General features: G+C 37.2%; 3 protein-coding genes and 2 pseudogenes across 8 annotated transcripts; 2 read left to right on the forward strand and 3 right to left on the reverse strand.

Moving 5' to 3' along the window:
* The first annotated feature begins 4,461 nt into the window (after positions 1-4,461).
* Positions 4,462-159,456, forward strand: PIK3CB (phosphatidylinositol-4,5-bisphosphate 3-kinase catalytic subunit beta). Its single transcript, XM_090284267.1, has 25 exons — positions 4,462-4,514; positions 10,585-10,684; positions 47,000-47,083; positions 60,853-61,039; positions 64,302-64,527; positions 73,322-73,545; positions 80,299-80,478; positions 83,246-83,416; positions 84,202-84,279; positions 97,153-97,404; positions 99,182-99,278; positions 102,364-102,494; positions 104,062-104,112; positions 113,142-113,330; positions 126,528-126,649; positions 128,659-128,802; positions 130,008-130,107; positions 139,579-139,757; positions 140,770-140,879; positions 142,033-142,111; positions 152,413-152,580; positions 153,435-153,558; positions 157,234-157,379; positions 158,513-158,645; positions 159,018-159,456. Exons 4-25 carry the CDS (start codon positions 60,869-60,871, stop codon positions 159,153-159,155), a joined length of 3,213 nt encoding a protein of 1,070 aa, XP_090140393.1. The 5' UTR covers positions 4,462-4,514; positions 10,585-10,684; positions 47,000-47,083; positions 60,853-60,868; the 3' UTR covers positions 159,156-159,456.
* LOC150005046 (bifunctional phosphoribosylaminoimidazole carboxylase/phosphoribosylaminoimidazole succinocarboxamide synthetase pseudogene) lies at positions 11,422-12,676 on the reverse strand (annotated as a pseudogene).
* On the reverse strand, positions 16,984-17,450 carry LOC150005047 (small ribosomal subunit protein uS8 pseudogene; annotated as a pseudogene).
* Positions 159,457-161,889: 2,433 nt separating the features above from the next.
* On the reverse strand, positions 161,890-176,417 carry FAIM (Fas apoptotic inhibitory molecule). 4 transcript variants are annotated; one of them, XM_090284271.1, is made up of 6 exons: positions 175,050-175,400; positions 172,008-172,066; positions 170,516-170,648; positions 169,941-170,169; positions 165,126-165,175; positions 161,890-162,128 (listed from the first exon to the last, which is right to left on the reverse strand). In XM_090284271.1, exons 2-6 carry the CDS (start codon positions 172,049-172,051, stop codon positions 161,982-161,984), a joined length of 603 nt encoding a protein of 200 aa, XP_090140397.1. In that variant the 5' UTR covers positions 172,052-172,066; positions 175,050-175,400; the 3' UTR covers positions 161,890-161,981. The 4 variants fall into 4 exon arrangements, with proteins under 4 accessions (XP_090140397.1, XP_090140399.1, XP_090140398.1 ...); XM_090284273.1 differs by lacking the exons at positions 172,008-172,066; positions 175,050-175,400 and adding an exon at positions 176,331-176,417; XM_090284272.1 differs by lacking the exons at positions 172,008-172,066; positions 175,050-175,400 and adding an exon at positions 175,785-176,085.
* On the forward strand, positions 175,757-239,630 carry CEP70 (centrosomal protein 70). 3 transcript variants are annotated; one of them, XM_090284268.1, is made up of 17 exons: positions 175,757-176,119; positions 205,123-205,244; positions 207,308-207,398; positions 207,532-207,655; positions 207,959-208,139; positions 208,897-209,066; positions 213,425-213,481; positions 219,634-219,718; positions 219,810-219,898; positions 221,004-221,078; positions 228,345-228,450; positions 231,255-231,425; positions 233,915-234,061; positions 234,448-234,616; positions 234,794-234,908; positions 235,855-235,934; positions 238,914-239,630. In XM_090284268.1, exons 1-17 carry the CDS (start codon positions 175,849-175,851, stop codon positions 238,973-238,975), a joined length of 2,115 nt encoding a protein of 704 aa, XP_090140394.1. In that variant the 5' UTR covers positions 175,757-175,848; the 3' UTR covers positions 238,976-239,630. The 3 variants fall into 3 exon arrangements, with proteins under 3 accessions (XP_090140394.1, XP_090140395.1, XP_090140396.1); XM_090284270.1 differs by lacking the exon at positions 175,757-176,119 and adding an exon at positions 187,056-187,128; XM_090284269.1 differs by lacking the exon at positions 213,425-213,481.
* The last annotated feature ends 4,163 nt before the right edge of the window (positions 239,631-243,793 follow it).

Here is a 243,793-nt window from a genome sequence, read left to right on the forward strand (position 1 = left end):
GCAAGGAAGATGTGTAGAGAGAATCTAGACAGAGCTAGAAGGAGGATGAAGGGACAGAAAAAGTTAAGGAGATAAGAATAAAGGATAGGTGTGAAATATCCCACATCTTCCCAAGGCAGATACTGAAACCCAAGACTCAACCTTTCTATTATTGTCTTGAAACCAGATTGAGTTCATGGTGATTAGCCATGTGATCTTGGGCAGGTTATCTATTCTTCCTGTGCCTCTATTTCCTCATGCAAACTGGGATAAATGGGATAATGACACCCCACCATGTGATAATTCATATAAAGCCGTTATATAGCATCCATCCACATCCACCCACATTGAGATAGCTTTCTGGTACCCCACCCACCAACTTTGCCCTTATTCAGCTTTTTTCAGCTCAGGTGTACTCCTCTCAGAACCCATCCAGGTTATGCTAAGAGCCTCACTTTTGTATCCTATACCTTTGTCTTACCTTTCACCCCATTCCTTTGAAATTTCTATATCTAATTATTTACTCCTATCTGAGGGTGGGGAACCATCTCTCATAATATCTTGTGTAATTTAGTTTCATACTGCAGCACCACTAAAATACTTGGCATAGTGCCTGGCATCTGGTAGGCACCTGATAATGTTTGAATTCAACTGGGGAAAGCCTTGGGCCTTAGAAACATTGAACCTAGAGAAACGGTCATCTTTCCACCCTTTCTCCAGCCATACAGTTTTCATTCTCAGAGGAATACAGTGGTTAAAAATCCATTTTCCTGAGTGTTTATATAAATAAATACATATATAACTATGTATATGTATTTATCTATACCCTCTTTCTCCCTTAAAAATAAAACAGTAGCATACTCTATTGTTTTGCATATTGTAGCCACCCCAACAAAGGAATGATGTTCAGTTCTAGGCATCATTAAATTCTTTTTCTTATTTTGAGATAATTATAGATTTATGTGTGCTTGTAAGATAATGCAGAAGAATTTTGGTTACTCTTTACTAATTTTTCCCCAGTGATGACATCTTGCATAACTATAGAACAATATCACAACCAGGAAATTGACTTTGATATAGTCCATCCACCTTATTTAGATTTCACCAGTTTTACATGCACTTATTTTTCATGTATTTAGTTCTACGCAATTTTACCATGTTTAGATTTGTGTGATCACCACCACAATGAAAATACAACTTACATCACAAGAATTGCGCGTGTTACATTTTTATAGCCCCAGCCACCTTCCTCCCTCCTACCCTTTGTAACCCTCTGGGTGGAACAGCAAATGAGTGTTTCTCTTTCTCTCTCTTAAATCAATAAATGAAAAACGTTTAAAAAGAATACTATGTGAATGGAACCATCTAGTATGTAACCTTTGAGGTTTTTTTGTTTTCTTTGCTACTTTACTTTAATCTGAAACAATTCCTTTGCCTTGTTTTGATCTTTAGTAACTGATATAATTGGAAAGTACAGTTTATTTTGTGGAATGTTCCTCAATTTGGGATTGTCTATTCTTCATGATTAGACACAGGTTATGCATTTTTGGCAGGAGCACTACAGAAGTGATGTGTGTTCTTCAGCATACACAAGATGGCAACTCATGCCATTATTGGTCATTTTAACTTTGCCCACTTGGTTAAAGTGATGTCAGTTTGATTTCTCCATTTAAAATTATTAATTTTTGCTTTTGTCATTGAAAAGTGCTTTTTTAAGAAGATATTTTGAGTAAGTAAAGAGCCCATTCCTTATCAAACTGTTATCAATTTTAGAATAGTTTTAGATTTACAGATGAATTACCAAGATAGTCTAGAGTTCCCATATACTCTGCATGTAGTTTCTCCTATTATTAACATTGATATGATATGTTTGTTACATTTAGTGAACCAATGTTGATGAATTATTTTTAAGTAAAGCTCACACTTCATTCAAATTTCTTTAGTTTTTACTGAATGTGTTTTTTTCTTGTCTAGGATCCCATCCAGGATACTACATTGCAGTTAATTGTCATATTTCTTTAGAATTCCTCTTAGTTTTTTCTTAAAGTTCCTCTTAGCCTCTTAGTTTCTCAGTTAGTCTTTGTTTTGAAGATCTTGACAGCCCTGAGGATCACTGACCAGGTACTTTGCCCAATATCTTTCAATTGGATTTTTCTGATGATTTAAAAAAATGATTAGACTGGAGTTATGGATTTTTGGGAGGAAGACCACACAGTAAAAGCACTATTTCATCACATCATATCAAGGTACTTATTATTAATATGACTGGTCACTGTTGATGCTGCCTCTGATCACCTGGCTGACGTAGTGTTTGCCAGATTTCTCCATTATAAAGTTACTACCTCTCTCACCCCCCTTTTCATGTTATACTCTGAAAGGAAGGCACTATGTGTACTCCATACTTAAAGAGTGGGAAGTTATACTCCACCTCCTTGAGGGAGAGTATTTACATAAATTGCTTGTAATTCTTCTGAATGGTGGATTCATCTTCTCTATAGTCTGCCAGTTTGTCTGTCTGTCTCTTTGTTTATATTAGTATAGATTCATGAATATTTATTTTATTTAGATTATAATCCAATACTACTTTTTTCATTTGGCTCCTGTGTCTTTGACATACCCCATCATTGTGGGTTCTTTCTTTCTCTTTTTCTTTCTCTCTTTTCTTTCTTTCTCTCCTTCATCCTTCCTTCCTTCATTTCTTCTTTCCTTCCTTAATATTTTCTTACTTCTTGTTATGAAAAAATATTCAGGATTTACCTTGTTTCCTGCCTCAGTCCTAGGATCAGTCATTTCTCCAAGGAGCCCTGGTTCTTTTTATTGGAGGATGGGAACTAAGATGTGGGCATTAGGTATGCTTATTACTACTGGAATATCTTTGCTTCTAGGCCTTTGTGGCTGACAGAACAAGGAAATAGGGGAATATGTTCAACTGTGAATATACATATGCGTATAAATATTTCTGTATTTAAGCATTTCTATTCATGAGTTTTTACAGATATTTTCAACTCTAATCCATTCTAGCCTCCTTTTGTTGCTTAACTGTCCTGCTTCAACAGTGAGAAAACTGGCTTTTGATTTTCTTAACACTGGCTTTCACAGAACAGAAGTTTTGAAAATAAAATCCGACTTACCCTTGTCTCCCTGTGGATTTCGCTTTTGGTGTTGTCTATAAACCTCATAGCCAAGCCAAGGTCACCTAGATTTTCTCAGAGGAGTTCTACAGTTTTGCATTTTACATCAGGGATAGTTTTTTGAGCTTTTAACTGAGAGAATTTTGATTGTTTCAATAAGTAATATGTTTTGACTATTTTCCCCCCTTTAATTTCTTATATATGACATAGATACCAATCATAAGTTTCATACTTAGAAAAAGAAATGATGAAGTGAAATTTTAGAACTTCCTGAGGGGTAAATAAAAAGTTCTAATACTGTCAGAATTGAAATACCATGTCATAGAGAAAATAAATTCATCTTTTTCCAGCCCTTAATCTGATTGAGGGTACAAGACATATACAATAAAATAATTAGCAGTATAAAACAACATATAATGTAATGCTTAATTATGTTTTAAAAACTTTAAAATTGTGAGGAGACCAAGATTAGTGTCAGCTGGACTAGTAATACACACTTGAATTAGGCTTTGAAGGACTTGGTGATAAAACTTTCTCATTTGAGAGACAAAATCTAGAGGTAGGCAGTAAGGGAGCTACTGGGGAGAGATGAATGGAGATAGTCTTGGCTGAGGGAAGAAGAAAAGAATAAGAAGAAAGGGAGAAGGAACAAGTGAGGTGTGTGTTTTTGGAGCCAGAGGTAAAAGATTCAGTTAGTAGGAAGGGATTGAGAATGCTAGCAGGTGAGGTAAGTAGAGGAATTAGATGCTTCAAGATGCATCTAATTGTTGTTTTTTTTTTATCAGGTAAAAGGTAATACATTCCCATGATTCAAAATTCAAAAGTAGCTGCAGAACATTACATTATGTGGATGTACCATATGTACCTAACCAGTCCCCTGTTGATGGACTTTGAGTTTACAGTCTTTTGCCATTACAAGTACTGAAAAAAAAAAATTTAGATTTTACTTTGAAACATTTGATTCAGATTCTGTATCATCCAAAATATGGATTATGACCAGTGAAATAAACAATGAAGGTAAATTGACATACTGCAATAAATGACTCACATTCATAATAAGTAGTTAACACATCTATATGTATGCATATAATTTATGTATTAGAGGACACTTCCACAAAGCTGTAGGAGCTGTGGAATGCTTGTGCATACTATAAAGCTTAAAAATACAGAAGTTTATTGTAAAGCGTAAGCATTTAGTTATCTTTCTACAGATGCCTGTGATGTCCCAGTTTCTTGTGTTTTGACGATGGTGTTCAACATAAACCATGTGCAGTTGTCACCTCTGGCCAGTCAGCTTGTTTTCCTGGTTTACTGGTTCCCTGAAATTCAGGGCCTCCCTTTTTTTTCAGACCCAGCCTTGACCAGATGGGGTGTCAACTCAGTCATTCCTGGGACTCCTTTCTGGTGAGCATGTTTAGTTATTATGTGGCTGAGTAACTAACAGTGATAGTTCTCTGTAATGTTTCAAGTCTGAAAAAAAAAATCACTGAAGATTTTATAGAAAAACCACTGACGTGTTTATAATTGTGTGTTAACATAACATTCTCTTAATCTGTACAGAAACTGTTGCTCTGCTGATCTAATTAAGGAAATCCTAATTTGTGTGTGTGTATGGAAGAATCCTTTTAAAATGGGAAGTGGACTTTCTTTTTCTTTTTTCTTCTTTGTTAAAGATTCTATTCATTTACTTTTAGAGAGGGAAAGACAGGGAGAAAGAGAAGGAGAGAAACATCAATGTGCGAGAGGAACATTGATTGATTATCAGTTCGCACGCTGCCAACTGGGAACCAAGCCCACAACCCAGGCATGCACCCCAACTGGGAACGGAACCAGCAACTCTTCTGTTTGCAGGCTGGTGCTCAGTCCACTGAGCCACACCAGCCAGGGCAGAAGTGGACTTTCTAATGCTAATTTTTACACTTGAGTTTTAAAGGCTGCTATCACTGTGCCTAAGAAAAAGATTACAGAAATTAAGAATTCTTAAGGAGTTGTGTGTTTTGCATTTATTGACCAGATTTTAGCTTATTTTGTAGGGATGTTCTTAACAGATAGTGAGAATATCAAATGAGAATAATAAACATAATCTAAAGGTCACAGAAGGCTTTTTGAATAGGTAGCATGAGAAATGAACAAAATTGAGAATATAGTGAAATTTTATTTTATTTTAAGATTTTATTTGTTTACTTTTAGAGAGAGGGTAAGGGAGGGAGAAAGAGAGGGAGAGAAACATTGATGTGTGAGAGATAAATTGATTGGTTGCCTCTTGACACCCCCAACTGGGAGACCTGGCCCACAACTCAGGCATGTTCCCTGATTGGGAATTGAATTGGCAACTGTTTGATTTGCAGACCAGCACTCAATCCACTGAGGTACATCAGCCAGGGTGAAAATATAGTGAACTTTTAGTGAACATAATGGATAATAGTTTCTCTCCCTTTCACAAGAAAATCCCGTTTTCTTTTTTCAAGAGATTTTATTAATTTATTTTTAGAGAGAGGGGAAGGGAGGGAGAAAGAGGAAGAGAAACATCAATGTGTGGTTGTCTCTCGTACGTCCCCAACCTGGGACCTGACCTGCAACCCAGGCTTGTGCCCTGACTGGAAATCGAACCAGAGAGCCTTTCTTTCGCAGGTCAGCATCCAATCCACTGAGCCATGCCAGCCAGTGTGAAAATCCTCTTTTCTAAACCATGACATGATTATGGTTCTGTGAACCTTGTTCTAAGGATATGCCAAAGTGAATGTCTTTCTATGGTGCTGTATTTACAAGTTGTGCTGTCAGTGAAAAATATGTTGTGATTTTAACCACTAAAAGTTTAAGTGATCCTTTATAAAACATAATAGGAGCTAGGAAATTATTTTAATGGCTATCATTCCCAAAAATATTCACACGGCTTTTTTCTTTAAGAGGTCAGGTTATTTCTGTTCCTATTTCCCTATCTAGAAAATCTGTCAACAGTATTAACCTGTATGTTGTAGTTATTTAATAGTAATTAAATGTTCTGCCAATACAATGTGGAATTTTAGTGCACTGGCTTTGGTCAAAATTCAGACCTTTGGAATGTCAGATTTGTTCTGCCATGGGGTTGGGACTATCCCGGGCAACATAGATGTCCTGAAAATTGTATCAGAGAGCCTCTGCATTTTAGAACTTCACTTTACAACTGAGAGTGGAGACCTAGAGAAGGCAGCCATCTGGGGTGTGCAGGCTGTAGTGGCTCCCTTTGAATCCCAGGCAACTTTAGCTCTGTATTCAGTTATGCCTTCACTTCTAAGAATTGTTCCAAGAGCTTTTCTTACCTACTCTTGGTGAGTGTGCCATTCTACCCCAACCTATCCCAGGCCTTACTGCAAAAGTATATATTTCTTTTCCCGTGGCACACATACCTCTTCAGATATCCAGTTAACCAGCAAACCTAGACATATTGCTTGAACGTCAAGACACTGGACTAGGTGTAAGAGACAAATATGTGTCCTATCTTCAATAATGTTATGATGTTGGTGTTTAATTGGATTGGGAGGGTAATGTTCATTCATAGAAATAAAAGGCATTGTTTGAAAAACAAGGCAAATAAAGGCAGGAAAATATTTTTAATATTCTAGTACAATTCACAAAATTTCAAGAAATTCATAAGCTGAGAATACCTGTTTGATTCTAGTTATTAGTCACTGGCACTCTCCCTACCTTGATACCAACTCTCCCTCTCCCCACCCAGCCATTTTTTTTTCCAAACACTGGTGTAATTGTCTTGTTGCAGAGGTGGATACTTTTATTTAGTCAGAAGACTGGAGCTGTGGGTGTTTGTTTACAGTCTAAGATTTTTTAAGGATCTGCTTTCCGTGTTCCCTCAGGGCTGAACTTTGAAAAGGTCTAATCTAGTGTGGTTAAGCCAGGTCTGAATGTATTCTTTATTCTACTTTTGGCATTACTACCAATTTATCATAAGATTTTCTTTTATACATTTCTATTAGCTAAAGAATTGACTGTGGGTTAATTGATTCATTTACATATACCTTTCTATATTAGGGTGTGTGAACATTTCCCAATACTTACTATTTTATCCATGGAACATTTATTGAGAGGATATATGCTGTATGCTTTGTGAGGTACAGGGATGCAAAGTTGAAGAAAGCTTATGGCTCATCGCTTTCAGAAACTTTAAGAGAGACTAACAGGTAGCTCACATACTGTGTGAAGGTAAATCCAAATGATAGAGCATATCCAGAGCATTGTGGGAGCAAAGAATGAAGCATTGGTTCTCACAGTATGTTCTGGAGATTCCTGGAGGTCCTTGAGCTCTTTGTCAGACATCTGCAAGGTCAAAACTATTTTCATAACATCACACATTATTTGCCCTTTTTTGCTTATAAATATATGATGGAGTTGTTCAGAGGCAGTATATAACTTGTGATCATCACAATAGATTGAATATAGAAACAGATGAGGATTTGTTGTCTTCTGTTAAGCTTGACATTAAGGAGATTTGCAGAAATGTAAAATAGTATCACTTTTGTCACCGAAGGTTTTGTTTTGAAAAATATAGTTTTGAAAACTAAAAGTATGCTTAAAAATAAAATGAGTTAAATACTTAGTAGGCTTGTTTTCTACATGAATGAATGAATGAATGAACGGATGAATAAATAAATAAATAAATTCAATTGAGAGGGGAAGGGAGGGAGAAAGAGAGGGCGACAAACATTGATTGGTTGCCTCTCACATGCACCCCAACTGAGGACCACCCATAAACCAGAGATGGGCCCTGACTGGGAATTGAATCTCTGACTTTTTGTTTTTCAGGACAATGTTCAACCATCTGAGCCATGCTGGTCAGGCACATAAATAAATATTTTTAAATATATAGTTTTAATTGCAAATTTAGTAGATATTAATAGATATAACCTACATAGATAAGAGCTTTTGAGTCTTCAATAATTTTTAAGAGTGTGGAGGGGTCCTGAAACCAGAAAGGTTGAGAACCACTGGAATAGAAATTCCAAACTGTATCTTGGGAGAGAGGTGGTCTAGGAAGTATTCTTGTATGAGATGATACCAGGGCTTAATCACAGGTGTTTAAATAACTGTCAGCTGGAATGTAAAGTGGAAGGTAATTACAGAAGATAATAAGTAGGAAGAAGTAGATCACAGGAGGCCTTGTATGCCTGACTGGGAAGTTTGGTCCAGCTCTTATAGTTAGAATCAACAAGGTTCTAAAATGGGTAATTTCTACCCTTATGAAGTACTGTTGGAAGCTATTTTACTATATAAGTACGTATTTTTAAATATAAAGAGGTTAGAAGATTGTGTTTCTGATTTTGTGTGATTTGTTAAATTGGCAGTCAGCCTTTTGTATATTAAAGGGCATTCTGTACAGTACTGTTTTAGCATTGACAACATGAGTGATCTGTGACTTCAAGTCCTCATACTACCTAAATGAAGTTATTGTATTTCCTGTAAAATGTAGATTTCAAGTAACCACTTGTCATTGATATCAAATTATTGTAAATTGTTCTTAATGTGCTGGTGATGGTTATAAGCTGATACTAACAGAGACTTTCTTCTGAACGTGGAAGTTAGGTTGATAGTTAAATGCAGACCCTAATATTCAAATAGAGGGCCAGTGAGAAAATGTTAGTAATGCATATATCAAATAAGGCATATATATAAATATAAAGAACATTTACAAGTTAATAATAAAGATTTCAATAATCCAGTTTAAAAATTGGCAGTGTATTTAAATAAACATTCTCCAAGGAAGATATACAAATAAATAATCATATGATCAATTGCTCAACATCATTAATCATTAGGGAAATGCATATCAAAACCATAATGAGATACCACTTCATATCACTAGGATGGCTATAACCAAAAGATGGACAATAAGAAGTTTTGCATGTTGGGTTGGAAGCCTCATATATTGCTAGTTGTATTGTAAAATAGCATAGCTTACTTTGGAAAAGCAGTCTGTCAAGTCCTCAAAAAGTTAAACATAGAGTTACCATATGACCTAGCAATTCCACTCCTGGGTATATATACCCAAGAGAATTGAAACACATGTCCATACAAGAAAATGATACATGAATGTTCAAAGCAGCATTTACTTATAATAGTCCAAAAGTGTAAACATCACAAATGTCCATCAACTGGTAAATGGATAAAAAAATTCAGTTCATTCATACAATGGAATAATTTTAAGCCTTAAAAATGAATGCAGTTCTTGTACATGCTACAACATGAAAGGATGAGCTTGAAAATATTATGCTAAATGAAATAGGCTAGTCACAGAAGATGATGTATTATGATTCCATTTATAAAAATGTCCAGAATAGACAATTCCATGGAAAATTATTTGAAGTAATTTTAGACTTACAGAAAAGTTTAAAAAATAATACTTAAAGTTGTATGGATTAAAAACTGTTCTCAAGACTTTCCTTATTTCCCAGCGGAAGACAAACATGTAAATAATAAACCAGAATTGTAATTACTAATACTTATTATGAAGATGATAAAGTGATAGAGAATGTCAATGTATAAACTTCCAAGCCTGTAGAGAATTTTTATAAAACTTTATTTGAGCACTGACTGGTGTGGCTCAGTGGGTTGGGCATCATCCTGCAAAACAGAAAGTCGAGGGTTTGATTCTCAGTCAGGGCACACCCCTGGGTTGCTGGCTGGTCCTGGTTAGGAGGATGTGCAGCTAATCAATGTATCTCGCCCTCTGTTTCTTCCTCCCTTCCCCCTTCTCTAAAAATAAATAAATAAAAATAAATAAAAAACTTATTTGAGCCAGACAGAGGATCCTCCTGGAAGCAAGATCTCAATAGACTGAGAAAACTGCTTTTAGAATGAGTTTGCAGCTTCTCTTATGCATTTGGAATTAAAGAGGGAAGGAAGGAAGATTACTGGAAGGTGGGAGAAAGCAAGGTAGAAGTTGAATTACGGGATAGTTAACAGGATTATAAGATTATATACTCTCAAGAGTGATTTTTTTTGCTTCTAAGGGGTCTGGAAAGAGGCATTTCGGAGGTATGTTAATCTAGATATACAGAAGAAATGGACAGGACTTGCTTAAAGCAAAGATAAACTGTTTACTAACGAAGTTATATGCCTTCAGCATGACTACACATGTTAGGAATTTATGATTAGATCAGTCTGTGTTACTTTCTGTAGAACACCCCCCCCCCCTTTTTTTTTGTCCTCAAGAATGATCCAAGTTACTATCTCATCTGTAGTGATACACAGCAACCCTTTTAAAAGAAGTTACTTTTGAGTTGAGACTTGAATGTTAGAAGGTGGCTGATGAGCCCTGGCCAGTATGGCCAAAAGGTTTTGGGTTCGATACTGGGTCAGGGCACATGCCTAGGTTGCAGGTTTGGTCCTTAGTCTGGGTGCGTATTACAGGCAACCCAATTGATGTTTCTCTCTCATGTTGATGTTTATCTTCTCTTTCTCCCTCCCTTTCCCTCTCTCTAAGTAAATAAATATATATTTAAAAAAAAAGAAAAAAGAAGGTGGCTGATGACCTGGAGCAGAACATTCCAAGCTCAAAGAACAGCAAGTACAGAAGCCTTAAGGTAGGAACAAAGTGTGTGATGAATGGATAGCAAAACTAGTATGGCTAGAGAGTAGTGAATGAGGAAGAGAGTGGAAAGTAGGTCAGAGTTAGACAGATTCCAGATCACATAGGGTCTTCATAGGTCATAGTTGAAACTCAGAGTGGAAAGCTTTCCAAAGGTCTTAAGCAAGGAATTGGAGTGATCTGATTTTTGCTGTACAGGGTACATTCTGGTCCCTCTGGCACAGAAGAATTGTAGAGATGCTAGACTGGAGGCAGTAAAGCTGATTAGGATGGCGTTGGAGCGAAGCAGTCAAGAAATGCTGGTAATGGCTTAGACTGAGGTTGGCAGGGACAGTGGGAGTGTTGGGTGAGTTTGGTATGTTTTGGACGTAGAGCCAGTTTTTTGTTTGTTTTTGGCTGAGATGGTGTTTGAGAGGGAACAGGACAGGAGGATATCAATAGCTTACATTGTAGCATTGTAAAAATATTGGAAACAGTCTTAAGTACCCATAAGCTATGGTACATCTACCAATGAAGTACAGTGCAGAGATAAAATAATAATGAAAATCTCTATGAACTGATATACAGTGTAATTTCCAGAACATAGTGTTAATGAGACATCGTTTTTTCATTCAGTAATAAATTTTGTTTTCTCTGATTGATTTAAAATCTTTTCATCTTGCTTGATTTTTTGCCCTGCAGATACAAGAAATTTATAGTTTTTCTCCTAAAAAAAATGCAATGATGTTCTTTCTATAAATTTCCCTCTCGGATTTTCTTGTTAGCCTGCTTTAAGGAAATCCACATATTCAATGTAGTTGCTCACAGTTTGACCCATACCAAATGGTTGTTTAACAAAATATCTGAGCAACAAATTGAGCTAATCCTTCTGGAGAAAGGATGATTGAAGTAGTTGAAGAGAAGACCACACAGGCTGAATTCCCCAGTCCGGACTGAGGGGAGAACAACTGATAAGTGGACAACACTGGTCCTAAACCATTGCTTCTGCCTGCCACTGCCACAAATACGATAGGATTGCCATCCCCTTTATACTTAGCTTTAATCCTCAGAATTTCATATGGTCCTTTATGGGCAGATGTTACCTGAAGTTCACATGGATGCCAGAATTTCTACAAGCTTGATTTTTTTCACAGTGACAAAGATCAGAAGTTGATCCCTTCAAATACTATAGCCCTGCACTGACTTCCTGGTTTCAGAAGCAACCCTACTTTTTCAACAACCCACTCAAAATTTTGCTTTACTGTCTAGAGCCCTTTAGGAGTTACTTCCTTAAGGTCACAATATGACTGATTATCTTTCTGTCTGCTTTGATCTCTTGATACCCAGAATCTCCAGGAATCATCAATAACATAAGCAAGAATAATGTATTTGGTGGTGACATCAACACCGAATTCAGTCTCCATATCAACCAGGGTACAGTCCCGAGGCAACCAGGATTTCTCCAATATCTCAAAAATAGCCTGTGTTGCATGACTCATGATATCCACAAGCCCAGCAAAGCAAAATTTTGTAGCAATGAGCTGTTCCTCAGACCACTGTGGATCATTATTGACATAATCTTTAAAAAACATCACTTTAGGAGGGTAAAATTTATACCCTTCCTTGACAACAGTATTCTTTTGAGGAAAGAAACAGTTGCTGCTTTTCCACAAACCCATTCATTTGGAATCATTTTACACTTAGGTGCAATAAAAGCTGTCACCCCACATTTTTTGGTGAAACATTTGTGATACCTGCCTCCTATAACAACTGAAAAATACAACTAGTAATTTTATTTGAGGTTGTAGCTTTTCCTTCCAGGAGATTCTTTCTGGCTGCATTTGCTGTTATAATCTGGCCTTGTACTGCAGGAGAACTTTTCCTGGACTATCTAACAATTCATAGACTTCATTTGTTTTACACTCATAGACTTTTTTTTTTTTTAACCAGTGTTCAGTACCTCAGCTGTTGCCATTATCCTGGGTGGGCTAGGGGCAGTGACTGAACTTGGAAGACATAGGACTTTGGAAGAGACATAGGACTTTGGAAAAGAGGAGTCGAGAAATATATTATTGAGTACAAAAGAGTAACTACAGTGTACTGCTTTCTAGGTAAGAAAAGAAGAAAACCAAGAATATAGATCTGTATTTGCACATTTGTGCAAAAACATACACAGGAAGGATAACCAGAAATCAATGATACTGGTTTCCCTACAGGATTTGGACGGCAGCAATGCATAAATTCAGAGGATAGAAATGAAATAGTACGGATGGAGAGAGGGATGCTTTTCTGAGCATATCTTTATGTATAGGTCTACTTTCAGAACCATATTAATATTTCACATAATCATAAACAAATATATAAAATTTATCAAGATAGGGAGAAAAAACCTCAAGTGAAATATAGGCAAAAATGGATCTAGGCAACTTGAACCTGAGTCTTGGATTTTCACATTTCTCCCGAACAGCACAGCTTGTGCCCTAGCTTCTTCACAAACTACTGGACCCAGGGCTCCATGCAATCGTCCTGTACCGGGTCCAGCTGGTCAGCATTGTGACCAGTGTCTATGCAGGTGCAGGGGACTTAGCTCTTCAATCCTGGTGTCCCACTCCACCAGCATGAGGGGCAGTTGGGCATCTATTGGGGATCTGGGGGCCTGGCTGCAGGGATGGTCAGTGGTCTGGCAGGCATAAGTGACATCCAAAACAAGAAGACTCTGCAATGCCTGAATGAATGACTGGCCTCCTACCTGTTGTGGGTGAGAAGCCTGTGGAGGCTGATAATCAGAGACTGGAGAGCAAAATCTGGGAATACCTGTAGAAGAACAGACCCCAGGTCTGAGACTGGGGGCATTATTTCAAGATCACTGAGGACCTGAGGGCTCAGATCGTTGCCAAGTTTGTGGACAATACCTGCATCGTTCTGCAGATTGACAATGCCCATCTTGCTGCTGATTACTTCAGAGTCAAGTATGAGATGGAGATGGCTCTAAAAGGTCATTGATGACACCAATATCACTTGGCCGCAGCTGGAGACAGACTGATGCTCTCAAGGAGGAGCTGCTCTTCGTGAAGAAGAAACACGAAGAGGAAGTAAATGGTCTACAAAACCAGATTGTCAACTCTGGGTTGACTGTGGAGTTGGATGCCCCCAAATCTCAGGACCTCAGCAAGATCATGGCAGAAATCTGAGCCCATTGTGACGAGCTGGCTTGGAAGAGGAGCTAGACAAGTACTGGTCCCAGCAGATTGAGGAGAGCACCACAGTGGTCACCTCGCAGACCGCTGAGATAGGAGCTGCTGAGATGACACTCACAGAGCTGAGAAGTATGGTCCAGCCCTTGGAGATCAACCTGGGCTCTATGCTATGCTGTGCAGATGGAGCAGCTCAGTGGGATCCTGCTGCACCTGGAGTCAGAGCTGGCCCAGACCCAGCAGAGGGGCAGCACCAGGCCCAGGAGTAAGAGGCCCTGCTGAATCAAGGCCAAGCTGGAGGCTGAGATTGCCACCTTCCACCACCTACTGGAAGAAAGAGAGAACTTTGATCTTGTTGGTGCCCTGGACTGTGGACACTCCATACAAACCATCCAAAAGACCACCACCTGTAGGATTGTGGGTGACAGAGTTGTGTCTGAGGTCAACAACACCAAAGTTTTGAGGTGGTAAAGGCAGCAGAAGTGGGGCACCCCTTGGCAGGGCAGAAGGCCAATAAAAAGTTCAGAGATTAAAAAAAAGGGGGGGGGGCCTAATTCGATTTCCTAAGAATAACAATGAAGTTGAAAGGGGGAATTTAAAAATCTAAACCGATTACACAGAGTTTTGACTATAAACCTAGGCTGAAACAAAAACTTTATGAACTGTCAACTGATGGTCATTGGTATAGATTCAGCACCAACAACAATAACGAATTTGGGGTGTGGTGAAGAAGGAAACTTTACTCAGCTCAACTGTGATACAGCATGACTGCGAGGCAACCCTGGGGCCAGTCCCTTCTCTGGCTAGACAGCTCTGTTCTTGAGAAATGTTCTGTGTTACAGCTTGGATGTTGGGGAAACTCAGTCTTCAGTCTTTGGTGGAAAAAGAACAGTACATTTTCTGAACCAGAGAGGAACTGCCTTTATAGACAGAAGTCTCCACCCCTGGTTCCTGATTTGTCTGCCCTCTTAAAAATGAGGACTCCAAATCCTCACACTTTGATCAGTCCAAAAAGTACTGCCCTGATTGGCCAGAATGGAGCCCATATATAAGTATATAATTATGGAATAAATCCAGATATGATAGTGCTATTCAAAGGCTATATATCTTTGTCATTTTGAGATGTTGCCAAATTGCTCTTAAGTTTGGACCTATGCTCCCCTACTAATAATAAGGGATAATGTATATTTCTCTCCCAACCCCAGCTTTGAGATTTAGTTGACATATATAACATTATATAAGTTTAAAGTGTCCAATGTGATGATTTGATACATGTATATATTGCAAAATATTTACCACAAGAAGGTTAATATGTCCTTCGTGTAGTTCACATAATTACCATCGTGGTAGTGTTATGGTCGATAGGTATGTATATTTCTTCACAGCCTGGCCTATGAAGTATCATGGCTTATAGAGATTTTTTGCCAAGTGGACATGTTGAAATGGTGACTCATTGTAGGTTTTTATTTTAATTTTTTATTAAAAAAAAAAGATTTTTATTTATGAAGGGAAGGGAGGGAGAAAGAGCGAGAGAAAAATCAATCTGAGATGAGAGAGAAACATTTACTTGTTGCCTCCCGCACATGCCCAGACCAGGGACCGAACCTGCAACCCAGGCATGTCCTGACTGGGAATCAAACTAGCAATCCTTTGTGGGATGTTGTCCAGCCAACTGAACCACACCAATCAGGGCTCATAGTTTTCTTTTTTAAAGATTTTAGAGAGAGGGGAAGGGAGGGAGAAAGGGAGAGAAACATCAATGCGTGGTTGCCTCTCACGCATCCCCAGCTGGGGACCTGGCCTGCAACCGGGTATGTGCCCTGACTGGGAATAGAACCGGTGACCCTTTGGTTTGCAGGCCTGTGCTCAGTCCACTGAGTCACACCACTCAGGGCTCACTGTAGTTTTAATTAGCATTTTTCTGATTAGTGAGGTTAAGAGTCTATTCATATTTTAAAGACTTTCTTCTCTTTGACTGTTCATGAAGTTTTCAAGCAGAAATGAAGTTATCTTTATATTTTATTTTTTTCTAATTCAAGTATAACATGAACAGAAGACTGCGTAAGTCTTGATGTAATGAGATGGATTTTTGTTAAGCCTCAACACTCATTCTGGGTGCTTTGGTAATTTTTACCAGAAGGTGTCAACAAAAATTTATTCTTACCTCAAATGGTCCTTTCAAGGTTTGAACTGAACTACTACTGAGTTGTAGTTGTCTTATTAGGCCATCAAGAAAAAGAATTAAGTTCACATGTGTAGGCAGTGACCTTGTAGATTATACCTGTTGTCTGATAGCGACTCTAAGATGCATTTCTATATCAGATGTTAAAATGTGGAAAAAAACTCCATCTTAAAATTGATGTAATATAAACTACATGATTGAGGCATAGTGTTTTTTTTATTTTGTTTTTGTAGAAAAGTACTTTTACTTGAACAGGGACCAGAGATAGAACTTATGTAAGCGTTTGGTTTGGTCTTGGGCAATTCTCAGTTTGAGCTTTTGAAATTCTTCCCCTGCCTCCATTCCTTTAAAGTTTAGTGGCTATTTATTGTTTGTCTAGAACTTTTTTCTTCTAGTAAATTGTTCCCCTCCACCCACAATGAAGTGTGAGAGTGGATCTTCATATATTAGGTCATTAATAACATTGTTTATACCTAAAGCATTATTAGGAACTTCAGGAATGATTTTTTTAAAAAATCTGGTGAAATCAGAGCAATTTTGTTGACTGTTCAAGAACAGTAAACAATATATAATAAATGCAATATTCATTGTTAGCTGATACTGTGTCAAATCTTTTTTCCCCCTGCAATTAAAATATTGCCTTTTCTTTTTCTCTTTTTAAATAGACTATTTTTTAGAGCAGTTTTAGGTTAACAGCAAAATTGAGCAGGAAGTACCGAGTTCCCATATATCTCTGCCCCCACAAACATAGCCTCCTCCACTGTCAACATCCTGTACCAGCAAATTGGTTAATTTTGTGACTGACTCCCTTACTTTTGGGAAAGGAAGCAGTTTGATATGGTTTGACAGCCAGGGCTGTCTCTTCTTTTACATGTAAACTGTTCTAACTAGATACTTGAGCTTTTTTTTTTTTTTTTTTTTTTTTTGTCCATTGGGGTGTTTTATTTGCACATATGTATTACATCCCTAGAAAAAGAATCCCAGGATTTTCCCTCCTGTGTGTTTTCGTCTTGCTTCTTCATGGTCCATGATGCCCGCTGAGGTTGTCAGTACAATGAAACCAAACTGACGGGATGGAAGCAGGTTGTTTTGCCATTTTTCCAGATCTTTGAGTTGCACATCAAATCTGGGGCTGATTACTCCACACTTGTTCAACCTGCCTGTGAGGTTCACAACAATTTTCCCAGCTCTGTGGTCATCAATCATTTCAAATTCGCCAATGTAGCCATGCTTCATCATCACAGTTAGAAACCTGACAATGACTTTGGAGCACGGCCTGATAAGAACCTGGCGCTTGCCTCTCTTTTCAGCATTGTTGATACTCTTGAGAGCATCGGCCAGGACATTCATGCGCACCATTATGGCGGCACAGAAAGATGGCGGAAAGAGGACGGAAGGGGCGAGCCCACGGAGTTATGGGGACACTTGAACTTTTTAATTAAAATTTTTGACTTGGGCTTTGGCTGGTGTGACTCAATGGATTGAGGACCGGCCTGCGAACCACAACATTGCGGGTTTTATTCCCAGTCAGGGCACATACCTGGGTTGTGGACCAGGTCCATGGCTGGGGGCATTCCAGGGGCAATCAATGCATCTCTCACACATTGTTGTTTCTCTTCTTCTCTTTCTTCCTCTCTTTCCCTCTCTCTAAAAGTAAATAAGTAAAATTCTAAAAAAAATAAAAATTTCTGACTTGGAGTACTACTGATAAATGTAAATAATTCCAAACTTGGTATGTAGTACAGACTCCAGTCCAATTTGAGTGAGCTTGACCAGAAATGAATCAAATGATATTGATTAGGATGCAGCTATCATAAAGGTTATAAAATCCTATAAAATGTTATGAGTGGAGAATGGGACATAACAACTGAGAGGAGGGGGCTGTGAGCTAGCTCACTGATCCTTGGAAACCACCCATGATTTAGAACTCAAATGGAAAGGCAAAGCCATAAAACTTTATGAAGACTATAGGATTTTCTCAAGAAGACAGAACTGTCAACTAAAAAAATGATAGTTTTGATTACATTAAAATTAATGTTCATCTACAGATACCATACATTCAGTGAAAAGACAAATCACAAACTTGGAAAAACAGTAAATACTAAATATAATAAAGAATTATACCCTGAACAGCGCTGCTTTATAGATATACAATCTGTGCACTCACAGGACCTCATGCTTATTTTAAGGCTAAGCTGTCACTCTTGAAATTCAAAATTTTTGAATAAGCAGCCCTGCATTTTATTTATTTATTTATTTATCACAATCTTAACCCTTTTTAGATTTTTATTTTTACTTTTTAAGTATATTTTATTGATTATGCTATTACATTTGTCCCATTTTTTTTCTCCTTTACCCCCCTCTGCCCAGTACCTCCCTTCCCTCTAGCAGTGCTCACCTTCCTTAGTTCATGTCCATGAGTCATGCATATTAATTCTTTGGCTTCTCCGTTTACTTTACTGTTCTTAACACATTGCATGCTGGGGTATTTAAATGCCTTTTAATCCTCTGTTCCAGCAGGCTTTTAAGATTTAAATATGGTTATATGGCTAATATTAATGAAATGACTTCACAAAATTAACAATTAAGCTACTACTATCCTTAATTAATAAAAAAAAAGCAAATGCAAAATTACTACTGAATGTTTAAATAACCTTATTTAATTTAAAATTATGCGATCAAATGACGAGAATTCTTGCCATCTGAACGCAACGTGTTAACATCTCTCTATTTTGTACCTACCAGTTATGCTTCTTGATCCCTGCACCTTTTCCCCATTCTCTCCCTTTCCTCTCCTCACTGATAACCCTCCATATGATCTTTATATCTATGCTTCTGTTCCTGTTCTAGTTGTTTGTTAGTTTTTTTTGTTGTTGTTGCTTTTTAGTATATTTTATTATGTTGTTACAGTAGTTCCAGTTTTTTCCCCTTTGCCCAGTACCCCCCTTCCCTCCAGTAATCCCACCCCCCTTAGTTCATGTCCATGGGTTATGCATATAAGTTCTTTGGCTTCACCCTTTCCTATATTATTCTTAGCTTCCTCCTGTCTATTTTGTACCAGCTGATTATGCTTCTTAATCCCTGCACCATTTCCCCATTTCTCCCCCTCCCGCCTCCCAGCTGATAACCCTCCAAATGATCCCCATACCTATGATTCTGTTCCTATTCTGGTTTGCTTAGTTGGGTTTTGTTTTTATTTTTTAGATTCACTTGTTGATACTTGTGAGTTTGTTGTCATTTTAATGTTCATAGTTTTGATCTTTTTCTTAAGTAAGTCCATTTGACATTTCATATAATAATGACTTGGTGATGATGAACTCCTTTAGCTTTACCTTGTCTGGGAAGCACTTCATCTGCCCTTCCATTCCGAATGATAGCTTTGCTGGATAGAATAATCGTGGTTGTAGGTCCTTGCTTTTCATCACTTTGAATACTTCTTGCCAGCCCCTTCTGGCCTGCAAAGTTTCTTTTGAGAAATCAGCTGACAGTCTTGTGGGAACTCCTTTATAGGTAACTCTCTGCTTTTTTCTTTCTTCTTTTAAGATTCTCTCTTTATGTTTAACCTTTGGCATTTTAATTATAATGTGTCTTAGTGTGGTCTTCTTTGGGTCCAACTTGTTTGGGACTCTCTGTGTTTCCTGGACTTGTATGTCTACATCCAAATTAGGGAAGTTTTCTTTCATTATTTTTTCAAATAAGTTTTATTTCACATTGGGCCTGCAAGTTATATCATCAGTCCTGGTCCTGAATATGTAAAGTCTACTTATTAATTAATAAGAAAAGATAACGCAATAATAATGGCCAAAATCTATGAAGAAAGGAACATAGATAATTAATAAATATGTGAAAAGTTCTTCAACTTAATCAAGCAAATATGAGACCATTTTACATTCTATAATGCTACCAATTAAGAAATCTAACTTTACTGAGTTTGGGGAGGATATGTTATTAATTTATATACTGCTGGTGCATTAGAAAGTGATACAATTAGAAGACAATTTGGCATTTTTGGTAAAGTTGGGAATTTGCACATCCTATAACCCACCAATTTCACTTCTAGGTTTAAAGCATGCCTTAAAGAAATTCTTGTTCACATGTACCTAGAGAGTTGTATTGATATAATAATGTTGATAAAAGCAAAAAGTCTAAACCATTCAAATGTCTGTCAACAGAACGGTTAATTACATTGTGGCATATATATACAATGAAATATTTCTAAATATTTTTTTGCTTGTGTTCCCTGCTCCCTTTTTCAGCTTAATAAATTGTTATGGTGTTTGAAGTTTTCAAGGATTTAAATGTTTTCACTCAATATTTTTCTAAGCTTTATCCATATTACATTTCCATTCATCTCTAGTCTGATCAATTCCAACAGCCTGTTCCTGCTTACCCTCTTTTTTTATATCCATCTTCAATAAAGCAGGCCATGTTGGTCTCCATGGTCATGGTTTGGAGTTTAGATTCAAGAAAGTCTTTTAAGGAGGGTTTTAAGTAGAAAAGTGTCATGATATAACACATGGATTAAAAATTCCCCTGGTTTTATTCAAGATGGATATAGGAGTAGAGGGGAAGCAGGAAGGTCAGTTAAGAGGCTGTTGGAATTGATCAGGCTGGAGAATGATGGTGGAGAAACAACATGATCACAGGAATAGAATAGAAAGGATTGCTGAGCAACAGCCAAGGCTCAGTTTAAGGTAAACTAGCATGATGTGGCAGGCAGTATGAATTTAGCTAGCATAACCTTTTAGATGGAAATAAGAAATTTGACATTATTAGTTGAAATAACTTTATGTAATGCAGGGTTGGTAAAAGGGAATATTGGAGGCCATGAATGATTCAGTATGTATTTATTGAGCCTGTAGTAATATACCAAGAACTGTACTAGTTGTTAGGGTTACAACAATAAACAAAAACAGAGGTCTCATGGAATTGATATTCTAATGAGGTGTAGAAGATAAACAAGTAAAATTATACTGTTGAGTAGTGATGAGTACTATTAAGAAAAATATATTAGGAAAAGGTAGACATTGATGGGGGTGGGGTATACTTACTAATTTATAAGGTATGGTTAGGAAACATCCTAGTGATCACTTAGCAGTGTCCCTGCATATTGCCAACCTCTTCTCTGATTAGGTGACTTTTGAGCTGACAGCTCTAAATGAAGCAAGGGACCAGGCCAGGTAGATATTTGGGTTAGGGGAAGTGGGGTAGCATTCCAGGCTGAAGGAGCTTGAATACAAAGGCTTTGAGGCTGGACTGTGACATGTTCTAGGAGCATTAAGAGGGGGCCAGTGTGTCTGGAATGGAATTAGTGAAGGAGGAGGTAGTAGAAGCCGACATTGTGAAGGTAAAGGAGGCTCAAGTCAAGCTGTAGACTAAGCCTTTGGGTATTTTTCTGTGTGATTTGGGAGGAGAAAAAGGTAAGGCTATACCTGAGAAATTTAACTTGTGGCTAATGAATTGTGAGGCCAGGTGTTTGAGGTATCTGAAGATGATGGTAAGAGAAGGAGATGCACAATAAAACCAATTTTTATGTACCACAGGGAGATAGGAAGAGTAGAAAAAGGTGAGTTGGAGTCATGGAGGGCTTATAGTTCCTGATGAGTAAATTTATTTATTTATTTTTTTAATTGTAAAATAAGCACAACAAAATTGACCAATTTAATAATTTTTAAGAGTATAATGCACTGGCATTAAATACATTCAGTGTTGTGCAACCGTTACCACTCTTCATCTCCAAAATTTTTTCATCATCCCAAACTGAAACTCTGTACCCATTAAACAGTAACTCCCCATTGCCCTCTCTCTCACCTCCAATTCCAGATATCCACTATTCTATTTTCTGTCTCTGAAATTGCCTGTACTAGATAGCTCATGTAAGTAGAATCATACAATATTTTTCCTTTTGTGGGTGGTTTATTTCACTTAGCATAATATCTTCAAGGTTCATCCATGTTGTAGCATGTATCACAATGTTCTTTTGAAGGTGGATAATATTCCATTTTATGTCTATATCACATTTTGTTTATCCATCCATCCATCAGTGGACATAAGGTTTATTTCCACCTTTTGGCTATTATAAATAATACTGCCATGAACATGGATGTACAAGTATCTGTTTGAGGTTCCTACTTTTAACTTTTTTTGGTGTATACCCAGAATTGGAATTACTGGATCATATGGTAATTCCATATGATGGTAGTTCTACGTTTAATTTTTGAGAAACTGCTGTACTCTTTTTCTACAGCAGTTATGCTATTTTACATTCCCATCAGTAATACACAAGGGTTACAATTTCTCCATATCTTTGCCTCGATTTGGTTTACAGTGTACCTTTGCTTTTGGGTGGTAGAATGTTTTAAGTTATTTTCTTAAAAGAATGATTATCATAGCTTGTTTCCTAGTAGTTTTGGAAGCAACACAAATCCTCATGCTCTACTGTGAGGTCAGAACTGGTAAAGGAAGTTGTCTTCTATTTAAATTTCTGAGAAATCCTCATAGGAATTGAAATTCTAGAGCCTTAAAAAGAATGCATTGCCAGGAACTTGTGGTTACTGTGTCAGTGTAACTTGGCTGTGAAGTCTAATATCCTAAATGTCTTCAATTTGTTTTAATTTTTAGTCAGGAATAACTGTGATCTTTCAGGGTTGGACACGATAATTAAGTGAGCTATAATGATTTTTTTATTCCCTTGAAAGAGTTTACTTGTTAACCTCTGAGATTGGAAATTTTATAAGTAGCTAGGGGAATTTTCATCTTCCTGTTGACTGACACATTATCGGTGTAACAGGTGGGAAAAGACATTCCTTGTTCAAATGGATAACAGACCAATAGAAGTTATTAAAGGATAAAATATTCGTGGGATTACAGCCACTGCAGAGAGGTTTTTGAAACTTTGTACCTTGTTTGCAGTTGTCACTCAGATTTTGATATTTTGAAGTAGATCATATTCATTGTCCTCAATATTGTTATAATTATGATTTTCCTTGGTAAATTAGGTTTTAATTTTTAAAAATTTACTTTAGAAGCCTCTTATCATGTTATATGAGCACTGTTACCAGTTCTTCTCCCTCCAGTTCTTTTCTTTGCCCCAGGGTTCTTTTTCTTTAATTGCATTGGATGTTTATGCAGTTAGAAAAAATGTTCATAAAGATTATATTGTTGAGTGCCTACTGTTTCTGGTCCTTTGATAACATGTTTTTACTCAGAAAATAACTGTGGTCAGATTGTCATATAGCCTGTTATACACAGTAAGGATATTGTGAAAGAAATTCTGGCTATCTGTGTAGCATGACCTTTCAGAATTGTTTTTTTTGCTGCAAGCATCTCATTTAGCCTTTTGACTGCCACATGACAGAGGAAGTAGTATATAAAGGGCAACATAAATGACTGCCTTGTTGATTTCAATACAGTTTTCTTACATAAGAGCATGCAAAACAGTCACGTTATTAAGTGTAATTGTTTAGTTTATGTGGAGGATTGACTAGTTTTATGCATAATACAGAGTATATTTTAAGTAATTTTATAAATTTTATGTTTAAAATTTAAATAGAAAAGCATTTATGGCACTTTGAAAAGGGATCTAGATTTTTATTCAAAGTATTAAGAATTATTAGTGAATGGAGATTATTATGTTTAGTCATGAATACAAATCCATCATTTTTGTGGACAAAGATTTTAAAGCAACTTTGAGGGTATCTTTTTGCTGTTCCAGAGCAGTCAAGAGAGATTTCTTTAAAATTGTGAAGTGACCTGGGGAACATGAGTAAGCACCGGCCTGATTTGATTTAAAATTTTTAAAGGTTTAAAAAAAATCCTAACCTGAGGATATGTTTATTGATGGGATGGGTAGGGGATTGGGAGGTGGGGAGGGTCAGAGAGAGAGGAGGGAGGGGGGAGAGAGAGAGAGAGAAAATGAATCATTTCTTCATGTACGTACCCTTACTGAGGATTGAACCCACAACCCAGGTATATGCCCTGACCAGGGATAGAACATACAGACTTTTGGTGCATGGGATAAAGCTCCAACCAACTGAACCACCCAGCCAGGGTAGCACCAACCAGATTTTAAACTTTAATCTCATTTTCACTAGTAATATAGCTGTATAATGCATGTATTTATTTATTTATTCTTTGTTCAGCAAAGAGGACCTGTATCAGGCATTGTGCGGGACCCTGAAGATGAAAGAGCCTGTTTCTGTCATTCATGATACCAGTAAAGGTGGCAGAAATAGAGTGTTGTAGGATCACAGCTCTTTGCGCTAGGTGCTAATGCCACTTTTCTTCTAGAATCTAGAAGTAAAGACAAAGGTTAAAAGGAGAAGCAGTAGGGGTGTGAAGATGGTCACGACTCTTAGGTGAGAATACTGCTGGTGGGTGACAGGAAAAAATCTGGAGTGTGGGTTTGATTTTTCACCAACACTGAGGTAATAGGCAGAGCAAAATGGGAATGTATTCCCATCAAATTCATTTTCCATGCCAGGTGCTGCCCAGGGCCTTTACCTTGTGTTATTGCTATTCATCCATTGTAAAAACTTATGAAATTTAGTATATATACAGAAGAGCACATGAAAACTTAAGTTTATAATTTGAATAACATTAAAAAATAAAACCTTTGGCCATAATAGGCAAGCCAATCATATGTGCCTTCCTCTGTGCATATTTCCCTCCTTCTCCCGAAGATACTTTGCTGAAATTTTTAAAAAAAATATGCTTTATTGTTTATGCTATTACAGTTGTTCCAATTTCTTTTCCCTTTGTTCCCCTCCACCCAGTGACCCCCCTCCCTCCAGTTGTCCCCTCCCTAGTCCATGCCTATTGGTTGTGCATATAGTTCTTCTCAACATCTTCCTGTGTACTTCAATCCTACTATGCCTCTAACTCCTGTACCATCTCACTCCCTTTCCCCCCTCCACCCTCCCCACTGACCTCCCCCTATAATATTCCCCATACCTATAATTCTTTTCCCACTCCCGTTGCCTACATAGTCTGCCTTTGTTTCAATTCCCTAGCTTCTGTTGTTGGTTGTTGTGATACAGTTTTCATTTTAATGTTCATAGTTTTCATCCTCCTTCTCCTAAACAAGTCCCTTTAACATTTCATATAACAGTGGTTTGGATCAGATGAACTCCTTCAGTTTTACTTTGTCCTGGAAGCACTTTCTCTGCGCTTCTATTCTGAATGACAGCTTCGCTGGATAGAGTAATCGTGGTTGCGGGTTTTTGCTTTTCATTACTTTGAATATTTCTTGCCAGTCCCTTCTTGCCTGCAGTTTCTTTTGAGAAATCAGCTGACAGTCTTATTGGGACCCATTTGTATGTAATTCTCTTCTTCTCTCTTGCTGCTTTTTAGATTCTCTCTTTATCCTTAATTTTTGACATTTTGATTCTAATGTGTCTTGGTGTGGTTCTCCCTAGGTCCAGTTTTTTTGGAACTCTCTGTGCTTCCTGGACCTGTAAGTCTATTTCCTTCCCCAAGTTACGGAAGTTCTGCTTCATTATCTTTTCACATAATTTTTCAATTTCTAGTTCTTCTTTTTCACCTTCTGGCAACTCTGTTATTCGGATGTTGTCTCACTTATAGCTGTCCAATAAGTTTCTGAGCCTCTCCTCATTTTCCTCACTTCTCGTTTGCTCTTTCTGCACTGGTTGACTGTTTGTTCCTTCCCTATTTTCTGATTTGTTGATTCGATCCCTGGTTTTCTTTCCCTCACCACTAGTTTTGTATGTGTTTTCATTCATTTCAGCAGGGCTAGCCTTCATTTCTTCCCGATCTTGTTTAAGATCTGCTGTTAGGTCTGTAAGCATTCGTATAACCAAAGCTCTGAACTGTGCCTCAAAAGGATTTCCTATCTGCTGCTTCGTTAGATTAGATATTTGCTGTCTGGTCAGCTGTGTCACTGGGATCTCCATCATGATCTGTACCATCCTGAACGTTTTGTGTTTACCTTTGCTTCCTGTGTGGGGCTGTCACACCTCCTACGCTATAGGGGGTGGAGCCCCGTGCACTCGTCACAACCGGGCAACCCGTCTCACCACGCTGTGGCGTTTTCTGCCAGGGGGTGGGGTGCGGTGGGGTGGGGTGGGCCCAAGATGGATTCCTGCTGTTCACTCTCTGCTGAGAGACCAGGAGCCTCCTCCTCCGTCCCTACCTCCTCCAGGCCTCACAGTCCAAGGCAATAGAGGTCTGCCTTCCTCGGCTTTGCAATCGCAGGCTGATAGGTCTGGTCTGCAGCTGGGGGTGCTCCCCAGGTGCTTCTCGCCTCCCCTTAAATACAGGTGTCTGTTCTTACTGCTGTCCTGCCTCCGTCGCTGCTGCTGCCATGGACAGCACAGCTTGAACTCTCCTCCCTGGCTTCGCCCCTCCTACCCATCCAGACAAGCACCACTTCCTTATAACTTCATACGTTGGACTTCCATTTATTTTCTGGTACTTACGGTTATTGCTGGTTTTGCGGTAGTTGTATTCCTTCTTAGTTGTGGAGGGAGATGAAGCGTGTCAGTCTAGGCCTCCTTCTTGGCCGGAAATCTCCTGTGTTTGTTTGCTTCCATGTCCCAGGGAGAGCTGTTGCTCCTACTACGTTTAAGGGGCGGAGCCTTAGGTATTCATCAGTAACGGGCGACCTGTTTCACCACGCTGTGGCACTCTGTGCGGGGGACAGGTCCAAGAAGGAACAACTCTGTGCGGGGGACAGGTCCAAGAAGGAACAATGCTGCTTGCCCAGCACTCGCCCCTTTTCCAGGCACCTCTCCCACTTCCACACCGGACTGGCGCCCTGCTAGCTGCTGCCCTGGCCTTCGTTCCCAGAGTGGGTGGGTCTGGGCATGTTCTAGGTCTGTGGGGGCCCTTTAAACAAGCGGACTCGGCTGAGAGACCGGCAGTTTCTGCCTCTGTCCCAACCCCCACTGGTTTGCATAGTCAAAAGCAATGAGGCTTGATTTTCCCCGGAGCTGGGACAGTGAGCTGCTCTGGTGAGGAGCTGGAAACCTCCCCAGGTGTCCCTCCTGGCTTTTTAAAAAGTATAACTGCGCTTTCTGCCGACCTGCTGCTGTTGCCGCTGCTTCCACCACCACACAGTGTCCTCTCTGCCCTGGCTCCACCCCTCCTACCTGTCTAGATGAATTTTCTTTTTTTTTTAAAAATAATTTATTCATTTATTTGTTTCTTTCTTTATTTTGTTTTTTATTTTATTTTATTTTATTTTATTAGCGAGGAAAGGAGAAAGAGAGGAAGAGAAACATCAATGTGTGGTTGCCTTTCACTTGCGGCCCCAACTGGGGACCTGACATGCAACGTAGTAATGTGCCCTGACTGGGAAGCGAACCAGCGACACTTGGCTCACAGGCTGACGCTCAATCCACTGAGCCACAGCAGCCAGGGCCTGAATTTTCTTTTTTATATCTTTGTTTGCTGGATTTCCATGTCCTTTGATATTCTGGAACCTGTGGTTGTTTCTAGCTTTGAGGTAGTTGTATTCCTTCTTAGTTGTGGAGGGAGACACAGCCTGTCTGTCTACACCTCCATCTTGGCCGGAAGTCCTGAAATTTTTATTTTCTTGCTTTTCTTTATAATGTTATCACTTAGACTTATATCTCTGAACAATATTTTAACTTTTTATTCATACTTGAGTAAATTGAATCATATTGTATGTATTTTTTGTTTCTCTTAACATTGTAAGGTTCATTCATGGTGATGTGCGTAGCTGTATTTTATTAATTTTTCAGATTGTAAAATATTCAGTACAATTTGGGTCATCCTATTAATGTCCATTTAGTTTATGTCAAGTTTTTGTATATTATTAAAAATTCTACATTGAATATTTATGTGTATGTGATATCCTTGGATAAGAATTTTCCTGGTGTATAAACTTAGTAATGGAATTTTTGATGCCAAACTCTTTGGAAGAGGTTGAATTGATTTATTCTCCCACCAGCGGTGATCTGTGAAACATCATATAGCATTTTGTTTAATTTACATTTCTTTGGTGATTAATGAGGTTGAACATTTTTGTCCCCATATGATTATGGGTTTTTTTTCGTTTTTTGTTTTTGGCTTCTGTGAAATATCTGTTTAATTATTTTGACCATTTTTCTATTGAGTCTGTGTTCTTTACATACTCATTTTCTCACTGTAATTTGTAAGAATTATTTGTTCAATTTTAATTATCTGTTTAACATTCTTCATTGAGAGTTTCTTCTTGTTTTTCTGTATTAAGAGCAACACTTGATATCGCCTACCAGAAGCTGGATCTCACCAGCCTCTCCAGTACCATTCTGCCTCTGTTTTCTGCCTCTCTGTGTTCCTTATCTTTGAATTCCTCAAATTCTTACAGTTTCTTAGGTCTTGGCATGTGTTTTTTTCTTCCTTTGCCTAGCTAATTTCTTCTCTTCAAATTTGTGTTGAAATTCCCCTTTCCTAGGAAATTGCTCTCGGCTTTACCTCCATCAAATTCAGATACTTTGTACTTCTACATTTATTTTGAAAAATATAGTAATTCTAGTCAGATGACTAGACAGGAGCAGAAAGAGAGCAATCGATAGATTCATTTCTATGAGGGGATTAAAATAATTAATTGTGCAGCCCTGACTGCTGTGGCTCTGTTGGTTGAGCATCCTCCCACAAAGTGGAGGGTCACTGGTTCGATTCCCAGTTGGTGCACCTGCCTGGGTTGCGGGTTCAGTCCCTGGTTAGGGTGTGTGTGAGAGTCAGCCGATTAACATTTCTCTCTCACATTGATGTTTCTGTTCCCCTTTCTGCCTCCCTTCCCCTCTCCAAAAATAAATAAAATCTTAAAATATTGCATTGTGCAATGTAATAAACAAGGATGAAAGCTGTTGAGTTTAAATAGGAGAGAAAGATCTACTGGTGTCATAATGGTACTCTTATTAATGTTGTCTCCCAACTCTTTTTTACCATTCTGTTTTCTGTTTGGATGGAGAAGGGTGATAAGGAAAACACAGTGGTAGAGTTGACCAAGCAGTGGACTCGAAGTGACTGAGCAGGATATGTGGATTTTAATCATGGCCTTGCAGCTACTTAAACCAGCGATTTTCAACCTCTTTTATCTCATGGGACACATAAACTAATTAGTAAAATTCTGCAGCACACCAAAAAATATCTTTTGCTTATATAAAAAAACAATTTCAATTGATTTATAAAAAAAGGGTGTCATAATTACTGGTACATACCTTTTTTGCTCCAAAGTGACTAAAAAACAGGCACTTTTATGTGTATATAAGGATTTCTGGTATTAAGAAGTAACAAATCAGATGCAACCTTATTATGTGATGTGACCAATAAGATGCAACTCTATTATATGAACTGTATATTTATGATTCAAGACAGGGAATTCACACTGGATGGCTATTTTTTTGTTGGCTGTTGTCAATTTTTAATTTGACAGTCTAAGGGAAGAGAGGTCAGTGACCCTGACTAAGTAGTTGGGTTTTACATGTTTTAAAAATTCTTACAGCCTACCCATTGAAAATTGCTGACCTAAACTACTATGTATTTGACTAAATTAGTGAAGCCCAAATTGCTGTAGCAAACTGGAAATGAATAATGGCTCAAACAAAATAGATATTTATTTCTTACTCATGGAACAGTCTAAAGTGGATTGTTCCTCTTTGATGGGTGGCTTCTCTTCCAGGTGGTTTCTTCTGTCTTATCTCTCTTTCATTCTTTATGACCAGTGGAAGAGAAAAGAGAAGGTATAGGCAACACACTAACTTTCTTAAAAGACCTCACCTGAAATCACACTGGAGTGAACTTAACACATGACTATTTCTTCTGCTCAGGAGGTTAGAGTTATAGTCTGCTAAGTGCCCAGCCATAATCCCCTAACTGTGGAAGGAGAAAAGCAGTCTCTGTCACAGTGGCCCTGGTAATCTTATTTCTGTATATCTCAGGTCTTAAGGTATAAAATAAGGATTCTATACTCAGAAGATTTATAATATACACACCCTTCTTCCTTAGAGATTAAATTTAAAATACACAAGAAAAGTGTTTCCGTTGTGTGTCCATTCACCTTGTTTAATGCAATTTTGAAGGAATCTGAGATGTTAAAGATGTTTTTCATCACTGTTGCCTCCTTGTTATTACAACCAGACTACTCATAGCTCCAGCTTTATCTAGGCCCTGGGTACAAACTGTACCATGAATGGAAGCTTATTATATGAGCTGAAATAATTCTGATGTTACGTGTTTGTGCAAAATTATAGGCAAATATTATTAGTTTTTAAATACTAAACTAAGAACCTGTTCAATATTCTATATTTTCTTTGGAAAATACATGAACATTAAATACATTTATAAACAATTAAGGAAGCTGACTAGAGCTTATATCAGTTTATTTATAGATTTGAACTTTTAAGTTCCAGCAGTTATGATAGTTGTTTTTGTAACTGAAGTTTGATAGATCAAAGTTGGGTAATGGAAATTTCATTTTTACATAAAGTGATTTTTTTTAAAATTTTATTTTTAGAGGGGAAAGGAGAAAGAGAGGGAGAGAAACATCACTGTGTGGTTGCTTCTCACTTGCACCCCCAACTGGGGACCTGATGTGGAACCTAGTCATGTGCCCTGACCGGGAATCGAACCAGCGACACTTCGCTCGCAGGCCGATGCTCAATCCACTGAGCCACAGCAGCCAGGGCCTTACATAAAGTCATTTTTAAAGTCATTTACTGTATACCTCCTTTTTAAAGGGAAATGATAGCATTAAGATTATCAAAGGTAATTTAATTTTAGCTTTTAGTTCTGAGTTCCATTTTTGTATTTTTTTCCATTACCATTTATACCCCTTCTACTCTCTTCTACCCCCCCCAATCACCACACTGTTGTCTAGTCCATGAGTCCTTTTTCTTTTTGCTCGATTCCTTCACCCTCTAACTCCTACCCCCAGAGCCCTGTTTTGTGTGTTAGTTAAGTTTGTTCATTAGATTCCACATATGAGTGAAATATATAGTATTTGTCTTTCTCTGACTGGGTTATTATTTGATTTCAATAGATTTTTAGTCTGAGTGATTCTGATTTCAGAGATTAACTGGTTTGCTAAATACAGAATCTGTAAGAAGAAAATATTTCTTAAGAGAAATATTTTTGAGAAAAAAATTTAAGTGAATGCACATGTTTTTTTTTTTTTTTTTTTTTTTTAAAGAAACAAGTGAATTAACTCTTGGCTGTAGTAGTTGCATAATGTAGTAGTAGATCTCTTAATCTAATCATGTTTCAATTACTGATTGCTTCAACAAACCACCCCAAAACTTACTGGTGTGAAACATGCAATTTCTTATTCCCTTGTTCTGTGGCCAGGAATTTAGTCAAGGCACAGCTTGTCTCTGGTCTGTGATATTTGGGTTTCAGGTGGAAAAGCTCAAAGTCTGAGGGCTTGAGTCATGAAGGCCTTTTCACTCAAGTCTGGCTATTGGTGCTGGCAGTCAGTTGGGATTGGTCAGGATACTCACACATAACTCTTAAAATGAGCATCTCATAAGCTGGTATCTTAAGAGATAGCATATGGAAGCCGCTAGTTTCTAAAATGTGGGTCCAGAAACTCAAAGAGCATTATCTCTGCTTTATATATTTGGTCAGACTTTCACAGAGCTCAGATACAAGGGCCTTACTTCCCAATAGGAGGAATATAAAAGAATTCAGGACCTGTTTTAAAAATCATTCCAGGTCATTCAGCAGAACTTTTTTCTTTTTCTTCTTTTTTAAAACAAATCCTTACCTCAGGACATTTTGTTTCATTGCTTTTAGAGGGAGAGGAAGGGAGAGAGAAGGAGAGAGAGAGAAACATTGATTGATGAACTCCTGTACACGCTCTGACTGGGGATTGAACCTGCTACCTTTTGGTTATGGGATGACACTTCAACCAACTGAGCCATACCAGCTAGGGGAACGTGATTTACTATATAGAAAACCTTAAAGACTTTACCACAAAACTATTAGAATAAATTAATTCAGTAAAGTTGGAGGATACAAAAATTAGCATGCAAAAACATTGTGCTACTAATGAACTGTCAGAAAAAGAAATTAAGAAAACACTTTCATTTATAATTGCATCAAAAAGAATAAAATACCTGGTAATAAATTTAGTCAAAGATGTGAAAGACCTGCACATTGAAAACTGTAAGGCATTGAAGAAAAATAACTGAAGACACAAGTAAATGGAAAGATATTTCATGTACACTGATTGGAAGAATTAACATTATTAGACTGTCCATACTTCCCAACGTAGTTTATTGGTTCAGTGCAATCTGTAGGTTTGATTGATTTGATATCAAAATCCCAATGGCATTTTTCACAGAAATAGAACAAACCATTTTTGTATGGAAACACAAAAGACGTCAAATAGCCAACAGAATCTTGAGAAAGGACAAAGCTGGTGGCACCATATTTCCTGGTTTCAAACTATATTATGCTATAAAGCTATAGTAATTAAAACATTATGGTACTGGTATAAATACCAACACATGGATCAGTGGAACAGAATAGAGAGCCCAGAAGTAAATTCATGCATATATGTTCAATTAATTTATGACAGAGGAACCACAAATATACAATGGAGAAAGGACAGTCTCTTTAATAAATGGTATTGGGGAAACTGGACTACTGTCTTACATCTCATAGAAAAATTTATTCAAAGTGGATTAAAGACTTGAATGAAAGACTTGAAACTATAAAACCCCTAGAAGAAAACATAGCTAGTAAGCTCCTTGTCATCAGTTTTGGCAATGATTTTTTGGATCTAACTCCAAAAGCGAAGGTGACAAAAAACAAAAACGTGGGGCTACATTGAACTATATAATGTTTTTGGACAGTGAGTGAACCATCAAGAAAATGAAAAGGCAAGATGAAAAGGAAACCAACCATATGGGAAAAGATATTTGCCAATGACATCACAGACAGGGGACTGATTTCCAAAATATATAAAGAGCTGATATGACTCAACATCAAGAAAACAAACAACCCAATTAAAAAATGGGCAAAGGACCTGAACAAACACTTCTCCGAAGAGGACATACAGAAGGTCCATAGACACATGAAAAAATGCTCAACATCATTAGCCATCAGGGAGATGCAAATAAAAACCACAATGAGATACCATTTTATACCAGTCAGAATGGCCATCATCAACAAATCAACAAACAACAAGTGCTGGCGAGGATGTGGAGAAAAAGGAACCCTACTGCACTGTTAGTGGGAATGCAGACTGGTGCAGCCACTATGGAGAACAGTATGGAATTACCTCAAAAGATTAAAAATGGAACTGCCTTTTGAACCAGCGACTCCACTACTAGGATTATATCCGAAGAATCTTGAAACACCAGTTCAAAAGAACTTATGCACCCCTATGTTCATTGCAGCACTGTTTACAATAGCTAAGTGCTGGAAACAACCTAAGCGCCCATCTGTAGATGAGTGGATCAAAAAACTGTGGTACATTTACACAATGAAATACTATGTAGCAGAAAGAAAGAAGGAACTCCTGCTATTTGCGACAACATGGATGGAACTAGAGAGAATTATGCTTAGTGAAATAAGCCAGGCAAAGAAAGCAAAATACCATATGGTATCACCTAATACAGGAAACTAAAGAACAACACAAACAAAGGAACTAAATAGAACAAAGAGCAGAATAGCAGTCAATAGGGGGGAGAGGGAGGGGGGAGGGAGAGAAGGGGGATAAGTAAGGGAAGGGTTTAGTCAAAGAACATGTATAAATGACTCATGGACGTGGACAATGGGGAGGGATATGATTGCGGGAGAGGGGGTAGGTTGGGTGGGGGAGAGAAATTGGTGGAAAAGGGGACAACTGTAATTGAAAAACCAAAAATAAAAAAATAAAAAAAGAAAAAAGAAAAGAAAATGAAAAGGCAACCTTTTGAATGGGAGAAAATATTTTCAAATTATATATTTGATGTGGGGTTAATATCCAAAATATATAAATTACAGCCCCAACTGGAATGACTCAGTGGGTTGGTGTCGTCTCATAAACCGAAAGGTGCCTGGTTGGATTCCCAGTCAGGGCACATGGTTGGGTTGCAGGACAGGTCCCCGGTTGGGGGTGTGTGAGAGGCACTGATAGATGTTTCTCTCCCACATTGGTGTTCCTCTCCCTCTCTTTCTCCCTTCCTTCCCCTCTCTCCAAAAATAAATCTTTAAAAAATCCAAAATATATAAAGAACACATGCAACTAAATATAAATAGCAAAAAAACAATTTAATTATAAAATGAGCAGAGGACCTGAATAGACATTTTTCCAAAGAAGACATACAGATGACCAACAGGGCCATGAGAGGATGCTTAACATCACTAATTACTAAGGAAATGTAAATTAAAACCACAGCGAGATTGTACCTCACCCCTTTAGAATGGGTGTTGTCAAAAGAGAAGAAATAACAAGTGTTGGTGTTGCTGTTGGAGGGAATGTAAATTGGTACAGCTACTACGGAATACAGTAAAAGAACTACCATATGATCCTGCAATGCTACTTCTGGGTATTTATTCAAAGAAATGAAAACACTAATTTGAAAAGGTATCTGCACACTCATGTTCATTGAAGCATTATTTACAACAACCAAGGCATTTTTACAACCTAAGTGGATAAAGATAATATATACAATGGGTGTTTTTCAGTCATAAAAGGGAGAATATTTTGCCATTTGTGACAACATGAATGGACCTTCAGGGCATTATGCTAAGTGAAGTAAGTCAGACAATGAAAGACAAATACTGTACATCTCACTTATTCAGGGGTGAGCAAAAGACAGTTTACAGTTGTAATACAAATAAATAATACAGTAACTAATAAATAATAGAAGAATAAATTGTTTCATGAACTTGAAATTGTAAACCTAGTTTTGCCAACCCCGTATATGGAACTTAAAAACAAAAACAAAAAACCAAATTGAACTCTTACATGTAACAATTGGTGGTTGCCAGAGGTAGGGGTTAGAGGTTGGCAAAATGAATGAAAGGGGTCAAAAGGTACAAACTTTCAGTTATAAAGAAGTCATAGGAATGTAATTTTCAGCATGGTGCCTGTAGTCAATAACACTATATTGTATATTTTGAAGTTGTCGAGAAAGTAGATTTAAAAGTTTTCAGCACAAGAAAAAAATGTGCTGATTTAAAAATATTGTATTTAAGGTTTTGAAAACAATGATATATTACATTAACTACAGGGTAATGTTATAAATTAAATATAGGACATTATCCAGAAGCTGAGTTTGAAACATAAATAAAGGTTTCAGGTCTTTTGGGAACCTAGCCCTATTGAACTGTGATGAATTATTAATACTCCAAACCAGCGGTTTTCAACTGATATGCCACAAGAAATTTTAAAACATTTTTTTTATCCTTACCTCTTTTCCCTTAGCTTATCAAATCAAAAAATGACAGCAGCCAACACAATAGCCATCCGTCCAGTGGGATCCCCATCTTGATCTGTAAATACAAGGAGGACCCCCAAAAGACCAAAAAGACCAAAATTATCTTCTGTAGGGCAGGCCTCTAATATAGTACAGGCTTCCCCCACTAGGTGAGTGTTCTAGGAACACATCTATATCAGTGTACCAGCTGGCATTGTTGTGAGAGGCTGCATTCAGCTTCAGTGAATTTTTTTTGAAGGCTCAACATATTCACCAGTTTCATGATGGGTGATTTATGAGCACATCTGCCCCCAACTGCACTGAGTGTTGAGCCACTTTGGACCAAAAACAGTATGACCCTTATGCCCCACCCTCCTTATTCACCTGATCTTGCCCCAAGTGACTTTTTTTTTTTGTTTCCCCAGACGAAAAAAGTTCTCAAAGGGAAACATTTTGCTGATGTGGAAGAGGTGAAACAAAAAACAGCAGAAACTCTAAAAGGCATCAAAATTGGCAAGTTCAAAAATTGTTTTGAGCAGTAGGAAAAAATCTCAATAGGTATATTGCATCAAATGGAGAGTACTTTGAAGGTGACTAAAGTTTAAATATGTAAGAATAAATACACGATTTTTAATAAATTCTGGGTTTTTTTAGGTCCCCCTTATAAGTCATATAATAGAATTGTATCTTATTGGTCATGTTGCATAAGGAGGTTGCATATGATTGGTTAGTTCTTGGTACCAGAAATCCTTTTTAAAAAAGTCACTTTGGCGCTGGCTGGTGTGGCTTAATGTGTTGAACACTGGCCTATAAACCAAAAGGTTGACAGTTTGATTCCCAGTCAGGGTACATGCATGTGTTGTGGACCAGTAGTTTGGGGGCATGCAAGAGGCAACCAATCTATGTTTCTCTCACACATTGATTGTTTCTCTCTCTCTTTTTCTCTCTCCCTTCCCTTCTCTCTAAAAAAATAAATAAAATCTTTTTTAAAAAGTCACTTTGGAGCAAAAAAGGTAGGTAATTACTATGTTTTTTCTTGTAAATTAGTTAAAATTTATTTTTTGTCAGATCAGCAAAAGATAAATTTTTTTAGTGTGTTGCAGTTTATCTGTAACATGAGATGAAAGAGGTTGTAAATCACCTTTCTAAACCAGTATATCCTCGTGCACTGGTTCGTGGTGGGCTGGGGCAGTTAGGCAGTGAGGGCAGTTTCATGGCTGCAATACTGTGGTGCTGCCTCAACTTTTCAGTTCAGTTCTCGAACCCTAGACACTACTTTCCAAATGTGTTCATGAAATTCAGTATTTCCTCCTCATCTTTTCCAGCATTTCATCCTCATCTCTTATGGTTGAGGTTCTGTGGGGGTGAGGTGGAAAACAGCACTGGTCATGTAATATTTCACTACATCTCTCTGGTTTATTTCCCCTGAAGCAGTCTTAAGAAGCATCATCTGAATAAGCAGAACAGTCGTACCTATCACTTGTCTTTCTCAGCTGACCTAAGTGCTCTGGTACAGAGTGGGTTGCAAACCTGCTCCATGTTTTATTTTCGCAATCCCATCTTTTCCCAACAAGTGTGTAATATGATATCTTAAACAGATGGAGTACTTAAGAAATATTTATTGACTTGAAGTTCAGCAAAATTTTTTTCTTCCTTTCTTCATCAAGGCCTAGCACTGAGATGACACTATCAGCCAACCTCTCACTGTGTTCTAGAGAATTGGCAGTGAAAGAAGAGCTGGCACCAAAGACAACTATCTCTTCAATTTTCTCTACTTTTTGTTGCTGCTGTTGTTGTTAAATTCTCAGTTTATGTCTGTAGCGAAGGGGGAATAAAAGCTACACACTGAAGCATTTATCATTCATGACTGGATAGCTTAAGAGGAAAATTGGTCTCCAATTAAAAGCTTTACAACAGACTAACAAATATTTGCGTAGACCAACTTAAAAAAGGGTGCAAAGGAGTAATCCTGAAATGGCTTGGGTGAAATACCAGTTAGTTTTTTAGAATGCCCTGTTAATTTTTATGTATTATAACTTATTTTTAAAATGACAGCAGACAGAAATAACTAAAAGGTTCAGAGTCTGGAATAGTTCTTTTTCTACAGCTGTAAGCTACTTAAAATTCTTCTTGTGTTACTGTTTGCCATCCAGATGGCTTCCTGGCACTGTTTCAGTTCCTAGATGTGAAGGCTGTTGGTTATTTAGTCACTAGCATCACCACACTCTTGTACAATTTGAGTTATGACTCACACTCACAGCACTTACATGTGGGTACCCTGTGCTATACAGTCATTCCTGATTGTCATGATGTCACTTATTATAAATAAGTACCAGAATTGATTGGACACCATTTCTGGGATGAAGATATGTTGACTTGCAAAAAACACCCTGGTTAGTCTGTTGGAGCCATTGCCACTGGAGTGAGAAACGGAAACAGAAACTAGAGTTATCGAGACAATGAAACTTCGTCTGAAATATGTATGTGCATGATAGGTGCAAAAGTGTATCCACTTTTTTACTATTAAAGAAAATGATTATAAAGCAAAAAGGGTTAGTGTTGTGGTGAGAGGTTAGAGAGGGGGAAAGGAGTGCTATCTGGAAGGAACACCCTGAAAGATGCTGGCAGTGTTTCTTCCTTTCTCTCTCTTTTTAAAAAGATTTTATTTATTTATTTTCAGGAGATGGGAAGGGAGGGAGAAATATGGAAACGTGCTTGCCTCTTACACTCCCCCAGTCTGGCCCACAACCCAGGCATGTGCCCCAACCAGAATCGAACCAGTGACCTTTTGGTTCGCAGGCTGGCCCTGAATCCTCTTAGCCACACCAACCAGGGCACAGTGTTTATTTCTCAACATGGATTGCCATTGCTTTTCAATAATTCATTGGTACTTTTTTTGTTTATGTGTTATTTTAAATTAAAAATGTTTAAAAATAGAAAATCTTTGTCTAGTACGTAGGTAAATTTTCTTCATTGTTTTGTACTAGAATTGTCCTTTTAATTTTATCTATTTAGGAAACTAAACACTTTTGCCCTAAAACATGGTCAACTAGTGGTCAAAATAGGCTTAACAATTAATTAGTTTTCTGTCCACAAAACTATTCATTTGGGCTTCAGGGAGAGGAGAGGCAGGGTGAGGAGAGAATGTAGTGGGGATGAAATATATCTACTTGGAAATATATATCCAATTAGAATAATTATCTTTGTTTGTTGTTGGTAAGCATGATCAAACATTTAGATTAGAGGAGGGCAGACTGAAAACTAGAACACTGGAAAAATTAATTAGCATTACTTAATAAAAATGAAATATTCTAATTCAAGTTAACTTAAATAATTTAAAGTGGAGTATTTTACAGAGGCTAGCTGTATAATTTGGAATAGTGGGGTGATACATGAACTTTTTGTTTTTTTTATAAACTTTGTAGGAAGATTATTAACCTTTTTCAGATCTGGAAATCTGCTGATTAAAAACATTCTTCAGCCCTGGCTTGTGTGACTCAATGGATTGAGTGCTGGCCTGCAGACCAAAAGTTCACCAGTTCAGTTCCTGGTCAGGGCACATGCCTGGGTTGTGGGCTGGGTCCCTGGATGGGGGTGTGTGAGAGGCGGCCAATCCATGTATCTCTTACACATTGCTGTTTCTCCCTGTCTCTTTCTCCCTCCCTTCCCCTCTCTAAAAGTAAATTAAAAAAAAACAAAACTTCATCAGCCCATTTTGTCTGAAGAAATAATACCAATAATTTCCCCCTTCCCCACTGAAGTACCTTTGTTATGGATTATACAGAGGTTGGCAAAGTGGGTTTACAGTTGTTCATATGGAATAAGGCATGCAGGTTATTATTACGTAGATTTATTAACTCCGTGTTTCACATACTGTACTCTTAACGGTAAACCTACTTTTGCTCAGCCCTGTATATCTAAATTTCTATTTATATTTTAAAAGTCATTATGTAAATAATAAATATTATTAAAAAGTTGAGAGTGTGGGAGTTATTTCAAATTCTCTATCTTTTAACTAGATGATGCTAATTTATATGGCTTGTTTGAAACATTATTTGTTCAGAGATTATCAGTGGAGCAAGAAGAAAGGTAGAGTAAAACGGTAGTAGTAAAAAACATAGAGCACCCCTATGGTTTGATGTTTCCAATGCACTTTGAGATTCATTGTGTTTCTAAATCCCCTAAAATATAGGCTACTGGTGAGATTTTGCAGCTATGGGTGATTTGGAAAGAGGACCATCTAGGAATCTCTGTGAAAAACTCAGCTGCAGTGCTCAGACCATGGAGAGACTCCAGGCCTCTGGAATTATCCTTGACTATTTTTCATTTTGGAGAGGCCTAAATACTTACCACATAAATACTTTCAATAGAAAAAGACACTTTACCTATCAGAAATGAAAACACACTCCAAAATGGGCAGTGTAAAACAAAAGTTAATTTTAAAAAGATGTCTTTTATTTGAATACTGAAAACTTTCTGTTTATTAGAGTGTTCTGAGAAATTTTTAAAGGAAATAGTAATGACAGCAATACAATTAAAATGAAAAATTATAATTTCTAATATAATGCAAATGACATAGCTATTTTAGCATTCTGCAAAGTCCACTTAGGGTATTCTATTATTTGCTAAGCTGTAGTTTATGTCATATGAATATTTAGAATTATGTATTTGGAATATTTTTTTAAGTATATTTTATTGATTATGTTGTTACAGTAGTTCCAATTTTTCCCCCCTTTGCTCCCCTCCACCCAGTACCCCCATTCCTTCCAGCAATCCCACCCCCTTAGTTCATGTCCATGGGTCATGCATATAAGTTCTTTGGCTTCACTCTTTCCTATATTATTCTTAACTTCCCCCTGTCTATTTTGTACCAACCAATTATGTATCTTAATCCCTGCACTATATCCCCATTTCTCCCCCTCCCTCCTCCCAGCTGATAACCCTCCAAATGATCCCCATACTTATGATTCTGTTCCTGTTCTGGTTTGCTTAGCTGGATTTTGTTTTTATATTTAGATTCAGTTGTTGATAGTTGTGTGTTTGTTGTCATTTTAGTGTTCATGGTTTTGATCTTCTTTTTCTTAAGTAAGTTCGTTTGACATTTCATATAATATGGCTTGGTGATGATGAACTCCTTTAGTTTCACCTTGTCTGTGAAGCACTTCATCTGCCCTTCCATTCCAAATGATAGCTTTGCTGGATAGAATAATCTAGGTTGTAGGTTGCTTTTCATCACATTGAATACTGCTTGCCAGTCCCTTCTTGCCTGCAAAATGTCCTCTGAGAAATCAGCTGGTAGTCCTATAGGCCCCCTCCCCTGTAGGCAACTCTCCCATCTCTCTCTTGCTGCCCCGCAGGAATCTGTCTTTATCTTTCACCTTTGGCATCTCAATCATAATGCGTCCTGGTGTGGTCCCCTCTGGGTCCAGCTCGCCCGGGACCCTTGGTGCTTCCCGGACCTGTATGTCCATCTCCTTTGCAAAATTTGGGAAGTTTCCCTCACTTTTTTCAATTCTTGCTTCCTCATTCTGCACTGGTTGATTTTTTTTCTTCCTTATGTTCCAAATCATTGATTTGAACCCCGGTTTTCTTCCCTTCACCATTGATTTTATGTGGATTTTCCTTCGTTTCACTTAGCATAGCCTTCACTTCTTCTCTTATGCGTTTGCCGTACTCAAGCATACCTGTCAAGCCTGTGAGCATCTTTATCACCAGTGTTTTGAATTCTGTGTCTGTTAGGTTGTCTGTCTCCTCATCTGTTAGGTTGGCTATCTCCTTGTCATTTAGTTCTCCCACTGGAACCTTAATCCGTTCCCCCTTTTGGGCCATACTTCTCTGTCTCCTCATTGTGACAGGCTTTTGTGTTTGCCTCTGAGTTCCAGGTAGGGCTTTTGCTCCTGTTACATTCAAGGGGTGGAGCCTTAGGGATTTGTCAGTACAAGGCAACCTGTTTCACCACATTGTGGTGCTGTATGTGGGAGAGGGAACAATGCCGCCTACCTAGCACTCGCCCCTTTTCCAGGCACTTCTCTCACTTCCATATGGGACTGGCACTCTTCTAGCTGTTACCCTGGGTGTTCCTAGAGTGGGTGGGTCTGCAAACGTTCTAGGACCATGGAGGCCCTTTAAATAAACAAACGGACTCTGCTGAGAGACTGGCAGTTTCTGCCTTCACCTCAACCCCCACTGGTCTGCACAGTCCGAAGCAGTGAGGCTTGATTTTCCCTGGTGCTGGAACTGTGAGCTTCGAGGTCCGGTGAAGAGTTGGGAATGCTCCCCAGGTGTCCCTCCTGACTTTTTAAAACATGTGACTGCTTTCTGCTGGCCTGCCGCTGCCACCGCTACCACACTGCGTCCTCTCTATCCGGGCTCCACCCCTCCTACCTGTCTGGATGAGTATTTCTTCTTAATATCTGTGTTTGCTGGACTTCCATGCAGTTTGATTTTCTGGAACTTGTGGTTGTTTCTAGCTTTGAGGTAGTTGTATTCCTTCTTAATTGTGGAGGGAGACACAGCATGTCTATCTACACCTCCATCTTGGCCCGAAGTCCTGGAATTTTTTTTTTCTTGGAAAATAGGATCTTGTTACTGATCTTGTTACTAAGTGTCCTTTAGACATTTATATGCTCTATTTTATCACAATGAGAATTTTCAAAGTGAATATCCTTTAAGATACCAAATTGCTCAGTTTATTTACATAGTATATTTTAACATATTGAAAATTACAAAGCCTCGGATAAGCAAGCAACAGGTAAATAACTCAGAATTCTAACATTTTCAAAAACCATTCATTATGATATGCAAAAAGACTATTGTTATTTAAGTAGAATGATCTCTAACCTATACATTACACTTGTGTGACCATTTATAGAAATACAGATTCCAGTAACTATTTTAAACGTTTGATTTTACAGGTAGAGAAACACAATTAACTCAACTCCTTTGCCTTTAGATGATTAAGATGAAAAAGCTCTATTACAATCCTGTTAATGGATACAATATAACCATTAACGTAGTGGGAATACAAATTGGTAAAACTTTTCAAGAAAGTTTGGTAATATGTATAAAGAACCTTAAAGAAGCTTATATTAGTGATTCTAAACCCTGTTAGATCAACCACCCCTTCAAAAAAAATAGTATGTCTTGTTATACTTGTTTTATATTGAAATGAAACTGGTAATAAGAATACAATGCTTTAAACTGTAATATAAAGGAAGGTAGTTTGTGATGAAATGTATACATTTCAGTATGTAAATACTCAGGCATGACTGTAGTAGACCATAGTTGCTTACACCAGTACATAGATCACTGAGCGGCCGTGGCTACAAGTAAAGATTGACTCACGGATGTTGTGTTGGCATCTTAAGTTCCATGAGTACTACATATAGCTTGCCACTTCTCATTCTGTATCAAGGCTCACAAAATAACAAACTAAATGAAAGTTTTTACCCTAGTTGCATGGCTTTTCATTCATAAACAGAAGTCATCGAGCACTTCTCCCTCAGGACCCCGTGATAAAAAGTCCAGGGGATTTGGCCTTCTTAAAACAGAATTTCTACTAATACACATGCATGGTTGGGAATTGCTCTGACGTACTGTAGGCCATTGATATTATGCAATACCCAGAGTTGTAATTTGTAAAGGAGTTTTGCAGTAGCTTGTTCTGCTGTCTCTCTGATCATTGTCATTAACGTTATCATAGCTTTGGAACCTTTTTAAGTAGTTGTGTAAATTGAATTTGTTTTGCCACAGGAATGTAACTTTGAATTTGGCCTCTCTAATTTTGGTTTCTTCTTTGAACTGTTTTGAGCCATTGATCCTGAAATGAATGATGCAATCACAATAGTAAGAAATATTTAACAAATGTGAACTTTATAGTAAACATGAAGTAAAAATAATATTTCCTGAGGCTGGAAGCATCACATTAACTGAGAAATTAAATAACATAGCTCTGCTAACACAACTGGTTTTGTGGGATTTCTATAGAAACTATAATTAATTTTGGGAAATTCATGTAAGCAAACCAACTGATAGTTTACTAGAGACCACCTTTTGAGAAACACTGCTCTAATTACTTCCACATCAGACTAGCAGGGCTGAATGTATGCTGTGAAGAGAAGGAATGGCTGTTCCTTTCATTGGAAAGAAATCGGTCTTATTGTACATTAATCTTAGTAATCATTTATATGTCAAGTGCTATGCAAGGTGTTTTTCTGTATTACTATTTTATTTAATCTTATATATACTAACCCTACAAGGTGGATATTATTACTCTCCTTGTTCATAAAGTAGGAAACTGGAAATCAGACAGGGTTTAAGTTACCCACGGTGTACAACAAAACATGTAGGTTAAACCATATTATGTAGAGAATCTTCTAGTGTTTGAATAATAAAATCTGTGTGTATCTGGTTCAATCAGTATTGAATGAGCCTTATACTAGGTTAAAGGGAATGACAGAAGGAGAAGTTAAATACTTCATGACTAATTTATAAAATTAGATCTTATTTTAACCATTTCAAGTTAGAAAAAGTAACATTTACATATTGGATAATTTATACTGGATAATTTTATCTGAGATAATTCCATTATTGAATTTGAAATTTATATTTTGGAGCTTGTCTTTTAAGACCCAAAGACAATTTATATATATACATATATATATGTATATATATATTTTGAGGGGAAACGTTAGTAACAATATATATTTTATTTAAATTTGTACTATAAATATTTGAGTTTTAGATATATGTTTTCCTCTTCAGGATATTTACTTTGCTGGGTACTAGCTGTTTGTGCATTATAGACTGAAAGTTTTAAAAAGGAATTTCTTAAGCAAGACAGGAGTTAGTCACAGAGGTCATTTTGATATATTAAGTATATGTGTGGTGGTTATAAAAAATTTCTCTACATTTATGGACTTTGAAATAAATCTGGCTTATAATAAATAGATTTGTTTTATAGAGATTTACTAAGTATTTATAAATGTAACTTATTTATAGTTACATTAAATACTAAGAATTTAAATCTGTAGTTTATAAGTACTAACGAACACAGACATATTAAGAATAGATTATCTAGCTGTAACCTGAGTCCTTCCTTTGGACTATTTAAAGTGTCCTGAAAATAGAACTTTTAAAAAAGTATATAAGCTGTATTCCTACATTAATGAAACATTGAAAAAAGAAAATACTTAACTTAGTTACTTTTGATCTCTTAATATATTTTCTTGCAGCCTTAATTTCTATGCAGTAGGTTGTACTCATTTTTTTTTTCCTTTTTACAGTCAGCAGAATTTTAATTACACATTTGTACTGTTTTATGTTTTCCTGTGTTAATATCACTTATAAACACTTTCATAGTATTGGACATACTTGACAAACTTCAGTTATATCATTGTTTATCTAAGTATTGCTTCATGTTTGGACAGTTTAATTGCAAGTTTGCCATATTTGCATATTTTGTTCAGTGCATGAAAAATTTTCTGTAATCAGATTCTTAAATATGTAAATTGTAGAATTGAAAATACCAAGTTAATAGGTATAAAATACTTTAAGGACCAGAGCATATTTGCAAATAGATCTTTCTTTTTAAAAAAAGATTTTATTTATTTATTTTAGAGACTCAAGAAGGGAGGGCGAGAGGGAGATAAACTTCTGTGTGTAAGAGAGACATCAATCTGTTGATTCTGGCACGCCCCCAACTGGGGACCTGGCCTACAAAACCCAGGCATGCACCCTGACCAGGAATCAAACCAGCGACCCTTCAGTTTGCAGGCTGATGCTCAGTCCACTGAGCCACACCAGCCAGGGCTAAGAATATTTTTTAAAAGAAACTTAAGCGTGCCACCTTCTATCTGAGAATATAACTTTATATGTTTTAGTAATTATTCTCTAATAGTTTGTAGAATCACTTCAGTGATATTTCTTACATAGAGTTACAATGATTGGACTCAAATAACTGTCGTATAAGATGAAGTTCAACACTGTTCAGTTTTTCATTGCTCAGTATAGTGCATACATCACTGTAAAGAAGTCAATGATTAAGGCGGATTTGTTGTCTTTGAACAATTGGGTCAGGGGGACTTGAGCCCAGATGAAATGAATCAAGATCCCATCACTTAAGCTGTCTCTTATTGAACCCTAAAGGTTAAAATAGTAAGTGTAGTGCAGTGCTCATCATCAGTGCACGGCCCCTTCCAGTACTAGTGTTCAATTCTTTTATGAACGTGCATTTTTCTTCTAGCTATAGCATATAACAGGAAAGAGAAATATGGTACTTGGTAAACACGATTGCATTTAATTTTATTAAAATTCCCTTTCAGTCTCTCTTAAGATTTCTTCCATGATTTTCCAAAGTAGTTTTTGATTAAAGTTATTAATCTATATAACTAGTTTATGTTGGTTTCTGCTTGTCATTTAAATTGAAGAAGTAAAATCCAGTGACTCTGCTGGCTCTTGCCAGGGAGGCTGAGTGCATTTAAATGCTTTCCTATCTTTCTGCCAGTAAACAATGGACAGGATATGGGTTTGTAATTACAGTCTAAGGGTTTAGTTGAGCTAATTGTCACTGCCCTCTTATAGCTTCCTTGAAAAGTTTTTATAGTTGTTTCATGATTGTCTTCAGCCTTTGATCATTTGTGTAGGTGCTCAAACAAGAGTGATATAAGACTGAGGATCTTGCTGTGCTAGGTAATCGTGTGAGGAACATTTCCTTTAAAGAAAAAGAAAAAATAGAAAAATAGGAAAAAATAAAGATTTTAAAAGTATGCTAATTGCTTGGGGAAAAAAGTCTTTCTTTTGGTCCTGACTCTGCCTCTCTGTCATCCTAGATAATTTACTTAGTCTTTCTGGCCCTTAGTTTTCTTTTTTTAAAATGAGAAGGGTCTAACTCCTAAGTCACCTACCTCCTAACCTGAAACTCTGTGTTATTTCATAGACTGGACTTTTGTGTGTGGTGTTCCTTTTAAAATAATGGTGACATAGGGAAAGAGGAACCAGAATATGTATATGTTTTTTAAAACAGATTTACTTCTTTTTTAAAAAAAAAAGTTTATTTATTTTTAGAGAGAAGGGAAGGAAGGAGAGGGAGAGAAACATCAATGTGTGAATAGATTGCCTCTCGTGCATCCCCAGCTGGGGACCCAGCCTACAACCCAGGCATGTGCCAGGACCAGGAATGAAACCAGGGACCCTTGGGTTCACAGGCCAACACTCAATCCACTGAGCTACTCCAGCCAGGGCAGAATATATATATTTTATTTTCAATTATAATAATTTTGCTTTCTTGAAAATATTTCTACAGAAAATGACCTATTAGCAGTTAGTTTGTTATCTCATTTGTTCAGCAGCTATGCCAGTTTTAGGTATGACAGAGGACATGCTATTTTAATTCAGCATAGCACATCATGTGGGTACCTCCCCTCCTTCAGCACTTAAAGTGTGGTGCATGAAGCTCTGAATAGCTACTAGTTATCCTGTGGTTTTAGTTATACCACCCTATCAGTAAGTTTGTTTACAACTGGCTTTCCATTCCTTTGATCAATTGAAGGGCTAATTTTTTTTTTTTTTTTTTGACCTAGAGCATCTTTTACCCTTCAAGAATTAGTCCAAGACAACATAGGTAAATACATGAAACACCATTGATTGACAAGTATAAATGTATGGTAAGTTATGTTCTTCATACTATTTTAAATTCAGATTATAAGTAGGTCCCGATAAAATTGTGCAAAGAACCCTTTACTACTTTGAGATACATGTAGTAGGAATTGTCCTAGAGCGGTGGTTCTGAAAATGGACAGGTGAAATCCCCCCGTAAGATGCTTTGGAAATTTATGGGGAGTGATTGAGGGAGGTTCTACTATTGTTAGGGATAATTGGACATCCTGCAATGCACAGGACAGTCCCCCTCCCCCCGCCGCCACCCACCCTCCTCTCGCTCCATTACCAGGGGAGTTTACCTCTAAGGGACAAGCTGGTAAATGGATAGAAGGGGACATATGGGGGATTCTTGGATATAGGGCAGTCTTGAACAAAAAAGTATCTCATGTATAACACGGTTTTTGAATTTTCTTTTAGATATTCGTGTAGGTGGAAAATCTATTGTGTTTGATCATAGATCTGAATTCTATATTACATAAAAATGTAATACCAAGTAATTTTATATGTGTTTTATACATGGATTTTGGAGGATACAGATTTGGAATATCTAGAGTTGTTAAACGTGGTACTAGTGGCATTTGTGGTACTTAATCATTACTGTAACACACTTGGGTCAGTCTGCATTTATGGTTGTCATCTCCATATATATAGATGTAAAACTCTTGACTACCCATTAAGCAGTGGTATGGTCATGTCCAAGTATCTACATACTCAGATATACATTATATTATTACATTACTTTCTTATTTCTCCTTTTTAGTACAATTATGACATTATGTAGGTTTATTTTCAAATTAAATAAATGTATGTAAGTTTTTAATAATTTCATTTCAGATTTTATAGTATTTGTAAAATATTTGTTTAAAAAGAATATTGAACATGAGGATTGAAAACCATTCTTTTATTGTGATGTATACCTGAAACTAATATTGAATGTAAAATTTAATTAGAAAAATGGAAAATGTAAAGAAAATAAATGGAAATAAAAAAACAAAACCATTCTTCTAGATAGTATTTAGCTTAACGTGCTTGAAAACCTTGAGAATTGGTCTAATAAAATCCCTTTTATTAAAGAAAGGGACACATTAAGTACAACCTATATGTTGGGTTGTAATTATATACTATATGTCTCCCTGGAGTGTTTACAAAGTTTGACAACCAGTCTAACAGAGTTATTCTAAGTTACTAATATGAATATATCAAGGTAGAACTTTATGTACCTGGGCATAACCTTGTAATATTCCCTTTGGTAATTTATTCCTGGTTGACATTTCTAGTTCTCTTATTTTAACAGTATTGCTTTATAAGTATCTTCAATATCTTGCTGAATCGTCACACTCTTCCTAACTCATTGATATTTTGAATGAGAGGATTTTGTCCTTGAAATTGAAGATAGGAGAATTGATTTTGGAGATTGGTGTGATGTTCTTTAGTAAGTAAAAATAGAAAGAATGGTTAGCTATAAAGCTAAAGGATTAAACTTTATGATACATTTTGAAATGGCAGGAGAAAAATGCTTGATTTTTGCAGCTCTTATTGCTAGTTATTAAGTGTTCAAGATCCTCCTGGCTGGTTTGGCTCAGTGGATTGAGCGTCGGCCTGCGAGCTAAGTGTCGCTGGTTCGATCTTCCAGTCAGGGCACACCAGAGAAGGAAAACTCTGACTCCAAAAAACCTCCGCTGCCTTGCGGCATACCTCTTCAGGGGAAAGGCTAAGGAGAAGGGAAACTCTGACTCCAAACCTCTGCTGCCTTGCGGCATACCTCCTCAGGGGAAAGGCTAGGGGAGTAAACCCCGACAGAAAATCCGGAGCCGGAGTCCCTAAGGCGGTTTGACGTTGTAGTCAACACCGGCAATTCCTGCGGCGCACCTGAAGCCAAGCTGTATTGACTCTGTCTTTCCTCTTGGATCCTTCAGCTGCGAAGAGGGGGGGGGTCTGCTGCATGGGCAACAGCTGGCCCTCCATATCACCCTGCCCAGGCTTTGTAGTTTCACTGGAGAGGACACTCCAGCGTCATCGCAAGATGTCGATTCAACACGGGAGGAGACAGATACCGGTTATAAGCTCATCCGATTGGCGAAGGAAACGCGCGCCAGGGGTCTCCTCTGACGGTGGGAGAGGTCATCGCACCTCACTGGACAGCTACCGCCCGCCTTAAGCTGGGCAGCCCCCAGCCAATTAGGTGCCGTCTCACCATGGCTCGCCTGCCCCACTGGGTGCGTGGGGATCAGAGAGGCATCTCTTGAAAAGTGGGCCACAAAACACTCGCACCAGGCAATTCCAAGCAAGCAACAAGAAAGAAGCCTCCAGCTCTTCGCCTCGCTAGCTGGAACATCAGGACCATGTGTCCCGGACTTACTGCAGACCTTCCGTGGATCAATGGTGCCAGGAAAACCGCCGTCATTGACAGGGAACTGGCACGACTAAACATCGACATTGCGGCTCTACAGGAGACCCGGTTGGCTGACAACGGAACTATCAGAGAAACCAACTACACCTTCTACTGGCAAGGGAAGTCTCCGGACCAACCAAGACAGCACGGTGTTGGGTTCGCTGTGAAGAACACGCTTGTTAACTCCATAGAGCCACCCACAGGAGGCACAGAGAGATTACTTACCCTCCGATTGTCAACAACTTTCGGCCCAGTCAGCATTCTTAGCGCGTACGCCCCAACCCTCTGCGCCACCACCGAAGAGAAAGAACAGTTCTACCATGCACTGGACGAAGCGTTATCCAAGATACCCAGAAGTAACGCTCTCTATCTCCTTGGAGACTTCAACGCAAGAGTAGGAGCCGACCACATGGCCTGGCCCACCTGCCTCGGAAACTTTGGGAGAGGAAAGATCAATGAGAATGGTCAGCGACTGCTTGAGCTTTCGTGTCACCACGGCCTGTGCGTGACAAACACATTCTTCAAGTGCAAAGAGATCCACCAGGTGTCATGGAGGCACCCCCGCTCCCGCCACTGGCACCAGCTTGACCTCGTCATCACCAGAAGAACGGATATTGGCAGCACCCTCCTCACCCGCAGCTACCACAGTGCAGACTGCGACACGGACCATGCCCTCGTGGTAAGCAAGGTGCGCATAATGCCGAAGAGGTTGCACCACTCCAAGATGAAGGGTCGCCCACGCATCAACACCAGTTGTGCCAGCAACCCAGTTAAGACCCAGCAATTCATCAACAGGATGGAAGGTGCACTCGGCGAGGGAACAGCGGCAGATGACATTATCGAATCCAATTGGCCACGTCTCCGCGACGCCATATACAATTCCGCCATTATTGCTTACGGGAAGAAAGAGCGGAAGAACGCTGACTGGTACGAGGCTCACTGGGAAGAAATGGAACCCGTGATCGAGGCTAAGAGGAAGGCCCTACTGGCTTACAAGGCCACGCCCACTCCCAGTACACTTCAAGCTCTACGGGCTGCCAGGAACAAAGTCCAGAAGACCGCCCGCCACTGTGCCAACACCTATTGGCTAAACCTGTGCAGAAGCATCCAGGAAGCCGCCGATATAGGCAATGCACGAGGAATGTATGAGGGTATCAAGAAGGCAACAGGCCCAATCCCCTCCAAGATCGCACCCCTTAAGTCCAAGACAGGTGAGGTCATCACTGACCAGGAACAGCAAATGCGGCGGTGGACCGAGCACTACCTTGAGCTGTACGCAACGAGGAACGCCGTAACAGACACTGCTCTTAACGCCATCCCAGACCTACCAGTCATGGAGGAGAGCTAGACACCCCTCCTACTGTGGCAGAGCTCGGCAAAGCCATCGACCGCCTCGCTTGCGGGAAAGCACCAGGAAGTGACGGAATCCCTCCAGAAATCCTAAAGAGCGGGAAACCAGTCCTGCTACAGCCGCTCCACCATCTACTCTGTCTCTGCTGGAAGGAGGGTTACATCCCCCAGGATATGAGAGATGCCAACATTATCACCATGTACAAGAACAAAGGAGACCGCAGCGACTGCAACAACTACCGGGGCATCTCTCTCCTCAGCGTCGTCGGCAAAGTATTCGCCCGGGTCGCTCTTGCCCGCCTGCAGACCCTTGCTTCCCGCGTCTACCCAGAGTCCCAGTGTGGCTTCAGAGCTGGCCGATCAACAGTGGACATGATCTTCTCCCTACGTCAGATGCAGGAGAAGTGTCACGAGCAGCATAAACCACTCTACCTCGCCTTTATCGACCTCACGAAGGCGTTTGATCTGGTCAGTCGAAGCGGACTCTTCAGCTTGCTATGGAAGATTGGCTGTCCACCACATCTGCTTGCTGTGGTCATGTCCTTTCATGACAACATGCACAGCACGGTGTCCTACAACGGCGCAACCTCTGAGGCCTTCCCAGTCAGCAGCGGAGTAAAGCAGGGCTGCGTCCTCGCGCCTACGCTGTTCGGAATCTTCTTCTCCATGCTCCTCCAATACGCCTTTAAGGACTGCAGCGAGGGTGTCTTCATTCACACCAGATCCGATGGCAAGCTCTACAACCTGGCCCGTCTACGAGCCAAGACCAAAGTCAAAGAGGTGCTCATCCGTGAGATGCTCTTCGCCGACGACGCAGCCTTGACATCACACTCCGAAGAGGGACTCCAGCAGCTAGTCACTTGCCTTTCCCACGCATGCAAGGAGTTCGGACTAGCCATCAGCCTGACGAAGACGAACGTTATGGCTCAAGGCACGGGGACTCCCCCATGCATCACCATCGACGGATACACCCTGGAGGTTGTCAACGATTTCACTTACCTCGGGTCCACCATCTCGAGCTCTCTGTCACTTGACTTGGAGGTCAACCGGAGAATCGCCAGGGCAGCCACAGTTATGGCCAAACTGAACCGGCGAGTGTGGAACAATTCCAGCCTCACTGAGAAAACCAGACTGCGCATCTACCAAGCCTGCGTACTCAGCACTCTCCTCTATGGCAGCGAGACGTGGACCACCTACGCAAGGCACGAAAGGAAACTCAACAGCTTCCACATGAGGTGCCTGCGACGCGTCCTGCACGTCGCCTGGCAGGATAAGGTTCCCAACACCGAGGTGCTGAAGCGAGCCAACATGAGCAGTTTGCATGCAGTTCTTAGTGAGAGACGCCTCAGGTGGCTCGGCCATGTCAAAAGAATGGATGCAGGCCGTATTCCCAAAGACCTCCTCTACGGCGAGCTAGCAGAAGGCCAGAGGATGACAGGGCGCCCAAAACTGCGGTTCAAAGACATCTGCAAAAAGGATATGACACAATGCTCCATCAATCTCAACACATGGGAAGTTCAAGCAGACGACCGCCTAGCCTGGAGGCTCGCGGTCAGGCAAGGTACGTCACGCGCAGAGGCTGTGCGCAACGAGGAGGCGGTCCAGAAAAGATCGAGGCGGAAGCAGCGTCAACAGCAGCAACAACAGCCATCTGCCTTCACCTGTAACAAGTGCGGCAGGGATTGTCACTCCCGAGTCGGACTGCACAGCCATTCTCGGCGGTGCAGATAGACTCTCAAGAAGCTACGCCATCGTCTCTCGAGACGGACGGCTGCCGATGATGATGAAGTGTTCAAGACATTTTAGTTGTGAAATATAGCATAGATACAGAAGATTACACAAAACAACAAAACAGAGCTTAGTGAATTTTTTGAAGTGAAATTCTATGTTCTTTTTCTCTGTATTAAAAGTGGTTTGGAGTGCCCCAGTCTTGTCTAAATTTAATAGAAGATACAATTTTATGGGAATAAGCAGTTCTATAGTCAGTTGGAAATACTTCATATTTGGAAATTCCTGTAATGCTACTGCAATTACAACATATTTGGGGTATAGTACTTCAGTTATAGGTGGGACCTATTTCATTTCTCTTAATGTGAGAGGAGTTTATGATTGGATATAAGGTGGTCTTAGGCAAAGCCTGATTCACTACAACTAATGATGAGATCAGAATTCTGTATGTGTGTTAATATTTTCTACTTTACTCTTCTATGGAAAGATGTATTTACTATAAAATATAGACTGAGGTTTTGTAAAGCCATATGCAAATAGACTTAAATGATATCTGACATTATTTCTATTTCTTAAATATAAAGAGTTCAAGGAAATCTAGATGCGTGTGATATTTTTATCTATGTATGGTAAACATTACCTTAGCTTCACATAAAGATGGCACCTTTGGAGGCTTTTTATGGTATTTCTTATACTAGCACTGAAAGACTGCATTGAAAGCTACATAATTTTTCCTGTCAAGCATGAATTACCCAGTACATTTCTTCTAGTGACCTCCACAGAATTTTTTTCATTAATTTGGCCATAAGTCAATATTTATTGAGAGCTTCATATGTGTTAGGAACTACAGATAAAGAGCTGGAAATAATAGAAGGTTGGGAGCTCTCTGTTAGCAATGAACTTCAATATAGTGTGCTCCTGCTCTGACACAAGTATGCCCTGGTGCTTGGGTGCACAGGAAGAGTGTTAGGGAATGATTCCAAGGGTCTGGAAGAGTAAGAGTTGGTCAGGAGATAGGTAAATGAGGATGTCCTAGGCAGTGGGAATGATATGTTTAAGGTAGGAGGCAAGAGAGACTATGGGATATGCTGACAAGTATCAGTGATTCAGTTTGGCTGGATGAAGGATAATTAGTATGTGTGAGAGTGTGAATGTCAAATCTCAAAAGGAAGGGAGGTAGGGACCTATGAATTCATTCTTGTAATTCATTTTAGGTATAACTTCGTGAAGAAATCCTTAAATTTACCATAGTGCTTTTCTCTAATACCCCAGAAGTTCAGAATTTTGTATCTGAGGAGTTGCTACTGTAGGGTGGTGAGGTGTAATCTGTCTCTTTGAAAAGATTACTACTCTGGGCTCAAGTTGTCTGGTAAGGATGAGATCTCAGAGGGGTTTTTTTGTTTGTTTGTTTTTTGTTTTTTGTTTCTATAGTTTCATGTATCTGTATTGCTACTGCTCTTCATTAGGTGACTTGGTTTTAGTTGTGAGACTCTTGCCAAAGATCTATGCCAAAGAATTCAGTAATGTGTTCAGATTTATCATGATCATAATTCTGTGACAGACTGTTGATGTTTTATAAACCATTCTCAATTTTAAATGCTTACTTCTGTTTTTTTTCCTTTCAGCTTTTGTTAACTCTTGATTCATTGGTTGTACTTGCTGTAACTTGATGTTCAGTAGCCGGCTTGGTATTTTAATGTAAGCCAAGCATGGTCTTTATAATTTGATGTAGCATGTTTTCATTCAGCAAGTACTTCTTGAACATCTAATACTTGCAAGGTTGAGAAGCCCTTCAATGAAGACAGTTTCCAAAGTCTGTTTTGAAGTAATTTGCTTAAAGCAATTGCAGGACTATTGACTGTTAATGGCATCTGTAATAATTTTCTGTAACTTTATTCTTTTGTATGAAAGTTTATCATTTTAGAGTTCCTAATCCTTTCAGAGTGACTTCTTTGTATGCCATGGTGAGAGATAGTACTTTAAAAAGCATGGTACAAGACCTCATGAAGCTTACAGTCAACATAATGTGATTTATTATGGTTAAATGTCTCAGATTTTTTTCGTGGTGCTTCAATAGATATTATATAGAATGTGGTGTAGGGCTCACTTTCTGTAGTTAGACTCAAGTTCAGATTCCAGGACTGCTGCCAGGACTGCTGCTTATTAGCCATAGATTTCAACCCGTCTAAGCCTCAGGTGCTACCTCAAGGAATAGTAATATTACTGAGGGTGGTAGTAAGGATAAAATGTAGAAATACATGTAAAGAACTTAGTAGAACCTTGAGACATAATGGTAAGTACTCATCTTTAGCTATTGGGTTGGCCAAAAAGTCTGTTTAGTTTTTTCCATAAAATAAAAGGCAGATTTTTATCATTTCCACCAATAACTTTATTGATTTGGATATTTGAGTATGTCGGCTATTTCCCATGTGGTATAACATTGATTGTTCTCAATTTATGTCTCAGTTCGATCACTATCAACTTTTAACTGGTCTACCTGACTGACTATGGAGCATCGTACAGCGAGAAAACTGCAGCACAAAACTTTATGAGCCACTTTTGACATATTCAATCAGTCACAGCACTTTCTCCATATACCGCACAAATCTTTTTTTGTGTTTCAGTTGCATTTTTAACTTTCTCAAAATAATAAAGTGTAATATGCCGAAAATACTGCATATTTTCTTCCATACTCAATACTAAAATGGCTACACAAAAATTCCCACATTTTGATGCTTTTTTAAAAAAAGTTCATGCTGATACGGCAGCTGTCACAATATACCCTAACAGAATTGTTTCGAATGAAGTTCAAGACGACTAAGTGCTATGAAAGACATCTTATGGAAAACACCAAACGAACTTTTTGGCCAACCCTATATTATTAATTCTGTTATCCTGCGAGATTTTTTGTTTTTAAGATTCTATTTATTTATTTACTTTTAGAGAGAGGAGAAATGAGGGAGAAAGAGAGGGAGAAAAATATCAATGTGTGGTTGCCTCTTATGCACTCACAACCCAGGCATGTGCCCTTCTGGGAATCGAACCGGCATCCCTTTGGTTCACAGGCTGGCACTCAATCCACTGAGTCACAGCAGCCAGGGCTATTTTTTTTTTTTTTTAGTCCTAATAAAATTTGTCTTAAATTCATTAAACAATTACCAAATAGCTACTATATGCTAATCACTTTTATGGAAAGAAAGCTGAAAAATAGCGGTTCAAAAGAACTTACAGCTTTTGAATAAAAATTTAAATTAAAATATAATAAGTAGCAGCAAACACTTACATTGGGCTTACTGTGTTCCAGGCATTCCTTACTCAAGTTTCATAACTGTGCTATGAGGTAATTACTGTTGCTTTCACCATTGCACAGATATGGAAACTTAAGTAGGAAGAAGATACACGATTTGCCCAAGATCTCTCAGATTGGAGGCAGGTTGTCTAACAATTAAGCTGTTAGACTCTGAGACCACAGTTATAAAAAAATATATTTTATTTATTCTTAGAGCAGAAGGGAGGGAGAAAGAGAGGCAGAGAAACACAGATGTGCAAGAGAAACATGGATCGGATACCTCTTGCACGCCCCCATTTGGTGACCTGGCCCACAACCCAGCATGTGTCTTGACTGGAATCAAACCTGTGACCTTTTGCTTTCTTTGTAGGATGATGCCCAACCAACTGAGCCACACCAGTCAGGGCTGAGACCACAATTTTTAATCACTGTGCTGTTCTGTGTACAGAAAAAAGACCGGCACTTGTGAAAGATTCAGGACCTGTGCATCAGTGTCAATGTGATGGGTCCAGACTATAAGAAATGTTGTTAAGAGTTAGGAGGAAGAGATCACTAGAGGCTGGGATGTTCAGGGGAGGAAGAGAGCTATAATTTACTATAGCCTACAGACTGTAATGCTTTCAAACATTAGCTACTTTATCTTCACAATGATCCCAGGGAAATATATTTTATTCACTTTTTATTTTTATTTATTTATTTTTCCCAACATTTTATTCTTCCAGACTCTTATTTTTGTATTCCCATCTCCATACCTCCCTCCTCTTCAGCAACCGTCAGCTTGTTCTTTGTATTTATGGGTCTGTTTATGTTTTGTTTTGTTTATCCATTTTTTAAAAAGATTTCACATGTAAGTGAAATCATATGGTATTTGCCTCTCTCTTACTTATTTCATTTAGCTTAATACCCTTCAGGTCCACTTAGGTTGTTACAAATGGCAAGATTTTATTCTTTTAAAAAAATTTCTGTATAGTATGCATTCTGTTCCATATGTATGTATGTTTCATAACTTCTCTATCCATTTGTCTATCAATGATCACTTAGATTGCTTCCATACCTTACCTATATGAACATAGGGGTCTATATATCTTTTCAATTTAGTGTTTTTTATTTTCTTCAGATAAATACCCAGAAGTGGAATTGCTGGATAATATGGCAGCTCTATTTTTAATTTTTGAGGACCCTTCATACTGTTTTCCGTAGTGGATGCATAATTTACAATCCCACCAATAATGTAAGAGGATTCCCTTTTCTCTATATCCTTCTCAGTACTTATTTGATTTATTGATGATAGCCATTCTGACAGGTGTGAGGTGTTAGCATATAATTGCTTATAGTATTTAATGATTGTATTTCTGTGGTGTTGGTTTTAACTTCTCTTTTCATTTATGATTTTATTTATTAGGGCTCTTTTTTTCTTGATGAGTTGGGCCAGAGTTTTGTCAGTTTTGTTTATCTTTTCAAAGAACAGGATCTTGGTTTTATTAATATTTTCTATTTAAAAATTTTTAATTTTGTTTACTTTTGCTCTGATCATAACTGTTTACCTCCTACTGTTTACTTTGGGTTTTTTCTTTTTCTAGTTCGTTTAGGTATAGATTTACTGTATTTTTCGCTCCATAAGACGCACTTTTTTACCCCCCTAAAGTAGGGGGAAAATGTCTGCGTCTTATGGGGCAAATATTGCGTCACAGACCGTTATGTGTATTACCTGATCTGTCAGCAGTGGCGACAGTTGTGAGAAGAGGTAGTGGTGGGCCCACACGAAACCCCTGGAGATGCTTAAATGTCCCACTTTACTGCTGAATCTCAGGGCATCTGGTCAGTATGAAGATAGTGAAGCAAGTGATATCAGTGTTTGTGAGCAACTGAGCTTCATAAATTCTGACACTAGCAATGATGAGTTGTTGGGGTTCCAACAAAACTAGAAGAGTATTTGAACTTAAAGTCTCTCCTGATTTGTTAATGACAGTGATAGTGGTTCTTAATACCGCTGTTGCTGCTGTTCATTTACATGGTTGAAATATTATTCTGTTATATTTCATTCAATATTTTAGTACACCATTTGGTTCAGAATATTTTTTTTCTTGTTTTCTTCTAAACCTAGGTGTGTCTTATGGTCAGGTGTGTCTTATAGTGTGAAAAATACGGTAGTTTGTTTATATTGGATATGTCCTGTTTCTTGAGGTAGACCTGTATAGCTGTGAACTTCCTTCTTAGAACTGCTTTTACTGCAGCCCATAAATTTTGAAATGTTGTGTTTTCATTTGTTTCAAGGTAGTTTTTAATTTTCTTTTTCATCCATTGCCTTTTTAGTAGCATGTTATTTAGTCTCCATGTATTTTTTCTCAGTTTTCTCTCTGTAGTTGACTTCTAGTTCATGCCATTGTGATTGGAACATGTGCTTGATATGATTTCAGTCTTCTTGAATTTCTTGAGGCTTGTTTTGTGGTATAATATGTAATCTATCCTGGATAATGTTACACGTGCACTTGAAAAAAATTGTGTTTTCTGCTGTATTTGGATGAAATGCTCTATCAATGTCTATTAAATTGATCTGGTCTGACATGACATTTAAGACCATTGTTTCCCTATTAATTTTATGTTTGGTTGATCTGACAATTGATATGAGCAGGGCATAAAAATTCCCTACTATTATTGTAGTTCTGTGAATTTTTCTCCTTTCATTAATAATTGCTTTATATATTTAGGTGCTCCTATGTTGGGTAGGTAGACAATTATGGTTGTTTATATCCTCTTCTTGGATTGATCCATTTGTGATTATTCAATGTCCCTCTTTTTCTTTTTAAAAAAGATTTTATTTATTTATTTTTAGAGAGAGGAGAAGGGTGGGAGAAAAAGGGAGAGAAACATCAATGTGTGAGAGAAACATTGATTGGTTGCCTCTCGCACACCTCCAGTTGGTGACCTGGTCCGTACCCAGGCATGTGCCCTCACTGGGAGTTGAACTGGCAACCTTTCTCTTAGAAGGCTGACACTCAGTCCACTGAGCCACACCAGCCAGGGCTCTCTTTGTATTCTTTAAAAAATTTTAATTCATTTTGAGAGAGAGAGAGAGAGAACATACTGATTTGTTCTACTTTGTTATGCATTTATTGGTTGATTCTTGTATGTTCTCTGACTGGGGATTGAACCCACAACCTTGGCATATGAGGAGTATGCTCTAACCAACTGAGCTACCTGGCCAGGGCCTTCTTTATCTTTTCCTACATTTTTTGTTTTAAAGTCTGTTTTTCAGATATGAGCATTGCTACTCCAGCTTTCTTTTTATTTTTAACAAGGTTACTTTATTTTATTTTTTATTTTTTATTTTATTTATCTGTTTTAGAGAGAGGGGAAAGGAGAAAGAGAGGGAGAGAAACATCAATGTGTGGTTGCCTCTCATGTGCCCCCAACTGGGGACCTGAGGTGCAACCTACTCACGTGCCCTGACTAGGAATCAAACCAGCGTCACTTGGTTCACAGGCCGACACTCAATCCACTGAGCCGCAGCAGCCAGGCGTCTTTTTATTTTTATTTGTATGGAATATCTTTGTCCATTCCTTCAAGTTCAGTCTATATCTTTCGATTTGAAGTAAATCTCTTGTAAGCAGCATATATATGGATTATGTTTTTAAATTCATCCAGCTAATCAGTGTATTTTTATTGGAGCATTTAATTCGTTTACACTTAGAGTAATTATTGATAAGTATGTACTCATTGTCATTTGAATAGATTTTTGGTTGTTTTTATAGCTCTTTTCTGTTCGTTCTTGATCTCTTCTCACATGGTTTTCTTTAGTGTTTTGTTGTATTTCTGTTTCTTTATTCTTTGTATATCTCATGTAGTTTTTTGGTTTGTGGTTACCATGAGGTTTATTTTTGTTATTCTATATCTGTAGCAGCCTATTTTAAGCTAATAGACTTTTTAAGTGTGAATGTATTCTGTAAGGAGTAAATTTTTACTCTTCCCTCCATCCTTTATGGTATCTATGTCATGTTTAAGATCTTTTTGTGTTGTGTATGTCCTATCTACTTAATTTAGTTTGAGTTGATTTTGACACTTTTTTCTTTTGACATTTATAAGAGGTTTATAAATATTTGATTCTTTGTATTTATTAAGTATTTGGCTTTACCTTTGAGATGGCACCCTTTCCTATATTTTCTTATTTCTGTGTATGGCTTTTCTTTTTCTGGTTAAAGAAGACTTCTTAACATTTCTTGTAAAAGTTAGTTTAATGGTCATGAACTTCTTTGGTTTTTACTTTTTCAGGAAACTCTGTTTCTTTCAATTCTGATTGAGAACCTTGCTTGGTAAATTATTCTAGGTTATAGGTTCCCTTCTCTTAGCACTTTAAAGTTGTCTCTGAACATCCGTCTAGCAGTGGGAAGGCAAAAGATACTTGTCCCACAAGGACCTGGGTTTTTGAGTGTTAGGAGAAGCAAAGGAAGATATGCCAGAAACATAGCACCAAAGGCTATGCTAGATGGCTTGAGGAACTTGGCCTTTTTAATACTTAGGTGGTGTGGGTCATGGGACTAAGTTCATGATACTTTGTTTCTCAGATGAGATTGATAGAAAATTATTTTTGAAAGAAGGCCTTCCTGATTTTTATTTTCATTGGAGTTTGTGAAAAAAAAAAAAGAAAAAAGAAAAACTCAGCCAAAGAAACCAATATCATCTAAGTAAAGTCTGAAGATAATCACTTGATTAGTGATTGTTAACTTTCTCAGGACCCTGTAATCCTTAACTGTTCATTTTTCTCATGTGATATACTTGCGTTGAATTTGAGTCAGTGGTGGCTGTGTAAATGTATAATATTTATGTATTGAAAACCAAAGTATATTTAAGTAATTTGTTTCTGTTGTCTTACTCTTGCTTGATTTAACTGGTCCCTATAACATTACTGGCTATATTCAAATACAAGGACTAATTATGTATTGGTGGGCTTTATCATATTTTACTGTAAAATCTGGCTAATTTATCTGTTTCCCTAAATTTTATTTTATGATTTCTAGGGCCCCATGGTTATGAATGTGCTTCAATTTCATAATGCCTCCTGCTATGGCAGACATCCTTGACATCTGGGCAGTGGACTCACAGATAGCATCTGATGGCCCCATACCTGTGGATTTTCTTTTGCCCACTGGGATTTATATCCAATTGGAGGTACCTCGGGAAGCTACCATTTCCTATATTAAACAGGTATGTCAGTGGGTAGAATTTCTGTAAAGTAGCTTATTGCTAGATCACTTAGGGGGGGAACATGTTCTTCTGTTGTAGAAATTGTTCATAATTAAATCATATGGCAAATTTGAGGGACATTGAACCTTTAGGTCATAACATTTTATAAAGATTTTGGTACATGCTTTTGTCTTTTGTGGGCATAAAACCATCCTCATTCTTACTCCCACTTTTAATTAAAAAAAAAAAAATCTGTATGTGATGCCTGAATTAAGAAAATAGCCTTATGTTACCTAGTTTGAAAGATTCGTTCAGGTTGTTAAAAGGGATTTGAAATTTTTAAAGAAAATTTTGTTAAAAATCTTTGTAATTATTATTTTTGAGCTTATTGTGCTTTTCTTAAAATGTGATTTTTGGTTGGTTGTCTCTTCTTTCCTTTTTCTTCCCCTCTCTTTCTCTTTTCCTTCCCTAAACCCACTACTTCTCATGAAGACTCTTGGGAAGAAAAAGTTTTCTGCTGTTCACTAGATTTCCCGCCCCCCCCCCCCCCCCAATGATGAATGGTGTGTCCTCCTTTAGAAGCAAATTCTTTTGCATAACAAGGTTTGCCTGTTTTGCTAGATTATTTTCTCAAAGGAATTGATGACTGCCATTGATTTGTGAAGAGTACAACAAATAAATAAAATTGTTTTTCTAAACTTTCTCTTTCGTGTTTTTCAAATAGCTGAACCCAATATGAAAATCAAGGGTTATGATACTTTTAAGAAAAAGTATTAATGACAACCTTTTTGAAGCTCATGACTTTGGACAGCCTTTATTTTTTTGTTTATTTGTTTATTTATTTGAGGGGGTGGGAGGAGGGGAAAAAGGGGGAGAGATACATCAATGTGAGAGAGAAACATTGATTTGATGGGACTAAACCCACAACCTAAGCATGTGCCCTGACTGAGAATTGAACCTCTGACTTCTCACTTTGGGGTTGATGCTGAACTGAGCCATGTGGGCCAGGGCAGGACAACCTTTTAACTCTTAACCCATGCTTCTTCATCAGAAAGACATAAGAATTATAAAACTGCATGATCCATGAAGTTTAAAGGGATTAAAAAAAAAAAAAAAAAAAAGACAAGTTTTTTTCAGGCACCCTATAGGTGCAGAGACTACTTATTTTTATAGTGACCAGGGATGGATGTGGATGCCTGTGGTTTTATCTGAAGGTGGATTAACCACTGATATTCATGCTCCCCTTTTTTTGTTTTAATTTGTTGTAAAATATGTATAACATCAAGTTGACCATTTGAGTCATTTTTTCATGCACAGTTCATGGCATTAAGTATATGCACAATGTTGTCCAATTATTACCAAATCCATATATAGCATTTTTTTTTATCATCACAAACACTAATTCTGTACTCATTACATAATAAATTTTCCCTTCTCCCAATCCTGGTAATCTCTTTTTAGTTTCTGTCGCTATGATTTTGTATATTCTTGCTATTTCATGTAAGTATAATCATATAATAGTTGTCTTTATGTTTTTGGTTTCTTTCACTTAGCATAGTATTTTAAGTTTTCATCCATGTTGCAACATGTATCCAAATTTTATTCTCTTTTAAGATTGAGTAATATTCTACTGTATGGATCTACCAAATTTTTGTTCGTTCATTCATCTTTTCATTTTGGTTGTCGGTGTCTTCTAGCTATTGTGATTAATGCTGCTATGAACATTGGTGTATAGATTCTGTTTGAATTCCTGTTTTTTGATTTTAAGTATATACCTAGAAGTGGAATTGTTAGATTATATGGTAATTCTTTTTTAACCTGCGAAGGAATTGCCAAATTATTTTCCACAGTGACTATACCATTTTATTCCCATCAGCAATGTACAAGGTTCTAGTTTCTTTATATCCTGCAAACATCTGTTACTTTCATTTTTTTTTTTTTAATAATAACTTCTGCATGGCTGTGAAAGTGATATATTAATGTAGTTTTTATTTATATTTCCTTAGTGACTAAGGATGTTGAGCATCTTTTAATATTCTTATTGACCATTCTTAGAATTTCCTATTCAAGACCATTGCCTATTTTAAAATTCAGTTGTTTTATTTTTATTGTTGTTGAATCATAGGAATGCATTATGTATTTTTTTATCAGTCTCTTAACCAAATAGGTAACTTGCAGATGTTTTCTTTTCTCGTCTGTGGGTTGCCTTTTCACTCTCTTTTTTTTCTTAAATTTATTTATTTATTTGTTTATTTATTTATTTTTAGAGAGAGGGGATAGGAGAAAGAGAGGGAGAGAAACATCTCTGTGTGGTTGCCTGTCACTCACGCCCTCAACTGGGGACCTGATGTGCAACCTAGTAATATGCCCTGACTGGGATTCAAACCAGTGACACTTGGCTCGCAGGCCGACGCTCAGTCCAGTGAGCCACAGCAGCCAGGGCTGCCTTTTCACTCTCCTGATAGGGTCCTTTGATGCACAAAAGATTTTAATTTCAACAAAGTCCACTTCACCTATTTTTTCTTTTGTTGCCTAACATTGCTTTCTCTTTTTTATATTACTGAATATGAGTCCTAGCCGTTTTTTACCTCAGGTCTCTTATCTTCAGCTCCTGGCTTTTCTGTTGACTTTTCTGTAGTTAAAATATGTAATCCCATCTTGCTTTTGTATGGAGATTATTTTATATGATCTCATGCAGGAGACCCGATGAGACATAAAGAGAGATTTACTGTGTTCATCCTGACAGGGCAAGGTTAATAAGGAGGGTCCCCTCGTGAATAGAAAGGAACACAGGACAAAAATAGTAACATTTTGTATAGAGGTGATGTATATACTTTAAAATTTCTACTTTTTTCAAATTAGAAGTTATTTTTGTTCATAGGAATGTTAAATGTGGAAGTCTTCAATGATTCTTACTCTTTGTAGATATTCACTTTTAATAATTTTGTTTATACGAGTGTATTTTTTGTGTATTATACCGTTATACTACTTTACAAAAATGGGTTAATACCACACATATACTCTTGCAATTTTCTATTATAAAAAGAAAACAACCTTAATATATCTTTGACAGCCTTCCATGGTATAGTGTATATCTATATTTTATATTCATAGTTCTTTAATGTTCTGTGCTTACATTTAATCAGTCTCTTATTGCTAAAATATTTGTGTTAACCTAATTTTTTGAATTTTACGTTCAGTGCTACAGTGAGCATCCTGTAGATATGTCCTTGTACATTTGAGCAACTGCCATTTCAGAAAATGTGTTATATTTTTCCTGCAGATGTTATGGAAGCAGATTCACAATTACCCTATGTTTAATCTCCTTATGGAAATTGACTCTTACATGTTTGCATGTGTGAATCAAACTGCTGTATATGAAGAGCTCGAAGATGAAACAAGAAGACTCTGTGATGTCAGACCTTTTCTTCCAGTTCTCAAGTTAGTGACAAGAAGTTGTGACCCAGGGGAAAAATTAGACTCAAAAATTGGAGTCCTTATAGGAAAAGGTAATTAAAAAATTTTTTTAGTATGAATTCTTAACATGTCTTTTAGTATGTGTACAAATATGTAATAAGTGTGATCAAGACATTGCTTTGCAAAGTGTGGTCCATGGACCAGTGCTGGTCTGTAAGTTGTTACCAGTTATTGAGGCAAGTACAGAAATGAGGAGTAAATATTTAGAAACTCCTCTAGCAATGTGATTGTGCCACAGTATCCAAGGATTCATGTTCTGTATATCTTTTTTTTCTAGTGACTTATTTTTATTTTAAAAAAATTACTGTTTTTTGACAGAGTGGAAAGAAAAATGTTATTTGCTTCAGATAGTTTGAGAAGCCCCTTTATAAGAGATATTAAACTGTCCCTATGTAATTTATATACAACTCTCTATGCCAACCAAGACTTTAAGTTTTCATAAGTAAACCATATTATTGACACATTTTACTCTATAACTAAATAAGTTAATTTTGTAGTGAGTCAAGATATAGCACATCTACTTTATTGTTTGCAAATTAATTTCAGGGAGAATTGTGAGTAGCAAAATAAAAAACATGCAGGAGTCACTCTTCTGTAGTAATCTTAGGTGTCTCAGAGGTCAATGGTATACTGTCAATAGCCTGCCTTAGAAAAGATACTAACATGAAGTAGGTATTTTTAGGGCTAGGGTTAGGTTTAGGGTTAGACTAGGAAAAGTTTAAATACAAAACCAAAAGTCCATTGGGGGGTTATTAGATCTGGACTGGTTACCTGTATTGATCAAATTTATTACACTAGAGGATGATATAATATCATCCCCTTTAAGATAGTATCTTTAAGATAATATAGTATCATTCCCTCTAAGAACCATCCCATTTAAGATAATATTCTTTGATCTTGACCTTAAGAGCCCTGTTGATTTATTAAATGACACCCTATTCTTTAAAAAGCTTTGATTACTTCAGAGGATAGCTAGTTTGCTTTTTGGCTATAATCTGTCCCCCACTAAATAGATGAATAATTACATACCATACAGATTTTTTTCTTACATATTAGTAGACTCACTTAAAAGCATTTGTTTCTATTTTCTAATGCTCCAAAGATTTTTATAGATTATTAATTTTTCTCCATTAGAAAAAGCTTTTCCTTCATTTGAATTGAAGATCATATGGAAAGTTAGGAAGAATAAAAAATTACTTGTAGTCTTTTATCATCTAGGATAAGAATATCTACTGATAATATATATATATATACACACACACACACTTAAATATTTTATTTATTTATTTTTAGAGAGAGGGAAATGGAGGGAGAAAGAGAGAGAGAAACATCAATGTGTGGCTGCCTCATGCACGCATGCAGCCCAGACATGTGCCCTGACTGGGAACTGAACCGGCGACACCCTAGTTCTCAGGCTGGCAATCAGTTCACTGAGCCACACCAGCCACAGCTATTGATAATATTTTGATGTAGCTAAAATATTTGATAATATAAAAAGTTCGTACCACAGAGGGAGCTTTCTTCAGAATACAGGTATCTTTGAAATTTATCATCTTTTCAAAAGTTAGGTCACTGTGCTCTTCTGGTCTTGATTTCCAAAATATATGAATTTTTTAGCTACCATTACCTCTACCCAGGCTTGCCAAATTTAGTAAATAAAATGTAGGCAATGAATATTACACAGAATATACTTATGCTAAAAAAGAAAAATTCACCATTTACCTAAAATTGAAATAGAACTGGGCATGCTGTTTTATTGTTTGTAAATTTGGCAAGCCTAAGTTTACCTTACCACAGCACAGTGATCTTCTATACATATTAGAGTTGAATTTTTCTTTGTATTCTATTTCACTCAGAATCATAAAGCTTACTGGTTTTTCTGCAGTATTCCTTGTAATTTGAATGATCAGGATGTAAGGAGTGTTTGTGTTAAATTAAGCAGTTTATAAACTCTTAACTATTTATAAATTGTACTTTAGATCTTCAGAATCTCTAGAAAAACTGGTGTTTTGATTGTATCCACAACTTTATTTTTAAAAATTTTTAATTTATTTTAATTTTTATTTATTGATTTTGGAGACAGAGAGGAAGGTAGGGGTAGGGAGAAAGAGATAAATGTTGATTTGTTATTTCACTTATTGATGCACTCATTGGTTACTTCTTATATGTGCCCTGACGGGGATCGAACCCACAACCTTGGTGTAGCGGGACGATGCTCTAACCAGCTGAGCTACCTGGACAGGGCCATATCCACAACTTTAAATGTTAACATTCATTTAGGAAGTTGAGTAAGTCTTTTAATATTTTAGAATGGATTTTTACTTTAAATACCTAACAAGTCAGTTTTTGCAGTTGTTGATTTGTATTTCATGACTACGACCAGGACTTGATGAGGTCATGCCTCCTGGGAAAACAATAAACAATTATTTCAATTTAACTTCAGGAACAAGTTTGCTGCCTTCTCCTCCCCAAAGAAAACAATAGAACCTTTGCAGACATAACTGCCTGATGGGTCTAAAAATACATTTTTTTAAATATGATATGCCTGATCATTTTATTTTCTATGTTTAATTCTAAATTATTATTTATAGAAGTAGCTATTTGGGTTCTGATTATTCTCTGTAGTGAAGGTATATGTCACCCTTGAATTAATTTCTCCAAATAGTAGTAAATTAAAAAAAAATCCTCACTGAAGGATATGTTTATTGGTTTTAGAGAGACAGAGGGAGGGAGGGAGAGGGGGAGAGAGAGAGAGAGGAGAGAGAAACATCTATCAGCTGCCTCCTATACGCATTCTGACCATGATCGACCCTACAACCAGGTATGTGCCCTGACCTGGAATCAAACCTGCAACCTTTTGGTGTATGAGATGATGCTCCAACCAACTGAGCCATCTGGCCAGGGCACCCAGTAGTAAATCTTGATCAAAGCGTTTTATCAGCACCCTGAGAAAAAATTTGAAAATTCCCTGTTCACTCTGACCTGTCATAGCATATCTTAAAAGTGAAGGAAACATAATATGCTGGATTTTAACATGTTTAGTATGAAGAAATTGTTTGCTTAATACATTTCTTAATATTAAATATTATATTTGACTGTAAGCTTTAAGTAGTCTTATGTTAAAATTTAACCTTGGTTATCACATTTCTTACTGCAAGACATGTAGGAAATTAACTTACTTAGGTTTAAAATTAAATTACTTAGCCTAACTTCTTATTTTGGGCAGTTTCTATTTTTAAGAGATCTTGGTAGTGGTTCCTAAATTTAAACTTCATCAATTTCTTTCTTTTTTAAAAAAAATTGTACTTGTTTATTTTTAGAGAAAGGGGAAGAGACCGAGAAAGGGAGAGAAACATCAATATTCGAGAGATACATCGATTGGTTGCCTCTTACATGCCCCCAACTGGGGGCCTGGCCTGCATCCCAGGCATGTGCCCTGATTGAGAATAGAACTGGCGACCTTTTGGTTCACAGGCTGGTGCTCAGTCCACTGAGCCACACGAGCCAGGGCAAGCTTCATCAATTTCTTAAAAAGCAGTTTCTCAGTGAGTGGGATTCAGTGAGTTTGGGATGAATTAAAGAAATCTGGCCCTGGCTGGTGTGGCTTAATAGATTGAGCTCTGGCCTATGGACGAAAAGGTCACCAGTTTGTTTCCTGGTCAGGGACTCCTTGCTCCTGAGATATCCCTCCCTATTGTTATCCACCACATGTGTTGTGGGACCAGCCTGTTCCATGTCTCCGAGTCTGTGCTCCTCCTACCAGTTTCGGCGGATATGGTTTCTTTAATTCTGTGTTTGCAGGACCTTCATTCAACTTGGTTTCTGCAGTTTCTGAGTTATGGTTTTTCTGTAGTTCAGTTGTAATTTTGATGTGATTGTGTGAGGATGTGAGCTGTGTTTACCTAGGCCTTGGAGATCTAGCTCTTATATCATTCTTTATTAATTTCAATTTGGAGAAATTTCATACTATCGCAGTAGCATCCAAGCTCCCATAGCTAGTAGATTGTGGCGTAAGATCCAAACCTTTGTCTACAGTCTTGCTGGAATCTTTAGGGGTTTCACCTGCAAATAATGACAGTTGTATTTTTTCCTTTCCATTTTGAATACCTTTTGTTTATTTTTCTTGTTTGATTGCTGTGGCTATGACTTCCAACTATGTTAAATAAAATTGGTGAAAGTGGACATTCTTGTCTAAAAGAGAAACCTTTCAGCTTTTCACCATTGAGTATGATGTTAGCTGTGGGTTTGTCATATATGGCCTGTATTATGTTTAGGTATGTCCCTGGTATCCTCACTTTGCTAAGAGTTATGTCATAAGTGGGTGATGGATTTTGTCCAGTGCTTTTTGTGCATTTATTGATATGATCATATGGTTTTTATCTTTCATTCTGTTTATGTGGTATATATATCATGTAAATTTCTGGATGGTGAACTAATCTTGCATTCCAGGATTAAATGTCACTTGGTCATGACGTATGATCTTTTTATCATATCATTGTATTGGGTTTCCTGATATTTTCTTGAGGATTTTTGCATCTGTGTTCATCAGGAAAGTTGGCCTGTAATTTCCTTTTTGTAATGCCTTTGTCCAGTTTTGGTATCAGAGTAATGCTGACCTAGTAAAATGTATCTGGGAGTGATCCATCCTTTTCAAATTTTTGGAATCGTTGAGAGGTATAGGTATTAATTCCTCTTTGAATGTTTGGTAAAATTTACCTGTGAAGCCATCTGGTCCAGGACTTTTGTTTGTTGGGAGTTTTTTGATTACTGATCAGATATTGTTAATAGTTATTGGTGCGCTCAGATTTTTGAATTTCTTTCTGATTTAGTGTTAGAAGATTGTATGTTTCTCAGAATTTATCCCTTTGTTCCAGGTTGTACAATTTGTTGACATATACTTTTTTGTAGTATATTGTTATAATATTTTTGTACTTCTGTAGTTTATTTGTATTTGTTACTTTTCTTTCATTTCTGATTTTATTTATTTGGGCCTTGTCTTTATTTTTCTTGATGAGTCTAGCTAAAGTTTTATTGATTTTTGTTTATCTTTTGAAAGAACTGGCTTTTTGTTTCATTGATGTTTTCTATTGCCTTTTATGCTCCAATTTATTTCTCTTTTTTGAAATATCTTCTTTTATTGTTCTAGTACAGCTGTCACATCTCTAATTTATTTCTGCTCTGATTTTTATTGTTTCTTTTCTTCTCACTTTAGACTTTATTCTTCTTTTTCTAGTTTCTTTTGTTGTAATGTTAGATTGTTTATTTGAGATTTTTCTTGTTTCTCAAGGTAGGCCTATATTGCCATTAGGGGCAGGAGGAGAGATAGAGAGAGAAATATTTATGTGAGAAAGAAACATGATCTGTTGCCTCCCATATGCACCCCAACCAGGGACCAAAGCTGTAATCCTGACCAGGAATTGAACCTGCAACCTTTTGGTGCACAGGACGATACTCCAACTAACTGAGCCATGCTGGCCGTTGATTTTGTATTTTTATATTTTCATTTTCATTTGTCTCAAGATGTATTTTGATGTTTCTTCTTTATCTCAATGGTAACCTAATTATTGTTAATTGTTTAGACGTTGCATTATTGTTTGTTTTTTAGTTTTTTAAGTCATTGATTTCTAGTGTCATATTGTTGTGATCAGAGAAGATGCTTGATATGAATCCATCTTCTTAAATTTACTGAGACTTCTTTTGTGGACTAATATGTCATCTATCATGGAAAATGTTTCATGTACACTTGAATGTATATTCTGGTGCTTTTGGGTAAAATATTGTAAAAATGTAAGATTTGCATTTTAGAAAGATTATTTAGGTTTGATAATGGGTAATGGATCAGATGGAGTAAGATGAGCAGTAGAGAAAATAGTGAAAAACTGCTGTGGTAATTCAAGGGAAGACATGATGATGGCCAAGATTAAATACATGGCTGCAGGAAATCGGAGAAATAGACGGAGTTGAGAAACATTTAGAAGATGGATTAGACATGAATTTTAGTAGATAAATGGTAGTAAAGAATTTGGTTTTGTTGGGTGTATGTATTATTAGGTACTCATTTCTCTTTCCTTATCTGTAATACCATTATCTATAAATAAGAAGTTTGAACAGTGCTGGGGAAGAAGCTCTATGATGCTCCAGATGATATTGCTGAATTAAAGTTCATTGATGCTGGTTTTGAATATTACATTGTTATTCTAGAACTAAATCTATCTGGGAAATCATATTGTACCCTCAAGATTTTACCTTTGCTATATTATGCAACTTAAGCATCTTTATTTTGTATATGAAGTACCACCAATTCTTTAAAAAAAAAATTATTTATTTTGTTTTGTTTATTTATTTATTTTTAGAGAGAGGGGAAAGGAGAAAGAGAGGGAGAGAAACATCACTGTGTGGTTGCCTCTTACTTGTGCCCCCAACTGGGTACCTAACATGCAACCTAGTCATGTGCCCTGACTGGGAATCGAACCAGTGACTCTTGGCTTGCAGGCCAACGCTCAATCCACTGAGCCACAACAGCCAGGCTTGCAATTAATTCTAATATCAGTGTTTGAAGTAGTTGTTTTAATACATAAAATGTAAATGTATTTTAACAATGTGGTTAAATCCACTGTCTAGATAACCTTTGTTGACATGTATATGAGGCCTGCTGAAAAAAGTCCAGCCATTGTTAATATGAGAACAGTTTGCGAGACGTTGATGTAGCCTGGCAGCCAAGGGGGGGTAGACTGGAATGGCCATGTGTGAACAATGATGACTTTACCGTACTAGTCAGTGGAGGTGGTAGATGCTGTTGAGTGAGTATGTGTACTGTGTGGCTGAGTGAGTAGGGCAACAAATTGCATCAGATTTTGCATTAAGCTTGAACATTCCCTGCAGAAACTGTTCGGATCCGCAACTATGGACAGCTGGTGATTGGCAGGTTCATCACAACAATGTGCCCACTCACTCATTACGTCTTATGCAGAGTTTTTCTGCAAAACATCAAATCACCCAGGTGATTCAGCAGCCCCTACAGCTTAGATTTGGCACCCTGCAACTTCTGACTTTTCCCAAAACTAAAATCACCTTTGAGGGAATAGATTTCAGACCATTGATGAGATTCAGGAAAATACAACTAGATAGCTGATGGTGATTGGAAGAACTATGTGAGGTCCCACGGTGCTTACTTTGAAGGGGACTGAGGTGTCATTGTTCTGTGTACACTGTTTCTTATATCTTCTTCAGTAAATGTCTGTATTTTCCATATTACATGGTCGGATACTTTCTGGACAGACCTCGTACATTCAAATTGTATAAATTCAAATGGTATAGTATTAATTGGATTTATTGAACAAAAACTGACAGCTTGCCTCACTCTGCTCCCCTCCCAATCATTATGAAATGCCATTAATGTTGTCATCTCAAGTATATTTTCAAAACAAAAATTTATATGTGTTCTAGTTTCTTGCTCTCAAATTTACATAAAAGGAATCTTGAGAGACTGATTCTTTTTCTGGTTTTAAAATTTACTATCTCTTTTAGCATAATGACAAATAGATTTGTTTTACTCATTTTATTACTTGCACCACTGTATATGTAATGGCATATGAATATATCTTATTTTTTAAAACCAGGTCTTAACGATTAACCTCAGCTTTTTCAGTTTTTGATTCAGTGACTGTTTCTGTACTGATATCATGTTACTTGTGTAATTGTTTACATAGATTTGTAGACATAAAGACTACCAAATGATAACAAACTATTTACTCAGAGCTTGCTACCTAGTAGAGTAACTGTGTGTGTGGCAGTGTCTCACTGGCAGGCAGTGTAGTGAATAAGTTTTATACTGGTAAAAGGGAAAGGCTTCAGGTATGCCTGAACGGAAGTTGTTAGCAGAGGTGAGCTTACTAGAAGCTGGGCTATGTGATCAGTTTGGGGAACATTTTCATCTCTCTGGTTTGTCCCGAGTCACTCAGGTTGAAATTCCTGTTGTTTCAATTTTGAGGTTAAATCGTGTATATGTATTTAATGTAGATGTATATTATAATTTTTAATAAATAGTAAATAAATTCTGATAATTTACTCATTTCTCTTTACACCTTCTAGCACAGGATATTGTCACACTGTAACCTGTTTGCCAAATCTGTTAGTTAAAAAATTAAGGCATGAATAAAAATTTATACATGTTTATTTTTGTTTCATATTTCTAGAATTAGTTATTAGAATAATGAGTTTATGAACAAATTATATATAGTTGTTTTCATGGCTCAAGTAGTTTATACTTATGTACCACAAAGAATAATTTTATGTGTATGAGATTTTGACTAATCGATGTACTGTATTCATTGGGGAAAAATACAGTGAACTGAAAGTTTAATATATAAGTAAGTAATAACTTGAGTTTTAGGCTCAGACTAATTTCAGTATATTCTCCTAATACAGTATTTGAAAAGTTTTCAGATTTGTACGTCTTCCTCAGATTTTATAAATGTAACTTAGTTTATAAAGATAAAGTGTGGATCTCTTATATATGGGTTTAAAATGTGTACTGTGAATTTGAGTAATTATCTTTATAAAACTGGTAATCATATCTTTTTAAAACTAGTAACCAACTACATTTCTTTACAAAGTTTTTTTAAAAATTTAATTTTGTAATTGTCTTCTGTACATTATTTTATTATTTTATCTGGCTATTTTTTGATTTTGTGTAATATTTTTCTGCCCAGCTTTGTTTGCTTGATAAAAACCAATTATCCAAATAAGCTTTTTATTGAATATATTTTGTATTTTATTTAATTATTATTAGCTACTCAGAATGACATCTTTAAAAAATGTGTTTAGGTCTGCATGAATTTGATGCATTGAAGGATCCTGAAGTGAATGAATTCCGAATAAAAATGCGCAAATTTAGTGAGGAAAAGATTCAATCGCTTGTGGGATTGTCTTGGATAGACTGGCTAAAGCAAACATATCCACCAGAGCATGAACCATCCAACCTTGAAAACTTAGAAGATAAACTTTATGGAGGAAAGCTCATTGTGGCTGTTCATTTTGAAAATTGCCAGGTAATGTAATATTACTTTAATAAATATTTTGTAACAGCCATGGCCACTGCGGCTTATTTGTTTGGAGGGTCATCTTATTGACCGACAGGTCATGGGTTTGATTCCCAATCAGGGCATATACCCTGGTTGCAGGTTCAATCCCTGGTCTGGGCTCATACATAAAGGCAAACAATGGCTGTTTCTCTCTCATATCAATATCTGTCTGTCTCTCTCTCTCTCCCCCACTCACTTTCTCCATTCCTCCCTCCTTCCCCTCTAAAGGCTCCTCCCTCCTTCCCCTCTAAAGGCAATGAAAAGCTATCCTTAGGTGAGGATAAAAAAATAAATATTTTAAAATAAATCTGTGACTTTTGCCTGAATGCAGGTCCAGTCTCAGAGGAGGCTCTTACTCATCTGGGAAATGCTGTTATAAATAACATTTTTAGATTTAAGATGGAAATATATTTAGGATCATTGTAATAATCTAAAGTGATATCCTTTGCTCATATATGATTCTTTGGATGCAGTGGTGTGTTAATCTAGTTTGGGTCAGCAAACTGTACTGTTTTTGAATGTTTTTAATATTTTTAATGGGCTGTGAAAAAGCAAATAATTTTAAAGGGATGTTGTAAAGAAAGAATGTGTGACAAAGATACATGTCATCAAAGCCTGATCCTTTACAGAAAATGTTTGCTAACTCCTGTCTAGATAATGTTCTTAGGCGTAAATATTTTATTTTCTCTTGAGAATTTTTCTTTTTTTTGTCTATAAAATGAAAGATTTGATCAAGTGATTTTTTCCCCCGTATTCTTTTATTTTAAAGATTTTATTCATTTATTTGTAGAAAGAAGAGAAGGGAGGGAGAGAAAGTTGAATGTGTGATTGCCTCTTGCATGCCTCCAACCAAGGACCTGGCCCACAACCCAGGCATGTGCCCTGACTGGGAACTGAACCAGAGACCCTCTGGTTCACAGGCTGGTACTCAATTCACTGAGCCACACCAGCCAGGGTTCCCCATATTCTTGTATTTGTGAATATGTGAATTGAGTACTGATATGGAATTGGGTATCGCAATTAGAATATATACAGTTAATCCATATCTGAATGTTCAGAGCAATTTTACAAACTGGATTATGCTACTGTTTTTGTATCAAGTACGGTCTTTTGTCATTTAGGGTCTGGCCTTAGAATTAGGATAGGAGTTTAAAGATAGTTTGTTTCATTCTTTGATTGCTATGATAACAACAATGACAAAAACCATTGTTTGTAGCCATTTTATATTAAGCAGTAATACTATGTCAGGAACTATCAAAGGAATTTATATATTTGTCACGTTGCACAACAACCCTATAAATTGTTGTTTTTCCTCCCCATTTTACAGTGAAGAAACTGAACGGAAAAGAAGTTTGGTTATTTATGCTGGCCTCATAACTGGTTATGTTAGAGCCAGGATTTTATCCTGGTGTTTCTGGTTTTATCCAGTGCTGCCTCCTTTCAAACAGCATGTTACTAAGTATTTATTGGGACAAACGTGAGAAAAGGATCCTGCCTTCTGGCATTTTACAAAGGAAGTTTGTCTAGGGAATAAAAGCCATCTATGACTTTATCCTGAGATATGTTGAGACTTAAGTTCAATTTGAGCCAAGATTTGGCTAATATGAAGTGTCAAGATCGAATTTAAAATACTGTTTAAGGAATTCTGCAGTGTTGGAAGGTCTAGGGACTTTTACTGTTAAAAAGATGATTAGAATTTAATTTGAAAACACTAGAATTTAACTTAAAAACAGTGAATTTCTAGATTGGTCTGAATATCATTACATATGGGTCAAATCTCTGCTGGACACAAATTTTAATGTAATCATCATTGTAACTCAGTATATGTAAAAAGAAGTGTTTTGAAGTTAGAACAGGAATGAAGATGCTGGGAAATCTTACTGGATTCCAAGCAGTCATAGAATTTAACTCTGAAAGGAGTTTGGAGCTCATGTAGTCAGACTCTTTATATAATATAATAATTATTTTCACTATCCCTTCTAATCTGTGTCTCTGACCAAATGCATCCAGTGGTGGGGGAGCACTCTGCCTCCTTGAAGTAGCACATTGTCACTGTGGGCAAGAATAAATTTAATTTTGAAATAAAAATCTTTAAAAAATTTAAACTAGCCTCTGTGGCTTCTGCCTATCTGGTTATACTTTTCTGTTTTGCCTAAGTATCCATTAAATCTTCCCTTCATTCTACATGCCAAATATTCAGATAATAGAAGTATAGCTCTCATATCTTTCCCTAGCTCCTTTTCTTCTATTTCCCCAGGGATTAAAACAAAAAGCTTTTGGGTTATATAGACCAGTAAAATTATTAAGTTATTAAAGAATTTTGGGAAGTCACATAGAGTTTAAAGCATTTTATTTAGTCAAGTAAGACCAGCCAAATTTGGATTAAAAAATCCAAAATCATAATTTATTACCAATATTACTTTATAAATGAATAAACATTTGCCATAAAACATATAGAAATGATAATCTCAGACTGAAAGATACTTGGCAACCATCATATATGCATTTTCCTTTGCACCTCCCATTTCTATAAAATTCTCATTTGACCATTTTACCATTATTGCTGATGACTAACTTTGGAAAGTAGCATGTGGAAACACTAAAAATGAGATAAAATGTAACAAGGTATTCATTAAGGTTAAAAGAATATTTTCCAGAATTGGTAGGGGGAAAGCTTGACAGCAAGTTCTGTGAAAAACATGCAGAGCTTTCAATGAACACATAGTTAGTATCAGCCAGCTGTAGAACGTGGCTCTTATGAAGCAAGATAAATAGAATCACGAAAGTATTATGCCTCATTTTTCAGAACAATAGTCCTAGCTGCCAGATCGCAGATGCATTGTTTTTAAGTTCAAGAATTGTAGTTTGTAAAGAATACTAATGAACTTGAGCAGTACTTTTAAAACTAGTTTTTTACCTCAGCTAACATGAGGTATATAAAATAATACTATCAATAAAGGGAGAGCACATGTAATTTGAAATAGTTCCTATGTGTTGGGGCATGGAGGAGGAAGGGTAAGTGTGGTAAAGGAAATGAAGACTATATTTTTTTGGAATTCCAGAGAATATATCAGAAGCATAGGCAGAAATGTGAGAAACAGTGAAGCATGTAAAGTAAAGCTATCAAGAATAAGTATTTTCCACCTCATTATCTGAATAACCACAATTGTCGTGATATAGACATAGTCCCTAATGAATTGCATTCCTCCCTGCTGAACAGAAATATGTGTTCCCAGTCATATGCACAGTGCCTTTGTTGGATAGTCTCTCATCTATAGATATTTGTAAGCATGGAACAATACATAGTACATGATTTTTAACTGGTGTGCCGCAATAATTTTTAAAGCATGCAAAACCTGACTGCTTATTTAGTCAAAGGCACTGACCTCTTTTCCCTCAGACTGTCAAATTAAAAAATGACAACAGTTAGCACAACATTAGCCATCTGGTGTGAATGAATTAAAATTATACTTAATTTTTTGTCAGACTGGCAAAAAAATCTCTTTTTTTGTGTGCTGCAGAATTTTAGTAGTTTATGTGTACCATAAGGTGAAAAAGGTTGATAATTGCTGACATAGCAAATTGATTACTGAAGAACATCACAAGTCTTACAAAAGATATATTTTGTGAAGTATATGAAAGTGATGTTGGAAAACTGCTTGAAATATAGGAAAAACCAGTCAAGTTGAGTTCTGACCAAGGCAGTTCAGTTAATAGTTTATGTGAAGAATATTAGAAAGGGTGATGATGACATATCACTGAATCTTTAGAAGACAATGATCTTAATCATCAAGGGATTAAGATAGGCCTTTTCAAGAAAGATTGGAGCCCTTGTATACTATATATAATTCCATCATATAAATTTCGTTGTTGTCTTGATTGCATTTTCCTCAATGCTGATGGAGATGTGTCTCCTTTCATATGTTTATGAAACATTTGTATTTCTGTTGGGTTTGTTTTGCCTATTTTTTACTTGGGTTTTTAAAATTGATTTGTATATACAGTACACACAGAGCATATCAAGTTCAGCATTAGTGTTGCATAGAATAATGCTGCTTTATGTGCAGTATTTCCTCACTTATCACAGGTATTATGTTCTAGACCCCCCTCCCCCCACGAAGTAGGAAACTTAACATTTATTCTACACTCTTAAACCTACATAACTTTAACAACGTATGTATACAGTACCGCAAAATCCCATGATATAGTGAAAAATCCACGATAAATAATTAAATATAATATTTTTAAAACTCCTGGGATACAGTGAGGCTGCGATAAGTGAACGGCAGTATAGAGAGGGACTACTGTGATTCTATTGCTTATATGTATACCTAGGAACAAAACCGCTGAGTCAGGTGTATGTTCTTAATAAGTACTCCCAAATAGTTTTTCAAATTTACATTCCTACCAGTAGTATTTTAGAGTTTGGTTTTCCCACATCTTTGCTAATACTTGGTATTATCAGTCTTTAAATCGTCTTAAATTTGCCATTTTCCTTTTTATTGAATATTAAATCTTTATTCTACTTAACATGCTTTATTCCTTGGAGTTCTCTTTGATTCTACTTCATATATACTTCATCTTGATTCATTTTCAAAGTGCTTTTAATTCTTGAAACACATTAACCATACTTGCCTTATTTTCTTTTAATTTTAGTACCTAAAGTTTTTCAAGCCCAGTTCTGTTTTCTGTGCTTTCTGCAGATTCTTGCTATCTGATAATGAGATTGTCCTTTAGTTTTTTATTTCTAAAGAGTTTACGTATGAAATAGAGTAGGTAGGGATCATAGAATAATTATATTAAGGGGCCTGGGCTTAATCATTCAGACCTGTGCTATGATTACAGTAGCCAATAGCTATACGTGTAATTTAGTAGCCACATATTGAGCCAGTTGTGTCCAGTGGTTAGTGTATTAGATAGTATCGTCGTCGGCAGCCGTCCGTCTCGAGAGACGATGGTGTAGCTTCTTAAGAGTCTATCTGCACCGCCGAGAATGGCTGTGCAGTCCAACTCGGGAGTGACACGGTATCTGTCTCCTCCCGTGTTGAATCGACATCTTGTGATGACGCTGGAGTGTCCTCTCCAGTGAAGCTGAAGCTACAGAGCCTGGGCAGGGTGATATGGAGGGTCTGCTGTTGCCCATGCAGCAGACACCCCCTCTCTTCGCAGCTGAAGGGTCCAAGGGAAAGACGAAGTCAATACAGCTTGGCTTCAGGTGCGCCGCAGGAGTTGCCGGTGTTGACTACAACGTCGAACCGCCTTAGGGACTCCGGCTCCGGATTTTCTGTCGGGGTTTACTCCCTTAGCCTTTCCCCTGAAGAGGTATGCCGCAAGGCAGCGGAGGTTTTTTGGAGTCAGAGTTTTCCTTCTCTGATGTGCCCTGACTGGAAGATCGAACCAGCGACACTTAGCTCGCAGGCCGACGCTCAATCCACTGAGCCAAACCAGCCAGGGGTATTAGATAGTACAGAATAGATTATTATTAAAGAAAGTTCTATTGTGTACCACTGCTTAAGACAGTTATGAGCATTTGTATCATGTTAAAAAAGACTACTGTATCTCCTTGTTGTTCTCTTTTTAAAGCAAGATTACTATCTAAGCTGGGTGAAGATTACTTTTGAGGTGGAAAGTGTAAGGGATAGAGAGATCAAATAAAAAGTTATATGGTCCTTTAGGAGATATGTAAAGAGTCACCTGAAGTAGAAGAGTGTTACTGAAGACGGAGAGAAGGTTATCATTGTATATTATGGGAAGTGAGGTGGGGGAAGAAAGAAGTGATATGACTTTTCAAGTGACTTAGTGCTTTGATGCATATGGTACCAACTCATATAGAAAACACAGAAGAAAAGGCAAAAAATACTGGAGAAAATAGATTGGAAGACCCAGTAGGTTTAGGTTTTAAATATTTTAATTTGAGATACTTTGTGAAAAAGGAAGGTGATGTAAATTAATTCGGTGGAAAATATTGCAAATTCAATTTCAGGTCAGTATAGAGAATTTTCTAATAGTAGTCCAGGGGAGCAGTTGGCTGCTTTTGGAGAAAGTAGTGAACTTTCTTATATCTGATAGATGATCATATGGAGGGGAACTATTGGGAACTATTTTGCTAGATTATGGGAGGATTCAGGTATTATTAAATAATCTTTAATATCTGTACTTGTGGGATTTATGCACATTTAATATTTCATCACAACTATATCTTCATTTTTCACCAATTAATACTTCTTTATTTCTTTCTACATGTTTATAAAATCAAACAGAATTGTTAATTTATAGCCCAGTTGATATAAAGATCTCTTCTTACTAGTGACAACATGTAATTCTTTTTTAATACATAATAAATTTGAACAACTATAGGTTTTTTGGTAACTTTTTAAAAGAAGTTTATTCACTAGAAATGCCTGTGATAAACTACCTGATGATGAATTTAGTTAAATATTAGTAAACTTTAGTTAAATATTTACCTTACCTGTGGAAACTGTGGCACTCTGTACAGCGTAAGATTAATTGCTTATTATCATCAGTCTTAACATATTTGACATGGAAACATTATATTTAGAAAATAGGAAAATATACTGATATATTAAGTGTAAAGTATGTACATATACATTAAATATTATGTGTGGCTGTTTATGATATAGAAATAAGTACAAATGTTAAAAGTGGTTTTTTTTTTAGTAAAAATGTAAAATTGTACCTTTTTTCCACCACCCTCTTTAGGATGTGTTTAGCTTTCAAGTTTCTCCTAATATGAATCCTATCAAAATAAATGAATTGGCAATCCAAAAACGTTTGACTATTCATGGGAGAGAAGATGAAGTTAGCCCCTTTGACTATGTATTGCAAATCAGTGGGAGAGTAGAATATGTGTTTGGTGATCACCCACTAATCCAGTTCCAGGTATGTGTTTTAACTCTGAATTTACCAGAGAAGTGTGTGCGTGTGTGTGTGTGTGTTTAACAACTTGACAATTTAAATTTCTGATTTAAAAAATGTGTTGCTATAATAGAACATTTTGAATTTACAGAAAATTATACATAATTAAATAATAGCCATAATCCTACCTACCTCTGAGATAACCATTGTTAAACATTTTGGCATTTTTTTTTTTTAATTTTACTTAAGTCGCATATATTTTTGCTATAATGATTATATATGTTTATGTGTGTATAATGTTTGCATTCCGCTTTTTTGATTGTTTCAGTGTCATAATGTTCTATAGCATTATGAATTCTTAATACAGTTTGTTATAGCTGCCTACTGTTTCATTATTTCATTATGTAAATAATGGTTTAGATATGAAATATTCTGGGGGAAGTAAAACATAAGATATTTTGATTAAATGGCCCCTAATTAAATTGTATCAAACTTATTTATGGTTATCAGTTAACTAAATAAAGTAATATTATAAATTTTTGTTGTATATTAGAAAACTTTACAACTTAAGTGTAATACTTATATATATAATGTACCCCCCTCCCCCTTTTTTTGTTACTTCCATATTTGGCTGGAATTTTGTAAGCATTAACTTTCACCATCCTCAAAAGTCTTCCCTTATCTTTGAGATATTAATTACCATTTAATAATGAATAATGCGATTATATGCATTTGGAAGTCACTGAAGTGCCTCAGATTGTTTGTAAAGTTTAAATGAGATAGGTGCGGATTTTCTCTCCTCTTTCTCCCTTCCTTCCTCTCTCTCTAAAAATAAATAAACAAACAAACAAACAAACAAACTAATAAATAAATAAATACAATCTTTAAATAAGATACGTGCCATGCAATACACCTTTCCCTGCCATAAGGTGTGCTATTTAAAGGATAGGATCCTGACTTTGCCTCAAGGAATTTGAAGATATTTTTGTTAAAATTACATTTGGATACTAAAAAATGGTTATTATATAAAGCATAATATAATAAGCTGAGTGCCAAGTTAGATAAATAGTAACAAGACTTTAGAATAATAGTGATTACTTTTATTTTTGTTTTGTTTTAAGAAAGAGGAATACAGGCATGCCAAATATTAAGTTTGAGAATAGGAGCTGTGATTTATTAGCAAGAATGGAATTTTATACCATTGTTTTTAGATTTTTGGTGTGGTCATCAATTCTTGAGCTTTAGTAGATAGAAAGTAACAGTAGTTGTAACCTCTGTGTACAGCTCTGGGAGCTGTGGCATTCTGATAGTAAGTTCTTGAACTCTAGCTCTTTAGAGGAAGAAGAAAGATGTAAAGTGCTTGGTGGGAGCATGGAAGTACTGACTTATTCCCTTCATGTTTTGCCATCTTTTAAGTAGCCACCTGCTTCTTTAACTACACTTTTTCTTAATAAAAGAAAATTATATTGTTTTGTCAACAAGAGTTTGTTATTATTAAAAAGGGTTATGCATATGTTTTTGTACAATGTCACGAGAGAAAATATATAATGTAGGCAAAGGAATATGAAGGAAATGTAATGATATCTCATAGTGCAGATTTTCAGTGAATACACTTATCATAATATGTAATTTTACTTATAGGCCATCCTGGAAGTTTTTTTAATTTCAAAAAATGTACTTTTTAGTACTTCTAAATTGAATATAATACATTGATTCTCACTTTATATCTGTATAGGATAGTTTTTCTTTTGAGTAATAACATTGGATTTTAATCAGTTTGTTAGGAAACTTTGGTAATGTGATCACCACCCCTTTTTCTGTATGCCTGTGGGGAGTCATCCTGGTTTCATGGAAATAAAACAGAGCATCAAGCTGGGATGGCCAATACGTTTTTTCTGGGGAAACAGTAATGGCTGCCTGTAGCCCTGTGCTGAAATTGTATCAGGTCTACTTCAGAGATCCATGAGAAAGTGTGAGTTGGTCACTTGATGATTTAAGAAATGTGCACATGTGTATAACTATGTTCACTTTTCCTGACTAAGTGAAAGCTTGCACTGTGACATCAGTCTACGAAGTTTTAAGTCCTGCCCCGAGAAATGTATGCCTATTGGTCAAACTGTCAGGTATTAAGTGCAGAAAAGAGAAGACAAAACATCTTGACTGAGCCATGAATTTCTTCAAAGTTTAACAAGTAAATGAAAAAACTCAGGCAGGTGGATTTAAATCCAGGTCTTAAATATACTAGATATATAACTTAACCCTTCTGATTTTTGTTTTTGAATCTATTAAATGAGGGATAATGACTCTTACAGAGTTTTTGTGAAGATTAGCTACAACATATAAGTGTCTAGCTCAATTCTTATGTACTTTGGTGTTCAGTTAATGGTAGCTTTCTTATGTTGAGATTTTAAATTCTCATATTCTTGAAATTGAATTGTTTAAGATATCCTTTCATAGGGCATTTTAATTTTTAAATATTTTATTTATCTGTTTTTAGAAGGAGGTGGAGGGATAGAAAAAGAAAGGGAGAGAAACATCATTGTGGGAGAGAAACAATGGGTTGCCTCTCTTCATGCTCCCACCTGGGGCCCTGGCTTGCAACCCAGGTATGTGCCCTGACTGGGAATTAACTAGAGACCTTTTGGTTTGCAGGCCAGCATTCAATCCACTGAGCCACACCAGCCAGGTTTCATAGGGTATTTTTATATAGTGTTGTTCAGCTTAATTTTATTATTCTATTGATTTAAGTATTTGCATGAATATCCTTACCTTACTGTCTTGCCACTGTTAGTATATCCGGAGCTGTGTAATGAACAGGACCTTGCCCCATTTTATGCTTGTGGAATGTTGCAAGATCAAAAAGATGTATGAACAGGAAATGATTGCCATAGAGGCGGCCATAAATCGAAATTCATCTAACCTTCCTCTTCCTTTACCACCAAAGAAAACACGAATTATTTCTGTAAGTTTTATGTGTTAACTTTTGGGAACCCCCAAAAGGCATGTGATTTTGTTAAGTAGTATGCTTAAATCTCACACATTTTTGTTGTTGTTGTTCACTTCTTCTGTGAAAACCAGTGCATATTTACCAAATATCCATCACCATTTATAATTATCTGTCTAGTTACTATTATTTTTCTTTACTCAAGCTATATATGTATAAATATGCCATTTATATTTCTGTTGTTCTTTTGGTGCCAAAGAAAAATGGCAATAAATTAGATTTTTTGAGATTAGAACTAAACATAAGTCTTCAGTGAGTAATTTGAGACATTGTGATCAGAAAATTAAATGTGCAGAAAGAGCTGATTTACTAGTATATTTCCTTTCTCCCAGCTTAGCCGTGGTAGAGTTGTGGTATTAATTGGCCTGTCTTATTGAATATGTTTAGACTTTAAAGGTATCAACGGCACAGTTTTTTTCAGAATGTAATATATTTGTAAAAGGCAAATTTAAAGTTTGTGTTCATGGGAACATTTAACATTTTAAATAGTTATTCAGTCTTAACAGATTGTATGTTTAACCACTCATTGATGATTAAGATATTACACATCTATACTGCTGCCTATGTTTCACCATGAGAACTAAATGCTAGTGGTTATGATAATTTAATATATGTGACTTTCAGTTGGTTATGTCTATTTTCATTTTTTTGCCAGTGGACATTAAGAACCGATGAGATGATTTGTTAGCATAGAATATTCATATCTTCCATTAAAATACTGTTTTTATTTCATTTTTTTACAGCATGTTTGGGAAAATAACAGCCCCTTCCAAATTGTCTTGGTAAAGGGAAATAAACTTAACACAGAAGAAACTGTAAAAGTGAGTACTTGCTAAGATATGAATTTATCATCTGCTCCATTATTTAAAATAACCACTGATATGCTCAATGAATGTCATTGGAAATTAATTTTTACTAATATTGGTCAATTATATGAGATAGACTGTGGCAATTGATTATAAGACAGTTACAGGTTTTTGTTTTAAAGTATTTTTAAATAGTTGGAGATGTAATGGATAGATTGACATTTTCCAGCTATATGAGGGAGACCCGGCCCAAAATGGAATTATCTTCTGGAGGGCAGGCCCCTTGTACAGGCTTCCCCTGCTAGGTGAGTGTTCTAGGAACCCGCCTGTATCAGTGTACCAGCTGGCGTTGTAAGAGGCTGCATTTGGCTTCAGTGAATTTTCTTTTCCTTTGAAGACTTTCAACACGTTGCCCGTTTATTTCATGATGGGTGATTTTTGAGCTCACCAGCCCACACTGTGCTGAGTGTTGAGCAGTTTTTGACCAAAAACAGTATGACCTATCTTGCTCAAGTGGCTTCATTTTGTTTCCCTGGTTGAAAAAAGTCCTCAGAGGGAAATGTTTTAGCAATGTGGAGGAGGTGAAACAAAAAACAGCAGAAGCACTAAAAGGCATCAAAATCAATGAGTTCAAAAACTGTTTTGAGCAGCAGAAAAATGTCTAGATAGGTATATTGCATCAAACAGGTAGTACTTTGAAGATGACTGAAGTTTAAACATGTAAGAACAACTGCACACATTTTTATAAATAAATTCTGGGTTTTTTTTGGGTCCCCTACTATATTATATAAAAGAAATTGCTTGAGATCAGGAATTTAGCAAATGAAATTTAAGTTGAAGATATAAGTCCCATGTTTGTATGCAAACTTACTTTTCTTTCTCAGCCCTGCTTAGAGTTGCACCCAGCCCCCCTTTTTTCCCTCTTTTAAACTTGCTGAACACAGAAAATGTAATACCATTTCCTGGAAGAAAATAGATGACTGCATTATAGACCACAAGTTGTTGACACGTGGGATTTATTGCACAATTCCATGTAATTAAGTGAAGACTTAATAAGACATTTTGTCTCAAAGTATAAAGCATGCATTTTCCCCTGTTTCGCTTGGCAGGAAATTAAGTAATAGTTTTGTGATCCAATAAAGAGATGCAGTTGGTTTGAGATGTTTGGTAGCATGACAATATGTTTAGAAGCATCTTGCTTAAAATTACCAATAGCTTGCTTTTGTAAATGGACATTAAAGATTCTTTGGGTAACTGTCATTAAAATAGGGGCTTTTTTTGTTCTTAGATTCTTATCTAGATTTGAACTTTTAATGAGTGTGCTTATGCCAGTTAGTCATTTTTTTCTATTTCAGTTGTAATTTATTTTTTTCTTTAGTTTAATTTTTTAAATTATTTTTTCCCAGTTGCCAAACTATACCATTGTTAAAAAAGGTAAAAAAACAATCCACACATGATTAAAGAAAAGGGTTATTGATCTCTTCTACCCATCTCTTTATCATCATATGGTATTTAAGGTTTACCAGTGTTGTGAGTGACCTCCATATCTATGTAAATATATTAACATATAGTTTGGGGATCAAATTGGTTTGGTTGTGTTTATTTTATTGTTTGGTTGTTTTGTTAAAAAGGGATGATATTATATTCATTATTCTACAACTTGATTTTTTTTTACTTTATAATATCTCTTGGATAGTCACACATAGTCACTAGAGTTCCTTTGGTATCCCTGAAGACAGAAATCACATAGAAGCATATCTATCCTAAAGTCATGTGGAGTGTTCTATGATTTGTATGTATAGATGTGTAATTTACATTGTAAAAATGGGATTTCCTGCTTGTTCTTCCCATTTGTATATTACTGTATTTGTCTTCTGTAGGTAATTCATATTATTTAATTCTTCTGTAGTTATTAAATTTTCTATAGTCTTTTATTATTTAATTTCTTCTTGAAGAAAACCAAAGAAGCCTTCACTACCTGCTTTATTTTTTTGAGTATTACATTTTATTTCTTTGTCAGAGACATTTTATTTCCACAGGTTTATCCAGGTTCCATCAGATACTTGAAGCTGGATTGGTTCTATTATTTGTGGTCATGTTTTTAGGAATAATGAATACTCTTTTTTTTTTTTTTTCCAATTTTTATTCATTTATTTTTAGAGAGAAAGGAAAGGGGGGAGAAAGAGAGGGAGAGATGTATTCTGTTCGTTGCCTCTTGTGCGCCCCAACTGGGGACTGGCCCTGACTGGGAACCAAATCATTGATCTTTTCGGCTGCCGGCTGTTGGTCAATCCATTGAGCCTCTCTTGCCTGAATGGTCTGAATGACATGTCCTGTTTAAAGTATCTCCCACTCCACTCCATCTAGTTCTCTAGTCTCCCCTTACTGATGCTTTTTCTTTTTTCAGTGGGGTTATATAGTTGAATTTAAGTAAGTTAATGCAATTATGACATGATTTCTTGTAGATGCACTCCATTATGTTTAACACGTGTTTGGATGGAGAGAATTCTTGTCATTTGATCGCGTAATTTTAAACAATTAAATAAAGTTATTTAGACATTCAATAGTAATTTTTCATTTGCTTTTTTTAATTAAGGATAACAGTAGCTTAATTGTTAATTTCGTGAAGTCATTTCATTAGCCATATAACCATATTTAAATCTTAAAAACCTGCCGGAATGGAGGATTAAAAGGCATTTAAATCCCCTGGTACTCAACGTGTTAATTGCTACACAGGTTAGGAGCTGCAATACAGTGTTGAAAAGAAATCTGAAGAAAAACAAAAAGAGGGGGTATGCAGCTTTACTTTTTTTCTTTTTGAACTTTTTTCCTCACTAAGACCTTCAATATGATGTTAAATGGAAGCAGTGAGAGTAGATATATCTATTAGAACAGATAGGTGTATGGGCCTGTGCGTGTGCATGCAGACATGCACATGCAGACATGGATTTCTTAGGGAATTGGCTCACAAGATTATGAAGTTGGTAAGTCTCATGAGCTGCGGGCTAGTTGGCAAACTGGAGACTCGGGAAAGCTGATAGTTTAGTTCTAGCCTGAGTCCAAAGGCTTGAGATTCAGAGTAGCCTTTTGTGTAATTCCTTTTGAAGGCTGTAGGCTCAAGACCCAGGAAGAGCTGTTGTTTCAAGAAAATCTCTTCTCTTCGTACATTGCTGGGAGTTTTTTTTTTTTATCCTGAAAGAGATGAGAAAATGTTGTACTTTGTCAAATGCTTTTTCTATATTTATTGAAGTGATCGTATGGCTTTTATATTTTAGTCTGTTAATTTGATTGATCTTCAAAATTTGAAACCAACCTTGCGTTTCTCAAATACTCTCCACTTGGTGAAGGTGTAGTAGCCTTTTATATATTGCTAGATTTGTCTTATTACTATTTTGTCATAGGTTTTTATGTCTATATTCATGGAGAATATTAGTCTGCACTTTTCTGTGTAATGTCTTTGTCTGATGTGGTATCACAATGATGTCACCCTGTTAGGGTGGCCAGTGACACAGGCTGTGAAAAAGTTCACAAAGAGAAGATAATGGAGAGAGCAAAGTTTAATTCACATTCCAAGGGGGGAAGGGGGCTTAAGTGTGGAGAGATAAACTAGCAGCGAAATGTAGGGGCTTTGAGTTTTTATTTAATTATAATTGGATTGTAAAAGGGTGAGGGGGTTGCTGTTCTGTGGCCCCTTGGCTGTAGGGGTGTTGTAAAGCAAGAGATTTCAGTTGATTTTGCATAAAATGCAGTTTGCCCCAATCTTATCTTTTGCCTGAGGGCTGTTGGTGGGGTGGGAGGGGTGGTCTGGCAGGTAGTCACATTCCATACTTGCTTTCCAGTAATTTCCAGTGCTGGGGACATAAACTCAGAAGAGTAAAATGGCAGTCATGCTTAATAGGGTCATAGGCCTGCTTGGCAAAGGGTGCCACAATAGCAAATGGCACTGGCTTTATCCTTGCATCCCTCTCCCTGATTTTCTGAACAAGTTTATGTAGGATGGGTATTATTTCTTCCTTAAGTATTTGGCAGTATTTACTCTAAGCCATCTGAACCTAGAGTTTTCTTTGTTGTGGGAAGGTTTTTTAAAAATTTAGTTCCTTTAATGGATATATAGATAAGCAGATTTTCTTTTTCTTATATGTCAACTTTGGTAATTTTTGTCTTTTGAAGAATGTGTTTTAAGTTGTTAAATTTATTAGCATTAAGTTTATAATAGCCCCTTAAATTGGTTTTCTTTCTTTTTAAGAAAGATTTTATTTATTTATTTTTAGAGAGAGGGCTGGGTAGGAAAAAGAGAGGGCGAGGAATATTAATGTGTGAGAGAAATGTTGACCAGCTGCCTCTCACACGTGACCCAACCAGAGACTGGGACTGCAACACAGGCATGTGTGTTGGCGGGGAATTGAGCTGGCAACCTTTTGCTTTGCAAGATGATATTCAACCAGTTGAGCCACACCAGTCAGGGCAGCTCACATTTTTCTACTGGCTGGTAGCCTAGGCATGGTTTAGCTGGTTTTTCTGCTTATCGTCTTTACAGGGTTGAAATCCAGGTGTTAGTTGGGGTATATTCCATCCTGAAGGCTCTAGAGAAGGATCTGCCTCAAAGACAGTTCAAGTTATTGGCCAAATTCAGTTCCTGGCAGTAGGATTGAGGGTCTAGTTTCCTTGCTGGCTGTTGGCTGGGGATTGCTCACACTTATTAGAGGCATCTTTAAGGTCCTGGCCATGTGGCTCTCTTCATTTTTTGATCTGGAAATGGAGAATTTCTCAAGCATTAGATCATTCTCACTCTTTGAATCTATTGCCAGGAAGACCCTGGTCTCTTTTAAGGGCTCATAGGTCAGGCCCTGAAAGTTAATCTCCCTTCCTTAAAGTAAGCTATGCCATATAGTATACAACCTAAACACGAGGGTCGGGTAGATCTATTATATTCACAGTTCCACAGATTTTACAGGGCATGTGATTCTCTGGAGTCTATAATGAAAATCCTAGGTGTTCAATGAAGATTCACTACTCTGCATGACTGGCACATGAATGTCAACCCTATGAGAGTGCTTAGAATTTTGTAGCATATAGCTTCTTTCCTGGTCAGTCTTTTTCCAGCCTTGTGACATTTCATTTTTCTGGTGTGCATCTTAATATTCAGCAGAAATCTGAACTCAATACTGCATGAATCTAGAAGATGGTGTTAGTGCAGTCAGAGAGCATTAAAGAAGTCCTCTGGTGATAGCTATTGTGGGAAAGGGGTCCTCAAGTCTCAGAGAAAGTTCTCTCCATTTTATCCCTCTCTTTTTTGTTTCCTGCCCATTTCTCTGCTCTCATTTCCCCCAATCTCTTAAGCAACAGCAGCGGGGAGAGGCTTAAAATGCGGAGTTGATCCTTCCTCTTAAGTAATCTGAAAGATGCAGTTTATCCTCATTGATTATCTTCCCCACCCTTCTGTCCTTCTGCTGTTCATTATTGGCATATAAAAATGCAACTGATTGTGGATATTAATTTTGTATCTTGCTACTTTACTGAATTCATTTCTCAGTTCTAGTAGTTTCGTGGTGGAATCTTTGGGATTCTCTATGTACACTATCATGTCATTTGCAGAGAAACACTGTAATGTCTTCCTTTCCAATTTGGATGCCTTTTATTTCTTCTTCTCGTCTGATTGCTATGGCTAGGACTTCAGTACTATGACAAATAAGAAGTGAAAGTGGACATCCCTATCTCATTCCTGATGTTAAGAGGGGGGACACTTGTAGTTTTTGCCTGTTGAGTGTGATGCTGGCAGTGGATTTGTCACATATAGCCTTTATTAAGTTTGTGTATGATCCCTCTATTCCCACTTTGCTGAGAGTTTTTATCATAAATGGAGCTGGATTTTCTCAAATGCTTTTTCTGCATCTATTGATATGATCATGTGGTTTTTATCCTTCATTTTATTTATGTAGTGTATCACATTTATTGATTCGTGAATGTTGTACCAATCTTGCAGTCCTGGAATAAATCCTGCTTGATCATGGTGTATAATCTTTTTGATGCATTGTTGTATTCAGTTTGCTAATATTTTGTTGAGGATTTTAGCCTGTATGTTCATCAGGGATATTGGCCTCTAATTTTCTTTCTTAGTAATATCTTTATCTGGTTTTGGAATTAGGATAACACTGGCTTCGTAAAAATAATTTGGAAGCCTTCCCTCCTCTTACATTTTATGAAATAGTTTGAGAAGCAGAGGTGTTAGTTCTTCTCATAATGTTTGGTAAAATTTCCCTGTGAAGCCATCCAGTCCAGGACTTTAATTTGTTGGGAATTTTTTGATTACTGCTTCAATTTCACTAGGTGTAATCTGACTATTTAGGTTCTCTGATTCTTCCTGATTTAGGTTTGGAAGATTGTATGTTTCTAGGAATTTATTCATTTCATCCAGGTTGTCCAGTTTGTTGGCCTGTAGCTGTTCACAATATTTTCTTATAATCTCCTGTATTTCTTTGGTGTCAGTTGTTATTTCTCCTCTTTCATCTCTGATTTTATTTATCTGGGTCTTCTTTTTTTTCTTGATGAGTCTGGTGAAAGATCTGTCATTCTTGTTTAACTTTCAAAGAACCAGCTCTTGGATTTATTGATCTTTTGTATCATTTTTTAAGACTCTTTCATTTATTTCTGCTCTGATATTTATTATTTCCTTCCTTCTGCTCACTTTGGGCTTTGTTTGTTGCTGTCTTTCAAGTTCTTTAAGTGTGAAGTTAGATTTTTTATTTGCACTTTTTCTTGCTTTTTGAGATAGGCCTGTAATGCTATGAATTTCCCTCTTAGGATTGCTTTCCCAGTGTCCCACAGATTTTGGATTGTTGTGTCCTCATTTTCATTTGTTTCAAGGTATCTTTTGATTTCTTCCTTGATCTTGTTGTTGACCCATTCATTGTTTAATAACATGTTATTTATCTTCCATGTCTTTGCATGTTTTTCAGTGTTCTTATTGTGATTGATTTCTAGTTTCATAGCATTGTGGTCAGAGAAGATGCTTTATATGACTTCAATCTTATTAATTTAATCTTTCAGTTGTTTTCACTTACAGAAAAATAGCTCTAAGTTAAAAATCTGATTACATTATGATTATTAGTACACATTTATGTAAATAGCTAACATGCATATGAAAATTATAATTTATATAATAAATTTCATCAAAGTTATTCAGCAAATACAGTAAAATCTCAGTTTTTTAATTTTAACTTTTACATTTGGGATTGTTAGTCCTGGTGCTGGTTTGTCCAAAAATATTTGGTGTAGAAGAGAGGCCGGCAATTAGGTTTTATGTTGGGCATGGCCTCAGATGGGTGTGATGGAGGAAAGATGGTACTTGAAGAGTTTTGGGGACGGCAAAGGCAGACAATGCTGATAGGCAGACAACACTGATAAAGAGGGGGTGATATTGGTAATTGCAGTGGAAGCTGTTATGAGGGCAAGGGAGTTTTCCTGTGTGATTGTGTAGCTGAAGGGAAGGAGAGGAAATACTGTGGAGCTTTTGATGTCAGGGAATTCAGAGATTAGATGGATTATTTGTTTTGGGCATGTGGACCCTGTCTCAACACCGCTTGGTATTTTCTTCTCATTGGGTATTCTTCAGTTCTTGGAAAAACAATTACTAATAATTCCTTTGCATGAAAAAAAAGTGTACCGCCTTTGCTTGTGATTCTCAAGTCTTTGCAGGTAGCCCAGATATCTCTTCAGTTCCAGACTTTGATTTTCACACTTATTTCTAAAGCCAACTTATATCTGACACTCCCAATTCATTTCCTTCCCTTGTTGACTGCCTTTCCTATTATGTTTGGTAAAGCAGCTAGAGTTGCCCCTCTCTTACCTATCATTTCTAATCAATTGATCACATACTGTTGATCATACCTTATTAATATCCCTTATCCTCCTCATTCCTTCCTTGTCTGACTCTCTCATAGTTCCAGCCTTTATTGTCTCCCCAAATTAAAGCAACAGCTTTCCTACTGCTTTTCTTGCCTCTGTTTTCACACCTTGCCTTATACCTAAGCATTTTTTCCCCTGAAAAAAAAGTGGTCTTTTTAACTGTTATATTCCTGCTTACTAATCTTAAATGGCACTGACTTTTCTGTTTGCCTTCCAACCCAAGCACCTTGTGACTCAAGCAATACTGGGTTGTTTTTGATTCTTAAGGCATGTTAGAGGACTCCTTTTAAGATAATGTTTTATGTAACAGTGGTGGTGGAACCTTTTCCTAACCTCCTGATGAATTAAAACTTCCATCCATTTTGTGTTCTTTTGCTGATGCTCAGTCTTCCCGAAGCATGTTAGGAAGGAAAAGAAAATTCAGAAATACGGGTTTTGTTCTCTTTCTATTTTTCATATAATTTTACTGACGCTAGGTGCCATTGTGCTTTTTATGGTAGGGCTATTTCTTAATTTCTTAGAAAATACTTGTTTTGTGGTTTTATAGGCAACTGAAATTTTCTTTAGAGAATAAAGTAATTATGAACATGAGGAATTGTGTGTAAGTATGCGTTTTCTTATTCCGTCTTGACTGTTAAAAATACTAATATTGTCAGTATCTCATAGTTTATGTATTTCAAGTATATCATAAAGGTAGATATAGAGATTTCATAAAAGTGCTGTTATATAAATCTTTCTTTTTAATTATTCTTACCATATATTTTACAAACTAAAACACGAAAGTCCCCAGATTTTAGTCTAATTTCAGGGAACACAAGGAAGTATAATGTAAAGCAGTTCAGAGGTATGGACTTAAATAAAGTTTGCTCAAGGCTGTGCCTACTCAATCTTGAAACTTTGTTTAAAAGCAGGTTGAATGGTTGTTTCTTAAAAGTGATATCAATAAATCAGCCTCTGGTGATGGAGCATCAGGCTCCTGGGAACATGCATGGCAAAAAAAAAAAAGTAATATCAAAAATATTTCCATTTTCATCCATACTTTTATTAAATTGAATCAATTTTGGATTGATTTTGGAATTTGGTGTTCTGTCTGTGAATAGTATCTTAAATTTAGATCAGTGAGCTATTTTATGTGGTACTCTGTAAAATATTAATTTTTAAATATTTAAAGATAACATTATAGCCCTGGCTGGTGTGTCTCAGTGGATTGCCAGCTTGTGAACCCAAAGGTTGCCAGTTCAATTCCTGGTCAGGGCACATGCCTGGGTTGCAGGCCAGGTCCCCAGTTGGGGGCATGTGAGAGGCAACTGATTTATGTTTCTCTCTCTCTCTCTTTCTCCTCTCTCTAAAAATAAATAAATAAAATCTTAAAAAAAAAACATTATAAAGTAAAATACAAGGTTACCAATATTCTTGCTACTCATTTTAAACTACTTTTATTTATATTCTTTCCTTCACATGGTGAAAATGTGAATGTTCTTTTAATGAGTATATATAGTATTTTCCTGTTTCATTTTTCTTTTTTTTTTTTTTAAGGCACAGGGACTTTTAATTAAATTAAATTTAATTATAGGTAAAGTACTTTTTTTTTTTTCAGATTTAATGTGTTTTATTGATTAAAATATTACATTTGTGCCAATTTCCCTTCCCTCTGCTCCCCTCCACCCGGTGGCCCCCCTCCCTCCAGTTGTCCCCCCCTTTTAGATTATGTCCATTAGTTGTGCATACAGTTCCTCCCAACCTCTCTCCGTCTATTCCATTCCCTCCTACCATGATCCCCAATTCCTATATCATCTCCCTCCCTCTCCCCACTCCCCCTCCCTGTTGACCTCCCCCCAATATGCTTCCCGTACCCACAGTTCCTTTTCCACTCTCGTTGCCTGTTTAGTTTGCCTTTGTTTCATCTCCCTAGCTTCTGTTTTTTAAACCAGTCCCTTTAACATCTCATATAACAGTGGTTTGGATCTAATGAACTCTTTCAGTTTTATTTTGTCCTGGAAACACTTTCTCTGTCCTTCTATTCTGAATGACAATTTCGCTGGATAGAGTATTCGTGGTTGTAGGTTTTGGATTTTCATTACTTTGAATATTTCTTGCCAGTCCCTTCTTGCCTGTAGGGTCTCCCTTGAGAAGTCAGCTGATAGTCTAATTGGGACCCCTTTGTACATAATTCTTTTCTTCTCTCTTGCTGCTTTTAAGATTCTCTCTTTATCTTTAATTTTTGACATTTTGATTATAATGTGTCTTGGAGTGGTTCTCCCTGGGTCCAGTCTCTTGGGAACTCTCCTTGCTTCCTGGACCTGCAAGTCTATTCCCTTCCCCAAGTCTGGGAAGTTCTCCTTTATTATATTTTCACTCAATTTTTCAAGTTCTAGTTCATCTTCCTCGCTCTCTGGCAAACCAATGATTCTTATGTTGGGCCTTTTATAGCTGTCCCAGAGGTTTCTGATCCTCTCATTGTTGCTTCCCATTTCCTCTCGCTGCATTGGTTGACTGCTTGTTCCTTCTCCATATTCCAGTTTGTTGAAATGAACTCTGGATTTTTTTTCCTCACCATCTGTCTCGTATGTGGTTTTGTTCCTTTCGTTATGAATGTTTTTCGCTTCTTTCTTATCTTTTTCCTGCTCTTTTGTGAATTCTGTAAGCCACCTGATAACAATGGCCCAGAACTGAGCCTCTGACAGGTTTCTTATCTGTTCATCTGTCAGGTTCTCTATCTGTTGCCTGGTGAGCTGTGCTACCGGGATTTCTGTAGTTGTCTGCCTCATTTTGACAGATGCGTTTTGTTTTCTTGGGCCGGCTGTAAGGGGCAGTGCCTGTGTACGCGTCACAATTCAGCGACTGGCGCCTGTCTGCGACCTATTTCGCAGCCCTGTGGTGCTTTCTTTGGGGGCGGGGGTCCAAGATGGATTCACACAGTTATTCAGCTAGGAGACCGGGATCCGTCCTCCCGCCCCCCCTGGGCCTCACTGTTCAAGGCGATGCGGCGGCCGCTCTCCCCAGCGCCGGGGTCGCGCACCGCCAGGGGCTTGACCGCAGCAGGGATTTTTCGCCGCCCCGCCGCTCCAGGTGCGACCGCAAACAGCACTGCCCTCTTTAACTCTTACGTGCCCAAATGGCACCGCTGCTTTATAACTTCATATGTTGGGCTTCCGTGTAGTTTTATTTTCTGGAATTTCTAGTTATCCTTTGTTTTGAAGTAGTTGTATTCCTCTCTAGTTGTAGAGGGAGACCTAGCGTGTCCGTCTAAGCCTCCATCTTGGCCGGAAGTCTCATTTTTCATTTAAGATTACACTGCATATCATTTTCCTCTTTTACGCAAGGTACGCAAGGCATCATGATGTATTGAAAGTAAGAGACATAGAGTGTCTAAGTAGATGCTGGTGCCATTCTCATTATGGCAGAGAAAATAGGTGGTTATGGTTAGTTAGATTCTAAGGAAGATTTTTGTTTGAGTTTGATATGGAAAAGACTTGCATAGGCTATAGCCTGCTGGGGGCTGGGCAAGTACATTTTTTTCTCAATGCAGAAGAGCAAAGGAACAAGGTCTAAGTACTTGGGAAGTTGAAATGAGGTGAAGTAGCCTCTTTCCTATGAAGTTGAAGGGAATCAGCTGTGTGTATAGGTAAAAATTCCTGTTAGCTTGAAAGTTTACTGCAAATGTTTTTAAAAAACCTTTGTAATCCCTATTACTTTAATCCTTACTGTGTTATATATAAGAATTTGTATTTGGAGTAAATAATTTTCATCTTTAAGTTTTAAAAAAATTTTAAGGAAAATTTTGAACATTCATAAAAATAGAGAAAATAGTATAATCAACTTCCATGAACCAGCTTCAGTAATTATTTTGATAGCTTTTTAACAATATTTCTTATATATTTTTTTAAAAATAATTGACCATTTAATCCATTTGTGTTTATTTTGCAGGGGTTAGATGAATGAATAATATTTATTAAAATAAGCCATTCTTTCCCTATTACATTATGAAGTGTGTAACCTACTAATCTGTAGTTTTATTTATGCTGACATAACATTGTTTTAATAGGTTTTAAATTCATAATTGTAATATATTATAAATATAATAAAAATTGATGCTATTATCAATATTCAAAAATAAATCATTATTTAAAATAATGGTTTAATATCTAAAGTAGGTATTAAGTATTTTCACAAAATTAGGATAGTAACTCATAACAAGTCAAAATTTTTATTGAAAAGGTTTTGTTTAAATTTAAGAAAGACAAACCTAAAGAATTCCACGTAGGTAATTGTTTATTCAGTAAATATTTGAGTATCACTATGTGCTAATGTCACATCTGAATAATTGATATAAAAACATTTGACTTTAATGTTTAATGCAGTTCATTGAGTCTGTTTTTAGTTCTACTTCTCATACACCTTTAAATTGGAGATAATTAGATTATATCTTTAAAAACCACTATATAAATGAATGAGTAAAATTTTCTGGGACGTTTTACGTATGTCTGACATCACTCTGGGAAAAACAAAAGATGATGTGTAGGATAATCATAAATATGGATAGAATATCTTTAGTTGGCTACTTATATTTACCAATTCATAAATTGTTTAGACGTAGAAAGAGACTTTGGAGACATTTTATTCACCCCTTCCTTCTCAACTATACAGAAGAGTCAGACAAGTCTCCAAGTAAATGAAGTCAGTGAAAGTATGCATATGACAGTAGTTTTTTATACCTTTATCTTGGCTTCTTCAGACCTGTTTGTACCATTGAGGACCCCGGCATTTTTTAGCTAGCCTACTTAGTAAGTGAAAAATAGGTTAAACAGTTTAGTTAATAAAATACTGATCAATTTCAGTCTCATGCTTCTGTGGGCAAATAGTCTTTTCTGGAGTTGAGGTGCTTCTTTTCCCAGTATATATTTCTTCATTCTCCAGATTTAGAGGTGTGTCAGTGGTGCAGTATTCATGATTCTGTATTTATTTTTGTCTCCCTTTTTACAGGTTCATGTCAGGGCTGGCCTTTTTCATGGTACGGAACTCCTGTGTAAAACCATTGTAAGCTCAGAGATATCAGGGAAAAATGATCATATTTGGAATGAACCACTGGAATTTGATATTAATACTTGTGACCTGCCACGAATGGCTAGATTATGTTTTGCTGTATATGCAGTTTTGGATAAAGTGAAAACGAAGAAATCAACTAAAACGATTAACGCCTCAAAATACCAGACCATCAGGAAATCTGGGAAAGTGGTAATTATATACTAACTTCTGAAACACTTTAAAAATGGAATAACTTGATGGAATAACATTATAATAGAATAATTTTGAAGACCTTTTGACATAATTGAGTAATATAAGTGAAATTATATAACTTTGGTCCCTCAGATCTTATTTTTATATTCTGGTCATTCATTTCTCTTTTGGCAAATATATTTTAGTAAATGTCATACTAGAAGTGCTTTATTATAAATGTTTACCTCTTAGGAGCTGTAGGTGAAAAAGAAGAAATTTTATTAAAAAAAATTTTTTTTAAATTTATTTCTAGAGAGGGGAAGGGAGGGGAAAAAGAGAGGGAGAGAAACATCAATGTGTGGTTGCCTCCTGCATGCACCTAGCTGAGGACCCAGCCAGCAACCCAGGCATGTGCCTTGACCGGGAACCGAACCAGTGACCCCTTGGTTCGCAGGCCAGCACTCTATCCTCTGAGCCACACCAGCCAGGGCAGAATGAGGAAAGTTTAAAAATCACTGGTCCACAGTCTCTTAACTGAAATTTCAGCTGCCACATATGTTGGAGGATTTGGAATTTTGTGCATTTTTAAAAGATCATAGATTGTACTTCACTTAGTATACCTTGAGGGATCTGGGACTCATCTGTAATCAAACATATCGGTATTTAGAAATATATTAATACTCACATTAAATGAGGCAAATGAAAACTATTAATTTCATGTTATTTCTGGCCACTTTTTAAAAGTATCAAAAATGAGTTATGAGTAAACCTTTACTTTTCATTTCTTTGATTTTGAAATTGTGGATAAAGGGTATTGGATTTTTTTCTTATGTTGTCTTTCATTTAATATTTTTAGTCAAGTCTTTATTTTTCTTCTTTATGAAAAACATTTTTTGAGAGATAGGGACATTAAGTTTTATACCTTAAAAAACTTGATTACTACATTTAGTTATGTAGATTTATATCCTTCTATTCTTAACATTAGAATATAATATTTTCTCTGGTTGCTATAATTTAAAATTTTTATTTTCATGAAAAAGTCACAGAAGAGTTACTTTCTTAGTGTTTTTCCCCCATTGATAATAGAATTTTACTCAAAGCATTTGAGTATTTATAAGAATTTTTGACACACTGACCTTGTTAATTAGCCAAAGTGTCTACATAAAAGTCCTTTCAGCTTGGTGCTTCCTTTGTAGAAATATAAATTCTGTGATACCTAGGTACATTGCCTTCTCCTAGTTATATATGATGAAAGCTCTTAAAACATACAACCTGACAACATATCATATATTTTCTTAAAATATTTTTAAAAATTTATTCATTGATTTTAGAGAGAGAAAAGGAGGGGAAGAGAGAGAAACATCAATTTGCTATTCCACTTATTTTTGCATTCATTGACTGAATCTTGTATGTGTCCTGACTGGGAATTGAACCCACCAACTTTGCATATTGGGTTGACGCTCTATAACCTACTGAGCTACCTGGCTGGGGCCAAAAAAATTTTCTTGAATCATTAAGAGTTCCTCATCATTTTCAGTGGTTGTACAACAAATATTCTCCTTTTTTTGGATGTACTGTTTTATTGTGAAATTTTAATTGGCTTTTAGAGTTTTCAACCATTTTAAAGGAATTGAACATTTTACCATGTACATCTTTGTTATTTTTGCGGGGATGGGGGATCGTCTAGAACTCTAGAAATTTTTAGAAATAAAAATATTTAAACAAAGGGCATGTACATGTTCACATCTTAAAATTCATTCTTAGCGTATTTATGCAGTGGTGTCTTTTTCAACAGCATTATCCTGTAGCATGGGTAAATACGATGGTTTTTGACTTTAAAGGACAGTTGAGATCTGGAGACATAATATTGCACAGCTGGTCTTCATTTCCTGGTAAGATTTACTTTCTAATTTTTAGTGTTAAAGAGTAACCTTTGGCACAGTGGCCTTGTTAATGTTTCCTTATGTTTCCTTTCAGTGTCCTTAAGAGACCATTTTGTATCTTTATTGTTTATTTTAAAACAAATTTCCATAGATTATTTTAATATATTCAAAAGTGATTTGTATCTGCATATATTGTTATTTTAATAAATGTGTTCTTGCTGTTAACATTTTATATTTATAGGTGATTGAGAATTTCTCTTAAGGAATAATGTCTTTTATAACACTGTCTTTTGTTATTGCTCCTAGATGTACTAAATTTCTGTACTAGTAGAAGGAACATTCACTAATTTGGGAAGACTAGTAAAATGCTTTAGCCTGAAATATGAGCTAAGAAGAGCACCTTTTACATGCTTATATTTTTCAAATACAACTTAAATTACCCCTATAAGATTGATGGTTTTATCTCCATTTTACAGATGAGGAATGTAAACATCTGTCTGTCTTACATAATTGGTTCAAATCTAGGATTTGTACAAAAGACTACTTGACTCTCCTACTCTATTCTCTTTCCCAAGTGTGGAATTTTTTAGTGTAGAACTTGTATTAATAATAGTGAGACTTTTTTCTGTCTTCATAGATATTTAGTAAAATCTTGAACTAGCATTTTAAAATTATTTTGTGGATCACAGACTTATGAAAATATTCATGTATTAATAGCTGCTACCTGAGAAATTGTTTTTGGACACATACATAATTGTTTTGGACATAAATTACAATTAGTTATTTTTGGACATGTTTATACATGTCTCACACTCTAATATTTTATGTGTGTGCATGTTTTGTTATTCCTATCCTTTCCTGCATATACCTCCAGTAATTTTCACTAATCACATTACTCTCAAAACATAGGAGAACAGTGCGCATGTACACATTTCTTAAGAGGGACTACAGTTTCACATTTAGAGTAAAATTATGCACTTCAGCATTATACTTTTTTGTAAATCTTAATTTAGGCTCACACATGTTCTCCAGAAGCATAAGCAACCTGTTAGTATTTTTAGAAATTTTTGGTGGTATTAACTTGGCATACCATGAATTTAGCTTTATCTCTAACAAAATGTAAGATGAAAAATAATAAATGAACACATTTGCACTATATGTATTAACTCTAGAAATGTCACGTTTATCCCTAGTAGGAGCAAGCTAGCAATGAATTACAAATAATCTATCATCTAGAGTTCCTAGGTAATCAGTAATCATATTTATTAGTTGCTTTTGTGTCTTTCCAGAGTTTTTCATGTATACACTAGGAAATATGAAAGTAAATTTCTGTTTTTCTCCCAATTCTTCCATAAAGCAGCATATTCTGTGCAGTGTTCTGCTTTTTGCCCTTTTAACCTTTTCTCTCTACATAGAGTGCTGCTGCTGCTTCTTAAAGCAGAGTTATCTTTTGATAGTTTTAATAGTCATAAGGAATAACCTTGCTTATATGTGGGTATATAGCTAAGATAAATTCCCAGAGGTGGCTTTATTGAGTCAAAGAATAAATCCATTTGTAATCTTGATAATCACATATTGCCGTCTTCGAGATTGTACCAATTTGTACTTTGCACTTGTGATATATTAGAGTGCCCTTTTTATGATCATTAAAAAAAAAAAAAAAAAAATTCTTCCCTGAGGACATGTCCTTTGATTTTAGAGCTAGGGGAAGGCAGGAGCAGGGCAGGGCAGGGGGAGAAAAGAAGAGGAGAAAAGAGGGAGGGAGAGAGAATCGTCAATGCCAGAGAAAAATTAGTTGCTGTCTTATGTATACGCCCCAACCAGGGATCAAACCGGCAACCTCTAGGCATGTGCCCTCACTGGGGATCAAACCTATAAATAACCCTTTGGTGCATGGGACAATGCTTCAACAAACCGAGCCACCCAGCCAGGGCTTTGTGATCACTTTTAAGCATGGTTACCTCCATAAGTTTGGGGCTGATAAGAATACTGTGCTACATTTGACTTTTAGATAGGTTGCATTTGCTAGGGCAAATAAATATAATGCTACTAGTTAGCAAATATAGGATCATAATTTGCTGAGAAGGCAGCTTTAGAGGTGTATAAATTATGAGAATTGCTTCAGTCCAGTGAAAATGGAATCTGTGAGACCGAGTATTTTTAAAAGATGGGCAAAGAATTATGGTAAGTAAGTGAAACTTGTAAATTTTTTAAACATTTTCTAGCTTTGAGAGATAATTCTGATTGTATGTACTATCTGGACACTGGGCCTAGACAGACTTTTTCAGGAAATAAACAGAAAGAATAACTTAAAAATCAATATAGGAAAAGAGGAATTTGTTTAGAGAGGGGAGGCTTCAGGTTGTGCTCTTTTCTCCCCCCTTGGGTTTCCTGTCTTTTCAACAGTTCACTTATCTATGAAATGAGAAAGTTATATGAACTCCAGGGTTTTATGACAACCCTGAAATTCTAAGATTCCCATGCGCAGTTTTGTGAATGGACTGTGTTTAGAGTGGTAGAGAAAAGGAAGGAATGCCTTGAAGAAAGAAGTAGGTGGTGAGGTTAAAGAATTACCACTTGAGTGGAGTGTTACAGAAACTACCAGAAGGTGTTTAACTGTATCAGCAGTTTGGGATAATCGAGGAAGATCAAGTTTGTCAAAGGAATGTCATTGATGACTTTGAAAAAAATCAGTTTGAGTACTGTGATGGCCATGGAAATCAGATTACATGTGATTAAGAAATCTGTGTACAGTGATGAAATAATGACTCCTATGGGCCACCTGATTTTGATGATGGGAGAGCAGTTTCAAGTAAGTTTTTTTTTTTTTTTTTTTTTTTAAGAAACCAAATTGAAGAAAGGAGTGAGGTAGCTACTAATTTTTGTTAATTTTCTCATTTAAAAATGTATAAACTCTGATTCAAATTTTGTGCTAAGCATTAACAGAAAATTAGAGGCTTATTGATAAAATTGCCAAATTTCCTTAGGGTGACATACTTTTAAAATAATCTTCAGGGTTGAAATCCATTAAAGTTTTATTTTATTTTAGTTTCAAAAATATTTTTGAAGAATCAAAATTGTTTGTATGTTTTAGATGAACTTGAAGAAATGTTGAATCCAATGGGAACTGTTCAAACAAATCCATATACTGAAAATGCAACAGCTTTACATATCAAATTCCCAGATAATAAAAAACAACCTTATTATTACCCTCCTTTTGATAAGGTAAGCTAATATTTTAAAGGATTATACTATACATGGAATAATTGAATTATTAGATTCTGGCTCTAGTTTAGTTTAAGTAATGTATGTCTATTTCTATTCCTATTTCAAAACATCACATAAATTGATATCTTGGTTCAGTGAAAAGACCACTGAGCAGGGAGCCGAAAGTCTGTTTAGTCCTGGCTTTGTCACTGATCACTTGAGATACGTTTTCTTTGGAGTTCAGATTCCTCATTTTTTAAATGAGGAAATCATTAATTGTTCTCAGAGGATTTTTTTCAGTTTAAAAGGGCATTTATATGTAATTCTGAATATGTGAAATGTACAATGAAACATGCCAGTATGTTGGTTCAGAGATTAAATTCATAATCACTGGTGCGTTAGAGTTGGTATTCAAAGAAAGGATGGTTTATGTTAAAGATTACTGTTAGTAGGACTTCCAAGGTACTATTATTTGGATCTATAGCAGCACTTCCATTTCTAAATGTACTTCCTTAGTATAAAGCTGCATACATAGGGGATAAGGAGAGTATATTTTGGGGGCTTAAAAGAGGGCTGCAATAAGTTATATGCTAACAGAGCTAAGCTGTCATGTTTTATCTTCAGGTTTGGTATCTTTGTTTTGGATATGATTGATGCTCATTTTTATGATAAAATCTTTGAGCAAATTCTCAAATAATAATATTTCTTCTATTTCCTTAATCCATTTGAGGACCAGTTACTTTTAAAAAATGATGTTATACTAAATATGTTTATACTTACTTGGTTTCCTATAATAGTACAGTTTTTATATGATTGTTGTAAACACCAAATCAGATAATACCAATATAAAACGAGAAAGTCGTCCACATTTTAAAAAATGTTTTCTTCCTGTAGTCACTCGCGTACATTTTGCTTTTCAAATCAATTTTATTTTTTTGCCTAATTTTAATAACCACAATATCATTTGGTCATTGTAACAACTTTATGAAATAGGGTAGGAATTATCATTACATATTATACATGAGGATGCAGACAAATTATTAGCTTAAGATTACGTAACTCAGATATGGATTTTCAGATTCTTTACTACTGATTTTCCTGGATGGTTGGGATCCCATCCCTTCAAGAATTAGAGCCCTTTGGAACTTAATGATTTGAAAAATATTTTTAGGCTTTCTTTTGACATTACTTTACACTTATGATATCTGTTAATTAAAAAAAAAACATGACAAATGACAAAACTTTCTCTTTAGTAACTTGTATACCTTTTTAGTTTCTTAATCAGAAGACATTTACCTATATTAATTTTTTCCACGTCCATATGCAAACCACTATGCATTTTATCTACAGATGATCCTAGTGCATCCTAGGAGTCAAAGTACCTTATAGTAATGCCATTGATTGATTCCTAGTTTGAAGATTCTGAATCACTGCATTATACCATTTTGCATTTAAAATTCATGTTTACATTATAAAGCATAGAAATGCCAGACTGTATTTAGCCTAAATACGTGTTGTCATTTATATTTAAAATTTTACAATCACAGGAGCCAAAATTGATTTTTTTAAAACTCTTTCTAAACAGATTATCGAAAAGGCAGCTGAGATCGCAAGCAGCGATAGTGCTAACGTATCAGTAAGTACCAAGGTTTTAAAATGGCCCTTTCTTATTATAAAGTTGTGCTTATTATTAGCTCCCTTCATCTCACGTATGGCAATGAACTTACAGAAGACCACACTCATATGCAAGAACAGTCTGTGAGTATGCGTGACTATGGACATACTAATGTTTTGTTAAATAGCAGATGTCTGTAATGGGTCTGTGCTCAGTGGTAAGCCCTTTTCTATTATAAACACAAGTTCAGCATCTAGTTTGTAAGGGATGTTATGACATCTTATAGATTAACAATGTGGTCTTTGTAAATATGATTCAGTTGAAGAATGAGGCTGTAATTTTTCTTTTTCTCTTCTCATGTAACAGAGCAGATATAATCATGCCAGACTTCACAGTGCAGGGAACCCGGGTTTCTTCCATCTTGGTGTGCTGCCATGTTTAACATGTAGTTTCTATCTCATGGTTTAATATTGGTGCTTGAGCTTTCTATAGCAAAAACAGGAAAAACAAGACTAGCGTCCACACTTTTTTTTTTTTTTTTTTTGGTTTTTTTTTTGGAGAATATCAGTGACATGCCTCATTTCTGCTTACATCTCATTAGCCATAACTTTGTGACATGGTCATCCGTAACTACAGGTGAGGCTTGGAAATGTAGTCTTTAAGTGGCCAGTCCTGTGCTTGGCTAAGAGTAAGAGGTTGTAGCTAATAAAGGAAGACGAGGAGAATGCATATTGAAGGAAAAACAGCAGTCTCTGCCCCACACACACACACACGTCTCATTTTTTCTGCCCAAACATTACAGATTACTTTTGTTTACTTAGCCCACAATATATGTATAGTATTTCTATCATCTGTCTTTTTTAGTTTAAAAAAAATTTTTAAGTTCAACACTGCTGAGTTCTAATTTGATATTCTCTTTTCATGTCATCAGTTTACAACTTTTAAGTGTAAAGCCATTTTTAGTAAAGTCATTCTGTATAGATCGGTAATTATATAGAGACTGACAGGCAAAATGGAGATAATGTGTATGTCTTTGTTGTTTGCAGTGAATCAAAGCAATATATAATGCTGGCTACTTGGAGAAATATCTGGCACAGGCTGTGTTCTGCTTTGCCATTAGAGTTCTCAAAAATTTCTATAGGTTGCCCTGACCGGTTTGGCTCAGTTGGTTGGGCGTTGTCACACAAAGCAAAAGGTCACTGTTTTGATTCTTGGTCATGGCACACGCCTGGGTTGTGGGTTTGGTCCCTGGGTGGGGCACATATAAGAGGCAATCAGTTGATGTTTCTCTCTCACATTGGTCTTTCTCTCTTTCTCTTTCTCTAAAAATAAATAAGTAAAATCTTTTAAAAAATTTTTGTAGCACTGTAGTGCAAGTTATCTGCTACTACAAATACTTTTAAGAGAAGTCCCCTGTAATGAAGCAAAAGAAGTTTATTACAACAATACACATCAGTCAGGCAGTTCCTGAAGCACATAATTGTAGTTTAAGTTTAAGAGATAATAGTTATATAGGGATATCTTCATTCTATTTTTAGTAACCCTTTATTAGTTTTAATATTGCTGTAATATTCTTGCTCAGGTTTGATGTACCCCCATTTAAAAAATTGGGTATATAATACAATTAATAAATTGTGAAACCAAAAATGAAAGCTTTTTCTGTAACTTCCGGAAACTTTCCTCCTCAGAGATAACTAAACAGTTTAGCTTGTAGCTACTAAACTTAGTGCTATGTATGCATTTAAATACCTTTATGTGTAAATGCCAGTACCTTTAAAAAAAAATCAATGAACTTTTCATTATATAATCTTTCCCCTTTTCATTTAATGTATTTTGTGATCTTGTCATGTCTGTATATTAAGCCTTTCTAACATTCCTTGGCATTAATTATTAGTATTCATTACATACCCCTATTGGTGGTGGTTATGCTTACTTCCAATTATTCCATACTAAAACAGTGCTGCAATTACTATTTTGTACATACTTCATTATACATATATGTATTTTATAGGATGAATTCCTAAAAATGAAATGATTAGATCAAAAGATATGTACTCTTTTTGTAAGAATTCTGCCAAATTGCATATCGTAAAAGATGGTAAATTTACAATCCTGCCTACACTGTGGAAGTTTTTACTTTTTGCATTTCTTTTTATTTTATTTTTTAGGATTTCATTTATTTTCTTTTTTTTATTTTTTAAAAATATATTTTATTGATTATGCTATTACAGTTTTCCCAGTTTTTCCCCCTTTCTCCCCTTTTGCCCAGTACTCCCATTCCCTCCAGCAGTCCCCTCCCTCTCTTAGTTCATGTCCATGGGTCATGCATGTAAGTTCTTTGGCTTCCCCATTTCCCATACTATTCTTAATGTCCCCCTGTCTGTTTTGTACCAACCAATTATGCTTCTTGATTCCTGCACCTTTCCCCCCATTCAGCCCTTTCCCCATCTCTGCTGATAACCCTCAATATGACCTCCATATCTGTGATTATGTTCCTGTTCTAGTTGTTTGCTTAGTTTGTGTTTTTTTCTTAGATTCATTTATTGAAAGTTGTGAGTTTGTTGTCATCTTACTGTTCATAGTTTTGATATTCTTCTTTTTCTTAAATATGTCCCTTTAACATTTCCTATAATAAGGGCTTGGTGATGATGAACTCCTTTAGCTTTACCTTGTCTGGGAAGCACTTTACCTGCCCTGCCATTCTAAATGATAGCTTTTCTGGATAGAGTTATCTACTTTGTAGGTCCTTGCTTTTCATCACTTTGAATACTTCTTGCCAGTCCCTTCTAGCCTGCAAAGTTTCTTTTGAGAAATCAGCTGATAGTCTTATGGGAACTCCTTTGTAGGTAACTCTGCTTTTCTCTTGCTGCTTTTAAGATTCTCTCTTTATTTTTAGCCTTTGGCATTTTAATTATGATGTATCTTGGTGTGGGCCTCTTTGGGTCCAACTTGTTTGGGACTCTTTGCTTCTTGGACTTGTATGTCTATTTCCTTTGCCAATTTAAGAAAGTTTTCTTTAATTATTTTTTCAAATAAATTTCCAATTTCTTGCTCTTCCTCTTCTTCTGGCACCCATGATTCGGTTGTTGGTATGTTTAAAGATATCCAAGAGGCTCCTTACCTATCCTTGTTTCTTTGAATTCTTGTTTCTTCATTCTGTTCTGGTTGAATTTTTATTTTTTCCTTATGTTCCAAATTGTTTATTTGACTCTTGGCTTCATGCCCTTTACTGTTGGTACCCTTTAGATTTTTCTTTACTTCACTTAATGTAACCTTTATTTCTGCTTGGGTCTTTTTTATGCTGTTGAAGTAACCAGTGAGATCCTTGAGCATCCTGATAACCAGTGATTTGAACTCTGCATCTGATAGGTTGATTATCTTCATTTTGTTTAGTTCTTTTTCTGGAATTTTGTTCTATTCTTTCATTTGGGCCATATTTTGTTGTTTCCTCATTTAGGCAGCCTCCCTATGTTGTTTCTGTGTATTAGGCAGATCTACTTTGACTCCCTGTCTTAGTAGCATGGTCTGTTGTAGAAAAGTGCACCTGTAAGATGTGTGGGGTGGAGCCTGAGGTAATCACCAGGGTGGGACAACATGTGTCACCTCTCTCTGGCTCTGTGTGTGGGAGGACTCAGGGCACATTGTTGCTGCCCAGCCTTTGGAGTTTTGCATGGGAGGAAGTTGTCTCCCAGTACTTACCATGATGCCAATCACATAAATTTCTCCACATATGCCACTGGTGCCCTTCCAGCTGTTGCCCTGATGCTGAATCCCAGAGGAAGTGAGTCTGTTTAAGTCCTCGGTCTGTTGCAGAGCCTTTAAGAGGAGACTCCTGAGAATTCTGCAGTTTCTTCCACTGCCCCAAAACCCACTGGTTTCTATAGCCAGAAGTATGGGGACTTACCTTGCTCGTGGTGGAACCCTAGACTGTATGGTCTGGTCTAGGGCTGGGATCTCTTGCTCCCAAGGTATCCCTTGAGATTGTTATCTACTGCATGTGGATGTGCGACCACCTCTTGCCTCTCCATGCCTGTCTGCGCCTCTCTGCGTGTCTCCCTGTCTCTGCCCCTTCCTACTCGTCTGGATAGTGGCTTCTTAAATTCCTTGGGTGTTGGACTTCCATACAGCTCGTATTTCTGATGATTCTGAGTGATACTTGTTTTGTAGTCTAGCTGTAATTTTTGTAGTTGTGTGAGGAGGTGAAGCGTGTTTACCTATGGTTACATCTTGATCAGAAGTTTGTTTGCTTTATGGTTTTCTGGCAGTCTTTTTAATATGTTAATCTAGTAGACAAAAAAGGGTGTCACATTATTTTAATTTTTATTCCGTTATTACTAGTCAGGTTTTTTTTCTTTTAACTTTTGAGAATTTCATTACTCTTTTAAAATTTTCTGATTGTTCTTTTCCCTGGCTATAATGTCACCTTAGTTCTCTCTGAGGAATTAAATAATCTTGTTTTAAAGTGTTTTTTTGCATCTTCTGGCATCTTTCTCTCTTCATATTACTTTTCTCAAATATTTGTTGATTCTTAGTTTAGCTATTTTTATACTGTGACTTCCTGGTTGTCTGCCTGTTCATTGTAACCAGCCTTCAGTAACTGCAGGAGTTAGGGTCAACTGTGCTAATACTTGGGGTCTTCTGAATGTGAAAATTTCCATCCCTTCCAGGTACAGGTGGCTCCCTAGGGCATTATACCCATTCTCTTCACCTCAGTCTGGGGCCCAAGACATTGCTGCTTCAGCTCAACTCAAAGGAAAGGGCATTCTTGTCCAAAGGAGCTGCTCCACCTGCAGATCCCTTGATAGCCCCTCTGATGATTCCCCAGCCTCCTCCCAGTCCGTGTGTCCTTGATTCTGAGCTGGAATTCCCCAGTACTTTGTTTCTTACTAGCTGCATGGCTCTAAGCAGATCTGTCCCTAGTTGTAATTGCTTTCTCTCCCTAAAGGATCCCTGTGTTAGGCGCTCTTTCTCCTTTCCCAGAGCTGTTATTGATGAGTACTTTTAAAAAGGTGTATCTTTTTTAACACTTCATTGTCTTTTGAATAACAAGAATGAATAGAACTGTTTTAGTTGAATATTCACTTATATGCCAAAGGCAGGTTGCCTTCCTTAATAAGGTCAACATAGGTTGACTTGTTAAATTGTGGGTGCATGTGCATTTACAGGTATATATAAAAAATAAGTATACATAGATATAATATGTATACACACACAGTTCGTCAGTTGAATTTACCATCACCTTACTAACAGACTTAAACCTACTCTTGGAATTAGAATTTTTAAAATATTTTATTTATTTATTTTTTAGAGAGAGGAAAGGGAGGGAGAAGGAGAGGGAGAGCAGCATTGATGTGCCAGAGAAACACCAGTCAGTCGTCTCTTGCATGCCCCCAACTGGGGAACTGGCCCACAACCCAGGCATCAGGCATGTTCTCTTGATGCGGAATAGAACCAGCGACCTTTTGGTTTGTGGGACAGTGCCCAATCCAGTGAACCATGCCAGTCAGGGCTAAAAATAAATTTTAAACTGTGGTAAAATAGATATAACATAAAATTTACATCTTAATCATTTTTAAGTATATAGTTTAGAAGTGTTATGTGTATATTCACAATATTCTTAACACATGAAGTGCAACTGATCTCTAGGACTTTTTTCATCTTGCCTAACCAAAACCCTGTATCCATTGAACAATTCCATATTTTCCTCCTCTCCCGTCAGCCTTTAACATCCTGTATTCTCCGTTCTGTCTGTATGAATTAGACCATCTAGATACCTCATGTAAATGGAATCATACTGTGTTTTATCTTTTTGTGACTGGCTTTTTTCACTTAGCATAATAGCTGGAGATTTTCCTATGACTCAGGGGAGGCTGCTTCTGGCACCTAGTAAATAGAGTTCAAGGGTGCTGCTAAATTTTCTACAATGCACACGACTTTTCCTACAACAAAAATATCAATACCAAGGTTGAGAAACCCTGCTCTAATCTAAAACATGTATATTATAAATAAAGTATGTCTCAGTTTCTTATGGCAGAGACTCAGGCACAAAACCTTAGTGACTGGCTTTGTAAAATGCATATGATGACTCAGCTTTTAGCTAAGAGGTTCTGGGGATCTATCTAGAATGTTTTCTTTATAAAATGATTAAGAGTCTTCACAACCTTCAATTTTAGGGAAAGGAAATACTGAGTATTAACAAAATATTTTCAAACTTACTGAAAACTTGCATAAGAGTGTAAAAATTCTCATATAGCCTTCATTCAGCTTCCCCAGCTGTTAACATTTTACCACATGCTTTACCAAATTGTGTGTGAATGAATTTTTCTGAATCATTTCAGATGGAGTAATATACATCATGTTCTTTTTTACCCTTTCCTTCTTCAGTGTGTATTTCCTAAAAACAAGGACATTCTCATACTTAACCAGAATCCATTTATAAAAATCAGGAAAATAATATTGATAAACTTCCATTGTCTAAACCACACATTACATTCACATTTAGCTAGTTGTCTCAGTAATGTCCTTTTCAGGTATAGATTCCAACTCAGGATCACTTGTTGCATTTTATTTTTGTGTCTTTAGTTTCCTTTATTCTAAGTTGCTCAGTCTTATTTTTAACGACTGACATTTAAAAAAAAAAATACAGGCCAGTTATTTTGTAGAATGTCACTCAATTTGGATTTGCCTAATATTTTATCATGATTCCAGCTATGCATTTTTAGTATGAATACTATAGAAGTGGCTCTTTTTACTGCATTTTATCAGGAAGCAGCAATGTCAATTTGTTTGATTACTATTGATGTTCATTGTTATCACTTGATCTCGGTTTTTCTCTATAAAGTTAGTTAAGTATTTTAAAAGGGGGGATATTTTGACTCTAAGTAGACATCCTGTTTTACATCAGTTTTTTATCCAGTTTTAATACTTATTAATGTAACTTGCTTAAATCAGTATTATTACAGTGGTTTGCCAAATGCTGATACTCAAATTTATTATTTCCTTTTGGACTTATTAGTTGGCTTATACCATAGAGGTTTTCTTCTCCACTTATTTATCTTTTTTTAACTTATAGTAATAATGATTTATGATTTCTATTTTATTTAATGACATAATTAGTTACTGTCATTTACTTTGATGTTCAGAGTGACCCAGATTTGGCCAATGGTAGCCCAGTCAAGCTCTTTCCTGTCTTTTTGACATGTTCCTATCATTCTTTGAGCATTTCCTTCTTTCTGAATCAACAGAGTACTTCAGGCTCATCTGGTATTTTCTCTACCCCAGTTTTGGACTCAGTCCTGATTCCTTTTATTTGTGAAAAGTATTTCGAATCCGAAATCTGGGGACTAGGTATGCTCATTGTTACTCGTGTGCAATTGCATTTAGGCCTTTTCACGAAGCAGTGAGATAATATATGTACAAAATCTGTCCTGGAAAAGTCCAACCATTGTTAATGTAATGAGGACAGTTTGCATGACATCGATATAGCCTGGGAGCCAAGGAGGGTGCACTGGAATACACTTGTGTGAACAATGACGACTTCACTGTACTAATCAGTGGGGGTGGTAGGTGCCATTGAGTGAGCATGTGTACTGTGTGGCCATCACATTCAAAATGACTGAGCAAGTAGAGCAACGGATCTGCATTACATTTTGCGTTAAGCTTAAACATTCCTCTGCAGAAACTATTTGGATGATTCAGAAGGCCACAGTTATGGGCACCTTGGAATATCTCACTATTTAGTTCTTATTTGATTTCATTCATCAGAGTTCTTTAGTTTTCCTCATATAGATCTTGTATATATTTTGTTTTATACCCATGTTTTCATATTTTGGGGTGCTAATGTATATGATATTGCGTTTTTAATTTCAAATTTCTCTTCTTTGTTTCTGATATATAGGAAAGCAGTTAGCTTTTGTATATTGACCTTTTATCCTCCAACATTTGCTTTAATTGCTGGTTAGTTCCAGTAGTGTTTTTGTTGAGTGTCTCAGATATTCTACATAGATAATCATTGTCCCTCCATTCTTTTTTACATATACATATGCTATTTTGAATCTGTTACTTTAGAAAATTAGTAATATGACTTTTTTATTTAATGTTTATATATCAAATCCCAGTTAAAATAATACCAAGTATAAAGTAATATAATAATAGAATATAGATCCCTACAGAATCTTGTCAGGTAATTATGCAGAAGTATTTTTGTTTGTTTATTTGTTTTCTAATGTATTTTTGCTAAACTGGTACAGTTTTTCTTTAGAAGAAGGAAGTGCACCTCTTTCTCTTAAAGCATTCAGAGTCTAGATTTAAAAAAATAGCATGGATCTTCATTTTTTAAGTACTTTTGTATAAGAATTGGGAAGAAAAATAGGCTAATTAAATTTGTGTGTGTGTGTTTAGCCAATATTTAATTCTAAATCCAAATGGTTTTACATGTGTCCTTGCCGGGTGGCTCAGTTGATTAGAGTGTCATCCCATATACCAAAAGATTGTGGGGTTTGTTCCCCATCAAGGCAACCAATGGATGTTTCTCTGTCACATCAATGCCTGTCTCTCTCTTCGTCTCTCTCTAAAATCAATAAATATATCCTTGCATGAGGATTTAAAATAAAAGGTTTTATGCCTCTGAGATAAGAAGTGTTCTATTACTTTTTTAAACTTCATGTTTCATTTATATATTTTTGTTTTGTTTGTTTTTTAAAATAGAAACTGAAAATTAAAGAAGAAATTCAGTTCAAATAATAAATGACTTCTTTTTCATTCAAATTGCAATTCTGCCCCCTAGTGTTTGCATGTAGATATTTAGGAAACTTCCCTTCAGAACTGAGAATAATTTTTTCCTTCATTCTTAGCTTACATTTATTATATTTGTCAATAAAAACTTTATAAAGGGAATCCATGTTTATTAATCTTATTGAGAAATTAGATTTTAAGTATCTCACATGTTAAAGCTCATAAATTATTTAAAACTTCATTGTATAAATTTGCTAAATTTTTGCCCAGGATGTTTGCATAATTCAATTCTATAATGAGTGATTTTACTTTTTTAGAGTCGGGGTGGAAAAAAGTTTCTTGCTGTACTGAAGGAAATCTTGGAAAGGGATCCCTTGTCTCAACTGTGTGAGAATGAAATGGATCTTATTTGGACTTTGCGGCAAGATTGCAGAGAGAACTTCCCACAGTCATTGCCCAAATTATTACTTTCAATCAAGTGGAATAAACTTGAGGATGTTGCTCAGGTAACAAAATATCATTTTGTAGTACTTTTTGGGAATATATATTACTTTGTTGATTTTGTGTAAATTTTTCTTTCCTGCACAGGCATATTGCTATAGGTTGGAAATTTTCTGCTGGAGAAATTCTGAAGTTTTAAACTGTTAATATATAGTCTAAATAGTAGTCCCGAAAATTTTAAGATTTTAAAATTCCAGATTCTGTGTAGATTTTCTGTATCTTTCACTAAACATAATAAAAACAATGGTCTTGGTGTAATTGTCTGTAATTACCAGCAGTAGTAGGTCTTTGGTTACTTAAAACAGTTCAGCGTACTCCAGAATTTCAATCTTAAGACCCTTTGCAGTGACTATTCTAAAATAAATATGTATTGTTTGAAAATTACTTCTCTTTTTGAAAGTTAATATTTTAGAGCATAAACTGTTCAGATCAATTTTAACATTTTTTAGTTTGGCAGAGTTAAATGTATGCCTTTAGGCAGAATAGAGAAGGGGAAAATTTTTTGTTCCAAAGGCCACTAAATTTTAGCTCCTTGATATAATTTTTCAAGACTATCAAAAAGCACTAGCATTTTAAAAAATTTAAAACATGATTCAGAAGATCATTAAAACATTAAGAAATAAACTCTATACTGCTCTATAGAAAGATCCTTGAAGTGGTTTTTAATCATAATGAATATATTTGGCATATTAAAATAACCAAATGTGTATACTTTACTCCTACTATTTGAATTCACCCAGTGTTTTAAAGAGCTTTCCGGTCTTAGTAAATCTGTAATGACTGTAAAATTTTATCTTAATCATATGTGTTTAAAAAATCTTTGTTGTTATAGTATTACTTCTCAAATAAAGTATAGATGGGGCTTCTTTTGAGTTTATTTCTTAATGTTTTAATGATCTTCTGAATCATGTTAAGTAATTATTATTATGGGTCTTGTTCAAACTGTTTTCATAGTTGAACCATATGCATATGATTTACTCTGAAAAGGAGCTATTGTTGTCATTTAGATGGGTTTCATTATTCTGACACAGTTATCCTCTGACTATTTATTCAAATTCAAGCTTAGTTTTCCATGAACCCCCATAATGGTGGAATATAAGATAGATTTATATTTCAGTTGGCACAATTTGCTTACTTCTTATGGACTGCGTTCAGTTTTTTTCTTTTTAATTTTTAATTTTAATTTTAATTGTATTTTTTTACATTATGTTTTAGTCGCCTTATACAGCCCTCCCCGCAGCAATCACCACAATTTTGTCCACGTCCATGAGTCATTTTTCCTTTTGCTCAATGCCTCCACCACCCAACCTCCCTCGCCGCCAACTAGCTGTCCTCCTGTTCTCCATCTATGAGTCTGTCCCCATTTTCCTTGTTAGTTCAGTCTGTTCATTAGATTCCACATATGAGTGAAATCGTATGGTATTTGTCTTTCTCTGACTGGCTTATTTCACTTAGCATAGTGTTCTCCAGGTCCAGCCATACTGTTGCAAGGAGTAAAATTTTCTTCTTTTTTTATGGCCAAGTAGCATCCCATTGTGTAAATATCCCATAGTTGTTATATCCACTGAGCTTTTGATGGACACTTGGGTTGCTTCCATGTCTTGGTGATTGTAAACAAAGCTGCAATGAACACAGGAGTGCTTATGTTCTTTCGAACTAGTGTTTTGGGTTCCTTCAGATATATTTCCAAAAGTGGGATTGCTGGGTCAAAAGGCAAATTTATTTTTGATTATTTTGGGTATCTCCAAACTGCTTTCCATAGGGGCTGCAACAGTCTGCATTCCCACCAACAGTGCAAGAGTTCCCCTTTCTCCACATCCTGCCAGCACTTCTTGTTTGTTGATTTATTGATGATAGCCATTCTGACAGATGTGAGATGGTATCTCATTGTGGTTTTAATTTGCATTTCTCTGATGATTAGTGACATTGAGCATCTTTTCATATGTCTGTCTATTGGCCATCTGTAATGTCCTCGGAGAAGTGTCTAAGTGTCTATTCAGGTGCTTTGCCCAGTTTTTAATTTAATTAATTAATTAATTTATTTTTTTTGGTGTCAAGTTTTGTAAGTATTTTGTAAATTTTGGATATTAACCCCTTATCAGATGTGTTGGCAAATAATGTTCTCCAATTATGTGGGTTGTCTTTTTCTTTTGTTGATGATTTCCTTTGCTGTTCAAAAGCTTTTTAGCTTGATGTAGTCCCTTTTGTTTATTGTTTCTTTTGTTTCTCTTGCATGGGGAAATATATCTGTTAAAATATTGCTACAAGCTATGTCCAAGATTTTGCTGCCTATGTTATTTTTACAATTATTATTTATTTATTTACTTATTTATTTATTTTTTATAGAGAGAGGGGAAAGGAAAAAGAGGGGGAGAGAAACTTTACTATGTGGTTGCCTCTCACACGCCCCCAACTGGGGACCTGACGTGCAACCTAGTTATGTGCCCTGACTGGAATCGAACCAGTGACACTTGGTTCGCAGGTCGACGCTCAATCCACTGAGCCACAGCAGCCAGGGCTGCCTATGTTTCCTTTTATGATTTTTATGGTTTCAGGTTTAACATTTAAGTCTTTGATCCATTTTGAATTTATTCTTGTGTGTGGTGTAATCAGGTAGTCTAGTTTCATTTTACTGCACATATCTGTCCAATTTCTCCAACTCCATTTCTCGAATAAACTATCTTTAGTCCATTGTATGTGTTTGCTGCCTCTGTCAAATATTAATTGACTATAAAGGTGTGGGTTTATTTCTAGGCTCTCTATTCTGGTCTATTGATCTATGTGTCTGTTTTTATGCCAGGGCCATGCTGTTTTGATTACTGTGGCCTTCTAGCACAGTTTGACATTAGGTAGTGTGATTCCTCCAACTTTGTTCTTCTTTCTCCTGATCACTGTTGCTGTGCGAGACCTTGGTAGTTCCATATGAATTTTTGAAATATTTTTTTCTAGTTCTGTGAAATTAGCTCATTGGAATCTTGATAGGAGCTACATTGACTCTATAGATTACTTTGGGTAGTATGGACATTTTAATGATGCTAATTCTTCCTATTCATGAACACAGTATGTGCTTCCGCTTATTTGTATCTTTAGTTTCTTTCTTCAGTGTCTTATAATTGGGTACAGGTCCTTTATATCCTTGGTTAGGTTTATTCTTAGGTATTTTATTCTTTTTGAAGCAATTGTATATGGGATTGTTTTCATGATTTCCCTTTCTCTTAGTTCGTTATTGGCATAAAAAAAAATGCAACTGATTCTGGATATTAATTTTGTATCCTGCTACTTTGCTGAATTTATTTTTCAGTTCTAGTAGTTTCTTGGAATCTTTGGGGTTCTCCATGTATGGAATCATGTCATCTACTAATAAAGAGTTTTACTAGTTCTCTTCTAATTTGGATGCCTTTTCTTTCTTCTTCTTGTCTGATTGCTGTGGCTAGGACTTCAGTACTATGATGAATAAGAAGTGAAAGTGAACATCCCTGTCTCATTCCTGATCTTAAGGGGGACACTTGTAGTTTTTGCCCATTGAGTATGATGCTGGCAGTGAATTTGTCATATATGGCTTTCATTATGTTTAGGTATGATCCCTCTATTCCCACTTTGCTGAAAGTTTTTATCATAAATGGAGTTGGATTTTCTCAAATGCTTTTTCTGCATCTTTTGATGCGATCATGTAGGTTGTGTGTGTGTGTGTGTGTTGCAATAGGAATACTTACCATAAGATCTACCCTCTTAGCAAATTTTTAAGAATATAACAGTGTTGTTAACTATAGGCTCTATGCACAAACAATGTATATTAGTTTCCTAATTTTACTGGTGAGAAAACTGTGGTTCAGAGAAGATAAGTGACTGGACAAAGAACAGACAATGTGTGGGTATGTGCCTGGGGGTTTCTGAGGAGGGGAACTGGGATTCAAATCCAAGTCTATCTGGATTAAAAGTTTGAACTCTTTACCTTGATTCTACAGATAATATTGTCAAATTGTGGTTTCTTTTAGCTCTGTCACTCTCTTGTGGACAGCTATTTCCAATCACAGAGGAGTCTAGTATAAGGAGGAGAATGCCTATATTTTTATTTTTTGAGTGTTTTTTAAAAAAATTTATTGATTTATTTGTTTTTTATTTTATTTATTAATATGCTTTATTGATTATTCCGTTACAGTTTTCCCAATTTCTTTTCCCTTTGTTCCCCTCCACCCAGTGGCCCCCTTCCCTCCTGTTGCCCCCCCCCTTAGTCCATGCCCATTGGTTGTGCATATAGTTCTTCTCAACATCTTCCTGTCTACTCCACTCCCTCCTACTATGCTTCTTAATTCCTGTACCATCTCCCTCCCTTTCTCCACCTCCCCCTTCCCTGCTGACCTCTCCCCATAATGTTCCCCATACCCATAGTTCTTTTCCCACTCTTATTGCCTATTTAGTTTGCCTTTGTTTTGGTTCCCTAGCTTCTGTTGGTGGTGGTTGTGATACAGTTTTCATTTTAACGTTCATAGTTTTGATCCTCTTTCTCCTAAACAAATCCCTTTAACATTTCATATAACAGTGGTTTGGATCTGATGAAATCCTTCAGTTTTACTTTGTTCTGGAAGCACTTTCTCTGCCCTTCTACTCTGAATGACAGCTTTGCTGAATAGAGTAATCGTGGTTGTAGGTTTTTGCTTTTCATTACTTTGAATATTTCTTGCCAGTCCCTTCTTGTGTGCAGAGTTTCTTTTGAGAAATCAGCTGACAGTCTTATTGGGACCCCTTTGTATGTAATCCTCTTCTTTTCTCTTGCTGCTTTTAAGATTCTCTCTTTATCCTTAATTTTTGACATTTTGATTCTAATGTGTCTTGGTGTGGTTCTTCTCCCTGAGTCCAGTTTTTTTGGAACTCTCTGTGCTTCCTCCACCTGTAAGTTATTTCCTTCCCCAAGTTAGGGAAGTTCTGCTTCATTATTTTTTCACATAATTTTTCAATTTCTAGTTCTTCTTCTTCACCATCTGTCAACCCTGTGATTTGGATGTTGGCCCACTTATAGCTGTCCCATAGGTTTCTGAGCTTCTCCTCGTTTTCCTCACTTTTCATTTCCTCTTTCTGCACTGGTTGCCTGTTTGTTCCTTCCCTATGTTCTGATTTGTTCATTTGATCCCTGGTTTTCTTTCTCTCACCAATAGTTTCATATGTGTTTTTGTTCATTTCAGCAGGACTAGCCTTCATTTCTTCCCCGTATTGTTTAAGATCTGCTGTTAGGTCTGTAAGCATTTTCATAACCAAAGCTCCGAACTGAGCCTGAGAAAGATTTCCTGTCTGCTGAGCTGTTAGATTAGATATTTGCTGTCTGGTCAGCTGCATCACAGGAATCTCTTGTCATGATCTGTGCCATCCTGACAGTTTTGTGTTTACCTTTGCTTCCTGGGCGGGGCTGTCACACCTCCTACGCTATAGGGAGTGGAGCCCCCTGCACTCGTCACAACCGGGCAACCCTTTCCACCATGTTGTGTCGTTTTCTGTGGGGGGTGGTCCAAGATGGATTCCTGCCATTCACTCTCCACTGAGAGACCGGAAGCCTCCTTCTCTATCCCCACCCCCTCTGGGCCTCACCGTCCAAGATAATGGGGGTCTGCCTTCCCCGGCGTTGGAATCACAAGCTAATGGATCTGTTCTCCAGCCAGGGGTGCTCCCCTTAAATACAGGTGTCTGTACTTACCGCCGTCCCACCGCCATCCCAGAGCCATTGTCGCTGTTGCTGCCTCCGCCAGCACAGCTTGACCTCTCCGCCCCGGCTTCGCCCCTCCTACCTGTCCGGACGAGTACCACTTCTTTATAACTTCATACATTGGACTTCATTTTATTTTCTGGAACTTCTGGTTATTTCTGGTTTTGTGGTAGTTGTATTCCTTCTTAGTTGTGGAGGGAGACAGAGTGTGTCAGTCTAGGCCTCCATCTTGGCCGGAAGTCTCCTGTGTGTGTCTCTTTGTCTTAGGTAGAGCTGTTGCTCCTGTCTGGATGAGTATTTCTTCTTTATATCTTTGTTGGATTTCCATGCAGTGTGATTTTCTGGAACTTCTTGTTGTTTATAGTTTTGAGGTAGTTGTATTCCATTTTAGTTGTGGAGGGAGATGCAGCATGTCTGTCTACACCTCCATCTTGGCCAGAAGTCCCAATCATGTAGTTTTTATCCTTCATTTTGTTTATGTGGTGAATCACATTTATTGATTAGCGAATGTTGTACCAATCTTGCAGTCCAGAATAATCCTGCTTGATCATGGTGTATAATGTTTTTGATGCATTGTTGTATTCAGTTTGCTAATATTTTGTTGAGGATTTTAGCCTGTACGGTCATCAGGGATATTGACCTCTAATTTTCTTTTTTTGTAGTGTCTTTATCTGGCTTTAGAATTAGGATAACACTGGCTTCATAAAAATAATTTGGAAGCCTTCCCTCCTCTTGCATTTTATGAAATAGTTTGAGAAGCAAGGGTGTTAGTTCTTCTCATAATGTTTGGTAAAATTTCCCTGTGAAGCCATCCAGTCCAGGACTTTAGTTTGTTGGGAATTTTTTGATTACTGCTTCAGTTTCACTAGGTGTAATCTGACTATTCAAGTTCTCTGATTCTTCCTGATTTAGGTTTGGAAGATTGTATGTTTCTAGACGTTTATCTATTTCATCCAGGTTTTCCAGTTTGTTGGCCTGTAGCTGTTCACAATATTTTCATCTCTGATTTTATTTATCTGGGTCCTCTTTTTTTTCTTGATGAGTCTGGTGAAAGATCTGTCATTCTTGTTTAACTTTCAAAGAACCAGCTCTTGGATTTATTGATCTTTTGTATCATTTTTTAAGACTCTTTCATTTATTTCTGCTCTGATATTTATTATTTCCTTCCTTCTGCTCACTTTGGGCTTTGTTTGTTGCTGTCTTTCAAGTTCTTTAAGTGTGAAGTTAGATTGTTTATTTGCACTTTTTCTTTTTGAGATAGGCCTGTAATGCTATGAATTTCCCTCTTAGGATTGCTTTCCCAGTGTCCCACAGATTTTGGATTGTTGTGTCCTCATTTTCATTTGTTTCAAGGTATCTTCTGATTTCTCACTTGATCTCGTTTTTGACCTATTCATTGTTTAATAACATGTTATTTAGCTTCCATGTCTTTGCATGTTTTTCAGTGTTCTTATTGTGATTGATTTCTAGTTTCATAGCATTGTGGTCAGAGAAGATGCTTTATATGATTTCAATTTTATTAATTTAATCTTTTAGTTTTACATTACAGAAAAGTAGCTCTGAATAAATTTTTAAATCTGATTACATTCCAATTATTAGTATATATTTATGTAAATTGCTAACATACATATGAAACTTATTAAAATTTACATAATAAATTTTATCAAAGTTATTATTCAACAGATACAGTAAAATTTTAGTTTTTAACTTTTACCTTAAAATTTTGTTTAATCTTAAATTTGCATTGAATAAAAACAATAGGCTTTATACTAGTCCTTTTATATATAAAGCAGATATATACATATAGTACATAACTGACATATGCTTGTCTCTGGTACCAAAATCTCATGGGAATGAGCTATTAGAGGAAAACAACTAAAAAGGCTCCTAAGGAGTATAATAATAAAAAAAAGTTAGAGATATACTGTTTTTAAAATATGAAACACCTAACTCCACTTTTTAATCACTGATGAAGGACCCCACTTTGCCCAATTCCCTAACCAGCCAGCAGTCTCATTATGGATAGGGGAATTAGAGGGACCATTTCTTGAGGGTCTAAAACAGTAGTAAAAAAAAGTCCTAGCATCTCCAGTTAACTCTTGGAAGATATTATTCCACAAAAAACAATACTGCAAAGGATAAATAACATTCTGTATTACTTTTGCTTCAAATATGTTATGGGTTAAAAACAACCATACTACTGAAAAGTAATTAATTTTGGTAATATTATTTGTCATTATTGAAAGATGAATCACAGACACATAAATTACCAAAACTATAAGAAGCCAGTAGGAAAGAGATATCTGATTCAGCCATATAAACAGTGAAAGCAATGCTGACTAATTAATTAACTGCCTGCTACAAAGACTGTTGAAACCTGTTCTGCATTATGCCAACAGTATATTTTCCTGTGGATTAATGGAAGGCTACTTGTCTATAGAATTTTCACCCATGGCTTATACTTGTAGAATAAGAGCACAAACATTGCATCAAGCTTCTGATTCTTTACTTTTCAAGGCATTGGTAGACTCGCTTCACCTTTTTGCACAACCATAAGAAGGATCACAACTAATCTCAATACAAAAAACACCCAGAACTGTTAGAAAATCAAACTCTATGGAAGTCCAACAACCAAAGAGTTAAGCCATATTCATCCAGACAGGTAGGAGCGGTGGAGACAGGGAGTTGGGGTGAGAGGATGCACTGTGGCAGCAGCAAGGCAGCAGTGATGGTCCGTGGAACAGGTGGTCACATATTCACACGTGGTGGATAAAATTGGGAGAGATACCTTGGGAGTAAGTGATCCCAGCCCCAGGCCAGACTGCACAGCCCAGGGTTCAAGCGCGGGGAAGATAAAGTCTCATAACTTCTTGTTGTAAAAAACAGCGGGGGTTGTTGCTGGTCTCTCAGGAGAGTCCATTTAAAGGGCCCACATGGTCCCAGAACATAAGTAAACTCACCCACTCTGTACTACCACCTGGGCAGCAGCTAGAACAGCATCAGTTGCATATGGGAAGTGGCTGAAGTGACTGCATATGGGGGAAGTGCCAAGCAAGCCTCCAGCAGCCAGGCAGTGACATTGTCCTCTCTCTGGCCACTCCCTTACGTATAGAGCCACAAAGCAGTGAAGCAGGTTGGTCTGCCCTGGTAAATACCTAAGGTTCTACCCCATACAACTTAACAGGTGTGCTAAGACAGGGAGTCAAAGCAGCTCTACCTAAGAAACAAAACACAGGGTGGCTTCCAAACTGAGGAGACAAAGAAATATGGACCAAATGAAAGAACAGAACAAAACCCCAGAAAAGTAACTAAATGAAATGTATCTAGCCAACCTATCAGATGCAGAGTTCAAAACACTGGTGTTACAGATACTCAGAGAACTCACTGAGTGTGGCAAAAGCATAAGGGAAAAAGTGAAGGCTACACTAAGTGAAATAAAAAAAAATTCACAGGAAACCAACAGTGAGGGGAAGGGAGCTGGGGTTCACATCAACAATTTGGAACATTAAAAAGAAATAAACATTTAACCAGAACAGAATGAAGAAACAAGAATTCAGAAAAGCAAAGAGAGTTTAAAAAGACTGGAACATCTCCAAACATGCCAACATCTTAATCATAGGGATGCCGGAAGGAAAAGAGCAAGAAATTGAAAACTTATGTGAAAAGATAATGAAAGAAAACTTCCCTAATTGGGTGAAGGAAATAGACAACTCCAGGAAGCACAGAGTCCCAAACAAGTTATACCCAAAGAGGACCATACGTAGACACATCATAAATGCCAAAGGTTACAGATAGAATCTTAAAAGCAGCAAGAGAAAAGCAGAGAGTTGCCTACAAAGACTGTCAGCTGATTTCTCAAAAGAAACTTTGCAGGCAAGAAGAGGCTGGCAAGAAGTATTCAAAGTGATGAAAAGCAAGGACCTAGAGCCAAGATTACTCTATCCAGTAAAGCTGTCATTTGGAATGGAAGGGCAGATAAAGTGCTTCCCAGACAAGGTAAAGCTAAAGGAGTTCATCATCACTAAGCTCTTAATATATGAAATCTTAAAGGAACTTACTGAAGAACAAGAAGAAATTAAAACTATGAACATTAAGATGACAACAAATTCACAGCTATCAACAACTGAATCTAAAAAACAAACTAAGCAAACAGCTATAACAGGAACAGATCATAGATATGGAGAACATTTGGAGGATTTTCAGTGGGGGTCGGGTAGGGGGATATGAGGGCAAAGGTACAAAGATTAAGAAGCATAATTGGTAGGTACAAAATACACAGGGATGTTAATAATAGTATAGGAAATGGAGAAGCCAAAGTACTTATATGCACAACCCATGGACATGAACTAAACGGGGTGGGGTTGCTGAAGGGAAGGGGATACTGGGTGGAAGGGGACAAAGGGGGAAAAGATTGTGACAACGGTAATAGCACAATCAATAAAATTCAGTTAACAAATTACTTAACAAAACTCTAAATGAAAAAATCAAACAACCCAATTAAAAAATGGGCAAAGGACGTGAATAGACAATTCTCTAAAGAGGACATACAGATGGCCAATAGGCATATGAAAAGATGTTCAGCCTCACTAATCGTCAGAGAAATGATTAAAACCACATGAGATATCATCTCATAACCTGTCAGAATGGTTATCATCAATAAATCAACAAATAACAAGTGTTAGTGAAGATGTGGAGAGAGTGGAACCCTTTTGCACTGTTGGTGGGTGTGCAGATTGGTGCAGCCACTGTGGAAAGCAGTATGGAGATACCCCCAAAATTTCTAAATGGACCTGCCTTTTGACCCAGCAATCCCACTTCTGGAAAGGTATCCACAGTAACCCAAAATACTAATTTGAAAGAACATAAGCACTCCTATGTTCATTGTAGCTTTATTTACAATCGCCAAGATATGGAAGCACCCCAAATGTCCATCCGTAGATGAGTGGATAAAACACTGGGACATTTATGCAATTAAATACTACTTGGCCATAAAAAAGAATAAAGTTTTACCCTTTGCACCAGTACGACTGGACCTAGAGGATATTATGCTAAGTGAAATAAGCCAGTGAGAGAAAGACAAATATCATATGAGTTCATTCATATGTGGAATCTAATGAACAAACAACTAACAAGTAAAATGGGGACACATTCATAGATAGAGAGCAGGATAACAGCTAGTTGGGGTGGGAAAGTAAGAGGATTGAGGGATTGAGCAAAAAGGCAGAAGGATTCATGGACATGGACAACAGTGGTGATTACTGGGGGAGGGGAGTTTAAGGGGAATCTATGGTAATAAAGAAAATACAACAAAGATTTAAAATTAAAATAGTTAAGTTAATTTCTTAAATATTTTCTGTGAACTTGTAAATTGTTGGATATGAGAAAATACCTTTTAATTTAGCTGCTAGACATTCATTCACATATTAATGACTTTTGGGGGAAACTGACATAGAAGGTCTGTTCAGAAAAAGTCCAGCCACTGTTAAAATACCTAGAATGGTTTGCGTGATATTGATGTAACTTGGCATCCAGGGAGAGTGGAATGGAAGTGCATGTGTGAACAATGACGACTTCACTGTACTAGTCAGTGGGGGCAGTAGACCCATAGAGTGCTTGAGTGAGCATGTGTGTTGTGTGGCTGTCGCATTCAAAATGACTGAGCAAGCAGAGCAACAAATCTGCATCAAATTTTGCGTTAAGCTTGAATATTCTTCTGAGGAAACTATTTGGATGATTCAGAAGGCTTTCAGGGATGATGCAATGAATGCAGCCCAAATAATAGTGTGGCACAAATGCTTCAAAGGTGGTCAAGAATTCTTGAAAGTGTCCACGTTCTAGAAAGCCAGCAACAAGCAGAACACCTGAGAATGTTGAATGTGTACAGATGGGCTGCAATCAAGAAAGACTTCTGGCTTTTCCCAAAACTAAAATCACACTTAAAGGGGAAGAGATTTCAGAGCATTAGTGAGATTCAGGAAAATACAACAGGGCAGCTGATGGTGATTCCAACAAAGGATTTTGCAGAGTGTTTTGAACAGAGGAAGAGATACTGGGAGAACTTTGTGAGGTCCCAAGGTGCCTACTTTGAAGAGGACTGAGCGTTATTGTCCTGTGTACAATGTTTCTTACATGTTTTTAAATAAATGTCTCTATTTTTCATAGGTCATGGCTGGATACTTCCTGGACAGACCTCATAATTAATGAGGGGTTGAATAATTTATAGAATTAAATAATAAAATATAAACTATTTTTATTTAGTTCTCAAAGCCCAAGTTGCACACAAAAGCTTAAATGACATATACAAGGCAGCCAGCAGGTAGTAACAGACCACCTCTCACAACATGACTTTGAGCTTGGGCTGTCAGTTGAGAAAAAATCTTACAATCATTGCCATCTATTTGCCATAGTTTTATAATTCTGATCTTATATACATTTTGTGTATCTTCTTTGGGCTTGATGTCAGTGATAACCAAGTAAACTCAATGAGATAAATCAAATATTAAAGAAAAATATTTTGTTAGATAGGGTTGAGCTGTAGGGGCCACATTTATAATCGTCAAAAATTTTTGTTTGCTCTCCATAACCAGTTTTCTTCCCAGTTACCATCCCTTATAAGAATGCATGCTATAAATCTATCAAAAACATGAGGAGGAAGAGACTCTTGCCAGGAGGAACCATGATGAGTGTCTCTGTGCTCTGATGGCATATAGATAAATGTAAACTTTCTATTTAATTCTCAAAGCCCAAGTCTCACACAAAAGCTCAAAAGCTCAAGAGGTTTGGGTTCTCTGGAACTTGGGTTTCCAAAGATGTGGCCATGTGTACCCAAACATACCCCCTCTACCTGCATGTTCAGCTCATCTCTCCAAGGCATTCTTTTTTTATTCTGCGTCTAGACCATATCTAAGCGGCATCTGTAAATAGGAGACTGTATTTACCTTGTTTTTAGAAAATAAACATCTAAGTGCTATTTATTTCTAGTGGGCTGCTTATTATGATTTAAAGGGTTTAAACATGTTGTGGTCAATGAAATGTTCCATTAAGTGATAATATTCTTTTAAAATATTAAGAGTTAAAAGTAGACTCCCTCAAAATAATTTTCTGTTGTTATTAATGAACTTTATATGTAAATTGCCCATCATTAACTTGAGCCTTGCAGCTTACATTTGTACTTTGAATTTTACCTTTAGCTATTTCTTGATCATTTTGTGCATGCATACCCTTCTTTCCTCCCTCTATCTCTCTCTCTCTTCCTTTTAAAAATTATTTAATGGCTATTGATTGTAGAATTCATATATTAAGTGTATCATCTATTTCCAGGTAAGTACTTAATAGTTTTTCTTACTTGCTTATCTATAGAATATCTCAACTGTGACAGTTTTTATTAATACCTATTAACAGGAATAGAGTTTTGAGGCCTCTGTAATTAAAAATGATTCTATTTTCCTTTGACCCATCTCTGCTCCTAACCCCTATAAATACTGAACCTGTTTCAATTTTTAAACAGCTTCAAGCACTACTTCAGATTTGGCCTAAACTGCCCCCTCGGGAGGCCCTGGAGCTTCTAGATTTCAACTATCCAGATCAATATGTTCGGGAATATGCTGTGGGCTGCCTGCAACAGATGAGGTATCTCCTGCAGTTGGCTTTTGGGGGACAAGGAATTACTTGATTTTGGATAGAGAAGGTTATGTCTACTTGAATGTCTCATAAGAAAGGAAGAGGCTAGGAATTGTTCAGTTTAAAGCATTTGTTTTTTTCCCTCCCTCTTCTCCATATCTCTCCCCCTCCCCATCTCTCTCTCTCTCTCTCTCTCTCTCTCTCTCTCTCTCTCTCTCTCTCTCTCTCTCGCTGTTGCTCTGCTGTGCATGTGTGCGTGCATTTACTCTATATTGTAAAACAAACAAAAACATACTGTAACAGAGGTCCCCAAGATCACCCTCAGGTTCCATAATTCACTAGGAGGAGTTATAGGTAGGACTCAGTATATAATCATACTCTTGGTTATGATTTATTACAGCAAAAGGATACAGAGCAGAATTGGCAAAGGAAAAAGATTCATGGGGCAAAGTCTGGAGGAAACCAGGCAAGTTTCTAAGGTTCCTTTCCCAGTGGAATTACACTAAATACACTTAATTCCCTCAGCAGTGAGTTGTAACAACATGTTTGAAATATTGTCTACTAGGGAAGCTCATTAGAGACTTAGTAGGTAGCATTTTTAATGGGGGCTAGTCTCATAAGCACCCTCTGCCTAGTACATACCAATATTCTTGAGTTCCAGGTGAAAAATGGAAATTCAGTGTAAACCATACTGTCTGTACAGTTGAGACATGTTGAGTCACTTATCTGTTATCGTGGCAGAAAGCCTTTTAAAATCTGTTTCCAGATGCCAACCAAGCACAAGCTTTTTCAGAGGATAGCAATCAGGCCCCTTTTCTATACCATTCAGAATTAATAAATGTTAATATTTTGTAATGATTATTTTTTAAAAACATTTAAGTTTTTAAGCAAATAACATTACAATTAAAGATGTAGTCATCATAGTTTCCTTATTGAGTCCTGATTACTTTCACTTTCTAAAGGCCGCTATAATCATGAATTTGGTGTATATTTTTCTATGCTATGTTTTTATGTTTTTATCACACTTCTATATCTATAAAATATAGATACAGAATGATATTATAATATTTTAAAATACACACAAAGATGTTTTACAATTGCATTTTTTTTACATTTTGCTTTTTAAAAACCTCAACATTAAGTTTTTGAAGTCAGTCTTTCCCATTACATATAAGTGTAGTTTATTCTGTCTTCTGTCATAGGGATATATCTTAATTTTTCCATTTCCCTGTTGAGGAACATTTTAAGTTTTCTCCCGATTTGTCTGTTATAAACAATGCTGCAGTGAATATACTTATAAAGTCCCCTTTGGTCAATACTGTGTAGAAATCCATGGGATTTATTTGAAAGTAGTGGGCTTGAGATTCGTATCTTACCCAACTACTGGAATTGCTTCTGATGGGAGTATGCTTACATGTGAATGTTTGGGGATGGGCATCCAATAGAGAGCCACTAACCTTAATTAATTCAACTTAGTTTAATTACAATATTATATCAATTCAGTGATTGAATTCCCGCTTACATATGCACTCATTTTCTTATCCTTTAAACTAAGTTAAGATTTTACTTGTTTATTGATTATCTGGGAGAAAGAATTGCTAACACTAATGATAGGAAAGGAAAATAAATTCTTAAAGGATTGATAACATTTTTATTAAAAAAAAAAGATTTGTTCACTGAGTACAGTTTTTCAGCATCTCCAGAAATTAGTACCTAATTTTATTCTAGCTCTGGGCTCATTGTAAATATAGTCATCAATTCTGTCAATCTGAATAATTTAATAAAAATACCCCATATATCTGTTCTTTGCTCCCTTCCAATCTCCCTCCTGCCCGTCTGAAACCCTCAGCTTTTCTTGTGTTATTGTAATAGTGGAACAGTGAATGTAAGCATGCAACAAGCCTGACCCAAAAGAAATGTCGTGTTTCAGTGAGTTAGTATTTGATAGCTTGATAAGAAGGGATCTTTTTCTGGCACAGGGTGTTGAGTGACTTACTATGTCTTGTGTTTTTTTTCAGTGATGAAGAACTCTCCCAATATCTTTTACAACTGGTGCAAGTTTTAAAATATGAGCCTTTTCTTGACTGTGCCCTCTCTAGATTCCTATTAGAAAGAGCACTTGCTAATCGGAGGATAGGGCAGTTTCTATTTTGGCATCTTAGGTAAGTGTTTTATATTTCAATTTGAGTCCACCTTGTGCTTTTATAAGTACAAATCAGCATAAGACAGGACATTTAACAGTAATAGCCAGCTGCTTTCCTTGTTTCTGAGCCATCTATAACATCAATTTTCTTCTTGGTGTCCTCTATTTCTTGATAATCCATAATTTTCATTATTTGGCAAAGTAATTCAGATGTTTCCCTCCGTGCCTCCTTGATTTTTAACTGAAACTAATCATAAATGTATCGCTATTTACCTATAAAGTGTACTTACTGTGGTAATATATTTGGACTGAAAAACAGATTACTAATTCCTTTCATAAGTTTGTGGGTAGTAATATTATATAATTGCTACTATTCAGTGAAGATTTTAAAGTTTTCCTATAACAACAGCAACTTTATCTTCAGCTTCTTTATTAACTAGGTAATTTTTAGAAATACATAAACCTTATTTCACCCAATTTATATATGAGTAAAATCAGGAAAGAGGACTAAAGTTATTTTGTTTCCTATGAAAATTGTCGATTCCTCATTTCTGACTCTACTGAGACATTTTTGTTGTTTTCATCTGGACTTTAGAGAATTGAAAGTGATGTTTATCAGAAAACAAAATAACTTTCTTTCCTTTAGGCTAAACTTCCTAAGGGAAGTAAGTTCTATATCTATAATATTTTTATGTTAATTTTTGGGATTATATTTTTAGACCTTGCTTTTCTTAAGAGAGTCTTTCTTATTTTTAATTTGTCTTTTTTCTTATACAGTTAAATTTTCTTATTTTAAATCTCTCAGGGAATCGGGTATTCCTTCCTGTTTCAGTTGTGCACACCATTCTTTAAGTGAGAAAAAATCAAATAGAAGCTAATTGAGAGATTAGTCAATTGTATGATATGGGTCAGATCTTTGTAGTTGTCTCTAAATTGGTAATATTACCTTTCACTCCAAAAAGCAAATAAGGTAAGATGTAAAAATGGGAGATTTTTTAGAATAAAGAATTAAATAATTATAAAATCTCATGTCCTTTTGAGCTATGATGTTTAAAGAATTGGAAAGTTGACTGTCCCACTAAAATTTTTTCACAAGAGGATGTGTTCTTCTTTTCTTTGGTTGACATCACAAGTTAATTTTATAATAGAATAAAGAAGTCAGTACTTTTATTTGGTGATCTGAAGTGTTTGATAAACCATCATAATATTATTAACTTTCTGCAGGTCAGAAGTGCACATTCCTGCTGTCTCCATACAATTTGGTGTCATCCTTGAAGCATACTGCCGGGGAAGCGTAGGGCACATGAAAGTGCTATCCAAACAGGTATCAGCTTGCTTTAATCTTCATGTTCAATTTGCCACATGGTATTTGATAAATTGTATCATATGCTATTTCTTTCATTTCATTTATAGAGGTTTCAGTAACTAAACTGGATTAATACTTTTTTTAAATCAAAAATTTAGTCAAGAAATGAAATTTCAACAAATTTAGCAGATCATTAATTGAATGCTACCTGAAAAATTAGTCAGGGTTCCTCATACTAGTAATAATACACCTTAGATTTTACTAGGAAATACCTAGTTATATATGCTTAACAGTGGGTTTGTTGTTGATGGTAACAATAGTCATGAAATCTTTAGACCGTTTTTTCATATCCCTGAGTTAACTCTTTCCAGTTAGTGTAGTATTTATGATTCATATGCTCTGCTATTTGTTTGACTGAGATATTTTGAAACCTAAATCTATAGGTGTTAAAAGAATTCATAATCCTCAAGTTGCTTTTAAAAAACCATATACATATATATGCCTGAAATTGTGATATTCTTCCATAGTGCCTCATCTTCTTCCCCAACCCTCATCTTCTAATCATTGCAGATGATGACATAAGAGTGATATTAATAGCTCAGATATTAATTGCTTACTTTAGACCAGGAACCATAGTAAGTGTTTTAAGTGTGATGTCTTAACTGTACTCTTAATAATATGCCATAGTACTTATTAGCACTGTCTAGATTTGACAAGGGGGAAAACTAAGGTTCCAAGAGTTTAATTAACTTACCTAAAAATTCACAACAATTTTTTTTTTTTTTTAAGATTCTATTTATTTATATTTGGGGGGGGGTAAGGAAGGAGAGAGAGAGAGAGGGAGAGAAACATTGATGTGTCAGAGAAACATCGATAGGTTGTCTCTCGCATGCTCCCAACCAGGGACCTGGCTTGCAACCCAGGCATATGCCCTGACTGGAAACCGAACTGGCAACCTTTTGGTTTGCGGTACAACACCCATCCCACTGAGCCACACCAGTCAAGGCAAAACTCACAGCTATTAAGTGACAGAAATAAAGTTCAAAGTTAGGTTTGTTGAGCAATAAAACTAAAGGGTTTTTTTAATTCTGGAAATTTTTATACCTTTTTAGCAGCACAACTCTTTAATTTTTAAGTCAAAACTTAAACACAGACCCAGTATGTATTATAAAATAGACAATAATGTCATTTTTATTAGTATAAATTATTTTTGAAGCTAAAATAAAATAGAAGCCATTTAACAGAACACAGAATTTCAAAATCGGGTACTATTGTTGGTCATGGTAGTCTCAGTATGCAGTTATTTCTGTATTTTGTTTTTGAGATAATCCTGATTTATACAGCTAAGTAATTGCAAATAGTAATGAGTCTTTGAATAACTTGCTTGCAAATGAGAAGCATAACTATGGCCCAGGCTTGATTTGCTGGTTGGGCCTTAGTTCCTTGAAAGATGAGATGAGAGCATTTCTGCCCTCAAAATAAAGCAGTCCTATATCTCAACTTCTTCTGCTGGAACCCTTCATCAACAGTTAACAACAATATGCTCTTGTCCGCTGGCAGTACTTCTTTTCTGAGTTGAGTATTATCTAACCTCACACAAGGTTTTCTTAATGGTTTAATATATACTTACACAGACTTTATTATATGCCAGGGTTCGTGTTAGGTATTGGTGATATGAAGTCAAATTAGCTGTACAGTAGTCCCTCTCTACAGAGAAGGAAAACTCTGACTCCAAAAAACCTCCGCTGCCTTGCGGCATACCTCTTCAGGGGAAAGGCTAAGGGAGTAAACCCCGACAGAAAATCCGGAGCCGGAGTCCCTAAGGCGGTTTGATGTTGTAGTCAACACCGGCAACTCCTGCGGCGCACCTGAAGCCAAGCTGTATTGACTCCGTCTTTCCCTTGGACCCTTCAGCTGCGAAGAGAGGGGGGGTCTGCTGCATGGGCAACAGCAGACCCTCCATATCACCCTGCCCAGGCTCTGTAGCTTCAGCTTCACTGGAGAGGACACTCCAGCGTCATTGCAAGATGTCGATTCAACACGGGAGGAGACAGATACCGTGTCACTCCCGAGTCCGACTGCACAGCCATTTTCGGCGGTGCAGATAGACTCTTAAGAAGCTACACCATCGTCTCTCGAGACGGACGGCTGCCGACGAGTCCCTCTCTATATATCGTGGTACACTTATCGTGGCCTCACTGTATCGCGGGATTTTAAAAAATATTCTGTTTAATTATCACAGATTTTTCACTGTATTGCGGGATTTTGCGGTACTGTGTACGTATGTTGTTAAAGTTATGTAGGTTTAAGAGTGTAAAATATGTTTAAGAACATAAGTAGTGTTTGTGAAAGTGTTAAAAAGGTTAATAAGAGGGTGGGAAAGGTTAGTAAGGGACTGGGAATGGTTTATAAGTGTGTGGGAAGGGTTTATAAGGCCTTAAAATATATAAATACTAAAATAAATGTAAGGTTCATACATCGTGGATTTTCACCTATTGCGGGGACATCTAGAACATAATACCCATGATAAGTGAGGGAATACTGTATTGCTCTTGTCAAGGAGTTTATATTTCATAGAGTACGTGTACAAATTAGAGATTAAGTATTATGATACAAATGTTAGAGGAGTATCACAGAAGCACAAGAGACACAAGTAACCTACCTTAGGGTATTAGGGAAAGGTTCACAGTAGAAAGGACAGTTGTGGGTTTTGATGGTCTAGTTGGTGTTAGCTAGATGAAAAGTGTTAGTGTTCTTCAGAGAAATAAAACCAGTGGGATATATATTTGTGTGTGTGTGTGTGTGTGTGTGTGTATTTGTTTTAAATATATTTTATTGATTATGTTGTTACAGTAGTTCCAATTTTTTCCCCCTTTGCTCCCTTCTGCCCAGTACCCCCCTTACCTCCAGCAATCCCACCCCCCTTAGTTCATGTCCATGGATCGTGCATATAAGTTCTTTGGCTTCACCCTTTCCTATATTATTCTTAACATCCCCTGTCTATTTTGTAGCAGCTGATTATGCTTCTTAGTCCCTGCACCATATCCCCATTTTTTCCCCTCCCCCGCTCCCAGCTGATAACCCTCAAAATGATCCCCATACCTATGATTCTGTTCCTTTTCTGGTTTGCTTAGTTGGATTTCATTTTATTTTTTAGATTCAGTTGTTGATAGTTGTGCATTTGTTGTAATTTTAGTGTTCATAGTTTTGATCTTTTTCTTAAGTAAGTCCCTTTGACATATCATATAATAATGGCTCAGTGATGATGAACTCCTTTAGCTTCATCTTGTCTGGGAAGCACTTTATCTGCCTTTCTATTCCAAATGATAGCTTTGCTGGATAGAGTGAGTAATTTTAGTTGTAGGTTGCTTTTCATCACATTGAATACTGCTTGCCAGTCCCTTCCTGGCTGCAAAGTGTCCTCTGAGAAACTCGCTGATAGTCCTATAGGCAACCCCTATAGGCAACTCTCTGCCTCTCTCTTTCTGCCCCCAGGAGTCTGTCTTTGTCTTTCACCTTTGGCATCTCAATCATGATGCATCCTGGTGTGGTCCCTTCTGGGTCCAGCTCACTTGGGACCCTCCGTGCTTCCTGGACCTGTATGTTTATCTCCTTTGCAAAATTTGGGAAGTTTTCCTCATTTTTTTCAATTCTTGCTTCTTCATTCTGCACTGGTTGACTGTTTTTTTTTCTTATGTTCCAAATCATTGATTTGAACCCCGGTTTCCTTCCCTTCACCATTGATTTTGTGTGGATTTTCCTTTGTTTCACTTAGCATAGCCTTCACTTCTTCTCTTATGCATTTGTCATACTCAAGCATATCTGTCAAACCTGTGAGCATCTTTATCACCAGTGTTTTCAATTCTGCATCTGTTAGGTTGTCTATGGCATCTGTGAGGTTGGCTCCCTCCTCGTTGCTTAGTTCTCCCACTGGAACCTTGATTCGTTTCCCCTTTTGGGCCATACTTCTGTCTCCTCATTCTGATAGGCTCCTGTGTTTGTTTGCCCCCGCGTCCCAGGTAGAGCTGTCACTCCTGTTATGTACGTTGTCAGGGGCAGAGCCTCAGGGATTTGTCAGTACAGGGTGACCTGTTTCACCACGTTGTGGCACTATATGTGGGTGACAGGTCTGAGAGGGAACAGTGCCGCCTGCCTAGCACTCTCCCCTTTTCCAGGCACCCCTCCCACTTCCGCACCGACTGGTGCCCCTCTAGCTGCTGCCCTGGCCATTGTTCCCAGAGTGGGTGGGTCTGCGGACGTTCTAGGACCGTTGGGGCCCTTTAAACAAGCAGACTCTGCTGAGACCTGCAGTTTCTGCCTCTCCCCAAATCCCCTCTTTTCTGCACAGTCAGAAGCAATGAGGCTTGATTTTCCATGGAGCTAGGACCATGGGCTGCTAGGTCTGGTGAGGAACTGGGAACACTTGCCACATGTCCTTCCTGAATTTTTAAAATGTGTGACTGCGCTTTCTGCCATTTGCCTCTGCCACCGCTGCTGCCCCCACCACACCACGTCCTCTCCGTCCCTCCTACCTGTCTGGATGAGCATTTCTTCTTTATATATTTGTTTGCTGGACTTCCATGCAGTTTGATTTTCTGGAACTTGTGGTTGTTTCTAGTTTTGAGGTAGTTGTATTCCTTCTTAGTTGTGGAGGGAGATGCAGAGTGTCTGTCTGTGCCTCCATCTTGGCCGGAAGTCTATTTGTGTATGTATTTAGAGAGAGTGAATGGGGGTAGAGACTGAGATTTATTATAAAGAATTGGGTCATATGATTATGGAGGCTGAGAAGTCCCAAGATCAGTAGTAAAGCAAGCAGGAAACCCAGGAGAGCTGATGGTGTAGTTCTGGTCTAAATCTGAAGTTTTCAGTCCTGAAACCAATAGTATATAGGTTCTGGTTAAAAGCAGATAAGCTGACACTAAGAAGGTTCATGTTTCAGTTCAAGTCTGAAAGGATGAAAAGACCTATGCCCAAGTTCCGGCAGTAAGGCAGGTAGAATTTCTTCTTCCTAGCAGAAGGTCTGCCTTTTTGATGTTTTCAGGACTTCAGATGTTTGGTTGAGGCCATTCACATTAGGGAGGGCAATTTACCTTCTCAGTCTACTGATTCATATGTTAATCTCGTCTAGAAACACCCTCACAGACATTTGTAGAATAATGTTGGACCAAATACATGGGCACTCCATCGTCCAGTCAAGTTAATGCATAAAATTAACCATGATAGATCAATTAAGCATCCATATACAAATTGTTAAACCATACTTAATCTTCAAATTAAGACAATAACAAGGTCAAACTTTCACCTAGCTTGACACAACTACCCTGAGTATATCTAAAAATGCACTAACCTCTTTTTTAGAAGTGGAGGTAATATCCTTGAGTGGTGTTTATTCTTCTTTTTGACATCCTATAGATTAAATACTGTGATGTAAAATTAACAACACAAATACTATGACGTAAGGTCAATTTATCTTATATTACCTGATAAGGGAATAAGAGCAGGAAGAAACAAAGACAAGTGCTATAAACACACAAAACAAACACATACAGCAAAATGAGGAGATATTCATAACAATTAGTCCTCATTTTTGTAAGTAGTTACATGGTCATAGCTGGTGTTTATCACTACTTTCTTCCAGCCTATTCTGTATTTCCTTTGCTTTAGCAAGCTCCTCAGTTGGTTGTGGTTGTTTACCTGCTGAAATGACCCAAACCTTCATTTTTGAAGGGTCTAGGCCATTAGTAGTCCTGCTTGGATTGGCTTTTAATTTTGACCTTAATCACAGAGCCTGGTAACACCAAGAGACTTCCTGTAGTCTAGACATACTCTTCCTTACTTCCATTGTGGAATAGTGGGCAATTTCCCCTTGGTGGTCAAGATCAGTCACTCTAGCCAGCAACGTGATGCCCTTCTTTGCATGTTGTTCCAGAGGGATGAGAAGTGCAAAATGGCTGAGAAGGATTCTTCACGTTCAATGGCATCATTGTTGTATCTCCCAGTGAAAGCATTCCTCCTTTTGTAACTAAGACTACTATGCTAGCAGAGCATGTGGTCACAGGAATAAGAAGCAAAAGTTTTGCTAGTGGGTCACCATGGTAGTAATAGTAGTATCACCTCTGTTTGCACACCTTGATTCCTGGACCCATAAATTCTGGCAATAGGAGAAACGGCATCATATATTGGCCACTGATTTAGTGCACATACAGCCTGCTGTGGAACCTTGCCCCAGCCCTGCAAGATATTGTCACCTAATTGGAGCTATGACTGACTCTTCAAAAGGCCATTTCACTTTTCTATCAAGCCAGCTACTTTAGGATGGTGGGGAATGTGGTAAGACCAGTGAATTCCATGAGCATTTCGGTTTCTGTGAAATGAGTTTCTTGATCAGAAGCAATGCTATGTGGAATACCATGATAAATGGATAAGGTGTTCTATAAGTCCACAGGTGGTAGTTTTGGCAGAAGCAGTGAGTGCAGGGAAGGCAAATTCGTATCTACTACACTTTTCTAACTCATTTGCATTGCCAGAGAAATTCGCATAGGTTTTCAGAGATAATTTTAATAGTGATGATTTTTCAGTCATGTTAAAACCAATTATATCTGAACTCTCCCTTTTGGAAAGCCCATTCATGATGGTAATAATAGCTAACCACTTATTATGGGCTATTTATTCTTCACAACAATATGAGATTGATATTATTAATCCCCTTAATTTGATAGTCCCCTTCAATTGGTCTCATACCTGTCAATGTCTCTTGTGTTCATGGCTACCACCTTAGTCCAATCCATTATCCTCTCACCTAGATGTCTTCAGATAAAGTTATCTTTTTAAAATTTACATGTAGGTTTCCCTCTTTTAAATCCCTGCAGTAGTTTTCATTGCATGGAGAATAAAAATCCAAATCCTTTGTCAGAGCCTTTAAGACCACACTTGATGAACTCCCTACTTCTTTGACCTCACTCATATACTTCAACCATACCGGACATTTTCTTGGTTCTTTGGGAACCTTAACTTGACTTTTATAACAGCAGTCATATGATATATGTATGATCACATTATTCTTACTTTTTTTTTTCTAGACTGCTGAATAACAAGGGGAAGACTACCTTTTACATGGCAGGTCTTGTTATCACTGTAAACCTATAAAAAGACAAGGTGTTAAAGCACTTGAAGTATTAGACTTATGGCCATATGGGTATTCAGGTCACTGTTCCAGGAAATGAGTATCAACACAATTAGTGATGGGGCATGAAAATTCCCAACCATATAAACATGGAAGAAATTCAAATTTCTAATACGTCAAAAAAGTTCCTGTTTGCATAGCCCATTTTTTAGCTGGTTCCCTTTTCACCACTGTTTGTACAGCTTCTGAAATAGTTGAGAAATGGAGTGTCTGTGGTTTTGACAGATGACTAATCTGGCAGGTTTTAGCCATCTTAATTTTTATCATCAAGCTACATAGAACTTTCCCAGTTTCCTGTGAGAATACCCTCAGTCTGTCTATAGAAACTGTATGCCTGAATTCACCTCCCTACAGACTCTTAGTGGTTTCCTTGCATAGAAGCAGAATTTGAAAATGAAAAGATGGTACAGAATAAATCTCCTGTACATGGAAATTCAAGCCATGGTGTTCATAATGTTTTTTAAAATTTTTAGAATTTATTGATAGAGACAGAGACAGACATTGTTTTGTTATTCCACTCATTTATGCATTCATTGGTTGACTCTGTTATGTGCCCTGACAGGTATCAATCAAACTCACAACCTTGGCATGTCAGGGTGATGCTTCAGCCAACTGAGTTACCTGGCCAGCCAGGGCCCATAATATTTTTTGTATACATATTCTATATGCTTGTTACATATGACTTACACATACTCTGTTTTTATCTTTAGTTTCCAGTTTTATAGCCATAATGATAAAATCTTATAATTTATGGTTAGCCAAGGCTCTCTTATGGAATATTACATAAGAGAGCATTGAAACATCCTCAGTTATTAATCAAATTTGACTTTTAAACACAGTGGATTTTTATTAAGTTGACCATTGTAGATTCATCTTGTACTATTTGCATAGCTTTTTAAAAATTTGCATACATTTTGATAGCTGGTTACCTCATAAAAACAAGTAATTAATTTAGACTTGGACAAAAAATACTGTATCTGTGAATATTCTTATTACACAAACAATCCATTTTAACTTACTATTAGTGGAAAGACATACTCTGGCTGGTTTGGCTCAGTGGATTGAGCGTCGGCCTGCGAGCTAAGTGTCGCTGGTTCGATCTTCCAGTCAGGGCACATCAGAGAAGGAAAACTCTGACTCCAAAAAACCTCCGCTGCCTTGCGGCATACCTCTTCAGGGGAAAGGCTAAGGGAGTAAACCCCGACAGAAAATCCGGAGCCGGAGTCCCTAAGGCAGTTTGACGTTGTAGTCAACACCGGCAACTCCTGCGGCGCACCTGAAGCCAAGCTGTATTGACTCCGTCTTTCCCTTGGATCCCTCAGCTGCGAAGAGAGGGGGTGTCTGCTGCATGGGCAACAGCAGACCCTCCATATCACCCTGCCCAGGCTCTGTAGCTTCAGCTTCACTGGAGAGGACACTCCAGCATCATCGTAAGATGTTGATTCAACACGGGAGGAGACAGATACCGTGTCACTCCCGAGTCGGACTGCACAGCCATTCTCGGCGGTGCAGATAGACTCTTAAGAAGCTACACCATTGTCTCTCGAGACGGACGGGCATGGGCAACAGCAGACCCTCCATATCACCCTGCCCAGGCTCTGTAGCTTCAGCTTCACTGGAGAGGACACTCCAGCGTCATCACAAGATGTCGATTCAACACGGGAGGAGACAGATACCGTGTCACTCCCGAGTTGGACTGCACAGCCATTCTCGGCGGTGCAGATAGACTCTTAAGAAGCTACACCATCGTCTCTCGAGACGGACGGCTGCCGACGAGTGGAAAGACAGAATATACTGAGAAGATGTCATATAAGAGTAATGACAAGAAGCAGGTAGTAAGGTTGAATATCAGGAACCCCAGGGTTAATAATTGTATATAAATTTTCTTCTTAGGCTACAGAGTTGGCCAAATGGAGTGGTTCAGATTAGCTGTGTTTCAAATTCTATTAGTGAGCTGCTGAGTTCTGAGTAGTTAAAGTTTCATACTTACCTTCTTATTCACAATCCATATCCATTTACTTCTTTCTGATTTATAAGATTCCATATAAGAAAAGGGGTAAAGAAATTTTGAAAAATAGAGCTTTAAGTAATGTGTCATAAAAGTTAAGTTTTTTTAATACTGTTGTATCTGTTGTAAGCCAAGCACTGTTTTAACTTTGGGGTGGTGGTGGTGGTGGTGGTGGTGGTGGTGGTGTGTGTGTGTGTGTTGGAGTGGTTACTGATTAATATAATCAAATTATATGGTAGTACTTTATATTATTTTTAACCATGAATGAATTTTGCTGGTGGGGAAATGTATTTTTCAGGTCGAAGCACTCAATAAGTTAAAAACTTTAAATAGTTTAATCAAACTGAATGCAGTGAAGCTAAACAGAGCCAAAGGGAAAGAAGCCATGCACACTTGTTTAAAACAGAATGCTTACCGGGAAGCCCTCTCTGACCTGCAGTCACCTCTGAACCCCTGTGTCATCCTCTCAGAACTTCAGTAAGTGACAATCTGTGATATGCTTAATGAATCTTACATGAAAATAGCAGTAAAGAAAGGATTTCTAAGTGACTGCCTTGTAAGAGGAATAGGGTCAGCTATTAGCCCCAATAAGTAAAATATAATTAAAGAAGCAAAATCTTAAAAGCCCTTGACGGTTATTCTTGTGTTCAGTAGGATGTATGTCTGCTAGGTTAGTGAAAGTTATTACAAGTTAATTTCCTTTCAATTGTATGTAATTAAATTTGTTTCCTATTACTGGTTTATAAGAGTTGGAAGTCCTATTAAGTAAAATGTTGGCGCCCATCATTTTAATAGTTAACATATTTTTAAAATTATGTACTAATAACTTCCCTATTTCAAAATGAGATCTTGAATAAATTTGGAAAACTTTCTCACTTTTTCATTTTCTACAGAGGTAATAATAGAAAATTAATAATGTGTATTAAGTATATCAGTATTCAAAGTTGATCCCTTTTAAGAAATTAAGAATGAACTCTTAATAACCCTAATTTAAATTCAATAATATGTTCTGTTTGTTAATGACTGTATATAAGAACATAAGCTTAAGAATAAAGAAAAAAGGAGGAATTCAAAAAATTATTGATTGATTTTTGAGAGAGAGAGATACATTGATTGGTTGTTCCACTTACTTTGTGCATTCATTGGTTGCTTCTTACATGAGCCCTGACCAGGGATAGAACCTGCACCTTGGCGTATCGGGACAATGCTCTAACCAACTGAGCTACCCAGCCTAGCCTGAAAAGGAATTTTAAATGTAGGTAGTGAAAAGTGCAAACCTGAGTTTTTAATTCAGCCCATCTGGCATCACTACATACCAACCAAGGCGTCATCCAGGTTGCTTTTCTACCAAGAGGAAATGTTCTAGTTCTGACTTCTGCAGACTGGGGCAGGTGAGGGGCTCTTCCAAGCCTAGGATATCATGGCAAAATTATAATCTTGCCATATCTTTAAATTGAAGTGGGCTGATTTTCCCCTTGTTTGATTTCAGTGTTGAAAAGTGTAAATACATGGATTCTAAAATGAAGCCTTTGTGGCTGGTGTACAACAACAAGGTGTTTGGTGAGGATTCAGTTGGAGTCATTTTTAAAAATGGTGATGGTATGTACTGAGGTTTTTACAGAACCAAATTCCTTAGTATTTCCTCATTTGTTGTTATTTTGCTCTGTCTGAAAGGTGATGTGTAACAAATGGCTGCCAAAAGAGTTAGCTATTAATGGTCGTAACATTGAATTCAGCATGTCCTAAATCTTTTTTTCCCCCTTTTGGAAATTGATTTCTGCAGCTTACTTACATTGTTCTAATAAACTTTCCCCCCTTTCCCCCTACAAAATACTAAGTCTGTCTGTTCCTGTGTAAAAAGCTTGTGAAATACAACAGAATATTTTCAATAATACATTTATATATCATACTTCAGTGATAGCAATTTTGATACACTGCCATAGTTTTGTATTTTAAAATATCTAACTGACCCATACTTTATAAAGGAAATGCCTCTGAAGTAATCACATCAACCAGAAGGCAGTCATGACTGTTACCACTTATTAGTTATGTGACTACAGGCAAGTCATACAAAATTCATTGAGCTTCAAATTCTTCATGTTTATGAGGATTATAACATTTATATGTTGGGGTTATTAAAATGAATTAAGTGAGATGAACAAGTAAGTATGCTTAACATACTAGGTGCTTACAACTATTTTTAAAAGAACTTGTAGTATTTTGCTGACATTTAACATCACTTGACCATATGGATGTCATTATGTAAAAGTCACTACTTTCACAGCCTCTGTTACTTGAAAATTACCCCTGGACATTATAAATAAAATCAACTATTACTGTTTTGTAAACCCATCATGCAATTATTACTTATGTAACTCTCAAAGACTCCCTGTACATCCCTAAAATTAAGAAGGAAAAATAATTAGTGTGAATTGTGTGAATGCTTTAATACAGCATTACTGTGTTATAAGTCTATTACAGCATCCATACAATTAATATAGTAACTTATACATGGTAAACATTAGGAAATATTTTAACACTTAATTTTTGAAATAGTGTATAGGGACATGCTAACCAGCAAACCTAATATTTAGCATAATGAATATGGTAAACATTAAAATTTTGGGAAAAAAATTAGCATAGCATTTGTCAATAGTTTTAGTTAATTCTGGCTGAATAGCTAATCTTGAACTAATGTTAGCAGTCATAAAATGGAAAGCATTTGTAATAATGCATGGTTTTTTTCTCTTAGATCTACGACAGGATATGTTGACACTCCAAATGCTGCGCTTGATGGATTTACTCTGGAAAGAAGCTGGTTTGGATCTTCGGTGAGGTTTCTAATGAATTTTTTTTGCCTCATATTCTATTCCTTCATAGCAAAATTTCAAAAACTTGTTGATTCCTTCCCTCGTGTTGTTATTATTAATTTTTTTATAATGTAATAAAATCTGGCATTTTACATTTTACAGTGTACTCTCAAATACATACCTTATTTAAACCTCATCAGGTGTAAAACTATCCATGTGATGGCAAATTCAGAAAAATGGAATAGTTTACTTCTAGTAAGGCCCGGACACACAACAAGAGTCATGGTCTAACCTTTATGGTTTTGAAGTTGCTTTCAGGGAGGATTTCACTAGTGGTTATGAGAGTGACAAGGCCAGAGAAAGGACTGCTCATATTCTTAGCCTAGGAACAGTGATTTCTCTGCCTTCCTGACCATGAAGAGTTTAGGTGGACTTCTAGGGTTTTTAGCTTGCCACTGTTATTAGGGGTAGACAGGGAGCAAGAAAGGTTTATGGCAACAGAAAAAAGGAAACATAATGGATTTTAAAATTGTAATTATCAGATATTCTAAGATAACAAACAGCTGAAGATAATTGCAAACAAAATGTTGTATATTTACCTAAAAATATAAGATTTGAATATCAGGCAAGAAAATTAAGTCAGCCCTCACACTGGGCATTATAGTCATAATGAACAAGATGGGAGATTGCAATCCTAAATATTTAAAGAGCTTATAAAAATATATGAGAAAAAGATGTGAAAAGGCTATTCATACAAGATAAAATAAGTAAACTAATAATTATGTGAACACTGTTAATTCTAGTATAAAAGTGTAAATTACAAGAACAATTGGATATCATTGATATGCTAATAAAGATTTTTGTCAAATGATACCCTGTATTCAGTATTTGTAGAATTTACTTTAAAATTAGAAATGTGGACAGAGATTTATGTACTAAGATATTTATTCTTGCTTTATTTAGAAATTTAAAAATTGGACCACCCTTTAAAAAATATTTTATTAATAATTAATTTTTATTGTATTTTTTCCATTACCATTTATCCCCTTTATACCCTCTTCCACCTCCACCCCCTCCCATCACAATCACCACATTGTTGTTCGTGTCCATGAGATCTTTTTCTTTTTTTGCTCAATCCTTTACCCCCTAACCACACCCCAAAGTTGTCAGCCTGCTCTCTATCTTATGAGTCTGTCTCTGTTTTGTTTGTTGATTTAGTTTGTTCATTAGATTCTACATTATGAGTGGAATCATGTATTTGTTTCTCTGACTGGCTTATTTCTCCAGGTCCATCCATGCTATTGAAAAAGATAAAATTTTCTTCTTTTTTACAGCTGAGTAGTATTCCATTGTGTAAATGTACTATAGCTATTTTATCCGCTCATCTACTGATGGACACTTAGGCTAAACATTTGCTCAATAGTAGAATAAGGGCTTTAAAAATTAAGAGCTTTTTCAGTATGACCAAATAGATATTTTTAAAATATTGTTTATAGAGAATTGCTAACAATTTGGCAAAAGTGCTTACCTTTAAATATCAAGTGAAATAAATATTATGCAAAAATACTGTTATAAAATTATTTCAACCATGTTAAAAAGTCAAATGGTTGACAGAACCTAAAATAGTAATGGTCATTTCTGGATGATGGGATTAAAGATTATTTCCTTTCCCCACTCCCCCTCAAATGGTTGTACCACTGTTATGTTTGCACCCAGAATTATCTCCTTGCACTTCTTAATTTTTCTTCTCTTTTCTTTTTCTTTTTTTGCAAATCTTATGACTATAACATGATATCTCATAGAAATTTAATTTTCATTTTTTGTATTAGTAGTTTGGGTTAATATGTTTCCAATATTTTATAAGTATTGTGGGTTGTTTTTCTTTTGTTTTTTGTTTTTTGGGTTTTTTTTTTTTTTTTTGCTATAAATATATGTTCATTTAAGGTCTGTGCTTTTTGTTATATTATTTTTTTAAAATTCTTCCCTGTACAATTATTTTTTTAATTGAGAGGGAGAGAGACACATTAATGTGAGAGAGGAATATTGATAAGTGGCCTTCTGTATACACCTTGACTGGAGGATCAAAGCTGCAACTTAGGTTTGTGCCCTGACCGGGAGTTGAACCTGCAGCCTTTTGGTGTACAGGATGATGCTCCAACCAACTGAGACACCTAGCCAGGGCTCACTTGTTGATTTTTGAGAATCCCTATCAGTGATAAGTCATACCTTAATTGCTGCTTTCAAGATTCTTTTTTGTTTTTTAATCTTGACAGTTTGATTATAGTATGTCTAATTCTACTTAGAGTTTATCTGACTTTGAATTCATTGAGCTTCTTGGATGTGTAGATTATTGTTTTACATCAAATTTCAGGTTTTCAGTTATACTTTTTTCGAATATTTTTTTTTCTGTCTCTTTTTTCCTCTTTTTATGAGATTGCCATTATGTACCTGTTGGTATACTAGATGGTATTCTTCAGTTCCCTGAGGCATTGTTCATTTTTCTTCATTCTTTTTCTTTTATTCCTTGGTTGGATATGTGACCTATCTCTTTCTTAGGGCTGTTCATATATCTGTAGTTGTGCCCCTCTAGTGAATTATATTCAGTTATTGTACTTTTCAACTCCAGAATTTCTGTTTGGTTCATTTTTAATAATTTCTACCTGTTGATAGTCTTTACTTGGGGATTCTTCATTCTCATACCTTTCATCAGAAATGGTTTCTTTTGGTTCTTTGGACATACTTAAAATAGGTGTTATAAAATTTTTGTCTAATATATTCATGTGGTTTTCCTCAGGCACACTTTTTATAGGGTGCTTTTTTATTGTGTATGGGCCATATTTTCTTGTTACCTTGTATGTCTCCATACTTTTTTTGTTGAAACTTAACACTTTAAATACAACATGGCAACTCTGAAAATCAGATTCTCATCTTTCATCAGTTTTATTGTTGCTGTTTGTTGTTTATTTAGTGACTTTTTGAGCTAATTTTGTGAAGTTTGTATTCTTTGTCACTGATTTCTCTACTTGGTTAGTTTATTATTCAGCTAATCATTTCCTTAAATGCCTGGACTTCAGGAACCCTGTGTGCATGTTGGGGCATGCCTTCAGCTGTTACCCAGATAGTTTTAAGAACTGTGCCATGGCTTTATCTTGTGTAAAGCCTCAAAGATAGCAAGAGGTGAAAGTTAGAGCCTTTTGGGTTCTTTCCAGTGCCTCTGCATGTTTTATGCACATGGCCCTCTGCATTCCAATGAATGTGTTGGAGTTTTTCTGCTGCTCCCTGAGGACATGTCACTCTCTGTTTTTTCCCTTTAAACTTTCTGGTTAATTAGCCTATTGTTTATACCAACTATTATTTATTCCATAGATAGCTGCAGAGTGAAACAATTAACTGATTCTGATTATTTTTTAGAAACACCCCCAGGCAAACGACATTTCACACTAGATGAGGTCTGAGGTCAAAGAAATAGTGGGGTCTCCCTGAGAAAAAGCTAGAGTTCAAAGAAGAGGACAGTTCTCCCAATTGCCATCAGCTGCCCCATCCTATTTTCCTGAATCTCATCAACAGTCTGAAATCTCTTCCCTTTTGAAGGTGATTTTAGTTTTGGGAAAAGCCAGAAGTCACAGGGCTGAGTCGCTTGGGTGATTTGATATTTTTGCCAAAAAACTGCACAACACATGATACACGAGCAAGCATGTTGTCATGATGAAGCTGCCAATCACCAGTTGCCCAAAGCTGCAGCCATCTGAATCATCAGAATAGTTTACAGGGAGGAGTGTTCAAGCTTAATGCAAAATTTGATGCAGATTCATTGCTCTACTTGCTCAGTCATTTTGAATGAGACAGACACACAGAACACATGCTCACTGAATGGCATCTGCCACCCCCGCTGACTAGTACAGTGAAGTTGTTGCTGTTCACGCATGCGCATTCCGGTCCACTCTCCTTGGCTGCCAGATTACATTGATGTCATGCAAACCATTCTAGTTATATTAACAATGGCTGGACTTTTTCCAGATAGACATATAATGCCATGTAATCTTTGCCACTCTGTGATGTTGTGTTATTCCTTTTCTCCCCCCACCTGAGGATACTTTTCCATTGCTTTTAGAGCAGAAGGGGGAGAGACAGACAGACACACATCAGTGTAATGGAGAAACATTGATTGGTTGCTTCTCCTGACTCCCCAACTGGGGATCAAACCCACAACCCAGGCGTGTGCCCTGACAGGTAATTGAACACACAACATTTTGGTGTACTGGACAATGCTCCAACCAGCTGAGCCATACTGCTGGCCAGGACTGTGTTATTCCTTTTTCACAGAAGAGAAAATTAAGGCTCAAAGGATTTTAAACAAATGTCAGAAGTAACAAAAATATTAAGTAGCAGAAACCAGATTCAAATCTAACTCTGTCAAATTCTGATCTTGATGTCGTTCTATTATTTTACCAGTCTTAAGTGGAAAACAATTATGGTAAGATATATGTTATAATCCTTTGTTTATCAGAGTGTTCTGGTGCCCTAAATATATGTTTTTTTCCTTTTTTTTTTTTTTTTAAAGTAAGTGTTTTCTAGTCTTAAGTCCTTCCAGGGTAAATATGTTGCAGTGCTGTTAAGGTAGAAAGAACAATTTGCTGTGGATGTTGTTCCTTTCATGAGATTAGTGGATAAGACTGGAATAAGGAAGAGGCAATATAGTTCATCTCTACAAAGGACTTTTTGAGCACCGTAAATGATATTGTTTTTCTTTTAAATTAGGAGGAATATCTAAAAATGGATAGTAGTTTTGACTAGGTAGCAAAGTTTTTGGTCAACTGCTGACCTATAAGAAATACAGCATAGATATGAGGAATGGGTGATTGTGAGAAATTCTGGGATCTGGGCTGGCTTTTTTTGTAAGTAAAGTTTTATTGATACACAGCCACAACCCATTTGTTTGCATGCAGTTTGTGGTGACCTTTATGCTGTTAACTGCAGAATTGAGTAGTGACCTAATAGTCTGAAGCACCTAAAATATTTACTATTTGGCTCATTCCAACAAAAGTTTACAGACCTTTCCCCTTCTGAAAAAAGTAAACCCTGATAAAAAATGTTTTTACTTGACTTATACTACAAAAATTCAAGGAAACTTTCCATGCTTAGGCTAATAACTCATTCACTCTTTTCAAGGTTAGCATGTAAACTACACAGTGGTGTGCTTTTGCTAAGAGCAGATTCAGGCCATATGATGAGTCTTATTTAGTTATGTATATAAATTGTTGAGTTAAAGACTTTGCCCTTAGTTCCATCAGCCTAATTGAAAACCGCAACCAAGTTCTTTTCTCTTAGCTTTGACTCTACATTCTATTCAAATATAAAGCACATTTATCATCATGAAGTTCATTGTGACCTCAGGCAAAGGGAGGCAGCCACATGTGGGAGTGCTAGAAATAAACCTGGTGTCTGTCTGCTGGGAAGCAATATGTGTGTAACAAGAAAAAGGAACTTGTCTGTCTAGTGAGATCTTTGCTGACTTTTTGTACTCTGACCCCATGTTTAAAAAAATATGCAGGATTTTAATTCTTTTGAGTTCATTTTTAAACTAGTACTTTTTCTCACTGAACACTTTTTATTGTTTCTATAAATATATGTGCTCCAGTGTTCCTATTGTGTTTGTTTTCTTTTGGCCAGCTGTTCAGGTTAAACTGGGTCACATAGCACACACTCTTTTTAAGTTCAATCTAAATCTAATGTACCTTCTATATACAGTACTATTTTGATCAGAATATTTTAGTACTTGTAACAATGTCATTTTAGCATGAATCGAAGCGCATATTTCTCGGTTTCATTTTCCCCTGATGTCTCAGAATACTCTGGGCATCTTTCATTTCTAATTAGAACATTTGTAATCCATCAATATGTTAGAACACCCTGACCTTCTTTGTTCAATAAATAATAGGCAGTTAGTCTTTTCTGCCAAGTCCAATAGGTTTTCTTCATTTAAATCTATCTGGCCTTTGTTAGGGTTGACAGTCATCTACACCGCCCCCAATTCCTACCCTCATCCCCACACATTAAATTTTGAACAGTTTTCATTGTGACTTAACATCTGAGTTGCTCTAATGGGGTTTACTTCGCTTTTAAGAGAGCAACACAGCAGTACTTGAATGGCACTGGTATCAGTAGTCTCAGAGGAATGAAGGAAGAAGATGGAATTAAAGCAGTCATTAGGAAAAGGTGTTATACTTTCCGTCTTTGGAGGCAATGGGCTAAGTACCATGCAGACTTGGGTCAATGTGTCAAAGTCAAGGCCAGAGAAAACTTTCTACATACCCATTCAGAATAGGGTTATGGAGCTGCCTCCCACTGTAGAATTTATTTCATTTTCAATTTTTGTTTTAGTGAAAAGGTAGCAAATTACTCCTTGGGTCAGAGAGTCTGAGAAAGGAAGGTAAACATTACTAATTGTTGTCATGCCTTTATAAGAAGTGTAGAAGTTCAGTGCAAAGGAGGCCCATGTCAGATGGTCAGGGTTTGTCCTCTGCTTGACTTCTGTCAAACTGTCTCTTAGACAAGAATGTTTTTTCCTTCCCATTGTGAGTGTTCCATCCTCAAGACGCTGAATGCTTTCATCGTTGCCTGCTTTTGAAGAGGAAGTTGTTGGACTTTTGCCCAGTTTGGCTGCAAGTGGGGTAGGAGGAGATGCAGGAAAGTGAGCCAAAGTGCACTTTAATCGGGCAGTGTGTACTTCACATGTGCTGTGTCATGATAAGAATAAGGGGTATTGGTAAAAACCTTTCATGTACTGTAACTACGTTGCTTATTGAGAGGTAAATTCATAAAAGGAGAAATAAATTAATAATGAGATATAAAGCAGTCTATTGGTATATCAGACTGCCAGCATGTACTTTGACAATTCTTCTCTTAACCTTATTTTGCTAGAACTAGAAAAATGCTTAAAGACACATAAAATAGTTGAATTGTTTGTTGGAAAGAAATTTTGGAACTACTGTACTTAATAAAGCTCTCTTATCTGATTGTTACATGCACTAACACTCACATGCTCGCTCGCTTGCTTTCTCTCTCTCTGCCATAAAGTCCTTCAAAAGCTTTCTCACTGTCTTTAGGGGAATGACAAAAGTCTTCACATGGCCTGTAGAACCCTGCATGGTCTTTCTGACACTGATTGTTTCTTATGCACACCTTGCTTTTGTGCTCCCCTTGAATTCTCCTCACAGAGACCTTACCTAACGCTTGGCATGTTCTTGTGGCCCTTGTCATTCATACAAAGATCACATGTAGTATATTGTGCATTTGTGTTTGTCTCGATGAGAGGCTGGTTATTTGTTCATTACTGTTTCACCAGCAGCTAACACAATGATTGGCATGTAGCTGCAGTCAAATACTTACAGAAATCATGAATTCCATCCATTGCATTTTCTATAGTTACCCAACTTTAATTAGAACTTTTCAAAGTATCTCATTCTATTTTGGAGTTATTCTGAGGACACAGTTTTTAGAAAATGGGAGAAAATTTTTACAGCCAGAATGAGAAAAGGACATTATTAATATACGGGAATGGGCAAAAGTAGGCTTACAGTTGTGAGTATGTGAAATAGAATTAATAAAGCTTTTGTAATAATCATAACCTGCATTTCTTTTCTCATAGGAACAACTGTGAACCTGATTCATAAAGGGAATTCTTAAAATAGCTAAAAGAGAGCTTAGAAATTTTTAATTTTTACTAGGGATAATAGAAATGCAAGTTAAAACAAAATGCTCCCTATCAATTTGGCAAAAAGTATTTTGCACAAAAAGTAGCCTTTGAGGCTACTTATATATTCAGTGACACTGGAGACTGTGTAAGGTTAAAAGTTAGTTTTAGAGCCACACAGGCATAGTTTTAAGCATTGGATCTTTTACTTAGTTAAATGTATGACTTTTTGCAAATTCTGTTATTTCTCATTTGTAAAATTGGCAACTTATAGGGATTTGTTATTAAATTTATTCATTCAAAATTTTTTATTGAACACTAGTCATCAGAGAGATGCAAATGAAAACCATAATGAGATATCACCTCATACCTGCCAGACTACCATCAATAAACCAACAAACATGTGCTGGCAAGGATGTGGAGAAAAGGGAACCCTTGTGCACTCTTCATGGGAATGCAGACTGGTGGAGCCACTATGGAAAGCAGTATGGAGTTTCATCAAAAATTTAAAATGGCACTTCCTTTTGACCAAGCAATCCCACTTCTGGAAATATATCCTAAGAATCCCGAAGCACCGATTCCAAAGAATATATGCACCCCTATGTTCATAGCACTGTTATTTACAATAGCCAAGCTCTGGAAACAGCCCAGGTGCCCATCAGTAGATGAATAGATAAAAAAACTGGTACATTTAAACAATGGAATACTGTGCAGCCATAAAAAAGGAATGAAATACAGTAGTCCCTCTCTATATCGTGGTTCACCTATTGCAGCCTCACTGTATCATGGGATTTTAAAAAATATTATATTTAATTATTTATTGCGGATTTTTTGCTATATCGCGGGATTTTGCAGTACTGTATACGTATGTTGTTAAAGTTACGTAGGTTTAAGAGTATAGAATATGTTTAAGAACATAAGTAGTGTTTATAAAAGTATGGAAAAGGTTAATAAGGGACTAGGAACAGTTTATAAGTGTGTGGGAAGGGTTTATAAAGGGGGTCTAGAACATAATACCTGCGATAAGTGAGGGAATACTGTATTACCTTTTGTGACAGCATGGATGGACCTGGAAATTATTATGCTAAATGAAAAAAGCCAGTCAGAGAAAGACAAATACCATACGATCTCACTTACACGTAGAATCTAATGAACAAAATAGAAACAGAAACATGGATATATGGAGCAGACTGACAGCTGTCAGAGAGGAAGGAGGAGGAGTGGACTGGATGAAAGAAGGTGAAGGGATTAGCCAAAGAACAAGCATAAGCCCATAGACACAGACAATATTGTGTTGATGGCCAGAGGAAACGGGGTGGGTGGGGGCCTGGTGGACGTGGCCAAATAGGGGGAAAATGGAGACATCTGTAATAGTGTCAACCATAAAAATAAAGTTAAAAAATATTTGAGTCCCTACTTTGTGTCAGGCACATTCTCAGGCACTGAAGATACAGCAGGGAACACAGCATCCCTGCCTGATGGAACTTACACCCTAATGGTGGAGACAGACAATAAACTAATATATAAAATTTATAGGATGTTGGATAGTGTTGAGGGCTATGGAGGAACATAAAGCAGGGAAGAGATAGCAAGTACTGTGTCAAAGATAGTGTTGCTACTTTAAATAGGATGATCCTGAAATTTCTCACTGAGATGGTAGCATATCAGCAAAGATTTCCAAAATACAAGGGAGTAAGCCATGTAAATGTCTTGGGGGAAGAATGGATCCAGGCAGAGACAATAACACTTAAAAAGAAATGAGGGAGTATTTTGCTTGATATGTTTGAGGAATAGCAGGGAAGGCAATGTTGTCTGAACAAAGTGAGCAAGGAGCAGATACTAGGAGAGGGGAAGGAGGAGTAGATTGAAGGCCTTGTGAGTTATGGCAAACATGTTGGCTTTCTCAGTAAGGTGGGAAGCCTTGCAGACATTTCAGTCAGAAGAGTGACATAATATGAGTATATGCTAAATGGATTATGTTGCCGTTGCATCTAAAACATACTATGATGTGGAAGCTGGGAGTAATTAGGAAACTGTTGAGTAATTAAGGGTTGATGGTTACTTGGACTAGGATGGTGGTATCAGAAGGAACGGTGGAGGCAGAGAAGAACTTGGACCCTGAATGCATATTTAAGATAGGTAAATGTTGGGCCTGAGAGAAAGAGTCAACAATGACCTTAAAAGGTTGTGGGCTTCAACACCTGGAAGGATGGAGTTGCCATTAACCAAGCTAATATGGAGTACTTACCCTGCTCCATTAAGGTGCTCCATTAAGGATGGTTCTCTTCCCCAAAATTTAGAGTTAAAAATGGAAGACTTTTCTTGTATCTAATGTGCTTCTGTCCACCTGTACAAACAAATAGAATATCTCACCAGAATAATTAGGCAATAGATTATACATTTAGCTGGCATATTGGAATTCTAGTAAATTACTCCATCTGTTGGCCACGAGATTACTTCCTAATAGAAGGTATAGCTCAGATTTTTCCACATGATAATAATACAGTAATGGCAAGGATATCAATAATAGTAAAACATTTTTAAAAATCAAAGAAAATACTCTGTTAATATTTAATTTAATAGATAATATACATATGTGACTCCTTATGCCCATTTCTTTTCCTTTCAGGATGTTGCCTTATGGCTGTTTAGCAACAGGAGATCGTTCTGGCCTCATTGAAGTTGTGAGCACCTCTGAAACAATTGCTGACATTCAGCTCAACAGTAGCAATGTGGCTGCTGCAGCAGCCTTCAATAAAGATGCCCTTCTGAACTGGCTTAAAGAGTACAATTCTGGGTTAGTTAATCTTGTTTGGTTATTATTTTTCTGAACAAACAGTCAAATAACTGTTCTCCCAGTTAGAGTCATTAGTGTCCTAGAGGAAATAGTACTGTTATTTGTTATTGCTTCATTTCAGGTTAGATCAAAATGACAAATAGGCCTTCCTAAAGTCTTACAGATGATTACCACTGAATTCCACTTTATCTAGATCTTAAATTCTAAAGTTTAAATACTTAAAAAATAACATAAAAGATTTTAAGTTCATCAACTTCTGTAATTATGTGAATGTGTGAGCTCAAGTGAGTTCTCAATAGATTTTTACAATAGAAGTAAATGACTTTGTTGGCAGTCATCTCTCTTAAGGACTATCACAGAGAAGGGAAAACATTCTGCAAATATTTTGGCTAAAGTCAGACTTAAATGTTTAGAAATTTTGATCTTGTCTCTATTGCTTGCTTCTAATTTAAGTCAGTGACATGAATGATTGGAACTGCAATACTTAACTCTTAAATATGGAATTCTTAGGTTGTAGGTCAAATCTGACCAAAATGTTCCAAAGCCCCAGGATTATCCAGCAAAGCTAATGGTCTCTCCTTTCTATGCACTGAAACATGACCCCAGGACACAGCAGTTTGAATGGTGGAGGTCCAGTTATCTTAGGGCTTTGAGTCAGCTTGCTCACTCCTCTCTGCTCTTGCTCCTGTGGTGATATCCTCCCTCTCTGGGCTGATCCTGCATGTTCTGCTCATATGTTTTTGGCAGCTCTGTGTTGCAGTTCTCACAATTAAAGGGGCAACAAGTGTGGATTGGGTCTTATCTCACACAGGAGGCTGAAAACCTTTGTTGCTTCTATTTTTTCTCTTGTTCAGGGATGACCTGGACCGAGCCATTGAGGAATTTACCCTGTCCTGTGCTGGCTACTGTGTAGCTTCCTATGTCCTTGGGATTGGTGACAGACATAGTGACAACATCATGGTAAAAAAAAATGGCCAGGTAAGCTGTTCCCCAGGTCCTCGGTGATGCTTACTTATGTACAGTACAATCTCTGTGAAACTTGGGCAGATTCTTTGTGATTCTTGGAGGAATGTGTTTGTGTTTGATTTCCCAGTCCTCATTTCACATACCATCTACTTCATGTATCCATTACTTGTTTGCTTAAAGTTGGGTGATGAAAATTTATTTAAATGTTTAAAAATTATCATGGTTATTTAAAAGTGACCTATTCTTTCAATATAAGAAATTGTATTTTGGACACATATGTACCTAAGAGTAGAAGGAACAGATGATGTGTGAATATATTAACTTAAGATAACCAGTGCTTAAAAAGAAGTTGGGATGAATCCTGCTTGTGCCATTTTCTCTTTTAGAATATCAAATATACATGAGAGTAGGAAGAAAGAAATGGGTTATGAGTAATAATGTGGGAGTAGAGAGAAATGGAGTATGAGTAATAACATTTTGGGGTAGCCAGGAAACTAGACCAGGTTATTTATGAAGAAGCTGATTTCAAATGAAGAATTCTTTATTTTTCAGAATGACATGTTTTCTTGTCAGTTGTTTTATAATAAGCAAAGACAAATGAGATACTTGGGATAATTTTTTCAGTTTAGCCACCCTTGGAATTTCCTGCCTTGAGAGGCACATTCTAGAATGAAAAAAGTCTTTTAGGTCCCTGTGTGAAATTTGGCTGTAGGTGGCAACCTGAGTTTATGCCTCTTGAGAGATTTAGGTAGTTCTGCCTTGGGCTTTGATAGTTCAACTTTGAGTTCACACTTAAAAGGATTCCCTTGGACTTCTGGTTAATCAAATTGAACATATAGGTTTTTCTTTATTCTTTCTAACACTCTTCTAATATGATCTTAAGGAATAAGAAATATGTAAATCCAAGAAGTCAAAAATAATAGGAAAAGAGGCCCCACTGGGTGAAAGACATCAGCAGATTTGGGGATGATAGAAAGCACAATGAAAAACTGGCAATGACTTAGCATAGCTGAGGAAAATTGAAACCTGCATACTTTTCGAGGGGTTTATCAGTCTGAGAAAAGCTTTGGAATCAGATGCACAAGATACTGCAGAAGGTATGGATGGAGGAGAGGATGAGAACAGGATTGATTGACAGTTTATATGTGGAGTGATTAGGTGCTCATGTCTCCTTCCCAACTCCAAGACGGAGATAGATTTATTCTCTGAAGAAGCTGATTCTTCTGACTCAAGGGTTCTACAGAAGCTGAGGGAAAGATGCCATATTGAAAATGGGGATTAAGTGAAAGTTAGTATACTAAATGGTACAATCCCAGCCACTTCAGCTTGCTCCAAGAACATTTAGCAGCCGTTGTGTATATCCCTACTCTCAACAAGAGTCTAGATGATTCTTCTTAAGAGAATATGATTGGTTCCAATGAAAAGACCAACAGATCCTGAATTTGAGATGCCCCTAGTAATTTTGCAAGTAAGCCCACCAATCAACAGTCCTATCATATATATAGTATTTTTATTCAGCTTTTTAGTGACTTGTTAAATATGAATGATTAGCCAAGCATTAGCAGAAATCTGAGGGAAACCTCTAACATGAAAGATAAAGACCAAAACAAGCAAACAGGGTGAAAAAAACCTCTGGGAAAACAATAACCACAGTAAAAGGATGATGATTTAAAAATCAAAACCAAAGAAACAGTTATAATAGGATTCTGTTTTTTTTAAAAAACAGAAAATATAATTCTTAGAAATTAAAAGGGACAAATAAAAAGTTAAAGTAGAATTAGTATAATCTAAAGATTAGCTAATATTTATTGAACTCTTGTGGAAAGCACAGTTCTGCGTTCTTTAGTTACCTTCTTCAGTCCTCAGGACAGCCTTACAGAATAAGCGATGGGACATTCACCATTCACCACTGAGAAAATTGAGGCAACAGACATACCAGGATTTAAATCCTGGTCATTTGGCTCAGATTCTGTTTTTTAACCTCCATGCTCTATATTGCCCCTTAATATCTCAAGAGAACCAAAACATCTGATAAATAACCAAAGAAGGAATATCCAGTAATGATAGTAAATCAATCCAGGGAGGTCCACCATCACCGTAATAGAAGTTCCAGAAAGAAGTAACAGGGAAGGAACTTACCAAGCAAATAATATTAAAAATTTCCTAAAGCTGATGTTCATGAATATCCAGTCAATAGAACACAAAAGTTCCCTTATAGTGGATGAAAAGACCCTCACTAAGGCCCTTCACCATGATATTTCACTGCACCAGGCAGAAAGAGACAGTGTTAAAACCTTCCAGAGATCCAGCAGGCCACATAACTTGGAGTCAGAAAGACTTAGCTTCTAAATAAGACAGTGGAAGTTAGCCTTCAACATTTTGAGAGAAAATGATCTCTAACATAGAATTCTAATCAAACTATGAATGAAGTATAAAGGTAGAATAAAGAGTTTCAAACATACAAGGTCTCAAAAGCTGTATCTCCTCTGCATCGTTTCTGAGGAGGCCACCAGAAAAAGGACATCCACCAAGCAAGGGTATAAACCAGTAGTTCTCAATTGGGGTGCTTTTGCCCTCAGGAGACATTGTCAGTATTTGAAGACATTTCTGGTTGTCATAACTGGGGAGGTGGTATTCTACTGGCATCTAGTGGGTAGAGACTAAGGATGCTTCTAAACATCTTAAGAGTGTACAGGGTAGAACTCCACAACATAGAATTATTAGGCCCAAAATGTTAGTAGTGCCAATATTGAAAAACCCTGGTCTAAACCAAAAGAGAATGTGCGGTGGGACTTGGAAAACAGAGACTTCATATAGGACAAGAGTTAAAGGGAGAGCCCAGGATGATGGTTGCACAATGAACAAGCAGCCCAGACAGGAACTAATAAGTTACCTGACCATGGGAAAATGTTTTGAAAATGATTTTTAGATTTTTAAGAAGATTTTGGGAAGAGTTAATGATAGAGTCATAGAACCTAAGTCCAATAAACAAACAAATAAGTAGTTTTTCAAGGAAAAAGGTGAACAAAAAAATAATGTAGTTGTAGTATACCACCACCACATGGCTTAGACTTGAAATGTATTTACTTAGTTTGAACAATATAAACACTGAATATTGATTTGATCAGAAATTAAGATATAATGTGCCATGTTGGGTAGCATTACATTAGCACAAGAGTACTAAGTCTTTATCTTTCATAATAAAAATATTAATCCAAAATTAGGAAGTGAAAAATAAGTATGAACATACTATTTAGAAAAATGGTGTCAGATAACAGGAAAAATACATAAAATAGTAGAGAGATGTTACTGCTCAAGGTAGTAGCGCTCAAGGTGGTGAAGGAGCTGGTGGGGTAAGAATCTACTCTTTTTGTTATGTTTCTATTTGTAGAACTACTGACACAAATAGTCTGTATGTGGAACTATTTGAGTTCTTAAAAAAATCAGACATGTTTATTATTTGGATGCATTTTTCTTTTTAAAGATTTGTCTTTTCCGCTGTACCAGGGTTATTATTGAATATAATAATATTCAATAATATTCGCAAGGTGCCCAGTAGGCTGTGGGAAGAGAGAGGGGCTCAATGAGCGGAGTGTGTACATGGGGATCTAGGACTGCGGAGGTCCTGCCTTTCTATTTAGAACCCATCAGAGAAACAAGGGAAATTAAATCCCATTTGTTTTCCAGCTCTTCCACATTGACTTTGGACATATTCTTGGAAATTTTAAGTCTAAATTTGGTATTAAAAGGGAGCGAGTGCCTTTTATTCTTACCTACGATTTCATTCATGTGATTCAACAAGGAAAAACAGGAAACACGGAAAAGTTTGGTCGGTGAGTATTGCCCTCATGTCAAGGGTAAACACACCTAATGTTTTCTTGTCTGACCAGCTGGACTTGCATATCTGTGCTGAGGCATATTTAGGTCTGGTGGCTATTCAATCTGCTAATGGGGTTTTGGTGGGAATTTACCTTTTAGATCCATGCTGTAATTCAGATATACTCAAGAGAAGTGAAACAATGCTAGAAATTTGAAATGTTAACTGTGTTTTATTCCAATAGTGTGCCACCTTTTACTGTCTTAGAAAATTCTCTGAAACTGTTAAAACATTTACTAGTGAGGTGCTGAGAACAAGAATTACGCTGTCATTCAGTGTAGAGTACAGTAAGGGAGCTAGGGTTCACAGATAGATTTTATAATCTCTGATCTATTCCTTGCTCTGTATATGTTTCCAAGCACATTACTTGTCTTCCTGTCTTTGTTTCTTCGTCTTTTATTTTTTAAGTGGATATAATTTAATATTTTTTGTTTCTTCATCTTAAAATGGGGGCAAAAAATTAAATTTCAGGGCTGTTATGATAGATGTATATAGTTATATGATGTAACCAACTCATAATAGCCTTACCAAATAATTGCCATTTGTAGTCTGCCTGGGTTTCTGCAGAAAATACCTCTGAGTTCATTTTTTTCTTTGGCAAAATAAGGTTTGGATGGTCCTCTTGAATGACCATCCTGAAGGGGAGAGAGAAGGATGATGACAGGGAGACGCTGTGTAAAAGCATTGACAGTGATTTAGGGGACATTAAGGAAGTTAGCCTGTGGAGTCAGACCACAAATCTAGAATCTAGAAATATGTTCAGAAATCCTCATGGATTATAATTACCGCTTGTTTTATAATCATTTATATTTGCCTCATAAAATTTAAAAGCCTAGATTGTTATATTACCTTTTATCATAGAATTTCTGTTTAATTTTGTTTTTGAAAAAGATATGTGTGATTTTAGAGAGCTTGATTTATTTTATGTAAATTTTAGTGCTGAAACAATTTTCAAAGAAGCGAACATTTAGTTCAGTAGAAAATGTTCAGGTCTTATGGGAAGTCAAGATATGTCTCTCATTTTCTTTTACGCAATTTGCTGTCTCCCCTCTAACATCATGCTCTTGTGATTTGTGGCATCAACTAAAGGTTCCGCCAGTGTTGTGAGGATGCGTATCTGATTTTACGACGGCATGGGAACCTCTTCATCACTCTCTTTGCCTTGATGTTGACTGCAGGGCTTCCTGAGCTCACATCAGTCAAGGATATACAATATCTTAAGGTACAAACAGCTTTCTCTGTATAGCAGAGCTCAGCTATACCTGCCTCTTTCATTCACATGTTCAAAAAAGGAATGGAACATTTTCTGTGGGATGATTCTTACCCAGGAATGGTAGTGGCAAACACGTGAGTAGCTGTCTTACAGTAATCATAAATTCATTTCATCTTCAAATACTCTTTGGCAGGGGTCATATTATCACCCTACCTTGGTGTTTATTTTCCCTCCTGCAAATGGCATTTAAATAAAAACAGGAGGCACACTTCTTCGAGTTGGTTGGGGCGGCATGACCAAGTAAGCTTCCTGTAACTTTGACATTTGCACGTCACTTTGGAAGAAGTATAAAATCAGATTTTTTTCCCCTTTCATTTTTAGGACTCTCTTGCCTTAGGGAAGAGTGAAGAAGAAGCACTCAAGCAATTTAAGCAAAAATTTGATGAGGCGCTCAGGGAAAGCTGGACTACTAAAGTGAACTGGATGGCTCACACAGTTCGGAAAGACTACAGATCTTAGCGATCAGCCTTTGCTCCTAATGTATTTGTTGGTTTCATTTCGTTTTCATTTTGCACTTGCACTAAATTGAACATGACCCTGCCAGAGATGTTATAAAGGGAATGAAATTCTGAATTTCAGTTAAATTAAGAACAAGGCATCTCAAAACCTAATCTGAACAATCCCTGAAGGACCCCCCTCTGCTTTTTGAATGCTTCTAAGATTCGTCATGAAAACTGTCAACATTATGGATAATCATTTCCCTGCTGACTTTGCACACCAAGGAATGCTACTGGAGATTGTTTTTTGTCTGACACCCCCCCCCCCAAATTATTTGGTACTTTTCCAGAAAGGTGTAAATACTTTATTTTTTTTCTGAATTGTGACCAAGTGTTATCACTCATCTTATTCACACCTGGGGACTGCTGGCTGTTCTTAATTTACAAGTAAGGCTTCTTCCTTTTTAAATTGTATAAACTATAAATTATAATATAATTTGAAATTGTGATTATTTTTCAAAGGAAATCTTTTAAACCCATTGAAACATTAATTCTTTTGTTGATATTTATCTACTATGATAGCATCATCCCAACCAGACTTGTTGAAAATCTACTGGTGAGGCAAATATAATATATTTGCTGCATATGTATTTATAAAATTACTAGTGAAAGTTCTGTATAAAAAGATGTGTCTTTGGTTTTCTTCAGCCTCTGTTTTACAAAAAGCAGAGTATTTTCCTAAGTTACTTTAGTTAATTATGTGATCCAGTTCTTCCAACTGCTTCTGTAATGAGGCACATATTAATACAGTTTTTACATTGTATCTATGAAAGAGTTCACTTCATAGAGCATAATACTTGAGCAGATGTACCCAAGACAGAAAGCAAGTGAAAAGGAAACTATTTATGGAATAAACTCCAGACCTAAAACTCAGTATTTTAGTAAAATGCCAGCTGTTCTTACTGTATTTATTAAAACTTATAATAATGTGATTTTTTTTTAAAGGATATTAGTTCAGATTGAAATGGTTTCATGCCACATGGAATTCTTTAATTTATTTGTTGAGGTACCATATATTTAGGGTGCTAGATGGCATATAATGTTAATATGTGCAATAGGAACTACTGGTTTGAATGTGTAAGCGGATGCTCTTTCTGAGTACTGGCAACATCCAGCAGAACTACTGCTTATTCTCCAAAGACTCTTGGGATCTCTCAATCCTTAATGATATGGGAAAGAGAACTGAGTATTTGCCCTGTGACTGAGTTTTCTATAGGAACTTCATTAAAGATTGTTTAATTTTGCTGTCTTCCTTCATGTTCTCAGTCAAATAAATGGGTGAGATGGTTTTGGCTGCTCTTGGGATGTGTGGGCCTCTTCTATATGGGCAGCACAGGCCTTTGGACTTTGGCGCTGGGACTCTTAAGAAATGGCCAAGACAAAACAGCCTACGAAATTGTGAGGCACGTGGTCTCTTCCCTGACTTCACTCCTTGCTTCCCAGTTCCACTAGGTAGTATGGGAGGCCTCTTGGACTTTGGTGGGAGCCTGAGGAAAGAGGGTACCCTCATCAGGTTTTCACATCTTTGGGAGTTACCCTTAGGTCTGGGAGAATGCCACTTCAGTTCCTTGGTCTCTCCAAGCCAAGGCCAGACTGGACCACGTAGGTGCTCCCTTCCATGGAGCAGAGGCTCAGGGCAGGTCACAGTTGCTTGGAAGTAACTGAGGATGCGGGTTGACCTCTCAACGTCACATTCCCAGGGCTGGTCTGGATACATTGAGAGTTCCTGGAATGGGACTGTAGAAGGACGGTTTGTTCAGGGAGTTTTGTCCGGTATCAGTCCATCATTACACACACCAGGTTGCAGGTCAGGGGTTTGGAGAGTGGTGAGCACTGCCAGGCACAAGTGGGCACCACTCTTTCCAAAGGCATCTCCTCAGCTTTTGGCTTTCTTGATCCTCTGTTGTATGTTTGTTTTTTACTCTCCTTTTATCCTTATTATTTCATTCCTTCTACTTTATTTTGCTGTTATTCCTCCCCTCAAACTGTGTAAGATGTTTGCTTAGCTGATCAATTTTAGCCTACAATAATAACAGTCTTTACCTGCATCCTGTTAGTTTTTATATGAGGTCTTCATTACCATTCAGCACAAAATATCAGCATTGTCCCGTAAACTGAAAGGTCTGGGTTTGATTCCTGGTCAGGGCACATGCCTAGGCTGCGGGTTTAATCCCAGGTTGTCGTGCATGTGGAAGGTAGCAGATTGATGTTTTTCTCACATGGATGTTTCTCTCCCCCCACTCCCTTCCCCTTTCTCTAAAAATAAATAAATAAGATCTTAAAAAATAACTCTGTGTATTCACAACTGTAAACCTACTTTTGCCAACCCCTGTACATGTGACACTATTTGACGTTTCCTTATTATTAATGTTTCCAGATAGAAAAGATTTCTCATTTTCTCCAGTTAAACTAATAATTATATCCTTGCGTACCAACTGCTTTAAATTAGAGAGACAACTTATAGAAGTACACATGAAGCAGCACCAATTTTATTTTATAGTGTTTATTATAGTAAAAGTTCTTGTAAAATATTAATGATTTTGGTCCATATCTTATTTTTCATTTGGCTTTGAAACTTTTTTACATTATTTACAAAATAAATTGCAGGGTTTTTAATTATACATAAATTTTCCCCCTGACCCTTGGAACATTAGTTTCAAGTAACTAAAAAAAATAAAAACATGGCAGACTAAATGTACTGAGAAGTACATATTGAACATATTTAATTACCACAGTATTTAAAAGTCCTGATCGTTACTTCTTAAGATTTCCATTAACATGAAGTCACTCAAGAAATCTCCGGGATTTCTCTATTATCCACAATGAGAGTATGAATAATCCCTTCTTTCCGCTTTCCACTACTGACAGCCTTTATGTAACAGTTGTGGGTCCCAATATTGAAGTGAGTTTCGGTTCCATCATCTACAAACTCACCCTAGGCCAACAAAACGAGGAATTAGTGTTCAGAAACATTAATCTTTGTCTAGCGCATTAACACCATCTACAAGGGTGGCCCAATGACGTATATATTAGTTAAATGTTAAGCTTCACAAAATTATATTTAGATGCTTTTATATTCTGCTATGAATTGAAAGTTTCATATTTCCATTCCCTACAATCTACAAATCTTGTTTCAGAGAGAAAAAGAAAACATGCATCTCATGGCTCTGTGTCTATACCACAGACAGAATATTTTCAAAAGTAAAAATGATAAAAATAGGAAGCATTTATTAGTTATTTTATATCAAGAACAGTTTACACGCATCATTTCATTGCATCTTCGCAATAACCTCAATAGAAATACTATTATCCTCATTTTATAGATGAGGAAACTGAGGCACGGAGTGGTTAAATAACTTGCTTAAGACCTTAGTAAAGGATGGAATATTTTAACCACTTTGCATCCTGTGGCTTTACAATAAAATACACAGATAATGGAAAATCAAACACTACTAAATCTAGACTAGCTCTGCCCTATACAGGAGTCACTAGGCATATGTAGCAAAATCAAGCACTTGGAATGTGGTGATTCTGACATGAGATATGCTGTTTAAGTGTAAAATCTACACTGGATTTGGAATTCTTAATATGAAAGAATGTAAAATAACTCACTAAAACCTTTTATGTTGATTACATATAAATAATACAGCTTTGATAGACTGATTTAAATATAAAATAAACCACCTTAAAACATGGCTACTAGAAAAGTCACACTTGAAGGCCACATCTGTGACTCATATTTCTGTTGAGTAGTACTACTGATCTGGAGTAAAAAGATATGGGCCAAGTAGTACAGAGAAGGAAGGAAGAAAAGGAGCATTAGAGGATAAAAGTGAGTTATGCCAGAAAGCAAAAAAACCCCAGTCAGACTCAGAACTTGGCCGTGAGCTTTCTGGCAGCCAAAGCAGAGCAAGGTTACATTAATTAACCAAAGAAAGCACAGGGTACATCTGGGAAGAGAAGCATCTTCCTAGCTCTGAGAAGAATTTGGCCAATAGCTCTTTATGGGATGTGCACTGAACACCTCCAAAAGGACCGGGTCTGGTCCTGGAGTGCAGTGTGTTCTTTTCACTCTTTTATATTGAGCCTTGAAAAGTGCCTTTATGTCATACTTCTGTAAAGATCAATTTAGAGGGCAGGGCAATGGCTGAGTAATACTATCCCTCTAAGTAGCTTCTTGGCAATTTGACAGATACATCATCTTGGTCATGATACTTGGGAGATAAAAAGGAAAAGGAGAAAATAAGCTATAACTCACAGGCAGCAAGAGCAGGTGTGCATAGTACTGGGGAGGCTGCCCGGATACAGAGCTGCCAAAATTGCCCTGCAAACTAGGTTGTAGTTACAGTGAGGAGGTAACTGGGTCATACGGGGCTTTTGTCCACACACTTGTGGTTTCTGGTCAATTATTGAGAAACAGACATCATGGATTAATATTATTTTCAATTTATTTACAACCACATTCTTAATATAAAACAATGTTCTTCTCGTCACATTTGCACTGGAAAATTACTTGAGGGCAGGAGGGAATGTGATTCAAAACTGCTTATTCTCCATCTAGAGAATTCTAGGGTATAAAAGTAAGAACGGGAGGGACCACGAGGTATGCTATTGGGCACACAGGAAGTACTCAATCCACGTTAATGGTAACCAAAGCTGTTCCAAAAGTGGACATAAAATACTGAAGAGCTCTCCAAGCCTCTGCATAAAGGAAGTCTTAATCAGTAGCTTGAACTTGGAAAGTGACTCAAGCTCTGAGGATCAGTTTTGAGTGAGTCCTGGTTAAATTTCCCTTCAAGTATTAATACCGGATTAAGAAAGAGGAAAGATTAAGAAAAAGGAAAGCATTCATCTTTGTAACTTGAATTCTGGCTTGGGCACTTCCTCAGAAGCAGACAGCTAGCTACAAGACCCGGCAGGTTCTAGGTAGTCTGAGTAAATTCCCCTTCTCACCTTCCTATACTAGTATTAGATACAATTGTGCAACTTGCTAAAAATGTGACTAGCGAAGAGGGCATCTCATTCTGTAACCCTGGTGCACCTGAAGCCAGCATGAAAGGCAGGTACTCCCTGCTTACCAGCTGACCCTGTAACACATGGGAATGTCCACCTAGTGATTTCAGCTCCTAGTGCCACACTCCTTGCTCCCCCAAACACTCCCCTCTGCTTCCAGTTCCCTCCTGTGTTGTGTATACTACACCACTATTACTTTATTCCAGCTTGAAATTCACTCCTACATTCATCCCACCCACAGCATTAATAGTGTGAGCAGCTGATCGCAAAAGCCAAACACGCTGGGATTTAAGTGGGGATTTCATCCTGCTTGGCCACAATGAGTGGGTAGCCTCTTGGCATTGCTCATCTATAAATTCCACTTGTCTTCCAGAGGTTGTGACAGTGCCCTTTCCTGTCTGATTTTGTGTTGTCACCAGACATTGTGTGCATCATTTCTTTTTCATAAACTTTGGTTTTAGAAAAAAGTACCATCTGCTTTGAGGGTATGGTGTAAAAGCCTTCATCACCTGAGGAATAGTAAAATTTGCATTTTAACAAGATCCTAAGTGATTCCTATGCATGCACGGTAGAGAAGCAGTGGTGCAAAGCAGCACTGCAGGAGAATGTAGTTTTGTAGGAGAAGAATTTTCTAATGTGGGAACTCTCAGGATAGAGCCTGGTCCAGGAAAAAAAAAAAAAGGCCGAGTGTGAGGTTGGTGCAAGTTTGCAACTTAAATTGCTTCCAAATACTTGCTGCCCCAGGCACTTTCTTGGAAAGGTTTTCAGATTTTGGAGTCTGGAGTAATTGATTCATCTCTTTTGTTTTCAACTAAGAGGACGGTGGTTAATTATAAAACCTTCATAATTAGAAAACGGAGCAGCATTTCAACAGTAACTTACACACATGGTGCGAAGTGTAATCAAAAGGTCAACTTACTGCTGTCTCCATTTTTTTACCATTGCACCAGACATCCATAGTGTCTTTTTCTGTAAAAGTAACAAATTAAAAAAAAAATTATAATCAGTGACTTAAAGGTAAAGTTAATTTATTATTTCTAGAAAGGTTTGATACACTGGATTCCTGAAAGTCCATTAACTTTTCACAGCTTTCAAATTCTTCTAAATTTGAAGAAACAGATTATTCTTTGTTCACAGACACAATCAAAATGAGACAAAACACACTTTTAAGAGAAAATCATGGTCCCGAAACAAATTGATGAAGACTTGTTACACAAAATAAATACTGCAGCACAATCTTTAAAGGAGGTTCACACAAATCAATGTGAGGAGGGACTTTTCTGCATATAATGTCCTTTAATATCAGTGACGAGATGATCACTCCTGCCTCCCCCACAGACCCAACTGGATGATGGCACAAAAAGACCACAAAAAAAAAAAGCATGTCAGGTTTAGAAATTTAGCCTTAAATTTCTTACTGGATAGCGCTGTATTCTCTCCATTTTTGTAATGGTTTCATTTTAGGGGAAAATTATTGGATCATAAGAAAAAATATAGGTATACCTGGTAGACTGTACTAAGTACAGTGCTAACACAATAGAGCCAAATGCTGCCGTGATTAACTTGGGCATTAGTTAAGCTGCCATAGCTCACTTCTAGGAGGTAGGTAGATGTGTGTGTGTGCGTGCATGCACACACGTGCACACATGCATAAATGTACATGCATTTGGGGGACAGGATTCCCCAGACCCACTTATTAATGTTAGTGTCCTGGCGAGTGCCAGGAGAGAAAACAGCACTCAACAATCAACCAGACAAGCTTTGGGAATAATGAAGACTAGAGACAAGCATGACCTGCGTGTGCACAAGGAGTCCAGGGGTCAAAAACTTGTCTGGGGTCAAGACTGAGGTACCAGTCTGGCTTGACATAGACAGGCCATCTACTCTGGAAAGGGCCTAAAGGGGATTCTTCTCTCCCCTTACTGGAGATGGGAGCCTCACTTAAGAAAGTAGAGAAAGGACTTTGAGCTGGGCCACAGGGAGAGAAAGGCAGAGGGGCCCAGGAGATACAGGCAGGGGTGCCCCTGTGGCAGCCTGAATAGGAAGCATCTACGGCCGCCACTGTTTCAGGAAAACCCAGCTTGTCCCAACACGTGATCATATCACACAGTGCTTAAAAAGTACAATGGTGGTGGAATTGGAATCTTCCTTAGCATGCCTACTGAACATGTGCATGTACTCAAATTTTCTATAACAGCTATTATTAGCATGCCTCTGAAGAACACCACTAATCCAGAAGCCATAAAAGAAACATGGAATAAATCTGACTACATAAAGTTTTCTGCATAAACAAAACCATACACATAAGTAAAGTCATACAAGAAATGACAAACTTGGAAAAATATTCAAAACTCACAACACAAACAGAGGGCAAAACTTGGAAATATAAGGACTCCTCTCTTGCAATCAAGGAGAAAGAGACCAACAGCCCCAAAGAAAATGGGTCAAGGAACATGAACAGGCATTATTAGAAAAGAAACTCAAAAGAGCCTTAAACACATGAAAAGATGATCAACTTCAATTTTCTTGATTTTGAGAAAGGCAAATAAAAATAACACAGAAATACTATTTTCACCTAGCATAATATCAAAAATCCAAAAATCCAACAACAGCTCCGTGTCTTGAGGACCTGTGGGGAACTAGGTAGTGGGAGTACAAAATGGTAAAAGCATCATAGAAGTCAACTGGGCAAAATCTAAGAAGACAAATGCAGTTAATCGTTGACCCTGCAATCCTACTTTCCCACTTCTGGGAATTGGTCCTAAAGAGTTATGTGCACTATATTCCAAGAGGCATGTGAATGATCAAAGTCATTCAATACTGCTTCTAACAGTAACAGTAGAAACAGCCCAAGTGCACATCAGTTTGGAATGAGTTAGATAAACCATTCTATTTACTATTTAAATTTGCAGCCATAAAAAAAAAAGTATTAGAATGTTCTTTATGTACTGATATAAAAGGATCTTTAGAATATACTAATAAATCAATAATAAAGATGATTTTCTGTAATGAGGAAGTAATAAAATATTTATATTTGCTTGAATCTGAATAAAGAAACACCAGAAGGACACTATTAAAAATGGCTATCTTATCTTGGACACCTCTTGTGGCAATATTTTTTCTGATATATTGCCTTGGGCAAGGGAAACAAAAGAATAAACAAATGGGACTACATCAAACTAAAAAGTTTTTATACAACCCTGGCTGTGTGGCTCAGTGGACTGAGTGCCAGCCTGCAAACTGAAAGGTTGCCAGTTGGATTCCTGGTCAGGGCACATGCCTGGGTTGCAGTCCAGGTCCCCAGCTGGGCGCATGCAAGAGGCAAAGGACCGAATTCATAACCTTGGTGTATGGGGATAATGTTCTAACCAACTGAGCTACATGGCAAGGGCTCTAAGACACTTAAGGAAAGAAAATGTGAGCCAAGAATATTTTATCTAACCAAATTAACCTCCAAGTATAAGTGATACAGACAAATGTGATCGACATGCCAGATCTCAGGCAATATTGTTAATATTCCCAAGGAATGTACTACAGAACAAGTTTCAGACAAGAGAAATGATCGTAAAGGAGTAATTTAATGACTTCAAAGAAATAAGTATTTACTTACAGAACTAAGTAAGGGTTGGAAGGAACAGAGTAGTAGTATATATAATGGCTATATGTTCAGAGATATAGTCCAATTGGAAAATGATATGCAAAAAATGTTTAAAATATTTTTGGTAGTCATATTAATGGTAGTAGTATTTGTGCTGTTAATGGAAACTATTATGTATGTTGTGTGGCACAAAGCAAATAAGTAATTATGTCATATTCTAATTGCATCCTCCTTTGTGTACTTGAGAAGAAGGATTCTCAGTGTGGAAGAAAGGACATACAGATGTTAGATGAAGTCCATCCATCCATCCATCTAGCTATCCATTTATCTATATAATTTCCTTGCTCCATACACTGAACACCTAAAAAGAGTGAATGTGCATCCTTATTATGCTCTTGAAATAGTACAGTTTTCCTCTAACAAAAATCAGGTCTTTCTGGAGAAATGGGTGATTCCAGGTCTGGGAAGAAAATGTTCAAAATGAGCCTAGCATATCTTGTCATACCAGATAGCAAGTAAGTTATCAAAAACTACCAATTTTGGGTCAAAAGGACTCGAGCCAATCTAAGGGGCATCCCACTGGCCAAAAAGGGGACAATCTGCACATCAGTAAGGATAACTGAAATGTACTGAAATAAATACAAAATGTTTAAACCCATGAGTTAATAATGATTTTTAAAAAAACTAAATGATCACCTTTTGGAGGAAAATAAGGAGCCAATTCAAAATATTGAATACTAATATATAAAGGGAAAACAAGCATTTTCTGCATTTCCTTCCTCCCTCCTTCCCTTCCTTTCTCCCAAGGACATGCTTATTGATTTTAGAGAGAGGGAAAGGGAGGGAGATAGAGAGAGAGAGAGACATCATTCTTATACACACCCCAAGTGGGGACAAACTTGCAAACTAGGCATGTGCCCTGACTGGGAATCAAACCCATGGCCTTTTGGTTTATAGGAAAATGGTCCAACCAACTAAGCCATACTGGCCAGGACATTCCTGAATTTCTTATACAAATTTTAACTCTGTGTAACTAAATAGTAGATAACAAAAAACTTATTATAGAAGTATTTTAGCTAATGAATAAATGGTAGAATCAGAATATCACATTTGGTAAGTGCTAATGAATTAATGGATATAGGCACTAGGTATTAATGGTTGCAAACATCATTAAAAATTGACAATAGTTGTGCCTCTTAACATAGCAAACTATAAAGCTGTCTTGCCAGGAGAAACAAACCAACCAACCTACATTTGACCAATTACTCAAAGTAAACCACCAATTTACAAGAAATACTAAAGACAAAGGAACATCATAGGAATGCAATCAACAAAATCCAGACCATAGGAAACCCTTCAAGACAGATTTACCCAGTTTCTTCAATACATAAACTGTATAGAAATTTGTTTTTTCCTGACTAAATGCATTTATTACTTGATAAACATTTTTCATTCTAAAAAAAGAATTTAGAGGCATTTGCCAGCATTTGATTAGACTATAGAACCTTGAAGACATGGACAAGGTCTCTGCATCTATATATCCTCAGTGCCTGATATGCTAACTGTCATTTAGTAGGTACTCAATATTATCTAAGTAAATTATCTAAACAGTCTTAAATTAAGTGATATGAGGAGGAAATACTAGGAGAAACCAGAATTTGTCCTATAAATTTCGAGGGCCAATAGAAACAACAGTACTTAGCTTAAAGCTCAACGGTTTATTCTTTTTATTTTTTAATTTAATTTATCTGGATTCTGACAATTTTGACCTGCTGCAGTCCTAACCCTATTGCCACCTAGAGAAAAATTCCCTTCTTACTGATGAATCTTAAATTTCCAACTGCTTTTAGACATGCTTTTAAAGTGAAATATCAAAGAACAAATGTCTATGCCAATATTTCTTTTTTTAAACCCAAGTTTATAATCTCAAATCCATCACTATAAAATCTGGCTCTTGTGTATTTTATATATAAATCAATTGATTAAATGAATACTTCATTAACACAGAACATATTAAAAATACACGAGCACTTACACTCTATTCAAAGCTTCCATAAAAGGTGTGGACAGTTAGAGAAACTAATTAAACAGCCATCATAAAAGCCAATAAATTCTGCATAAATAACAACCACTTACCCAACACAACTCTAAAGTCCTCACCATCCAAATGTAATACCCAAGTATTGGTGGTTTTTGATCTGTTCTCCATATACTTCTTGAGACTTTTCCCATTAATTTCCAGAGTATATTCATAAGCAAAACCACTCACAGCATCTATATTTATGGTTGCTTTTGTCTTTGCAGACCCAACACAGAAGGTTTCTTTGCCGACTAATTTGAACATCCATTCTTTTCTTATCTCTTCCTAATAAAATAGAAAAGTTGAAAACACAAATGGAAGAAAATTTAATATTCAATTTTAGAAATAATATGATTAAAGTGAGCAAATGACAATGCTAGTTAGAATTTTATTAATTTGTGATGCAAAGGTTTTAGAAAATAAAGGCATTTTAAGTTTAAATATTAGATGTTATAATCATAAATTCTATAACTATTACTAGATAGCTTTGTACAGCAGAATGATAGAGGCCAAAATATAAAGATAACCACTTTAGTAAGAAAAAAGCCTGCATTCACATATGGAGAATTGACATTAACAAAATCAACCTTCTCTATATACCATATTCACAAAGTAACATGTTTTTTCCTACCTTCCCGTCTACATATATCACTCGTTTGCCAGATGTGGTGCCATGTTCAAATTCAATCTTATGGACTCCATCACTTAAAGCAACATCCCAAACGGCTACAAGATCTGTCATTTTTTCCAGGCTATATGGAGGGCTAAGGGAATAAAATACAGCAATTACAATAGACCAAAGACAGTAATTGAATAGCCAATTAATCCCTCCAAGATGAAAACAGATTTTTAAAACCCCTAAAATTACAAAATACTAAAGTGATATTACCCAAGAAATCCTACTCACAGTACATGAACTACGTTCTCCCTCTTATATAGTCTTCCTTAAGATAAAACTACTCTATAATGGATACACGGTCAGATAATTCCAAACAAAGTCACCTTAATATTAATAGGATTAGGAATCTGTTTATCCATGATAGTATTCTAAACTTGGCTACAGAATAATGCTTGGACAGGTCAGTTAGAAGTCTCTATTTCTCCCTCCCCTCATTTAAAAAGCACCGAACTTAATTTTGGATTTTCTTTTTCAGATCTAATCATTCCAAGAATTCCACAAAACTTTCATGCTTAAACCAATGACTAGGAATTAATTTAACAACCAAAAAAAAAAAAAAAAAAAAGGTTCTAGTTCATTAAACTAAGACTGAGAAGTTATGGAAATGTCCTATAATAAAGATTAAAATGTTACGGGAAATAGTAACTTGCCATTACTATAGAAAATTTTATTAAAAAATAAAGGATTCTGTTTAGTCAGAAGTTTCTGGACCAATTTTAACACATATTTTACTATAAGACATATATTAAAACAAACATTTTAATATAAAACATTTGTGTCCTATGTAAATGCCATATATAATACAAATAGATTAATATTTGATATTGATACAGGTTTTTAGCTTTGGGAGCAGTAACATTACAGCATTAATGATCATCCTAACAGTTAAGTGCTTACTGTGTGCCAGTCACTGTTCTAAGAGCTTTACATATATTAACTGATGGAATCCTCACCATGAGACAGATACTATTATTATCATCCCTATTTTATAGATGAGGAAACTGGCGCTCAGAGAGGCTTAGGGCTTGTCTTAGGGCACAATGACAATAAGTGGCAGGTGGAATTTAAATTTAGGACTCTGTTTCCAGAGGCTGTTCTCTTAACTATATCCTACTCTTCATTCCCTTTAATCTGCTTTGTGTGTTCTACATAGGAGATACTCAATGGCTTTATATCATTTTGAAGTGATTTCCAAGAACTTTGGGCTGAGAGGGATTTGGAGATCTTACATCAGGTCCTATAAAAGATGCCACGTTAGTGATGGCCACCTTCATGTCAGCTGTTTACTGCCCTTGTTCTACATCATAGAAAAGTAAAACAATCCATTCTGCGATTTTACAAAATGTGCTCTGTAAAAAGTAGCCTGGATAAATAACTCTTCTGAATGATTAAAACAATCTTGAAAGTTTCAAAAGCTAGTTTTATTGCAATGCAAGACATTTACCTTTCATCATCTTCAAAGATAGGACTGTCATCTCCAGATGCCATGGTTGGCAAAACAGTCTTTAATCCAATTAGCAGCCAGGAAAGAAAAAAGCAGAATTGCAGGCAAGAAAGATTTGAGAGCAACAAAGATGACATCTGCAAAGGGTTTTCCTAACTTTACAATCCATTTCTTAAACTGCATGCAGTTTCTGATGAAACAGCTTTTATACAATAGAATTGCAATCGCTAATTTTCAGGAAAAGAAGTTAAGTCATACAAATTGGCTAATTGTATTTTTCTGTTATGGATTTATAATTTCCTAAAACTAGAGAATTAACTCTGTTGTGTTTTAAGGATTATACCACACCAGAGTTTGAAGAGACCTAGAGGCTCTGTGGGTCTCATGCTTCCCAAATTGAAGTGGAAGAAGCCCCAAGGGTATGAGGTAAGTAGGTCAGAGAAGAAATAAAACTCCAGGGTAGAGAGAATGCATCTTCTGGAAGTGTCAATGTTACCAGGTGGTAACAAATTTAAAATGCAATCTTTATATTAAATTTTAGAAGGCTACATTATGGAAGAATATACAATTTTTAAAATTTTTAGATAACTTCAAAGAAATAGTGAATTTGCGGGAAGCAGCCAAGAATATGCTAGTTCACTTTATAAGGGTGAACTTAATTATTCCATTTACTCAAGCCCGCTTAATTTACTAGTGCCAATAATGAATGAACCCACAGAAGTTCACTAGCAGGGCCCAAGCCAAAAGTAGAACCCAGTGCTCCTGTGCAATTAACTCCATGGTAACTGGGCTATAATGCTAATTAAGTTTTTATACTGAGATCAGAAACACAGATATACTCACATACATAGGAAACCCTCCACATTTGAAAATCTGGGATTAATGGTGGTACCCCTGCCAAATTTATTAAAAAATAGGCTCACTAAATAAGTTTTGCTCCTAAGATCTACCCTAGCCTAGCCCTCTCCCTATAGATGCCCAAGGGTGCTCGCTCCTTGTTAAAAATGGAAGATCATCAACCTTCTTTGGCTAAAAATAGCCAGAAGCCACAAATGTTTTTTTAAAAGATGTTAAGGAAGAGATCAGCATTCAAAAAAGCAATATAACAGGCAAAGAAAAGCTGAGTTTTAGAATGAAAACTAGGTAAATATTCAAAATACTTTGTACCTAACCCCCCCCCTTTTTTTTACTAATACCTTACAAATTTGTAGATTTTTCTTGCCTTAAGATGCCCTAGGGTATCTCCTATGAAAGTGGAGGGTATCCTACAACTATGAAAGCAAAGAGTATATATACAAAGCAACAGAGTAAGCCAAACAGCGTAATATCAACTTGGATAAGGCATCCTTTGCAGCAGAGTGGATTTAGGGATATTATTCAAATTTTGTTCTACAACTTTTAGAGACTCCAGAAAGTTCAGTGATTTCAGCGTTAAAACTTGAAAGAATTGCTCATTTAGAACTTCAAGTATTATCATACTAAGATAAGGCATGGTACCATCTTAATTATAATGACTTTTTATATAGGTATAAAACACAACACAAATTAAAAGGGAGGTTGAAATCAAGAAAACATTTTAAAACTTTCTCTTTAAAGTATCAAAATTCATTCATATAGTTAATATTTATGGTGTAAAAAATTTTTGGAAATAGTGATGATAGTTGAACAACATTCAAGTAATATTTAACATTACTGCATTGTTAACACTTAAAAATAGTTTTCAAGTGGTAAATTTTATGTCATATATATTTTACCACCACTTTAAAAAAGTAATACTGTAATATACCAAAAAATTGAATTGCATACTTTAAATGGGTGAATTATATGGTATATGAATTGTATATCAACAGTTATTTTAAAAAAAATACATAGGTGCCCTGCCAGTAGTGTTTCTTGGAACATGGTATCACTTAAAATCAAGGGGTGATCACAGCTGCCCTTGTCCCTGATTTCTACCTTACTCATCTGAATGAGAAATCACTGTCACACACAGATCTCTAACTTACAAATTGGACTTAATAAATACATGTCACATTCTGAATTCACCCACCATGAAAATAGTTGTCAGTAACTTATGTGCCAGGCACTGAGCTGGGCACTAAGCTCAGAGAGAGGGACTCTGAAGAGACCAAAAGATGATGGCAGTACAGCCATGAGAGTGTATTGTAAAGGGAAGTAGTAAAGAACAGGATGGGCCCACAGAGAAAGGATCCTGATCATGCCAGATGTGGGGAAGGCCAGGGAAGGCCTTGGTTTAAAATCTGGAAGAAAAGAATCAATGCACTGTAATTTTTAAACTGTAATACATATATGAATTTTCAGGATCATGTGACCAAAAAGGAAAATAATCATGACAAAGAAAAATTCCTTCTATTTTAGCACAGAACTTTTAAAATGTAAATGAAAAAGATAGAAAAACAAATCCCATGTATTTTCACTGATGAGCACAATGTCACTCACACTCCCTTCAAGTCTTTTACAAGTCTTTAAAGAAAGCATTTGCCTGTCTAATGACTACCCATCAGCATAATCTTTTAAAATCCCTTCCCTTGCAACCCAACTGCCATGTTTCAGAGTATAACTTAAACAGTAAAACATTTCCACAACTTATCTATCCCCAGCTTGAATTTTGCATTAACTTAGATTTAACTGTATTGGGGACTGCAGTGGTTTGTCCAAGCTAAACCTAAATCAGTTTTTAAAATTACTAAGATACTCATAGATCCCCTTTCAGTAAAAGCTCTGGGTAAGGCCAGCCACAAGGCAGGTCACTCTTTAACAAACAGGTGTTGACATTTTGCCCGCTGTCCCCTGTGACACACTGGAACCTACCAAGAAGTTGCTTAGAAAATTCCTTGAACCAGGTATTCCTAAATGCTAGTGGAGATATAAAAAATGAGAATAACTCTTCTAAAAAGCTATTTGCAATGTATATATACTACAAGCCTTATATAGGAGTTGCTGTAAACAATGATGTCCCCCAAACCAGATGGAATAGTTCTAACAATTTGCTTTTGTAACAGCTAAAAGCTGAAAAACCACCTGTATGTTCACCCTCAGGGAGGGAACCCATTAGGTAAATCACAGTCCTGTATCTCAACAAACTGAAGGTCAAGCCTGGGCCACACTCCGGGGAAGGATGCAGAGGTCAGCATGGCACATACAATCACTCTAGTGCGGTCAGTAAGAAGAAACGTAGAAAAACATCTAACGCCGAAGGTAGATGCCCATGATGTGTTAAGAGAAAGAAGCGAAGTTACAGTACTTTCTGAGCCAGTTCCTGCAAAAACGTAGTCTGATCATGCTTACAAGGGAAAGGAAGGAAATACACCTCAATGTTAACCCAGGTGGCCCCAAGGTGCAGGGGTTCAGGGGTGGTTCTTTCCTTGTGCTTTTCTGTTCCACTTTTTCGACAGCGACAAGTACAATACTAACTTTACAGTTGGGGACAAGGCCGGAGGCTGGATCGGCGGGTCGCAGGGCCTGGCCAGACAGGGGCGCGCCAGCCCCGGGTCCCCGCCAGGCAGGGGCGAGCCAGCCCCGGGTCCCCGCCTCTGACCGCGGCCCGGCTGCGAGGAGACAACTGGAGCACACTCCGGCAGGCACGGTTCCTCGCCGCGGGCTTGCACGGGCCGCGTAGACAGGATCGCACTACTCGCCGCTGCAGCCGCCTCCCGGAAATGGCGGCCGCCGGTGCTGCAGAGGGGGCGCCCGGGGCTGCGTGCAGGGGCATCCGGGGTCCGGGCTGCGGCGCCGCACCTGGGCCGCGGGGCTCACCTGTACGCAATGGACGGTGGGAGGCTGTGGGCCCCGCCACGGATCTGTGCGGCCTTGGGCGCTTATGCCGTGGGGCTTCTCCCTTCGCCGAGAACCGGACTCAGCTTCCGCGAAAGCTGAAGCTCGGCGAGCGCGAGTACCCAGAGCGCCGATTGTTTGTCGCGCTTCAGGTCCCCCGAGGTGCCGGGCTCAGGCCGCCGCCCGCCTCGCCGCGCGGCAGCCCAGCCCCACCCGCTGCTCCGCGGATAGCTTTGCGCTCTTGACAGAGGCGCTTCCTCAACCCCCACCCGAGAAACAGCCCCGAGCTGCAACCAGTCACCCTGCCAACAGTGCTGGTAAGAACCAGCGGATGGCGGGCGCTGGGCTGGCCCTGGGGATGATAACCTAGTGGGCAAAAACGGACCCTGTGCCTGCGCTGAAGACACCCAGCAGTTCAATCTGATTAGGGCATTGCCTCCTTGAAACTTATTTATAGGTTCTGATTACTTCTTTAGTGTAGAGATGCAAACTCCTTATGGGAGGCTTAAGGGTGTAGTTCTTGCCTACCTGGCTTCATTTAGAAACTCAAATGATGCAAGTTTTTTCTCCCCTTGGGGCCTCTACAGTGCTCCTGACATCTTCCCTTAGGTAACGTCCATTTTGTTGTTGAGATTGTTCCGCATAGATCTTTTCTTAAGGAAAACTGTTCTGGCCCTTAAGACTTGCAGTACCTGTAATTCTCCTTAGTCCCTTTCAATGTGCAATTTTTTGGTGTAATTTTTGCTGACTGTGTATCTTTTAAAAAAAGATCTTATTTGAGAGAGAGGAAGAAGGGGAGAAAGGGAGGGAAACATTGATGTGAGAGAAAAAAGAAAACATTGATCAGTTGCCTCTCAGGCTCCCCAACCCCGGATGAACCACAACCCCCAACCCAGGCACTTGTCCCCAGAAGCGGATATAACGAGAGGGCGCACAGGGTGCGCGCCCTGGGCCCTAACTTATGAAGGGCCCCGCAAAACCCCAAGTTTACACTTTTTTCTAATGACACCAAGTTTGGTTTCATATGTGCAATTTTTTTTTAATTTAAAAATATGGTTAACATGTACTTTTATTTTCCCTTTTTTTTAAAGGGGCCCAATATTTTCTTCTGCACCCGGGGTCTCAACCAACCTTAATCCACCTCTAATACTGGTGACTTTTTGCTTTGTGGGAGGACGCCCAACCAACTGAGCCACACAGGGTCTGGGCCTGAATGTGTCCTGAGATGCGTGAAGGCAGGGGCTATGGCTGCTTAGCTCTCCCTCTTTTGTCTCCCACATTTGCTTATTATAGGCTCATGTATAGTAGGCTCTGATAAATATTTGCTGAAGGAGTGAATGAAGATCAGGCCTGGATAATGGTTTAGGTCAGCGGTTCTCAACCTGTGGGTCCCGACCCCTTTGGTGGTTGAACGACACTTTCACAGGGGTTGCCTAAGACCATCAGAAAACACATATATAATTACATATTGTTTTTGTGATTAGTCACTATGCTTTAATTATGTTCAATTTGTAACAACAAAAATACATCCTGCATATCAGATATTTACATTACGATTCATAACAGTAGCAAAATTACAGTTATGAAGTAGCAACGAAAATAACTTTATGGTTGGGGGTCACCACAACATGAGGAACTCTATTAAAGGGTCGCAGCATTAGGAAGGTTGAGAACCACTGGTTTAGGTGGCCTTGGGTTTCACTTTAAGGAGGGGACAATGTCACCTGCAGAGAGGGAGGAAGGTTGTTGAGTGGGCTATCTGAGGACAGTAGTGAGTGGTCACTGTGGAAAGCGGGCCTAGCAACAAAGCAGAGGGCCCAGCAGATTTGGGGACAGAGAGGCAGCCATGCCTCTTATGTAATTTCTTCTTGCAGCTTGATATCAGTGTAAAGAATTGTCTCACTTTTGGGGTTGATAGGGTGGAATTGATTCGTTTCTACATTCTGGGCAAGCCCCGGGACCAGGATTTGAACCCACAACCTAGGTATGTGGCCTGACCAGGAATTGAATCGGCAGCCTTTCAGTTACAGGATGGCATTCCAACAAACTGAACCACACTGGCCAGGACAAAAACTGAATTCTTAAGCAAATTATGTTCTAGGAATTCTGCTTAGTGAGTGCTGATGTCTTGTTTGCTATCCTGTATTGAAAGTCCCCTGAAGGCAAAGACTTTTCATATTTGTATTTTCTTCTGCACCAGTGTCTTGAACAGAAAGTTTAAAATAAAAATTGTTGAAAGAATGAATTAAGGGGAAAAGGTAAAAGGCTTCAGAGTGACGAAATTTCCAGAGTTGGGACAAGGCTAGGTGAAGACATTGCCTTAATTCTTTTTTCCTAGTCCTTAGTTCTTCTTAGAAACAATCCTGAGTTGTTGGGGTAGGACCAGGAAATCCCGGTTGGGGAGTAACTCAAAGATGTGTTAATGAAGGATCCTATTTTCTTATAAAACTTTAGGAATTGGGCTATCTTTAACAAGAGCAATGGGGTAATTTATTGAATACTTGCTGTGTGTTTTTATATCATTGCCTACAGTTCTTATAATACCCCAGTGATTATATTTATACCAAATTACAGAGAGACTCAAAGCCCTTCAGGAGTTACAGGGCCAGTATGTGAGGCCGGGCCTGTGGAATTTGAAAAGTTCATGTTAATAGGGCCTTATTAGAAAAATGTTAATTATGATTGAAGAAAAATCTGAGCCCTGTCTTCAAGGCCTGGAAAGTTCCTCTGCCCAGGGATAACAGAGTGAGCTCATAAGGTACACCTAGGTCTGCATCCAGAATAAGCAAGGCAGTCTGTGATTTCACAGGTGATTTGTTCTGTGCCACTATTTTCTCTTTGGGTATAGTTTCTGGGATACCTGGAATTAAGGAACATACCAGTGTAGGCTGCATTTTCCATCTACTCATTCCCTGGGCCTAGGACACTGAAGACAGGGATAGTGAATTGTTACCAGACAGGATTGTTATGGAAAGAAAGAAAGCCTGAACAAAACATCGTGAAAGGTATTGAAACTGAATACAAAACATATTCATTCATACTGATCCTGCCTTTGACATTATTCTTACTCTCAGATTGTTGCCTTGTTTCCGAGGAAGTACCTAGAGGCTGCTCTTCTTAAATGGCCTCTCACCAATTTGCCCATAGATACCACTGATTTATTTTAAGAGAGAAGCTATAAGTGCTTTCATTCACAATAGCCTATGTTTTTATTGGGCCTCCTTTTGAAAAGGGAATTGCAAGTAGATTGACTGATTTTCTGAAATTACTTTTCAAACAGCATGAATAGAGATCAAAATAAAAGAAAGAAGTTACATAATGTGATACCTACAGATTTGAAATTTCCATGTGACCTTCCAGTGCTGTTCCAGTGTGACTACTGGCTGTGTGTTAAAGGAAGAGGCACCAGTGCTTTAGGCAAGAGCCCAGGGCCCAGGATTCTGGCCTGAGAGGATTGCACGTCAGAACCAGTGTCAGTAACTATAGTCTCATGCTGCTGGCCAGGCTCTCCCTCAGCTCAAGGAGGCTGTGGCACAAATATACAAAGTAGGGAAGCAGCAAACCAAGGGGATTTTGTAGAACTTTCCAGACAGACCTCCTATATATATGTCTGTCCTGAAAAAGTCCAGCCATTGTTAATATAATGAGAGAAGTTTGCATGACTTCACTGTACTAGTCAGTGGGGGTGGTAGACACCATTGAATGAGCATGTGTACTGTGGGACTGTCACATTCAAAATGACTGAGCAAATAGAGCAATGAATCTGCATCAAATTTTGCATTAAGCTTGAACACTCCTCCCTGTAAACTATTCTGATGATTCAGAAGGCTGCAGCTTTGAGCAACTGGTGATTTGCAGCTTCATCATGACAATATGCTTGCTCGTGCATCATGTGTTGTGCAGTTTTTTGGCAAAAATATCAAATCACCCAAGCGACTCAGCCCTGTGACTTATGGCTTTTCCCAAAACTAAAATCACCTTCGAAAGGGAAGAGATTTCAGACTGTTGATGAGATTCAGGAAAATAGGATGGGGCAGCTGATGGCGATTGGGAGAACTGTATGAGGTCCCAAGGTGCCTACTTTGAAGGGGACTGAGGCATCATTGTCCTATGTACAATGTTTCTTGCATCTTCTTCAATAAATGTCCTTTATTTGTCATTTTACATGGCTGGTTACTTTCTGGACAGACCTCGTATATGTAAATGTTCTTGGGCATGATATAGTCCTGCTTTAAAAAAATTATTTAAATGGTACAATGAATGGCAGCTGGGAACTTGTGTGGGAGTAAGGTTATAGAGAGCTCATCCTTTGGACTTCATTTCACCATCATCATTATATCTGTTCAGTATTTATTGACCATTATATGGCAGGCACTGTGACAGGGGATATAACAGTGAGCAGCACTGATGGTTTTTCCTCACTCATGAAATTTACATTCTAGTGGAAGAGACAGTCACAAAAAAAGAGCAAGCAGATTATGGTTAGTTGCCTCCAAGATGACTCCCAAGGATCCTTGCTTTCTGGTATTCACACCATGTGCAGTCCTCCCCCACATTTTACCAAGGTTGGTCTCTGTGATCTGTAGCAACAGGTTCTGAAAAAAGACTTCAGCTTTTGTAGGTGCTCACACATTCTCTTAGATCACTCCCTCTGTGGGAAGTTGCCATATTGTTGGGACACTGAGGCCCTCAGACTTGACAAGAAATGAACTGAGGCCTGCCAACAACCACATGTGTGAATTTGGAAGTGAATCCTTCAGCCCCTGTTGAACCTTGAGATGACTGTAGCTCTGGTCAGTAGGTTGGATGCAACCTCATGAAAGATTCTGTCCAGACCATCCAGCTAAGCCACTCCTGTATTTCTGACTCACAGAAACTTTGAGATTGTAAATATTGATTTTAAGCTGCTGTGATTAGGGACACTTTGTTGTTATACATCAATAGGTAGCGTAAGAAACTACAGGCCAATATCACTGATGAATATAGATGCTAAAATCCTCAATAAAATGTTGGCAAACAGGATCCAGCAATACATCAAAAAGACCATACATTATGACCAAGTGGGATTAATCCCAGGGATGCAAGGATGGTTTAATATTCGCAAATCAATAAATATAATACATCACCTAAACAAAATGAAAGACAAAAATCACATGATCATATCAATAGATGCAGAAAAAGCATTTGATAAAGTACAACACCCATTTATGATGAAAACACTCAGCAAAATGGGAATAGGGGGAGCATACCTTAACATAATCAAGGCTATATATGAGAAGCCTGAGGCCAACATCATACTCAATGGACAAAAACTAAAAGCATTCCCCCTGAATTCAGGAACTAGACAAGGTTGTCCACTCTCTCCACTCCTATTCAACATAGTGTTGGAAGTCCTAGCCACAGCAATTAGACAAGAAAAAGAAATAAAAGGCATCCAAATTGGGAAAGAAGAAGTAAAACTGTCATTATATGCAGATGACATGATAGTATACCTAGAAAATCCTATAAACTCCACTAAAAGACTACTCGATATAATAAGTGAATTTGGCAAAATAGCAGGGTATAAAATAAATATACAGAAATCTAAGGCATTTCTATACACCAACAATAAAATATCAGAGACAGAGACAAAAAAGAAAATACCATTTACTATAGCAACAAGAAAAATAAAGTACCTAGGAGTAAACTTAACCAAAGAGATAAAAGACCTGTACTCTGAAAATTACATAACATTGAAGAAAGAAATTAAGGAAGATACAAATAATTGGAAGCAAATAACATGTTCTTGGATGGGAAGAATCAACATGATCAAAATGGCCATACTACCCAAAGCAATTTACAGATTCAATGCAATCCCTATTAAAATACCAATGACATATTTCACAGACCTAGAACAAATACTCCATAAATTCATATGGAACCAAAAAAGACCCCGAATAGCAAAAGCAATCTTGAGACAGAAGAACACAGCAGGAGGAATCACAACACCAGATATCAAACAATACTACAAAGCCACTGTGATCAAAACAGTCTGGTACTGGCATAAGAACAGACATATAGATTAGTGGAACAGAATAGAGAGCCCAGAATAAACCCAGGCCTCTATGGTCAACTAATATTTGATAAAGGAGGAAGGAACATAAAATGGAGTGAGAAGAGCCTCTTTAACAAATGGTGCTGGGAGAACTGGATAGGGACTTGCAAAAAAATGAAACTAGACCACCAACTTACACCACACACGAGAATAAACTCAAGATGGAACAAAGACTTAAATGTAAGCCATGACACCATAGAAGTCCTAGAGGAAAACATAGGCAAGAAAATTTCAGATATTTCAGGTAACAATTTCTTCACGGATACATCTCCTAAAGCAAGAGAAATAAAGGTAAAAATAAACAAATGGGATTACATCAAACTAAAGAGTTTCTGTTCAGCAAAAGAAACATCAGCAAGATGAAAAGGAAACCAACCATATGGGAAAACATATTTGCCAATGACATCACAGACAGGAGACTGATTTCCAAAATATATAAAGAGCTTATACGACTCAACATCAAGAAAACAAACAACCCAATTAAAAAATGGGCAAAGGACCTGAACAAACACTTCTCCGAAGAGGACATACAGAAGGTCCATAAACACATGAAAAAATGCTCAACATCATTAGCCATCAGGGAGATGCAAATAAAAACCACAATGAGATACCATTTTACACCAGTCAGAATGGCCATCATCAACAAATCAACAAACAACAAGTGCTGGTGAGGATGTGGAGAAACGGGAACCCTACTGCACTGTTGGTGGGAATGCAGACTGGTAGACACTATGGAAAACAGTATGGAATTACCTCAAAAAATTAAAAATGGAACTGCCTTTTGAACCAGCGATTCCACTACTAGGATTATACCTGAAGAATCTTGAAACACTAATTCAAAAGAACTTATGCACCCCTATGTTCATTGCAGCACTGTTTACAATAGCTAAGTATTGGAAACAGCCTAAGTGCCCATCTGTAGATGAGTGGATCAAAAAACTGTGGTACATTTACACAATGGAATACTGTGTAGCAGAAAGAAAGAAGGAACTCCTGCCATTTGCAACAACATGGATGGAACTAGAGAGAATTATGCTTAGTGAAATAAGCCAGGCAAAGAAAGCAAAATACCATATGATATCACCTAATACAGGAAACTAAAGAACAACACAAACAAAAGAACTAAATAGAACAAAGAGCAGAATAGCAGTCAATAGGGGGGAGGGGGGAGGGAGAGAAGGGGGATAAGTAAGGGAAAGGTTTAGTCAAAGAACGTGTATAAATGACTCATGGATACGGACAACGGGGAGGGATATGATTGCGGGAGAGGGGGTGGGCTGGGTGGTGGAGAGAAATGGGGGAAAAATGGGACAACTGTAATTGAAAAGCCAAAAATTAAAAAAAAAAAAATAGGTAGTGTAAGAGACAGATGGAATAATTGCAAATGAAAATAAGTGCATACACCAATAGTAGAGCAGATACACATCATGAGAAGTGGCATGGTCAAGCAGTTAATCAAATAGGCTTTGGAGCCAGAACTTTAATTTCATATCCTGGCTCTGAAGTCTTTTTCCCCTTCTATTTCCTAATTTCATAATTTGTAACATAAAGATAAGGACAGTATTTACATTACAGTTGTTATGAAGAGTCAACAATTAGAAGATGAATGTGCTTAGCCCAGAGCCTGGCACAGTTTAAGGGCTCAATTTATATAACTATTGTTATCTGTATAGGTTTTTGAGTATCTGTTATTAATATATTTGCCTGAGCTTTTTGCTTATTGTCCTTTATATTAGAAAATGGCTATTGATGGTAAATGCCACTTATATAAATCTAACTCAAATCTAACAATGCACTGAGTACCTACTATGTGCCAGGGACTATTCTGGATGGTGGAAAAAGAGATATGATTCATTGCCCTAGGAGTTAAAATTCTCATGGAGAAAACAGTAACAAGTGTATTAATGTAGTAAAGCATTCTAAAAGACTTGTGAACTAAACAATATTCAAGAATTCATCTCAAATGCCATTCATATTTGGTATATTCCTAGCGGTGGGAAGAAACCTTGACATTCTATACCCAGGAGAAAAATTGAGAGCCAGTTTAGCACTTTAGAAATGAAAGGGTCTGTTTTAATTGCCAAGGAAGGCTATAATTTATACTAGGAAGTCAGAGCACAGAGGAAAGCAGTAAGCAGGAAAAAAGACAGGTTTTGGATCTCAGCTTAAATGTCACTTCTTCAGAGAGGCCTCCTCCATACACTCCCATTGTCTTCCTTCATAGCACTTATAACTACATACTTCTTTGTATTTGTTTCATATTCCTCTTCTCAGCTAGACTATAGGATCCACGAAGGCAGGAACCACATTTGGTTTACTCATAACCGTAAACTCAGCATCTAGTTCAATCTCTAGTACATAACCAGTGCTTAATAAAATCTTTGTAAACAAATGAATGATAAGTAAGTGTTTAGAACCATTAGAATCCTGGTGGGTGAATGAGGCTCATAGAAAACTTTTGAGACCAATGTAGCAGGATGCTGAGATGAAGACTGAACTTGCGTGTAGTCTTTTCCTTCCCTAGCAAAGTGAAGTACTGGACAGGCTATACCTTGGTGGTCCATAAGAATGGAGTTTCTTTGGAGGACAGTGCTATCGAGCTTCCTCCTCTCCACTTGCTACACACAAAATCCAGGAGTGATGAGAGGAAGAGAGGGAGGCTCTCTATTGTTAGGGAATAGAGAGCAATCAGGCTTCTTGTGCTTCGAAGACTGTGGACGCTGGTGATCTATTCATCTAACACCCATTGTCCTCTCACTGCTCTCAGGACTCCACTTTTACTTATAGTCGTCTCCACCTTCCAACCCACGTGATTCAAGGAACACCCAACCTACTGCCAATTTCAATTATGGTAACCTTTTTTCCCTCTGGAACCCAAGATATGTTTGCGTGGGGGCTAGACACAGCTGCCTGAAATAAGGCTGAGTATGAGTCTAAAAGTATTATACCCAAATTGCTGTGACCCTGAGACCTTCTTGTGAGAGACACCATGGCTGAAGTCATGCCCTTATGGGACCTGCACCGCTACAGACCTGTATCATTTAACCAGTTGGGAAATACAAGTTGTCAACAGCGACACTCTGTGGCTATAAGATGCAATGACAGCGGTGGGCCCGTGAGAGGCCTGACCTTTTTAGGTGTGTGGAAGTTGGCTTTTCCCTTAGGAATTTTTGTATCACTTAACCCCCTATGAGTTTATATGTATATCCTTAACTTATAAAACTTAGAAGTATAGAATTGAGCTGATTTCCTTTTATGGGAAAAATAAAACAACAATCATATTTGTACACTGTGGAGTTTTTTGTTTTTTTAATTTAGTTTTCACCTCTGTATCAGGATACAAGAAAGTTAGGCTTGCAGACTCCCAGATAAATACCTTTCCATTTAATACCCATTTTGAAAACTTGTCCATTGTTCCCTATCACCTGGATAAAGTCCCAGCTCCTTAGCATACCTCCTAAGGCTTCCTCCTCAGCCTATCCACTGATAAAACACATTCCTCAGTAAGTTCCATTGTATTTGTAAATACTGTGGGAGTTCAGTTTAGCGGGAGGGCAGATATGAGCTATCTGGAAGGGACCCAGGTTTAATTAGAAGAAAAAAACAATTAGGTTTGTTGAGCACTTGTGAACTCATCGTCGGCAGCCGTCCGTCTCGAGAGACGATGGTGTAGCTTCTTAAGAGTCTATCTGCACCGCCGAGAATGGCTGTGCAGTCCGACTCGGGAGTGACACGGTATCTGTCTCCTCCCGTGTTGAATCGACATCTTGCAATGACGCTGGAGTGTCCTCTCCAGTGAAGCTGAAGCTACAGAGCCTGGGCAGGGTGATATGGAGGGTCTGCTGTTGCCCATGCAGCAGACCCCCCCTCTCTTCGCAGCTGAAGGGTCCAAGGGAAAGACGGAGTCAATACAGCTTGGCTTCAGGTGCGCCGCAGGAGTTGCCGGTGTTGACTACAACGTCAAACCGCCTTAGGGACTCCGGCTCCGGATTTTCTGTTGGGGTTTACTCCCTTAGCCTTTCCCCTGAAGAGGTATGCCGCAAGGCAGCAGAGGTTTTTTGGAGTCAGAGTTTTCCTTCTCTGATGTGCCCTGACTGGAAGATCGAACCAGCGACACTTAGCTCGCAGGCCGACGCTCAATCCACTGAGCCAAACCAGCCAGGGACACTTGTGAACTAGGCATTATAATAATGTGTTTTTGAGTTATCATTTAACTTATACATGAAGTTTTATCCATCTTTCTTCCCTGTATTGCTGGGGAACTCTTTTCACCATTCAGAATCATTCTTCTTAAGTATTCCTCCAGGTTTACAGTTCTCAAGCATGGCTGCACATTAGAATTTCTGGGTCCCACCCTGGGGATTCTCATTTAATTGGTCTGAGGCCTGAGTAGCAAGGGTTTTCAAAGCTCCCTGGGTAATTCTAATGTGCAGCAAGGGCTGAGACCCACTGGTTTAGGAAGACTTCAGTGACTGACGTAGGTAAGCCTTCTTCTCTTTCGCTTCTGCTCCCCTCACATCCTTCTCTGATCATAACACATGATCTTTATTTCAGAGTGTATATACATACACCTGTTCTCCCTAACTAGACTTTGAGCATCTTCTGTGAGCCACCTCAGCATCTCTGGAGCCCGCTGTAGGAGCTGACACTTTGTGGAGATTTGGCAAATGCTGAATGAATGTCATAAACAAACACTTTTGGGGTCCTCCAAGTGCCAGGTGCTTCAGTGCTCAGTCAGGTCTGGAGTATAGAGAACAGCTAACGGGTCCTGCAGCAAGAGCTCGCAGTTAAGGAGAATGTATGTGTGTGGAGGGTAGTCTATGGTGTCTACACAGTCCGGGTCTCACTTTTACTGACGGACTTAAATGTGTATTTCTTAAGTCATTCCGGCACGTTGAGCTCCAGGTAGGTGGTAAAACACCTGCGAACCAAGAGTGCAAGTGCGATGGAAGTGCGCAGGCGCAGATGGCAACGCAAGCACAGCACAGTCGCAACTGCATTAACGTAAGCCCCGCCCCCAGCAGCCGAGACCGCAGGATGTCCTAGCCTCCCCACTTGGCCTGAGAAAATCGCTCCGGGCATTCGGAGGCGGAGCAGAGGGAGGCACCAAGACGTATTCGTGCTCGATTGGTCAGCCTCCTACGGCGTGGTAACGGCTGCAGAGGTGGGGTCCAAGGCGGCCTCGCCGGCCTCGCTGGGCGCGCTGCTGGTGGCAGACCGGGGCGGAGGAAGGTGAGTTCCCCGCTCGGGGTTTACAGAGGCCTTGGCTAGAGCTTCTCTCTGAAGCACCCCCAGAATTGGCTACAGCTGGGCCCTACGAGTGGTCAGACTGACCCTTGTCGTGGCCTCTAGATTGGAGCCACCTTGGACTGGTTCGCGCCAATTAAAAACGCCAATTTTAGCATTGGGTACCCGATAAACCTGGTTCGAGCCTTGGCTCCCTGACCTTTGTGATCTTTGGCTGCTCATGTAACGTCTCAGCCCCTCATTTTCTTCTTTTAGAGAACACAGCTGGTAATTCTTGCCTAGCATGGTGGTTGGGGAGGTTAAATGGGTCAGCGAGTGTAAATCTTAGAGAAGCGATTTTCAACCTTTTTCATCTCAAGTCACACATAAACTAGCAATTAAAATTCTGCGGTACACAAAAAAAGGTATAATTTTGATTCATTCACACTGATGGCTGTTGTGTTGGCTGATGTCATTTTTAAATTTGACAATCTAAGGGAAAAAGAGGTCAGTGCCCCTGACTAAATAGTCGGGTAGCGAATGTTTTAAAAACTCTTGTGGCACACCTGCTGAAAATTGCTCCTAATACCTGCACAGTTGGATTCTGCATAAATTGTAGGTAATTGAGAGTCTGAGAAGGTTGCTTGGCTAAGGTAGACTCGGAGCAAAAGGAGGGGGCTGTATATGCGAATGGGTGGGTGAGTAACCCTTTGGTTTATTCTCATTCCTGATTGGGGCGCTTCAGACTTTATGCGGGGTCTAATTTGATTGTTAAGAAAATCAATAAGATGGAAATGTCAGAGGCTCACAGACCTGTAACATAGAGACCAACCAGAAGGGTTTCTACCACCACTTTATTTTCTAACTATTACAATATTAAACACTGTGCACGTATTACCCATTTGTTGCTGTTGTTTTATTTTCAATTTGCCAAATAGACCTGGGTCTCCCCAGCCCCACCTTGGGGGAAGATGTGGCCAAACAGGGTTTTGCCTCAGCTTTTGCTTCGAAAGGGGAAAGGTATGTTCTAGCCCTTTATGTAACTTCTCCAGGAGCAGAATGATTTGGTTGAGATAATATCAAATCCTAACTCCATTTTCTTGTTTGGGATAGATTCAGTTCTTTTTAGGAACATTAAACAGCCATGTTAACATATTTTTGGAATAGAGCTTTTGCATTTAATAGACAGTAGAGACTTTGAAAACAATGCATATTCCACTTATTGCAGTAAAGTGAACTGTATGCTTTTGAGAAAGCTAATTATGGATTTTAATGTGACTCACTTGAGAAAGAACAGTTAACTCACTATGGCTTGTTAGATTTCCAGCCCCCCCACCCCATATGGTGAAAAAAAGATTACATTTCAATGTATGGTGCATGTTTACAGGGACTTTAGACCTGTAAAGGGCAAGTTACCAAAGGGTTCTTGGGAAACTTGGACAGTGCCAGAAAAAACTGGCTGTGTTTTGCTTTTTTTGCACTTGGCTTTCTATGCCATGTACAAACCAACTCCTACCCTGCAAGCCCTATTCCCAAAGTCTTATTTAAGGTGAGGTATCAAAAAAATAAACAGACTCATTAAAGCTGCAGCTTCTGCCTTGGCAAACCTTTGGTCTCTTTCTGTGATTTGAAGTTCCACCTGTGTCCTGTGATAGCCTGAGTGGGGAAGAGCTGCTGCAAACGACTGACACATTAATTTCAGAGTAGGGACCTCTAGGAAGGAGGGTTTGGTTACTGGTGGAATTGAGATAGTTTTTCTTCCTGCCTTTGCCTTTTGACCCCAAGTGGAATTGAGGTAGTTACAGTTTTTCTTCCTGCCATCGCCTTCTGCGTTATTTGTCTCTGAGGGTGCTTCTCTTTAGTGCCCTTGAAAATGAGAATATTCTACATGTGAAGCCAGAAGTCAGAATTGACGATAGGTAGATTTGGATACCCAGCAGGAAGAGGAAAGTTCAGGGCACAGAAGAGAAGGGAGAAGGCAAGTGGTGTTCAGAGTCGGAGTCCATTTGCAGTTACTTCAGTTGTTCATCTTCAGTTCCATGGTTACCAGTCCTGTGGATGCCTGCCCTGGGAAACACACGACCATTCTTACTAGGAGGTTGGACATTTTAAGGTTTTTGGCCCGCTTCTGTTTTTGAAACTTAGATGAAGATCCAGTTTCGGATGTGAGATTCACTGGGTGATCATTTCATTGAGATAAACTTGAATGACCTGGTTAAAAGTGGAGAAGGAATGTGCTGTGACTGAAGTATGCCTAATGTGACAGATTACTCTCTGGATGTTGGGAGACCATGGAAAGAATCTATTGTGTATTGATTACTATGCTGGCTATAATACATATATTTCCTTTTGACCTCCTGATAATCCTATCAGGAAGATATTTTAAATTCAGTTAAGAAAATTGAAGCCCAGAGAGTGTAAGTAACAAAGATAACAGCTGATTACTGACACTGATGGCCACCTCTGTCCTGCTGTGTGCTAGGCACTGGTTTATTTCCTTTCTGCAGGCATACCTTGTTTTATTGTGCTTAACTTTCCTGCACAACTCCCTGAAGACTCAGATGATGGTTAGTATTTTTAGCAATAAGGTATTCTTGAATTAAGGTGTGTACATTGTTTTTTTTAGACAATGCTATTGCACAGTTAATGGACTAGAGTATAGTGTAAACATAAGTTTTATGTATGCTTCATTGTGGTGGTCTGGAACCTAACCTGCAATATCTCTGAGGTATGCCTGTATATTAACTCCCCTAATCTTCACAACAACCTATGAGCTAAATACTTTTCTTATCCTTACTTCATGATAAAGAAAAGGATTGACAGAGAGATTAGTACTTTTCTGGCTGTGTGGAAGAATCCACAATTCAAACCCAGGCAGTCTGGCTAAAAATCATACTAACTTTCTTTTGGTTAGTATTCCCTTTACTTTTGCTTTTATTGTTATTTTACAAATATTTTTTAATAGTAAAATGAATTTTTATCATGAAATCAAACAGAACACACATACCAGATGTATAGCTTAATAAATTATTAAAAGACGGTATCACCGGGTCAGGGTGTGGAACTGTGCTAGCCAAGCCAGCGCTGCTCCATTGCCCACCCCAATCACAGCTACTTCTGTACTCCCACTAATAGCCATTCTTCTGACTTAAAAAAAAAAAGTTTGTTTGTTTATTTATTTTTAGAGAGAGGGGAAAGGAGAAAGAGAGGGAGAGAAACATCACTGTGTGTTTGCCTCTCGCTCGCGCCCCCAACTGGGGACCTGACGTGCAACCTAGTCATGTGCCCTGGCTGGGAATTCTTCTGACTTTTATAGTAATTGCTTCCTTGTGTTTTAAAAAAGTTTTTTTCAGGAATCCATATTCCTAGACATTATAATATAGTTTTGCCCATAAAACTTTTTTATTTTTCAATTAAACTTTTTATACCAATATTTCTATTTCATTTGACTTTAAATTTTTGATTTAATCATTATTGTATTTTTTCCATTACCATTTAGTCTCCTTACACCCCCCTTTCCCCTGCAATCACCACACTGTTGTCCATGTCCATGTGTCCTTTTTCCTTTTTGCTCAATTCCTCCACCCCGTAACTGCCCCTGCCTTACTGTCATCCTGCTCTCTATCTATGGGTCTGTTTCTATTAATCTCTTAGTATGCCTAATTTGTGAATTTAGCTTTTTCATAGGTATGTATTTATAGGAAAAAACAGTGGGTATAGGGTTCAGTAATATCCACAGTTTCAGGCATCCACAGGGGGTCTTGGAATGTATCTCCAGAAGATAAGGGGGGACTACCATAGTTTTCATTGTACAAGTTTTTCCACCTCTTTGGTTAAGTTTATTTCTATTTAATTATTTTCTGATGCTGTTATAAATGGAACTTTTCTTAATTTCCCTTTTAGATTGTTTATTGTTAGTGTATAGAAATGCAATTGATATTTGTGTATTGACTTTATCTTGCTACTTTGCTGAATTTATTGTTGCTAATAGTGTGTGTGTGCATATGTGTGTGTAATATTTAGGGTTTTCTGCATATAAGATTATATCTGCAAACAAATATAATTTTCATTCCTTCCAATTTGGATGCCTTTTATTTCTCTTCCTTAATTGCTCTGGCTAGAACTTTGGCTAGAGAAGAAATGGCAAACGTGGACATCCTTGCCTTGTTCTGATCTTAGAGGAAAAACTTTCAGTCTTTCACCATTAAGTATCATGTCCACTGCTTTTCATATATGACTTTTATTATGTTGAGGTAGTTTCCTTCTCTATTCCTAGTTTGTTGAGTGTTTTTATTATTAAAGGGTTTTGGATTTTGCCAACTGCTTTTTCTTCATCAATTGAAATAATCATGTGTTTTTTTCCCTTCATTCCATTAATTTAGTGTATTACACTGATCACTTTTCATATGTTGAACTATTCTTACATTCCAGGAGTAACTCCCACTAAGTCATGATCCTTTCAATATGCTACTGAATTTTGTTTTACTAGTATTTTGTTGGAGATTTTTGCATTACTGTTCATGAGGAATACTGAGCACTAATTTTCTTGCATTGTCTTTGTCTGACTTTCATATGACAAATGCTGGCACCCAAAAGTAAGTTAGGAGGTGTTTCCTTCTCTGTGGTTTTTTGGAAAACTTTGAGAAGGATTGGTGTTAGTTCTTCTTTAAATGTTTGGTAAAATTCCTCAGTGAAGCCACCAGATCCAAGGCTTTTCTTTGCGGGAGAGTTTTGATTACTAATTCAGTTTCTTTCCTAGTTATAGGTCTGTTCAGATTTTCTATTTCTTTGTGATTTATTCCTGGTAGGTCTGCGTTTCTAGGAATTTGTTCATTTCATCTTGGTTATCTAATTTGTTGGCATGCAGTTTGTTCATAGTACTGTCTGCCCTCCTTCCAGTCTTTATGTGGCTTCTTCTTTAATTCCCTAGTTGTAGGACTTCCATTCAGCTAGATTTCAGGCAGTTCTGAATGATGGTGGTTCTGTAGTTAGTTGTAATTTTTTTTTTTAAATAAATTACATATACTTGTCTTTTTTTGATTTTTATTTTATTTTATTTATCTGATTTTAGAGAGGGGATAGGAGAAAGAGAGGAAGAGAAACATCAATGTGAGGTTGCCTCTCACACGCCACCAACTGGGGATCTGGCGTGCAACCTAGTCATGTGCCCTGACTGGGAATCGAACCGGTGACACTTGGTTTGTAGGAGTTGTAATTTTGATGTGGGAGGAGGCAGGGACTGCATTTACCTGTGCCTGCTGTCTTGACCAGAAGTCCGTGACGTATTATTTTTCAAATATATTATTATATTTGACTTACAAGTACTTTAAGATTTTTGCATTGTATTCATCAGAGATATTGGTCTGTAGTTTTCTCTTTTTTGTGTTATCCTTGCCAGGTTTTGGTATCAGGGTTATGTTGGCCTCATAAAATATACTGGGAAGTATTGCCTCTTCTTCAGTTTTTTTAAAGGGTTTGAGAAGGATAGGTATCAAGTTTTCTTTGAATGTTTGGTAGAATTCACTAATGAAGCCATCTGGTCCTGGAGTTTTACTTTTTGGGTGATTTTTGATGGCTGTTTCAACTCACTGTATTTAGATTTTCCAGCTCTTCACAATCCAGTCTAGGAAGGGTATATATTTCTAGGAACTTACCCACTTCATCCAGGTAATTGAATTTGGTGGCATATAGTCTTTTATTCTTGTATAATCCTTTGTATTTCTGTGATGTCTGTGATAACTTCCCATCTTTCATGTCTAATTTTGTTTATTTGAGTCTTTTCTTTTTCCTCAGTGAGTCTAGCTGTAGATTTGTCGATTTTATCAATCTTTTCAGTTTCAGCTCCTTGTTGCATTGATTTTTTTGTAGTTTTTTTTTGTTGTTGTTCTCTATTTCATTTAATTCTGCTCTAGCTTTTATTATTTCCTTCCTTCCTTTAGACTTTGAGCTGGTTTTTTTTTTTCTTCTTCTTCTAGTCCTTTAAGATGTAATAATGTATTAGATTGTTTACTCGGGATTTTTGTTTCTTGAGATAGGCTTGTAATGATATAAATTCCCCTCTTATTACTGCTTTTCCTGCACCCCCAAAGTTTTGATATGTAGTATTTTCATTCTCATTTGTTTCTGTATATCTTTTGATCTCACCTTTTATTTCTTCTTTGACTCAGTCATTTTTTAGTAGCTTGTTATTTAATCTTCACATATTTGTGGTGTTTTTTGCTTCATTTTTGCAGTTGCTTTCTAATATCAAAACATTGTGGTCAGAGAATATTTGTGGTATGGTTTCAGTCTTCTTAAATTTGTTGAGGCTAATTGTGTGTCCTAACCTATGGTCTATCCTTGAGAATGTTCCATGTACACTAGAGAAGAATGTATAATCTGGTGTGCTGGATGAATGACTCTGTAAATGTCAATTATGTCCACTTGATCTGTGTTATTCTTTATTGATTTTCTGTTTGGATGCTCTATCTACAGTTATCAATGGGGTATTTAGGTCCTCTACTATGATTGTATTTTTGTTAGTTTCTCCCTTTAGTTCTGTTAGTAGTTGCTTTGTATATTTTGGTGCTCCCTGATTGGGTGCATATATATTGAAAATTGTTATGTCTTCTTTTTTTTTCCCCCCTGTAAACATTTTGCTTTGTTATGAAGAGAAGCTGACCAGGGCAAGAATTGTCCTCAAAGGGTCTTTGATCAGAATCCACCATGCTGTGACTGGGCTGCGTTCCCCCAACATGGCCCAGTATAGGCCCCCGAGAGCAGTGCTGTGTCTCTGGAAGGGAGAGTCTTGAGCCCCTGGCCACCCTGGAGGCTTTCCAAGAGAGGCTGGCACACATGGAGTGGGCACAGCACTTGCCACTCAAAGGAGGGCAGTAGCCTGAGTATGTCCTGCCCACCCTGAGCTCCAAAGGGCAGAGACCCTAGGAGACCCCAAAAGCCACTCCTTGGGTTGAAGTGTCAGAAGAAAGTGGCACTATTCAGTCCTAGAAATGGAGGGAGGATGGCAGGTAGAGTGACTGTTGCGAAGAGCTCTTGGGTGGGGGGCACTTTGGAGTGTGGCATGTGTGTGGGCTCCCAGCAGGTGATGGGCTGGCTCTCCAGGTGTGGCCAGAGCATCCACCATGGCTGGGGGGACCAGCAGGAGGGGCCTTTTCCCTGGGGACTGAGGTGGAAGGGGCAGACCCTGAGTCCTGTTTCAGAGGTCAGGTCAACCCTTCTTTCTTCCACACCATCATGGTTCCCATTCAGACTTCGGGGCTCCGGAAGTGGGGGTGCGGGGGGATGCAAACACACAGGCCTCTGCAGAAGGGACTGGCCACACAGGGTCTCAGGCAGGCATGAGGACAGAGTGCTCTGGCTATTGACCTCTGGCCTGTGGCCCTGAGCAGAGATGCTATGTTCCAATGCGGCAGCACTGTGGTAATGATGAGTGACCTACATGTCAGAGAGTGGGTGACCTTAGGGTCTCAGCCTTTGGTGACCTCTGTGATATTGAACCCCTCAACAGGACTCCACACGCCAACCTTCCCCAGGCTGTCTTCCTTCAGACTGACGATGTCCAGATTGAAATCTGTCTGTAAGCCACTGGTTTTGTTGAAAACAATCTGTCCAGTTAATCCTTCCCTTTGAGCCTCCTTGATGAAATTCATGAAGCGGCCATGAAAGTGCCAAGCCTTGTGCGGTGGCACTGCAGGGAATTCATGGTCATCTGGGCTGCCCTCTGGTAGCACACGGACATGATGTGGAAGGTATCATACAGCAAGGTGGTGTCAGTCATCATCACTTTGTCCAGCAGACCAGACTTGGCCCGGGGAGCCACCTGTAGCCACTCCATAGACCACTTCTTCATGATGACCAAGACTTGGGGGTTGTCCGCATTGAGGATCTGGAACCATGTCGTTATGTCTTCTGGATGCAGTATCTCCTTTATCATTATAAAATGTCCATCTTTGTTTCTTGTTACCTTTTTTCTTGAAATTTATTTTGTCAGATGTAAGTATGGCTACACCTGCTTTTCTGTGGGTGCCATTTGCTTGTAGAATCATTTTCCACCCTTTCACCTTGAGTCTGTATTTGTCTTTGCAATTTAGATGTGTCTCCTGAAGACAGCATATGGTTGGGTTTTGTTTTTCAATTACAGTTTATATTCAGTATAATTTTGTATTAGTTTCAGGTATACAGCATAGTGGTTATGTAATCATTTACTTTACAAAATGTTCCCTTGGTAGTTCCACTACCCAACTGGCACCATGCATAGTTATTGCAATATTATTAACTATATTCCCTATTCTGTACTATATATCCCGTGACTCTTTTGTAACTACCAATTTGTACTTCTTAATTCCTTCATCTTTCTCACACACACACACACACCCCCACCCCTGCCCCCGGCAACCATAAGATGGTTGTCTTAAAGTCTTTAATACGGGTCCTCCTCCCGGCCCAGGGACAGTTTTTGTTGATTCATTTCTTTTCCTTCAAATAAGCCATACTTTCCTAATTCTTTTTATGCTTTGTTATTTTTTGTTGAAAACTGGACATTTGAATCTAATAATGTGGTAACTGAAAATCAGATTCTTTTCCTTCACCAAGATTTGCTGGGTTTTGTTTTTGTTTATTTTCTTTTTTAATTGTTGCAGATTGTCTCTGTTCTGAGGATCAGCCTGAGATGTAAACTTAAGGTCTTCTCAGGTCTTTTTTAGCCTGAATGTTTTCTTGGGCATGTGCAATAACTTTTTATTCCTCATATATACATTTGCTTTTAAGATCCTAGTCTTGAATGTCTGGCTCCCAGAAGGGGAAAAGAAAGAATGATAGCCCTTTAAATTCCCTGGAAGTCACTTTAGCTGGAGTGGGAGGGACTTTTAGAATGGGGAGAGGTACAACCACCACCCCTACCTCTTTTCCTACTCCTCTAAGATCTGAAGCAGCAGTCAGTGATCAGATCACAGAATCTTGATATTTGGAGACATTCCTGGTGCTTCTTACTTTGCTGTCTTCCCTGAATCCTCACCTGAACTTTTACAGTGGGATAGAATTCAGGAAAGCATTTCTAACTTCTCAGATTTCCCTCTTCTGTTGCTTTTGCATAGTGTTTAAAAATATGGTAGTTTGTTTTCAAAGATTTCCTGGCCCTGTTCTCCATCCCACTTTGGTCTCAACTTTACCTTCCTCTCTCTTGTTTGTCTTGCTCAATTTTGGCTTCATTCATAGAAGTTTGTTCTTATTGTGGGTCTGGTGATGGAGCCCTAGCGTGTCAATTTTCAGAGTTATAGGGCTCCAACATTTTCAGTCCTTCTTATGGCAAAAGAGGCAAAACCCCTTTCAGTTCCACCTGCTGTTTTCATATTAGTGCAATAATGATTATTAGCAAACACCAATGATTTGGGAATCCTCCTGTCCTCGTAACTGTTACATATTGTGTGCTGCTTTTTTTGTCTTCCTGTAAAGATGCTGAAACGCTGCAGTTTTTCTAGCTGTTAGTGATTTGTCTCCACCCACTTCTATTTTGATGTTTGTGGTAATAACTTGTCACTAAGTTTTGATATAAATATTGTTCTTTTGTTTTTGTCTTGCTACCTAGTTGCTTCTGTTTTTATGTAGAGATTCAGAGATTAAACTATGCTACCACCATGCCATCAATACTTTATTGTTTTACCATTCTTCATATTTTATGGCTTTTTAATATTTTAGGTGTCTTTTTTTTCTCCAACAACATATAGTTTGATTTTTTAAAAAAAATCCAGCTTGATGATCTTTCTTTTTAAACTGGAGCATTTACTCCATTTACATTTTTTAAAAGTATATTTTATTGATTATATTGTTACAATAGTTCCAATTTTTTCCCCTTTGCTCCCCTCCGCCCAGCACCCCCCTTCCCCAACAATCCCCTCCACAAGTCCATGCCCATGGGTCGTACATACAAGCTCTCCTGCCTCACCCTTTCAAATATTCTTCTTTTTTTTTTAAAAATAATTAATTAATTAGTTAAATATTTTAACAATAAAAAATAACAATCCCTCCCTCTCAGACTTAAGACCATTTACAATCTTATAAAGGACAATGGACGAAGGTCTCAAGCTCCTCTAGCTGCTTCAAGCTGGACATGGTCATCGTCCTACCTACCCTTGGGTCAAGAAATCCCTAATAAGAGTGGGGGTGTGGAGGGGAGGGTGGCCTTCCCACAAGGGGAAGGATCGTGCAGACTCCAGGTCGGTTGGCTGTCTCTGGACAACGGCATGCTTGGTTTAACAGGCTGGCATCCTTGTTGTATTCTGGGAGCAACAGGGTTAAAGGACATCATTCAATCCGTAACCACTAGATGACAAAAGACAGGTATTAATTTTTCAATGTCCCACATTAGGGAAAAGAAGGGCTTCTTTGGAGGAAGGTATGCCAGGTACATCTCACCTGTCCAAAACCCTTTTGCCCATTATACTTAGTTTGGACTGAGGGAAATATTTTAGGTTTCCCCCCTCTCAGGCCTCTGGGCTCTTTCTGTCCAAGCCATTAGGATAGAAAAGAGAAACCAGTTTTAAAGTGAAGCCCACAGACCACCCCGTTCTTCACCAACCCAGCCACTTAGTTCAGCCAAACCATTGAGTCTCAGGAGGCAGCAATGCAGACAGGATTAAGTGAGGCCTATACGTACAATCACTCAGGTAATGAGATCGTAGGCTTATGCCCTTTGAAAACAGAAAACACATGTTAATTTATGTAACATAACCCACATACAAGTCTCTAAATCTGTAGGACTGTCTTATCGGAAAGACATCCAGTTGCAAGGCATTTGACATTCTTCTTGCCTGTAAATTAAACATCTTTGATAATGCCACAGACATAGTTTAACTTTCAAATGAAAACAAATTTTAAATGAAAAGAAACTTTAAAGACGGTTAGCTGCACTACTTTATAGTCTACCACTGGGCATTGTGATCTTCCTTGAATCTTGATTTTTCTCACTAAGATTACCTTCCTTGTCATTAACGGGACTGCATTAAGTTCATTTTTAATTTATCTTGTTCATTTGCATAAACACAACAAGAGCAGCAAATGATCACTTATGATCTTTAGTTCTGCTTTGCTGGAACTTACGCAAGGAACATTTAGGGTGACCTTCAGTCTGCCTTTCAGGGCACAGAAGCTGAGCCACATACCTGGCATTCAGCCTTGCCTGTAAACACCTGTCTTTTCCAGGTCCTCCTGGTTTTCCATTGTGCCTTAAGGTCCCTTCTAGCCATCTTTCAGGAAAACAACCTTCATTCCTTCCCTGGAAAATTGCTATGGACCGCTCATCCATCCAAGGTACCAGGCCTTTTATCTTGTGGACTTTTATTACCTTTGAAAATCAGTCCCAGTTGCTCAGGGCTTTTTGGTAACAACCAAAGCCCAAGCATGTCTCCTTTAGGCATGACATTCCAGTCAAAGTCTTAGTCAAAAAAAAATCATTTTTAACAACTGGTCTTATTAGTTTTATGCAAAGAAACTTAGGTCATTACTTACTTCTTTAGAATGCCAAATTCTGGAGGGATCAGATAGGGAGAAAATATATACAGTGTGAAGGAAAATCCTTGTCCTTCTAATATTCACTGAACTTGCATTTCTATTCTTTATATTTTTATTCCCCCCCCACTAAAAAATTTTCTGTTTGTTTGTTTTTCCATTACAGTTGTCTCACTTTTTTCCCCCTCTTGCTTCCCTGCACCCTGCCCCCCCTTCTTCCACATTCAGTCTCCACCCAGTTGTCCATGTCCATGGGTCATTTATACATGTTCTTTGACTAGACCCTTCCCCTTCTTACCACTTCTCTCCCTCCCATCTCCCCCTTTGTTACTGTTAGTTTATTCCTTGTTTACATACCTCTGGTTCAATTTTGCTCATTTGTTTGTGTTGTTCATTAGTTTCCTGTAACAGGTGATAGCATAAGGTAATTTTCTTTTGTTGCCTGGCTTATTTCGCTAAGCATAATTCTCTCTAGTTCCAATCATGTTGTTGCAAATGGTAGAAGTTCCTTCTTTCTTTCAGCACTTATTCATTGTCATTTTCCCCCTTTGTACTCGTGTTCCTCTCTGTCTCTCTTTGTTTCTTCATCTTCTTAAAGCAGACCCTTTAGCATCTCTTGCAATACTGGTTTGGTGGAGATGTATTCTTTTAGCCTTCTTTTGTCTTGGAAACTCCTTATTTCACCTTCCATTTTGAATGAGAGCCTTCCTGGGTAGAGTATTCTTGGTTGTAGGCCTTTGTTTTTCATTGCTTGGAATATATTTTGCCATTCGCTTCTGGCTTGTAGTGTTTCTGCTGAGAAATCTGATGATAGCCTTATTGGAGCTCCCTTGTATGTTATTAGTTGTTTCTCTCTTGCTGCTTTTAGGATTCTCTCTTTGTCTTTGAATGTTGGCATTTTAATTATGATGTGTCTTGAAGTGGGCCTGTTGGGGTTCATCTTCATTGGGACCCTCTGTGCTTCCTGGACTTGCATGATTCTTTCTCTCTTCATGTTAGGGAAGTTTTCTGTCATTAGTTTTTCAAAGACGTTTTCTATTTCTTGCTCTTCTTCTCCTTCTGGAATTCCTATGATACGGATATTATTACGTTTCATGTTGTCCTGCAGCTGTCTTAGAGCCTCTTCAGTCTTGTTCAGTCTTTTTTCGTTTTGTTGCACTGTCTGTGAGTTTTTGTCTACATTGTCCTCCAGCTCGCTGATCCAATCTTCTGCTTCCTCTAGCCTGTTTTTAATTCCTTCTACTGTGTTCTTCAATTCAGAGATCGTATTCTTCATTTCCTCCTGGCTCTTATTGATAGCTTCCATGTCCTTTTTGATGCTGGTATAATTCTCAGTAAGTTCCTTATAGTTCTTCTGGAGTTCACTGTAGTTTTTCTGGAGTTCTTTGTAGTTTCCTCTGAGCTCATTGAGCTTCTCCATAATACATGCTTTCAATTCCATATCTGGTAGTTGGCTCCCCTCTATTTCATTTAGCACTCTTTCTGGGGACTCTACCTTTCCTTTCGATGGGGTGTTGTTTCTCTGTCTCCCCATTTTTGTGACTCCTATTGTTTGTTGGTGCTTCTTAGAATGATCTGCACTTCCTGGATCTGCCCCTGGTGGCGTCAGATCCTGTACCAGTCTGGGCCTAGGCAGCCTGTTGGAGACTTCCAGGGATCTACTGCCTTTGTCTGACTTCTTTAGTTGTTAATCTATTCAATCTGTGATTAGCCATCAGGCTTGAGGACCGTGGGTGTGGCAGCTTAATTCCTGTAGGCAGGGCCTTTGCTTCCCCTCAGGCTGACGCCACTTGGCCGGGAATGGTCTGCCTGCAGTGTGGGGATGAGTCAGCACTGGGACCCTGCCGGCCGCTTCCCCAGCTCTCCCCTTAAAGCCACCACACCAAACTCTCCCCAAGCATTTCCAGTCCTCTCTGTCTTCCCTCTGCTTGTGCCCAGGGTAAGTGGGGGCAGAATATTTTCATATGTGATCCGCTTAAGAGCTATTTTTCTCCAGCTGTTTCTCTCTGGCTAGCAAGAAACCCTGTGGCTTTTCGCTTTTCTCAGCTGGATACTATTTTACTTTCCACTCTGTTGCTGTAGGCTGGGAAGCTCAGCTGGGGGTTTAGACCCTGCCCTTCTCAGGGGGAACCCCCGGCTGCTGAGCTGTTTCTCAGTCCCTTCAGTTGCCACCCGTGTGAGCCCAGCCAGCCCTTCCGCGTCTCCGCACTCCCTACTGGTCACGTTGTGATGTAGCGGCCTTTTCTGTCTCTCCGTGGTTATAAGACTTCTCTCCAGCTGGTGTTCGGTTGGTTATTCCAGATGATTTCTCCAAAATTACGTTGTAAATCCAGACTAGTTCTGGCAGGAAGTTAGTGTAGCTTCCACTTACTCCTCCGCCATCTTGTTTTTTCCCACTCCATTTACATTTAATATAATGACTGATGTGAGTTTAAGTCTGCTATCTGATCATGTACTTTCTCTTTGTTCTCTGTTTAGTCTCTCCTTTTGAAATTATTTTGACTTATCATCATAGTCCCTCTTTCCCCTTTATTAATTAGGAAATCACACATTTGTGTTCTTTAGTTGTTATTCTTTAGTTGTTATACTGGAAATTCTCAAGCATCCTTAACTTACAAAAGCCTGATGGTAGCACATACCTTTCCTCTCCTCTTGGATTATAAACAAAATTAGAACACTGTTACTCTATTTACCCTACTCCCAACTAATATATTTTTGTCATTGCGTATTTTAGTTATATTTTAAGATCTTATTATTTTATATAGTCAATGTGTGTTTATTCTCCCCCCATTTCTTATTTCTTTCTACAGCTCTTTCTATCAAGAAATCTTCTGCATGAAGCATCTTTAGAATTTTTTAAATAAAACACATCTGTCAGATTTTTTTGTTTGTTTGTTTGAAAATATCCTTTGCCTTTATTATTAATGGATATTCTCACTGGGTTTACAATTTTGTATTGGCAATTATATTTTTCCAGAACATTGAAGATATTAGTCTACTCTTAGTTTCCATTGTTACTGCTAAGAAGTTAGCTGACATTCCATCACTCCTTTGAAGATAATCTTTTTTCTGTAATTGCTTTTAAGACTTTGTTTTTTTAATACTTTAATATGATGTATCTAGGTGTGATTTTTTTTCCCTTTATCCTGATACATTATTATGTTGGGCTTCTAGAATCTGCGGATTTACGTATTTCATTGACTCTCAAAACTTCTTTGTCTTATCTTCAAATGCTCTTCAGTTCCTTTTTCCTCTATTCCTTGGACGTCACTATTCCCTCAATTTGAAGTCCAATCTCTTCTCTGTTTTCCTGAATGCAACATAGAGAACCAAAAAGGCAAGTAGTCTCTTCTGACTTCCCTTCTCGTTCATTTAATTTTCTCTTCTGCTCTTTTTAATTTACCGTTAAGCCTGTGATTTAAGATCTTACTTTCAATTAGTGTAATTTTTGTTCTAAATTTTTTATTCGTTTTCAAATCAGCTGTAGTTCCTTACCAGAAGTTTCAAGTTCTTATTTTTATTTCTTTGAACATTGTCAGCATAGTTTTTATGGTCTGTGCCTGATAATTACAATACTAGAAAGTCTTTCTTTGTTGGTCAGTTTTCTTCTGACTGTTGCTTCTGTTCTCCTTATGTCTTGTTCCCTGTATGCCTTGGTTATCTTTAGTTATTTCCTGGATGTCGTATTTGAAACATTTTTTTGTGGGGTTGATTTCAGGCCTTTTTGCAGACATTTCATTTGCTCTGCTGGGTGCTTGGAAGCACTGTTAATTTGGGACGGATACTGGAATGACATAGAGAAAGGGAAATCAGGTTTCAGTTCATGGGAGAGGTGGTTTACTTCTTGCTCACTCTTCTTCTGAGAGTTGTAGCCCTTCCAGGAAACAGTTTTAAATAGGGTGGTTTTTATCTTTGGCATTCATTCCTACTATTCTTTCTTTGGATTTGGCAAATGCCTTCAGGGAAAAAGTGGATTCTCATCTTCTTGATTTTTTTGCATGGTAATTCTTCATTATCTTGTTTGTTCTTCAATGCTTATGTGAAAAACAAAACAAAAAAACGTGCTTTGTTTGGCTTTCTTCATTGTCTTTAGAGGCAGAGTTGCCCACTTGACCATTGCCATAAAGTAGACTACTTATCTCATGGAATTTAATTTTACCTAGACATATTTATGTAAAATGACTTGTATCAGATAGCTGAGTAATTTGTAGAAAAAGTCCTAAGCTAATGTATGATGGTATGACTAGGTAAGATCCATTTTGTTCAGCATACTTACATAAAACAACTACCAATTTTCTATAAGTATCTATGTGTCATGCGTTTGTACTAAATACATTTTACATGTTGTCTGACTTAATTGAACCTGTGAGGTGTAGGTATTATTACTATGTTCTCTCTTTTACAAGTGAAGAAATCAAGTCTCAAAGATATTAATGAGTTTGTCCATATCACACAGGTTAATAAAGGGTTCAGCTGGTAGTCACTCAGCCATCTGATTCTGAACTTTAAACCTCTATGCTTTACTCTTTATAGTGCTACAAGAGCATATAACAAGAGGACCTGATCTGGTCATGGAATCAGGGGAGACTTCCCTGAAGAAGGAAATTTGAGCTGACATCTAAGGGTTGAGTATGAGTAGTTAATCAAGTGGAGAAAAGAATGAGTTCCCAGGCTTTCAACATGGAGGGAGATGACACTTCGAGGTTTTGAGAGAGGTCCGGGGTGGCTGTTAGGAAGATTGGCTGTTAGGATACGTGGCTCTTTGGGAGAGTCTCTTACACTGATGTGCACCACCCTTATGTCTGGTTTACATGGTGTATTCTTCCCACTTTAAAACTTTGGCTGATTTCTAATGGTGATGCAGTAGGAAGATCACAGCATCACCTCTGAATTATTCTTGCCAAAAAAATAGTGAACCTGAATTTCGTAGAGCCTCTAGGTGTACCAGTTTACAAGAAATATAGGAGATGGAGAAATATGTTAAATGATGAAAATACGATAAGCCAAATTTGAAATGAGGGTTACTCTGCAAGACAAATGGCCTATTTCTTCTTCAAATAAATGGCATGTTAAAAAGGGGACTAGGACTGTTAAAAATTAAAAGAAACTTAGGAATGCTATATATGGACCTTGTTTAAATAATTATAAGACATTTGGATGGGAATTAAACATAGACTAGATATTAAGTGATAGTAAGGAATTGTTATTTTTATTGGGTGTTATAATAAGTCTATTTTTAGAGGTATATACTGAAATATAAGTGGGTGAGGAAGAAATGTAGCAATGGAAGAATGTCGGTTATGACTGAAGCTACAATAGATTGATGAATACATGAGTTCATTATACTCTTTCTCTCCTGTTGTGTATTTTTGAAAATTTTCTCTAGTGAGAAGTAAAAAAAAAAAAAAAAAAAAAAAGATTGGCTGAAAGGTGATAGCAGCTGAAGTTGCCTGACATTTTGAAAAGGATCTTTATTTAAAATAAAGGCTGGAGGATTGAACTTAGTGGTTGACTGAGTTATTGAAAGAGACCAGAGTATAAAGGGAGAAAGGACTCTTATGTGAAACCGCAAAAATGGCAGAATTTGTGAATTTGTAATGTGCTACTAGGTTTAGTTAAAAATAAATTATTGGTGACCAGTGAATTGTTTAGTTGGATTTCACTATCTGAGGCAGATAGAGAAGGGCAGAAGGGTGCTTTGGAAGAAATACTGAACTGGCAGCAAGGAGGCCTTCTCTAATCAATCCTGGGGAGATGATTTCACTTCTCTGGGCCTCACATGACTCTAGTACCTGATATATTGGCACAACCCTCCCTACACTCTTTTCAGGCAGCTATGAACAGCTAAAGATTTGGGATTAAACAATTTCCAAGGTCCTTTCAATTCTAAAATTTCATGATGCTAATGAATATGTGGGATTGTGCCTCTGGAGAGGGGGAATTATACCTGTATATAAAATAACTCAGGGAAAATTTTTTCTGTAGAATGGTGGACTCTTAGATAACAAGAGCAAGTGATGGTAGTTTAGACTGAACAGAAACTTCTGTGTGTGTATGTCAAACAGAATCCTTTGTTGCTAACCTCTGATCTACTTAGAAACAAGGTCCACCTAAGAAAGTGCACTCTACTCACCCTTGGGGACAGTCCAGTGAATTGTTAGACTGGCCTATAACTTTTGGGTCAGGCACAATTCATTTAGTTTTTTGAGAAGCAGCTTCCCAAAGATAACAGTTTATTAGCATCACGTGCTTTTCCCATTATCTAGTTAAAACAAATATTTTTCTTTTATGTCACTATGTGTGGAAAACACACATATTGTTTTATATCCTGAGGAAAACATTATAAGATAGGGTTTGTTCTAATTATTCTTTAAATCAGCTTTCCAAGAAGTTACAAATGTTTTGACACAGGAATGGCTTAAATTATTGCTCGAGTAGTGGGTTCTTTTAAATATATTTCATTTAACACCTATTGCACTTTTTTCTCTCTTACTGTAGGCAACTCAACATTTTTCATTGCCAGTCTCTACTTTGGTTCTGCAAACGAAATTATATCTCCAGCCGGCCCTAAAGCCCAGGAGTCCAGTAAATCATCAATCGGACTCATGACTGAAAAACAGGTAAACTTGAAATATTTGAAACCAGTGTTTTTCGAAGTATGTGGCAAAAAATACTACATCTACAATGTGAAACATCTTACTTTAAACTGATTCTTTTGGGAGGATGTAAAAGACAGCACAGGGAATATAGTCAATAATATTATAATTATGTATGGTGCCAAGTGGGTACTGGAAATATTGGGGGGAACACTTTGTAAAGTTTATGATTATCTAACCACAATGCTGTACACCTGGAACTAATACAAAATAACATTGAATGTAAACTGTAATTGAAAAATAAAATGAACAGATTTGTTAGTAAAATAATTTTGGGTTAAAGACTATTAAATGACTTCATTATTCTAAGACTTCACAATACCGCCAGTCTCCAAAAGGAGGCTTTAGTATGCAGCATTTCTTGCTTACGATATTTCGTCAGACTAGTGGTCTGCAGCACATACTTTGGAAAATGCCATTCTCAGCTCTTTTCAGAATTTGCAAACAACTATGTTATTCTTTTTCTTACAAGAGGTATGAGGGAACAACATGTATAATTTGATCATTCAAAATTCGTGACATTATTATTTACAGAGCATTTTGTTCTATGAGTCATACTAAACCACTCAGATATCCACACACAGCATTTGGCTCCTGTCAGTAATAATTTTAGTTCTGTGTCATTAATCTTTGTCACCAGAGGACCTACAGCATAAATAAGAGGAAAGGTTTTGGGAAGGAGATGTGTAGAAAAGATAAAGAAGGGAAAGAAAGTCAGCAGTCAAAGGACAGATTTATTTGGCTCAGTGAGTCATAATGCTGTCAAAGAGTCATTGGGGTAATTTGTTCCTTTTTTGTCTTGATAGAAACTTTAATGTTAAAAAGGGGCATTGGGATGTGGGGAGTAATACTTTTATTTATGCTTCGTCTGTCTAAATATCTTTAAGCTATTTTAGTATTTACATACTATACCAGTATTAAAAATGTATTTATAGTATAAATTATATTTTCAAGCATTTAAACTTCTCTCAAATTGCCTTTTCATAAATATACTTTAATACCTTAAAAAGCAGGCAGATCACCTCACACAATTTCAAAATTAATCACTGTACTTAATAGTAAAAGCCCATTTTAAAACTACTGTGTCAGTAGCATGGATTTAAATGTATCATTAAAAAAAATCATTTCTATTTCTATTCCTATTTTATGTTATTACCCCCCCCCCCCATCGTTATGTTTTTTATTGACTTAATCTAGAGAGTTAGAATTCCCCTCTCAGCTTTATGGTGTAAATACATATTTAGAAGCAGGAATACAAGACTTGAGAGTATCTCACAGAGTCATTGTCCTAGAATCAGTTAGTTAGATGGATGGACAGACTCCTTTGTTCTTGTTGTTGGTTTTTAATCCTCACTGGAGGATATGTTCGTTGATTTTAAAGAGAGAGGGAGGGAGGGATATAGAGAGGGAAGGAGGAAGGGGTAGAGAGACAGAAACATCAATTGGGTGCCTCCCACATGTGCTCCCACAAGGGATCAAAACTGCAACCTAGGTATGTGCCCTGACCAGAGATCCAACTCACACCTCTTTGGTGTATGGGGCAACCGTCCCATCAACTGAGCCATCCAGCCAGGGCGAAAGACTTCTTTTTATAGTTACACCGTGTCCATTAGACAAGGAAATAGCTAAATTATTGGCTCCAAAGAATCAGATGTTTTTCTTTCTTTCTTTTTTGTTTTTGGTGATCTTAGTCATTGTTAAAATGGCACTTGTTTTCAAGTGACTCATCTTTTCTTTACGATACAATGAATATAACCTAGATTTTAGCTGTTTCTTTTGGTTGGGACCTGGTGTGATTCAGTTAAGTAAAAAATCTAAGGTCTGTTTGGTTCACTGCAATTACAAGGATTTTTTTGTTTTGTTTTGTTTTTAGTTATTTTGTTTTAATTTTAATCATTAAATGTGCATGAAAATTTATATTAAAAACTTTTGGATAAAAGTTCTGAAAAAGGAAATTGTATACAAGAGTGAATTTGTTCACTTTATATTCTAAAGTTGATTCTTTACTCTCTCCTTTGTAATTGTAGCGGGAAGAAGCAGAATGGGAGAGCATAAATGTGCTGTTGATGACACATGGCTTAAAACCTTTGTGTCTCATCAAAAGAACAGATCTTAAAGGTAATCAGATCCTAGTCTTGCTCCTTGTGATAAAAAGCGTTTTTTTTTTTTCCTTTTAAAATATTTTCCTATCTTAATTTTTTTTTGCCTTACCTTTATTTTTACTATTTGTATTACATTTTTTAAAATGTAGATCTCATCATTTTTGACAAACAGTCATCACAAGGGATGAGACAGAACTTGAAAACATTGGTGGAAGAAACAGCCCGTCAACAGAACATGATCCAGGAGCTCATAGAAACTAATCAGCAGCTTAAGTAAGAGAATGGAAAAAAAAAAAAATCTAATGAATTTTTTTGTATCCAAATGATATGCATTTTTGAAATAACTGCCTTGAAAATAATCTTGAAATTTAATTTTTCACTTTAAATGTTAAGTTTAAAACTATTTTTAATAGGTAATTTTTTTGGTAATAGCTTAGCTTAAATATGTAATGGTACCCTATATGTCTTCTCTTGGTTTGTGTTATAAGATAGAAATTTTAAGAATGCAAAGAAATTTTGGAAGTTCATTATGTTGTCAGACGTAGGTTTGTTGATGTAATTTGTGTTCATTACTAGAAAAGAACTTCAGCTAGAAAAATGCCGAGCAGTAGATCAGGAACAACGAGCTAATGATTTGGAACAAATTCTGGAGAGTGTGAAATCCAAAATTGGTGAACTGGAGGATGAATCCCTACATAGGGTTTGCCAGCAGCAGAACAAAATAAAAGATCTTCAAAAGGAGCATAAAGCTTTACAGGTACTGAGTTATATGTTTTAACACGATAGTACTAAAACAGCTCATCAAGGTCACAGGTGACTTCTATGTGCTTAATTCAGTGGTCTCTACCTTTCTTGACCTATTACTGTCCCTTCTTGAGATTCTTTCCTTGGTTTCTAGAGTATCTCCTCTTTTGGTTTTCTTCTAACGCCACTGCTGGTTCTTCTCACCTCCCTGACCTCTCAGTGTTGAGATTCCTTAGGCCTTTTCTTTTCCCTGTATACTCTTAACTCCCTTGGTGATGCTGAGTCTGATTCTTAGCACCTAATTTAAACCTATATCCCAGACCCCTTTCCTTAATTCTCAACTCATATCCCACTGCCTACTTGTAATTTCTACTGGATGTCTAATAGGCATCTAGAACTTATGTGTCTGTAACTGGGTTCCTGAATTTTCCTCTCCAGACTTTCTTCTTTTAGGCTCCACTCCGGTCCAAGTCACCTTCATTTCTCTCCTGTTTCTCTCTTGGTCTCGCTGCTTCTCCCCTTGCCTTTTCCATGTGCTTTCTCCAATGGTATTTCCCCCATTTTAAACCTATGTTACTTGTTAACATTTTTATATTTATGACATTAATGTTTCTGGAACTAGCACCCATTTAAAAATAGCCTCAATACTGAAGTTCTTGAATGAAGCAGCATGATAGAAGTTGTGAAGATGACTTTGTGTACAATATTGTTAGGACAGCATGTCCTAGATGTACGTATCATAATTATGTTGTTTGAAATTTTTCTTATAGGTTAAATGTCAACATTACAAGAAAAAACAATTGGAGCAACAGGAGACTATTGCTTCTTTGCAAAGGGATATTTATAGATTAACAAAGGAGGAGGAAGAGCGCATTGTCACTCAAAACAGAGTCTTTTCTTATCTCTGCAAAAGAGTTCCTCATACCATCTTGGATAGACAGTAAGGTTTGCTTCATAAATTGATATATAGATAGATTCATCATTTTTTTTTAAACTGATTTTATCTTGGGAGTGGTTATATCTCATAAACTGAGTTCTACTTTCTATGTAGCAGGATAAAAATCCCCAGGATTTCTAAGCAAAGAAATTAAGCCTAGAGGCAGAACGACAAGTTAGTAATGAGTTGTAATAGTCTAGGTGGGAGATAATGAAGGCTGTGTTAGGCTAAAAGTGAGTTATTGCAGAGATGGACAGAAATTGTCCAGACTGACCAGCTGTAGTTGTTGAAAGAAGGAAAGGAATTGAAGATTGTTAGATTGCATGCTAGGTTTGGGGAATGGGGAGGGAAGATGATGGATTTGTTTATGGACATGTGCTTAGACACCTTCTGTCAGCCATGTAGAAGTATCAGGCCTGCACTTAAGAGAACTTCCAAATTTCAGATAGACAAAGGAAAGGCAGAAGAGAAGTTACACATATTTGGGTGTCAGGATAACCGAGGCATAGGGTGCTTTAAGAAGGAGAGGATGGTAAGAAGTGTTATATGCTGCCTCATCAGTTTATGTGTTTGCCTTCTTCCTGTCTTATTTGCTCAGAATTCCCAATTTGACACACAACAGCTCCCCCCTAGAAGTTTATTGAAGGTAGCAGGTAACAGTCACCCAGAATAAATGAAGTTTGCTAGGAAGGGAAAGGTAGAAATCGAATAGTAGCATAAGGGGGAAGTGTAGGGGTGAGAGGGCTTGTGAAGGATGTAAAGGGAATTAAAACCTATTGTCAGGATAACATGAAAGCTGATATGTGTTGGAATGGGGAACAGTTGAAGAGAAAGAATAATCCAGAAAGTTATATTAGAAGTACAGTTGGTTGAATTAGTTTTGAAGGGAGGAGATGGGTAAGTTTCCCAAGATAGGAGGAAAATAGTATGAATTCTTACTATAATAAAAATAACATGTGAAAATATAGTGTTATTTTTCTTTGAGGATTTTTTTAAATTACAAAAGTAGTACATGCTTATAAAAATTAAAACAATATTAAAATGTTTAAAGTATAGTGGTAAAGATCTGCTTACCACTCTTAATTCCCACATCCTAGAGATAACCACTCTTAATCGTTTGGTTTGTGCCCTTCCTGGGGTGCTTCGCAGCAGGAGTGCTGCTGGTATTTGGGTGGGACACGTTTATTGTGTGGGGCTGTCATCTTCACTGATGAACTTTAAGCATCCTGCCTCCTCCCCATCTAGTCATTGTGACACACAGCTCTGTTCCCTAGATTATAGTGTTATCTGCCGGTTAACCTGTAGAGTTCTTTGTCAATACATATACAAAATCACAATTTTTCTTTTTTTTAATAGTAACATACATTTGACTATGCATCATTAATTTTTTTCCTTACTCCTTATTAGGACATACAGATTTACATTAGTTATTCTTTTCTTTAAATTATATTTTATTGATTATGCTATTATAGTTCATGTCCGTGGGTCATGAGTATAAGTTCTTTGGCTCCTCCAGTTCCTATACTGCACTTTACATCCCCATGGCTGTTCTGTACCTATTTGTACTTCTTAATCCCCTCATCTCTTTACTAATCCCCCCACACAGCCTCCTCCCATCTGGCAACCATCAAAATGCTCTCTACAGAACATGATTCTGTCTCTGTTCTTGTTTGCTTAGTTGTTTTAGATTCAATTGTCGACAGGTATGTATTTGTTGCCTTTTATTGTTCATAGTGTTAATCTTCTTAAATAAGTCCCTTTAACAATCATATAATAATGGTTTGGTGATGATGAATTCCTTTATTTTTTTCTTGTCTGGGAAACTCTTTATCTGCCCTTCAATTCTAAATGATAGCTTTGCTGGGTAGAGCAATCTAGGCTGTAGGTCCCTGCTTTTCATGACTTTGACTATTTCTAACCTGCAAAGCTCCTTTTGAGAAATCAGCTGACAGCCTTATGGGAATTCCCCTGTAGGTAACTAACTTCTTTTCTCTTGCTGCTTTTAAGATCCTCTCTTTATCTTTAACTTTTGCATTTTAATTATGATGTGTCTTAGAGTGGGCCTCCTTGCTTCCATCTTGTTTGGGACTCTCTGTGCTTCCAGGACTGGCATGTCTATTTCCTTCACCAAATTAGGGAAGTTTTCTCATTATTTTTTCAAATAGATTTCCAGTTTCTTGTTTTTTCTCTTCTCCTTCTGGCATCCATATGATGCCAATATTGGAATGCTTGAAGTTGTCCCAGAGGCTGCTTGCACTGTCCTTGGTTTTTTGGATTATTTTTTCTTCTTATTATTGTGATTGGTTGTTTTTTGCTTCCTTCTATTCCAAATTATTGATTTGAGTTTCATCTTCATCCATTCTACTGTTGTTTCCCTATAAATTTATTTCTTTATTTCAATTAGTGTATCCTTCATTTAGACTGGATCTTTCTAATGCTGTTGAGGTCCTCAGTAAGTTTCTTGAGCATCCTTATAACCAGTGTTTTGAACTCTGCATCTGATAGATTGCTTATCTCCATTTTGTTCTTTTTCAGGAATTTTGATCTCTTCTTTCATTTGGGCCATGTTTCTCTGTCTCCTCATTTTGGCAGCCTCCCTGTGTTTGTTTCTCTGTATTAGGTAGAGCTGCTGTGACTTCCTATCTTTATAGCGTGGCCTAATGTAGTAGGTGTCCTGTAAGGTCCAGTTGCACTGTCTCCCCTGTCACCCAAGCTGGGTACTTGAGGTGCGCCCTTCATGTGGACTGAGTACACCCACCTTGATTGCTGTTGGCAGATTAATGGGAAGGATTTACCCAGGCTGCAAGAATTGGCTGTGACTACTAAGTACCAACCTCTGCCATCCACGGAGGATCAGCTGTGCAGGGGCAGGGTGGTGGTGCTCCAATATGGTCTGTAGTTGTTGACTGGATGCACAAGCTCTGGGGTTTCCTAGGTGGTGCAGGCCAAGGCCAGCCCCTCCGCCCTTTGTTCCTCCTCGGACCTCCCTGCCTGAGCTGTAAAGCAATCTGAAATGGCTGCTACTTGTGCTTGGCTTGGAGACCCCCAGGTGAAGCCAAGCTGTGAATCTAGGCTGGCTGCTACTAGTGCTGGGCCAGGGGTCACTTAGCAAGAGGTATGGGAGCTGGCAGCTCACTACTGCTGGCTGTTGCTTGTTTGAGAGGATTTAGGAAGTTGTGAAGCATGAGCCAAGACCATCCATTCATATGGAAAGCAGCGTGGGTGGGCCTGCAGTGGGTTGGGATGGAGTTTTGGGGGATATCCAAGTGGGGCACGCAGTGTTAGCCAGTTTGATGGAGTCTCAAATATGGCACCTGTCTCCCAGCTCTGTGGCTCTGTCGTGGGGAGGGTTCAGAAAAGGAACAATGGTCTCTGCCCACCTTTCTATCTGGTTGAAAGCTGTTCCTAACTCTCACCTTGATATCAGACACTTCAGTTTCTCTTTGTACGCCATTTGTGCCTTCCAAGCTGCTACCCCAGTGCTGGAGCTCAGAGGAAGTGAGTCTGAGTAGGTGTGTGAGTTCCATGTGTGAGTTCTTTAAGAGGAACTGCTTGGGGCCCCAGAAGTTTTCTTTCAGTGACTCATTCTGCCCAGGTTTTTGCAGCCAGAAGTTGTGGGGACTTATCTTCCTGACACTGGAACCCTGGCTGAGGGGCCTGGTGTGGGTCTGGGACTCCCTGCTCCTGAGATATCCCTCTTGAATTTTTATCCGCCACACATGGGTGTGGGACCAGCCCGTTCCACATATCTGCTCCTCCTATCAGTATGGACGGATATTGTTTCTTTAACTTCATAGTTGTCAGACTTCCATTCAACTCAGTTTCTGATGGTTCTGCATGATGGTTGGTCTATATTTTAGTTGTAATTTTGATGTGGTTGTGCGAGGAGCTGAGCTGTGTTGACCAGAAGTCTACATTATTTCTTCTAATGCTTCATTATTTTATATAGTATAGATATGCCATTACTTATTTAACTTTTTCCTTGTTGAAGAATAAATTGTTTCTTAATTTTCACTTCTCTAAATATGGTACAATAAACAACTTTGTTCATCTTGAGTTACAAACTTGGGCAAATATTTCTGTAGGAGTGATTGCTAGAGAGAGGTAGAATTGTTGTGACAAGGAGAATATGCATTTAATATATGAGATATAATGTTTGTGGTTATTTTTAAAACTATACTTTGAAAGTAATATAAAATATATGATGTAGTATAATACTTCTAGCAAAACCACTTAAAATTTTCATAAACTTGCTAGATTATCTGTGTGTTTGTCACTGTAATTTGAAATTATGTAGAGAGAATAGTAAATGCTACAATATCATGTGTTGAAAATAATTCAATTTATTTTCTGGTTTCTAGGTTGCTTTGCCTAATTGATTACTATGAATCTAAATTTAGAAAATTTCATAAACAAAGGTATGACTAATTCTGTATTACAATTTTTAAAGTTCTTATCCATTTGTGAATCACACCAAAAGTTTTTATAGCCTTTGGAACTTAAAATATGCTTTGGAAATCTAATATGTAACTATGAATATTTTTTATAAAGATCTTGAATTTATGTATTTACTGCACCAAAATATTGGTCACAGAAGTATTATAATTTGTTCTGCTGATGTCATGAGCCATCAGATAGTTACTGAGTATATTCACAAAGTGCATAGGATTAGATTAGTTGCCTATCAAAAGTAGAGTTTATTTAGTATGCAGATTTATATGGGATAAGGATAAAATGACATAGTGAAAAATCAAACATATAGAGTAAAATACACTTGTCACCTCTGATTTAAAAAATTAAGTATAAAGATTAAAATTATGGTCTTTGACTAACCTAAAATAGCTGAAGGATATCTAAAGCCAAATAATCTAAAGTGCTTTAATGTAAGATCATTAGAACAGCTATTCTGTTTCATTGTTTATAAATGGAACAGTCCTTTTAACAAATATTAATTTGAACACTTCCTTTGTGCCATGCTCCTTTTTAGGTACTCAAGATATCATAATAAACAAAGCAGACGAATTCTCCACTTTCATCAAGCACACATTCTAGTATTCTTTTTTCATTTTTTATTGTATTTTTCTCATTAGGATTTATCCTCCCTATACCCTCTTATACCTCCACTTACCTCCCCCACACCCCCTACCTCCGGCAATCACTGCACTGTTGTCAGGACCAATGACAGAGCTGTGCTGGTTGCTGATTTCTTCTGGCCCCTTGGAGACTCTTAGAAAAAGAGAGCAGAATGGCAGGAAGACAAAAAAACAAAACAAAACTAAATGATAGAACAACTCCTTGCTTCATTCTATTCAGAAAGCCGTATTACAAATAATATCAGGGATCTTCTGATTTTCAAGTAAAATTGTTATCTTTCAGAAGGTAGGTGTGGCATTAGATTCCTCTATAGAGATAGGACAGTTTTGGATATAGTCCTTACTTTCTAGGATTTTACAATCTTGTTAAGAGTGATAAAATGTAACCACACAATAATTAAGAAAAATAGTGTGAGACTTAAAAAAGCACTAATAATGTCATAATAATTGCTAAAATTATACAGACAGTAATATAGGAGTCTAAAACAAGAACAAAGTAGTGACCAGGGAAGCTTTTACAAAGCATGTGGGGGTTGTGCTTGAACTTGAAGAATAAGTAAAATTAGGGAAAGCAGAAAGGCAAAAAAGGTAAAGCCATTTTAGATTGCTTGGGTGTTATGAGCAAAAGTGCCTAGATATAAAAGTGTAGACTTTCTTATGGCACTATAATTAAGCCAGTTTGGGTGGACTTCAAGGGATTTGTTGGTATATTCATAGATAGAGGTCATAACCTGTAGAGAGCAGTCATGCAAATGCTGGCCCAAAAGAAAGCTGTGAATGAGTGAGAAGACATTATTTGCCCTGAAAAGAAGGAAAGCATTTCTTCCTTTAATACAGCAAAACTGAGTCATGGGGCTATAGGTATATGTATTGGGGCTCTCAAAAGAAACAGAACCAGTGAAATGTACATTTATAAAGAGAGATAGGTTTATATTAAAGGAATTGGTTTATGTGATTGTGAGGCTGGCAAGTCTGAAATCTGTGAGGCAGGCCTGCAGGCTGGAGACCCAGGGAAGAGTTGATGTTGCACTGTTGAGACTGAAGATATTCAGGGGGCAGAATACCGTCCATCTTGCAGGTCTCAATCTTTGCTCTTGAGGTCTTTAACTAATTGCATGAGGCCCACCCACATTATGAAGGTTAGGTTAATTTGCTCTACTCCCAAGTCTATTGATTTAAATGTTAACCACATCTAAAAAATAACCTCACAGCAATATCAAGACTGGTGTTTGACCAAACCGTTGGACACCAGGGCCTAGTCAGGTTGACACTAAAATGAACAATGATGTTACATAAGAGTAAAGAAGGAAAATGAAGAATTTCATGGCTACAGAGGTTTCAAAGTTTTATGATCACAAAATCGAGAAAATAATGAAAATGACCGAAGGTAGTTAGATGGGGCTGGGGCAAAATGGAGAACTGTGCACCAGCTGTCTCACAGGGGCAGTAACTAAACCCTCTAGCCAGTCGATGCCATGCAGGAATGTGTGCTCAGTGTGGCTAGATCTGCTGGTTTTTCAGGAGAAGCTACAAGGTTTAATTTATACATGAAATCAGACTTTTAGTGTTCGCAGTTAACTCAGTGCTTTAAAAAATATTATATGATCCAAACTGAATATCAGTTACAACCTTTGACATAGGTCTTTAGTAAATTTTTATCTAGATTCAGAGGTTGGCAAAGTTTTCTGTAAAGAGCCAGGCAGTAAATATTGTAAGCATTTTAGACACTGTAGTCTCTTGCAGCTGCTCACCTCTACTGTTGTAGCATGAGATCAGCCATTAACGATATGCAAATGAAATTGCATATGTTCCGTAAAACTTTAATTACAAAAACTGATGGCCTGCTAAGGTGTAGCCCACGGGTGGCAGTTTGCTACTGCTGATCTAGATGATGAAGAGAGTTTGGGATTTTTAGTAAGAGTAGAGAAGATTCAGCATAGCCATATTGAAGACTTTCATGGAGAACATGGTGTGAGAGAGGTTGCCTCCGAAGTTGTGCAAACTGGGGTTCTCTGACTAAAAATGACAAAAGGATCAATGCCATTGTTGGGGTGATGTTGAATTTGTTTGTCATGAATTGTAGTGAAAATCTGAGACTGAAGAATGAGAAGCTTGGAGGAAATGAATTTTTCACTTAATCCTATCATCACCTGTCTGACTGAAGTGAAATATTTTGGCCTATACAAACTGCTTAGGTTCAGATATTTGGATTGAATGTCTCTGGTTAAGGGAGCAGATAGGAAGAAAAGAGGAGCTACATTATAAATGATGTTCTTAACAGATGAGAAAATTCAAAGTCATTTAAACTTTGTAGCAATATAGAGTCTCTTAAGGAGAGGGTTTGCAGAGTTCATGGACTGAACAGAGTTTATAAGCTCAGCCTCCCTTCTAAGAGTGAGTACTAACTTGATAGTGAGATTGTAGCAACATCAAGATGGATTTTGAGATCTACAAATAGACTATTAGCATCCCCTGAAGAAACAGTAGTATAAAAGGAGGTTATAATAATTAACAAGTATTAAATTATTAAAGAAGAGATGATGGAAGAGTTTAAACATGAAAGAAGTGAAAGGAGAAAATGAGGGAATACAGGCTACAGGTTGGAGGTCTAACTGGGATAAAAACAGGAAGCACAGGAGAAGGAGGTATGTACCTGTACGGCTAGAGGAGCAAGACCAAAGGAAGAAGATAGAAGAGTCAGAGTTGTTCAAGGTTTTTCTCGTCATGAAATACCAAAAGTGATGTTTGTATGCCACACTGGGGTAACCAGACAGAGCTGCCATTGGAAGCAGCTGATTCAGGAACTCTGAACACCCCAAGCCTTACCCAGCTGTCCTGAGGGCTGAGGAGGTGAATATCCTGGCACATATGTAGCCCTTTGCACAGCACGCCAATGGCATACCATTTGGGGGCTCTACGTTAGGGCACGGGATTGAGAAGGACTCCCCAAAGGGACTTGTGAAGGCCAGTTACTGAATACTATGGACTGGTACTCCCTTATGTCTCCATTCATAAGAAAACTCAGGGAAAGCAAAGGAAGCAGCAGTCAAGGCCACAGAAATGTGAATGCAAGCATGCCTTGTTTTACTGCGCTTCTCTTTATTGTGCCTCACAGAGGTGTTGCATTTTTTACAAATTAAAGGCAAGACCCTTCATCAGCAAAAACATTACAAGACTTCACTTTATTATGGTGGTCTGGAAATCTTAGAAAACTGCAAACATGCTACAACTTCTGAAAAAGGACAAGTAAATTTTAAAATGATAGGCTCTCAGCTATGTTACTTTACCTACTTTTCTTTACCCAATATTAATACATCAATCTAGATTACATGGAATATATTGCTAGTTATTTTCATTGGTATTTCCACGGTTTGGTGGAAGAGCCAAGGAAAGTGACATAGGAAGGAAACCTCCAAGGCTCAGATGGAGTTTCTGAAATGTCAGAGACATTTGAAAAGTTACCCTTAGGAAAATAGTTTTATAGTGAATTAGTAATTGAGTGAAATTCCCTTGTCTAATTTTATCTCTCTTTAGGTAAAAATTTAAAATATGGTCTCAGGAAATGGAAGCAGGTGGCTTTGAGGTTCACTTCTGATCTCCTGAACATGATCACCTTTGGATTAGAGAAGAAAATGAGATACAGGATTTCTTTAGTTTTGTTCTTTCTCTTTATCCCTAAGTAGCATCATCTTCAACACTTGGCCCCTCTTTGAGGCTTCTGGAGGCCATTGGAGAAAGGGTGGGGAGGAATTTGGCTGTGAGGATCGCAGTTCCAAATGAGAGCTTGAGGACATGCTTGGGATTATGTTTCTGCTTCAGGAAAATGTGTTGTTTTCTTTTGTCACTTGTGAACCAACAGCATTTTCATTTGTTGAGCAAATCAAAATAGCATTCATTAGGAAATTTATGATTACCTTCTTTCAGTCTTTTTACTGTCCCATTGTACTGTCTCAGATGTTATCTCCACTTGCTTCTGTTAAAAATCTCTTCATAACTATTTTTTTTTTAGATTTTATTTATTCATTTTTAGAGAGAGGGAGAGAAACATCAATGTGTGGTTGCCTCTTCAGCGCTCCCAACTGGGACATGGCCCGCAACCCAGGCATGTGCCCTGACTGGGAATTGAACTGGTGACCCTTTGGTTTGCAGGCTGGTGCTCAATCCACTGAGCCACACCAGCCATGGCATATAATTTTTTTTTTAATTGTAAAAATAGTTTAGTTTTTAAAATAATAAAATTATTAATTATGATTTATATAAGCATCACCATAAAGGTGGTATCAGAATAAACATATTACAATGATATATGGGTTTATAGGAAAGAAGAACCATTTAAATTGAATCAATCCATTACCACTGACGAGACTGATAGTGTGTTAGTATGTAGTACACACTACAAGCTATTCATGCACCCAGTGCCCACTAGGCTACAACAGTAGTACCTTAACATCATGTAACAAAGCTGAATTTAGCCCTAAACCATGAAGTTGTGTTTAGCAGAAAAGTATTTTACACTGCTTCAGATTTAAAAATTTTAATTAAAATGAGAAATTTCGTTTTTGAGTCTCACTAGCCATATGTCAAGTGCTCATTAGCCACATGTACTAGTGTTTACCATATTAGACAGCCCAGTGTTAATGCATCAAGATTGTTAAAAATAATACTGTTTTGCTAGTTGTACTTTACAATTCACAGAGTGCTTTAATATCTTTAATTTACTTTTTATTTGTTTATTTTTATTTATTTTTAAAGAGAGGGAAAGGGAGGGAGAAAGAGAAGGAGAGAAACATCAGCGTATGGTTGCCTCTCACTCGCCCCCAACTGGGGATCCGGCCTGCAACCCAGGCATGTGCCCTGACTGGGAATCAAACCAGTGATGCTTTGGTTTGCAGGCTGGTGCTTAATCCACTGAGCCACACCAGCCAGGGCTCTTTAGTTTACTTTTAACACCAATCTTGTGAGACATATATGATGGATATTATCTCTATTTGACAGATGCAAAAACAAATCTGAGAGATTGACCTACTACTCAGATAACACAGCTTGTTAATGGTGGTGTCAAGACTTGAATTAGGACTATTAAATCTGTTGCTTTATCTACCTATAAGGTTTTTGGTGACTTAAAAGTACTAGAAGGAAATAACAGTATGCTTTGTTTATTCATTCAACAAGTGTTTTTTCACTCTTATGTCCCATACTCTTCTAGACAGTGAGATACTGTGGTGAACAAGACAAAGTTCTGGTTTTTGTGGCTCTCACATTCCAATTAAAGTGATAATGAACAGTTATATATAAAAGTCGTACCTAATACCTAATACCATTCTCTGTAAGAATAAGTAGGAAATTTGGCTTAAAATTTAATTCATATTCAGGTTATCAAAGTCTTATTGGGTTGATTTAATTATTATTAGCTAGATTTCTTTTTTCTTTGGAGATAGATTTTTTTAATAAGTGTATTGCATATACTTTTTTCATAGGCAATATAAAGAAGATGAAAGTCAGTCAGAAGAAGACGACTACACAAGTCTTGATGCCTCACCAACTTATAAAGGCCTTCTCATGGTAAGGGGACTGCATGACTCATAAATACTTTTTTATAAAGTAAAATAATCATCTAGGAAAGTCAACTATTTTTCTATGAAATGTGTTGCAGTCATTACAGGATCAACTGCAGGAATCAAAAGCTAAGATTGATGTACTTTTAAGTGAAAAGCTGAATCTCCAGAAAGATTTGGAAACCAGGTGAGAGGAACTTAAGTCATTTTTATGTAACCTTTGAAAAATAAACATATTGGAATTTGGAATGTTAAATAAGTCATTCTAGCCCATTAGTATAAAACTAATCTTGGAGAAACTCATACTCTTATATTCATTTTAGTTAGTTGTCTTTCCTATGATGGATGGAACAAGAACACATAGGTAGGCAAGTGAAGTGAGAAAATAGGAGTCTACATTGAAAAGATAAAACTGGGTAGGAACTCAGTAGATTCAGCCTTATACTAGCAGGTGTCCCATTCCCAGATTCCTTTAGAACATCTTATTAGTTCATCTTATCCCTGTGTTGTGGGAGGAGAAGAAAACTAAAAAGTTTAAATGGCGTACAACAGAAATGTATGTTTATATACAGCATACCTACTGCAAAAGCATGAGACTCCCCGTGTTGACAGTGAGTAATAAGGAATGAGACTTCATTCAACAAATATTTGAACATCTATTGTAAGTTAAGACACTATCCTAAGCTCTAGTATAATATAATGGCCAAAACAAATACCTTGTTCTCATAAAGCTTATACTTTAATGGAGAGAGGACTGGTACCTACAGTATAAACCACTTATGTAAATTTTAACAACCTGCCACACACTAACATGTATATTTATGATTATAAATATATAGTAAAAATTTTAAAACATGCCTAGGACTCATGAACAGTGAATTCGGGATAGTGGTTTCCTGTGTTATACAAAGGAGAGTAATGACATTAATGAGGGACACACATGGAGTTTTAAGTATATATATAATGTTTTAGTTAAAAAAAGATTTGAAACAAATCTTAATATTCAACTTTGTTTTACTATTTTCTATTCTTGTTTGTACATTTGAAATATTTCACTATAAAAAATAATAGGTTAACAATGATAAAAATGGGTAAAAAGTTTTGAACAGAGAATGCAGAGAAGAAATCCAGTGGCCAATATACACCACAATAGTAGTCATGAAATATTTTAAGAATTTTAATAAGCATATTTGTGACAAGTAATAAGGTATGCTCTCTTGTTCATTATTAAGTATCTTTATAGTTTTATTCAATAAATTGAATGTATTCAACCTGATTTATTTTCTATACAGGCCCACACAGCATGAATTACGACTTTATAAACAACAGGTGAAGAAACTGGAGAGAGCCCTAAAGAAAAACATCAAGTAATTATATTTTACCCAAGTTACAAATTTATTAGGCTTTTGTATTTTAGTCCCTGTTAGCTTATCTCATAGTGGGCTTGGCTTGAAATTTCCAGGCTGATGGAGGGAAATGATACTAAAAAGGGATATTTCTGTTCCACAGTTTAAAAACATTTCTACTGTGTTGGATTTAGCTATATGTTCATTTTAAATAAGAACAAGAAAAAGTTACTTGCCTGGTATGGTAAAGGACAGGATTTTAACTAGAAAATTATCTTTGGAAGTCACAGAGGAATTTTAAGAGAATCATTGAAATTAGAAGTGACAAGCCCCAAATTTTTGTTGGTAGTAGCCATGACCTAAAGAATATATAGCCTCATCATACTTGTCCTGTCCAAAAGAGAGAGAAAAAGGAAGATATTTTGCATCTTATAATAATCCCAAATCTTTTTTTTTAAAGATTTTATTTATTTATTTTTAGAGAGGAAGAGAAACATCAATGAGTGGTTTCCATTTGTGTGCCCCCAACTGGGGACCTGGCCTGCAACCCAGGCATGTGCCCTGACTGGGAATCGAACTGGCAACCCTTTGGTTTGCAGACTGGCACTCAATCCACTGACCCACACCAGTCAGGGTGCCAGGGTGTTTTAAATGGCATATTTTTAATTGATTTTTCTAGAGAGAGAAAGGAAGAGGAAGAGAGAGAAACATTGCACTATTTATGCATTTATTCGTTGATTCTTGTATGTGCCCTGACCAGGAATTGAACCCTCAACCTTGGTATATTAGGATGACACTAACCAACTGAGCTACCTGACCAGAGCCAGAGTGGCATATTTTGGAGTGGCACATGTTGATCCCCTTTAAAGGAAATCTTACTGACTTCAAAGCAAGTATATTAGTGAGGATACACACACTCACACATTAATGCACTTATATATACAGAGATAACATAGTCAATCCTTATTATTCAAAGATTCCATATTTGTGAACTTTCCTACCTGCTAAATTTTATTTTTAATCCCCAAATCAATATTTGCTGCACTTTCATAATCACTCATGGACATGCCCAACTGCTGAACAAGATGAGGCTCTTCCCTCTTGTTTCAGCCTCGTACTGTAAACTAGCATCCTTTTTGTTATCACAATGCCACTTTCTCTTTTTTTGGCATTTTTGTGCTTTATGTTGGTGATTTCTCCAAGGTGGCCCCCTAGTACAGTGTTGAAGTGCTGCCTAGTATCCCTATACAAAAGAACACTGTGATATGCCTTAACAGAAAAACATGTGTTAGGTAAACTTCACTTAGGCATGAGTTATAGTGCTGTTTGCCATTTCTTTAAATATTAGCACACATAAAACTAGGTTATAGATTGATCAGCTGGGGAAATGTCACCAGATGCATGCAGGAACCTGACCCTGTATTTCCCCTAGGAGAAGTGGTTTAGTCTTTGCTACTTCAGTGTTTATGGTAACTTTAAGAACATAGCTATCACAGATAATGAATTTATTTTACATATTTTGTGATGTTCATTTAGGCTCTGGTCTTTAGATTGACTTTACACTGTTAACCTTTAAAATTATGATTCAGAGCCAATCCTTGCTATATTTTTGTGCTGAATTTGAAGACATTATTTGTGTTTTTAGAAATTTAAATTGGAATTTAAAAAATGTATTTATTATTATTTCTTTTTTAGGTATGGAACTTTTGTAGTATCTAGATGTGTAAACAGAATTAGGAATGTTAAATAACTTACGCACATCACACAGGTGATACATGAAAGAACTTTGAAAGAAATCAGATCTGTATCCAATCATTCTTGTTCCAAAGCTCACTCTTAACCACCACACTAATAAACAGAACCAAACAAAACATCCAATGAAAAAAAATTTTTAAGGTAAAACATTAAAAATTTTTATTTTCTTAAGTGTCAGAGTTAAAATATTTTTTCAAAGAGCTGATGTTGGGGAAATAAATCTTAAGAATAAATCCTTTATCAACCCAGTGAATTCTTTACACATACACAGAATAAAAGAAAGTTTCCTTACTGAATAAACATTTAACCAGACTGATGTGTATTATAGACAATCTACTAAAGAGATGGAAAAGACAGAAAGAGGTCTCACCCTTTTATACAGCCATGCAGATACTGTCCTTTATGTACATGTGAATTGTCTTTATTCAAAGGGAGAAAACTTCTCGTCTCCTTAGGCAAGCATGAAGTTACAGTTGAGGGCCAGAAACTAGACTGCCTCCACCGAGTCAGGGAGATGAGGCACAGCCCTCCCTGATGTCCACATTCAAAGAGATGGTTCCAAGGCTCTCAAAGCAGACATTCCTGAGATGTAAAATTGGCAAGAGGCTTACATGAATAGTTTTTAAAAATCATTGCCCGAGAATATGTTTTTTTACTGATGTTTTTTAGAGAGAGAAAACATTGATGTGAGAAACATCAATTGGTTGCCTCATACACGCCCCAACCGGGGATAGAACCTGCAACCTAGGTATATGCCCTGGTTGGGCCAGCTGGCCAAGGCTTATGTGAATCTTAAAAATTTACATTCTTCTTAGAGACTGAGAAAGGAATTATAGCTACAAGTGTTCCAAAGGAAATGCTACAAGAAAAGGAGGGGAAAGTCTCCTTCCCTTTTGGAGTCAGAGAAAATTCAATTTTTTTCTTTAGATTTGTAGTTGCTTTTCAGCTAACCAACATTCATTATCAAATGAGGCTATTTAACATGAATTCCTCTTGTTTGAGTTAACATTGCAAACAGGTTAATTACAAAGTTCTGTTGTTTGCCATGGCTGGTGTGGCTCAATGGATTGAGTGCCAACCTGCGAACTAAAAGGTCTCAGGTTGCATTTCCAGTCAGGGCACATACCTGGGTTGTGGGCAAGGTCCCCAGTTGGGGGCATGCGAGAGGCAGTCAATTGATGTTTCTCTCCCTCTTTTTCTCACTCCCCAACCCCCTCTCTAAAAATAAATATATAAATAAAATCTTTTTAAAAAATTCTGTTTCTAAGAAGTGATCAGATAGGTTTGTCAGTGCAAGATAACCAAAGCACAATTCCATTTAATTTTTCAATGGTATTTTTATTTTGTTAGGAGGAAACAAAAATCAGAATCCTATCACCCTGGTATCGAGATGATAGGCGTTGAGGTGGCCAGTTAGGCCAACAGTCCAAATTGAAATTAACAATCTAGACTTCATCCACTTACTGCAATCATATAAGCAAGGAGCCAAAAAGAAAAAGGCTGTTCCATTTTCCCCAGGAACTGGCACCAGGCAAAGGTCAGTCAGTGACATGTAGAACAGATGGGAGGAAGCATCTCACTGCCTTAGAAGCCCAGCACAAAAGACTCCTACTATTTCATGGGCCTAGAAGAAGGCCCAGGAGTGGAAAAATAGAGTTTCAGTTAAGCCTTTCCCTAACCCCTATGGAGAAGTGAAAAATGCCTCTCTCAGAACCTCCCAATAAAGAGGCCTCAGAATGGAGGCTCCTGGGAATGCAGAAATGCATGGGAGCATCGCCAGCTAGGAGGGAAGGGGGAGACTGGGGCCACTGAATTCTTGACAGCAACTCCCTCCAGAGACTGTGATGCACAGGCTGTGTCCACCAAGTCTGGTGTGGGGAGGGGCACCTTTCCTCCATGAGGCTTTCCAGGCAAAGCCTGTATAATCGCCTATGCTGTGGGTCCCAATGATAACACACAGGATTTGGGCCTGGAGCTGGACTCCACTCCTAGAGAAACAGTTGCTTTCAGTGTTGTGACTGCTAGAGTGAAGGGAAGCACCCCTCTTTTCATCCTGTTCATTTAAAAAAATCCTAGGAATGTAGGGTAAAAGACTCAGTGAACATACTTTGAGAGGCTCACATTGATGCATACATGTGTTTTGTATCATTGTGGCTAAATTAGCATGATTTTAAAACAAAATTGGTATTCTACTTTTTAGCTTATTCCTCATCTTCAGAATGGGAGTCACATGAGATCATGGAAAGGCTTCGGCAGACACAAAAGCTCTACCATGTCTGCACATAGAAACTTCTCTTATAGAGATAACACAGCATATTTTAAGCTGAAGGGGCAGTTATCTGGTTTCCATAGACTCCAACAGAGAAATGTAAAATATGCCTTACCCACTCAGGATTTTTATGGCCTTCAGGCTCTGCTCACTGCTTTGGAAACTGCAAAACAACCCTAGCATATTTCTGAGTACAGGCTGTTCTGCTGTAACAAGTTTCTCAAACACTCAATTTAAAAAACAAACAGAAAAACCCCCAGCTTTTTCTCTCTAGCTGCTTGAAGGTCGCCACCATCATGGATGACACAGTAACTCTCTGGACCAGAAAGTTTGTCACTTGTGATAGACTACTTGTGTGGAAACAATGGTCATTGATGTCCTTCACCCTGGGAAGGCAACAGTCCCTAAGACAGAAATTCCAGAAAAATTAGATGTTATCTTTATATTTGGATTCAGAACCCATACTGGTGGTGGCAAGACAACTGGCTTTGGCATGATCTGTGATTCCTTGAGTTATGTAAAGAAAAATGAACCCAGACAGACTTGTTAGACGTGGCCTGTATGAGAAGAATGAGACCTCAAGAAAACAGTGAAAAGAATGCAAGAACAGGATGAAGAAAGTCAGGGGACTGCAAAGGCCAGTGTTGGTGCTGGCAAAAAAAAAAAAAAAAAGAGTAAAGATTCCTCAGTGACTTTATCTCTGGTGATCGTGCAGATTTTTCATGAGAGGATTAATAAACTAAGAACTTAAAAAAAAAAAGAAAGCCAAAATGAGAAGAAACAGGATTTATTTAGGAGCAAAAAGAATTGACTACAGACTGAGACAGAAATTCAAATAGTGTCCCAGTTATAAGGTAAAGGCCAGGGGTTTTTATGAGAAAAGGAAGAGAACAGTTATGTGAATAGAAGTGTTAATCTAAAAATTAAAAGGCCCAAGTGAGAGGCAACAAGCATTTGTTTGAGATCCAAAAGAATAGCTATTCCGGAAGCACTGATTGAGGCAGAAGCCCAAGTAGTGTTCAGACTGGGGTTAATGAAAAAGGGTTTTATGAGAAAAGGAAGGGGAATAATTACATGACTGGAAGGTAGGAATTTCTGTTGGTTAGTAAGTAAAGGAAGTAATTTCAGTGGAGGCAGATAAGCTAAGATATTCTGTAGCTGAACATGGTAGTGCTGATTCTAAAGAACGTCTTTAATTTTCAGTCCAGAGTGTCTGCTTTCCTGTTAGCCTTGCAAATAGTTGTTTGAAATACAGTGATATTTTAGGTCCAGTCCAACGGTTATTTTGCCCAGTTTAAACATTCCAAAGGTTCAAGGAGCAAGACTTCAAGGTCAACTAACATTTAAATTCAGATATATCAATTTACTTGTATTCCCACTAGAGAGCATATTGACTTTTCTATGCCTCTTGTATTCTAGATAATATGCTTCTGGCACTGTCTTCCGGCAAAACTCCTAAGTACAATATGTTAATATGGTAAATAGGTGGGAAATCAAGTGAAAAGTGGCTTATGAGATCTTTGGGCCTGCTAGAGGAAAGGTTGACTTTTTACTTAGAGCTTATTCCATTAATTAATTAATTAATTAATTTAAAAAATTTTGGTCATATACTCATCAGAGAGCAGAGAAGAGCAGTTGGGTGAAGGTCAAGGGCAATACATGTGACAGGAGTAGATAATGGTAGGAGAGTAGTAGTAAAATAAGGTAAGAAAGGAGTCAGGAGGAATACTGGGTTAGGCCTAACATGGAGAGATTCAAATGCTAACCCAAGGAGATCAGATTTAATTCACAAAGCAGCGGAAGCAATTGATTGTTTTTTAGCAGGCAAATGACATAATGGCACATTGCTATTCTGTTTTACCAATAGCAGGTCAAGTTCATTAATGAGCCATGGAATCAGTTTGTTGGGCCAAGTTTTTTTAGGAAACAGATAGGCATACTCAAAGTAAAAATGGTTCATTTGAAGTGGGTCTAATAAGAGACCAATTTTTTTCAAAGGTATGGTAGGTGGTAGGAGGAATGTCTTCTACAGCCTGACTTTTAAAGATATTCGGAGAAGGGCAATGGTTTGCTACTAGGTGGATACACTCATACATAGTTGGGTTTCTGGGCAAAGAGACTCTCCCTAGTGTCCCCATAGCCACCTGGAGCAGTAGTCTCTTGGGTTTTCATGCCCTCTTGACTGGCCTAGGCATCGCTGTTGTCTGTTTTTTTGCACAAGTGGAACATGAAGAAGGAAGGACCATACTCTACCTCTTGCTGCTACAGTGCCCAAACCAACTACCCTGCCCATTGCTTGTTACCTCCCTTACCTACAGTCTCCAAGCTTGGATGCCTAGGAAGTTGCTTCCATCCTTCGCTGTACTTCTTTCCTCTTCTTTTTTATTTTTTTGCAAGTGTTGGAGAGTGGTTAGAAATTTCTTCTTCAGTGTGATTCCTTTTTGTTTTCAGCGATTCCTTGTAATTTGTGGTCTGTTGAGAGGAACTTGTTTTCCAGGGACAGTATGGCTTAAGTTTTTAAAAAATGCACATATGCATATGTGTGTGCACATGCACACACAAATATATATTTCTTCTTGGCAGCCGTCCGTCTCGAGAGACGATGGTGTAGCTTCTTAAGAGTCTATCTGCACCGCCGAGAATGGCTGTGCAGTCCGACTCGGGAGTGACACGGTATCTGTCTCCTCCCGTGTTAAATCGACATCTTGCGATGACGCTGGAGTGTCCTCTCCAGTGAAGCTGAAGCTACAGAGCCTGGACAGGGTGATATGGAGGGTCTGCTGTTGCCCATGCAGCAGACCCCCCTTCTCTTCGCAGCTGAAGGGTCCAAGGGAAAGACGGAGTCAATACAGCTTGGCTTCAGGTGCGCTGCAGGAGTTGCCGGTGTTGACTACAACGTCAAACCGCCTTAGGGACTCCGGCTCCGGATTTTCTGTCGGGGTTTACTCCCTTAGCCTTTCCCCTGAAGAGGTATGCCGCAAGGCAGCGGAGGTTTTTTGGAGTCAGAGTTTTCCTTCTCTGATGTGCCCTGACTGGAAGATCGAACCAGCGACACTTAGCTCGCAGGCCGACGCTCAATCCACTGAGCCAAACCAGCCAGGGTAACACAAATATATATATGTATATATAAACATATGTGTATATGTATATATGTAAAACAACGTGAAACTTTTGGGAGGGTGGCTGGATCACTGGCTCAGTTTGTTATCTTAATCCAGTGTCTAGGAAAACATTTTGTATTATCTTGATTTTCCCCCCTTTAGATTACAGGATCTTATCCGTCAAAACAAGGCTGAGGACACAGAGAAAAGAGATGAACCCAGCAAAGATAACCAGCAGCAGGCCCTGATTGACCAGAGACACTTTCAGGTATTGAATAGCTGGCAAAGAGACTGGTGTTTGTAGTCAATCTTGGTTTCAGTCGCATTGTAATCAATTATCAGTCGGTAAGGAATGCTTGTGTCGTGTATTTGTGTGTGCTTGCCCTGCCTTGTCTTGCCGTGCCATACCTATGCAGCTAAAAACATTGTAGTTACCTAGATTTAGAATTCGTCTTAGCCCTTAGAAGGGACTAGCTGAGTTCAAAGCAGGGTAGTAAAAAGCTGGCAAGATTTTGGAAAGATTTTATCTTTCTCCCTACTTTCCTCCCTTAAGCCATTTTCCTTTTTATTATTTTTGTTGTTGCTGTGGTTGGTCTTATTATTATTATATAAATCTATTTCCTAAAGTCTTTGTATGGTTTTGTTTTTTATTTAGATATTTAGTTCATCTGAAATTTAACTTTCTATGTGGTGTGATGTAGAGATCTTACCTTACTGATTTTATAGAATAGATAGATGGGCATTTATTGAATAGATGTGCAATTAAACCTGGTCGTTTACTGACTGAACTGGGCCTGCATTTTTATTTTATTGGACCCACACAGGGTTTTGAGAAAACTTGGAATTTATTACTAATATATTTTTAAAATAAGAGATTTTATTTGGTAAGTCCTTATTTGTAGCTTCTCTTAAAAAGAGAATCTGGCAACAAAATCCTGTGCAGTCTATCAGAGCAGAATTATGCCTTTCCCTGTCACAAATGGGCATTTGCTCTTCAGTGGGCTGTGGTCCCCAACCATCCTTGCTTCACTTATTTATGCTCTTACCTGGTTTCTATAGGCATTTGAGTCTGCAGGTTCCAACAGACCATTCTTTCTCTACTTCATTGAAATGAAACCTTTATCACATACCATATTCCCTTGTATGCCTAGATTTGTTTCTAGACTCTAGTCTGTTCCATTTCTATGCTGTTTTCACATTCTTCTGATTTTTGTAATTTTGATACCTTTTAGGTTAAGTATCTTGTCATTTTTTTAAAAAATTTTTTTCCTAGGCTTTATTGTTAGCACATTTATTCTTCTGGATGAACAGTTTGTGTGTGTAGTTATTTCCTTCCCACCAACACAGGGATTTTGGTAATGTATTATTCATTCTTTCCAGTTAGCCTTTTAGGAATTCCTTTCCTCCTCCTGTTCAAGTGGTACTCCTCTAGGGTTCTTCAGCTATAGTTAGTTTTATTCCCTGAAAGCAAAGCTTGATTATTCTCTGAAGTGTTCATTTTGCCACAGGGTGTATTTTTACTCTACTACAGTGTAAAGAGGCAAACTTCTGTTGTTTCTGCCTCTTCTCCTTGCTCTATTCCATCTTTATCTTTACATATGTATCAGTTCACTTTTGTTGTGTAATAAACCCTCTTAAAACTTAGTGGCAGCCGTTTAATATATTGTGCTTGGACAGCTGGGCAGGTCTGTTGATTTTGGTTGGGCTTCCTCATGCATCTGCTATCAGATACAAGTCAATTTAGTAGCTCTGCTTTTGGGATTTGGGTGGATATTGGCACAGGATGTTGGGGATGACTGAGCCATGTGTTTTTTTTAATCATCTGCCATTTAGCCTGGGCTTGTCCACGTGGCACTAGAGTTCAAAGAGAGCAGAAAAAAATCAAAGTGCCTTGAGTCTTGGGCTCTGAGCTGGCACACCATGACTTCCTTTACTATGGGCCAATGCAAGGCCCAAGACCGGTCCAGATTCAAGGAGTAGAAAATAAGCTTCTCTTCTTGATGAGATACCTGCAGTGGCACATTGCAAAGGGGAGAGAATATAAGGAGGAGAAATAATTGCAATAATTTTTGCTAGCCATCTACCACAAAGTGTGGATACATACTGCTAGACATACATGTAATCTCCCTTGGTTCATCACCTCCATTGTGGAATAGGATTGTCCTATGAACTTCTGAAGCACAGCTAGCATCAGCTCCCTGGGCTCTTGTAGGAGTTCTGCTGCCCTCCTTGCTTTTTGTCTGAGGCACGGGGAGGAAAAGAACTATGTTCTTGCTCTCACCGATAATTTAGTGGAGGGACATTTTTTCCATTAAAATGGTATTCAAAGAGTTTAAATATAATAGAAGTGAAATATTTGAAATACACTAAAATAAAACTGCTTGTAAATAAGCATCAGAAGTCAATCTCAGGAGACCTGTAGTTTTTATGGGGAGAAGAGAAAAACAGCACAGCATTTTTCACTTACTAATTTTATACGTTTCTTTATACATTCACTTGTCTTGGGGAATCCTGTCCAATGAATCTCTAACATTTTCTTAAACGGGTTGGTTACTATCCAGGATCGGTTGGATTACCTCTTAGCAAGCCCTGTTTGATGTTTCCAGGATTTCTTTTTAGAACATGTTGGATTTTATAATTTATTGTCTTTACTCTGAACTTCAGCTGAAGCTGTGAAACAACAGGAAATGCCCCATTTAACATCCAAATTGGCTTAAATTTGAGGAGATAGAAATACGGAAATGTAGGAGTCTAGCTAAGCCTCTCTGCGTGATTATTCTTCTCTGTCTGGATTATAGTTGGTCATAACTACTTTCAAATCTAAATCATTTAAAAATACATTTTAGTTATTTTGTGTGTGTGAAGTCTGTGGTTCTCATTAGAACTCATGTTTAATCATGTTAATGAAACTATTGTACTTTCAAAACATTACATGTGTTAGTCTTATTAAAGATCTCCTTACTGCCTAAAATTAACTCTGAAAATGATATTACATTGACCAATAAAGCACTACTTTAACATATGTCATTTTGAAATGGTAAACATTTCAACTAAAAACACTTTTTTTTAAAGGTGCTGAGTAGCATCAATTCAATTATTCACAATCCAAGAGCTCCAGTAATAATTTATAAACAGAGTAAAGGAGGAGCCCAACATTTTAATAAAGATGTTGTTCAAGATTGTGGATTTGAGCATCTTGTTCCTATAATAGAAATGTGGGCAGATCAACTGATTTCCCTAAAGGTAAGAGGTTGAATATTCTTCACATGATTTGAAAATCTATTGGAGTCTGTGGACTTTATTAATAGGACTAGGCTTAATTTGTTTTAACTATAAAGCTGAAAAGGCTTAGTTTATCTACATGTGAATCTTGCTATTTACAAATCTGTTTTAAGTACTACCTATTTGATGTTTTCATTACTATTAGCTTTGCCTCCTATAAGGTTCTACCAAACAAGACAGTTTTATGCCCATTGCCTTGCTGAAAATCTATAGTAGATCCACTTTGCACTTCTAGGTCCTTCTCTGATCGACCTTCATCTCCCTCTTCTTCGTGTCCCCATCCTACAGATTTTCATGGCCTTTATTCCTCTTCAGATGTAATGTCTTATCCTTCATTTCATTTTAACTGATGAATGTTTTTCTCTTTATATTTTAATTTATTTTCCTTTTTTCAAATCTCATCTCCATGTCTGTTTATACTGTAGAGCAGATTGTGGTCAGATAGCAGCCAATTCTGTTACCTATTCTCTCTGTCCATGGAAGGTGAAAATTTCTTCACTTTATAGAGTTACTGTGTATTCCTTATTAATTTAAGGTTTTTTCATTTTTTGTTGAGTAGCTCACTGAAAGGTGAATTGTTAAAGTCAATAGTATTTAATTTCTGTTTCCTTTAAATTTTAGATTTTTCAGTAACTAATACATATGTAGCATACCTCTGTTCATGAAGGTGTGATTTAGTAACAGTATTTGTCCATAGAAGCCTTATTACATGAAGTATAAATGATGCAGAAGGTATGTGTAAGAATGTGTAAGCTCCATGAGTTTTGTCTTTGTTCTCTGATGTGTTCCAAGGAACCCGTCGCTATATAATAAGTGCTCAATATTTGTCAGAAGAATGAAGCAGAACAACACGTTACAAGGCAACAAAATGGAGATGATACTGAATTTTTAAAACATTTTAAATGAAAACACAACTGTAACTTATGAAAGGATCTTCACGTTCAGCTGAATTTCTCTTTCCCATTTAAATGGGATTTAGATAGAGCTATAAAAATTTTTTAAATTGAGTGACAGTTTTGGATTAATATAACTATCTTATAGACCTGAGTTCCTCCAGTTTATATTCAAAAGAGGGTGAAATAGTGGTTAATTATGTAAATCGTGGTATTTTCCCAATCATTGCTTGTCAGGGCCTTCTTCCAGTAGGAGGGAATAGTGCTGACTCCGCTTTTCTCCTCAGGGCAGATGGGCTAGAAAATGCCCAGCTTTCCTAAGACCAGGGAAAGACTAGAAGAGAAAGGAGGCAAAGGGAAGAATCAAATCAATGGATAGTTATTGATTATTTACTATGTTCAAGGCATTGTGGGGGGTGTCAGAAAAGGTGAACATGAGATTTAGAATAATTGGAGAGACAAAACATTCTAAAATATATGAAATAAAATTTAACCATTTAAGATATCATCAGAATAAATGAAAACAGGCCATGAAGTGCCAAGTGAATGATGCAGATAACTACTCCAGATTCTGGAGAAGGAAGAGCCCTCCAAGAAAAGGTTTACAGTGGTGGTGAGTTTTTGCTACTGTGTAGTTTTCCCACCAGAAGGAGACACAGAGAATTAGCTATATAATTTAGTAGCTCTGCGACTGAAGTAACTCACAGATTTTGGGCAGTGCTACTTCCAGTAGCATTGCCCCTTGTGCACAGCTTAAAATAGATTAGGGCAATGTGTCTAGGTCAAGAACATTGAATAGGCCATCATGAAGATTAAGTCGAATTAATTTAGGCATCCTTTCAAATTAAAACCTTCCAGGAGATATGTGTTCCAATATGGATGAATCTGGGAAGTATTGTGATAAGTGAAAGAGACCTGTCACAACAGGCCATTTATTGTATGATTCCCTGTTATGTGAAATACCCACAATAGGCAAGTCCATAGAAACAAAGTATTAGCATTACCCAGGGGCTGGGGGCAGGGAAGAAATGGGGAATGACTTCAAGTGGGTGCAGGTTTATTTTTGTGTTGATGACTGTTTCTGAAATTCGGTAATGGAGATGGTTGCACCTCTCTACAAATCTATTAAAACTATGAATTATACACTTAGGGTGAATTTTATGGTATGTGAATTACATCGTAATAAGTCTGTTATAAAAAATTTAAGACCCAAACATAAAGAACATGCTTATATTTTATCCATCAATAATTCAAGCCAATTACTTAAATAACACATGCTAATAATAAATGACATATAATTACTTAAAACATCCAGATTCAAGATAATAAATATGGATTATTTTATGTAAGGCCTATATTTACCTGGAGAAATCTAATTTAACAGACTTGTCTAAACTGGTAATGGTATTTTAAAAAGTACTGATATTGGTTAATGTAGTGATTAAACCCTAACATAAATCCTTATTTTTAAAGATATTGCAACATAATCATATTTTATTCTCATTATTATGGAAACTTAAAAATCAATCATATTATGTTGTTTCTTTTGTTATAAAGGATCTGTATAAGTCCTTGAAAATACTGTCTGCAGAATTGGTGCCTTGGCATAATTTAAAGAAGCAGGATGAAAATGAAGGTATCAGAGTTGAAGATCTGTTGTTTATAATAGATACTATGTTAGAAGAACTTGAAAATAAGGAAAAGGTAATGCTTAATACTTATGTAAATGTTTACATTTTAATGTAATATTAACTTAAAACTGATAACAATACAGATATTAGTATTTGTCCTACTTACTATTTCTCTTTTTAAAGTTTTTATTAAAGATTTGGGCCCTGGCTGGTATGACTCAGTGGATTGAGAGCTGGCCCATGAGCCAAAGGGTCACCAGTTCGATTCCCTGTCAGGGCACATGCCTGGGTAGCGGGCCAGGTCCCCAGCTGGGGCTGCGCAAGAGGCAACCACACATTGATGTTTCTCTTCCTCTCTTTCTTCCTCCCTTTCCCTCTAAAAATAAATAAAATTTAAAAAAAAGATTTGGGATTATTGTAAGATGTGAACTGTCCTTTTTGTCTTTATTTTTTGGACAGGACAGCAATTTGCCGAACTTTCAAACTTTGCAAGCTATTGTTTCTCACTTCCAAAAATTATTTGATGTGCCTTCTTTAAATGGAGTCTATCCCCGAATGAATGAAGTTTATACTAGACTTGGAGAAATGAACAATGCTGTGAGAAACCTCCAAGAACTCTTAGAATTAGGTAATGACCCTTTTTCATTTTGGGTCCCCATTTAAGAATTATTCCTAATAAGTCAACCAAAAGTAGGTAAAAAAATTTTAAGTAAAAAAATTGAGATACTGAAACATAAAGTATTTGATTTAATGATTTTTAGAATTCTCTTTTAAAATATCTTATTCTTTTATATCTCTTTTGCAGATAGTTCATCCTCATTGTGTGTGCTGGTGAGCACAGTTGGAAAATTGTGTAGGCTGATTAATGAGGATGTGAATAAACAGGTTATGCATGTATTAGGACCTGAAGACCTTCAAAGGTATTTATTTTAAATAGCTTACAAAATGTCATCCAGAATGCTTGGAGTGGTGAAATTGAAAACTTTCATAACTTCATTAAGTTCCTGTTCAGAATAGCATCTTTTAAATAACTTGAGAATCTAAAATAATTTCACACCTTAGCGATGGAGAGAATGCCAAGTATTTTAAAGATAGAAGTAGATTGTAGGGCCTATACATTTACATAAAGTGGATAAGTTTACAGCATTATTGCTGTAAGCCTGTTCCCAGGGGAAATTACATATGGAGAAATTCGAACCTTGTTAGCAACTTCATATGAGTTTAGAATATATAAACAAGTTCTCTTTTTAGTACACTGCCATATTTAATAAGAACATAAAATGCTAAGGATTTTTTTTTTTAACTAGACATTTCTGATAATATAATTTTTCCTCCCCGTCCCACCCCCCCACACAAATTTTATACTGAAACATACGGGGAGGGAAACACATACACTATTCCATATGTTCTGCAAGTTTTCTAAGGTGAATTCTTACCTAATTTGACACTTGAATTTTCTAATACTTGATGCTTTTAAAAGGAACATTGATATTACTACTGGTCATTTTCCCCTTCCCACAGTTTTACTGACTACTGATACTTATTGTTTAATAAAATACTGGATTTAAAACCAGTTATTTTTAACATATTATAAAAACATTATCCCTTCAGAATCCTTGAGCTAAATAGAAAGTTTCCTGTATTAGGGAAACTTTATATAAATTTACCGTGATAATATGAGATTTTATTTTCAGAAATGTGATATTTGATGAACAAAGAGCTCAGAAGGAAGGATTGCAGTAAATTATCATTAAATTTATATTTAAATTATCAGGACAATTTCTATTTTGAAAGTGTTCTATATTCAAACAGATGTAAGAACTTTAAGTTGGAAATTCAATGTAAACTATGCATTTTTTTTTAAAGCATTATCATCAAATTGGAAGAACATGAGAAATTTTTTCCAGCATTTCAGGCATTCACTAATGATCTACTTGCGATCTTAGGTAAGATCTTTGTTGATGGCGTTTAAATTTCAAGCCTTAAGATGTCAGTGGGTTGGAGGGAAGAATGTTCCTTAGTCACTGGATTCATGTTTTTACTGAGAGCATTTTTGTAGAAAGTGTTTGGAAACCACTAACAGTTCTGGAAACACACTCCTAACTTGCAGTTAGAGATGGGTGGGATTAGTCTACAGAACAGAGAAGCACATACCCTTTAAGGAGCAAGGGGCTGCCTTTGTCCTGGGACCTTAAGATGAGAAATGGTGATTAGTCTGGCTAGGCCCCGACTGTCATTACCTAATGAGAATTCCTGATAGAGTTTATGACCTTGGAAGGTGTTTTTTCTCTTTCTCCTCTTCCTCCTCTTTAAAAATAGTACTTATCAAGCCCTGGCTTCTGTGGCTCAGTGGATAGAGCGTCGGCCTGCGAGCCAAGTGTCGCTGGTTTGATTCCCAGTCAGGGCACATTACTAGGTTGCACGTCGGGTCCCCAGTTGGGGGCGCAAGTGAGAGGCAACCACACAGTAAAAAATAAATAAATAAAAATAAAAATAGTACTTATCTACTGTGTTATTCAAATATACAAATTGTTTTTACTCTGGTGATAAGAACCAAACATTTCTAGAAAGGAAGAGATAAATTTATAAATCTGTAGAAGGGGAGAGATAAATTTATATTCTTGGTCATATGGAGGGGAATTTGCTTGGGAATAGGCAAAATAGAGACCTAAGGCTTTTATTTTAAGTGTGATTATATATGGCTGTAAAAATAATTTATCTTGCTCTATTAACGCTTTTTAAAGTTTAAAATGATTTATTCACTAATTCTTTATATAGCTTATTTGAAAGATTGTGGGTTTTTGTTATCTTTTTACAATGGCTCCTTGACATTGGAAATCAAATTAGAAGGAAATGAGGTTTGGTAGAAGACAAGGGAATTAGTAAACTAAAACTTGGTAAGAAGATGAATAAGTGAAAGAAGTATCCAGCTGGCATATTTGGCCTCGTGAACACAAAGGACGTTTTTTGGACAATTTTATAAAAACTGGGAGCAGTGGGGACGGTGAGGGAGTGTGCTTTAGGCATGCTCGTGTGTTTGCAAAGGGAAAGTGTGACTCGAAAGTTAAACTTCAGATAAGACATGAAATTGTAGAAATGTGTTACCTTGTGGCCTAAAGAACCTTGTCTCAAGAATAATATGATTTTACTTGCTCTGGGGTAGCAATGAACTTAAATAGTGAAGTTCTTGCTATTAATAAATCTTTTAATCTGTGTGCTGCTAACACATTTCAGAATCTTCCTATAGAAATGTCCTATCAAACGTTATCAGCACGGTTCATGTGGGATCATTGGCTTCAAGAAGCCGAGTCTCCCTCCTGCAGATGAACTCTGCATTTTAGTCACACTTGAAATTATGGAGTTAATTATTATATATAACATTGGAAAATTAAGTTTTTTGGCAAACATGACTTTTTTTTATTACTAGATGTCATGTTAAGCATCTAGAACTACAGAGTTGTATACCGAATACCAGATGTGGAGAAGGACTTCTTTTCTTTTATGTAAGCTCATAAAATTTTCATATCAGCCAAGATTCTTCTCTGTGAGGTTCATTATAAGGTGGATTTCTCATTTAGTGAGAAAACAGGTGTGATTTCAGATGGGGTCAGAGAATAGCTTGATCTTGTACCTTATCATGATGTAATGTGTGGACCAAATTCTCTGTTGTAGACTTGCTTATGTATTTTTTCCTTTCTTGTATCTTGATGCTTTGTAATTGGATCCAGACAACTATTCTGACTGAAATCAGGAGCTTAAACAACATGGGTCATGTGTTTAAGCAAAAGGAAGAACAACCAAAATCCAACTAAACATTGAGGGAGAGAGGTGGATTCCAAGGAAGCTTGTTATCCATTCATTCATTCATTCATTAAGTTTAAAAAAAAATTATTTGAAAGAGAGAGGAAGGGAGGAATGGAGGGAAGGGAAGAGAGAGAAAGAGAATTTGTTTTTCCACTTATTTATGCACTCATTGGTTGATTCTTGTATGTGCCCTGACTGGGATTGAATCTGCAACCTTGGCATATTGGGATGACACTCTAACCAACTACCCTACATGGCCAGGGCCCAAGGAAGCATGTTTCATGTAAAGGAAATGAGTTTATGAACAGCGGCCTAGCAGAATAATCTAGAAAAAGTGCTGAGAATCTAGAGAGCCTGCTTCTGGGGCTTATCTTAAGTAGGGCTGGAGTCTAGAATATGAGAGAAAGGACCTTGCTTCCTCAGTAACCAGGAGCTTTCAAACAGAGTTCTAACAGACTGATTGGGAGAAGAAAGTCTTAGGAAGAAAAATCAGATTCAGAAAGAACCTGGCCAAGAAAAACCTGAGCTGGTCTATCTGGTAGGCTGGAGCAGGCTAAGCTCTATAATACACTGTATCTGAGATTTGTATGTTGGGAAGCTTCATACTTTTTATTAAGTAGATATGTTTCATCCTAAAAGGTAGGCTTAAGAGAGATCCTACTAGTGAGATATCTTTCCAACAGAATTAAGAATAGGACTGTGTTCCATGCAAAGAAATCCTCAGGAACCCAGGAGAGAGACAGCCTCTACCTGGGATTTCACCGTGTAGGCTCACCCATGTAATCATACAGGCTTAAAGAGGTAATAACATAATATCATAAATGTGGCCAGTAGGATTTGTTAAGAAGAGCATACTGTTAATGGGATTAATATGAGTCAGTGAATGCTTGTAGGCATGAGGTAGCTTTTACAAGCAAGATGCCCTGTGACTCATCTGTGTCTGAATTAGTGATACTCTTAACACAGTATTGGAAAAATATTTCATGTGCTTGAAAGCAACAGCCAGTGTTGTCGCCTTTGTGTTTAAGGTTTGCCTTCGCGTAGAGATTCTCATTTCACCTGAGCCTACCACTAAATAAAGCTACTCTTATTATTCTTGTTCTTGTTTTTTTTTATTACAGAAATTGATGACTTGGATGCCATTGTACCTGCAGTAAAGAAATTAAAAGTACTTTCATACTGAAAACAAATCATTTTTACTGTGTAAATTGTATTCTTAACATCCTAAGTATTTTGTAAGACTGATCTTACTTTTGAGACAAGGATTATAAAATGTATTTACTCTCAGAATTCATCCCCTTCTTGGTATTGGATCCCCAGCTTATATAATTTTTATTAACTTTGAGATTCTTATGTAGGAAACAGTTGTTAAGTTAAAGTAGTAAGTTAACTTTAGACCCTTTAATTACAATATATCTTAAGCAATTCTTGAGTGCTTAAAATTTAAGATTGTTTTAAAGTATAATGTGTGAGTAAAAGAGAAACTCAGGGAGAGACTGAAAGTAATAAAGAGGTCTCATTTAAGTTCAGGGTTTAGTGACCTTTCTGGTTCTGGGAACAAGGAATTCCAGTGGCTGTCTTAAGTCCAGCCCATAGGAAGTTATTGCTTTCCTGGCAAGAAAATGGCACATTCTATTCGGATATCCTCATGGCACTTGTCCTGTCAAAGCAGGAGGAAGAAAAGGAAGAAGGAAGAAATGTGCAGGGTAGGGAAATGAGTTACCAGGTACTGTAGATGAGTAGATAAAAGTTTCGTTAAAAAGTGTCTTTTTTTGCAATCTTGATGTAATGTACTTTTTATAAGGGCATGAGATCTTAAATAAAACTTTTGTAAAGAATTTTCAAATAAAAGTGTTTTCAGTGACTTATTTATCTTACACATAACGAGTCATATTCTCTTACGAGGCTGAGCCTGCTGAGAGCAGCAGGTTCCCCCTTGCTGCTGCCTACTTTTTCTCTATTCTCAATATTCAGGTCTGATTTTCTTAAAGGACCAGTGTTCTGCCTCACATCTCTGAGTACAAGCCACTTTGAGTTACTGCTGCTTCTTCTCCACCACAGCCCTGGCATCCTCCCCCTCGCTTTTATAAGTAGTAGGCCTAGGAAGACTTCCCAGTGATTCTTGTTTGTTGTCGTGTAGAATATTGTAAAGAATATCCAGGAAACAGCAAGGTGGAGTGGAGAGAATCAATGTCAGTAGATAAGCATCCAGATCTTTGGTGTTGTGGCCTTCGGGATTAGACATAAGGTCCTTTCTAGATTTAAAATGCTTTGCTTTGCTGTCCTGCAATTACATTTCCACACACGAGCCCAAAATTTGTGAGAGAACCCACATCTTTGAGGGTTGGATAGAAAAAAATATTTGGATATTCAATAATATAAATATTCTGAGTTGATTAGTTTACTCCAAGAAATTGCTATGAGACAGCTTGGAAATTTAACAATATTTGAAAGGAAGAAGTTAATTTAAAAATTATGTTAATCTAAATTTTGTCAGCTAGGTTAAGAGCTTATGGCTAACTCAGTTTAAAACAGAGGTTTTTCAGACTCTTCCTTAGTTTTAGAGGGCCACTGAGAGGGACAGTGCCACCAGTGAGAAGAATATTAAGCCCCTTTATCAGATCTACTTCAATTTAATTCTAATTATTTAAAATATAAGTACTGAAAATATTATTTAGCTCCCGATTTTCTTACGATTTTTTGATGTGTAGTTGACATAAAAACTGTACATACAGTAAGTATATAGTTTTGTTAAGTTCTGATATATGTATATGAGGGGGACCCAAAAATATCTGAAATTTATTTATAAAAAATTGTATTTATTCTTACATGTTTAAACTTTAGTCACCTTCAAAGTGCTCTCCATTTGATGCAAGACACATATTGAGACATTTTTTCAACTGCTCAAAACACTTTTTGAACACATCAGTTTTTATGCTTTTTAGTGCTTCTGCTGTTTTTTGTTTCACCTCCTCCACATCAGCAAAACATTCCCCTTTGAGACTTTTTCATCAGGGAAACAAAAATAAGACGTTCAGGAAGAGAGCAAGTGAATAGGGAGGGTGGGGCACGGGGGTCATACTGTTTCTGGTCAAAAACTGCTGAACACTCAGCACTAGTAGGCAGGTGCTCTCATAAATCACCCATCATGAAATGGGCCAGCTCGTTGAAAGAGTCTGCAAAAAAAATTCACTGAAGTTGAATGCAGCCTCTGACACCACCACCAGCTAGTACACTGATACAGAGGGGTTCCTAGAACACTCACCTAGTGTGGGAAGCCTGTACGACAAGGGGCCCACCCTCCAGAAGATAATTGTTTTTTGGGGGGTGGGGTCCCCCCTCATACACTTATGAAACTATCACCAAAGTCAAAATAATAAACGTACCCATCACTCTAAAAGTTTCTCTTTGCCTTGGTGGTCTTTCCCTTCCCCTCCCATCCCCAGGTAACAAATGATCTGCTTTTCATCACTATAGGCTAGTTTGCATTTGATGGGATTTTATATAAATGCAGTCATACAATGTGTGCTCTTTTTCATCTGTCCTCTCAGCATAATTGAGATTCTTGCATGTCATTGCATGTATTAACAGTTTGTTCCCTTTATTGCTGTGTAGTATTCCATTGCAGGAATATACCACAATTTGTTTATCCATTCTCCTGCTATTGGAAATGTGGGTTATTTCTAGTTTTTGAACTACTACTACAAATAAAACTCTGTGAACATTCATGTTCAGATCTTTGTGTGGACATATACCTGATATTCAGTGTCTTGAAAACTATTGTTTTTATATACTTCCGTTGTTTCGATTTTGGTTGGTATAGGCAGAACAGTAAATTTGGTTTCTATCCATCCTGGTCAAAAGTAGAAGTATGATCTCTTAGGTTTTCTTTTTCTTTTTCTTTTTTCTAATTTTATTGCATTGTAGTCCGAGAACATGGTCTTTCAGGTATTGAGGCGTTGGAATTTGTTGAGACTTTATGTGATATATACTATTCTACATGTGCTTTAAAAATATATGATTTCTAATGTATATACATAGCCATTGTGTTTAAGTCTACTTTATTTCTATGAGTCTTTTTGTCTGATTGATTTGATAGTTTATGGGCAATACTGAAATTTCAGTACTGCTTATGCTTTTTGCTTTGAATGCTGTGTTGTCCTTTCTTTTAATTAATAGTTGCTGGATATTTTATCTTTTTCATCTATTTCACTAATTTTTATTTATTGTAAAATATAAAGTATATACTAAAAATGGTAAAAACCATAAATGTCTAGTGTAATAAATGATTATAAAGAGAACGTGCATGCAACAGCCAAGAAATAGAATATCACTAGCACTCCAAAAGGCCTCCCCACCCACCATGAGAGGTTACTATTAACTGACTCATGTTAATCACTTCCTTATTTTTTAAAAATAGTTGTGCCACTTTTGTGTTTATGCTTAAACGAAGGTAGTTGAATTTTGCCTGTTTTGAACTTTATAAAAATGCAGTCATATATATTTTTAATGTTTCTTCTTTTGGTCAATATTATATTTGTGTGTACATCTGTGTTGTGTGTAGGTGTAGCTCATTTATTTTCATTGCTGTCTGGTATTCCCCTATGAATATTCTACAACCATTTGTTCTACTGGAGATTGATATTTGGATTGTTTCTAGTTTTTGGCTATTATGAACTGCTACTGTGGACATTTTTGTACATGGATCCTCGTATAATTGTGTATAAGTTTTCTAGAATCAATATCCAAGAGGTAAAATTGCTGGATCCTAAGGAAAAACACTTCTGTATGTAGCCACAGAGGCTGTGTACTGTGTATATGGAGGTAGTACCATTTCTATAGATAACAATTTGAATGGAGCAGTGTGGTGACTTAATAGGGAATGTGTATCTGCAGCTTTAGAAGAAAAGGCCAAACTATTTTCCCCAAGTGGTTGCACCAGTTTATACTCCCACCATCTGTATGAAAAACCCTACTTTCCCACATCCTGACCAATACTGGGTAAGTCAATCTTTAAATTTTTTTCTAGAGTAGTGTATAGAAGTATTATTGTGGTTTTAATGTTTATGTCCCTTGTTACTAACAAAGTTAAGCATCTTTCCTTTGTTTACTAGCCATCTGAATTTCTTTTTTGAAATGCTTTTATGTGTCTTTTCATTTTTCTGCTGTATTTTTGATTTGTAAGTTATTTATATATTCTAGACATGAGCTGTTTGACAGTTACCTGTGTTGCTAATGTCTTCTTCCATTTTGCATCTTCTTCACATTTTCCTATAGTTTCTTTTCATGAACTGGAGAATCTAATTTTAATGTAGCAATGTATGGTCTTTTCCTTTATAGTTAGTGCTCTTTGTATCTTATGAAATCTTTCCCTGGTTGCAAGTTGTAACATTGTTTTCCTGTATTATCTTATAGCTGTATAGTTTTGCCTTTCACTTTAGCCTAATGTACCTGGAGTCGTTAACTTCTGAATGTGGTATGAAGAGGACCATTTTATATTTTCCCTCATGGACACTCAATTGTCTCAGCATGATTTATTTTTAAAAATCCATCCTTTTCACTCTGCTCACAGTGCAACCTCTGTTATAAACTGAATATCTGTGTGTGAATGGATCTGTTTCTGGGCTGTTTTCTGTTCTTTTAATCCTGCTGTCTCCCTGCACTAGCACCACACTGTCTTTGTTATTGTAACTTTAAAATAAACCTTGGTATCCAGTTAAAGGCTTCCCAGCCTTTGTATTTCATACACATTGAAGTGGGATTTTATTGGACTTTCATTAAACATATGTTCAGTGGGGAAAATCAACATCTATAATGTTGGGTCTTCCAACTCCAGATATGGCATAGTTCTCTATTCGCTTAGGTTTATTTTAACATTTCTTAAAGTTTTATAATTGTTGTTGGGTATGTTCATAGTATTCGATCTTTTATACATTTATAAATTCTTTTTAAATTTTTATTTTCTAACTGTTGGAGGAACAGAGAACTACAATTGCTTTTT

Source organism: Furipterus horrens, unplaced genomic scaffold (assembly GCF_987537825.1).
Source record: "Furipterus horrens unplaced genomic scaffold, mFurHor1.1.pri manual_scaffold_7, whole genome shotgun sequence".
Lineage (NCBI taxonomy): Eukaryota > Metazoa > Chordata > Mammalia > Chiroptera > Furipteridae > Furipterus > Furipterus horrens.

Coding starts and splice junctions, on each gene's coding strand:
- PIK3CB (XM_090284267.1), top strand. CDS start 60,869: ATGTGCTTCAATTTCATAATGCCTCCTGCTATGGCAGACATCCTTGAC. Junction 152,581..153,434: donor CTTAAAGAGTACAATTCTGG/GTTAGTTAATCT, acceptor TCTCTTGTTCAG/GGATGACCTGGACCGAGCCA. Junction 157,380..158,512: donor AACACGGAAAAGTTTGGTCG/GTGAGTATTGCC, acceptor CATCAACTAAAG/GTTCCGCCAGTGTTGTGAGG.
- CEP70 (XM_090284268.1), top strand. CDS start 175,849: ATGCCGTGGGGCTTCTCCCTTCGCCGAGAACCGGACTCAGCTTCCGCG. Junction 207,656..207,958: donor GAAACTAATCAGCAGCTTAA/GTAAGAGAATGG, acceptor GTTCATTACTAG/AAAAGAACTTCAGCTAGAAA. Junction 234,909..235,854: donor GGACCTGAAGACCTTCAAAG/GTATTTATTTTA, acceptor TTTTTTTTAAAG/CATTATCATCAAATTGGAAG.
- FAIM (XM_090284271.1), bottom strand. CDS start 172,051: ATGGCATCTGGAGATGACAGTCCTATCTTTGAAGATGATGAAAG. Junction 170,649..172,007: donor ATCTTTGAAGATGATGAAAG/GTAAATGTCTTG, acceptor TTATTCCCTTAG/CCCTCCATATAGCCTGGAAA. Junction 170,170..170,515: donor TGATATATGTAGACGGGAAG/GTAGGAAAAAAC, acceptor CTATTTTATTAG/GAAGAGATAAGAAAAGAATG.